The sequence below is a fragment of the Eublepharis macularius genome, chromosome 8, assembly GCF_028583425.1.
Source record: "Eublepharis macularius isolate TG4126 chromosome 8, MPM_Emac_v1.0, whole genome shotgun sequence".
Taxonomy (NCBI): domain Eukaryota; kingdom Metazoa; phylum Chordata; class Lepidosauria; order Squamata; family Eublepharidae; genus Eublepharis; species Eublepharis macularius.
The window spans coordinates 82,023,582-82,311,939 of record NC_072797.1 but is presented as its reverse complement, the minus strand read 5'-3'; the positions used below and the strand labels follow the sequence as shown (position 1 = coordinate 82,311,939).

The following is a 288,358-nucleotide window of genomic DNA, read 5'->3' as shown; positions in this document are numbered from 1 at the left end:
TCTGTCTTTTATAAAGGCCTTTGTAAAACACATCCTCCATTTAACCAGCCCTGGCATAGAAACCCAGTTGATTTCAACTGAGAGCCTTTGCTATTTATCCATCTTTGTGACTACAGCAGCTTAACAATAGATCACAATGGATTTTTCAGATAAGAAGAGCTTGCACAGGCTTTGTGTGCTGTCTTTCTCCTTGTTAAATATTTTAAGAACTGTATCTAGGTGGTATCACTGACCTAGAAAATCTAAAAGCTTATGAACAAAGAATAGGTTTGAGGACTGATTATTCTCAAAGAAAGCATCCTTTCATGCTTTGACCTATCAGTATTTAAAAAAAATACTGTGTTGAGCCTTGAATCAATCCCTAAGTCTGAGGAGTTAGATGTAGTCTCATGTCACAGAGTAACAACAAAATAGGAAGTGAACCCCACTTCCTTTTTACATGCTTCCATGTTACCCAAAAAGGACATCTCCTTGTGTGTTGGTGGAGTTAGTGTGTAAGGAGAGGCAGTGAAAGGCAAGTAACTTTGGGACCTCCACCTGTGTATACAAGGATTGTCCTGACTAGAGAATTCTTTCAATGAACAGACAGATGTTTCAATCAAAAAGGTTTTTATTGAGAATAATAAAGATCAACAGCACACAAAAACATACACAACACACAGTTCAAGCTAACTAGAAAGCAGTGGTGAAAACTGGATAGAGTTTGAGGGTTTACCATCCAGAAGAGGCCATCCGGGAGAGAACATTGAGTGACCACTGACCAGCACATCAATGCAGAAGAGTTCAGATAGAGGTCCGAGGGTAGATGCTGGATCCAACAGCATGCGCACAACTATGGCAGAGGGGTAGTCCAATTATACTGTGGAACGTACCCTGGGACAAGATTGCATCTTCTGCCCCAAAACAATGACTTAATGGTTGTGTCCACGGGGTGGTACAAAGGACTGGGAAGCTGTCTCTGGGGTGAGACAATGAACTGGGAAGGTTTGATAAACTCTTCCCAGGCAGAACTAACGTTATCAGCAGTGATTGACAACCCATGATGTATGGGTGGATCAGAACCCTGAGTTTCCTGAGACTAGGAGAGTGGATAAGGGAATGTCGATAGGGTGTGTTGCAGTGATTAATTCAAGAATTCTGGGAAGACCCTATTGTCTTAAGATCTTTGCACATCTCTGGGGTGTAGGGGCTGAAAGCTGGCCTCACCTGATATATTCTTACATACTAGCCATGTTCCATCTCCCTGCCAGGATCTGGCTTCCATATTTCTGCTTGCTTGGGCAGTATTTGTGTTTGAAACACATGCAGAGAAAGGGCTTATGTCATGGCCATATTCATAACCTTTCTTAATATTGTGAGGGCAAGTCTGAGTCTTGGAGTCTGACCGCTAACATCCATGGAACAGTGTGGAGTACCATTGAAGTGTTAATCATTTATTGTAAGCTACCATGATGTAATTTACCTGAATGAAAGGAGGTTTGCCTGAGCATGTGCAAAGTCTCTGTTTACCATTGAATATCTTCAGTTAAGTCCCTGTGTTCACTTAGTCCAAAATCTAAGAGAGAAGCTAAAGAATTGCTCAAGTTGGCTTAAACTTCAGAGCTTCTTGCTATAGAAATATTGCATTGTACAAGTCCAAAAGACAGGGAGGGTATAACATCTTAAGGAGTCTACTACTTCATGGTACAGAAAAATAAGGGGGAGGGGTAATATGAATTTAAATCACTTTTGAGTTCTGTATATGAAGACTGCAGATAAATAAAGAGAATACTCTTGGGCACACATAAAGTAATGTCATCTCACTACACAATAACACCACATTGACACGTGTTCTGCTTGTTGATGATGATTTCTAGATTTGAAAGAATGAATTGCACGCAGGTAGAACTCTATCAGCTCACACTTACTATCATTATACAAGAATGGGTAACTCAGTGCAGATGTGTGGCAGGAAGCTATTGTTAATTTTTGCTTTCCTGCAAGGGGCATGAGTGGTTCCTTAGGACAGTCAAAGCTTGCCCAAGAGGTCAGGGAGTCAAATGGCAAGCCAGATCAGCTTTGTAATGTTTTGTAGCATTATATTTTCTGACATGGGTTACAATGAGACCAATGGAGCTGTCGTGACTAGAGGTGGGCACGATCCAAAAAAAATACTGATCAAGCTGATCTTGGATCCGTGCGGGTGACGACCCCAGATCACCGATCCACCCCGAACAAGTCCTGTTTCCAATCCGGGATCGGGGAGGCCAAAGCGGAGGGTCGCCCCCCCCACACACACACTTAGAGCAGAGGGGGGAAGTTTTTAACCTGGCGATGAGCCGCCTCCCCTCAGGGAGGGGATGTTTTCACACACACACGCACTTAGAGCAGAGGGAGGGAAAGTTTTTAACCCGGCAACGAGCCGCCTCCCCTCAGGGAGGGGACGTTTTCACACACACACGCATGCACTTAGAGTGTGGGGGGAGTTTTTAACCCGCCCCTGCCTCTCCAAATAGAGAGAGAGAGAGACACCCCGTCAACATGTTTCAGCCAGCTTTTAAAAAAATAGCAGGGATAGAATCCTCCATTCCTCCCCACCCAGTTTTAAAAGCAAGCAGCCAGTCTTCCAAAAGCATATTTTAAACAGGAAGAAAGTAAAACCAGGATCCACACAGATCCACGCGGATCCTATGGTTTTTTAAATAGGAAAAACACAAATGATACATCAAATCACATATCACAGCCAGGTCCACAGACTGAAATATAAAAAACAGATCCAAAAATATTTGGCACTGCCACAGTGAAAAAAAAAAGAATCTGAGACACGGAACTTCATGAATTCATATAATTTTTACATTGAAACAAAACAAAAAGGCTGTCATATTTTAGATCTTTTTGTCCTGTTTGTGGCATTGGACATGATCTGGAACAGTATACTGGATTTTGGGCGGCCCCATGTAAAAATCAAGAGGATCCATGAGGATCCGTGCTTTTGAACCATGTTTTTGCACCGTGGCGCTGCCACAAAGCAGTGGATGAATGATTTTTTTGGTCCCATTTGTGGATATGGACATGATCTGGTTTAGTATGGTGGATTTTGGATGGCCTCATGTAAAAATCAAGAGGATCCATGAGGATCCGTGCTTTTGAACCATGTTTTTGCGCCATGGCGCTGCCATAAAGCGGGGGATGAATGATTTTTTTGGTCCCATTTGTGGATATGGACATGATCTGGGATTGTATGGTGGATTTTGGGTGGTCCCATGTAAAAACCTAGAGGATCCATGCGGATCCGTGCTTTTGAACCGTATTTTTGCGCCGTGGCAGTTCCACGGAGTAGTGGATGGCTGAATTTTTTAGTCCCATTTGTGGCAACAGACATGGTCTGTGATTGTGTGGTGGATTTGGGGTGGCCCCACTTAAAAATCAAGAGGATCCATGAGGATCCGTGCTTTTTTAGCATGTTTTTGTGCCGTGGCAGCGCCACGGATTAGTGAATGCATGATTGTTTTGTTGCTGTCTGTAGACTAGGACATGATCTATAATATCACAGCCTTTTTGTTTTGTTTCAATATAAAAATCATATGAATTCATGAGGATCCATTTAAAATCATCTGGATCCAGCTTTTACCCACTCCCTTTTAAACACACACACAGAGCCATGAATGAGGTTTTCCCACAAAATACAGTGTTTTAAAAGCAGGTTAAAAACAGAGAGTGACAGACAGAAAAACAGCCATTCCTCCTACAAAGCCCCGTATTTCTAAAAAGTAAAAAAAGTTTGGCGTGCCCATGGCTACAGAACACCCCCTTTCCCCTCCCTCCCCTGGCTGTCTTCTCCCAATTGGTGAGTGCATTGCTGCTCCGTGGAAGGAATCCCTGCTGATCAAGGAAAGCTGGGCTTCCATTCGGGTTGACAGAAGGAAGGGAAACACAGCTCAGGCATTCCCCTGGCTCCGTTGCCAGGGCAATAGATTACTGGCGCCAGAGTGCCTGCATCCCCGATCCGAGCACGGACGCCCCAATCCAGGCCCCTCCCGATTGCTGGATCGTTGGGCGTAGCTGATCACGATCTGCTGAGTCACAATCCCGCGATTGCCATTATCGTGGTTTTTTTCCGATCGTAATGCAGATCGTGCCCATCTCATTTTGCCGCTTATTCCTTTACTGTGGTTTGGGGCTATAACTGTTGGGGAAGGTCCCCTCTGGAGGGCTTTCACCTGAGAGAGGGGGGTTTTGAGTCCTAGCATGGAGAGAGAGATTGGAGTATGTGAAGGAGTTGAGGGACAGAGTCTTCAGTGAAAACAGTTTTCAAAACTGGCAGGAGAACTGGGAAAGTTGGCAGGAGGTTTGGGTATTAAGGGCAGACTCTCAAATGGGCCAAAAAGAAAGAGGTAGATCTTCTAAAGGAGATGAGATTGTCCCTTCCCAGTTGAAACAGAGAGACAGTTCTAGAGAGAGAAGAAATCCTGGACAAGTGTGGTGGATAAGTGCCTGAAGAGACTTCCAGATTCAGTTGAGGATGGAAGGAAAGCACTGGTGTGTGCAGAGAGGAGGGTTGGGGTACTAAAAAGAGGGTACCAGCCTTCCTAACCCCAGAAGTGAAGAAGAATACTAAAATGAAAGTGCTTGGGAGAAGAAACAAGGGAAACAAAGCTTAACTAAAGAAGCCTTAAGTAACAGTGAAGAGCCTAAAAACTGAAGTCTGTGCATATTCTGAATGTTACCTCAGTGATCTTTTTTTTTTGGAAGTTTTTTATTTTTTTAATTACTAGTACTACAAAAGGGAAAAAATAGGGACAGGGAGAAGGGGAAGAAACAACACATAACAACACAAACACTACATCTACAAGTAATGCATTCCCTTCATACTGCAATTATTTAACATTAGAACTTTGTAAAATGCTGTTAGATTGGTAGATCTTATAAAATACAAACTACAATCAGGATTAGGTCTTCTTGCCCCCTCTGGGTCTCAGTTGCAATTCTCTCTGAACAGCTACAGTCACTGTGCTAGTTCCCTCCTCCCCTCCCCCTTCAGGCTTAAAGCCCTCTTCTTCTTGCTGGAAATCTTGATGTTTACACACAAAGTCCCTTAGCTGATCTTCTGGTGTTATCTTGTAAGGTTGATCTTTGTAGCTAAACCAAATACCTTCCGGAAATAACCATTTGTACTTTATTTCACGTTTCCTCAGAAGAGCTGCAAACCTTTTATATTTAAATCTTCTTTTCCGAGCTAAAAATGGAACGTCCTTCAATATCTTAAACTTATTGCCCAGAAAGTCCAAGTCCGCATTGTATGAATTATATAGGATGGTGTCCCGGATCTTCTTAGATGAAAAGTCTATAATAATCTCGCGCGGCAGCTGACGCTTCGTTGCATATTTTGAAGAAGCCTGACAGACTTCCAAAATGGCGCTTTTTAACTCTTCTTTAGTTGCCTTCGCGGGTATCGCCAAAAGTTCCGACACCAAATCCTTTAAATTCCCATTTTCCTCCTCCTTCACATTCTGGAGCCGCAATATTGTCTGCGCACGGTCCACTTGCAACCCGATCAGTTGGTTCTCCAACAGCTTTAAGTCTTTATTTGTTGCCCTCATGAGTGCTGCGTTTTCCCGAGCAGACTTTTCCGCCCCCCCCCCCCCCCGCTGCTTCCTTAATGGTTTTCACTTCACTCTCAATTAAGCCAACCCTTTGATCAGTTTTGTTTAACTTGTCAACAAAAGGCTTTATTGCTTCGACGACAGACCGCTTTACTAGCTCTTCCAGAGACTCTCCTGTCCCCTGCAAAGCAGCCAAGATAGATTTGCCCATAGCGGGGCTCTGCTTTTTCATCGCCATCTTAGGGGGGGGAATCCGCCAGCCAAGTTTCGAAACTCAGTGAGGGGGAAGAAATCCGAGCCTTCTTAGCTTCAAATCCCACCAATCCTTCGCATACGCTTGTAGTAACAGAAGAGATTCGCTACTTACAGGTTTTCACCTTAGATCTGCTTTTTGCCGTTCTCCATGGCCCGGCAGCACATGAAGTGCTGCGCAAGTCTGCCGGCCTCAATGGGAGCAAACAGGCAATTTACCCCCCCCCATCGATTTGGGGGGGGTTCTTCCCGTCGCACTCCGGACCCTGACACCCTCACTGGGAGTCTTGGGGGCTAACCTTTGCAGGTCAGCTGCCCGGTCAGGCTGCTCGGGCGCTTCCTCCCAGACCTGCGGAGAGGAGCGTCCAACATGGCCAAGAAAATGAAACCGAATTTTACCTCAGTGATCTTGATGTATATATGATGGATTTTACCTCAAAAAAAGTTCAACTCCTGACTTCGCCTAACCTTCCTCCATTAATGTAACTCCTTAGTAATTTTGAGTTTTAAAAATGCCTCGTGCCATTTCTGTGGGTTAAGGACAAGGGAACGTCATAACAAGCATGGATATGGGTATTGATAGAAAAAGTTGATGTTAGAGGATTTCAGATGAGATACATGTGGAAGCTGTGGAAGCTGATAGAAGAATCTCAGTGGGGGGAAACAGACCTCCATTTCTGAAAGCCCTAAGCCTTTGAACTAACTACAGACCAGGACAATGAAACTGGAAAACTTCCAGTTGGAGATTATCATGGGCACGGTACTGTTTCAGATAATCATTTCTCAAATTAATAGCCAAGCTGAATTCAGTGGAGTTGATTCATCATATTTAATTAGTATGCTGGACATTGATATCCCACCTATCTTTTTCAACAGAAAATCTCAAGGCATATAACAAACAAAATATGAAAATACAAATGAGTAAAAGCAAGTGACAGGGGGAAATGTAACAATTTCACATTTTCCTTCCACAAAGTGGCAGAATGCTGCTAAAGATTAAAAGAGGGGGGGGGACAACAAGTGACCCAGACCAGATGATACAAAGGATTTTGCTTTCTCTTACTTCCTCTAACTCTCTTTCTCTCTCTCGTATTAACATTATAACTGAAGGCTTCAGTGTTTGGCCTAGTGTGTTAATCAACCAGACCTTGTGATTTTCCATTAATGGTTTTGTAACACAGTTACCCACCAAGGGTCCCTAAGAGCTGTTTCCAGCAATGCCTGAAGGTTCAAATTAATCTAACTTTTTCTCTTCCACTGTAATGCTTCTAGATTTAAATTATGGTTGTATCCTCCAATTTCAGATTCAGAACTTCAGGAGGAAACAGTATTTATTCATCAATACAGAATATTTGCTTGTTCCCAAATGCAAGACTGTTTCAATATGTTGTAAATTGAGTAAGGAACTATAAGGTCAAGGAATAAAGCTCCATGAATGGAAGCTGGGTTCTTTCAGCTGTCTTAAGCCCCAGCAATAAGCCTTACCTTGAAAGAGAGAAATGACTGTCAGTGGAAAGGGGAAATGTACAATATTGACTTTTGCAACTGACAGGCATTATGAAGCTTTTGGACTGGCCAGGTGAGTAAAAAATTCATCATATTTAATTAGTATGCTGGACATTGATATCCCACCTAGGTGCCTAGGTGCCAGGAATTCTGCCCTTGCCCAATCAACAAAGCAACACTGTCTGCTTACCCTCTGCTTCAGCAGGCTTAGCTTCCAGCTCATGCCATTATTTTCAGGCTCCCTGAACTTTGTAGAATGAATATTCCTGATCTGGATTTTGGTACAATACTCTCTGACCTCTACCTAGCATTGTATGGTGTTGATTACAGTCTCAGTTCTAAGCTGTGATTTGTGTGCATGTAGGCTAAATATTAATATATTGTCGAAGGCTTTCACGGCCGGAGAACGATGGTTGTTGTGGGTTTTCCGGGCTGTATTGCCATGGTCTTGGCATTGTAGTTCCTGACGTTTCGCCAGCAGCTGTGGCTGGCATCTTCAGAGGTGTAGCACCAAAAGACAGAGATCTCTCAGTGTCATAGTGTGGAAAAGATGTTGGCAGGTCATTTATATCTACTCAGGAGGGGTGGGGTTGAGCTGAGTCATCCTGTCAGAGTTTCCCAGGGTGTGGAATGCTAATGGCGGGAGGCTTCACTGTATCCTGAGGAGGTTCTTTTGCATATGGATTGGTGCTTGATGTGCTAATCTTCTCTGCAGGGCTATTGTCGGGTATAGAGTGTTTTGTTAGCCTGGTGTTTTTCAGAACTGGAAACCATGCTCTGTTCATTCTTAAGGTTTCTTCTTTCCTGTTGAAGTTTTGCTTATGCTTGTGAATTTCAATGGCTTCCCTGTGCAGTCTGACAAAGTAGTTGGAAGTGTTGTCCAGTATTTTGGTGTCCTGGAATAAGATACTGTGCCCTGTTTGAGTTAGGCTATGTTCAGCCACTGCTGATTTTTCAGGTTGTCCAACTCTGCAGTGTCTTTCATGTTCTTTTATTCTTGTCTGGATGCTACGCTTTGTGGTCCCGATGTAAACTTGTCCACAGCTGCAGGGTATACGGTATACTCCTGCAGAGGTGAGGGGGTCTCTACTGTCTTTTGCTGATTGTAGCATCTGTTGTATTTTTCGGGTGGGTCTGAATACTGCTTGAAGGTTATGCTTTTTCATAAGCTTTCCCATCTGATCAGTAATTCCTTTGATATATGGCAAAACCACTTTTCCTGTAGGAGACTGTTTTTCCTTGGCTGTTTGATTCATCCTGGGAATCACATAGAAGGGCAGGAGTCTCATTGCTAATAGAATAAGTAATACAGCTCATACTGAGAATGCAGAAAAATTGCTTGGCCACCCTTACAAATCTAATTCTCAAAAGTGGCTGATCTGTATTTAACGCAATATGGCTTTGCTTAAATGTAGTTTTATTCAATTGTCCATAGTGATGTAAGAATTATGTACTATGGAGTGCTTTGGAGTTGTACACTGGGTCTAAACAAAATAAACATGAATGTAGTTTAATGCTTTCAGGGAATGTGGCCTCTGGTTCTCTTCTGTGAAAGGAGACTCTCTCTACGTGCATGGGGATTTCCCCTGTAAACACTGAGAATTCCCTTCAAACAATAGAATAGTGAACATTCATATTCAAACTATTGACTGGATTGTAGCCATATACAAAAACTCAAAGGGACAAACAGGGAATTTCTGCAGGGAGGGTTTCTGAAGCTCACCTTACTGGTTGTCCCACTGAACAGGCTGCTTCCCAAATTCAGGGGCCTTCATGGTAGAATGAGAAGATAAGAGGGGAAAAGAAGGAAGTGGTCCCAATAGAGGTATATTCTCGGTGCCCAGGGTTCCTGAGCAAAGCTTTTCCCATCACTTTCTCTTCCTACATTTGTATGAAACAAAAAATTGAAAAGATAATTCTTCATGCTTACCATAATGGGCAAAAGAAAATGCTTGAAAAGGATTTTATACTGAATTCCCCACAGTCTATACATATAGACTTCATTTTTGTTCCTCTGAGGTCACATTCTAGAGAAATGCGTAATTTGTACCAATACTGGCTGCTGTCAATCTCATTTCCAGTTCTAAAATTGCAAACATTTCTCACATTGTTGTCAAATCACACTGTCATATCTTTCTGTCAAAATTCTGTTACTGAAGGACAAATAATTTAGGCCAGTCATTCAGGATCACAGCGAAAAACGTGAAATTGTTCAATAAGTCGTTAATGTATGCCCTACTCTTTATTTTCCTTATTCTCGACTTCCATTTCTTATACTATTTCCCATAATAGTTAAAATCAGATTGAGAAGGGAGCTTAGAAAAGAAACTCCCTGTGGCCAACACAGTACTGCAGGAATAAATTGCCATCCCTTGCAGGCACACGTTTTGTTCAGCCTCGCCCTTCCCTTTCTCCGGAGGGAGCACGAATAATTGCACTTTCCCCGCTATGAATGGGGCATTTCAGTACAAGACAGAGCTCCTCATATTATGAACTAGGTCTCTAGTGAGTTTTTTCAAAGCCAAATCTCTGCAACAGCATAATGGCAATTGGGAATTGGATCTATAAATTAACTGCTCTATAGTTGTCCCTTTAATTGAAGAAGATTGCACTGTATGAGCTACCAAATGGCAGCCATTTAGGTTCTAAAGAAGCTAGTGATTGAATGTGTTAATAAACATGCTGATTATTGCTGTACTGCATCCAGCAGCTGTCAATAAGGGGCTGATTTCCATTGAAAACGGTCTTGTTTTATTATTGCTCTGAGCTTCAAGAAGCTCTAAGGAATGGGCTCATCAGCCACTTTTAAGACAACCACCTTTCTCTATGGAAAATAAATTATAATTAGTTAGATATCAAAGGCGACTTTTGCTACTGAGAACCTCAAATACATGTATTGATTTTTGCACCCTTATGTCAAAGTGTAGTAGATGTCTGTTAGTAAGGTCTTGATTTCTGTAGAGCTTTGAACATTTACTCACACACTTGCAATGAAAGAGAACCTTTAGTATAATTTACATGAAAAGTAATAGCTGTGTGGTTTCATTCATTCAACAGGGTTGCTTTCCTAATTCACATGTTTGGAAATACTATCATTTAACTGAGAACCAGAACACAAGCCCATGTAGGTGGGTTATGAATTCAATTTGGACTATGCTTTTAAAAGTGTACAGCAATAGCTAAGAATGACAGCTGGCACAATCATGATTTTTGGAAGAGTAAGACAAGGATAAAAACCTGTGGTTTGATTCAGAGTAAACTGGAAATTTCTTCTGATTCTCCCATCCTGCTGCACTCCCCCCCCCCCGCCCCCGGTCATTCTTCAAGTTCCCACAAGAAGCAAGATTTCATGGAGATTAATTTTTAAAGTATTTTAAATACTTATTAAAATAAATGATTGCAATAGATACAACACATACAACATACATATAACAACAATAAATAATAAATCAACCACAAACTGAGATTAAAGCTATCTAAGTTTTTCTCAGACCTGGATGACCCAGGTAGTCCGATCTCATCAGCTCTCAGAAGCTAAGCAGGGACAGCCCTGGTCAGTATTTGGATGGGAGACCACCAAGAAAGGTCAGAGTTGCTACACAGAGGCAGGTAATGACAAACCACCTCCAAAAGTCTCTTGCCTTGAAAATCCTATGGGGTCACTATAAGTCTGCTGCAACCTGATGGCACTCATATATCATCTCTATATCTATGGACATGCATACACACAGAGAGAGAGAGAGAGAGAGAGAGAGAGAGACTATATATTTCCTTGAATGCAGGAAATTACATCAATCCATAGAGCTTTAAATTTTTGTAGCCACAGATGTCTTCATAATAAAGTAAGCTTAATCATGATATAAGTATCATGATTAAGTATCACGGTTTTTTTCAAACCATTCCTTCATGTCAGAAGTATTCTTAGATTTCCAGTGCCTTTGATACATCAGTCTAACCACTGAAATCAAGTTTAGCAAGTTTAGCAAAATAAATTGTAAAATTTTCTGAACCAAAGCGGCTTAATTAAATTAACTAAATTATTGTTAACAATTTAATTATCTTTTCCCAATACCCCTTAGCCTATGGACACCACCACCCCATGTATGATGTTGCCCTTTAATGCAAAAAATACCAACAAATACTCAAACAAGTGTTGTGAAACTTTGCAGTGATAACATTTTAGCCAAGTTCTCCTTAAAAGCGAGGCAAAGAATAAAGGATGACCCATACGAAAAAGTGTACTTCCAAATCTCATAGTTTAATTCATATACAAAATCTTCATCTCTGCTGGGAAATAGTGTCTTGGGGATAATTGAGACTAAGTAAAATATTATAAAAGTTAGCCAAGATATGCCTCTGAGATTGAATCAATATCTCTTCCAACTCTGTATAATTCCAGACCCTAGATCCCCCTCAAGAATCTTGTAATAATAAAGCTCTTAACCTGCAAAAATTTGTTGCTATAACTATAAATTACATCATACTAACTAACATATCCTTAACAACAAGAGTATTATAACTATCCAAATAGTACTTTTTCTTTTTTGCGAGAAGCTAACTGAACACATAACAATAGAAGATGAAGGGGAGAATTCAGGTGCTAACTTCCTGTGGATATTAATCCCAGACATTCAACAGATTATTAACCACAGAATTATAACCACAGAATTATAAACCCAGAATAACAGTTTTATCCTGTTATGTAAATATGTTTTGTTGTGGCGCACACTGTTATATGTTGTTGTATATGTGGGGATGTTATGGCCTATGACTACAACAATCTATCTATCTATCTATCTATCTATCTATCTATCTATCTATCTATCTATCTATCTATCTATCTATCTATCTATCTATCTATCTATCTATCTATCTATCTATCTCTATCTATCTATCTATCTATCTATCTATCTATCTATCTATCTATCTATCTATCTATCTATCTATCTATCTATCTATCTATCTATCTATCTATCTATCTGCTGTAGCACAGTGGTTAAGTGGTTCAGCTGCAAATTAGATCAACTATCTCCAGAATGGGAACTATCTTGCGAGGTTCCGCGGGGTGCAATCTTATCTCCCATGTTATTCAACCTCTATGTAAAATCTTTAGGAGAACGCATTTGCAGCTATGGAGTTGAATGCCATCAATATGCAGATGATACCCAACTCTATATCTCGCTATCCAGGTCTCTGTAGGATGCAGTAGAAATCTTAGATCGCTGTCTGACAGCCATGGTGAAATGGTTGAAAAACAACAAATTGAAATTGACCCAGATAAAACTGAAGTGATGCTTGTTGGGAAAGAAGAGATCTTGAAGAACATTGTACTCCCCACTTTCGATGGAGTTCATCTGACCCTTGCAGACTCAGTTAAAAGCCTAGGGGTTATACTAGATCCAGCGTTATTACTAGAAAAACAAGTTAAGGCAGCAGCAAAAAATGCTTACTACAATCTCACTCTAGCCTGGAAGATGGCTTCTTATCTTGATATGGCTGACCTGGCTACTTGGATCCATGCTATGGTAACATCAAGGCTTGACTATTGTAATGCTCTATACATAGGTCTCCCATCTAAGTTAATTAGGAGCCTCCAATTTGTGCAAAATGCTGTAGCTTAACTGTCATCAGGAGCAAGCAGGAGCATGAACAGCACTCCCATCCTACAGTTGCTCCATTGGCTACCCATCAGTTACTGTGCTCAGTTCAAGGTATTAGTTATTGCATAAAAGTTCTTCATGGCTTTGGTCCAGTATACCTACAGAACCGTCTCCCTCCCTATGTTCCTTTACGGCAGCTTCACTCATCTGAACAGGGTCTCCTGAAGGTGTCAGGCTGCACACAGGTGAAGTCAGCAGCAGCCTGTGCACAGGCTTTCTCTGTGGTGGCCCCTATCTTGTAGAATGACCAGCCTGAGGAAGTCAGAAGAGCCCCCACTCTCCTGGCTTTTCGTAGACGATGCAAAACCGAACTATTCAAAAAGGATTTTTACTCAAATGGGAGGACTGTATTGTAAGGAAGATGCTTTGCTAATGAGTTAGGGACTAGAGATGGACATGAACCTCATTATGAACTTCAAAAACCCGCGAAATTGGCAATCGCGCGATTGCAATCTGGCAGTTCATGATTGTCCTCGGCCAATGAACCAGCATTCGGAAGAAGCCTGGTTTGGTGCTTTCTGCTGCGGTTCGGGAAGCCAGCAATCAATTTCAGTCAGGCGCCAGCAATCAATTTCCCTGGAAACGGAGGCGGGGGAATGCCTGATCTCTGTCTGCACTCCTGCTGTCGCCCTGGAAACCTGAATGGAAGCCCAGCTTACGTTGATCGGCAGGTCTTCCATCTAACTACAAAGCTGCAAAGCGGTTACAAGTTGGGAGAAGACACCCAGGGGAGGGAGGGGGAAGGGGGTGTCCGGTAGCCACAGGCACTCCAATCTCATCCCTGCAAACCCTGATAGGCAGCTCTGACAGCCAAACACAGGTCTCCTGCATTGCTCAATGGGACCTGTGCTTAGAAATAGCCGTGGGCTCCCAGGCTGGGCTTCACTTTCAGCGAGCAATCGAGTGGGACAGAGCTCTTGCTTGCCACTTGCTAGCCTTTGGGGAGAGAGACTGAGAGTATAACTCAGCTTGGATCTGGGGGATAGGGATCTATCTCCTCTGGTTCCAGGGCTTCTGCCAGGCCCTGGGGCCAAGCTTATTGGGCACCTCGGCTGAGGGCTCACAGTATTATCACTGCCTGATCTGGTGGTCAGGCTTGTGGGTGTGCTGCCTGGCTAGGGCTCTAGCCTCAGTCTCTGGTGCCAGGCCTGCTGCCAGGCCCTGGGGCTAAGCTCAGTGGGCACCTCGGCTGAGGGCTCACATTAGTGCCTGATCTGTTCAGGTCTGTGTTAGTGGTGGGCTAGGGCTCTAGTCCCTCCCTCCCTCTGGTACCAGGGCTGCTGCCAGGCCCTGGGGCCAAGCTCAGTGGGCACCTCGGCTGAGGGATCACCAAATGATTCTTATTATTATTATCACAATCCTTATTTTAATTCTTATTCTTATTATTACTATTATTATTTTTTGTCTCTGTGCCTGTTCTGTCCAGGCATCTTGGTGTGCTGGGTTCCAGTGCTGCTGCCAGGCCCTGGGGCCAAGCTCAGTGGGCACCTCCACTGAGGGCTCACACAGTATTATTAGTGCCCGATCTGTTCAGGACTGTGGGAGTGGTAGGCTAGGGCTCTAGTCCCTCCCTCTGGTGCCAGGGCTGTTGCCAGGCCCTGGGGCAAAGTTCAGTGGGCACCTCAGCTAAGGGCTCAGTGCCTGATCTGGTGGTCAGGCATCTTGGTGTTCTGGGCTAGGGCTCTAGCCTCAGCCTCTGGTTCCAGGACTGCTGCCAGGCCCTGTGGCCAAGCTTAGTGGGCACCATGGGGGAGGGCACACAGAGTCATCTCCTTTCTTGTCCCCCTTAATTCTAGTTTAGTGGCACAATGAGTCTTCCTCTTGTGTTGGCTGCCAAGGGTGGTTGTGGGGTGAAGTGCGATGGCAGTTCTCCTGGTTCAGTTGTGGAAAGCAGTATTGGGTGTGGCCTGGGGGGCGCAGAGAGTCCTCCTGCTCCCCCCAATTCATCTGTGTGGCCTGTAGAGGAGGACAAAGAGGTCTTTCTGCAGGGAGGAGAGAATCTCTCTCAACATTTTGAGGAGGGGTGGGTGGGCGATGGATCCCTGGAGGAATGGTATGTGTGTTATGAAAGATCCCTCCCATCCCCATCCCAAACTCTCGGTGGTGTCCCTGCCTGCAGTCCACCCCTCACCCCATTGTCCATGTCCAGCCCCGCAGCGCAGCCTGTAACCATTCATCCTCCTTCCCCTGGGACAGTTAGCGGTTGACGTTTCAATGCCTACATATAGAGGCACTTCCAGCCCCTTCCTGATGACCGCCGTGTGGTGTGGTGCCATGCCTGTGATGTCCTGGTGTGTAGGGGCAAAAACCTGAAGCACCTGTCTTTGACAGCCCTGACTTGGCACCTGAAGAAGCACCACCTGAGCCTGTCTCCCACCTCACCCAGTGAAACATCCATTGGGGGGAGAAAGGGGGTAAACAGCTCTTCTGAGTGGGGGTCAGTGGGAGGGTCACTTTGCACTGAAGGTGACACTGGTGGGAGCTGAGCGCTCCGGCAGACCGCACTCGCGGAATTTGTCCCCTTGGGGTCTGGGACAGCGCCGCTTAGAACCTCGAGGTTGATGGCTCAGGAGGCAGCTGCTGCCGCACTGTTCCTCAGTGGGACCCTCAGGCAAGGACTCGTGGTGGCTGGGGGATCAGGCCCCTGGTCCGAATGAGATGTCCTCTCCCTCCGACGCCGGGAATACCAGCACACTCCTCTTTGGCCTGGTGGTTGTGGGGGGATCTTCCCACTTACCCCCCACATGACTGGTCCTCTCCCTCCCATCCTTTCTGGCAAGGCAGGAAGGTGGGTGATGCTGCTGATTGCAGCCTCCTTTGGGCACTTGTGCAGCAGCTCAGGAACTGTTGCACATTTAGTTAAGCCACACGGTGCCCCTATCCATTGCAAATGCTGAGCCCTCTGAGCAGGGGGGAATGGGTCCCTCGACTCATGTCCGTCCTGCAAAGGCAGGAAGGTGGCCGATGTCAGCTGCTGCTGCTGCTGCTGCTGTCACATTTCCATCTCCCCCTCTCAGGAACCACTCTGACCCATCCAAGCAATGTCTCCTGTCCTGCCCATCCCCTACTTTCTGCAAAGGCAGGCCGGTGGGTCATGTCAGCCCCTGCTTCATGAGGGACTATCCTGTTACTGCACCCTCCTTGGTTTCACCGCTCGGTTGTGATTGCACAGCCAATTGTATTGTATAAGGATACAGTTGGTTGACAATGTGGCAGCTCCCCTGTCAACGGGACTGACAGAACCCCTTTCAGAAGGTGGGAATGTGTCCCACAACTCCTGTCCTTTCCGTCAAGGCAGGAAGGTGGGTACTGTCAGCTGCCACCGTATTACTCCTCAGTGGGACCCTTGGGTGAGCACCCGTGGCTGCTGGGAGATCACCCCCCTCCCCCTCCTCATGTCGGACAGAACAAGACAGAGAGACAGATAGAAAGATGTATTGAAAAACAAAAACAAAACCTTTGGAAAAAGATGGACACACAAGCCTACATATGGATGATGATAGAGAAAGGAATGTAGAAAACAATATAGTTATAGAAAGAGAAAAAAAGACAGCTAGAGATGGAAAGAAATAATAAAGGGCAGATATACGTAGAAAGAGAGAGATTTAGATAAATAGTGGTGGAATCACATAGGAAGAGACAGAGAGAGATAGAAAGTTGCAAATAGACAGTGAGAGGGAGAAACAGAGAAACAGATAGAACGGGGCACACAGATATCAACCATTCTAGAAGTAGAAATAGAATGCAAATGCATCAAGGAGATATAGAATCAAACATGCCACATCCATGGGGAAAAGGATTGAAAATCAAAAACAGAGAAAGAGACAAACAGTACAGAATGTATCAGTATAATGAAAAAGACACTAGAATGTATGCACAAACATTAGAGAATGTATGTTAACAGTTAGAGAATGGTATATGGTTGAAGAACTGTATGTAGAGACAGATAGAGATTGAAATAGAAAGAGGGGATATCACCCACCCTCTGCGCCTGGAATACCAGCGCGCTCCTCTTTGGCGTGGCAGTTGCGGGGGGATCTTCCCACTTACCCCCCACATGACAGGTCCTTTCCCTCCCATCCTTTCTGGCAAGGCAGGAAGGTGGGTACTGTTGGTTGCTGCTGCTGAACTGTTCCTCAGTATGACCCTCAGGTGAGGACCTGCAGTTGCTGAGGGATCTTCCCCCTCCCCCTCCCCCTCCCCTCCCCCTCCTTATGATGACATGTCCTCTCCCTCCCATCCTTTCCGGCAAGGCAGGAAGGTGGATACTCTCGGCTGCTGTCGAAATTTTCCTTAGTGAGACCCTGAGGTGAGGACCCACAGTTGCTGGGGGACCAGGCCCCCGTCCAAATGTCATGTCCTCTCCCACCCATGCCGGGAATACCAGCACACTCCTCCTTGGCCTGGTGGGCAGGCACATCGGGCTCATGGGGGGTGCCGCCGGTGAGTGGCCAGACCCACTGCCCCCTGAGGGAAGGCAGCTCGCCGCCACCTCCCCGTGCCCACCAGGCCCAGCGGCCGCCACCAGTACCCACCTTGCAGCCTGCACCGGGAATACTAGCGCGCTCCTCCTTGGTCTGGCGGGTGGGCACATGGGGGGTGCCACCAACCAGCAGCCAGACCCCCGCTCCCTGAGGGAAGGTGGCTCGCCGCCGCCTCCCCATGCCCACCAAGCCCAGCAACCGCCATCATCACCCATGTTCCTGTCCTTGCTGGGAATACCAGTGCGCTCCTCTTTGGCCTGGCAGGCAGGCACATGGGGGATGCCACCAGAGAGTGGCCAGACCCCCCTGCCCCCTGAGGGGAGGCGGTTCGTTGCTGCCTCCCCGTGCTCGCCAGGCCTGGTGGCCGCCATCAACCCTCACCTTCTGTACACTGGGCCAGCATCAACCAGTGGCTCTAATTGTATCAACTGGGAGTTTCCTGGAGGCCTTGGATTGTAGAGGGTATAACTCCAAGATCCCTTCTGCGATCAAGCTCCTCCCACCCTGTTCTTGTTGTCCCTGGCCGAGATTATTATAGAGATTTTTTTTTTGTTACAGGTCTGAATCCTTTTTACAGGTTAAGGGCGTGGCAATGGGGTGTCTGGCCGCACCCACCATTGCTAACTTGTACATGAACAGGTTGGAAACATGAGGCCAACAACCCTTTTCGTGGTTACATATTGTACTATCGACGGTACATTTATTCTGTCCAATCAGGCCATTGCAGACGACTTCATTGAATGGATGAATCTTCTAGATCCAAATATCAAATTTACTGGCAGTTACAGCTTGACACATATCAATTTTCTAGATGTGGTCATTTATAAGTCAAATGTGAGTAGATTAGCTGTTCAGCCATTTTGGAAGAACACCGATCAGAATTCGTACTTACACTTCACTTCCCATCACTTGAGGAGGTTAAAAAACAATATTCCTTATGATCAGTTCCTGCGTCTTCGTAGGAACTCGACTATAGCATCTGACTTTGTCAGGGAAAGTGATATGTTGGCAAATAACTTTTTACAGCAAGGTTATTCCCCTACAATCATAGAGAATTCCCAGGCAAGAGCAATAGAGACCACAAGGGCTGAGTTCTTGGAGGTTAAACAGAAGAATATAACACAAAGAGTACATTGGTCTTTAAATTTCTCATCTAAGGCTACTAAGATCAGTCAAATTATTTGGACACATTGGCATCTTGTCCAACATCTCCCAGTCTGTTCTGCTCCTCCTATAATAGGCTATAAAAAAACTAATAGTCTTAGGGATATTTTAGTCCATGCTGATATGAGAGAAACAACTACTAGTAAAAACAATCCTATTGGACATCACAAATGTGGACACTGTAGTGTGTGTCCTCTTGTCTTACAAGGCAATACCATTGTTGTACAGAATCCAGCAAAGGAGATTAAACTTCACAATTTCTTCACATGCAACACACAGGGTATAGTTTATTTTATACAGTGCCCTTGTGAGAAGATCTACATAGGTAGCACCAGTAGAGCCATCAGAATCAGGATTTAGGAGCACCAGTCGAAAGTGAGACGACAAATAACCGAAGCCCCACTAGTGTTACATTTTCTACAATCACAACATAAAGAGATGGATATTAGGTTCTCTGTATTAGAAGTAATACAAGATAAAGAAAGTAGAACACCAGCAAAAAAATGAATCCAAAGGGAGTTTTTGGATTTTTTATTTACAATCCCTAACACCAAGGGGACTGAATGTAGACTTCAATATGTCTTGTTTCCTTTAAGAGATTTGGTCTTGATAAAAATAGGAAATGGTCTCTTTAACTATTGGTAGTATTTACTGATGCACTCTAATTGCCCAGACTAACGGAAATTGTTTCCACTGATATTGGACCGGACCAGGTACTTTTGATATCGTTGAAGGCATCCCATTAATTATAAGTAAGGGTGTTGGAACTGGACAACCCCTTGTATAAATGATTAGAAATGTTGTTAAGAGTACTGTTTCTGTTTAATATAGATTTTGTTGCCCATGAGAAAGCTTTGGCTGTGAAACTGATTGGGCTAGCAATTTGTTGGGCAAACAGCTTGCCAATCCCTCCCAGGAAGAAGCCTACTTACTTGGGGTCACTTCAGGTGTTCTTCTATGGACCCTGCAGAGGGAGTGGACAGCAGCATTAATTACGACACCTTTATGAAACAGTTTTTTCATGGGACTGTGATTACATTTATGGCACTAGGATTTGTGGTTGATTGTGGAAGAGCCTGTGGGCTTTTAAATTATTATTTAACTGGAACCTGGTTGTGGATCATCTATGACATATTCTGTATTCGTATGAGGATTACTGTAAATAGTTATCGGCGAAACTGTTGCTTGTACATGTTGATTCTTTGCATATTAATCATTGACTGTAAATTGATCGTTGACTGTTTGTACTAGATTCATGATTAGCAAGGTATTAAAGAGTTGATTGTTTGTATAATTACAGTTACTGTTCTGAGGGGGAATTTTGTGGTTCCCAGTGTTTTAGATCGCCATAGTCCACTGTGGGGCTTACTGTGAGCAAGAACATAGAAAAAGGAAGATACTGTTATTGCAGCTCCACGCAGAGAAAGAACTTGACTTATTAAACTGTGTTCCTGTTAGGGTTGCCAGCTCCAGGTTAAGAATTTCCTGGAGATCTGGGGAGTGGAATCTAGAGAGAGCAGGGTTTGAGGAGGAGAGGGACCTCAGCAGGGTATAATGCCATAGAGTCCACCTTCCAAGGCAGCCATTTTTCCAGGGGAACTGAGCTGTATGGCATGGAGGTCAGTTGTAATTCCGGGAGATCTCTCAGCCACCACCTGGAGTCTGGCAACCCTAACTCCTGTTAAAACTATAGTGCCTACTTGTTCTGATATCTAACATTAAGAACATAACACATGAGAAGTGAAATCTTGCCACAGTAGAGTTGCCAGCTTTAGGAAAGGAAATTCCTGGTGATTTGGGAGTGGAGTCTGGGGAGGGAGGAGTTTGGGATGTGATGCCATGGCGTCCACCCTCTAAAGCTATGATTTTCTCCAGGAGAGTGGGCCTGTTTGGTATGAAGATCAGTCATAATTGCAGGAGAACTCCAAGCCCCACCTGGAGGTTGGCAACACTAGGCTACAGTGTTCCACATCCTTATCACCTCCTGCTTAGAGTACTGTAATACATTGAAAACTTTAATTAGTTCAAAAATAGGCATTAAGATAACTGTCTGCTGATGATTATGGGCAATATATTTAACAAGTACTTAAAGGCCTTCAGTGGTGGCCTGTTTATTTCTGGGCTCAATTTAAGACACTGGCATTGACATATAAATGATCTGGAACAAGATCACTTTGAAAACTTTCCTCCCACCCATGAGCAGGCCCAAGCACTATGTTTGGTGCTGGAGAGCCAGTTTGGTGTAGTGGTTAAGAATGCGGGACTCTAATCTGGCGAGCTGGGTTTGATTCCCCACTCCTCCACTTGAAACCAGCTGGGTGATCTTGGGCTAGTCACAGCTTCTAGGAGCTCTCTCAGCCCCACCCACCTCACAGGGTGTTTATTGTGGGGTAATAATAACATACTTTGTAAACCGCTCTGAGTGGGCATTAAGTTGTTCTGAACGGCGGTATATAAATTGAATGTTGTTGTTGTTAAGCAACAAAGGACCTGTGTATGTCCGAGCATCAGAGATGAAGCAGATAGTCAAGAAGGACAGGGCATTGCCAGATGTGTTGTCTTGTCTCTGAAATATCTTTTCTCTGGTTCCTAGATGTGTTGTCTTCTAGTACCAGGCCAAAACTTCCTGTTCTGTCAGGCACTGTCATGATTTCATACAACCTGAGTGTCTTATTGCTGTTGCTGGTATCTTAACTGCTGCTTTCTTTGCCAGATTTCTTTGATGCTGTTTTAGTCTGATTATTAACCAATCAGTATTTTTACTGATTCTATATTAATTTTATGGTTTTTAACGTAATGTGTTTACCGGACAAACAATGTGGCATACAGGTATTTTAAATAAGTATGTACTTGGACATTCCATTTTACCTTCCTCTAATCAATAACATATTATAGGGGTTCCCAACATTTTCAAGCCTGTGGGCATCTTTGACCTTCTGACCCAGTGTAGTAGGTGAAACCACAAAATGGCTTCCTCTGGGGCCAGAGCCAACAACGAAATGGCTGCTGCAGGAGGCAGAGCCAACCACAAAATATCAGGCAGTAAGGTTATGCTCAACTGTTCAACATTTTAGGCAGAAGCTCTGTTTAACAGGATGCCTTTTAAATGAACATATTGTTTTAAAATATTTTATTGCATGCACATCCTTGTGCTGTGGTGGCAGCTGTTTTTGAAACAATTTTTAAAAACTTTAAAAAATCTAAACACCCAGTAAGACGTTTAATGGTTAATCAGAAGCTGTGCTGGGGAAAGGTCCCACCTGGCTCCACCTGCTTTCTAAAAACTAGGATGCCAAGAAAGGTGTTGGTGGGCACCATGGCACCATGCTGGGGACTCTTGATCTATTACAAAGTCACTATCTGCTGCAGTCAAGGTGAAGATAATTTCTTGAAGGAAAGTGTCAGTGTACTAGGCATCTAGAAGTCTGTGGTTCTCTTCAGGCATCAACATCAGTTCATTATTCTGTCTCCTTATCAGCAATATGGACATTCTTGGAAGAAGAGTGTTTCTTTTTGTACAAATAAAATTGAGCATAAAGGCGGAAATTCCACACTGATGACTGGCTAATATTAGTGATTTTAAAACCTTAACATTACATCATTTGTAGCCTTCAGACAGAGAAAAATTGAACAGATAATAATGAGTCTAGTTAGAAACAATTTTCATGGATAATATATTTACATAGTACCAGTATTCCAAAACCGATGAAAGTGTTTTTTGGTTATTGCAGAATTATTGCCAATGGTAGCATGGCTTATAATGAGTGGTTTGAATAATAATAACATAATAACATTTGATTTATATACTGCCCTTCAGGACAATTTAATACCCACTCAGAGTGGTTTACAAAACATGTCATTATTATCCCCACAACAAAACACCCTGTGAGGTGGGTGGGGCTGAGAGAGCTCCAGAGGGTCATGACTAGCTCAAGGTCACCCAGCTGGCTTCAAGTGGAGGAGTGGGGAATCAAACCCGGCTCTCCATATTACAGTCCCGTGCTCTTAACCACTACACCAAACTGGTATCAGTTTGGCACCAAACTGTACATCAGCTGTAAACTGGCACCAACTGTAAACTGGCACTAAACTGTACATCAGAATTTGTCTGATGTACACCAATAGCTTTCTGGATAATTTCTGTTATGACTTGTGGCCAATGTGTGACAATGCGGTGATTGAGCAGGCAGTGGGGAAACAATTGCAGAATTTCCTGAAGGAGACCTCAGCCCTAGATCCCTTCCAGTCCAGCTTTTGCCCAGGACACGGTATGGAGACATTGCTAGTAGCCCTCACAGATGATCTCCGCAGACATCTGGATCGAGGCGAATAGTTGCTGTTGATTTTATTAGATCTCTCAGGAGCATTCGATATGGTCGATTATGACCTCTTGACCCACCGCCTTGCCAATGTGGGAATTCAGGGGACAGCATTACAGTGGCTAGTCTTCTTTCTCCAAAATCGGGGACAGAGGGTGGCATTGGGGGAGAAGTTATCACCCCGTAGCCACTAGTATGCAGTGTGCTGCAGGGAGCGATACTCTCCCCATTATTATTTAATATCTATATGCGCCCCCTCGCCCAGTTGGTGTGAAGCTTTGGGCTTGGGTGTTTCCAATATGCTGATGACACCCAGCTGTATCTGTTGTTGGATGGCCAGCCTGGATCAGCTCCGGTTGTCCTGGAGTGTGCTTTTGAAGCTGTGGCTGGATGGTTGCGGCAAAGTTGGCTGAAATTGAACCCTGCGAAGACGGAGATCCTGCACTTGAGCCATGGAAACGTGGACTCAGGACCCTGGCTTCCTACACTTGATGGGGTGGTGCTTAAAGTAGCTCTGAGAGTTAGGAGCCTGGGGGTGATCCTGGATTCCTCCTTGACAACGGAGGATCAGGTCACTGCAACTGCCAGGTCTTGTTTCTGTTATCTTCGACAGACCAGGCAGCTTGCCCCTTATCTCTCATCCCGCGACTTGACTACAGTGGTCCAAGCAATGGTCACCTCTAGGCTGGACTACTGTAACGCACTCTATGCTGGGCTTCCCCTGAATCTGATCCAGCGGTTACAGCTGGTACAGAATGCAGCGGCGCAGGTCATCACCGGAACACCAATGTGTGCACATATAATGCTGGTATTGCATCAGCTGCACTGGTTGCCGGTGGAGTACCGAATCAGGTTCAAGGTTTTGGTACTAACCTATAAAGCTCTATACGTACTGGGACCGGTGTATCTGTGGGACCGCCTCTCCCCATATGAACCCCAGAGGACTCTTCACTCTAGTGATAAGCATCTATTAAAGATTCCTGGCCCCGGGGAGGCCCGCCTGGCATCGACCAGGGCCAGGGCTTTTTCAGGCCTGGCCCCAGCCTGGTGGAACGCTCTGTCCAATGAGACCAGGGCCCGGTGAGATTTATTAGCATTTCGCCGGGCCTGTAAGATGGATCTGTTCCACCAGGCATATGGTTGATACCGGGTGGTGCTCCCTAGCCGGGGGAGCACAGTATATGCCCTCCCTACTAGTGTCACCTCCATCTCTCATACATCCCTGGCAAAATACTCTGAAGATGGCTAAATAGGGGGTCGTCTGGATTATGTGCCACTATGTTTACATACATACATACACATATGTGTGTGTGTGAATATGTTTACATGTATTTTAATCTATGTATTAGAATGTTTTATGGTTTTAAATTGTATATATGATGAAATATGTTTTTAAACTTGGTGGTGATCCGCCCTGAGCCTGCTGATGTGGGGAGGGTGGAATATAAATTAAATATAAATAAATAAAATAAAATAATGCAATAACATTTTTAGCCATATAATTAATCTTTTGTCTTGAGCTCAACAGGGGGACTGTAATCTATCTGACAAAGAGAACTGTGGTTCTTGAAAACTTATGCTACAGTAAAGTTGGTTATTCTTAAATGTGCTACTGGACTCTCTTCTATTTTGTTACTACAGACTAACACGGCTAACTCCTCTGGCTCTGTAAATTATGAATAGATTTTTGTATGAATATTAATATCATTTACAATGTTGGTGACATTGGCGAGATGGATCTCTCTCTCTCTCTCTCTCTCTCTCTCTCTCTCTCTCTCTCATGGTTGCACCCATTCCTAAGAAAGAAATCCCTAAACTACATCCATCCTGTAGTTTCCAAGCTTGCTCAGCTTGCCCCTCCCCAGTCTATCTACTGAACATGGATAATTTGAAAGTTAAGTGTAAACAAGACTGAAACAGTTTCAGGCAGGTAGCCATGGCACTCTGCCCTAGAACAGCAAGATTTGAGTCTAGTAACACGTTAAAGACCAACAAGATTGAAACAGTGATTGGCCAGCAAGACCCACACAGCCTTACACATCCGGCTATGCCAGATGATCTCTAAACGATCTCTAAATTATCTCTAAACCCAACTAACATGCTTTCTTGACTTCTATTATCTGTGAATAATCTGTATAGAAAAAACACATAGAAAGATGTATTGGGAAATGATACTTCTTGGCAGGCATAGTATCAAAGGATGCTTCCAGCTCAGTAAATAAAATAGTATGAAATCTCCTCCTTTCATTCTTTCCTTTCCTTTGAAGTATTCTAAGGGCCTGGATAGCACTGATGGTATCTGTTGTAACCTTCAACAGCTTACACGCAGGTCCACAAGAACTGCTGCCTAAAACATAATTATATTTTTCTTTTCTACAACTTCATTACATGGTTCGTTAGGTTACCGCCATTGTAATTTCTGCAGTTTTGAATAACCTTCTGGTTCTTGTGTTAGGAGGACTACAATTCCACCTCTCTTCCTTTATGACTGAGTGCACAAGTGTCATTTCTACCAGTGCCTCCACACCCTCCATATTAACAATTTTTGTTGGCTGCTGTGTTCAATTTCCTAAGCATTCTTCCTTGTCTTTTTTAAGCATCTTTTGTACGCTAGAAAATATATCTGTTACTCTGTAGGTTATTTTTTCCCTCGATTTCTTAAATTGCTTTATTTCAAATCAACATTTTCTCGCTTTTGTACTTAAGGAAGTGTTCTTTAGTAATATCTTTTTTTCTCCTTTCTCCTTTGGAAAAAAATTAATGTGAATACCCCATTAGGGTTTTTTCCCCCCTATTTCTAAAATACCAGTGCATGGCATTTAATCTTCTGTAGCTACATTTTTTGCTCCACCTCACTTAAACTCCTTTTTGCATTCCTTTGCATTCCTTATGCTTGTATTCAATGTTCCCTACCCTTGTCTCAAGGTCCATTGGAATCTCTATAATCTATTTTTGTTTAGTACCAAGAGTGAAGATATGATCCTCTCATGAATAATCGAACACAAAGTTGCATGAAACTTCTTGAAACAGGCCATTAGACCTCACCTATCCAATGCTCTCCTACTTTCTAAGTGACTTTAGCAATTCTCTTTTTCAGTCACTTATGGTTGTAATGTTCAAATGTCTACCTTATCATTCTTACAACGAACTCCAGGAGGAACAACCACCCTGTGAGATGCATTAGGCTGGGGGAATTATTAACCAGTCTAATGTTACCCAGTTTGCTTCATAGCAGAGCAGATATTTGAAGCTGGCAGGACCACTGAGAGGAGAGACTGAGAGGGATTAAATTCCTGAGCATCATTGCAACAAGGCAAATCATGTGATTTATTTTCAAATTATACGACAGTTGTGTCTAGATGGTATAATGAGGTAGGCTCAGGAAGAATCTTTGTCAAGGAATTCTAACGACTCTCTAAAGCCCTGGAACCAGCATTTCCCTGGTTAAAATCCAACAAATCACTACAGCAGATGATTTTGTATACAACACCTGTGTGATGCTACATCTCCCTCTTCCTTCAAATTCTTCTCAAAACCCTCCATTTCCATGATATCAGTAATCCCTTAAATATTGGTCTCCATTTAGGGAGGCTGGGTCTCCTCAAAGCCTGTATCCCCATTCCTCATCACCACTCGACACAGTGGCTATATAAAAATGAGGGGAGTGATTTGGCATCATGCCCATGCTTATCACTACTGGAGTGAAACCAGAAGTGACATCATCCTGTCACTGTAAGACTCTGTTTTACCACAAACTCTATGGTTGTGTAAATTGTAAAATTATTTAACCATAGGCTTTTGGATGAATCCTACAGTGTTGCTGTGACAATCACCCCCAAAAGTTCCACAGTTCTGAACCAATCCTTGTGATCTTGGCCTCGTGCTAATCCAAATGATTGTCAGCCAAACAGAACACAGAACTCCACTGGATGGGAGGGGATGAGCTAGCCTCAGTTTTGAAAGGGGGAGAAAAAACTTTTCCCTCAGACAGGGTATCATGGCTCTGTATAAGAGCATCAGTTTAGCCATGGTTTTTATTTGGCTTTTAGGTAGGATTGTGATTAGGGTTAGGGAAGAAAGCTTATTTTTAGGTGATAAAAAGAACCCTGGTAAAAGCTAGAAGTACCAAATCTACCTGGGCAGTTTCTGAGAACCAGAGACTGTGAGGTGAAAGGGTAAACTTACATATTTAAGATAATCTGTCTGGAGAAAGGGGGAATCAAACCTCCCTTTAGTGTTTGTACATGTTACCTGAGGCTCAGTTCCACATATTAACTCCCATTATGAAAACTTATTATCTTTGGGGAGTGAAGTTGAGAGGAAGTTGTACATTCGATACCGAAGTATTTCACACTAAACCTTTACTTTGTTACACACCTTATTTGCTCATCATCATCGGTGTCTTATCTGTGAGGTCAAAATAGCTGTGGAAAAGGGTTTATACTTACCTATCAAGTACATTACAAGTGGAGGCCCATGAAAATCATGGGGGCATCTCCCCCTTTCCAAACACCCAACTATTCAACTACCTCTGTCCAAATTCTTCTTCTTTTTCCTTCCCCTCCCATGATGCTTCCTGGTTTTTCCTCCCCTCCCCCTCCAAATACACTTCACAGGTTCCTTCTTGCTTGGACTTTGGTCAGCATATAGCCTCCTTGCTTCCGCTGCCATGCTCATGCTCAGGATGGCTCACCACCACGATGCCTGGTCTCAGAGTAGGGTGGCTAGTCATCTTCTGGTGGTGGGGGATCCCCTGCTCCCATCCTCCACCCCCACTCCTGCTTACCTGGCTGGAGGGGGTGGGGAACGCGCCTTCCAGGGCACGCTTCTGGGCAGCACGGCATGCTCCTGTGCACTTCAGCAGTACTGATTTGGGCTGAATTGAGTCTGATTTGGCCCAAATCAGGCCAGATTCAGGCTGCTGAGGAAACCTAACAGGTTGGTGCCAGGACTCCCAACTCCTGTTTGGGGAGTAAGGAGACCTGGCAACCATATCTCAGAGTGTATTGCTGACTCCTTGCACAGACCTCAGGCAGCTTTCTGCCTTGTTGACCAGGCCTCGAGCAGCTTGCAGCCCCTGTGCTTGGATTTGAGTCAGCTCACCAAGGCCTGGATAATGGGGTGGCAAACTGACCCAAGCCTGGACTTGAGTCAGCTTGCCACCTCCTTGTACGGGCCTCTGTCTCACTGCTGCCTTGCTCGGGCTTTGGTAGGTTTGTCACCTGGCAGCTGACTAGCTTATTGTCTCAGCCTTAGACATCTCACTACTGCTATGCTTGGGGTACCTGTGCAGACCTAAGGTGAGTGTTGCAAGGGCATTTAACACCCCTCACCACCACCATCCCAAATGATATTTTTCCCTTATGTTTCAGGTTTTTCTGCAACCTGGGGAATCCCCCAAGGTTACTGAAACATCTTTTTTGTTCCCAAGTGACCCAAATCCACAGTTCTGCTGGTTGGGGGCGCTTGGCTATTAGTATATAAGATTCCAAATGAGAACCCTTTAGAGAGCACAAAGCTTACACTCTAGCATGCAGTTAATCAAATCTTGTGTCCCCCCCCCCTTCATACTTTTTAAAACTGATTTTGGGGTTTAAACAAATAAAAGGAGAGACCAGACAATGTGGCAGTAAATAGCCATAAATCCAGAGGTTAGTTAACTCAGCTATCACTGTAGCCCTGATAACAGTATCACCTCTTTTTTGTGCAACAATTGATGTCATACATTGCTGCAGAATTTCTTCCCTGTCTCCCATTCTCCTGAGTGAGTGAAAGCTAGGGCTGGCTGAGGTCTTATTGTGCTTCCCACATTCAATAGGGTTGGACTGACCCTTGCTGACTTTGAGCCTGGTGTGGAGTTATGTGAAATTCTAGTTCAATCAGGCAAGCTGTGTGGAAAGGCCTGAATGAATCTCTCTCTCTCTCTCTCTCTCTCTCTCTCTCTCTCTCTCTCTCTCTGTGGATATGAAGAGAGTTTTTTTTAAAAAAAGATAAAACTATTTCTGAAACCACCTGACTTAAGAACTATTCTGAAACCAGTACTTTTATCAAAACTCTGCAACCATCACATTTAGATACTTACAAATAAATTCTACTTTTGTTTAAGAAAAAATATCCTTTTTTACCTCACAGCCACCCTTCACATGGTAACTGCGCTCACACAAAACTCTTCATTGATATTATAATCTATAAATCAAAAATTATATATGAGCTAAATTTTATATAAATGAACATTTAAGCCTAAAAATATTTAAACCTGCACACAAACATAGTGTAAAGTTTCCAGTATTCCTGGATGTGCGTGTCATCAACTTGTGTTAGAAATAAAATGGCAAATTTGTCATATAAAGTCAGCTATATGATGGAATGAAAGGTTGATGCAGTACCACCAATGTGATAAATAATTCTGCTCCCAAAGGAGGGAGGGAAGGGAGAGGAGGGGGTGGGAAAGGGAGGAAGAGGAGAGAATCCATGGACTCATGGGCTGCTTTATAAATTTACATCATATCACACATGAGATAGAAATGGTTTTGTATTCTTCTGCAATTTTTTTAATACTGTATACTAATGTTAATATTTATTATAAAAAATTCTGGATATGTGTGGGGAGGTTGTAAAAATGTGTATTATTGACCACTGAGGAAGGCCCGTGAGGCCGAAACACGCATGGTTTTGTGTTGGTCATTTGACATGTTCATCAACTGTGTTTGGAAAATATTGCAGCTTATATAAAATTTGCTCTGATTGCTCTGACATTCAGGTGCTATTTTTTTTTAATTTTACTATTGTCTACATAATAAATATTGTCACATAATAAATATTCATTTTGATTATATTTTATCTGTTGGAGCTTGACCCTTGCAGCATCTTCAGTATCTTTCAGGTTGAGTTTTGGTACCCCCCTCCCTTTTTTTCTTGGTTCATTCTGTCAAACTACCATCTATAACCAGCCTTCCTATATTACAAGTTAAACTAAAAAACTCTAAGGCAAAAGCCTTTGGTGGCAGCACCAACATTTTGAGGGAGTCAGGGAGGTAGCAATATAAAGGTCACACAAATGCAAAATGGAAGTTGTTCTCAAGGTAAAAGCTTGGGTAAAGTAGAGAACACCTGAAGCTCTCTGTGAGTAGAGATTGTCACCAGAGCCCTCCTGAGGTATAAGTTTCAGGTAAAGTAAGGAGGAGCTGAACTAAAGGTCCAAAAGCAAAAGTTTTAAAAGGTTTTAAAAGGTGTAAAACAAATAAAAATCAAGAGTCTCTCTACAAAAGACATCTTACACAGGGACACTCAAGTGACTTACTTTCTATGTGGTCTTATATTCAAGTGTACTCTGTCTCCCTAGCAGTGCATGTGTATATCCACAATGGGAGAACAAGTGATTCTACTTGTGTAATATATCTTGTCTAGAAAGACCCTAAGTACACTGTTTCCTATGCAGCACAGGGAAACATGTACAGGTTCAGTTGCTGTATATGGTAACCTAGTCAGAAGATCTGAGCATAACTTTGTGTAAGTTTAACCCTATTCAGCAAGAGATTCTGTGTATCTGTATGAAGACCTTTCTTGCTGGTTTACTTTCATTATCTCTTTGAGATCCTTCTCAAATAATTAAACTAGATTTACATAATTTATGTAAATTGCATACTTTATTCCATTTGTGGTAAGCCTGTAGAAATTGGTTCTTTAGGTAGTTTTCATGTGCAGTAATCTAAGGCTCCTGAATATAAATCTAGGAAACAATCCAATATGTAAGGGATATTTTTATTTCATTTTTGAAAATATGGCTAAATGCTAATTCTTTGTACAAGAGAAACTGAAATTCTAATCATTGTCAAAAAGAATAACACTTCTTTTTCTGGGAATTTTTTTCTGCATTTTTAGTTCTCTCATTAAGGCGAGAAAGTGCCTTCGGTATATTTTTTGTGAGCTTTTCTGCCAAGTATTTCTGCCTATATTTTAGGCTTTTCACACCATCATTTGAAATCATGACAAGGACAAGGTCACTGCTAAAATTGGCTCATATTTCACTTTATTTCATGGCTAAAATGAATAGCCCATATAAACTAATGACAGAAACGGACTGTCAGACAGAGCATTGTTGAAAACTATTGCTTGTTAGCATTGATTTCAAGCATCTGTAAGTATTTTTTTTTGCAGGCAGTACAAATAGAAGCTTATTTCAAAAATCAGTATAAAACCAATCTATTGCTTCATTTCTGAAGGAACTTTTAAAAATATTGATTCAAAACAGATATTAATGACAGGGATCGAGACGATCGTGGTGTTTTCCCTGGCCTTGGCACGAGACAGGCTCATGATCTGTTGCATTCGTTTCAGCAGCAAAAATTATCGAGACCTGTGGAGACAATGGCAGGAAAGAAGCTCATCCAGCACATCCCCTTTGTGATGTATTAGCTAGATCTTTCACATCTCAGATACATAACATGTTATTCCTGATCATCATCCTGAGCCAAAGCTACATGGAATATGAATGTATTCAAGAAATGCCCCATTCCATGCATTACATACCATTCATTCCAACATTGTAGATAATTCCTTGCACACAGGAGGAACAAATACACTCTGAGGTGCTGAGATGAATGATGAAGCCTCTGCTTGAGTAGAACTCAAGGCCAATCAGTAGCCCACATTCCCAATTAGACACTGGTATGCTTCCTGGGGATATAAGCTTCCAGGTCAGACCAAGACTTCTGTCTGAAAAACAGTCTGAGTTCAAGCTTTGCCTGTTTTTCCAAGCCTATGTTCCCATTCTATCTATCACTTTCATCCATCCCCTTGGCCAGCTATCCACAACACTTGTACACAGCCTTTCCATCCAAATAGGGTCCCAAGGTGATAAACAACAGACATTAAAACATTAAAACAGTATTTCAAATGTATGTGCAAATATTTAACAATAAAATAAATACATATAGGCATACAAACACAACCAGGGAAGGTCAATAATGCCAAACAAAACAGAAAAGTCTTCACCTGCTGGCAGGTGAAAACTTTTGGCACTCCCTGGGGAAGGAGTTCCAAAGTTTTGGTGCCACGAAGAAGAAGGCCGTTTCTTGGTTTGCCACCTGCCTATCCTCAGATGGCTGGGGCCCAAATCAAAGTCTCCCAAAGATGACTGGAGTGGACAGGGAGATTCACATACTTGGTCCTACTCCCTGTTTCCCAGTCCCCATTAAATAACTTCCTTAGACTATTTATTAGCCTGGCTGTACCTCCTTACACAGGTTATAGTTCTTTTGTGTGTGTCACTTTGATTGGACCTTACTCCTGGTCCCCCCTGTCACTGGCCTTCCACTGCTGTGTCATCACCAGTTCAGCATGCTTCATCAGAACACTCTCATTTGAACTCTGGTTCTGCAAAGGCTTTCATGGGGATTTTACTTACGACACACAGAACTCTGTGTCACAACAAGAAACATTTCTCCTGAAGCAAATCTCATTTGGGAATACTTCACAATTTTTCAAATCAGCGCAAAGATAACTTGCTGTTTTTAGGTCATACAAATTAATTAATAAAGACACAATTGAACTTAAGTTTTAAGAGCTGCCAAATGCTCATTTTTTCTAGAGATTACTGCTGTATTACTGAATAATTTCCTTACGTATTTCATGCCAACAATAAGAGTTTTTACTCGCATATTCATCAAGGAAAGTTCTAGCTACTATTAAAAGAAAAGGCATCCAAACAATAGAATCAGAAGCCAGAGAAATAGAACTATCTTTTTATTGGATTATTCATATCTCGTTAAGCTTTCTCTGAAGTAATTAAAGACTAAAGCATTCATCAAGAGGATAAATCATTCCAGCAAAAATAGCAGGATGAATACAGAAGTGTATGGAAAGGCGGTGGGGAGTACTGTGCAACTAGATAAATGGTTTGCAGTATTTTTTCCCTATTTTGCATTAGATGTTAAAAAGGATTATGGAAATTAGTTGAGATAGAGATGATGAAGCTCAAGACAGCAATTAATTGATCTGTTTATCAACACATAAGGTCACAGGCAACATCACCATTAGAGGACTTTGACACTAAATGTCAGGAATGTTTCATGCTAAAAATAAAAATGGTATTTATGCTTCCACTTACGTTTATTAGCCATTGTAAAGCATTTGTTTCACCTATCATAATAATACTGTTAAAACTGGTCACCAAACATTTTCTATACCTACACTGCCGATTTTTTAAAAATAATTATTACTTTGCATTGCGATCGACATGATAGTCATCAGCTTGATCAAGGCATACTTCATCAAATATGTTTTTGCATGGTAAGTTAAAATGAAATAATCACTGCTGTTATAGATAAGGTGATAGTTGATTCATGGGGCTGAATCTAGACTAAATGTTCAATATTGGGAGGGGTAATTTCCACCCATTCCTCCGAGTTTGCCTCACATGCTGTTTCTGAAGGGGTCTTGTTGCCTAGGAGCAGTATTTGAAGATCAGTGGGCAGCAGTTGGGGATGGAAGGGAGGGTAAAATCTGTTCCATGGACAGAAGTGCTTTTGAAAAATTTAGTCTGGATTCAACCAATGAAATATATCCTTGAAAGTATATATGCAAAGACTGAAACCAAAAGACAAGATGGGCATGAATGAATTGGGGAGAACAGCATGCACAGCCAAGCCTTTGCTGGCTTTGAAGCAAGTCCTATTGCCAAAGAGAAAAGTACCCTTTTTAAACAAAATAGTCACTTGTACGCTTGTGAGTAGAGATGGGTACAAACAGCAATACGAACAAAAAAAAAGCCACAAACAGCCCAATCTGCTGTTCACAAACAAGCTGTTCATGAGGCCCTATTCTAAACGAACAGGTGATCATTGCAAGCCTTGTTCGTTGCTGTTTGTTAAGCCAGACAGTCTGGCACCTGAAATCAATTCCCTTGGCAACTTAGGCAGGGATTGTCTGAACTCTGTCTGAACTCCTGCTGTTGCCCTGGGAACCCCAATCTAAGCCCAATTTAGCTTGATAGGCAGGTCTTCCTTTCAAGTGTGGAGCTCCAGATTTGTAACAAGGGAGCAAAGAGCAGGGGGGAGGGGTCTCCCAGCTCTGGCTTAGTTTGCAGACAGTGGAGAGGGAGAGAGTTGCTGTTGGCATTTTGATAGAGTGAGTGCATTGGAGCTTGAAATTTCTTTGTGTGTGGTGGGATAGGGATCTACCCCTTCAAGTTCCAGGGCTGCTGTTGGAGGGACACAAAAAATATTTGGATGGCATGCATACATGTGGTATGATAAAGTAAAAGCAGATTCTATGTTTTTGCATCACTATATTCGGAGAAGCCTCTTCACGGTCTGGAAGAAATACAAGGTGTATATGGAAGATGGAATTCCTTCATGGGTGGTTCCGTATGAAGTAATAGATCCGAGAACTGTGGATAATGAACAGCAATGCTTAACATACAAGGAGATCACACAAATACAATATTCAAAGCTGAGAATAAAGACAGAAGAAGAATTGTCTCCTTGTTATGGATGGTTTCAGTACAGACAGATCAGAGATCTTTATAATGCGGACTGCCTGAGAGGAGGTACAAGACTGGAAAATTCAGAACTAGAGGAAGTGATACTACAAGAAGGCAAGAAGGGACTTCCGGTTTGGGATTCATGGAGGTCTGAAGCAGCTCCATTCGCGGAGCTGACCGGACTGCCGTTTTAAGCGGCCGGCGGGGGAAATTTAGCCCGCGGCCGACTGCTCTCAGGCGGAGAGCAGGCAAAGAACGCTCAAGACCTCAGGGCGCGTTGATCTCGGGCGAGGGGGGGCTCTGCGCAATGGGCCCCCTCCCGACCCTTGAGGTCCCACCCTGCGACAGGTCGGCTAAGATCTCTGCGGCAGATTCGGGGCCAATGCGGTTGGCATAAGACCTACGTACCCAAGCTTCAAAAGGGGAAAGAAGTGGAGAGGAGAAATTAAGATTGAAACAGCGATTACAACCCAAGGAAAGTGAATGAGAAGGTAAAGATCACTATCTTCTGATACGGGACAGATTGTAAAAAGTAAAGAAGAATTAAAGTAGATTTTCAAACTGCAACAGGCTAGTAAAAAGGAGGGGAAGACTCGGCAAGAGTTGCATAAGAAAAGAGACTAAGTTTAAGGAGTTATTAAAGAAATTGGACTATTGTTTTGAATACTTGCGGTTACGGAGCTGTGAGAAAAATTTACCATCGCGAGAGCTACTGTGGGAAGTCGGGAAACAGGAAGTACGTAATAACAATAGAGTGGCTGGAGAGAAGCGGCCCTTGCCGAAGGGCAGGAAGAAGGGAATCGCCATCTTTGAAAGGGGAAGGGTCGCGGCTTCAGCGGAAGAGGAAGTAAGCCATTTTGGATTACAAAAATCATAGAAAAACCATAGAGAAAAGACGCCTGACATTTTGGACTTTTTAAAAGCCTTTTTTTTTTGCAAGAAGACCGGGACATTTGAAGTTAAAAAGACATTAAATTTTACGCCACGGAGTTAAGGAAGAGAGTGGACTCGTGGGAGCGAGCTAAAGCAAGCCCCACGATGTCGAAAAAAGAGTGGCAATCGGCAATAGAAAACCTGGATAAAAAACTTTTAGAAGTGATTAAAGAACTTAAGGACACGAAACTGGAGCTGATTAAAGAGGTTAAACAGACAGTGAAAACTGAGCTGTTAGAAGTGAAGAAAGGTATGGAAATAATACAAAACGAATTGCAAGGGACACAGCAGAGAGTCAAAGTAGTGGAAGGTGCGGTGGAGAACTTAGCTGACACGCAACAAACAGAGATGAGACTGATGAGGGGAAGAATGGCGGTTGCGGAAAGTAAACACATGGAGAAGCAGCTGAGATTTCGCGGCTTGCTGGAAGTGGAAGGAAAGACAGCGCAAGAACAGATGACTGAGGTGTTAGCTGAATACCTGGGAAAGGAGGAGGAGGAAGTTGTGGCTATCCTTGATGTGGTATATCGTGTAAATTCAAGAATCGCGACCCAGAGGAAATTACCAAGAGACGTGATTGTGCAGTTCACGACTCGAAATATGAAAGAGAAGATTGTGACTAAACAGTTTCAAGATCCATTGGAGATTGATGGCAAGACGATTATCATCATGAAGGAACTACCCAGATCGGTGTTACTAGATCGGAAAAAATACAAAGCACTAATTCAGATTCTGAAGGACATGAAAATCAGGTATAGATGGGAATTACCAGAAGGTGTGTCCTTTGAATTTGGAGGGGCCAAAAAGCGTATCAGATCTGAGTGAGAGATGGAGCGATTCTTAAGGGACAATGAAAAAGACTTACCAGCAACAAGACTATGAATATGGAATGTAAAGTTTTATCTTGGAATGTAAATGGACTAAATTCACCAAACAAGAGAAAAAGCATTTTCCACTGGCTATTAAAACAAAAATGTGATATTGTATGTTTGCAAGAGACCCATATTAGAAAACAAGATGTAAAATATTTGAAACTGAAAAAATTGGGTAATGATTTTGCCGCAGCCTCTAATAAGAAAAAAAGAGGAGTGGTGTTGTATATAAAAGAGGAGCTGCAGCCAAAATTTGTAATGAAAGATGTGGAAGCCAGATTTATAGCAGTGGAATGTATATGGAATCTAAAGAGAGTGCTGGTAGTCGGAGTTTATGCACCTAACGGAGCAAAAGAAAGCTTCTTTGAGGATTTGAGGAGGCAACTAGATGAACTTTCATATGACCAGATAATTCTTGCTGGAGACTTCAATGGAGTGACAAATTTGGAACTAGACAAAAAATTATCAACGGCACAAAAGAAAAGAGCTGTTACCAAAGCTCTTTTTTGAATTGATACAACAGGAGACTTTAGAAGATGTATGGAGAAGACAAAACCCCAAAAGTAGACAATTTACGTTCTTTTCTGCAAGGCATTCTACACTATCGAGAATCGACATGATCTGGGCCTCAAAAGACTTAGCGTTATGGACTAAGGAGGTGGAAATAATGCCGATGGTAGGCTCAGATCATAATCCAATCGTGGAAATTGGGGAGAAGGAGAAAAAGGAAAGGATGGAGAATAAATGAGGATTTGTTACAAGAGGGAGAGAACTTGGAAATGTTGAGAAGAGAGACAAAATTCTTCATACAATATAACATGAATAAAGAAGTACCAACCAACAAGGTTTGGGATAACTACAAGGCGGTAATTAGGGGCATACTAATGGACTTAAATGGTAGAGCCAGGAAAAAGAAAGAAGAGAAGAGACAGGAGATTGTGGAAAAAATAAAAGTCAAAGAAACACAGTTAAAGAAGAGACCAGGGAAAAAGAAAATTTATCAGGACATCAAAATACTTCAAGAACAGCTGACAGCAATGAATAACAAAGAATTGGAGTGGAATCTTAAAAGACTGAATCAAAAAGCGTTTGAAGGTGCAAATAAACCTGGGAAATACCTGGCATGGCAACTGAAAAAAAGAAAGGAAAAGAAAACTATAAATAAAATACGTGAAGATAATAAAACATATTTGGAACAGACAGCCATTAGTAGAGCCTTCTACAAATTTTATGCTAAATTGTACAACAAGAAAGAGGTGAACAAAGAATTAATAGCGACATACTTGGATAAAATGAAACTCCCAGTAATTTCGGAAGCTTGGAGAGATAGATTGAATAATGAAGTAACGGATGAGGAAATAAGAAAGGCAATACAGTCAACAAATTTGGGAAAGGCGCCAGGGCCAGATGGACTTACAGCTAAATTCTATAAGGTAATGGCCAATGAACTGGCACCATTCCTAAAAGAGGTGATCAATGGAGTTTTAAAGGATCAACGGACTCCAGATACTTGGAACGAAGCTAACATATCATTGATCCCTAAAGAGGGTCAAGATCTGACTAATGTGAAAAACTACCGACCTATATCGTTACTTAATAATGACTATAAAATTTTCGCGAAGATACTGGCGGAGAGAGTGAAGGGATGGCTTTCGGAAGTTATTGAGGAGGAACAAGCAGGCTTTTTGCCAGATAGACAAATTAGAGACAATTTAAGGACAGTGATTAATGCTATTGAATACTACGACAAGCGTTGTGATAAAGAGGTTGGTTTCTTCTTTGTTGATGCTGAAAAAGCGTTTGACAATTTAAACTGGGACTTTATGTTTGCCACTATGGAAAAGCTACAAATGGGAGAAAGATTCATAAGAGCAATTAAGGAAATTTACAGAGACCAGAATGCAGCAATTGTAGTGAATGACGAGACGACTAAGAAACTGACTATAAGCAAAGGAACAAGACAAGGTTGCCCGTTGTCTCCGCTGTTATTCATTTTGGTATTGGAGATCCTGATGATACAACTACGACAAGACGAAGAAATTCGGGGAATAAAAATAAAGGACTTTTCTTACAAGGTCAGAGCATTTGCGGACGATATAATGTTAATTGTAGAGGACCCAATGGAGAATATGCCAAAAGTGATAGACAAGATCAAGGAGTTTGGAGATTTAGCAGGTTTTTATATTAATAAAAAGAAGTCAAAGATATTATGTAAAAATATGACTAAGCAAAAACAACAATTGCTAATGGAAATAACAGATTGCGAAGTAACAAGTAAGGTGAAATATTTGGGAATTGAACTGACGGCTAAGAACATAGATCTATTCAAAAATAACTATGAAAAATTATGGACTCAGATAGAGCGAGATCTGATTAAATGGAATAGATTGAATTTGTCATGGTTGGGAAGGATTGCAGCAGTTAAGATGAATGTGTTACCAAGAGTAATGTTTTTGCTACAGACAATACCAATTATTCGGGACTCTAAGCAGTTTGAAAAATGGCAGAGGAAAATATCAGATTTTGTCTGGGCAGGCAAGAAGCCTCGAGTGAAAATGAAAGTTTTACAAGATGCAAAAGAAAGAGGCGGAATGCAACTGCCCAATCTAAGACTTTACTACGACGCAATCTGCCTAGTGTGGTTGAAAGATTGGATGACGCTGAAGAATAAGAAATTATTGGCCCTAGAGGGATACAAAAAAATATTTGGATGGCATGCATATCTATGGTATGATAAAGTAAAAGCGAATTCGATGTTCTTACATCATTATATACGGAGAAGCCTATATGCAACCTGGAGGAAGTACAGAGACTATTTACAAGAAGGAACCCCCCTGTGGGTGGTTCCATATGAGGTAATAGATCCGAGAGCTGTCGATACTGAGCAACAATGTTTAACTTACAAGGAGATAACATGAATAGAATCTTCTAAACTTAAAATAAAGACACAGGACGAGTTATCACCAAATTATGACTGGTTTCAGTACAGACAGATCAGAGATCTCTACAATTCGGACTCTGCAAAGAGAGGCATAAGAACAGAGAATTCGGAACTAGAGCAGACACTTTTAAAAGATGACAAGAAGGAAATTTCTAAGGTATACCAAGTACTGTTGAAATGGTATACTGAAGATGAAACAGTTAAAGTACAAATGGTGAAGTGGGCCATAAATTTCAATAAAGAAATAACAATGGAGGCATGGGAATACTTGTGGAAGGCTACAATGAAGACTACGACGTGTACTAATATCAAAGAGAACATTTACAAAATGATTTATCATTGGTACATGACACCAAAGAAGATTGCGCTAGGGAATTTGAACACCTCTAACAAATGCTGGAAATGTAAAAAACATGAGGGTTCCCTGTATCATATGTGGTGGACGTGTGAGGTAGCTAGGCAGTACTGGGGGGAAATAATAAGAGTAATAAGTGAGATTTTACAATTTCAAATTAATAAGAACCCAGAACTCCTGCTACTGAACTTGGGAATGGAGGGCATTCCAGCTCAACACAGGACACTGTTATTTTACATGACAGCAGCAGCTAGACTTTTGTATGCGCAAAAATGGAAAGTACAAGAAGTGCCAACTATCGAAGACTGGATTTACAAATTGCTGTATATGGCGGAAATGGACAAAATGACAAGAAAATTGAGAAACCTTGACCCAGGACAGTTCAACACAGACTGGGAGAAGCTGAAACAATATTTGGTGAAGAAATGGGAGGTGGGAGGAGAACTGTGGCAGTTTGAGAACTATTGAAATACAATAAAATGCAGAGGGGGGTGACTTTACCGGGGGGGAGAAGAGGTAAATGAAAATTTCTAAGCAGTTATGTCATTAGATTATTATATGTAGAATAATATATAGAATATTGATAGAAAATAATTAACCATAAGGATTAATCATAAGGACTGACTAATTAACATTATTTTTGGTAAAATTTGTATAATGTACCAAACTGAATAAGTTTATCTGAAGATATATATGAGTCAAATTGATTGATATTATATGATGATAGTTATATAGATTTATAATTGAAGGGGAACAAAAACAGTAATGTAATTAAATATAACTAAAGCAGAAAGAAGAAGATATGTAGAATGAGTAACACATAGAGCATAAGTTAAATTGGTTGACTTATATGAATGTATGGTTTATATGGTTTATGATCTATAGAAATATTTGAAATTATGAAAAATGGGATAAATTGTTTATCCAACATGGAAAAAGGGACTCAAAGTTAGGGTACAGAGTATCAAAAATAGTTAAAGAATTATTGCTTAGAATAAAGGGAGAATATATATTTGTTAGATAGAGGAATATAAAAGGAGTAAGGGAAAAGGGACAAAGGGTTGGAAAACTGTTGGAAGTCAACAAAAAGGGGGGGAAAGGGAGGGGGTTAGAAATTGGGAAATGGGAGAATTGATTGTAATGTGAAAATAATTGATCCTAACCCAATAAAAAATTTTTCAAAAGAAGGCAAGAAGGAAATATCTAAGATCTATAAATTACTTCTAAAATGGTTTACGGCGGATGAAACAGTAAAAGTCCAGATGGTGAAGCGGGCAATAAACTTTCATAAGGAAATAACAATGGAGGCATGGGAGTACCTATGGAAAAACACAGTGAAGATTTCAACTTGTACGAACATTAAAGAGAATATGTACAAAATGATTTACAGATGGTATTTAACACCAAAGAAAATTGCTCTAGGAAATACTAATATGTCAGACAAATGCTGGAAATGCAAAAAACATGAAGGATCACTATATCATATGTGGTGGACATGTGAAGTAGCTAAACAGTACTGGGGAGAAATAATCGAAGTAATTAATGAGATTTTACAAATACAAATAAATAAGAACCCAGAATTGTTGCTACTGAACTTGGGAATGGAGACTGTTCCAATGCAGCATAGAACATTGTTATTTTACATGACTGCAGTGGCAAGACTTTTGTATGCGCAGAAATGGAAGACACAAGAAATACCAACTGTAGAAGACTGGATTTATTAATTGCTGTACATGGCGGAAATGGACAAAATGACAAGGAAACTCAAAGATCTTGATCTAGGGCAATATATTGTTGATTAGGGGAAATTGAAACAATTTTTGGGGAAAAAAATGGGATGTAAAAGGAGAACTGTGGCAGTTTGAGAATTTTTAAAGAATAATGTTGGAAAGGGGAGAGAGAAGGGATCTTACCATTTAGGGGGAATGTAATTATAATCTAAGCTAGCATAATATTTAGGGGAACTTTACATAGAATATATGGGATAATGAGAATGGTTAAATAGATACATTATTACTATATATATGTATATTATTACTACTATATATCATAGGTATGTTATATACAATATAAAACGATGGGTTAATGGATCAGATTTAATACAATATCAGGTTGTTATGTTATACTATGTTGTGTGCTGTGTTACATTGGTGGCATAGCATACAATATATGTTTTATAATATATACTATATTGATAGTATATTTGACGGAGTATATGTTTAAAAGAAATAGAACATGTTTAAAGTAAGAGACACTGTGATCCTTGCTATATACTAGGCTATATGGTTATGCTTCATTGACACGATATATATTATATGGATAGTATGCTTGATAGAGTCTATGTAAAAGAATCAGAATGTGCTTAGAGTAAGAGATATTATGATTTATAGAGGGTAGGAAAATGTAAATGAAATAGATTTAAGCAATAAGAAGGGTTAAGGGTTGGAAAGCTGTTGGAAGTCAATAGGGAGGGGGGAGGAAAAGGGTGGGGGATAGAGCGGGGGAAATGAGATTATATGTGTTAAATTTGAAAATTCTTTTCTTTTTTCCACTCACCAAAAAAAAAATTATTAAAAAAAAAAAAAAGTTCCAGGGCTGCTGCCAGGCTCTGGGCCAAGCTATTATTTATTATTGGTACTTTTCCTGGTGCCTGCTCAGGTCAGGTTTCTGGGAGTGGTGCAGTAGGGATCTTGACTTGGATGATGGCTGGAGGAGAGCCTGCTGGCCTCCACGAACAGCCAACCACAAACATGTACGTGAACAGGGCCATGTTTGTGGTTGTTCATGAGTCCCTGTTCGTGGATAGCAATGAACAACGAACATCATGTTTGTTTGTTTTTTCCTGTTCGTGCCCATCTCTACTTGTGAGATCCAGGTCCGGGAACTTGGTAAAGAAGGCAGATCCGGCTAAGTCTCGCTTTCCCAAAACAAATTTGAGAATCCCAGATATGATATAGGAAACTGGATCAAGAAGCCTGGACAAATTCAGGTAAATCCAGGTAAATCTGGGAAATAGGGCTTCAGTCTCTGGCTGGCTGGTTCCTGGGCTTCTCCTACTTTTTTTACAAGATGAAAGAGGGAGGAGGGATGGGAAATGAGGCAGGAAGGACTGAGTGGCCAGTCCATGCAGGTACTCTGCTTGTCTGGCCAATAGGATTCGCTGAGAAAGAGACAGCCTTTTTCAAACTACCCTGCAAGAGAGTTTTTTTAAAAAGCAGGCTTAGCTCAGAACCGCCTCCATTTTGTTGATCTGGTCTTGGAGAGAGACCGCTGCTGAGTGCTACTGGCTCTGTTGCCTGGCCTGCTCTGTTCTCTTTGCCTTTGGGATTTACCTAGTGGATTTGCTGCCTGATCCTACTGCGCTGCTAAAAGATCTGTGCTGCCTGCTGGAAGAACTGGTTTAAGAGTTATAGATTCACTGGTTTTTCCTGTCTTTTAGAAGTGGGAGGGCTGTCCTGGTGTCTGGAAGGGATGTGGGGGGGGGACAAGTTTTTTACCTGCCATTTCCTTATGCCTGGTGGTTATGGTGCTGTGCAGCTGCTGCTTTGTGGTGCTCCCCCTCTGGGCATGGGTTCTGCTTGCCTTATGACAGTCACGCTGGTTCTGTCTGCTACGGGGTGTTATAGAAGAGAGATATAAAGCTGGCCTTTAATTGATCCTCCAAGATCAATCCCTGGGAATCTTATCTTTTCCCAAGAAGATCCCAACAATAAATGACCAGTTGTCTAACTATGTGCTCAACTGTCATCCTATGCTAGAGGAATGACTGTTTCTGTAAAATCTAATGACCCAATCTGATGAGCCAACAGGTAAAACATGCCCAGCTGGACAGAAAGCATGGTGACATGGATGGAGGTTTCCCTAAATAAGATTGATTAGTCTGAGTGTGTTCACCATACTCAGGAGTAAAAAGGATAGAGGAGCTTGCCTCTATATCCTTACACTCAGCCAAGATGCACACCCATCTCAGAGATGGTTTGGGATACTAAAGTAACATCTCAAATTAATTTATCAAAAATGTTTTTCTTTTTTTTCTTTATCAGTTGCTTAGTCTTTGTGTTTTCTTCCTTGCATTTTCTGTGCTCTACATTATATACACTAAAGATCTTTCTTTGGTGAATATTAGGCTGTATCAAAGTTTCTTTCCCACATGCCTAGGCACTGATTCATGTGGGTACTCTGCATGCACTCAGAGGCTTATTAAGTCAACTGCTAGTGAAAGGAAAGTCTGAAAAAATATTTTAAAGCACAATACACAGTGTAAATTAATATATAATCAGTGTCTGGAACTAGACATGGGCACGATCCAAAAAATAATCCCGATTTAGCTGATCGTGATTCCGCGGCGGCGCCGAACCCAGGTACCCGAACCTCACCAATCAAGTTCCATTTCCAATACAGAATCGGGAATTGGGAAGGCCGACGCGGGAGGGCGCCCCGTGGTTTCCAGCGCTAAAGGAATGGTGGGTGAGGAGGATGGCGGCCGCTGGGCCCGGCAGGCCTGTGGAGGCAGTGGCGAACCGTCTCCCCTCGGGGAGGGGGTCTGTCCCCACAGGAGTGTGCCAGTACTGTCACGGGGGGGGGGAACCAGAGGAGATAGCTCCCTATTCCCTAATTCCCTATCTGCTGAAGCCCAAAGCTAAAGCTCCCTCTCTCTCTCTCTCTTGCGCTTTCTCTCTCCAAAAGCAGCAAGTGAGAGCTCGCCTCTGTCCCACTCCACCCGCAAGCGGAAAGTGAAACTTTGTTGCGCAGCACATGGCCATTTATAAAGCCTGGGCCTGCTATGCAGGAGGGCTGTGTTTGGCCGTAAGAGCTGCCTCTCAGGCTTTGCAGGGATGAGATTCGAGTGCCCATGGCTACAGAAGAACACCCCCTTCCCCCGCCCTCCCCTCTCTTCTCCCAAATGGATGAGACGGGCGCGCACTTTTCTGGCTGCTCCGTGGTTGGAAGGAAGCCCTGCTGATCAAGGAAAGCTGGGCTTCCATTTGCATTTCCAGGGTGACAGAAGGAGGGCAAACAGCTCCGGCATCCCCCAGGCTCTGTTTCCACGGGGCTCTGTTCCCTTGGGAACAGATGGCTGGCGCCAGACTGTCTGCAGACTGCAATCCCGAACGTAAACCGATCGATCCGATCAAGACCCGATGGAGAGCCCCACCCGAGTGCTGAACCGGGAGCCGTGGACAGAACCAATCAGCCCAGTCCCGATGGCGCAAACACCAAAATCGGGGCAATTTTCAGTCCATAATTCCGATCGTGCACATGTCTATCTGGAACATTCAAATACACAATACAATAAGGTATAAATTGCAGAAAAAGAAAACAAGCAGAAAATCTGTTAAAAGACTTGGGCATGGAAAATAGCGTGATTTCTTTTGTTTTTATTATTAATTCTAAAGGGATGGTATCGTTATTGGTTTGTTTCAAATGGTTTTGTTTTGCTATTGTTTCTTTCATTACTGTTGTTTGTTTTCATAATTCTATTTCATTCATTGGTTTCCATAGAAGTAACCCTCCTGGCCACCCTTTCTTGAGTTTTTATCTTCTGTGCTTTCTGTCTGAACTGAACAAAGCTCCAGGAGCTTGCAGTACTCCAACAGGACACGTACACTGCCAAATATCAGATTGATAGCATAAAGGGATCTCTCTTTGTGAGGCAATGAAAAGTGCCCATGTTTATTGTTAAATTCTATGGAAGAATTTATAGGAAACAGTAACACATAAAGCAGCTTAAGGAATTGGCACTGAAACCACTTAGCTTGAAGAACAGTAGTTTGAACTTGCCAAGTAGACTGCTACTACTATCGGTGGCAGCTTTTTTTAAAAAAACCACACCTTTCTCTCCCTCTGCGAGATCTGCCCCCATCATGCTATACATTCTTCCCACCAGGGACAGAAGATCCCGTGCCAGTCACAATGTGTTGTGTTTGTGCACAGATGACAGATAAGATGTATGAAATGTATATAATTTTATTACTGGACTGTGTGTTATAAAATATATAAAATTAAAGTGTGCTTAAATTATAACTTGAGTCACCCACACATACAAGATAGAGTAACAGTGCAATCCTAAGCAGAGTTACTCCAGTCTAAGCCCATCAAAGGACAAGACAGACAAAGTCCAAATTAATTCTAATTCCCAAAGAACCACAACAGCTTCAGTGAAGGGTGGGTCACAATTAAAAATCAAACGGGTTTGGTGAGAGAAGGACACTGAGCCAACACACAATAACAGCAAGTCACACACCGAAACAAAGGACTGATGAAGCAAATAAGACTGAGGGGGTATTAAATAAAACATTGGGTTGCAAAGAGCAAGAAGTGACAGGAGAAAGTCAGAAGGCAAGGCTCAAATCAAATAATAAGGCAGGGAAGGGGGGCAGCCCCATGTAAAAACAATAAATGCTTTTTAAAAAATTAAAGAACACACACAAAACATTTTTGTTATTATTGTAATTAACAAATTTTTGTAATCGATAAATGAATGTATGGGTATAGTTGATATAATGCTGAAGCAAAACATAAGCAATTTGACATGACATTCAGCAATTTGACATGGAAACTATTCAGTAGGTATTGGGTTTTAGTTAAGGCACGTTAACGAAACAAACTGCATGCAGAAAGCTCTCATCCAAATTTGAGAACCAATAACTGTTTATTTATCTAAAGAAATATATTTACATAAGTTAAGTGGAGAGAAAGGACTAGTATCTGATCTAACTAGCTAGGATGGCTTTAGATTGAAAGTAGGCCATCTCTCTCAGGAGGAGACACCATGCTGCCTCTCCTGGTGCCTGCAGGGAAGAAGAGAGAGGAGCTGAGAAGGGAAGGAAGTTCCCCTGGCAGAAAGAGCAGCCAATCTATATAACTGACTCTATGGTTGTTGCCTTCCTTCTTCTGTGCTGGCAGTTCTAAAGGCCTCAGCAAGAGACATCGCCAGTCCCTTCTTCTAACATCCCCTCTTGATGGATCTTGGTTCAGTGTACCAGGCCCATCTTCATTCAGAGTGCTTCAAAACGTTCTCTCTGGAGAGGTTTAGTTAAAACATCAGCAATCATTTTGTTGCTAGGACAATAAACTAATTTAATGGTCCCATCTTTGTACAGATGCTTAATTATGTGGTACTTCAGGTCAAGGTACTTTGAAGATGTACTGACGTCTTCAGTTTGTGACATACCAATGCATGTTTCATTATCCTCATATATGATGAAAGATGGAGGTATATTTAGCCCTAGATCTTCAGTTATTTTGAGTAGCCACTGAATTTCTCTGCATCCTAATGCTGCTGAAACATATTCAGCTTCTGCAGTAGAACCAGCAGTGATGGTCTGTTTCTTACTTGCCCAGCTTATGGCTCCACCACCACAGAAGATTTATGTTGCCGCTTGTGGGCTTCTTGGCAGATTTCCCCCCGGCGTGATCTGCATCCACGCAAAGTGTCAATTTAGGCATGTTGTCTGCTGGTAGCCTGAGTTTGAGGCTTGCAGTTTGCTTTAAATATCTTACTAAAGTCATTAGGGCTTTCCAGCCTTTCTTTGTGGGTTTGGTAAACTTTCTGCACAATAGTCCTACTGCTTAACTAATGTCTGGTCATGTCAGGGTTGAAATGTATAAGATCTTCCCCAAGATTTCATGATATCTGTTCTCTTTGGGTAGCTCTTCAGACACTTCATTTTGTTTGTTATAGTTAGGTTCCATTGGAATGTATTTGGGAGCACTGTCTTCCAATTTCAGGTCTTTCAATAAATCTCTATCTTTTGTTCTTGGCTAAGAAGGAAGCTTCCATTAGAGTGTCTCTGTATTTGAATGCCTAAATAATTAGTCACATTCCCAAGCTGTTTGATTGTGACTTCCTTACTCAGATGATCTACAACTTCTTTGCCGTCATTTGAGTTCTCATAGGCCAAAATTAGATCATCAACATAAACTAGAATGTAAATCCATTCTTCATTTTCATGTGTATAGGCATAGGTCAGACTCACTTCTTTGGAAGCTTCCCTTTAGAAGGATGTCATTTAGTTTTCATTCCAGCATTTTACACTTTGTTTTAGACCAGGGGTGGGCAAATTGCGGCCCGCAGGCCACATGCGGCCCGCTACAGAGTTTTTTGTGGCCTGTCAAGACAGTAGAAAAGTGTGATAGGGTACATTTGTCTCATTAAACTGATTCTAAAATTAAATGTGCTTGCAGCTATAGATGATATGAAATTAGCACAATAAATAAATTGAATAAAACTACCACTATTTTATTTAATTTATATTTATTGGTTTTTAGAAATGCAAAGTTATCTAATGAATGCAATCATTTTAAAAGGTGCGACCCTCCGCTAACCTCCGCTCCCACAAAGTGGCCCCCGAGCCAAAACAATTGCCCACCCCTGTTTTAGGCTGTAGATTGGTTTCTAAAGCTTGCATACGAGATCTTCCTTGCCTTTTTTGATGAAACCTGGTGGTTGCTTCATGTAGACTTCTTCTGTTAGGTCACCGTGTAAGAAAGCAGTCTCTCGACATCTAGGTGTTCTACTTGCATCCTCTTGCATGCTGCAACACTAAGGAGTGTTCTTATTGTAGTGTGTTTCACAACAAGTGCAAATGTCTCATCATAATCCTCACCAAACCTTTGTGTGTAGCCTTGGGCAACAAGTCTGGCTTTGTAACATTGGATTTTACCTTCATTGTCTTGTTTCAGTTTAAAAATTCATTTGCTGCCCACAGCTCTCTTATTTCTAGGGAGTTCAGTGAGTGTCCATGTGCTGTTCTTGTACATGGCATTTAACTCTGTTCTTGCAGCTTGCTTCCATTCCTGTGCTTGAGTGGGTGGCAAGCTTGAGATGTCTGTCCAGGATCTGGGTTCCAGTTCTTCCCTCAGCCCTAATCATCAGGTTTAACTTTGGGGGCGGGATACCTTTGTTGGAGCTTTCTGACCATCTCAGCATCTTGCTGTGTGGCTTTTTTGGGTTCCCTCTGCTCTTCAGATACTGTTTGAACATTTGGTAGAACGTCTTCACTTTCCCCGTCTGCCGCACTGCCTTGCATTCTAAACAAGAAACACAGCTTTGGTTAGTTTTGCAATAATTAATACACATATTTCTGACAAGCCCCTTTGTATGCATTTCCTTTATAGTTTCTAAGATCCTGTGACAAAATCTTAGGTGCCACAGGGTGGTACATTCTTTATGGTCGCAGGCTGTAGTGACATTTACTTGCTCTTCTCTATTTAGTTGATGGGCTGTTCTAAGTCCTTTAATTCTTTGAAGAACTCTTAAAGCAAAAGACTGATACAGATGCTCCACTATCTAATACTATGGTATTTGTATTTGTAAGGCTGTTGCTGACTGAAATCAGACTAAACTTCTTTTGCTCATCTGTCTTGCATTTAAAAGCATTTGCTTTCATGTTAGAAGAGGGAGGGGGAGCTTCCATTGCACTGGGGGAAGAGCAGCCGATTTGCTTACCCTCACAATTGTACCATGTTAATTGCTCTGCCTTTGGAGTGGTTGCAAATGAGTTTTGCCCTGTTTCATACTGGGTTGCTGTAGTGAAACTTTGTTTGCTTAAGGATTCTCTCTTTCTGGCCAACGTAGCCCCCTTAGGATGCTTGCCAATTTGATGGTTTGAGAAATGTCTTCCTCAAGGGCTGGAGGTGGCAACTTGCGTTTTTGCTCTTAGAGAGACTTTATGAACAAACTGGTCAGGCAGTTCTTGTAAATTTCAGTTTAAAGCTTTATGTCTTGCAACTTCCTTTTTAATTTGTATGACTGCTTCTTGAAAATTTAATTTTCCCTTTATTTCAAGTTGGGAGATTACTGGCAGAAATGTGTGGTTTCTTTTCCCCTGCTTGGGCATACTGAAAGAACAGGTCCTATAGTTTTCTCACATGACTTTTAAAGCATTGTCTGTCTGAATATTTTAATGCTTGCAATTGATCTTGCAAAAGTGACCTGGCTGCCCAATCATCTGTCACATGCTCTTTAAGTATAAGGTCATATATCTGCTTAGCTGTTTCACAGTCCTGAATCAATTCTAGATAATTGGTAGAGACAGAACTTACAATGACTGCTTGTGCTACATCATCTTCCTGGTTCCACTTCACTCTCTCGTCATCCTCAGCTGGTGGGCCTTCTGTGAGGTGTTTCTCCAGGTGCTTTTTCTTGAGATTAAACTTCAGCCTTATTTCCCATTCAGCAAAGTTATCATCCTCAAGAACAAAGACATGCGTGTCTTGATCCTTTATAGTAGCAGCCATCATGCCTTATACTTTCCTTTTCTCTCTCCACAGTTTTGAGGTTCTACTTGGTTAATCAGAACTCAAATAGTATGTTCTGATAATTAACTTGGTGAGGCTGGGCCCATAACCATTACTGGGTTTTAGTTAAGGCACTTTAACTAAACAAACTGCATGCAGAAAGCTCTCATCCAAGTTTGAGATCAAATAACTGTTTATTTATCTAAAGAAATATATTTATATAAGTTAAATGGAGAGAAAGAACTAGTATCTGATCTAGCTACCTAGGATGGCTTTAGATTGAAAGTAAGCAATCTCTCTCAGGAGGAAACACCATGCTGCCTTTCCTGGTGCATGCAGGGAAGGAGAGAGAGGAGAAGGGAAGGAAGTTCCCCTGGCAGGAACGAGACTGATAGCAGTCTAGCTATCTAACTGACTCTATGGTTGTTGCCTTCCTTCTTCTCTGCTGGCAGTCCTAAAGGCCTGAGCAAGAGACATTGCCAGTCCCTTCTTCTAACAGTAGGAACATACAGCAACAAACAATACACAGTAGTATAGCCTACAGTCTCCATCCTTGTATCAAACCGCCTCTCTGAACTTTTTCCTGCAGCATAGACTTATTATTTGTGTAACAAAGTCCTCCTGAATAGTTCTGTTTTGCAGTTTGTCAAAAGCCTGAAGAGTGGGAGCTGGCTGACTTCTATCCCAAGGTTGGGAAAAGCCATTGAAGAGCAATCTTCACATTCCAAGCTCCCACTGCATCTTCAACAGTAAAAGTGTTTGGAATTCTAAAATCACCAGAGTATTTTGGAATTCCAGAAGGATCCATGAGTCTCTTTGGGCAGACCATCTTAATGACTTCCCATACTTGTGGGATTTTGGAGCCATATTCACCATTGTCTTCAGTAAATAAGTCAGACAATGGTTCAGGCCAAATCTCTAGTCCCAAAACAAGACATCAGGTTGCAATTCATGTTCTCCAATAGAAAAATCCCTGCAAGTAGAAAATTTATACACCAAAAAGATAGGATATGGCCCTGTCCAGTCTGTTCCTTATTGTATTTTCAGGGAATTTTTCTATAAGAACCTGCTAAAAACCAAAGTTTAACTTAGTTGCTTGGGCACTGTCACACCAAATGTTCTGATGTGCTGCAGTTTGGCACATATGCTTAAGTTGCCTCTGCCTACCTTGATGTAGTTCATAATTCTTTTTTTCCTCTTATGTTTTAAAAATAGATTAAAGCTACATCATTTAAAGACCAGAATAGACAGATAGGGAGACTACAACTCTTTCTGCACACATTGTTTTTCTAGTGAAAGTCACTACCCCAGATCTGATTTTAACCTCAGAAGGCAAAGCTGCAAGTGTTTGTAAATTTTCCATAATAACTGTAAAACCAGCTTGGAAATAGTCGTCTTTAGCTGGAAAATGGCACAAGAGGAACAAATAATCACTGTGTCTGTGTAGGAGTCCCCCACCTTAAATAACATTCCCAGCAACTAAAATGCTGGGGAAAGGTATCACAGAGCTAAAAAATAATGTGTAATTTTACCCTTAGTGATGGAGGTATCATGACCCAATCACTAGAATTTAAATATATTTGGATGCTGATCTGCATGAAGCAAAACCAAGATAAATTAATTGTCATTGTTCTTTCAGAGAAACTGTTAATGAACAGATGGATCCTAGAAGGAATTTCTTTCAGTAGAACTTCGAACCAATACAATTACTCTGAAGATCAAGATCTGCAGCTGGTATTCTGAGTGTCAGTGTCTATTACAGATGCCATAAATTTCACATCAAACATTTTCAATAAGCAAACATACTGTTAAGTTATTATTAACAAAAGTTATTGACCCTAATAACTTTCAACTTAGATTTGGACAAAAATAATTAAATTGATTTCAAATCAAACTATTTTTAAACTATGATTAAGTAGATATATCACACCTCAAAACTTGTAAAGAGAACATATTTCTAAAGCAAAGGATGGTTAAAAAATCTTTCCATAGAAACAATTTAAATGAAAACAAAATTAATGATTTGCACTTACAAAAGGAAGAAAGGAAACCAGACTGGACAGATCAGGATTATATTCTGATGACTATTTTGTATAGCCCTCTATAGGCAACCCCTCTGTGCTTTGACTGAATACACAAAGAGAGGAAACAGGCACAAACATGATGCCGCTGCCTCCACATGATGGTCAACTATTGAGCATGGCACCTACTTGATGTGGAAGTGTCTACACATATACTCCCTCTGCATGGTCAAGAACATTCAGTTTGGTGTTTTGTTGTGGGGGTAATAATGACATACTTTGTAAACCGCTCTGTGTGGGTATTAAGTTGTCCTGAAGGGCGGTATAAAAATCGAATGTTGTTGTTGTTGTTATTCCTAAAGCAGCAGCATCCATCACAAGGACGGAATGTATACATGGACACTTCCTCTGTGTATGACCACAAAGAGGCAGAGAAGCCAGGCTACCACAGTCATGCCCTCTCCTGCTGTCTGCATGTTCAGTCAATGCATGGAGGGATTGTGCATAAAGGGCTTCCTTCTTATATGAGGAATGCAGGGGAAGCAGGGACCAAACTATCCAGAATAGGCAATTCTCCCTAGACTTCATGAGTCCACTAGTGTCACATCCCTGATTGCTTTCTAGCAAGCAGAGAACTTAGGGACAGAAGAGACAGAATGACATTTTGAAATATGGAATAATAGAGAGATTCTCTTTTATCCTAATGAATATTTTATATTTAATCTCCTCAGTAAAATAACAAATGAAGGATGTTCTTATTAGTTAAGCTGAAAGTATTAATGGACAATGAAATATTATTTAACAGTTAACTATACAGCATGATAGAAGGTTCCTTCATTTTCACTGCTAAGGAAACCTTGCAAGGTATACACACAGGCAAGTTCCCTACTCCAGCTAATATATCACTTTTAGCTGAACTATGCTTTGGTTGCTTGTAGTTCATGCTTGTGATTCTTGCTTGTTAGAAAGAAACTACCTTGAAACTGTATTGAAAAGAATTGGCCTATGCAGAATCCAACTTGCTGAACTATAAGATTTAGTAATTATGAAGCAAATTACAAAGATAGTAAAATTTAACTATCATAAATGGCCAGTTACACAGGAAATGGCTTTAGCACCTAGTAGAAAGAGAAATTGGAAAGCTATGATTGAATTGGAGCCTACTAAATTGCTATACTATCCAACTGAGTTTAATAAAAAAAAGTGATCATACCTTTCATCTCAGTACCACACTGTTTGCTTTCAGTCTCAAGCTATGTGGAAATTTAACCTAACGAAGTAGGGAAAAGCAGACTGGATTTTCAGTGACTGAACTTCAAAGGTTTTATCTTATGCCTCCTCAGTTGATATCATCTTGATAGCATATGATGCCAGCAAATGTAATTTAGTTGGAAATTTAAATATAATACTCCTGGGGATATATTAACATTCTATTTACTATTAGGTTGACCGAAAAATGAAAGATGTGGGAAAATAGCAGTCTGTGTCACTCAAAAACAGTGACTTTTTCTGTCAACAAGGAATAGCAGGCCAAAAATAAATGTTTATAAAAAGTTGCAAGCATATTTTTAAAGAATAAAATGGAAACATTTGCCTTATTAGACACTGTCCATTTATGAGTTTTAAACTAATGAGGATGAGTTCCCTCCTATAAAGCTCATTGTGAGCCAAGTCCAAACTTCCCCAAAACATATACAACATGATTTTCCAGAATGGTCACATAAATCTAAGGTTCTTAGGCATTACAAAAATATCCCCCCCCCAATCCAATTTATTACAGCAAAAGCCAGCAATATAAAACAATACGATTACAAGCAATAAATCAATATTATCAATACAGGAAAACCACAGGCATAAAGGGATAAGAGTGAAAATGGAATAACAATAATGAAAATAGAAAAAAATTTATAATGTTTTTTCCACTAAGAGAAGTTTACGTTTTCTGATAGCTAAAGAGCAGAATTTGGCCACAGCATAGGTTACTGAGCTCTGAGAATCTTCTAAAAGAAATTTGCGCAGAACGTCTGGTCTAAATTCCAAATAGGATTGCAAAGGGATGAATTTAGACAAAAGAGGTAGTATGAGGCGAGACCGTTCTTCACAATAAAATTCACAGAATAAAAGTATGTGAGTAACCGATTCCACCATATTGTCCATGCATGGACATAAGCGCTCATGCATTGGTATCTGCCAGAATTTGCCGTACAATACAGCTGAAGGCAATGCCTCAAACCGGGCTCTAGAAAATGCCCATCTGTAGGACTCATGGGTAATACTGGATAAATATGGGGCAGCTGAAAAATTAGGCCAAGATTTTAAGCACCTGAAGTTCTTGGGAAGTGAAGCTTCTTCATTTTGAAGTTCAATATCAAGAAGCCTCTGAGTAATAGCTGTTTTTGCCATATTCAGGGTTCCATTAAAAAGATCTTCAGGATTTAGGCCAATTTGCTTGATCTTGTTAAAGATTTGTGTGAACCAAGGTGGATAAGGGTTCGCAGCTAGGAGATGAGTTGTCATTCCCTTTGGATTATAATGAATTTTCAGCCAGAGGAATATTGCCTGTTCCCATACTTTTAATTCAACTCTGGGTAATCCTGCCTCTTGTCTAAGTATTACATTAGATGTACTCTTGGGAGCACCAAATAGAGATCTAAGAAATTTTGATTGGACTGTTTCAAGAATCTTAAGATTGGCAGAGAGTCCAATTTGTGAGCCATACAAAAGTTGGGCCAAAGATTTTGCCTGGTAAGTTTTTAAGGCCATAGGGAGAAAGCCAGCGCCTTTCCTTCTAAACAATTTAAGGATGGCATTTGCACTTCTCTCTGCTGAAGTGGCTGATGAGGTCAGATGTGCTGAGAATTTGGCATTATAGGAAAAAGTTATGCCTAAATACTGAAAGTTCTTAATTTGATCTATGACATTTCCTTTCATATTCCAGATATATTTCCTAAATGAGCTGCCAAAACGAACAATTTTGGTTTTAGAGAAATTAATTGTTAACAATTCAATGTTACATTGATCATTAAATTTTTCTAAAGCTCGCTTCAAGCCAACTTTGGTCTGAGATAAAAGAACAGCATCATCAGCATACATTAAAATTGGAACTTTTCTGCCACTAGAGAACACAGGGGCATGAGTGTCCGTTGTATGAAAGCATGTGATTAGAGAATTGACATAGATGTTAAATAGGAACGGGGCCAGTAGACAACCTTGTCTGACCCCTTTTTGGACTGGAATTCTTTTTGAGAGTCTGCCGTCCGGTGTAAGTCTTATCTGAAGGCTATTATTTTCATGTAACTTAATTAATAAAAACAATAGCCTTTTATTGATGCCCAAGTCAGCCAATTTAACCCAGAGCCTTCCCCTAGACACAGAATCAAAGGCTGCCTTGAGATCCACAAAGGCCCCATACAGTGTCTTCTTCCAGTGTTTCACATATTTATAAATAAAATAATCTAACACCAAGCAGTGGTCAATAGTGGAGCGACCAGGTGTAAAACCGGCCTGTTCAATCTCGAGTAGATTATTTTGGTCTAACCATTCACACAGTTTTAAACAGAGATGTTTCGTGTATAACTTACAGATCACATTCAAAAGACTAATTGGCCTATAATTTGACGGATCAGAGGGATTACCCTTTTTAAATATGGGAACAATTGTGGCCAAGCCCCAATCCTTAGGAAATTGAGCTGAGGCATCTATGTATGAGAACAGATTTGCTAAGACCGGAGCCCACCAGTTTATATGCGATTTCAGAAGCTCAGCAACAATAAAGTCACTTCCTGGGGCTTTACCAGATTTCATTTGTGAAATTAACAAGGAAATTTCAGATTCAGAGACTGGTGGCCACTGTGTAGAGTTATCTAATGAGATAGCAGGGGGAGCAGAGTGCCACTGATCCCTAAACAAAGCACTATAGTGCTTTTCCCATACATCTGCGGGGATAGTACTGGATACCTTGGGTGCTTTGGTTTGGAGATTAGAAATAATCTTCCAGAAACTGACATTGTCTTTTTCTTTGGTGGCTTTGATAAGAGACTGCCATAAAAGACGATCAGCATCTCTTTTTTTAGTTTTTAACAGCTCTTTATATTTCTTTTTTTTAAGTTGTAATTCAAGTTTGGTAATTGGGTTTGGGTTTTGGTGGAAAACCCTAAAGCATTCCCTAAGGGTTAATTTTGCTTGGATGCATTCATGGTCAAACCATTTTTTATTATTGGGGATCCTATCATATTTAGGGCTTCCAGATCTTGAAAGCAATGGCTGAAGATTTGAGATTAATAAATTATACTGATCAATTAGGTAGTTCCCTTTAGTGTTATTAGAGGTTAGGGTGTCTAAGAGAAGCTGACCATCTGCTGATTTTATCCAAGAGCCAAAATTGTCATTAATGTGGGAGGACCATTTAATTCTAAATCTGCCTCTTTGTTTTAAACCATCGGGTTTGGTTGTTTTGGGGCAGGCCCAGCTCCTAAGGAGTCTTGGTGGATCAATCTTTTTAAGATTTAGAGGCAAATGGTCACTTTCTGTTCTTATATCAATCATAAAATCAATATGGTCATCATAAAGGTCTTGCGAAATAAGGATGTAATCAATGATGGAGTGTTTTAGTCCCAACCAATAAGTAAATTGGCCAGGGCAATCTCCCAATGATAGACCATTCAGAATGACAAGATTTAACCTAAGATTTAACCATTTGAAAAAGGCATACCCCCCCCAAAAAAAATCTGTGAGTTTTTTGATGTTCATGGGCTTGTTGTCAGCAGCGACAGACATCTCGTTTTTCATTGAATCTCCAAATTTCCCAGCCAGTAATCCAGGGAGGGTGACTCTTGGCCAGTGCAAGCCAGGTGCAGGGCCTAGCAGAACTGTTGTTCGGGCTTGCTCCTTTTTCTTTCCTCCCTCCTTTATACAGGCAGGGCTATTTTTTCCCTCTGCAAGCATTATGGCTTTATTTATGCACCCATAGAATTGGATTCCTTGGTCTAATTTACTTAATACTTGGAGGTTCTTTAGCGGACAGACAACATTAAGTTTGGTATCATTTGGTTAAAAAACAGCCACTCCAGCCCCCATCCACACACACACACACAGGAAATAATGGCAAAACTGTGGTTCTCCTTCTTTACCTCCTTCTTCACTTTGAGAAAGGAAACAAACAACAAACCCCAACTAGGAAGGATAGCAAACACAAAGTTTTCAGCAGAAAGGTAATTTTTTTGTCAGTCCATCACTGTAAGGGAAGGAAAATAAAATTAATGTAGATAGTTCTTTTAAAACGTTGGTGGCCAGCCAGCACTCTTCTGCTAGGCTGCTGCTTGACCAACATTTCTTTACCATAAGAATCAGTAGAGGGATTCTACACTGCACTGAGAGGCACCTGCTTCAGGGTTCTGTAAAATATAACATCTTTGTTCAATCTGCTTGAAACTTAAGAGGTCTTTAGATTCGAGAGAGGAGTATGTTCTATGCAAATTTGGTGCTATTAACTTTATAAACTGCTGCCCCAGAGCCTTGAATGCATTCCCTATTGAAGAGCATGGTCCTGAAAACCAAAAAATCAGAGAGATTTGAATCCCAAACCATTTATGTTCAACCTGGAAATATACAATCATGGTACCTCACCCTGCAAATCCCATAAGTGAAATTATTGTGAAATTTTTCTCAGAGCACACACCTACTTGAAAATACATATCCAGCGGCTCTTTGTGATTGGCCAATGAGCATGTAAGACTCAAGGAATACTAATCCAGCTTGCCTGATATCTTTAGTACACAGTTGACCTGCCAAGCTGCTTGTTCCAATATTGTTGACGCCTGGACATTATCACTTCATCATTCTAGATACCCTGAAGCAATGGAGGCCTGCTTGTCACTACTATCTCTGCCAGGCAAGCTTTGTGGCAAGACAAAGTGCAGTGACTCAGGGACTTGTGGAGGATTGGGGAAAGATATTTGAGTTCTGTCATGCTTTTGATGTGAGGGACAGTGTCTCAATAAAATAGTTTCAGAAACCATGAGTTATTTTCTTTCTTTCTTTTTAAAATGAAGTCTCAGTCCTTTGCAAACAGAGAAGGGGTATTGCCCATCAGTATTTGAAATATCCTAATGTCAGCAAAATTCCTTTTCAGACCCAAGTCCATTATTACTTTAAGGCAACGGTACCATGGGGGCTATACAAAATGCAGAAAAAAGACAGTCCCGAATTGGCTGACAGTGCAAGAATGATTTTGTGCATTCAAAATATGTTACTTGGTCTAAGTTGCAGCCACCACTTTATTTTACTCGCTAATGTAACACAAAAGTGCATTGTCCCGGCCCATTTAAGTGTTCTGTGTAATACTTTCTGCGCTCCCAATTTGTCAGTGTAGATGTCAATGAAGTTCAGTTTGCACAACAAGCAGCACAGTCTTAAACCTAAAGCTCATAGGAGAAACAAAGACAAAGCCTTTGAAAAGAGCCTAACTTTTATTTTCTATGGTTGACAGAGAACCACCCTGGGGGAAGACCAGAACAGAGTTACTATGTAAAAAGATCTTGAGTGAAAAAAAATGTGTCAAAAATGAGATGGGAGAATTTTTCAGCCATGTGAAGTTCATTGCAAATAACCTGAGAACTGTATAGAAAACAGAGAAAGAAAGCAAAGCCATGCAGATGTTTGATTGTGTAAAATCTCCCACACACTTTGAGCCTAATGGTATGTACAGCTGCCAAAGTGCAGAAAACAGCATGCTCATATAGTTCCAATAGCAAGCAGAGCAGCTGCAGTCCCTTATTTTGCACATCAGTTTCACCTATTAATTTAATTTGAATTTCTAGCTCCCTGTAGCCATCTGAAATCCATTAAGGCATATCAACTGACCATTGAGTGCATTAGCATACTCTTGGCTCCAGACATGAGAATGAGGGGGAAAAAAGAAGCCTGAGTCTTAATGCACCTTTCTCATTCAATTGAATAATTTTAGAGAGAGAGAGATAACAATATGAACCCCCCCCCCCCCAGATTTGCTTGTTGTATATAATTAGTAAACAGGTCCATGTAGACTGAGTTGTCTGTGGAACAGAGACAGTTGCCTCAAGTCCTGCAGCTATCAAATTCTCTCTCACAGTGTTTTTGCCATGCAACTTCTGGACACAGTATGGCTCTTGATGAGAACAGTTGCAGCAAGTGGGGATCATACATGGGTGGGAGAATGGGAAAACATTAATGGGTCCCACAGGACCAGAGGAAACCAATTCTATCAAGGATATTTCAGAATAGAGCTGCTTGGAATTACTCTTCATACTAGACAGATCAGTTCCCCAGCAGGAAATGGCAGCTTCAGAGGGTGAACGCTGTAGCAGAGATCCTTCCCCAGACTCCACCCTTCCCAGATACCATCCCCAAAGCTCCAGGAATTTTCCAATCCAGAGTTGCCAACCCTATACAAAAAATAAAGCTATATTTTTATTTCATGAATTCTGATTGTCTGAATGTATATGATGAGACGGAGAAGGTGGACCCACATTACAACTTTATACTGGGCCAAGGGAAACAATGCTTGGACCCTGTTAGCTAGTATAGAAGCATAGAGTTATCTACCCTCCTATGCTGGCATGAAATCCACAGTCTACTCACAATGCTGGTGTAGTATCATTAATTATTCCCATGGCACAACTATTGTGCAAAAGTCCTATTTTTCTATATGCTGACAACAGCAGTCCTCCTTAATTCAGGCCTTGAGGAGGACAGGGATTGACAAAAAAGCAGTTAATGAGCCAGGAGATATGAAAATGGAACAAACAGAAAATCACATTTGAAACTAAGCAAAGTCTGTGACTCTGTGATTTTAAAAAAGCTCCAGTCACTTCAGTGGATTCCAGAAGAATCTTGATCATCAGCACGGCAGCTCTCCTAATTTTTTGTAGGCATTGGGTGGAAAATGCAAGTCCCAAAGAAAAGGAATGGCTGGAAAGAACACAAGAATTTTTTTTGTTTTAATTATACTTTTAAAAATGTTTAATTAAATTTATACTTGCTGCATTATAGAGAGTATATGATATCTCAGTTGGACTAGAGTGGACTGGGAGAAAAAAACAGCCTATATCCCCTCTTTCATTTTCCCAGATGGAGGAGAATTCACCAGCCCCAGTTGCCATCTCGTGTCTCTTGCAACTTGGCCACACTTTTCTTGGGGAGAGGCTGCCAAGGGGAGGGAAAGAGTGAAAGAAGAAGACAGAAATGGCAGATGAGGTTGTGGTAGGTTGGCTGGTGGGTGGGAAGCACAGAAGGAAGCAGGAAAAGGGGAGAGGCTGTAAGGGTTGGGAGGGAAAGAAGAAACAGTGCAGAAGAGATGCAGGAGAAAAATGATGCCCCCACCAGTCCTAGCAGGTCCCCCCCCAGCTGCAGGAGCATCCCTGTGCTTCATTTGGGGCTGATGTGGGCCCCCAAGGGGCCGAATAAGGCCTGTATGGAGCATAGGAGTGCTCCCATGGCTGACGTGACGGCGTCACTTCCAGGAGTGATATCATCACTCAGGCTCCGAAGAAAACCTCGCTGCCGGCATGAGAGAAGTGCCAGGTTCCCCCCCCCCCCCACTCCAGATGGGAGGATATAGGGATCTGGCAACCCTAATCAGAAAGTGGCATTTAGTCTAGTGCAAAACCGCTTATCATATCAAACTACAGTTTCCAGGTGGCTGAATAAGAAACAATAAATCACGTTAACGCAAATGAATGTGAATAGTATCAGCCTTGGGAGTCAGACAGGGAAGCTCAATGGCCAAGGCTGAAACACCACACAGGGAAAACACTTCTCTGTTAGTTAATGTTATTGTCTCTCAGGTGCCTTGAGTGGACTTGTGGGGGAAAGGGACCACCATGAGAATGCGCACACTAGCAAAGTAACTGCAATCTAGACCTCAGCACTGAGGACTTAACTACATAGTTACACCTTTTGGGGTCCACTTTGGGGAGTCAAATTAAATATGCAAGTTTTTAAAGAGTTGGGTCCAGGCTTTCCTGGTTGAGTCCAGCAGCTGTGGGGAATGGCTTTTAAAAAATAAAGGTGAGCTCAAACAGCCTCGGAAACCCACCAATATATTCCTACATACCCATTTCATGAAGGCAAGCGGTGGTGTAGTAATATTTCAAAGGCTTAAGCGTACTCTGCCGCATTAATGGGATAGGCAAACTTCCAGTCACCAAGAGTGTTCAAAATGAAAATTATTTTCATTTGTTTTCTGAAGTCAATAGGAAAGCAGATTTCCAAACTCTTATTTCCATTAGTGTCAATAGAATTATTCAAGATTTAATAAGGATAGAATTCATCCACAGAATGTATATGTGACACATTGTCATTTAGATAACCTTTTGATTTGCTAATAACCATAAATCCAAATTAAGTCATTTCTGGTTGCTAAACTGATTTGATCACAGGCTGTTTCATTATTTACTGCAAGATACTTGGAAGAAAGGCTGGTGGTTGACGCTCCCAAATGTTTCTATGCCTTTGCCTTGTGAGATTAACATCAGTCAGGCACCCATAAATGCTTGCTGCCCACTCTGCTGCACTCAGCATTAATAGAAAATTCTATCTATCCCTAATCTTAAATTTCATACAGAAAGTATCTTGTTTCTATCTAGTCAAAGAGGAATAACATTTTAAAAATATCTAATAAGATAATCTTTCATTACACTTGTTAAATTCTATGCATCGGTTCTGCTGTTTTCTGATAATCTATTTCTTTTTGACAGAAAAAACAATATGTAATGATGATTTCATATGCTACTTTTCTTTGCATTAGCCATCTGCCTTCCACCCTATAAAACAGATTCCCAAACAATGGCATAGCAATTCTGTAGTCATCATGACATTTGAACAGAGCACCTTTCCACAACCATGTTTTATTTATATATTTACTTCGTTTATACCCTGCCTTTCTCCCAGTAGGGGCTTGAAGTGGCTTGTATCTTTCTCCTCTCCTCCATTTATCCTCACAACAACCTCATGAGGTAGGTTAGGGTGAGAGTCTGCGACTGGCCGAATGTCACCCAGAAAGATTCCATGGCAGTGCGGAGATTCAAAACTGAGTTTTCCATATCATAATCTGAAACTTTAACCACTTCACCAAACTGGTTCTCTACATGTGGCCCAGGCAATTATCAGCATTGCAACACTATTTATCCATCACACCTGACATGTTAGCCTAAGCAATCCAGATTGCAAGGTTTTGTAAGCAGAGAGCTAAGGAAATGTAAAAAAGACAAAAAATAGCCAATCTGTCCTGGAAGAAAATTGTTTATTGATTCCCAAAACTTACTTACTTTATTTATTTATTGCCTACTGTTATTACTGAAACTCAAGGTAGATTAAACAGTATAAATGACATACGATCAACAAGATGGGACATACAATGAATAATACAATAGGGCTGGGATTGCAGAAATCTGAAAGCAAATAGAAATTTGAAACATATCTGAAACAAAGCAAAAGCATTTAAATGACACATTAAATGATGCAGAAATTACACAGTAGAAGTGTACTTACTAACGGTGTGCATAAAAAAAATCCTGAACCACAAAAATCATAATCACCCCCTACACACACCCCAGTTTTTGAGACTCACTTGTGACTCTCCCAAATGGAAACAGTAGTCCCGGCTGCTTGGTATTCATGGAAACCCTTCCTCATGAAATCTTTGTTTTTTTAAATCCAAGTTCTGATATTTACCAGCAATGCACTATGAGATAGCATTTCACTTGAATATGCACAGAATTTCTCCCTTCCAATCAGATCATTGCAAGAGAGAAACAAAGAGGTTCACTCAACAGCTCCAGATTTTAAAAAACAACAAAAAATTCAAAATGCACACCCCTAATACTTCCAGCAACAGACAGTACACAGAAATATAGTCTATAGTCCCTATTAGGTTTCCATTTCAGTTTTAGTTTTGGGGGGGGGGGGTTCCAGAATAATTGCATTCCATTACTGACTTGTTCCATGTTGGCTGGTGCTTTATCAGAACTGATTTGTTTGCCTTTTTTTTTCATTTTCATGAGTTTTGGCTGGTTGCATGCACATTGGCCGCACATGCAAAAACATGCACCATTCTTTACAAGGGGAAGAGGAAACAAGGGTCTGGGATAGCTGTCAGTCTATGGAGGTCAAGTTACTTTGATTTCATCTCCCAACCCTTGCTGCAAGAAATCCAAGGCCTCTTGAGTCAAAGATTCTTTATTGAAAGACTATATTCAAAGTACAGGTGTCTATAGTTAATCCAAAGGCAAGAAAGCTTCTGGCTGAACACAAAGCTTTGTTGAGAATGACGTGTTAGGTACATGTTGCAATATATCAAACCCTCCTTTCTATTCCGCCCCCCCACATATGTCTAGCTAAAGCAGAGGTTTAGGGATGCGAAAGTAACTCCTCCAAGGTCTGTGGCTAGCTGCATTAGATAAGGCCGTCCTGGGAACACAGCTGTCTCTGAGAACCGTCTCTGCGAACCTGCAGACAAATACTGGGAAACAAAGCAGTTAAAGACATCATAGTAAACAATATGGCAGTACCGTGGTTAGCAGGCCTGACATTTTTGCACACAATAGCACCAAAATCTCACAGAACACAGCCTTCCCTCTAAACCATTACCGCATTGAAATTGAGACCAGGGTTCCATGTTTATGGATCCCAAGAACTGCTTGAGGAAGGCATGCATCATTGTGAGTGTTGAGCTGTACATGCACACACATATTGTTCTTTTCAAAGGAGAAGAGTTGGGGAAATGAGGGTCTATTCACACTTAACCAAAAACTGCATCACCCCAAAACCCTTCAATCCAATGAGTTTCTTCTCAAGCACATGAAGACTCACACAACAATGGAACTCAAAGAAGGCGACTATTGGCAGGTGCACACAATGGTGGAAAGTTACTGGCAAAGTGGTGCCAGCATAGCACACAAACACAGTGCACAAGCAGAAAAGTGCTCCATTGCCAACCAGCACAGTGCAACAAAATTTTTAAAAATTGCTTCTTTATGATAGAGACAAAACCAATAAATTATTACTTTTGACTCTTGCTGTTATGCCAGATTTTCCAGTGCCTTGTAGTTTTTTTTTTCTATGATGAAGTGCGGGCTATTCCTCCTCTGCTTTGCAGCAGCAGGACTCCTCGTCCCAAACTTGTCTCTAGCCTGTCCTTGCACTATGCATAAAAGCGCAAAGAAAGGAGAGCTAGATGTTGGTTTTTCCTTTATGGGAATGGCCCTCTTCCCCCTCCCCCAATTTTTTCTAGTAAAAGTGGGATGGTCATTCCACATGGAATATTGATCTGGAAAGAGTTGGTGTGTGTGTGTGTGCATGTGCGAGTGTACATGTGCCATGCATGTGCCTGCTACCTCCCCATCATTTAACGCTGGGTTAACAAGTTTTAATCAGAAATGCCCCCAAAGCCAGAAGACTTTCTGGGCAAGGTGAAACTCCTCCTAGTGCTCCTCGACCCACTGTCTTTGGTGGACATCTTTAGTCACAGTGGTGACCGTGGCACCATGGCACCTAAGTGAAGGACAGCAGCAGCAGAGGCCACTGAATAGGCACGAATTAATTCTACTTTCCTGGGACATCCTCAATGCAACTCTCCCTTAATAACTGATTTTTTCTTTCCAGTCTTCACCCTAATCTGCATAACATGAGCCTTTTGTGTCAGCCAGGGGTTCAGAGACTGCAGAAGATCCCTCCCTCCTCAAACCCATGTGTACATGCCCACATAGATGTTGCCAGCCTTTCCTTGCATTGTGCATAAAAACACATTGGAAAGGATGGTGATAGCGACGCTGGGGCCAACAGCGCCATGCTGTCTGCTGCTCCCCTCCCTGTTGCAAAGTCAACCTTTGATCCCTACAAGACATTCAATGCCAATGCCAATGCCTAGAAAGCACAGAATAAAAAATGCACTTGTGCGTGCTGCACACATCACCTTCATGCCAATGGAGTTAACTCTCAGCCTCTCTCCTTTGGATCCAATTGGTTGCTGTAGAGATACTTGCTGTTAAGGAAAACAAGATGCTGCTGAATGGTTGGGCCCTCTCCACTGCCTGCCCTGCATGCGCAGCCTCTGTATGGTAAGAACCAAAACAAAACACAAACTTTTTTGGGGTGGGGGAGTCATTACAGCCTTATTTCCCTGATTCGGTTCGGCATTTCAGAAGCTGCTTTAACAAGTCAAACTGGTGATTCTGTTAGGCTCATTTCCCCCCATTATGCACCCCCCTAATCCCTATCCCTTTACCAAAGCATCTTTCTAAAACATTTAATTGCAGTACAGTACTATCATTTGTTTACAAATACATTCCTAAATCCTAACATGTTACATTTGCATTAGTTTGTGGAATGCCAGGAGAGTGGGAGCCTTTCTAACCTCATTAGGCAGGCCATTTCATAAGATGGGGACCGCAACAGACAGTGCACATGCATAGATGGTTATTGATTTTGCCAGTTTGTACTGTGATCGATTCCCAATATTTATTTTATTTTATTTATTTTACAAAATTCCTACCCCACCTTTCTTATGTGAGCAACAATCATTCCCTGAGACAGCAATGAAATATTGTCAGCTGCGAACCTAAAAACCCAGCACCTTATTTCTAGTCATGGCATTCTCTGAAGCCACAGAGGAAAGCGAACATGCCTAGGATATGCAAATGGAGGACAAGACAGAAGAAAAGGGCCTTCCCATTCTAATGGATTCAGACGGACAAAGGCATCTGAATAGAAATCAGCAGATAGCTATGGCCAAGAGACAATGTAAGAATCTGATGAGTTATAAAATGTATTAACATTCTTTAAAAGGATTAGCTGCCATTTTAGCTGTTGTTTATCTCTGTGGTTTACTTATGATCAATCTTTTTATACTATGAACATATATCAGGCTCCAATGCCAAGCACAAAAGTCTGCAAATTTGTGAGTGCAGCCAAATCAATACTTGAAAGAATGTCTGAAAATTGTCTTCCATTTCTGACTGCTGCTCATATTTGCTAGAAAGACAGTCAGTTTTAACCTTTAGCATCTACATGGTTCTTCAGAGGCGTTGTCAGCCAATGGAGAAGTGGGCAACCAGTGGAGAACTGCAGAAGTGGTGCCACCCTAGCCACACAATATCACTCCCAGAAAATACCAGAAATTACGCCATGTCACTGGCATGACATCGAGGCAGTGCTATAGGATTTGGACATCATCCCAGGTATTCGCCAGAAGTGACACTGCACCACCAGTGAGCCACCATTTAACATTTTTCCTTCCACCAGCCATAAAAACAGTCTCTCTATTCTTCATTGCAAAACATTGAAACAAAAATCATCACATATTGATGTGTCCTGCCAGTAGCTGTGCCTACATCCTTAATACATTAAATACAGAGTCCTAATTCACATACTAACCCAGCTGTGAAACTAAAACAGAATGATGGAGGAGTGATACAAGCCCTTCCTCCATCGTGAAGATAACCTCCAGTGTAAACTGATTATTCTGAGGCCTAGTTTGTGTATTCTGTTACTTTTTTGGAGAGAAGGGTATTTACACTGCTCCTCCAACATGCTGCTCTTAGTAAATGTGAGAACCAGATCCCATTCTCTCGAACATACTAACTCACAGCATCCTAAAAAACACACGTGATGACTTCCAGGCAACTGAGAGCCAAACTAGACAAGACGAATTACACAATTCTATGCGAGTGGCCATATTTGTTTCCCCCCCCCTCACTTTCCCCTGTCTCTTTTACTCCCAATGAACTTGTGTCCATGGCTCTGCTCTGCGCACGTGTCAGGAAAAAAGTAGTTTACATTGATGAGTGTCCACGGACCATATCATCGAATCGCCATTGCAGAGTGGTGATTCTGTTTTGCTTCCTCTTCCCTCTTCCTGCACAGAAAGGCAATGGGGACAGGGGACTGTTACAGGGCACAGTTTAAGCATGCGCCAACTGGCAGTGCATGATGAGATACTATTCCTGTGTCTTGGAGAAGCAGAGAAGAAACCCGTGCCAGCATGGACACGGGATCAAGCACAGTCTGGCCACGCTGGTGAGTGTACAGGAAAGCAACAGCGTTTAAGTCTGTTCGTTTGGCGAGTGTACAGGAAAGCAACATGAAAGTCAGTTTGCATGTCGTTCCCATGTCATTCATATCGTGTAAGTTTAGCTCTATGGAAAAGTTTAAATCATCGTGAGCTGACATTCTGCCAAGACTGTGACAGACTGAGGTAAGCTTACATGACCCTCAAGAGCACATCTGTCCATGCCTTTCTTGTTTCCAAGTTATATTTTAATGAAAAACCAAATGATCTGGAAGTGTCAAGTCAGGGCAGACAGGCAGATGTTGCTGCCTTATATTTAAGATTAATGTACCATTTGAAATTCTTTACAACTCTTATGGGGACTGATAGTTTAACAAGCTGGGTTATGTACAAATATTGGGTGACTAACAAGTCTTAGGAGTTGTTAATAGCATCCTCAAAACCTTAAAACCACTGTGCAAAAAAGGCTGAAGAGGCTAGACGTCAGATGTATGTAGTTTTGATAGAGTTTATCATAGTATTTAAGGAGCTACCTATACCCACCTCACTTCAAACAAGAAAGGCACCTACAGCAAACTCCACTCAAAGATCTTAATGAACAGGGAAATTCATATGAGAAGAGGCATTCTTAACATCCTTGCAATAGCAGCATTATACAGTGTTTAACAGAGCAATTAGTGAATGCTGTCCAAAACACTTGGCTGTGAGTTTATTCACATTTGGTGAATACCTTCACAAAGTTCTATTGATGATTATACTTATAAGAACACTACAATAGGAAAGATATGGAAATGACTGTGTAAAGATATTTAGAATCAGAACTGAAATAAACCAGCAAAAGACATCAGTGCAGAATAGAATTTACAATTATCATGAATTGCATCTACTGGTTTCTGGTTATTATGTGGATTATTTTTCATTCTGACAATAATATCTAATTTGCAACACAGTGAAGGAAATTGTTTTGGGGTATGCTAACGAGAAGACTTTTTAATCTACTTGAATGTCTTGTTCCCTTAAAGTTTTATTTGGTGGTGGGTGTAATTAAGGACTTGTGACATGATACATTAATTTTAAATGCTAATCTGCTTTGATCCATGAAACACATAAGTGTCTACAGGGTACCATATCACTGAATCATGAGAGCCAAGATACATCACTGAGAGATTAAAACACTTTTAATTCAGTCTTGTTGACCTTCCTGTGGCAATTTAAGAATGGCTGAAAAATGAACCTTTCAGCGATAAGGCTGACTGTCACTGAAATTTAATTGTCCCTGGTGTTGGAGTGATTAGTTTTAGGCCCTTACCTTGTCAATGCTTGTGCTGGTTTTGGTGGCAACAATAAACAGAATACTTCATCAGCTCTGACAGTTATGCCTGAGAGCTGTGATTTAAGATAAACCTATTTGTTGGCAAGAAATATCCTAGCTCTTAAAAATGGGTTTTACTTAACAGACTTCTTAAAAGAAGCTACTCTGTTCTAGGGTATGTTCTTAACTCTTTCTACATCTTCATAATTGGTGTCTAATTCATGTATTATTATACAAATGAAATAACAATGAAGGTGTTAAGGCTCATTATAGGAGAAATTGGACATCAGACATGGATCACTACTAGAGATGGGCACGAACCAGAATACGAACCAAAAAAAACCACGAACCAGCCCGGTTTGTGGTTCGCGAACCAGCGGTTCATGGAAGCTCATTTCCACAAACTTCCACGAATTGGTCTACTGGTTCGTTTGGTTCGTTTTAAACACCAATGCCCCTCTCCATGCTACTGCAAAGCAGCAGGGAAAGGGGCATTTAAACCCGTGGATCAGCTGCTTGTCAGGGAGATCCCCAACAAGCAGCTGATCATTTAAACAGCGGGACTTGGCTGCCCAACCAGGAGTTCCCAGCCGGCTAGCCAAGCCCCACCTGCAGTTTAAATGGCCATTTCCCCACCGCTCAGAGCTGCCATTTAAACAGCCCCGCTCTTTAAATGATCCAGGGGTTTAAATGCCCCTTTCCCTGCAGCTGCTAAGCGGCCGGAAAGGGGCATTTAAACCCCATGAACCAGTTCCTGAACTTGCCTCAGTTCATGGAAGTTTGTGGTTCCTGCTTCGTGAAAACGCCACAAACCATGAACCTCATGGTTCATTTTTTTTGCAGTTCGTGCCCACCCCACCTCTAATCACTACCAAATTGGCAGATATTTTTCCATACAAAAAGCAGTACATATGTACATACACTATTTAGCTACGTAGGTTTTATTAGGTATAACAGGTGTCTCACAGACAGATATATTGTGCTTATCATGCAAGTAGTGTAGGACCTCAATCCCAGATTCGTCATTAAATTTTCCACCAGAAAATGCAACGGAACATTATTGGAATGAAATCTTTACTCTCAGAAGACATTTACAGCTTCTGTACCCAGTGACAAGCGGTATTGAACATTGATCCTCTTGGACACTCTAAACACTGTTGCAGTGCCCTGTACAGTATAGACCAGACAATCTTGGTTGTGCCTGCAACAGTAATCTAGAGTGAGATAGCTAAATTTGCTCTGCAGGCCACAGTAACATCTCAGTTCCTGAATATTCCTGTTCAGAAGTACCTAGAATCTTGTTGCACATTAATACAATTCCATGACACTGTGTGCTCCTGGATACCCCATTAGGGTTGTCATCTCTGGGCTGGGAAATTTCTGGACACTTGGGAGTAGAACCTGGGAAGGGATCTCAGCAAGGTATAATGCAATAGAGTCCATCTTCCAAACAGGAGATTTTCTCCAGGGAGACTGATCTCTGTAGAATGAAGATCAGTTGCAATTCTGGGAGACCACTAGGCCCCACCTGGAGTTTTGCAACTCTATGTCCCATGCCTATATTGGAACATTTAGTATTTCTTTCCAAGATGTAGCCTGTGCTATACAAATTTGACTTTTCCTATTCACCATATTACCATGCAAAAGTGCTGTATTGCTCTTAATCCGTACCATGAAAACCCTAGAAAGTATAGGCTTGTAGTCCTGATGCAAAGGGACAACATCAGTACATTTTAGGGGAATAAACTGAACTATGGAATGTCAAATAAATGTTTCAGTAAAAACATAGTCTGCTATGTTTTTTGTTTGGGGAAAATGGTGCCAAAGCATTAATATTTTTATGTTACCATGCTAACCTGATAAAGCCAATAAATTTGCCTCTTTTCACCAACATTAATCAGAATTCAGTCAACCTTTGCGTCAATTATCTCACAACATAGTGTCACTGGCCAAACATTGTGGATCATATGAATCAACAAAACCAAGAAGATTGCACTACCAAGATACTGAGCATGCAGGGTTCCACATGTATCTATAGTAAGCAAAGTTGCAACCTTCTAAATCTAGTGAAGTCAATGGTCTTAGAAGGGTGTAACTGTTTAGGATTGCGCTCTACATTCCAGATATGGGATTCTACCCACAGTAGAAACAGGAACATGTCATTTGATTGACTAGCATGACCAATTTTCTCCTCTGACAGTCACAGCAATGAAAACATTAATAAGAATATGAGAAAAATATGAATAGAAACATGAATTTTACTCTCACATTTAGAAGGGAATTGCTCCACTTATTTGTGAGAAGCACTGAATACATTCAGTTTGGAAAAAATCTGCCCCTCCCTCCCTCTCGGTCCTATCACACTCTTGGCTTATGCCATATAAATGCCTGCAGAGAATATTTTTCAATAAGTTGTCTAGGAAATAGAACATATCAAGTAGCTAAAAACATTCCCATAACTCCATGTAGGGGCTATGCATATGGAGAAACAGCTTTCTGTACATATATTCCTAACTGGACACAATGCCCATGAGCAAAGGCCAAGAAGCAATTTTATCCACGTCAGTTTGGATAGGGATATATTTTATTATTTTTTACATCTTCATAATTGGTAGCTAATTCATGTATTATTATACAAATGAAAGAACAACAAAGGTGTTAAGGCTCATTATAGGAGAAAATTGGACATTAGACCATTTTTAAACACTTCTCTTGCCAATCCTGTTATTCTATGATTCTATGAAATAGGAGCAGTACATGCAATTTATCAGCTGGATCCAATGTAGCTCAGTGAGCAATACAGGAATTCTGTTGATTAGCTGATAGTAAGAGACTGGATTCAGTTGAGAAGTGAGACACCAGCTTCTGCAACAATCCTATGAAAGTACAGCCCTGGCCATGTGTTGTATTCACACAGGAGCATGGGATGCAGTCCGCCAGGACAAGACCTCATGTGATTCCTACTGAAATGAATGGGGTTCACAGCAAGAGTTCAGTGTCAACCTTACTTTAATGCTTTGCCTGCAATTAGTCATCCATAAACTCGTTCTAAATTACCTCATTCATTGTTGGAGAGATCAAGGACACCATTAAAATGTATTTAATGCCTCTAGTAGCTGGTAAATTATCTGTGCTCTCATTTGGAGTTTTTTTAATAAATATAATAAGAAACATGATTAATCTAATCACTGAGTTGACAAGAAGTGGTAAACAATCCAGAATCCAAATGCACAATTTTGTCTTTTCTGAAAATTCAGTGTGGGATTTTATATCTATTCTGCCCATTGGTGCCATCTGGCAGAACAATAGAGTTCTTTGCTGCAGCTTTCTTTTCTTTCAGATGTGACTATTGAAACGTTCACACAAAGGCTTCACCAAGAAAGGTAGCAAAAGCACAAACACTCAAACCCTGCAAGCCAACATAGCACTGCTGGCTGAAAGACTATTCAACCTGATATCCACTTCTCCCTCATATGTTAAGAAGTCCCATAACTCCCCATAAGCACACAAGTAACATTAATTATCATATAAATGGATATACCCATTTCATTTCTAATGAGATGAAATTTCTTTTGGTGTAGTTTTTGGGATGGTGTCCATAATTGTTACAGAAAAGCACACATGGCTTCTCTGAAAATAAAAGGAGTCTGTTGGATCTCCAGGTCCTGTAGGAAGATATTGCCCTCTTCAGAAATGTTAATGAATTATTCTTAAAGATCAGCAAATATGTAAGAAAGGATCAGAGAAAGAGGATAGGTGCAAACTTGCTTTGTGCTAAAACTTGTTATGACCCTCCCCCTTTTGATTTAAACAACTTAAATGGCATGAGAAGTGTTTAAAAATTCAAAAATAATAAAATATTTTATTTAACATAGAGGGTAAATGTCAGGTGAGATCAGGGGTTGAAAATTGTTCAAGTGGCTTTTGTTGCTGACTCAGTACTAAAATCCTGAGGCTTGTGCATCGTCGACACTACCAGTACCACTAGACAATATTCTATGCCTGCTCTGTCAAGAACATACACAGAGGAGAGATCATAGCAATTGAACTGTAGTAACTAACATGGTTGGAGGTGCTGCCAATGCCCTCCATGACAGACAGATAGAAACCTAATCAGGCTGCTGGTGCCCATATGCAGAACATGCCAAGGGAGGCAATAAAGGAAACTCAGCACCCTCTACTATGAGCAGGGGCACTGTAACGTAATCAAGAGGATACTTAGAGTGAAGGTACTGCAGGGTGCCCTTCAGATGAGGGTTTACATTTTTTCTGCGACAATGATCTGGTTGGCTAGGTGAGCACATAGGGAAGGAAACAGCCACTCCAGCCACAGCATTCACACACTTCTATAGGTCACCCAGTGAAGGCAATGCTAATAGAATACCCAAGACCTCTCCTGCTCAAAGGTTCAGCTTTTGGAGTGAGCCAGGCTTAAGAGCACTAGAACCCACAACTCACATACTTGGAAATAGTCCTCTCTGGGGCTTTTTTTCAGCTGGAACACGGTGGAACAGAGTTCCGGAACCTCTCAAAAATGGTAACATGGCTGGTGGCCCCGCCCCCGATCTCCAGACAGAGGGGAGTTTAGATTGCCCTCTGCGCCGCCGTGCGGTGCGGAGGGCAATCTAAACTCCCCTCTGTCTGGAGATCAGGGGGCAAGGCCACCAGCCATGTGACCATTTTCTCCGAGGGCAACCTACTGAGTTCTACCACCTTTTTTCCCAGAAAAAAAGCCCCGGTCCTCTCATTACACATACAACCAAGCACACAGAAACATGCCATCAAAGGAAGGATTTATAAACCATTTTCAGCCCTCCCAACTGGGGCTAAAGACATAATGAACATGGTGCTGTGTGCAGGAAAAGGATAAGCACAATAATTAGACATGCCATTGTTTTGAAGGACATAATGCATGGATCCTTTGAGACATGTCACAGGCTAAAGAAGAAGGAACGTAACTGAAATGACAGCTTCTCTAAAAAGAAGCAAAAGAACAGATGTGACTTCCCTTTTAAACTTAAATTTACACAAAGAAGACAATAGTACAGCATAAAAGAGAAAGGAGTCAAAGCAGAATCTAAACAACAGCTTTGCAGCATCAGTGGCAAAGCACAGTGAAGAGGTGAGGATGAAGAATGAGTACAAAATAGCAACGAAAAATAACAGATACACTAGGAAAGGGGAGGAAGGAAGGTTGAGAAGGCAGTTAAAACTGCTACCATACAAGGAATTCTTCAAACCAGTTTTTAAAAAGAAGTTTTAAAGTACACAAATATATACTATCTTGCTAATCCTGGAAAATTGTTGAGGACAATGATTGAGGGGGGGGGGATTTAGAAAGGTGGACAATTCAAGGAGTTGATAAAAGAGACAGAAACTGTGAAGGAAGCATGAAAAGGAAATGATGAAGAAAATGTACTGAATTACATGACAGTATAATTCTGCCCATTTATTCCTTTCCATCAGATCTATTACTATAGTGCAATAATTTTGTCATTGAGGAAATTAAAGGTGTGCATAAAGTAAAAACAAGCCTAAAACACACAGAGAACTTGCTGGTAAGGCTCGTTAAGGAAGCTTCCAGACTGTTAGCGTGTTTCGTTTTGGTACCTACCATGCAGATGCTGTGCAAGGAGGCCAGGCAGTTGAAGGCCTGAGAGGAAAAAAACAGTCTAGTCCACACAGGCTACAGCAGAATAAGATGCCTTGAAGAAAGGTGAAATATAAGTATTTAATTAAAAAATAAGGTGGCATGATACTTGATGTCAATCAAAATGCCAAGAAGTGATAAGGCAGAAAAGAGGCTGGAAGAAGGAGATCCCAACTTTCAGTCATTTTACACAGAGGTTTTCCCATGGTTTGGGAGCTGAAGTACAGCCATTTTTCTCTGAGCTTCCTCTCTTTTTCCAGCTGTTGTCTTTCTATGGTTTACTCATCATTTCTCCATGCTTTCTCAAATCAGACCAAATGTGATTTGAGAAAGCAAAGGGAAATGATCAGAATACACAGAATACACAGAAAGAATCTAATTAGATGATACATTAAATGTTGAGTTGGGTTGGGGGAAAACCCACCCCAACTTGTGTTTAACGTGTGTCCCAGAATTCACCTTAAAAATAGTGCAGGGAGAGGACAAATTGAAGACAAATGGAAAAGTAAGAAATGAGAAAGTTCAGCACCTAAACTGCAGGAAAATCTTTATGTGAAAAGAGCCTTTGAATGCTCCCCTATATAAAGAAATCCTAAAACATTAGGTAAACAATTTTAATCTAGTCTGTTCCATGTCGTGCTAATTTTCTAAGTGCAAGGACTTTTAAATTCAAGTAATATTTAAAATATGACCCCTACACACACACACACACACACACCTGCAGTTTGGAGTGTTCATTTTACATGCTCATCATGATTTCACAAATTCATTGCCACTCAGACTCACACTTTTGTAACCTTACAGTTAGACTAGTGTAATGCACCATACATTGGGCTGCCTTTGAAGACAACCTGGAAACCAGCTGATTCAGAATGTGGCAGCTTACTTATTTTCAGGGGAAAATAAGTAAATAGCATAGGGCCCATATATTTCAAGAACTGTCTCCTCTCATATGTCCTCGTGCACTAATTGTGGTCCTCAGGCTGCCACCTACTGGCACTTGCCCAAATAAAGTAGCACCTGGCATCAACCAGAACTTGTGCCTTCCACATTGTTATTACCACTGTGTGGAAGCATCTCCCTAAGGAGGTAAAATGTCTTTAGACATTTTTAGGTGGTGCTGCAGAGCCGTTTTATTTGCCAGGGCTTTTAATGGAATATAAACTATAGGTATCTCTTTGGAGAAGGAAGGATTATTTGGGGGGTTGTTTGTTGCTTTTAAATTGTAATGTTTTTAATTATGATCCTTAAACAGTCTTGAACCACAAGAAAAGGCAGGATATACACACTTTAGCACAAACAACCTTGTCTTTACAAAAGATAACATGATCCAGATCACACATTCCACCAGTGTAGTGTAATGGTGTGAGTGTCATCTGGGTAGGATTACCATTCTTGGTTGGGAAATTCCTAGAGATTTGGGGGTAAAGCCTGGAGAGGGTGGGGTTTGGGGAGGTTAGGAACATCAGCATGGTATAATGCCATTGAATCCACCCTCCAAAGTAGCCATTTTCTCCAGGGGAACTAATTTCATAGCCTGGAGATCAGTTGTAATTTCAGGAGTTCTCCAGCCACCACCTGGAAGTTGGCACCTCTAGAACTGGGAGACCCCAGTTTGAATCCCCACTCTGCCATGGAAGTTTGCTGGACAACCTGTGTCACATGTGCTCAACTCAACCTATCTTACAGGGTTGTTGCAAGCATAAAATGAAGAAGATAAGAGTGTTGTAAGCCACTTTGAATCCCCAGGTATAAATGAAGCAAATAAAATGAAATAATATTCCAAAACCAGCAACAGGACATTGCAGTCACCTGAATCACTCTGTTGCTGACTGGAAAGCCAACATATTTTAACAAAAGACTTTGGAGGAGGCTTCATAGTGAAGATATTGAAGCAAAATTACCATCAAATTCCATTGAATCAATTTGTACTTAATCATTACTGGAGAATATTTCTTCCCAGCTACAATTGCAATCCTAAGCAGTGTTACACCATTCCAAGCCTGCTGACTTTAATTAACATAGAAGGGTATGATTACACGTAGGATTGTACTGCAAGTTGACATAACAAAACAAAAAAATATCATTATCGCTAGTGACTGTTTCTGTAAATGGGACAAGGAAAAGATGGTCTCTCCTCTTTCATGGCCTTTAGTTCCCACTGTTTACATTTTTTTCATCTGTATCTGCCCACAGGCAGATAAATCTGCCAGCTGCAGAAACATTTCAACTGATTAACCAAGTGTTCTCTAACCCACAAACTTGATGGCAACACATTTGTTGGTCTGTAAGGTGGCACAAGACTCTGCTGGTTTTGCTGTAACAGACTAACCAAGGTGCCCCTTTGATATTTTCCCTTGAAATCGAGGGAAATTATTTTGAAATGGTTTGCAAATGGCTTGGCAAATATATAAGTCATTCACTGCACAAAAATTACACACTGTATGTTACTGCTGAGAAGTATATCAATGAGATGATATAAGTCTCTAGCAATTACTTTGCTCGACTCTGATGTACTAATCTCATTTTCCCAAGCAAGGGGTACATTTAGTGTACTGGTAACTGGAAATCAATGTTTCTGAGACTTAAATTTAAACCTCCATTGGTGAGATGTGTCCTGTATTACACTAATACTCTTGTTTTATCTTTTACAGTCACCAACCAGAACGATCATTGTTTCATTTAGTTGAGCAAACTACCACTCTGACAACTTCTATCCTCTCCTCCCCACTGTTCCCCCGCTCTTTGTTGACTCTGGATTGTAGAAGTAGTTTTTAAGTTTTGTCTGATAAAAATGAAAGCAATCAGGGAAATACAGTGTTTGAATGTTTATAGAACTACCAACTGCCACCAAATGGTAGATTCCTGATTAGACATGGGCACGAATCGAAATATGAAGCAAATTTCATCACAAAATGGGCTGTTTCATGTATCACAAAACAGCATATTTTGGGGCCAGGGTTATCACAAAATTATCTCGATTTTAAAAAAAAAATTATTCAAGAATAAGAAAGAACAATTGAGAGTGCATAGAACCATTATACAAAAACACTATTAAGTAGATACAACAGATTATCATGAAATTCATGACTTTTTGGCCTGTTTCGTTAGCTTTATGAACGATTAGTAATTGCAGACAGGCTTGCGCCGATCCATTGATTCCCTAGGCAACAATGGGCCCAGACTTTTTGTTGTCATTGGAAACCCCAATCATAGTCCACTTACCCTTGATTGGCAGCTCTCCTAGCCATCTGGAGAGCTTCCATTCTGCCCTATACAGCCAGGAGCAGGGGGTCAGTCCCCTAGGCAACCAAGGAGGTGGGCCTTCTGTAGCCATGGGCACACCAATCTCACTCCTCCAAATCCTTTTAGGCAGGTCTGTTGGCCAACCTCAGACCTCCTGTTCTGCTCCTGGGCCCGAGAGGAGGGGTGGCCACCGAGAGAACCTACATGCCATCTCTGGTGGGCGCCCCTTAGGGCACATCTCGGGATGAATGGCAGAGTTTTGGAGAAACATCCAGCTCATCCTCCACATCCCAAACTCTTGGGACTGTCCCTGCCTGCTGTCCCTCACTCCATCTTCCTGGCCCAGCTCCACACCACAGCTGGTCCTTCATCATCCTCTGATCCAGAAACTCCGGTCCCCGTTTCAGTCATGCACTCTGGCAGCACTTCTCTCCCCACCTGTCCCAATCAATGTATTGCATACTGAGGTGAGTGGAGTAGAGCCTGCTGAAGTCTCCCTGCGAGTTTGGCATCTCCAGGTATGAAGGGGGCCATTGAAATGCCCCGGGTTCTTACGAATCATGAAACTAACGAATTGTTTCAGCAAATGTGTCAATTTCATGAAATTTCATGATTCACAATTTGTGGATTGTGATGAAACATGAAACTCTTGTTTTGGTTTTTTCCCATTTTGTGCCCATGTCTATTCCTTCTGTACAATTTAGGACTTGCCAGATAAAGAGTTTATCCATGTCTTGGCCAGTATGGGTTAAAACTTAGGAATTAAAGTTTGAGTTCACCTTATCATTCAGAGATTGGGGATGTATAGGACAGCTCAGTGCCTAAAACACTTTCATCTGCTCCTATTCTGGGACTTCCTAAATGTGTAACACTGAAAGAACAAAGTAACTGTGAACTCAGCTTGCATGCTATCAATGGAGTATCAGGGACTATTTGGCTACTGATATTCCATGAACAAAATGCTTGTTACTCCAATTCTGAGCATTCACAGATTAAAAATTAAACACTAATTCTAAATCTCTTGCAGTAGAGTATGCATGTACACATACAATGGTTTTGGCAGGTGTCACTATGCATGCATGCACTCACACATAAACACACACAAAATGTCTATCGCAGTCTAATGTCAGGAAGTCAATATATGTTAGGTTTATCCCTAAGCAATTAATGAGAATGAAAGGAACTAAGTTTGTCCAATCCAGAAGGAAAATAGTTTTGCATCCCAAATTATGGCTTTTTATAAAATACAGTCACCAAAGGAGTTGTAGCCAGGATTTCCTAATGTTGTTTGCAGCTGGTTTCTTAGTTTGCAAAAGAGTAGGTGGTAAATGTACGCAAAAACATTTAACTTCCATAAAACAATAGCTCTGCAGTTTAGTTGTGCCAGCTTTGTAAGGTTGTTTTTCTGAAGGCAGCTTGAATTTCAGAGAAAACAGGCAGGAAATACCAGAATGATAACACAGATTCCAGCCATTTCAGGGAACATACTTTTAAAAGTTCTATCGAAAGTAGCTGACATGTCACATTATGGTTGGTTTCTGGTGCACCTTTATTGCTTTCATGCTGTATTATAGATCTCAAGCACATTAAACATCCATTAAGCTCTTGTTACTATTCACCATAGATGAACTTTTCAAGCACGTGCTGAAAAACCATTTCACCTGCAAGGTCTGCTGCTTTTGAAGAGAGCAGTCTTTTCAGCCCCTTCTTTGAAGAAACCACTCAGTTCCTGTAGTATTAATTACATAGTCTATCCCCTATGCAAAGCACACTTCTTGGATTAGCAGGGCAGAAAACTAGCTGCTTTAATTATCATTTTAAAATCTGCATTGAAGTCGATCTGAGTCTTGCCAATCAGGCAGTTGTGCGCTAGTCCAGGGGATTTTTTTTCTTTGAAAATTGGTTTGCAGACTATCACAAAGTGATTGCAATATCCCATGCATCCCCAAACAGACAGCAATATCCATGCACCATGTCACCCCTGACTATGATTGAGGACACTGCAAATCTGGGGGGAACCAAGTATGCACAATAATCTAACTTTTGTTAGAAGCAAATTTGAGGATAAAAACTCCCAGGAAAATTTGAGGTGGGTGGCTGTGTTGGTCTACAGTAGAACAGCAGGATTTCAGTCCAGTGGCACTTTAGAAACCAAGATTTCAGGGAGTATGATTTTAGGAGTTAGAGCTCCCTTTTTCACAATTGGCATCTGAAGAAGGGAGCTCTGGCTCTCAAAAGCTTACTCCCTGAAAATCTTGTTTGTCTCTAAATTGCCACTGGACTCAAATCCAGATAAAGTTACCAAGCAACCTTTATACATGTACATCATTGGTGGACAGTGCCAGATTTATGTATAGGCTAAGTAGGCTGAAGCCTAGGGCCTCTAAATCTAGGGGGCCTCCACAGCCCTGCCCCCCCCCCAGTGGGCAGTCTCCTCTCTCCCAAAATTGCAAACCCAAGACTTCATGCGAGGGCAGGGGCCAGCAACTCGGGCCCAGCAACTATGAGACTCAGGGCCAGCCAGTGGGGCCCAATTTGAAACTCTGGGGCCCAACTTGAAATTTTTTTGTGTGGCCCAGTTCACAGCCAAAGTCTGCAGAATCTTAGAGATCCATCTAAATTGCCCTGGTGCGGGGGCCCCCTTAGGAGCGGCCCGCGGGGCCCAATTTGGCCAAATTGCTCCAATTGCCTTAAGGCCATCCCTGATGAGACTGTGCAGGGGTGGGACTGACAAGCCCTGCCCCTTCTAGGTCCCTGGTGCCACTATTCAGAGTACAGACTCCAGGACTCCAGAGCTAGCAGCCGAGTCAAGAACCAGCTGCACAGCCTTCCCCAGCTCAAGGGTCAGGTCAGTAGTGGTACGTGCTGCACTTTAATCAGTGGGAGAGTGCGAGTGGAGGGCCGGCTGGGGCAGATAGACCAGGCAAGCAAGCTCTCCCAAGTCCCTTCCATTCCTTCCCTCCTCCTTGGCTTGAACAGAGCAAGGCAAGCACGTGTGACTGGCACTGGCCTCACCCCTCCCAGGCAGGGAAGTCTATCTTTCACACTTCACAGAGTCCTGCCTGCAGCATGCACTTGCAACCCCTTTCTCAGAACTTCTTGGATATGAAAAGAAATATTGATGGTGTCAATTGTAATGCCAATAAAGCCAAACAATACTGCTTCATACATTAATAGTAGATAAATTGTTCTAAAGCAATTGCAGAATCTAATCAAAGTTTTACATATTTATTTTATATGACATTTTTTGGCAGTTGGCTCTTTTAAATGGCTAGTATTGATTGTTGGATGGGAGCCTGGTATTTGCTGCTGCTGGAATTATTAGATGAGAAATTATAGTTAATTTTTAACCTATGTTTTTGCATCATTTTCAAGCCTCCTAAATGCATGTGTTTTGGAGAAAATTATTTTGAATCCTTTTGGCAATTTTGGGAGTTTATAAACTTTTGAAAATGTTTAGAATGGAAAATGATGTTGTGCTATAGGGTTGGCTTGTTGGATGTGACAGAATAGACTCCATCTTGTGTTTGCTTTAATTTAGGTTGTTTAGTTAAGTTAAAATGGCCACCCACCCTGGGAAGTTGGGCAAAACTCCAGGGTAGGCCTACAAATCCCAGATGCTTCTATGGCCAAAAAGTGCAGGAAAGCCAGGGGGTGGAGTCAGAAGATATAAATGTTCCAGCCAGCCTGGGAGGGGGAAGTCATCCTCCAACCCTCAGAGAGGCCAGGAGGCTCTTGCTGCAGATTGCCCACAGGCAGAGAGAGGCCTTGGGGATCAGGGAAGGCAGCAGTGGGAAGGGATCCTTGGAGGGATCCCGAACTACCTGTAGAAGGCAGGAGGCCAGTCTGCAGGTTGGTAACTGAACCTCATCCCAAGGGAAAATAAGTATAGGGATCAGTTTAGGGACAGAGGAACTGCATTTTGTCTTATTTTATTTTTGCCCGGTGGTGTTTTCCTTTCTGTGTTTGATTTAAAATGCCTTTTTGTGTTTAAAATCCTGTTACTTGTAAATAGTCAATAAAATCGTTGTTCTTTGTTTAAAACTCCAGTCTGGTGTTCTGACCACGGAATCTTCCCCGCTCTGCCCACTACCAGTGCCTTAAGAAGGGTCCTGGGAGGGAAAAAGCTCCAAAATGTGCAATTGCCAAACTGAATTCTGTAAACCTTCAGCAGCAACCATCTATACCTTGTGCCAATAGCCACTGATGGACCTCTGATCCATGTGTTTATCCAGTTGAAGATTAATTTTTATTTTTATTTTTAGATTCTAATCTGAGCATGAGTAAAAGATTTGAAAGTGGTGCTAGCAAGTGCAAGAGACAGAGACTTGAAAATGCTACCATAATGAAGTTAAGACCAATCACTGCTTTCCTGCATCAACCACTCTTTGAAGCAACAAGAGCCAGCAGTGAAGCTATCCAGCCTGAGCCAACTACTAGCATGCAACCAGACAAAAACCTCCCTGAAAGAGAAATAGCGAAGCAGGATGTGGAACAGCAAGCTGATTATGAGGAAGCAGCCATGATGCTGGCTCAAACTGAAAATATAGAACTAATTCAAGAGTCACTTACTGGACAGGGAGAGGTTAAAGAGCCACAAGAAAATAATGTAAATAGTCAGATTTTGCAGTTCACACCTGGTAAGATAGGGCAAGTCCAAGGTGTTCCAGATGAAGAAAAAGATAATGCCAAACATAGATGTACTGTAAGAGATGTTGGTTTGTGGTCAGAATGATCACACGAGGAAGTATCCTATTGGGTAGAGAGGGGTCCCTCTCAAGTTCTGTATCATTGTGGACCATTTTCAAATTCCAAGCGAGTGTACAAAAAGCAGTCCAGGTTTTGCACAAAAGCTCTTTTTTATTCAACAAAAGCAAATGGGGAAACATATAGCCGAGAGTGGCTTGTATATTCTCCCTCAAAAGGCTGGATTTATTGCTTTGTTTGTAAACTGTTTCCAAACCTTGCATCTTCTTCCACAGCTTTAGCTACTGAAGGGTTTGATGACTGGCAAAACCCCCATCTTATCCAAACTCATGAAAACTCAGAGAAGCATAGGAATGCCATGTTGGCCTACCTAACAAGGAAGCGAGGGCAAACGTTAACTTCCAAGCTATAGGAACAAATGAAAGTAGAACAGCAGTACTGGCGGCATATCATGGAGAGAATTATTGCTGTAATATTCACTCTTGTAGAACGAGGCTTACCATTCAGAGGAGACAATGAACACTTTGGATCTCTAAATAATGGCAATTATCTCGGACTTTTAGAACTAGTGGCAAAATTTGATCCATTTTTACTTGCTCATATCAATCGGTATGAACATTCTGGACCAGGCAATCCCTCTTATTTGTCAAAAACTATATGTGAGGAAATTATTCAACTCATGGCAAAAAAGTTAAGGATGCAATTCTGGCTGATGTGAGAAAGGCTGAATATTTCAGCTTTTCAGTAGATTCCACTCCTGACATTTCACATACTGATCAGTTGACTTTAATTATCAGATATTTATCACCTGAAGATGGTTTGCCAACTCTGAGATTTTTAACTTTCCTTGAGCTAAAAGACCACTCAGGAGAAAGCATGGCTGATTTATTGTTCAACTATTTCACTACTGAGCTTGAAATTGACTTTAGAAAATGCCGCGGGCAGTCTTATGACAATGCTGCCAACATGGCTGGTAAGTACAACGGTATGCAGCAAAAAATCATTGGAAAAAACCAATTTGCAAGATTTATTCCATGCGCAGGTCACTCTTTAAATCTGGTGGGCCGTTCAGCTGTGGATTGCTGCCTTGATGCAATGAACTGTTTTGGCATTATCAATGAAATGTATACCTTCTTTTCATCCTCCACAAAGAGATGGGCAGTTCTAAAAACAGTTTTGCCACCTCAGTCTAAAGTGCCTAAATATTTGTCAGACACTAGGTGGGACGCACACACAAAAGCCACAGAAGCTGTTTTGGAAAGTTACAGTGCTATCACTGATGCCCTCAGTCATTTGTACTCTGACGTTAATGGGAAGGGGGAGACCAGGCTTCAAGCTAACAATCTTTTGCAGAAAATGGAAGAACTGGAATTTGTGTTTATGCTGAATTTTTGGACCCGTGTGCTAGGTCATTTTCACAAGGTCAGCAAAGCCCTTTAGAAATCAGACCTGTTATTGAGTTCTTGTGCAAGTTTGTACAGTTCACTTCTGGATTTTTTAAGGAAAATTAGAGAAGATTTTGATGAGCTTGAGAAACAAGCAAAAGCCACCTTGCCAAATGTTAACTACAAAACAAGGAGACAAAGAGTAAGGGAACGGCAAAGAAATGACAGAAATGCACCTGATGCCTTAGATGCACTTTCTTCAAGAGATAAGTTTAGGATAAAATCCTTTATTCCTATATTAGATGCACCTGAAGTCAATTTAAAGAGAAGTACTGTGTACAGTGATGCTATAACCAAAAATGCCTTCAGCATAAGTCAATCAATTTAACCTATATTCTATATGCTACTTCTCATTCCCCCCCTTCTTGTATTCATGAATTTTAATTCTGTTAATTCTCAATTACACCCCTATCTGCCAGCAACATAATTAATTAATTAATTTCTATTCTTATATATCACATAATAACTATTACTTAATACTGTATAGAATAATCAAATAGAATAATTGCTTAGTAATTCTTCTTTAACTCTCCTCCCCCCGGTATAGTCACTTCTCTCTTCTTTTGTTTTTCTTCAATAATTTTCAAACTGCCACAGTTCTCCTCCCACCTCCCATTTTTTCACCAAATATTGTTTCAGCTTCTCCCAATCTGTGTTAAACTGTCCTGGATCAAGGTCTCTTAGTTTTCTTGTCAGTTTATCCATCTCCGCCATGTACAGCAATTTGTGAATCCAGTCCTCGATAGTTGGCACTTCTTGTACTTTCCACTTTTGCGCATACAAAAGTCTAGCCGCTGCTGTCATGTAAAAAAGCAATGTCCTATGTTGTGCTGGAATATCTTCCATTCCCAAGTTCAGTAGCAGGAGTTCTGGGTTCTTATTAACTTGAAACTGTAAAATCTCACTTATTACTCTTATTATTTCCCCCCAGTACTGCCTGACTACCTCACAACTCCACCACATATGGTACAAAGATCCTTCATGCTTTTTACATTTCCAGCATTTATTAGACGTGTTCACATTCCCTAGCGCAATTTTCTTTGGTGTCAGGTACCAACGATAGATCATTTTATAGACATTCTCTTTAATGTTAGTGCATGTCGTAATCTTCAAAGTATTTTTCCACAAATATTCCCACGCCTCCATTGTTATTTCTTTATTAAAATTTATAGCCCACTTCACCATTTGCACCTTAACTACCTCTTCTTCAGTATACCATTTTAACAACACTTTATAGACCTTTGAAATTTCCTTTTTGTCTTCTTGTAAAATTACTTCCTCCAAGTCCGAGTTCTCCATTCTTATCCCTCCTTTGGCACAATCCGATTTATAAAGGTCTCTGAGCTGTCTATATTGAAACCAGTCATAATTTGGAGACAACTCTTCTTGCGTCTTTATTCTTAATTTAGAAAATTCTATCCGTGTTATCTCCTTATACGTTAATCACTGTTGTTCATTATCAACAGTTCTCGGATCTATCGCTTCATAAGGAACCACCCAGGAGGGAATTCCTTCTTGTAGGTAATCTCTGTACTTTTTCCATATTGTGAAGAGGCTTCTCCGAATGTAATGGTGTAAAAACATAGAGTCCGCTTTTACTTTATCATACCATAAGTATGCATGCCATCCAAATATTTTTTTGTATCCCTCTAAGGCCAGCAATTTGCAATTTTTAAGCATCATCCAGTCCTTCAGCCAAACCAAGCAGATTGCCTCATAGTAAAGTCTTAGGTTGGGCAGTTGCATTCCGCCTCTCTCTTTCGCGTCCTGTAACACTTTCATTTTCACTCGAGGCTTTTTGCCTGCCCAAACAAAGTCCGATATCTTTCTCTGCCATTTCTCAAACTGCTTGGAATCCCGAATAACTGGTATTGTCTGTAACAAAAACATCACTCTTGGCAGCACATTCATCTTGACTGCTGCAATTCTTCCCAACCATGACAAATTCAATCTATTCCATTTAATCAAGTCTCGCTCTATTTGAGTCCACAATTTCTCATAATTGTTCTTGAATAGATCTATATTCTTTGCAGTCAATTCAATTCCCAAATATTTCACCTTATTTGTTACTTCACAGTCTGTTATTTCCATAAGTTGCTGTTGTTTTTGTTTAGTCATATTTTTACACAGTATCTTTGACTTCTTTTTGTTTACAAAAAAACCTGCCAAGTCTCCGAATTCTGTGATTTTTTCTATTACCCTTGGCATGTTTTCAATTGGATCTTCCACAATTAACATTATATCGTCTGCAAATGCTCTGACCTTATAGGAAAAGTCTTTTATCTTTATTCCACGGATTGCATTATCTTCTCGGATCTGTATCATCAAAATTTCCAAAACCATTATAAACAACAGTGGAGACAACGGGCAACCTTGTCTTGTACCTTTGCCTATAGTCAATTTCTTAGTCACCTCGTCATTCACCACAATTGCTGCACTCTGGTCTCTGTAGATTTCTTTTACTGCTCTGATAAATCTTTCTCCCAACTGTAGCTGTTCCATAGTGGCGAACATAAAATCCCAGTTCAAATTGTCAAATGCTTTTTCAGCGTCCACAAAGAAGAACCCAACCTCCTTATCACAATGCCTATCATAATATTCAATAGCATTTATAACTGTCCTTAAATTTTCTCTGATTTGTCTATTCGGTAAAAAACCAGCTTGTTCTTCCCCAATAACTTCGGATAGCCATCCCTTTACTCTTTCCGCTAAGATCTTCGCAAAGATCTTATAGTCATTGTTAAGTAAGGAAATAGGTCTGTAATTTTTGACGTTAGTCAAGTCCTGTCCTTCTTTAGGGATCAATGATATATTAGCTTCACTCCAAGTATCTGGAATTCTTTGGTCTCTCATAACACCATTGATCACTTCTTTTAGGAATGACACCAGTTCATTGACCATTACCTTATAAAATTTAGCTGTGAGTCCATCAGGCCCTGGCGCCTTACCCAGATTTGTTGACTGTATTGCCTTCCTTATCTCTTCCTCTGTCACTTCACTATTCAATTTATTTCTCCAATCTTCCGAGATCACTGGGAGCCTCATTTTCCCCAGATATGTCGCTATTGAATCTTTATTCACCTCTTTTTTATTATACAATTTAGCGTAAAATTTGTAGAAGGCTCTACTAATAGCAGTCTGTTCCAGATATACTTTATTATCCTCACATATTTTATTTATTGTCTTCTTCTCCTTTCTCTTCTTCAATTGCCATGCCAAATATTTCCCAGGTTTATTTGCTCCTTCAAACGACTTTTGATTCATTCTCTTCAGATTTCATTCCAGTTCTTTATTATTCATTGCTGTCAACTGTTCTTGTAAAATTTTAATGTCTTGGTAAACTTTCTTCTTCCCTGGTCTTTTCTTTAGTAGTATTTCTTTGGCTTTTATTTTCTCTGTAATCTCCTGTCTCTTCCGTTTAAGTCCATTAGTATGCCTCTAATTACTGCCTTATAGGTATCCCATACCTTGTTGGTTGGTACTTCTCAATTCATGTTGTATTGCATGAAGAACTTAGTTTCCCTTCTCAACATCTCCAAGTTTTCTCCCTCTTGCAACAAGTCCTCATTTATTCTCCATCCTTTCCTCTTAGTTCTTTTCCCAAACTTCCACATAATTGGATTGTGATCTGAGCCTACCATAGGCATTATTTCCACCTCTTTAGTCCATAACACTAAGTCCTTTGAGGCCCAGATCATGTCGATTCGTGATAAAGTAGAGTGTCTTGCGGAGAAAAATGTGAATTGTCTGCCCTTGGGATTCTGTATTCTCCATACATCTTCCAAAGTTTCCTGCTGCATTAATGCAAAAAAAGTTTTTGGTAGTAGTCCTCTTTTCTTTTGTGCAGTTGCTGATTTCTTGTCCTGCTCCAAATTTGTAACTCCATTGAAGTCTCCTGCAAGAATTATCTGGTCGTAAGAAAGTTCATCTAATTGCTTCCTCAAATCCTCAAAGAAGCTTTCTTTTGCTCCATTAGGTGCATAGATTCCAATCACCAGCACTTTCTTTAAATTCCATGTACATTCCACCGCTAAAAATCTGGCTTCTGGGTCCTTAAACACTAACTTTGGCTGCAGCTCCTCTCTAATATACAAGACCACTCCCCTTTTTTTCTTTTTTGTGGCCGCTGCAAAATGAGTGCCCAATTTGCTCAGTTTTAGATATTTTACATCCTGCTTTCTAATATGAGTCTCTTGTAAACAAACAATATCACATTTCTGTTTTAATAGCCAGTGAAAAGTACTTTTTCTCTTATTAGGTGAATTAAGTCCATTTACATTCTAAGATATAACCTTACATTCCATATTCATAGCCTTGTTGCTGGTAAGTCCTTTTCATTGTCCCTCATAAACTTTTCCATTTCAAATTCAGATCTGATGCGCTTTTTCACTCCTCCAAACTCAAATGCCAGTCTTTCCGGTAATTCCCATCTATACCTTATTTTCATGTCCTTCAAAATTTGGACTAAGGCTTTATATTTTTTCCGATCAAGCAACACCGATCTAGGTAACTCCTTCATAATAATCACCGTCTTGCCATCAACCTCCAATGGGTCTTGGAATTGCTTGCTCACAATCATTTCTTTCATATTTCTGGTTGTAAATTGCACAATCACGTCTCTTGGTAACTTCCTCTGGGTCGCAAATCTTGAGTTTATACGATACACCACATCTAGGATAGCCACGATTTCTTCTTCTTCCTTCCCCAGGTATCCAGCTAACACTTCAGCAACTTGCTCTTGAGCTGTCTTTCCCTCCATCTCCGGCAAACCGCGAAACCTTAGCTGCTTTTCCATATACTTGCTCTCCGCAATAGCCATTCTGCCCCTCATCGTCCTCATATCTGTCTGTTGCGTGTCTGAGAGATTCTCCATCGCCTTCTCCACCACGTTAACTTTTTGCTGTGTTGCTTCCATTCCCTTTTTCATTTCTGCCAATTCACTTTTAACTGTCTCTTTAACTTCTTTGATCTCTTTCACCAGCTCCTGCTGGACCTTTAACATTTCCGAAAATCTTTTGTCTAAATTTTCCATAGCCGTCTGCCACTCTTTTTTCGACATCGTGGGGCTTGACTTGCCTCGCTCCCACGAATCTGCTCGTTTCCTTAACTCTGTGGCACTTGGCTAAGTGTCCCTTTAATTTAATTTAATTCAAATGTCCCGGTTTCAAAAGGAAAAAAAAAAGCACTTACAAAATCCAAAATGCCGGGCGTCTTTTCTCTATGGTTTTTCTATATTTTTGTAATCCAATATGGCATACTTCCTCTTCTGCTGAAGCCCGTGCCCTTCCCTCTTCAAAGATGGTGATTGCCCTCTTCCTGTCTGCCTTAGGGCCATCTCTATCCAGCAGCTCTATCACAATTACGTACTTCCTGTTTCCTGTCTCCTCACAGCAGCTCTCGCGATGGTAGAAGCTTTCTCACAGTCTATTATCTCCTCACAACCACAGGTATGAACAACAATCCTCCAATTTCTCTAATTACTTCTTTTAGCTTAGTCCTTTTACTAATCTGTTTCTTGCCGAGTCTTCCTCTACTTTTAATCAAACTGTTGCAGTTTAAAAGTCCCCTTTAATGCTTCTTTACTTTAAGTAATTCGTCCCGTTTCAAGAGATAGTGATCTTTACCTTTTCAAACGTCTTTCTGGGTTGTAATCACTGCTTCAAGCTCAGGTTCTCTTTCACCTTCTTTCCTCCTGTTGATGCTTGGGCATGTAGATCTTATGCCAGCCGTCACTGGCCCCAGAACTGCCGCAGAGATATAAGCCGACCTGTCTTAGGGTGGGACCTCAAGGGACGGGGGAGAGTCCGTTGCGCAGAACCCCCCCTCGCCCAAGATCAATGCGCCCTGAGGTACTTGAGCGTTCAAAGCCTGTTCTCCGCCTGAGAACAGGGGACCGCGGGCTTGTTTGCCCCCGCCGGTCACTAAAAACGGCAGCCCGGTCAGCTCTGCTCCCAGAGCTGTGTTAGACCTCCATGGATCCCAAACAGGAAGTCCTCAGATGGCCTTTCCTAATGTGGAAGCAATATTGCGGCTCTTTCTTAGCTTTATGGTCACTAACTGCTTGGGAGAGAGTTTTTCAAGACTCAAAAGAATTAAAAATGAATTAAGGGCCACGATGTCTCAAGAGAGGTTGTCCGCGCTATGAGGAAGGCTAGAAAAAAATATTTTTAGTCTTACTGTATTTGATGGTTGTAGTTTACTTCTTAATACGTATTTTAAAACTGACTGTTTAATGACAACATAAAGTTGATTCTAAAAGTGCCACACTGTCAGGTAATCATGATCATATTATTTACACTTCCCAGGCAATATAATTTGTAAACTCGAGGTTTTTTTTTAAGAATAACATTACAACTTCATTTTCCTAAAAATTAATGCTTATTCCACAAAAGGTTTACAAAGTTCAGTTATTGCAAAAGTTTTTCAGTGTTAATTTTAACATTTATGCATTTTTTTACAATCACTTTGGTATTTAATAATAACATCTTACGTCCTTTAGAGGAGAAATTGTGAATTGCAGATTTTTAAATACCCGTCAACATCCTTGGCTTCACTCAATTTTGTTTATAACACTCTTCCATTTTCTTCTAGTCGTGAGGGTGGAGGATTGGGAGGGGCCTCACAAGTGGAGTAGCCTAGGGCCTCTCTTCATCTAAATCCGGCTCTGTTGGTGGAGGGGAGGGAGCAAAACAGTCAGAGTTTGGGTGCAATTGCCATTGCATCCACAATTTATGACAAAATGCCTGTCTCAAGGGTACAGAAGCCAGGACAATGAAGAAGAGGACAATCAGGCAATGTGGCCGGAGTGGTGAGTAAGGAGGAGGGAGACAGCAAACATTAGGAGGGGAGGAGACAATCATGTCCAGGAGAGGGAAAAGGCATAGATAACCACAAAAGAGCAAGGAATTGAAGTGGACTCAGAGGATGGGGAAAAAGTAGAAAAGGGGGAATTGGTATGATATATGTTTGTGTCTATGGGCCAAGCTACAAGTGACGAATGACACTTGAACGGTAAGTGTATTTCTCCCTGTTCACTTGCCCTCCACTCAATCCACTTGCCGTTCAAGTGTCATTCATCACTTGTAGCTTGGTCCTATATCTTTCATAATCAAAAGCTGAGACAAAAAAAGTTTTCAAAAAAATCCCACTTCTTGGTATCTCTTCGCTGTACTTTATCTAATTCTGCACTTCATTAATAGTAAAACAATGTAGAACGAAGAATCCATGACAGCAAACGGAGAATAGCTGCTAAAGCATCACAGTGTATATGAAAGGAACATTCTATGAATACCTAAGCAACATGCTGTCTTCTCCACAGTCACATTATAATTTCCAAGTGGCAGTGTAATAACGCACAAGTGAAAATTAATGAAACCAGTTGGGCAAGTTAAAAGAGCTCTTTTTTCCAAGCACATCTCTATTCCATTAATACTTCACTGCTAGCTAAACTATAGTAAAATGTGGTAGGTGGTTTTTCAGAAGCTGTATGGTCTGGTTCTCCTACAAAAGTATGTTGTGCACTTAAAGGCTAGCAAAACAAGATATTTCTCCTGTGCCATCTGTGTATAACACAGGGAATACATTTCACCACCTTTCCAGGGAACCTGCCTGACATGGCTTACAAAACATAACATAATAAAAAACATAACTCACCATACAAGCCATCTATTAAAAGCCAGCATTAAAAACTCAGCCAGAGAGTAAAAACATAAGATGTCAAGAAGCTGAAAATACATTTTTAAGTTTTTAGATTAAAAAGCAGAGTATAAAAATGACATACAATCAGCCTGTTAATTAAAAGCCTGGCACCTGAAAAAAGTGGTATATGTGAACCTCAGGTGGACAGGCATTCCAGAGTAGGCTTGCCAGTCCCTGACCTGGGCAGGGGATCCTCCACCCGTACCTGCCCCCACTAACCTGGTCAGTGGGGGGAGGCACTGGGGTGGGGATACTCATGAAATGCATGAGCTACCCTGTTATGCCGGAATATATTTTCCAGAACAACAGGGAAGCATGCACTTTGTGCATATGTGAAAGGTAAGTACCCTGCTGTCCCTCAGCCCCCATTTTGACCCCTAGAGGACATAGCAACCCTATTCCAGAGACAAGGTGCCACCAATGATGGGGAAAAAACCTTCCTCACTTCTAAAGGCAAGAGCACAGAGAACAGGGCTTTTGATGAATATCTTAGCTGATGGGCTGGACAATATGGGAAGAGGCAGTGCTTCAGTTATCCTGGTCTCAATGAATTTTGGGCCTTAAAAGGTCCTGGCCCTTTGAATTGCGCCCCCAAACAAATGGGCAATCAGTGCAGATCTTCAGCTCCCCAGTTTGGTATAGTGGTTAAGAGCAGCAGGTCTCTTATCTGAAGAACTGGGTTTGATTCCCCACTTCTCTACTTGAAGCCAGCAGGGTGACCTTGGGTCAGTCACAGCTCTTTCAGAGCTCTCTCAGCCCCACCCACCTCACAGGGTGATTGTTGTGGTGATAATAATAACAAACTTTGTAAACCACTCTGAATGGGCGTTATGTTGTCCTAAAGGGTGGTATATAAATCAAATGTTGTTGTTCTTGTTATAGTGATATGATCACTGTGAATCTGACTCCTGGCGGTTGCCTGCTTTATTTTGGACAAGCTGAAGTTTCTGGACAGTTTTCAAAGGCAACCCTATATATAGTACATTACTATAACCTAACCTAGAGGTAGTCAGATTATGGATCACCATAATCTTCTACAAATCCACCTGACTCAGCAGTTAAGGGAAAATAGATCTGGGTGTCATTTGCATATTGGTAGCACTTCACTCCAAATCACCAGCTAATCTCTCCCAACGGTTTCATTTAGATGTTAAACAGCATGTGGGGCTAGATGGGTCCCTAGGGGACCCATATCACAAATACCTCGGGGCTAAGCAGCAGTTCCCCACTTTCTGAAAACAGCTTGTTAAAGTAATAGCACAACCACTGAAGTATGCCGCCCCCCCCCCCCAACGAACAAGGCTCTCCAGAATGATACTCTAGTTAATGGTATCAAAAGTTGCAAAGAGGTTCAGGAGAATCAGCAGGGATGTACCCCAGGAGAAGATCATCAGTCAGGTTGGCCAAGGCCATTTCTGTCCTAAACCCAGGCCTGATCCCTGATTGAAATGGGTCTACCACCAAGACCACCTGAAGTGGTATAGCCACCACCTGCTTAAGTACCTTGCTGAAAAAATGAATGTTGGCCACTAGGCAGCAGTTGTTGAGGTCAGTTGAGTTCTGGGATGCCTTCTTCAGGTGAGGTCTCACAACTTTCTCTCCCAAGGCTGTCAGAACTACATCTTCCCACACAGAGGCATTTATTTCCTCCTGGGCCCACTTAAACAACCCGGCAGGACTTGAAACTAACAGCCACAAAAGACATGGGCTGAGTCTAGATATGGAGAGCCATAGACTTTAAAGCAGCTTGTATTGTCGACTTTAAAGCAGCTTGTTTACTTCCTCAGGCTTCACCAAATGAAAGTCATCCATATAACTATGACCAGATTGTACTCCAATGCATCCTGAGGCTGAACTGCTCTGACTGTGGAATCTAAGAGCTATTTGAGAAATTTTGTCCACACAATGCCTTGCAAAATATTCATAGAGGGTGAGGATGTTTTCCAGGTCTACTTTTCTCAGAGGCCCAGGATAAAAGTCCCTTCAGAGTTTGGAAAAAACAGCTTTACATGGATGCAATGGCCAAGAAGAAATAAGTTTGCTTTGCTGCTGTCACCACCACAGAGTAGGCACAATAATAAACTCTCACTCGTATTCAGTCGCATTCACTTTGAGTTTCCTTCCACTTGCCTTCCAGCCATCTGCCCAACTATTTCATTGCTCTGATTTCCAGAGCAATGGGCATTCCTGGTTTTGCAGGAGGGAAGAAAGCACTCTGGAGTAATCATGTCTATAGTCTGGGTCATATCTGCATTCCGCAGATCACCCAGGGTTGTGACAGGAGCACCAACTTTGCTGACCTTCTGGATCCATTAACATTTTGATGTAGACCATCCCAACTGGCTCCCCACCCTTGTGGAAGTTCGGAGAGTTCATGACTGTAAACTTAACTAGATGATTATTGGTCCATCATAACAGTAGAGTGGGAAACTCCGCCACACATTTTGTCCCCAGGGAAAACTAAATCAAGTGTATGTTCAGCTATATGCATACAGAAAAGAATGTTCTGGGACAGCCTCATGATTGTCATGACTATGAAGTTCTGAGCCACTCTCATGAAGGCAGCCTTGGCTGATGCTGGACCAGGGAACTGGAGGGAGACAAAGTTGGGAAAGAACTACCCAGATCTCCATGATACATACCACATTAGCTTCTTCAACCAGTAAAAAAGTCCTAGATGAGAGATGTTTTATGACAAACTGATCTGGCATTTGGCAGCAGCACTTTTTGGTTTGTGGCACCTCTCCTCCCTTCCCTGAACCACATTTATTTAGGACCTAAGAAGACAAATAATCCCACCAGCAGTATCCCACTGCTACTGGTATGTCATGAGGAGATGCAATGTTAAGAAAGATTGTTGCAAGTCAGAGTATCATACCCAGAACTGTATCTGTATCCTTCATTCAGGAAGACCAAATTATGATAGCTGGTTTCTCAGGATCTACTTCCATATATTATCTCAGTCTTTATTTAGGTGTAGCAAAATGACAGGGTTCCCTTCTGCCATGTACATGCATAGGTAGAAATTGCTATATTTTCCACTGAAAGACAGTTTCAATAATGAAAAATGTATTTGTCAGAATAGAATTTGAGACACACAAAGCTTTCATGTAATAATAAACTTAACCTGAAAAGAAAACCAGCTGATAGCAGGACATTCTTTCTTTTTAGTGTTAATTACATCATCTGAGCTTTCAGTCTGGAAAGCTATTGTTCCCAGAAGTAAGGGCTACAGGAAGAATGCCTGCGGGAATTGAAGAAGGTACAAAATAGTACAGCAGAGCTTTCCAAATTCAAACTGGTGATTCCAATAGTAGTAGTAGTAGTAGTAGTAGTAGTAGTAGTAGTAGTAGCAGCAGCAGCAGTAGCAGTAGCACCAGCAGCAGCAGCAGCAACAACATTTGATTTATATACTGCCCTTCAGGACAACTTAATGCCACATTCAGAACAGTTAGGGAAGTGTGTTATTATTATCCTCATGGCAATCACCCTGTGAGGCAGGTGGGTCTGAGAGAGCTCTGAAAGAGCTGTAACCGGCCCAAGGTCATCCAGCCGGCTTCAAGTGGAGGAGTGGGGAATCAAACTCAGTTCTCCAGATCAGAGTTCTTCCACTCTTAACCACTACACCAAACTGATAGTATAGGATACTGTGGAGGTGTCTAAATTTTGGTTCTCTCTCAGTTTATGACATTCTTAATTCAGGAGACTGGAAACTCTTCCACATAATTTCTGTGAAACTGTAAACACAGTGGATCACACTGTAATCACCGCCATCTGTATAACAAGTAGGTGCAACTATAGCTAGCCTCAAAATTCAAATGTGGACTGAAGAACACTTTGTGTATGTATTTGTGCCAGACCAGCACATTTTTCACTACTACAGATACAGTTTTTCACTTATGTGGCAAACTTATATGGTGGGAAACCACAGCTAACCTTGACTTCCTTGTACATATATCTGATCTCATCTTCCCTTGAGAGACTTCTGCACTTGAAAATAACATGTGAAAATGGCAATAAGCACAATAAAACCCATTTAGCTGGTTTTCAGTGTACAGGGATAATTCATACCAATGCATTAGGAATCAACTTTAGTCCTAGACCTTGAACAATTAACTCTTTGAACATTGCTGACCCTCTCATGATCCTCTGAGAGCCAAGCTACAAGTGACGCCTGACACAGGTTGGACACTTGTCAGCTTCCCTCAAGTTTTGGTGGGAAATGTAGGCATCCTGGTCTTGCAGCTGTAATGGAGAGCCAAGCTGTAAAACCAGGACGCCTACATTTCCCATCAAAACTTGAGGGAAGCTGACAAGTGTCCACCCTGTGTAAGACGTCACTTGTAGCTTGGCTCTGAATATTATGTCACAGAAGCACTGCCTAACATTCATTGGACTAATCTATTGGGACTGAGAGTGATCAGGGATATTATTCCTTTTGAAGAAGAATTCTACATCCAGTTAGAAAAATGCATGTAAACAGCTACCATTGTAGCTCTACAATTTCTTAATTTCGGAGTTTAAAAAGGCAACAAAACAGTTGCTCTTTGCAGGAAAAAAATTACAGAAGAGTTCTATTACTGTATGGAAAACAACTTCCCAGATTTTATACAAAAAGGAAAATGTTATCAGTTCTTCTTTAAAAGACCAATTGTAGCAATTCAAATATTAATCAACTAGTAAACATTTCAGAACCAAGAAAGATTATATCTAACACTATTTTTTAAAAAAATAACTTTTCCCTACACACTATTAAAAACTTTCATTATCTTCAGCTTAATGAAACATCAGGTCCTCTGAAAAGGAAAAAAGTCATTTTGACAGGTGCCTGTTGATATGTTGGTGCTGGCTGAAAAGCAATTAGCCAGGAATAACCCCTATATTTCAATATTTCTTTGTTAAATAAGCAAGTTGATGTAATTTAACACATACAAAAATCCTATTCTGGCACTTGTAATACCAGAAGGGAGGAAATGTCTGATTGTTTTGCCTCATTTTCAAGACAGGTAGCAAAACTTGCATGTCATAAATCTACAAAATACTATTTATCTATAACAAAACCTTTTAATGAGGAATTTGAGAGACTATTGCATTCTGTTCAAGAGCCACTCTACAAACAACCAGATAGCATGGAATAAATGAATGAAACTGTCAGTCAATCATTTATCAAGAGCTTAAGAAATTAAGAAGAGTCTGGTTAGAGCACACCAAAGTACAACATCCTGTTTCCCACAGAAGCCAACCAGTCACCCCTAGATCACAGAAGCCGAAGCTTCCTCCTGTTGTTGCCTAATCTAGGAAGTAGCATGTGTACACTGCCTCACCTGGAAGAGTGGTTCACCTGTTCTACAGCTTTTCTGAAAACCAGAAAAAGTGTGCCACCGAAGAATGGGAACTTGTGCTTAGAATATAAAAAATCCTATTCCATTAACACACACACAGCCACTGAGGACGCAAGCACTGGAGAGTGCTTAAAGGAAGTAAGGAACAACTGAATGCTGGGATACTCAGTTTCTGCCACCTTGGGGCAGTTCCCCCCACCTCCCAAGTCATGATTCTACTATTCCCTTCCCCACACCAACTGGCAGGAAAAGGTCTGGCTCTACTATGGCCCTTCTCTAAATTTGGATTCTCTATTTATCCATTAACACAGGACAGCACAACATGCACATACAGTCATTCAAGCCATATTAGGAAAGCTTGAAGCACATGTATAAAACAAAGGATTCAGATCAATGTAATCAAATGCCACATCATTTGGTCTGAGGACAAAAATAGCTAGCTATTTGCAATCCAATCATAGTTACCCAAACCCATTTACATTACGTAAAGTTAATGATCTTGGAAAGTGGAAGGCAAGAATAGTTTACATTTGGAATATTAAATACTCCCAAAATGTTTCTGTTTTGCAGACCCATATGAATTAACGTGAATTTGACCTTAAACCCAGGCTGGTTCTGAATATCAGAGATGAGTACAGAACAATGTGAACTAATAATAAAGCAAAGCAAGTCTCTGAGCCTTGTACAGAATGGATTTGTCTTAGTACTAAATAACCATCACCTACCTCCTTGTTCTGGATGACTATGGTCAGGCCTGATTCAGATATAGGCGTGCACTTAAGAAGCCTTAAGTGTCTAGTTAGCTTTCCTGTATCAAATCATTTAACTCCTGGCAGGAGGTACACCAGAACTAATGTAATAGGTTCATTATCAGGTATAGTAATCTTATACTATATATTAATATAGTACATAGTAATACTATTACAGAATTTCTGCTTCTATTCTAAGCCTTTATTAATAAAACATGAACCTAGAGAAGAAAGAACAGTGCTACCACTTGCTCTTTTTGGTCGATCCCACTGGATGTTGTCTGTACTTGCAGAAGAATACTGCTTTTCTAAACATGGCCCAATTCTCTGGGTCTATCTACATGGAAGCCAGGTTCAGAATCTGATACAGGCTATATCTGTCCACTATTTTTAAAATAATCCAGTAGTTATAATCACATGTTCTGATAGTGAATTCTGTAATATCAGTTGTGCATAGTGGTATTCAGAAACAGGGCTTGCGATGAAACTGATTTCATGCTATGCTTCCCATCTGCCTTTTTCTCTGTATAGGTTTTTTTTCTTGATGTGAAAGTTGATGATATGTGTAGAACTAGTTAACAGGAGATCCTGTAAATTCCCATGCCTAAGAAGATCCCCCCATTCCTTTTGCAAAGATTTATTTTTGTTGTTTATGAAAGGAAAATAGCAGGTAGAACTGGTTAGCAGTGAGAAACTGTGTGCCTGGGCCCAGCTCAAAATGAGGTGGCACTTTTCATATCGTAGGGTTCACATTATAGATTCTAAATTCAAAATGTAACGGCATCATCAAGGTACTAGAGAAGGATGGAGGAAATAATGTCACACCAGCTGTGCAATGTCACTTGTGGAGAACACTTGGGACCGAAATTATTTTTGAATGATGTCTGGGCTTCATTGAGAATTGGTTGGGCTACCCAGAGCTATTTTGAGTTTGGTCAAGATTTGGCCTAAATTAACTTGTGTTATTCTTGGGTCTGTTTTGAGCTCCAGGTCTACTTGTACTATTGATGCACCTACTGCTCTCCCTCTTATCTGCCCGTTGACTGTTGATGGGTCTGCTGAGGAAAAAATACTGAGAAAAATATCATCGTACCAATGATGCAATGTCACTGACGTGATACTCTGGGATCCACCAAAATGCTTTTGGCTGAATCCTAGAATTGGAAACATGACATCACTGCTGGATATTCACAGAAAGTGACATTGGGCAGTTAGTGCAACAACATTGTTCTGGCTATTTTTTCCACTATCAAACCACTAAGACGTGGTGGGCAGAGAAGAGGCGGGGAGGTCGCCCTAGGGTACTATCATCAGTAGCACAAGTAGACCTGGAGCTCAAAATAGATCCAAGCAAACACAAGCTAATTCAGGCCTGATCCTAATCAAACCCCAAATAGATCTATGTAGCACAGTCAATTTTTTTAATGAGGATCAGGTAAGTTTGTCTACTAAGCTTCATTTTTGCAAACATAATCCTCCTTAAAAAAAATGAAGAAGACAGAAAAAACAGACTGAGGTTGGTAAACCTGTGCTATTTCAGCTCAAAATACAACTTTCTCCTAGAAACAGCAGTAAAGAAAGGAGATCTGTGATAGTAGCAGCCAGTGCACCGACCCCTTCTGTCAGACTATGGAATCCCAGTTATCTAGAGTTCGTCTCCCCCCTTCTGCAAGAAGCACAAGGTTTCTTGGTTTCAAAAGGTTTATTGGAAGATTATGCTCAGGATACAGGTGTCCACAATCCAAAGGCAGGAGGCCCTTGGCTGAACGAAAGCTTTGTTGAGAATGACACATGAAATGAGAGTAACAATACTTCAAACACCCATTCCCAGCCTCCCCCCTTAGTCCTGTCTGCGAAGGCGTGGGAAGACAAGGACATCAAGGTCTTCGGCCAGAACGGCCTGATAAGAACTCTTCGCTCCCATGGATATATGCGGCCTGGGCACCACCTGGGCCTAGAGGGAGGAAAACTAAACAACTACAGATTATAGCAAGTTAAAATGGCGTAACTCTGGCTAGAGAACCGACAAGCAAACTGACACTCTGACACCTTCTTTTTAACATTTCTGTTTTTGAGAATAGTTCCAACTTGAAAGTTCCAACTTGAAAACTGAACTGTTCTGACCCCCCTAGGTCTCCTCTCACCATTCTACGCTATGGTTTGCTTCAGCAAAGATGAGCTAATAACACAACAACCAGGTTCCAAGGACACAAATTATAACAAAATGAAAACACAGATAAAGGTACACAAAATTACAAACTTATAAGCACTCAAGATTTAAAAAATACAATATTTTTAAAACACACAAACTTAGAACAAAACACTGTCAAATTTACTTAAATGATGTACCTACCATCTACCAAGTGCTTTCTGGAATAAGACCACCTTACACTGCTTCCTAAACAAAGCAAGTGAAAGCACTCTCCTCACTAGGGATGTCAACTCAAGGTTGGGAAATTCCTGGAGATTTGGGGGTGAAGCCTAGGGAAGATGAAGTTTGGGGAGGGAATGGACTGCAGTGGGGTATAATGCCATGGAATCCTTCCTCCAAAGCAGCCATTTTCTCCAAGGGAATGGAACTCTGTAGTCTGGACTTAGGTTTGCCAACCTCCAGCTAAGGCCTGGAGATCTCCTAGAATTACAGCTGCTCTCCAGACAACAGATTTCACAAAATGGCTGCTTTGGAGGGTGAGTTCTATAGCATTATACTCCACTGAGATCCCTCTTTTCCCCAAACCCCACGAGCCCATGTTATGACCTTAGGTTACTGGGTCTGCAAGTTGCCTCACAAGTCAGGAACTACCCTGCATATGTTCACTGAGCAGGATCGGGAGCAAACATGGTCTGGATTACACGAGTGGGTGGGGCCTGGAGTAAGCATGGTCTGGAGCTGGTTTTAGGACCCAAAGACTAAGGCTTTATGAACTGGTTGAACCAGCAAGGCTCTCTGCTTAGCCCAGGACAATTATCCTGGAGAAGAGACCCCATCTATTCTTGGCCTCTATCCAACCAGGATTTGATTGAGTCCTCCTGATCCTGCAAAGCGCTATGTGCACTTAGGCAGTGTTCTGGCTTAGTAGCTAGAACCCAGGCTATAAACCTGGTGCTTCTCTGTCACTGTGTTGCCTCCTCACAGGCCTGTTGTCTGTGTCACTCTTGCCAGGTGAGGGGGGGGGAGAACTTGGGGGACTCGTAGTCCAGAGCCTGGCCCCACAAAGCCAGGCACTGGCTGCCCTGGATTCTTGCATGTTGGCAGCATTGCTTGGAGTTGAGCCTTCAGGGGTAAGTCCTTCGAATAAGGATCCAGGGGCCCTTGGTATGGAAGGTTCTGGGTCAGGAGGGGGTTCAGTGGTGTTAAGTGTTGCTTGGGCCACCTGGTCATCTCTTGAAGTGGGTTCTGGCTCCTCCTGTTCATCATCTGAGGAATCTGCTCCTGAGTTCTGCTGAAGTGGGTTCATGACACCAAGGCTCTACCTCCAAATCTCCAGGAATTTCCCAGCCCAGAGTTAGCAAACCTATCTGGATATCAATTGTAATTATGGGAGATTTCCAGGCCCACATAAAGTTTGGCAACCTTACCTCCTCAACAACTGTGGCAGGCCATCCTAAAGAACTGGACCCACCATGGAAATAGCTCATCTGGAGAGTCCTAAGGGAACACATCTGAAGGAGAAGGATATTTGAAGAATGTAACTGGGGCAGGTAAGTATACAGGAGCCTCAGGCCATAAAGGCCTTAAAAAGCCACAACAAGCTCTTTGAATTGGATATAGAAGGAAATAGATAACCCAGAGCAGTTGATGCAGCACTGGAATTACGTTATGTGTAGCTGAACCCAGAGAAGTGCTTGCTGCCAGATTTTGTACCAATTGCTGCTTCTCAGGTGTCTTCAAAAGCAGCCTCATGAGGAGTGTGTTACAGTAGTCCACTCTGGAGGTTACAGAAGCATAGTGAGGTCAGTAGGGTCTAGATAAGGGGCCAGTTAATGAGCTAAGTATAACTGAAAAAGGAGCTCCTAGCAACATAACAACTTGATAATCCATTTACAAGGCTGTATCTATTTATATTATTTTATTTATGTTATTTATAGTTCGCCTTTCTCACTGAGACTCAAGACGGACTACACAGTATAAGATTAGAACAATCAGTATCAAGTATATTTCCATACAGTGTCAAGGACCTTTCCATAAACAATGGACATATTAAACATATTAAATTCTAGGACTGACATTAGACAACATGAAGCACAGGTAGTACATAGAAGTACCTATTTAAAGCAACAGATAATATGTATGGTAACATAGTGGTGAACGCTATGGTCTCAACTCATTAGAGAAGCATCTGAGACCCCCTCCCTACAATACAGCCCTCCTTTCTGAGTAAAAAGCCTTTTTGAATCATTCAGTTTTGCATTGTTTGCGGAAAGCCAGGAGAGCGGGGGGTGGGGGAGGGTATCTCCTGACTTCCTCAGGCAGGTCGTTCCATAGGGTAGGGGCCACCACAGAGAAAGCCCATATACGGGCTGCGGTTGATTTTGCCCATGTGCAGGCTGGCACCTGTTCAGATGAGCAAAGCTGCCATGGAAGAACATAAGGAGGGAGGTGGTCCTGTAGGTATACCGGACCAAATCTCTGAAGAGCTTTGTATGTAATAACCAATACCCTGAACTGATCTAGGAGCATCCCCAGGATCTTAACCTGATTCACCACAGAAAGCTCAACAGACCAGCCAAATAATGCCTTGCCAGAATGGCAGCAGAGGATGCTTCCACACCTTTTTGTCTCTCTGCTGTTCTAAGTCAAACTAGCTACTAAGTCTGTAAGGTACCAATTCTGGACATGCAGAATTAGTTATCACCCTCCTACAAACGTCTATGTCCTCAGCTACGTCTGAGATTCAGAGATTTCTGCTTTTTGAGTGAGTCTAGTCAGCCTAAATTCATTTGTGGTAGCTACTGACCTAGTCAAGTCAGTAATGTATTAAATTTTATTCCAGTATGCTGTCTATTCAACTGCCTCTTGTGAACTAAGATGCCGCAACCTTTCATAACGAGTGTTTTAATAGGACTTTATTTGCATTTAGATAAATGTATAAAAGCCTAGAGCAGGAGCTTTTCATCTGTGCTATAGAATTACATGCCCCAGAAATCCTTATTACCAGAAGGCAAAGCAATTCAGAAAGGAGAGACTGGAAAGTCTTCCTGGCACTAAACTTAAGTGACTAAAGAAGTTGTTTATATAAATTCTGGGGGACAGACTGGTGCTGTAGTTTTCCCAGTTTCTCTCTCAATTCAAATGTATGTATGCATATCATTGTGCATCTTCCACAGAAATACTTTTCATTGTATATAACTTGTTTAGCACAAGCACCTCTGCTTTAGGCTTACAGCCCAATTTCATACAAGTTGACTCAAAAGCAAGTGTCTCTGAGTCCAGTGAGATCTGATAGTGTACATTTCTATCCTACCTGTTCAGGGAAGTGTACGTTGGTGGTTTCCCAAAAGGGATGGGCTTCAGCGGCTTCCACATTGCTGGTGTGGCTCCAGATAAAGCACAGCGGCAACAGGGATTTCACATGGCACATTTCCCCAGTTTGTCTGCGTTTCTCCTTGAAAAGTCTAAAAACTTACTTTTAAAAAAATGAAAGATGGCAATTCAGAGAACCTGTTACACATATTATTACAACAATATACTGATATAAAGATATTCTGGGCAATGGATTGAAAGGCCCATTGATGTTCAATGCATTACTCCCCAGCCCTGCCCACTCATTTCAGCCTCAAAGAAAGGGCCACTTCCCCAAAGCACTCATGTAGTAAAAATACGAATAGTAGTAGTAATAATAATAACTGCACTTATATACTGCTCTTCTAGACAGATTAGTACCCCACTCAGAGTAGTGAACAAGGTCAGTGTTTTATTATCCCCACAATACAGCTAGGAAGCTGGTGCTGAGAACAGTGGTTATACAGGGCCTAAATGCTGCTTCAATCACTTGGAACACTTAAGCTCCTGATTCTAATGAGAAGCAGGCCTGAGCTATGAGAACTGGAACATACAGGGTCCCCCAAACAGAATCACAGATAAACATGCAAACCAGGCAACCAGGACTATTGTTGCCATTGCTTTGCTCTTTTTTTTTTTTTTTAAATTTTAAACTTTATTAACAGTAAGGCATAACAACATCAACTGTAGGAATATATATCATAAAACAATACACAAAACGATTTCCATAATACAACTGGAACATAAGAAGAGGTTTCCAATACATATACCTTAGGTATACTTTAACTAGTCTGCAAGCATACAATAAAAGACATTTGTTGAACTGTATTTCACGGGCAAGATAGCATAACTATCCCAGTACCACAATGGCTCCTTGACCATTCACACTTCTGGGTTTATGATCGCTTGAAAGGGCAGCTGAGATGATAAGAACTCATTTTTGGTGAGGTGGTCCAAGAAGGGGAACCACTTGGCAGCAAAGTCAGATGGTTTCAATGGGTTTGTAGAGAGTCGCAATCTGTCAGATATTTTTTCCATTATAAGGTGGTCCCACACCATCCTATACCACATGTGCAAATTTGGAGGGACTGGAGACTTCCATTTAGTTGCAATCGCATTTTTGGCTGCGATCAGGAGTGTGTGAATTAGGTCCCTTCTTTGGCGAGGTATAGTGGAATCAGTCCAGATATCCAGAAAGATTAACTCAGGGCTAGGAGGAATAACGTGGGAAGTGATGATTTTGATCTCGTTGAGAACAAGGCGCCAGAATCCGTGTATGGATTGGCATCTCCACCATACGTGAATAAACGTTCCCTGCTCACCGCACCCTTTCCAGCAAAGAGGGGATCTTTTGGGGTCTATTCTAGCCAACTGGTGTGGGGTAAGATACCACCTGTGGAGGATTTTATAATTTTGTAGTTTGGAGTTGATGACCGGGGTGTTTAACAATTTGGAGGACCAGACCCGCTCCCAGTCAGACTGTGAGATATCGACCTCGCAATCTTGTTGCCATTTGCCTTTTAATGTCATATTCTGTTCAGTATGGGAGTTTATCAGCATGTTGTAGAGTTTGGACAAGAGTCCTTTGCGGGAGAGAGAGTCGGATTCAAGAATCCGCTCAAATTCCGTCATAGATTTTGATAAGACTCGCCTCATGTCCAGGCTTCTTACAAAGTAGGTTAACTGAAAGTAGAAGTACCACGGAACCTCTCTACCTATTTTGTGGGCTAGTTCTGTTTTATCCAAGATGCCAGTTTTCGAGGTTATATCTGTCAGCCTTTTGTTCCTAAGGCACTCCCAGGCTGCTGCGCCAGTACCAGTGAGTTGAGGTGGTACCCCATCATGTGCGGTCATTAGTGAGAGTCGAGAGATTTTAGGTAGCAGTTTGGACCTATGTTTATCCCAGAGCTTCAAAAGGGCCTTGAGGAAGACATTCTGATTTGGTGTAGGGGGGCGGTTGGCAATATTGGTCCAGAATAATTCACCAATCGTTTGAGTTTGGTGATGTGGGCGCAGCACTTCCATCCAGTCAAGGTGCGTGTTATGGTGCAGGATTTGAGCTATGTCCGTCAGTCTAGCTGCCGTATAGTACATACCGATATCAGGGAAGTTAAATCCCCCCCTGGAGCGTTTGGCCCTTAGGATCTTAAAGGCTATTCTGGGACGCTTATGATCCCAAAGAAACCTAGTAAGGGATGTTTGCCACTGGGCTAGTAAGTGATGAGGAATATCTATTGGGACCGTTCGGAAAAGAAATATTAGCTGTGGAAGGATGAAGGATTTAACCAAGTTGTATCTTTCGAGCCAAGATAATGTTTGCTTGTTCCATTTGAATAAAGTGTCTTTAATTCCTTTCATTATCATCAGGTGATTGAGTCGGAGCAGGTGGTCCGGGTTTTGGGGGATATTTATGCCCAGGTAATGCAGGTGGGACTGAGCCCATTGATATGGGAAGAGCCGTCTGATCTTATCGCTCAAGGGGTCAGGCAAATTAACGGGGAGAAGACTTGACTTATTTTGGTTAACCTTTAGCCCTGAGATCAGTTCAAACTGAGCTAGTTCTATGTGAAGTTGTTTTAGAGAGTCCAGAGGGTGGGAGATAAACAGCAAAATGTCATCTGCGAAGAGACATAGTTTAAAAGTGGTATTATTAATATGTATACCTTGGATTTGCTCGTTGGACCTTATGGCTTCAGCAAGGGGCTCAATTGCTAAAGCAAAGAGGATGGGAGACAGTGGGCAGCCTTGTCGCATGCCCCTACAAAGGGTCAGCGTGCGCGATGAGACACCATTGGTTTTAATAGTTGCCCGGGGACGGTCGTATATGGCCTCAATCACGTGTCGGAAGTCAGGACCAAAATCCATGTGGGACAGAAGCTCTTGCAGGTAAGTGATTTCAAGAGAGTCAAATGCCTTTTCTAAATCTAGAGAAAGGAACAGTAGGTGTTGATCGTAATGTTTGCTATAAGACAATATATTTAAGGCTTTGTAGATGTTCTCTGAGATATCTCTGTTGGGGATAAAGCCAATTTGGTCCCTACAAATATATTCCCCTATAAAGGAGTTCAGCCGTTTCGCCAGAATCGAGGTAAAGATTTTGTAATCCGCGTTTAGAAGCGATATGGGCCGATATGAGCCAGGGTTTGAGAGGTCCTTGCCCTCCTTGGGTATTAATGTAATGTTTGCTTCCGACCACGTCCCGGGTAGGGTGCCTAGTGCAAAAATGTCGTTGCAGGCCGAAAGCAAAGGTTGGTGCACTGCTGCCGCAAATTTCTGATAGAATTCTGCCGGGAAGCCATCCGGCCCCGAGGCTTTATTACGCTTCAGGCCTTTGATGGAGTCAAGAAGCTCGACATTGGTGATAGGGCTGTCCATTATTACTTTGTGGGCCTCTGCCAGTTTTTTAATATTTTTGTGTTTGGACAGATATAGTTTGATTTTCTCCTTGTTTGGCTTGGTCGAAGAGTACAACTTGGCATAAAAATCTCTAAATGCATTTACTATTTCCACAGGTCTAGTGAGCACTTGATTATTGGAGTTTTTGATTAGTCTGATATGTCTATTAATCTTTTTGTCTTTTACCTTCCATGATAGGTATCTCAAGGATTTGGGCGAGTGGTGCCAATATTTTTGTTTTAAGTATAAGAGGTTTTTCTGGATCTGTTGAGTTTCAAGAGCCTCTAGTGCTTTGCGCTCGTGCAGCAGCTGCCTATATACTTTTTTACTGCCATTTCTTTTATGTAGACACTCCAGGTTGTTAATTTTGTCAAGCAAGAGCTGTTTCTGCTGTGTTTTAGTCTTATACAGGGATGCCGAGAGCGCTATCAACCTCCCCCGTAGCACTGCTTTAAGTGCATCCCACACCGTTTGGGATGAAGTTTGTCCTGTTGGGTTTTCATCCAAGTATTGTTTAATGTATTGTTCTATTGTTTTGGTGGTGCTATCATTAAATAAGAGGTTTTTATTAAAGGTCCAGTATTTTTCTTTAGGATATTCAGAAGCCAGGGATACCCTACAGTCCACCCAGGCATGATCTGAATATTCTATGTTACCAATCTCAGAGTGGCTCACCCGGTCAGAGAGGTCTGTGGATACAAGAATGTAATCGATTCTCGTGTATACGTTGTGTCGGGAGGAGGAGTAGGTGTAATCCCTAATCAGTCTATTTTTCTCCCGCCAGATGTCAGTTAGGTGAAATTGGTTGAGTATCGACAGCAGCTTTGAGTTAGAAGGTGCCGAGCTGAGTTTCCTTTTGGGCTTAGTGGCATTGTGGTTAAATGAGGATTTATCTAATTCACCGCTCACTATATAATTAAGATCCCCACCTACTATCACTGGTCCCTCCTGAAAATCTTGCAGTTTTTGCAGAGTTTCAGCCAAGAAATCTAGTTGGCTTGCGTTAGGGGCGTAAATTGAGGCCATTGTGACCATCTGACCAGTCAGCTGACCTTTGATAAACAAGTATCTCCCCCTGGGGTCCTTTAGACTAGCTTTGTGTACAAATTGAGTATTTTTAGATAGTAATATCGCCACCCCTCGGGCCTTCGAGGATCCCTTCGCATGAAATTGCATTCCAATCCAGGGGGCCTTGAGTTCTTCATCGTGCAATGCATGCAGATGAGTCTCTTGAATTATAGCAACATCAGCCTTGAGTTTTGCCAATTTTGATAAGACCCTTTTCCTTTTTATGAGATTGTTAAGCCCCCTTAAATTTTGGGTGACAATATGTAAACTTGTTTGCGAAGTCATTGCCAACTAAGTAGTTACCCAGTTGGCGAAGTGTGAAGTCGTGCTGGTCAAAGTGGTACTAGTGGAGTGTCAAAAGCAAGCAGGTCGCGCCTGCTGCAGTAACACGATACAGTGATAAGGTAGGTCAGTGTAGCAAAAGAAGAAAAAACAGTTAGAACAATGCGTTGCCAGCAACCAGTACAGGTTACTGTTTTAACAATCAAGTTCCATTAACACGTCAAATATGAATACAAACTATTATACATTAAGTTCTATTGTGTAATATCATATTACACAATAGAGAGAAGCACGTAGAGAAGCACCCTTCCAATCCTTTAAAGAGAGAAGAATCACAAGATAGTTGATGTCCAGCGGGGTATAAAGTGTAAACTTCCAATATGAGATAATCCCCTTCCCCCTCCCCCTCCCCTAATTTAATCAGGACAAGTAAAGTTGATTCGAGAGAAATAGTGGGATAATTGATGAGACTTCAACTCCCTGTTCCTGTAGTCATATGCAGAGCTGTGAACCTCTTAATGAATAATCAATTTGATAGGTTATAAACAATTAATTGGAAGTTTGTCAGAGGTTTTTTAAGCAATTAAGTTAATACAGAGATATATATATACAGTTCCTACAATGATAATCAATGAGAAGTGATCACTCAGGTATTAATTATTAGTAGTGCTTCCTATGTTCCCTAACAAGTCAAAAAGTACAAACTGTGAATCAAATTCCTTCAATCAATGGAAGACAACCCCCCTCCCCCCTCCCTTATTTAATCAGGATAGTGTAAGTTGATTAGAAGTTAGTAAAAAAGTAATTGATGAAACCCTAATTTCTTGTCCCTATAGTTATAGGGGAAGCCCTGTAGATTCCTTGTGTGTAATCAATCAACTGGTGTGACATTAATCAAGGAGAGAAATGCTGGTTTTAACTTATAGGATCTATGCAGTATTGTAATATCAGCATGTAGGGTCCATCATGATCCTCGACAAGAGGCAATCACACTGAAATTAATTATTAGTAAGGCTTCCTATTCCCTCCCCCCCCTTCTGCTTGATATGCAATTAATTTAGCTTATATAATCAATGAATTTTGTGGTATGGCTAATCAATATTGGGTATGTGAGGTCAATCAATCAAGGGCAAGCCACCTAGCTTTGTCCTGTAATGTTTTACCACCCAGGAGTAGTGACAAGCACTATCTACGAAAAGGTATAATAGGAACTCAACGTGCTACACCTTTAAATCAGTACAGCAAGTGAGATCCTTAGTATACCAGAAAACTGCTGCAAGTGCCCCCTCGTCTGGTCGATCCCAATACTACCGAAGGGGCTATTTATTTGATGAGGTAATTAAAGGAAAAGCAAACAAAACTTCACTAATGGAAGTATTAGTTACCCCGTTGCTAGACAGTCTTCAGAAGCTCAGAGTAAAAAGAACTTTTCTGAGCTTCGGCTTCAAGCCAAAAGAAAGGACTGCCTGTAAAAAGGAGCTAAATAGAGCAAAAAGCTCCTCATTCAATCCCACCCCGTTACCCTTCAAATGCAAGCGAGTATTATCTGATTCAAACATTCTACTTCAGATACAAAAGAGAACGACATTCAGAAAAAACTTCCCTCCGAGCTAGGTGTCACGGACGGAGACTTTGCTGTTTTTCTGCGGTGATAGAGGCAAGCTGTGTTTCCTTCGTAGTGAGTTCGCCTCGGTTTCCATGGCGCTTTCAATGCCTAGTTCCTGTAGGAAACGAAGACCATCGTCGGGCGTCGAGATGAAGTGAACCTTGCTGTTGACATTAACTCGGAGTGTGGAGTATCGGGTCCAGCTGTAATCAATTTGGGCCGATCTGAAACCTTCCGTTATAGCTTTAAATTGCCGCCTTTTTTCCAGTACTTCAGATGGGAGGTCCGTGAATACATTGATCTTTGCTCCTTTACATGTGAAAAATCGTTTCATTCTGGCCGTTTCAAGGATTTTCTTTCTAATTTTCCAGTCAGCAAATACTGCTACCACATCTCTCGGCCCATTCCTCCTCTCATTATTTTTGGCGCCAATTCTGTATGCCTTAGTAATGATTATGGGTGAACCTTCATGCAGCTGAAGCTCATTCGCCAGCCATTCCGAGAGAAAATTAGTAAGGTTTATATCTGCCGTAAAAGCCTCCTCCAGCCCCCGGAATTTCAAATTAGAACTCCGCAGCTGCAATTCAATGTCCAGGATTTTATTTTGGACTTTGCTGTTCTCAGATTGGAGGATTCTAACGTCATCTTTTAAAGCCGCAGTTTGAGTCAGGGCTTGGTCCGTCCTTTGAGCTACAGCATCCATTACCAATTTAAGGTCGTTAATTTGTTTAGAAATTGGCTCTATCATAAGTGATAGCCGATCTACAAAGCTAGTTTCAACTTCTTTCAGCAAGGCTTTCAGGGCAGGATCATAGGATACGGCCGGTAGCTTTCGCGCTTCAGCCGAGCTTCCCGCGGCCGCCATATTGGCCCTCACACCCTCCGTTTCTCCCTCAGCACTCTCCGCCTGAGAACTTGGGAAGTATGTTTGTAAGCTTTTAACTGCTTTGGTATTTTGTTTTTTGAATGTCTGATCTTGCTTACCCTTCATTTCAAGCACAGCAAAACGAAGTAGAACGTGGTTTACTAGGGGTCCGGGGTGGGATCGAGACGGAGCTTTAGCACAGTGCGTCCATCCCGTTCAGAGCCGACCCATTGCTTTGCTCTTGAGCAGTAAGTCCTGTCCTAGTTTAAATGCCTCCGGTGACACCTTCTTTATTTAAGAAAACAGATGGCTACATTAACATGTCCACCAATAGAATCTTTGCAATATGTTCCACATTTGCAATGTAAAGACAAGGAAAGAATTGTTTTCTCCATCCTTGATGATAATAATACATTTTTAAAATGTATAGTCATAGTTGCTTTTTAACAGCAGTAGCTCTAATTGAAGCAATTAATGGTGTCATTTTTTCTTCTTTAAAAATATCATGCTGAGAGTCTGGAAGGGAATTAGAAATAAAATTAGATGAGAGAATACAGAGTTCCCAACAAACAACCAGGCAGCAAAATGTGTTCGATGTATCATGCATTGAGAGATTCTGAATGTAAAGGCATTTCAGGATCATTCTCTCATGTTGAAGTCATGTAGCCAGATATTGGAAACATGTCTGTGACCACATAAATGTCTCATGTGAGTAGAGATTCATACATATTAATGTATGAATCATTCATCCCATTTCTATGTTCATTCTACCTTTTTGTGGAGGAGAAAGAACTGGAAAAATCAGACACATTGAATATTTGTTTGGTTCACATGCGATGCCATTTGGGGAGCCTTGTATATTTCTGTTCCCAAAGTTCAGACCTGCTTCCCATTAGAAATAGGAGCTAACAAGTGTGCCAAGTGATTGAACCAGCATTTAGGCCCTGTTCAGACATGCATGTTCATCTCTTGATGACTGCAGTACCAATGATTTATTTATTTATTTATTTTATTCGATGTATACCCCGCCCTCCCCACAAATGGGCTCAGGGCCATCAAGAGACACCTTATAGATGTGAAAGAACTACCATAGATGAAACACCACAGAAAGTTTCTTATCAGTCTGAAGACCTTCTGCAAATGACTCTGAGGGTGTAACAAAGGTTTGCTGGATATGTGGTTAGTTTTAACCTCTTGCCTATTCATAGTATCTTAAATCCACCATATTCTGTGGTGTGCGGTCAGGACAAAATTGTACAATATGACAACCTACTATGCACAACAGCCAGTACATTTCCATTTTTCCATTGGCTTTAAAGGTTGCAGTTCGGTTGGTGATAAAAAACATCCAATCCCTTCTCACAATATCTGTTTTTGTTATTTTATATAAATAGGTATTCTGACTTGACAATTGGCTGTTTGTTGAACAAAAGTCATTATACTATTGAAGTCAAATGATGGCCAAAGGAATAATTTGGTAATTAAAAAATTCACATTAATTGAAAATAAATTTGCATTTTCTAAAATGACCTTTAGAAAAACTATTAAGCATTCCATATATTCCACTACTGTATCAGATTCTTCCAGCTGCTTGGACCATATGGCAATAAATACACATATTCCCAAAACTTCATAGGAAAAAAAATGACATTTCAGACAGATTAAAATAGGATACTGAAACAATAAGGGCAGTTCCACACAGCTGGCAGGCACTATGACATAATTCCATGAGATCTGAGCCCATAGTATGTTCTAGCTTGCTAAGACCTGAAGCTACCAGGCAGAGATTCAGTTTTTGCACAGCCACTTACTTTTACAGAAGGTATTATGGGGAAACCAGGCAGCCCAGCAAGGACACACTCTGCTACTCTTGTCTGCATGAATGACCAACCATCCTCATTGTCACTTCTGCCTTGTCTTCCCACAGTGTGAATTGACAGAAACTGTGCTTGACACAGTGGGTCTTTGTACAGCATTGGATAGTTAATTCCTCTAATCAGAGTACTGTCTACACTAATGGCAGCTCTCCAACATCTAAGACAAAGCTCTTTCCAAATGTTTCTATTTGATATACTTTAACTACAAAGGGTAGATAGTGAAGCGGGGATATTATACAGTGAAATGTGAGCTCTAACTTTGATCAGTGGTCATACATGTACACAGTGCAACTGTTTTTCTAAATATTAATAACAATAATTGTTATTTTATATATTTGTATTTTAACTTTGGTTTTAATTTTGTTGCTAGTGGTGGTGGTTTTAATTTTTTTTAAGACTGGATTTTATTATGTATGTTTTTTATCTGTTAGCTGCCTTGGCGGTTCTGATGAAGGCAGAGAGGTGGGGTATAAGTTTTGTAAATAAATTAATAAATGAATAAGTAAGACTCTTCCACCCACTGTCATTATAGATTAAGCGATAGTGCTTAAAGGAGCTCCAATCACAGATTCAAATTACATTAAGAAGTCTGCACATGGTGTTCATTGATTTGATTCAAGATGACTTTGTTATATACTCGGCTAAAAATTAGCAACTGCAGGCCACAGAGTTGGGAAGATTAAAAGTAATCTAGTCCAATACCCTACTGGGAACAGGGATGAACTATCCGCTCCTTGGCTCCCCTCAGATGTATGTATGCAATCCATACCTATGTGACACATACAGAGGGCAGATGCAGTGTGCCTGCAAAATAGGCATCTCCAGATGATTCAAACAGGAAAGCAAAGCCACATCCTGCAAGGGAATGAATAATATCTATCTAATTTACTTCTAGTCTATAGAACTTAGATCCTGGTTTATTCTTGGGCTCCCTCCTGTCTCCATCCTCACATGCAGATAATTTCATCTACCCATAGAGTGTTATAGGGTCCAAATTTCAGTGTTTCAACAAGTTGGAGTTTGTTTCTTACCAACAAACCCAGTATTAAGCTGGGACTGAGCAGTGGTTCAGAATTCTAATTTGTTGACAACAAATTCCAGTTTGTTGAAGCATGTTTATTCAGATGTAAATGCAAATTATGGTTAGTTTTGTACAGTTTTGTCTTCAAACTAGGCTTCATGTATGAGGAAGTAAGGATGGAAAGAATGCCTGAGCACACAAATAAGGCAAGCTCAGGGACAAAATACACAATACCTAAAACATTCATCCACATTTCAGGACATGGGTTTCTGGCCCAACTCAAAGTTATATGTTCAAAGAGGGAATCACATTTGTAATGCTCTTCATTTCTCCCTTTGGCTACAAATGGGGTATGGGAATAGGAGAACTTTCAGTCTTTCCTCTCATGGCTTTTTTGCCACCAGAAATGGCATTGGGGGAGCCTATGTGCTTGTTCCTCTAGCTTCATGTGCCCTGGGATAGGCATGTGGTGCCAGAGGAAAGGGCAAACAGCCCCCTCACTGTGCTGTTTCCGGTAGCAAAAATGCTGTGAGAAGGAAGCCAAGAGTCTCCCTCCGCCTGTGTCCCCTCAGCAGCTGAATAGAGAAATTGAACGCTTTTTAAAGGTGACTCCCCGCTAGAACTTACAAATATGACTCATGGTAGTAATCCATGTCCTGATGTGAATTTTGTATCATGTATTTTGGCACTCATTCTCATCACAATGGCATCAAAGTTTGTTTGTGACATCCTAGAAAGATTCCTTATAGAAGTGAACTGAACTACATTCTCTTGGAATGTAATTCCACTGTGCCAAGCTTCCTGTTTTTAATGTTGGATGACCCAGAAACCTTTCAAACTATTTCTTTGGTTTTGTCACAGAAAGGCTAAATTACATATTGCGTAGATACACTTGTTCTTTTATGACTGCTTTGTATTTTTAATTGATTTTATACCTCTTCCTTGGGTAATTTCCTTGGGTAATTGGGTAATTTCCAGTTCTTCAAGAATAGAACTTCAAGATGGCAGCCAGATGCCATGAACAGTACCAATGACATCTAAGGGAATTATTTATCTTTTGAAAAATCTGTGAACCGTCCTTTCTCCCAGATAACTAGGACTCAAGGCATGTAACAATAACATTTGCATTATTTGGTTGTTGTGGGTTTTCCGGGCTGTATTGCCGTGGTCTTGGCATTGTAGTTCCTGACGTTTCGCCAGCAGCTGTGGCTGGCATCTTCAGAGGTGTAGCACCAAAAAACTTTTTGGTGCTACACCTCTGAAGATGCCAGCCACAGCTGCTGGCGAAACATCAGGAACTACAATGCCAAGACCATGGCAATACAGCCCGGAAAACCCACAACAACCATCGTTCTCCAGCCATGAAAGCCTTTGACAATACATTTCCATTATTTATTTATTTGTCTGTTTGTTTAATTTATAGTCTGCTTTTCCCGCAAGCGGGCTCAGAGCAGATTTACAACATAAACACATAAAAATAATTAAAAACAGTGGTAGCAATAATATAAGCCTTAAAATAAGATAATTAAAACCACCAGCATAAAAACTTAAAAATGAATTCCAACCAAGGCTCCTCTCCTTTAAGACACCCACAAAGCAATCATCTGGGTGAGCCAAATAATTCTGTTTTATAAGCCTCCAAAATGGCAAGAGTCTTGCAGATCTTTCCGTGGAAGCCTATTTCACAACATGGAAGCAGCCACAGGAAAGGCACCCAAATGGGCAGCAGCAGAACTGGCAGAGGCATTGTCACAGGCAGAAGCAGGAAGCCCACCATAGACTTGCTTTGCACTTGGTATAAAAGCCAGAAGTTATTCCCAAATCTCAAGAAACAAGTAATTGTGATCGTTCTCCAGTTGTCTTGGAAGCATTAGGTGAAATCAATAGAACAGAATTTTCTTAATTATTCTGAAAGTTATGCTAATTTTACACCATCACAGATCCAGTGTCATATATCTGCATGTGTTCTATTTTAAATTATTTCAAGGGAGTTCTAGAATAGCATTTAAAAACAAGCCTGGCAATTGGGAGATTCAGCTAAGATTCTGAAGTCAGAACTATTTTCCTCATATAGCTGAGACTGCATTGAAGCAAGCAGACACTTTCTTTTGACCCATTTGAATTAGGAGTACTTTAAATAAGTTGAAGTGGCTTATCAGAATTTACCATGTTGACTATGAAATGACTTCAGGCAGGCGTAGCATCACTTACCAGTTGACCGCCTTGCTATGATCGCAATGACTTTGTGCAGAATTTGACTAGTGCTGAGTGGTTGCTCTGCCCATCCCTTCCCCAAGAATTTATTAGCTGCATATAGATATTTCCTTATAATTCAAAAAAACACAGGACTGTGTTTATATTAAAATATTCTGAAAGATATGCAGGCAAATCTGGAAATATGCTGCCAACTGCAAACTCCACTAGCACTTTGCTGGCACAGTGCCGGTGTAACCATTATGCTGACACAGAACTAGGTAGAGACAGGGATAACATGGGCAGAGTGTTTTTTATTATTGCATTTTAATTGCTTTCGTTTATTAGCTTCGTTGTAAGTAGCCTCGAACAGGAGTTGGAGAGGCAGTATATAAATTTTCTGAATGAATGAATGAGTGGTGAGACTTAGCTTCTCAAAGGAAATTATTAAAAAGTGAATACGTTTTTATAAATTATTAGTAATGTCCAAAGACATTATTGATGTTATGAAAATTTCAAATCTATGAACACTCATGACTATACATCCTTAGTCGGACCTCGCACAACAACAAATGACATGCACAAACAACTTATTCAATAGTTTTGTTCATCATGATACATCTTATCCTTCTGAACAATCGACAAGCTCTCAATCTCATTTAATGTCCACGCAGATAACCTGAGTTATTGACTCAACAGACATACAATGTAGGAATGCCAATACTGTACCCTTGCAGCAACTGGTTTTATTATTATCTTTAATGGTATTGTTGGGGGCGGGAAGTGGGCAAACCCATTCAGATGACTTGGTTCCAGGTTTCCTGATATTCTTTGATAAATGTGTGGATCACTCTACAGCTGTGTCTCTGACTGATTTAGGTTTGACAGATTAGGTTTGGTGCCCATGCTCTTCTCATTTCTAACCTCAGTTGCCTTCAGCATGCAGTTCATACTGGGAGGGGCTGAGGGCATGGCCCAGTGCATGCATGGGTGGGGTTTGCAACTGGACCAGCCAATTTCCAATCATTATGAGTGGCCCATCATTCAGGAGTCCAGCTGGGACTGCTTCAGGAATCTTGTAATGTGGGAATTGAACCAGGTACCTCGAATAGGCTGCCCCTGGGCCATGTCTTTCCACTGTGCTGTGTCTGTCTCTTAGTCTTCCCTACTTGGTTCCATATGACTAGTATTGATGGTTCGGTTGCTGAAGAATGCCTAATAACCTAGAGTGTGTCTAATACCTGCGTACCTAGTTGAGTGAGTGGTTCCTGAGCATGGGAAATGTGCCTCCTGCTTCGCTGCTGCTCAATTTGTTGTTGGACAAAAGGTGAGTATTGCCTTATTGGGATTCAAGCCCTATGGCTCCTATTGATCACATGGGTGCTTTCCCCTTAGTAAGCTATTGAGAAGTAGTTGGAGATTGCCTACAACTTTGTCTTTGTCATAAGCTATACAAATTGATGTTTTTCCTCTATTAAATTGGCTAAACCTTTCCCTAAGGTGCCTTTCACCAGGATGTTACGCATGCTCCGAGATCAGTTTGTCTGTTTTGATTTAATTGGAAAGCAAATGTTCTGGAACCTGCAGATTGCTCCTTTATACAACTTGTGATGAACACTGGAGGTTGCCTCGTTCCTGGCACTGCTACAGCATGCTCCTTATGGTTACTGGAAATGTTGAATCCAATGCTTCTCTGGAATGGTGAGTGCTTCCATTCTCCTTTCTTTGCATCACAGAGCTGGCAGCCAGTTTAAGGCAATCAGTTTTTTTAAAGGCTCTGCCAAAGAGAAAAGGGATCACTCATTCCAGTAACTGTATAAATGAAACCAGGGCCAGTACATGGATAAAAGTGGGATTTGAATCACATCTTGAGCTGAATATGCATTGAATGTAACATGAGAATTACTCAGTGCGTAATAAATAATGAGTAAAGAAAAATCAACTGTACACAGATTATATGTCATTCACTATAACTTGTGAACAGGGCTACTGTGTCTCTCTTACACTGGTTGTCCTAACTTAAGTCATAAGAATAAGGAACATTTAAACTATAGCAGAAACTAAAATAGAGCCACACATAACCAAAAACCAATAATTATGCAGGATAAACTAACTCAATAGACCAATTTTTACTGCGTAAGGATTTGGAAATGTTTCTTGCTAAATCAGTCCTGGTCAAACTGGGCATCACAGAATGTATAACATAATAATTCAGTGCTTACATAGGGAAGGCTAGTTCCAGGTTTTGAGGGGCTCTGGGCAAAGAGTGCCCGAGTACCCCCTCCATTGTGGGGGTGGGGGAGGCAGGCTGGGAGAACAGGCCACTGATCATGAGATGCTTCTTCCTTCATAATCCAGCAAGTTGTGGAGGAGAGGGGTGTGTGTGTGGGGGGGGTGAGGAATGGCAGAGGGCAGGATGCCTTGACTCCCTCACTGGTCTCTGCTGCTGTTACAGTGGTAGCATCTGCAGGCTTACCTTACCTAAATTGCTGTTCTCAAAAGTTAAAGTGTGAGGAGGCTGAAAGAGGCGGGAGGGAAGGAGATAAGCATGCAGATAGTTCTCATTCTCTCACACACTTTTCCTCCTGGATCAGCTCATGTGCTCTCCCCACACACACAAAGGTGGGAAGGAGGAAGAGCAGGAGCCTGCCAACTCTGCACCTGCACAAGCTTAATTGTTAGTCTCTGTGCTGGCTCTGGCTCTTCCCGATCACCCACTACTGCATCCTTCTCTGCTCTCAAGCCCTTTCCCCCAACACATGCTGTACAATGCATGCTGCTGGGACTGCAAGTGGAAGATGGGCTAGCAACCAGGTGGGTGGGGGAAGGGTGGGATGCATGATACATATCTGCTTTTCTCCCTCCTAACCTGAAATGAGGATTCAACAGGGCCAGGGCCAGCAGTAACAATCAGACAGTTCGTTACCATGCAATTTGAGTAACTCACCCAGGAATGGCAATAGATGCAACTGATGCCATGCAGCTCACCTAAGTCTAATGCCAGCCTCCACACAACATGCACACAATGTGCCTGGACAGACCCAGCAGTGGCCACAATACAACATACCTGAGTGACTTACTGCCACACAACAGACTTTTTTCCAGGTAGACTGCCAGGAGGAAGAAAGGAGGAAAAGCTGAAAGCCAGTAGGGTATAATGGTTAGAGTGTCAAATCCTTCACTCTGCCAGGGAGGCTTGTTGGGTGACCTTTGGCCAGTCACTCTCTCTTGGCCTAATCTGTCTCACAGGGTTGTTGTGAGGATAAAATGAAAGAAAGGATAATGACAAACTACTGTGGGTCCTCACTGGGGGAAAAGGTGGGGTATAAATGAAGTAAATAAATAATTAAAAGAAGCTGAAGGGTGGGGGGAGCAGATTGATTGATTGATTAGATTTCTATCCTGCCTTCCCCGCAAACAGTCTCAGGGTAGGTTACAACATCAGAAACATCAATAAACACATAGACAACAATACATATACTATAAAATACAATATAAAACAATAAAAAGACAATAAACAGCAACTTCCAAGATGTGGATTTCAAAAGGACTATTGTGGAGTCAGACACAGCAGATCCACTAAGATCAAAAAAGCAAAAGTGGAGCAAACCAAAATGTCCAGGCAAGAGGCCAGCTGGGTAGTGTGCCAGCTCCTCAACCCTGGCCATAGGACTGGTGGAACATCTCTGTTTTACAGGCAGTAAGTCCTGCAGGGCCTGAGTTTCCAGCAAGAGAGAGTTCACCAGGCCAGTGCCAGAGCCAAGAAGGCTCTGGCCCCGGTTGAGGCTAGGCGAACATCCTTGGTCAGAAGGAAGCAGGGAGGGGATGTGGGGGCTATCAGGAGGAGAGAAGAATGAAACAGCGTGAGGAAGGAAAACAGGGGAAAGTTAAGTGACCTCCTGCAAGTCTTTGCAGGTTCCCCCACATGTTCCTATATAATTCGATAATTCCTTTGTGGCTTCATTCAATCAAAAGCAGTCATATCTTCAACTATAGTAAAGAGTCCAGTAGCACCTTTAAGACTAACCAACTTTATTGTAGCATATGCTTTCAAGAGCCACAGCTGTGGCTACAATAAAGTTGGTTAGTCTTAAAGGTGCTACTGGACTCTTTATTATTTTGCTACCACAGACTAACATGGCTAACTCCTCTGGATCTATGACCATGGAAAACATCTTTGACTATCTAACAGAAAATTATTTACAGTCTGTTTCCAGGTAGACTAGCAGAAGTTTCCCTGTGCTAAATAATGATGAGGCCATTGTCCTCTCCTATTTGAAGAACCAAAGGGGTAGAAGAAGTTCTGGTTTTAACTCTGCTCCTTCCTTATACATGTGTTCTTATGCTGCTCCAGTCATTTCAGTGGAGCTGGCACAGGAGAATTCTACAATCCATATTTGCAAATGACACTCAACTTTCAGACTACATAAAGTTGGTTTATTTCTGAACTGCTAAAGTATCTTTTTTTCCTTAACAAATTTACAGTGCTAACAAATGCGTATTCTGGTATTTTTGGAATCCTTTAAAATATACCTGATTCTCTACAAAGTGAACAGCTGCAACAGACCAATGCTTCTGAAAGCATTTTCAAACATAGTATGTGGTCCCAGAGAAAACCTATTATTATTTTTCCTGCTGTTTTTATTTCAAACACTACACATGGCAATAGAGTCTGAAAGGCAAAGCACTGACAGCTCATATTCAAAGAGAACTAACACATGACAACATGTTGGCAGACTTATTTTGTCTCTCCAAATTATTTTCCCCTTCCTCCTTTAAAATCCTCTTTGATAATATTCAAAAGATCTTTTCTTTAGCACAAAAGGTTAGGTTGAATGGGTGACATCTTCCTCATTTTAACCCAAATGAATGGGCTAGATTAGCATTTGCCTAGCAAATGATGTCTATTACTCTTGCCCAGAGTTAAAATAGAACTGCTTTCCTTATGGTGCCTTTTTATAGCAGAAATGAAGAATACTATTTGGCCTTTTGTGAATACAAAATACCTATGGGATGTTCGTACTTTCCCACCAATGTTATTTGTAACACTGTAGCAAGTTTAATCAAAGAATATAACGCAATCATATGGAAGCCAAATTACTTTCGCATGGGTAAGTTAAAGGGAAAGGAGTGGCGGAGATGAAGGCAAAACGCAAGCCTGCATAAGAGATGGCAAAGTGCACACCTCCTGGCCCAATGCCAGCTGTTTGCTGATAGTGATGAGGAGTAGCCCCAGGATCACTACCAAGCAGCTGGCTGCAAGCCCAGCCCTTGGATACCTAGCTATAAAACCCAGCCAAGGAAGACCATGAGATGAGGAAGCAACAAGTTGCCCACCCCTCTGAGGCTGCCGGTTCCTGTGACTCCTTGGACTGGCCCTGGCCCTGCTCTCATCTAACCCTGGAACTGGACTATGGATGGCATGCCTGGCCTTGCTTTTGGACTGACTCTTGGACTGGACTCTGTTTTTTCAAACTAGGACTGGACTTTGACTGCACTGCTGAAAATAGCCTTCCTGTCTACCCTCCATGCTCTGGCAACGCAGCCTGTGCTGCCCTGGCCTCCCCTCTCCAAACCCTGCCCTTCTAAGACTCCACCCCTAAAATCTCCAGGAATTTCCCAACATGGAACTGACCTATTTATTTCATTTATGATAATTGTGGGATTTAAGAAAAAAAAATTACAAAGACAAGTTCTTATTTCTACTTCAGGTGTAGATCATTCTTCAGTAAAATGAGCAATGTATTCACACAAACATAACCCAAACATTCCTTAAGCAGATGAAATGGGCATACCAGATGCCAGACTTTTAGGAAGTGTCAGTAAGCTAGCTGTTGGTTGATGACACAGCTAGACTGTTGTTCTGCAACTCCTCATATGAAGGAGGGTACATAAGTAATAGCAGGGCGTTGGTTTGAAGAAGGAACTATACGTGATGCTGAACTTTAGAATGTCATGGATAAAAGGCAGAGGGGACAAATGCTGGGCAGATATAAAGACTGACTGGCCCAAAGGAGACAGTGGGAAAAAACTCATAGATGATGAGCTGCATTTCCAAAAGGAGGAAAAATATGCCATCTCTTTGATATGTTATCACGTTATTGGGCAAGCTGGACTTGGGAAGTTTGGGGTTCCAGAATCCCACGCCCTGATTGGCTAATGCCTTCTTGGACAAACATGGGGAGAGACCTGAAAAGGAACTGCTCCTTTGCATGTGTCCATATGTGACCAAGATGGCAGAAGACTGAGTGGTGTCAAGGAGAAGGACCAGCATCCATACTTTGTCCCCACCCATCTGCAAACTTCCAGCAAGGGGCGGGGGGGGGGGCGGTGAAGGAGGAGGAAGACTTGCAGAATCTGTAAGTCTCAATGAGCTTAGTAATTTTTTCTGTGATCTTTTATTTTCTTATTCTGCATTCTGTCCCTGTAACTGTATTTACTCTAGAGGTGTGCCTTGTAGAAATAAAGTTGGTTTAGTTAGGATACATTGCCCGGATTCCTATCCCATGTCTTAGGCTGCTGGCCAATGCTACTGAATAAATAATCCCTGGGAAGCTGTACCTCTGGGCATCTGCTAGGGAGCAGGGGAAAGTCCCAAGCAAAAGGGGGGATCAAAACCAGAGCTGATGGCAGGCTATCCAAAAGAAAACTTCAATCCATGGGGGAATTGGGAAGTTTTAAAAGTTGACTTTCCACTCCTGATTACAAGCAGAGTTGTGTATTAGTGAGAGAATCTTGCCAGGGAGCTGGGCAGTAACACTAACAGATACTGCTGCTGAAAATGATAGCCTCATATTTATTTATTAAAATATTTATACCTTGTATCATGGCCCAAGATGGCTTACAAATAACAATTTAAAACATGCAAAATAAAATCCCAAATAACTTCCCTCCCTTCAAAAGATGTCTGCAGTTTACAACCCTTTAAAAGACTCAACAAATAAAATGGACTTGAGTGTCTCCTGAAAATTTCTAAAGATGATGCCACCCTCAGCTCTTCAGGGCTCCCATTTCACAAAGTCAGAGCTCCCTTGGATAAGACATGAGCTAACTTAAGTGGGAGCACAGCCAGTAGGTGGCAGCCTGAGGACCCTAGTTATACATGAGGCTACATGGGAGGAGATGGTCCTATAGATATTGAGCCAACCTAGTTGGCTCAGTTGTCATTTGGTCCCATCACTCTCAAATTCCAAAAGTGGCCAGTCACTGTGGAAAGAAGAGAAGCACTTTCCAATGTCTTGTTTTGTATTTTGTGTGTCTTTTGTTAGTCAACTTGACTTTTTTTGAAAAACAAAGATGGATTATACCTATTCATGTGTATGGAAATAAAAAATAACACTGACTGCAAAGCATTCAAAGTTTATCAGAAAAATGTATTGCATACAAGTTACTGTGAAACCATCCTCACAGTAGTATTGAATACCAGATCTTAGACACTTTGGATGGTGCTCTTGAGGGAGATTTAACCTCTCTAGACACAATCTGCAGGAATATGTCATGGCCCAGAATTCCCAAAACCTGCTCTGGGCTTACATTAAAAGAGAGCTACCTGCAGGACACTTTAAGGAAGAGGACCACGTGTGGTCCTCAGGCCAAGAAGGGGGTATAGATTCACAAACAAGCGAACAGAATCTCAGCGATAGCCACAGATACACTCCCCTATAATTTCCAGTTGACAAAAAGATTATAAACTTAGGAAGCAATCCTCAATAGGTCTACTCAGATGTAAGTCTCATGTTATTCAATAGTGATTACTCCCAGGGAAGTGTCTTTAGGATTGCAGCCTTAGAGATCACCATTGGCCTTTTAACTTTGTGCCAATTTTTACAAGAGAATGGGGCTTGAATGCCAGCAACAAATTTTTAAGAACTCAGAATAGCTGTGGCCATTTCTAATGTTTTGCATTTAAATAGTTTAAATTTTATCTCTCCTTGTTAATAAAGTTGTTACTATGAGTGTAAAGGTAAGCCTCTGAGGAAAGAAGGAGGGGGGAGCTGGACGGGTGAGTGAAATAAGATTGGAAAGTAGCAGTACCCTATGGAGTGAAGTGGAGGGTTTTTTTAAGTTCCTATGCTGAGAGAAAATTCTCATTCTGGGCAAAGCAGGCAACCTCTATGGAATCTTGAAAGTGGAGTTTATTCTGTTAGGGAAAATCTATTAGAAAATCAGTCTCTGTTGCTGGGATTATGATTATATAACTATCTCTTAAACCACCAAGTTTAAGAAGTAATCTGAAACCAACACACTTTTTAAAACTCTGCGACCATCAAGTGTATATATCTACAAATAAATTCTACTTTTATTTAAGAAAGATCCTTTATTTTTCTCACAACCACCTTCACATGGTGACAGTTCTGTAAGACTACCATCTATAACAAACATTGCAATCCTAAGCAGAGTTACACCAGTATTGATTTCAATGGGCTTAGACTGGTGTAACTCTGCTTAGGATTGCTCTGAAAGCCTTCTTATATTACAAGAAACCATAAAGAGGTCTAAGGCAAAAGCCTTTAGTGGCAGCAAAAACCTTTCGTGGGAGTCAGGGAGGCAGCAATATTAAGGTCACACAAACAAAAAAGGGAAGGTGTTCTTGAGGAAACAGCTTGGGGCAAAGTAGAGAACCAAAGTTCTGTATAGGTTATATTTCTGTACCTTATATTTCTATTTATTAGGGTGTTTATTAGGACCCTCCTACGATATAAGTTTAAAGTAAAATAAGGAGGAGCTTAATTTAAGGTCCAAAGCCAAAGGTATGAGATTTAATAAAAGGATTGAAGGTTTAAAAGGTTTTTTTTAAAAAAGCAAACTTTTAAAAGAAGGGTGGATAAAAGATAAGCAAAATATTATAAGGTGGTATCAAAAAATATAAGTGAAAATGTTGCACTGTTGCATAAACAACATCCTTTTCCCAGATACTGCACAGCCCCCTCTGCCGTGCCCTCTGCTACCATTACCTTTTTCTTACAGCTGAATTACTTCCGTTCAAGGTTAGTCTCTTCTATACTAAGCTGTTAACAACAGAAAACCACAAGACCAGGGCAGCAATCTCATGCCATGGGCCCTGGAAGTGACTACCTTATGGCCTTAGGAAGATATTTTTTGTCCTCCCAGAAACTCCTGAAAAAACTCTGGGCCTTGAAGGAATGGCAGAAAAGGAATAATTTAAGAGCAGGAAATTCATGGCCTCAGCTCCTGAAGAGAACAAGAATGTCCTAAGAGGATTAGACTGTTTTATTGCTTTGTTACTTTGTATTGTTTTTGTACATAGGTAGAAAGTGACATAAAAATTTAGTCAGTAAATAAATATTTCCTAAGTGGCATTAACTTCTATATTTTACATGCTTTTATTCCTTCTAAAACAGTCTTTTTTTAAAAGGTACAACAGAATCTTACTTGTCTGATACAAATATTCCATTAATCAACAGTAATACCAATTAGGAGTCTTCTGTATGAGAGTCTTTCTTTTCCTCTGTATCTGAAGAGGTGAGCTGTGGGTCATGAAAGCTCATACCCTATCACAAGTTTTGTTAGTCTTATAGGTGCTACTGGACTCTTGCTCTTTTCCTCTGTAATCTGATTTTTCTTTACATAAGGCACCAGACACCGAAAATATCCAAATTTCTCTTGTGTGCTATGTCATGAGAAAGTACTATTTTAAGTTTAACGCACAACAAGCAGCGCATTTGGGGGAAATTATAGCAAATTCACTAGATGAAGTGAAAAGCTTGAGCGTTAAAGTCCAATTTTTTCAAAATGGTCAATTTCAAGAAAGTCTTACTGCTTTTGTGGCAGGGACTTTACCCAGTAAAATAGGAGGGAAGCAATTAGGCCAACCACTGCACTTAGAAAATATTGTAGCCAAGAAAATTGCACTATCAAAAACTATTTTTGTATGGCTCAAGAGTCATCAAGCTATTTTATGCATTTTATACAGTGTTCTTAAGCAAAATCAGCATTCTGTGAAGATTAATGGAGCAAGCACAGTCATTAAACACATGGAATATTTGTCCCAGATGTTGGGCCTGGAGGGAACCCCAAGAAGCTGCTAATCTGCAGGAGGGGAAATTAACAATTTTCAAAATGTTTTTCTGAGTCAGCTCCAATGCATGTGGCAGCACAAGATAGAAAAACAGAGTCTCTCATCCAGCCCTGGGAAAGCCATTTCTGACTTGGGAAGGCAACTCCCAGTTGACATGAACCTCAGCCAGTCTGGGCAAGCCAGGGACAAGGCCCACCAGAGCGGCAGGAAAGACCGGCTTCTTCTCCCCTCCTTTGTAGGCACATAGCCAGGGTGATTAAGTCCCCCCCGGTCTAAATGATAAATTAAAAATTAAAAGTCACTGAATCTGGATGGATATACTCAGAAGTTTTTCCAAAACACTTTGATAAAGTCCTTCACCAAAGATCCCTAAATAAATTTAACAGTCATGGGCAGGGCTTTTTTTCTGGGAAAAGAGGTGGTGGAACTCAGTGGGTTGCCCTTGGTGAAAATAATAACATGGCTGGTGGCCCTGCCTCCTGATCTCCAGACAGAGGGGAGTTTAGATTGCCCTCGAGGGCAATCTAAACTCCCCTCTGTCTGGAGATCAGAGGGCGGGGCCACCAGCCATGTGACCATTTTCAAGAGGTTCCGGAACTCCATTCCACCGTGTTCCAGCTGAAAAAAAGCCCTGATCATGTGATAAAAGAATGAGTCCTTTCATAGATTCGTAACTTAGTAAATGTCAAGAAGCAGAATATGGGAATAAATAGAGGCCAATGGGCAGTGGATCGGTGCTTTTAATTTAATGTATTTAATGTGTTTATCATTGATATGGAACTGGAAGTGAGCAGTGAAGTGGCCAGGTTTATGGATGGTATGATGGAGAAAACCAAGACAGACAATGCAGAACTCTGAAAATTTCTTCAGACTATGTAAGTGTGCAACAATATGACAAATAAGGCTCAAGGTAAGAAAGTGTGGTAAAAATCCTAACTGTACATATATATTGACAAAGTCTGAACTGTGATGGACCAGGAAAGAGAACTCAGTGAAAACGTAATTTTAGTGTGTGGCAGCAGTGAAAAAAAGCAAATTTATGCTATAGATTATTATGAACGACACTGAAAATAGGATGTCTACTAGTACTGAAAAGTCCTTGAACTGATCAAAGGTGAAGGCGCATTTGGAATGCAATCACAGTTCTTGTCACTATAGCTCACAAAGGATGTTTTAGTGCTACAAATAGTGCAGGAAAAAGCAACCAAAATGTTAAAGGTCGCAGCATCTTTCCTGTGAGGAAAAGTGTTCAAGACTTTTCTGTTTAGGGGGAAAAAACTCAAAGTAGGGTACATGTACTTGGCAGAGATTAATAAAATTAAACATGTCTGGATAAAGTGGAGAAGAGGAATTTTTCTTGCTTTTCTGAAATATTAAAATTCAGGGACACTTAACAAAATTAATGAACAGTATATTGAAGACAGAAGACAACATGTCTTCATTGTAATGAATAATTAACCTGAGCCATTTATACTGCCATGGAATATGGTGAAGGTATCTAGCTTAGATGGCTTTTAAAAGGGATGTGACAGATTCATGGAAGATACATCTATCAGTGAGACCTCCATGTTCAGATATAGTGTACCTCTGAATACTAGTTATTGGGGAGAGTTTGGCATCTGCATTCTTGCTTACAGGACTTCCATGTCATTTGATGATCTACTACGGGATGCCGGAAGTAGGGCTACAGTATGCTGGACTAGGGCTACTTTCACACACATTAGATAATGCACTCTCAATGCACTAAAGCAATTGTTTGCAACTGGATTTTTCTATTTCACACATGAAAATCCAGTTGTAAACAACGGCAATAGTGCATTGAGAATGTATTATGTAATAATATGTGAAAGCACCAAAGCTCTTGAATTCCTATACTCATTTTATCTTACATTGTTTCAAACAATGTGGCTAGAGGAAGAGTCCAGGCATGGCATTATAGCTTGTAATTTTAAACAGAAACTTGTTCAATAAGAACAATATGTTAACTATTTTTGGTTTTTCTGTAGAATTGTTATGGCAACAGTACATCTAATTTATATACTGCATCTAACACTGAGGACCCAAGTGAAGCTCAAAAGCTGTGTTTAATTTCCATGGGATTTAAGTGCAGCTCCCAAATGCAAAGATCAATAGAGGTCCCTGTGAGTGCAACTGAAGAGAGAAACAAATTCCCAGCATGCATGAAGTGCTATTTGCTTTAAAAGCAAGTAGGTTTTGCCTCTGTTAGGGAGGCGATCAGGCAATGAAAAATATGATGAAGGGAGGTAAAACCACAGGATCATGAGAGCAACAGCACTTGAAGTCTACTTTAAGGTCATGAAAGTCATTCAATACATTGTTATCCCAGCTTTTTTTCTATCATGGATCTCAAAGTTACAAACATAGGGTTTTCAGGAGGACCTTATCTGGTCACTGGTCAAATTAGATTGAGCAAGTTTGTTGGATCGTGTGCCTAGCAACCGTATACAGTCAATGTAACTGGTTGCAGGTTGTGTGTATGAGAGAGATGGGTCAAGTTAGGTCTGCCTGTGAATTATGCTAAACAGCAACTCAAGGCCATCCAGTGACAAAGCCAATTCACACATTACAAAGTCCACATGGTGAATATGTTGTGAAGAGTATATGATGAAGCTCTCTAAAGATACCTCACAACTGAGTCTGATTTGAAATTTGCAGTGGCCCATCTGGGATATAAATATATATTGACTGCAATAATGAGATGAAGTTTCCTTTGTAAGGTGCCATATTACACATACATCATGAGTTAACTGAAAAATCAGCCTTCTGCCCAATATAATCATGAACAATGCATGGGAACCTCAACAACGTAGGGAGTGATGCCTGAGAGAATACTTGAAGGAAGATATCTTCACTGATCATTGACACCCCAGATCCGCTGTTAATTTCTATTGCATATGTGGCCATTCATTAGTGCAGATGAAAACATGTAAGAAACCTTTTGTTATAGACCCTCGGAGTGTAGTACAACTACTAGATTTCACTGTTGTGTGATTAATCAGACTTACAACATGGCAGGTGATAAGGAGGGACTCCTGGCCAGCCCCCCTCTCCCATTCCCCACCAGTACTTAACAGGCCAGCAAGGGGGTGGGGAATGAAGGGAGCTTCTCAGCATTGTTCTGACACTCAATGTCCCTTATGGCAAAAGAGCAGAAGTAACATTATTGTGCTGGGGTGACACTCTAGGATTCACCCTAAACTCTACATTATCTTTGCCTCCTAAACTCTCCAGACAGGTTTCTAGCTACAGCTACAGCTGGCAACCCTACAGATGAGGCAAGTGCCTATTGCAGTTCCTCAGTTTTAAAACAGTGGAGTTTAAACAGCAAACTAGCTCAATGTGACCTTTTTTGGCAGCATCTGTACTCAGCATTCTTGAATCTGCAAACAGATCATTTATGTGACTATCTACCTCTTGACCAAGAGCTAGTATATCTGGTTTTATCTGCAGATGTTGCAGGGAATGTATTCCTTGTTTTCTGCTGATCCAGATGGATAAATTGGATAAAAACAGATACATATCCAAAGTAAGCCCTCTGAGACTTTGTTTTACTAACCCTAAAGTATAATTCTGAATTTCCAGCAAAGAAAATGGTGTCAAGAATAAGGAACCTAAGGGTATCTTCAGCATATTAAAAAAAAATGAATACTAATAGCAATGAAAAAAAACCACAGAGAGGAGGATGTTATGCAATCAAAACAATCCATTTAAAAACGAATGCTCAAGACGATTTACAAAATACAGGTAAAATAGACAGTGACCATTAAAAACTTGGAAGATCATGGGCCATATTTAAATTTTTAAATGTATTTATTTATTTAATTCAATTTATATTTCGCCCTCCCTGAATCAGCAGGCTCAGGGCGGATTATAATCGGTATAGTAATTTAAAATACATATAACTTTAAAACCAATAAAACCACATAAATATTTAAAACACACAGCAGCAGACTTCTCCAATAACCACCACCCAAACATCTCCAAAGTATTTAACAGGCTGGGTGGGTAGGGGGCATGTGTTCCTCTAGTCGGCCGGTGGGGAGGCCCAACCAGCGTCAACCATATGCCTGGCGGAACAGCTCTGTCTTGCAGGCCCGGCAGAAGGATAACAAATCCAGCCGGGCCCTAGTCTCTTTAGACAGAGTGTTCCACCAGGTTGGAGCCAGGATCGAAAAGGCCCTGGCCCTGATCGATGCTAGGTGGGCCTCCCTGGGGCCAAGGACCATTAACAGCTGTTTGTCGCTGGATCGAACCATCCTCTGGGGCTCATATAGGGAGAGGCAGTCCCGCAGATACACCGGTCCGTCCGCATAGGGCTTTATAGGTTAATACCAAAACCTTGAATCTGATCCGGTACTCCACCGGTAACCAATGCAGCTGGCGCAATACCGGTGTAACGTGTGCATTAGAAGGCACTCCAGTGATGACACACGCTGCCGCATTTTGGACCAGTTGTAACTGCCGGATCAAGTTCAAGGGAAGCCCTGCGTAGAGCATGTTATAGTAGTCTAACCTAGAAGTGCCCATTGCCTAGACCACTTTAGTTAAGTCGCAGGTCGAAAGATAGGGAGCGAGTTGTCTGGTCTGTTGGAGATGGAAGAACGACAACCTGCCAACCACCATGATCTGGGCCTCCATTTTCAAGGAGGCATCCAGGATCACCCCCAGGCTCCTAACTCTCAGAGCCGGTGTAAGCACTGTCCCATTGAGTGTAGGAAGCCTAGGCCCCAAGTCCACACTCCTGCGACTCAAGTACAGGATCTCCATCTTCAAGGGAAGGCCGGCCGTCCAGGCCAGCCGTCCATCAACAGGTATAGCTGGGTGTCATCAGCGTACTGATGACACCCAAGCCCGAAACTTCACACCAGCTGGGCAAGGGGGTGTATATAGATGTTGAACAATAATGGGGAGAGTATTGCCCCCTGCAGTGCACCACACACTAGTGGATAACAGGATGACAACTTCTCCCCTAGCGCCACCCTCTGTCCCCGACCATGGAGAAAGGAGACAAGCCACTGTAATGCCGTCCCTTGAATTCCCACGTCGGCGAGGCAGTGGGTTAGAAGATCATAATCGACCGTATTGAACACTGCTGAAAGATCTAGTAAAATCAGCAGCTCTGTTCCACCTCGATCTAGGTGTCTACGAAGAGCATCTGTGAGAGTGACCAGCAATGTCTTGGTCCCATGGCCTGGGCGGAAGCCGGACTGGAAGGGATTCAGGGCCGAGGTCTCCTTCAGGAAACTCTGCAGCTGTTTCTCCGCTGCCCGCTCAATCATCTTACCCAGAAACAGGAGGTTCAAGACTGGGCGGTAACTGAGCAGGTTGGCAGGATCCAGTGATGAATCATTTAACAGGGGCCTCACCACAGCCTCCTTTAGTGTCCTGGGAAAACCCCTGGAGCCCAAGGATGTGTTGACAATAGCCTCCAAGGAATCCCATCGTCCACCAGCACTGGCTTTCACCAGCCACGATGGACATGGGTCCAGGAGGCAAGTGATAGGTCCCACCGCCTGCAGGATCCTGTCCACCTCCTCCCCAGAGAGAGGGCTGAAATGATCGAATACCAACCCCAAAGACAGCCAAGGGGCCTCTAGTTCACATACTGTGTCAATTGTGGCTGGTAGCTCATAGCTAATGGCTGAATTCAAATTTTGATGGTCTCCACCCGATAAGGAGACCAATGAACATACCACATTAAACAATTTAGCTGGGCATGAGCTAGCTAATGCAATGGAAGCTGCATAGAATTCCTTCTTCACAGCTTTCACTGCCATCTCATAGGATTTCATAAATGACCTATAAGATGTTCTTGCCTCTTTGTCCCGAGATTGCTGCCACACGCGTTCAAGTCGTCTTAGCTCCCACTTCCTCTGCCGAAGCTCCTCCATATACCAGGGAGCTCAGCGACTGCGGGGGTGAAGAGGACAATGGGGTGCGATTTCGTCGATGGCTTCGGAAAGCCAGCTTTGCCAGTCCTCCACCAGCTCATCCAACGAACCGCCATGGAGGATCGGTTCCTGCAGAGCATTCTGGAAACCAATTTGATCCATGAGTCTCTGTGGGTGAGCAAAAATTAGCTCCCCGCCCTTGCAAGGGGTGTGTGGCATCCTTTCTTCGGCATTCCACACCAGTCCTACACAATCAATGCCAGAGATCTCAGGGATGGGGAGCAGCCTGAAGGAGAAAGCCTCTTGGGTAAGGATTGCCACACCTCCCCCCCCCAGCTTCCCGTTCAAGACTGATGAATGACCGAGTATCCTGGGAGGTCAGTTCACCCAAGGTGACCATTTCACCATTCCTCACCCAAGTTTCAGTCACACATACCAGGTCCATATTAGCCGCTGCAAAGGTATCCTGCAGGGTTCTGGTCTTATTGTTAATGGACCTGGCACTGCACAACATCAGTGTCGAAGGGGAGTTTAAAGATCCTTCATGAAAATAAAAGTTTTCAGGTGATGCCAGAATGCCTCTTCAGAAGGAAATGTATACAGAACAGGGGACAGTGAGTCCCAGGGAGCAGAAGTGGTTTCTGAAAAAATCTTTATGTGGATTTCCTTTCATTGGCGGGCAGTGAGTATTTACAATAAAGCTGCCTTGGCCAACTTCAGTTACTTGGACCCAAACCATTTAAGACCTTAAAGAATAACACCAATACCTGGTATTAAGCCCAGACATACTGGCAGACAATGAAATTGGCACAATATTATAAGTAGTAGTGGTATTTGGTGATCAGTTGCTCATATACTTGAAAATTTACCATAATGTAACTTTAAAAAAAGAGATCACGATTCTGAAGCCTAAATAAAATCCTGTAAAATTCTCTTTACCACTTACTAAGAATTATTTTCATGGATTCATCTGTTTATTTATTTATTCCTCGTTCCCACTTCTAAGTGTGCACATATTAGCACACATGCAAGAACTGCACCAGGCCATAATGGGGATTGGGAGGCCTTCCTCCCCTTTCTCTACTTCCAACAAGTTATACAAGCTTAAAGCTTAAGTAACTTGTAACTAGAGGTGGGCACAGACCAGAAAACCCCCACGGACCATCAGCCCGTGGTCTGTCGCATTTCACAGAACATGGACCACAAACTTATCATGGACCCGCCCCGTTCATGGACTGGTTCATCAGTCTGTGGTATGTCACTTCCAGGGGCCCCAGGACCACCCTCTTCACACTCACAGATGCCAAACTTGCAGCAAGGCTTCAGCAGGCTCTCCTCCAGCCTCCGCCAAGATTGGCCAATATTGCATTTTGGAGGTCCAAGTTACAGACCCCCAAAGCGGCTGCCCTCAGGAAACTTCCAGTAGATACTAGGAGTCACAAATGCCATTTGACTTGCATTGGCTTGCAGCAACAAAAAGTTGCAATGAAGCAAAATCAAACAGAAAAAGGTGGGGGAAGAGCCCCCTCATCACCACACAGACACTTGCCCAGCTGTTGCTCCTTGCTCCTTGCTCACATAGAGAAGAATGGGAGCTCTCTGGTTGACAGGCAGAGCTGCCCATCAAGTTTTTAAGGACTAGGATTTGTGTGGTCCAAGGGCTGCAGAACATCCATCCCCTCCGTTGCCTAGGAAATTAATTCTTGCTCCTTGCTCTCATAGAGAAGAATGGGAGTTCTCTGGTTGGTGCCAGAGCTGCCTATCAAGGCTTTGAGGCTAGGATTGGTGTGTTCCAAGGGCTGCAGAAGGTCTGTGGACGTTCTCTCCGTTGCATAGGGAAATGATAGATTGGTGCCAGGATGTCTGAACTCATGGACCACAGACTGACAGACCAGCCCCAATGGACCAAAGTTCATGAAAAACATGGTCCCATGAACTGCAAGTTCACAAACCACAAACCAAGCCGGTCCGTGTCAATTTAGGTCTGTTTTCTGGTTCCTGTCCACCTCTACTTGTAACTGCACAAGAATAATGGTAGACATGCAAAGCATGCACATTCAGGTATCTGAATATGATTCGTTATGGAGGTGGTAGAGAGTGCCATCAAGTCATAGCTGACTTATGGTGACCCCTAGTAGGATTTTCATGGCAAAAGTCTAACAGAACAGAGATATTGTCGAAGGCTTTCACGGCCGGAGAATGATGGCTGTTGTGGGTTTTCCGGGCTGTATTGCCGTGGTCTTGGCATTGTAGTTCCTGACGTTTCGCCAGCAGCTGTGGCTGGCATCTTCAGAGGTGTAGCACCAAAAGACAGAGATCTCTCAGTGTCACAGTGTGGAAAAGATGTAGGTCATTTGTATCTACTCAGGAGGGGTGGGGTTGAGCTGAGTCATCCTGTCAGAGTTTCCCAGGGTGTGGAATGCTAATGGCGGGAGGCTTCACTGTATCCTGAGGAGGTTCTTTTGCATATGGATTGGGGCTTGATGTGCTAATCTTCTCTGCAGGGCTATTGTCGGGGATAAAATGTTTTGTTAGCCTGGTGTTTTTCAGAACTGGAAACCATGCTCTGTTCATTCTTAAGGTTTCTTCTTTCCTGTTGAAGTTTTGCTTATGCTTGTGAATTTCAATGGCTTCCCTGTGCAGTCTGACAAAGTAGTTGGAAGTGTTGTCCAGTATTTTGGTGTCCTGGAATAAGATACTGTGCCCTGTTTGAGTTAGGCTATGTTCAGCCACTGCTGATTTTTCAGGTTGTCCAAGTCTGCAGTGTCTTTCATGTTCTTTTATTCTTGTCTGGATGCTACGCTTTGTGGTCCCGATGTAAACTTGTCCACAGCTGCAGGGTATACGGTATACTCCTGCAGAGGTGAGGGGGTCTCTACTGTCTTTTGCTGATCGTAGCATCTGTTGTATTTTTCGGGTGGGTCTGAATACTGCTTGAAGGTTATGCTTTTTCATAAGCTTTCCCATCTGATCAGTAATTCCTTTGATATATGGCAAAAACACTTTTCCTGTAGGAGACTGTTTTTCCTTGGTTGTTTGATTCATCCTGGGTTTGATTGCTCTTCAGATTTCATTTCTGGAGTAGCCATTTGCCTGAAGTGCGTGGTTTAGATGATTAATTTCCTCATTGAGAAAGTGCGGCTCACATATCCGTCTTGCACGATCCACTAATGTTTTCATTATGCCTCTTTTCTGTCGGGGGTGGTGATTGGAGTTTTTGTGTAAGTACCGATCAGTGTGAGTTGGTTTCCTGTAGACCTTGTGACCTAACTGAAAGTTTGCTTTGCGGATGACCAAGGTATCCAAGGTAACTCAATCCACAAGACATACTTGTCAGTTTTGATGTTGTATCCCTGTTTACCAAAACACCAGGCTAACATTAGCATTCCACACCCTGGGAAACTCTGACAGGATGACTCAGCTCAACCCCACCCCTCCTGAGTAGATACAAATGACCTACATCTTTTCCACACTGTGACACTGAGAGATCTCTGTCTTTTGGTGCTACACCTCTGAAGATGCCAGCCACAGCTGCTGGCGAAACGTCAGGAACTACAATGCCAAGACCACGGCAATACAGCCCGGAAAACCCACAACAGCCATAGAACAGAGGTAGTTTACTATTGCCTGCCTCTGCTGGTATTTGATGGTAGTCTCTCATCCAGTTACTAACTGAGATCAGGATTGCCTGGGCTATCCAGGTCAGGGCATCTGATTTTTTTTAAAGGAACCAAAACAGAATATAAAATAGAGTAATTAAACTACATAATATTTCTCCTTTCCATCCCCATACGTATTACTTTACATTCAAAATTTTGTATTCAACATTTTAATTTCAGCATTGTGTGTGCTATGTGCCATCAAGTCGTCTCCGACCTATGGCGACCCTACGAATGAAAGACCTCCAAAACGTTCTCTCTCTAACAGACGCACTCAGATCCCGCAAACTGGAGGACGTGGCTTCTTTTACTGAGTCAAGCCATCTTGTTTTAGGTCTTCCTTTTTTCCTGCTGCCTTTCACTTTTCCTAGCACTATTGACTTTTCCAGAGAATTTTGTCTTCTCATGATGTGACCAAAGTACGATAGCTTTAGTCTTGTCATTTTAGCTTCTAAGAAGAATTCAGGCTTGATTTGATCTAATACCCACTTATTTGTCTTTTTGGCTGTCCATGGTATCCGCAAAACTCTCCTCCAGCACCACATTTCAAATGAATCAATTTTTTTCCTGTCAGCTTTCTTTACCGTCCAACTTTCACATCCATACATGGCAATGGGGATAATTATTCTCAGGTTTTCTTAGTTTCTAATTACATAATTTAAAAAAGCTTTCCATTTTTTTCTTGGATTGTTCTGTTATGCATATAAGAAGTTAACTTAGCCTTTGATGCATATTCATACAATTTGAGGTGGTGGTGATTTCAAGAATTTTTTTGAATCTACATTATTCTGGGGCCTGGTTTAGAGTTCAGGGAAGTCAGAAGTTAGGAAAGGGTGACTTAGCAGAAATGTAACCGACAGTAAGGTTTACCATTCAGCAGAATTACACATAGCTCTTGTCACTGAAGACAACTATGCCGATAGTTGCCTTTTCAGGTTGTTGCTATAACCAGTCACATTGCTGGATCACTAACTTGCTCTGTGTGTGTGTGTGTGTGTGTGTGTGTGTGTGTGTGTGAGAGAGAGAGAGAGAGAGAGAGAGAGAGAGAGAGAGAGAGAGAGAGAGAGAGAGAGAGAGAGAGAGAGAGAATCACACACCTTGATTCAATTTTATAAAAGCAGTGGTTCCATCCTGAGGTACCCCTGCTTCCCATCTTGTCTCTCTTTGCAGTCCTAAGCATGCTTAGAAGGATGTAACTTTAGCTCAAAATAGTGTCACTTTGCTTAGGATTGCACTGTCAGTCATGTCTTTCTTTGGAAAGAACCACTGGAAAGGTGGTGTTGATTTGAAGCAGGTTAACCCTTTCACCTCTTCCATTTTCAATAGTGAAACCTCCTTTTCTCCTGCTTTCCCAGAGAGAAAAAGACAATCTTTCCTAAATTAAACTAAGGGCTAAGTGGGATATGACATGGAATCCTTGGGTCTTCTATTCAGAATCTTACTCAGGAGGACTATTTATTGGGGCTTACTTCCAAGAAAGTGTTTTTAGGATCGCACTGTCAGTTCCCAAGATGGAGCTCACAACACGCATCTGATTGTGCTACCCAGGGAGGATGCAAGGAAAACATAATGTACAGTTAGGCCCATAGATACAATGTGGAAAACAGAAATTTATCAGATGGGGGTTTCTTTCCACATAATGTTCAGAAGCATTTGATAGACCCACTTAGGATTGCTCTATTAATTTCTAGGCTTGAGTAGGCCAGTTCAGTTTGGGAAGATGGTGCCCAGGGCTTAAGTGCTATTTTCTTGATCTGAAATGGCCCTGAAAGGGCCCCTTTGGGGAAATCACATGCAGGTGGACTGTATGGCATCACATATCTGCTGAGCTACCTCCCTTCCTTAGACTCTACCCTCAACTGTCTCAACCCCAATCTCCAGGAATTTCCCAACCTGGAGTTGGCAACCCAGCTTCATCTGCTGCCCCTGAAATATTGTGTACCCATCACCAGACCATCATTTTAAATTGACTGGGTATCAGGAAAAATAGTAGCTGTCACAGCATCCGAAAGTCTAAAGGACTGCATGATGCTTAGTGCTAATAATTAGTTTTTCCTTAGAGATCTTCTGAACTGTCAATCAAAGCAGCCCAAGACAAATTTACATAAAACTTATGATGGTAAAAGTCCATCATGGGATGACCTTTATCTCATTGTTCATATTTCACTGAAAATTTAAAAGTGTGCCCTTCTGTGGTCAGAAATTTCTTTTAACTACCTCCTAAAAATGTAAAAACAAACTTTATTTCTAGGATATGATTAAATACAGATAAGACAATAGAGGATTACAGATAACTACCTTACCATGTGATTGCAAGGTTATATGTATTCCTACACACCAGGAATAGTTTTTAACAAATTATAAATACAAGCAAACAGCATAGATGAATTTATGTTTATTCAGTTTGATTTTGTTGGTTAGAAACAGTTTAATTCTTCTTCTGACATCTAGTTTTCTATGAACAGAAGGGTTTGTTTTATTTTGTTTACTTTATTTAAACCCTACTTCTCTCCAATTGGGGACCCAAAGCAACATACATCATTCTCTACTCCTCCATTTTATTCTCACAACTCAATGAGGAGGTTAGGCTGAGGGTGTGACCCAAGGTCTCCCAGCAAGATTCCCAGGCAGAATGGGGATTTGAACCTGGGTCTCCCAGATCCTAGTCCTACACTCAAACCAATATGCCACACTCGGTTTCTCTGTTTGTTGTTTCTTTTTGAATCTGAAAGTGGCACAGTACAGACCCAGATTTACCATATCTGTAATAAGTAAGCCAGAGAAGCCTGTGGCACCTCAATGCCTAGAAAATCTATTGTAGCGATGTAGATATACATTTCTACATTTAAAAAATCGAACATAATATGCAGCGCAATCCTATGCAGGCTAAGCCCATTGAAATAAATGATATCATTAGAAAGGAGTAAATTTGCAAAGAATTACAGATAGTCTAGCAAAATATATTTTAAGCAATATAAAATAAAAGACACAAATCAATTCAAATCTCAGCATTTTAAAATTCCCACTATTCTGAAAGAGAAACAGCATATGCTTAACTTTCCCACTAAAATCACTGGGAGAATTTACCATGGAAACCTAAACAAGTTTGCTCAGAAGTAAGCCTCATTGTGATTGATGGCACATATTCTCAGATAAATCTGCATAGTCTGGCAGCTTTAAAGTACTTAATATCATTAAAGCCCCTGCAGTCACCAGGGCTGTGCAAAATATAAAAATGTAAGGCAGATACCCTGTCCATATACTACAAAGGATTTGCTGCCTCCAAACTCTCCAGCCTTTTTTCCTGCCATAACCTCTCAAGATCTCTTTTTTACTTTTATTTACAGAATTTAATCCTACTACCATCTGCTCCCATAGTCAGCAGAACCAATATGGGAAGTCGATTGGTCAGCTGCAAAAGTTTCTTCCAGCTTTCTTTAGTTTAGCCAATAGGATTCCCTTGAAGCATTCTGCCTGGCCATTGAGTGGTGAATTCAGTTCTTTTCAAACCTTGCTGGCTGTGATGGAGGCCAAATATATGAGGCTGTTGCTGCTTTATCAAGCTGCAGAGGAAAGAAAGTACATGCATGGATGGTGGCCACAATGACTGCAGGTTTACTTATTTAGAAAATATTGGATGCATATCTCACCTTATCCAATCACACCTGCTGTTGTCGTTCACTGGCTTTTGTCATTCAGCATCTGAAATCACTCCACTCACCAAGATATAAGGAGAGATGGACTCACATTCTAGCTGTATCTGAAGAAGTGAGCTATGACTCACGAAAGCTAATACCCTACCACAAATTTTGTGAGTCTTATAAGTGCTACTGGACCCTTGCTCTTTTCTACTGCTACAGACTAACACGGCTACCCATCTTGATCTTGCCCCAAACAGTATGTTTTAAAATGCCTAAGTAGGTGGATACCTACTTATGCTTTTTAAAGAAACCTACTTTATTCTGGATGAGGCTTCTAGATTTACCTTGATGGTCAACTAGGCTAAAGACATCTTCTGAAGATTTGTGTGGGGGATAATAAACCTAAATGTCCTTGTCAAAATTATATGCTATGATTTACAATCAATTAGTAAAAATAGTAATGAAATATGAAGAATTTATTACTAAGCAGTTGATGGTTATCAAGGCCAGACAAGTAGATTCAGGACAAATGACTGCTGTTCACTGAAACTGATGTTAATGAAGATTATGGAGAGTTTCTGCAGGGACAAAGATTATATGCTGACATTTTAAAAAGAATCTTGCTGCTATGACAGAATTCCTTACCCATTTTAAAAAAGTAAACACTGTTAAATCTGATACTTTAATTAAAATTAGTGCTAATAACTGATTGTTCCTGGTTCCAGAGTTATGTTAGTTCAGAGTTGTTTGCCTTCAGTTCAAGTTTAGACTCTGTGATAGTAAAAGCTGTGGGAAACTCAGCCCTGCCATTTTGTAAACACTGGATTTCTTTAGATACACACAAGTTCGAAAACTGATATTAATATAACTGTCACAATATCTATTTAGCATATTTTAGACTTAGTATATAATATTGGGTTTCCCTCTTGCTATATTACTATGCGTATCTCTAGTTTTGTAAATTAGGGGATTCCTATTCCATCGCTAGTTTCCCACAACACTGATCATTCACAAGACTGGATGTCATCAATATGTAAATGACACCCAACTCTATCTATATGCCACTTTCCAAGCCTCCTGGGGATACAGCAGAGGTCCTAAGGTGCTGCCTGACTGCCATTGTCAAATTTCTGAAAATGAACAAAATGAAATTGAACTCAGAAAAGACTGACGAGGTGCTGCTTTGTAAGGGTAATACCCTGAAGGATGTTGTTCTCTCCACCACACCAGCTTCATTCATCTGAACAGGTCCTTCTGCAGGTGCCACCCTACAAATGGGCAAAATCAACAATTCTCCATACATGTATATGCTCTGTTGTGTACCCTAACTTATGAAACACCCTGCATGATGTTAGGAGCCCCCCTCCCACTCTCCTGGCTTTCTACAAACTATGCAGAACTGAATTATTCAGGAGGGCTTTTTTACACAAGTGAGAAGGTTCTACTGTATGGAAATGATGCAGAGAGACAGGGACAGGGACTGTAAATTATACTACTCTGTACCCAGGGTCCCCAGTTGCTCACCAGTGGCCAAACTCCCAGGGGTTTGAACCCTTGCCCACTGATTCGCCAGTGATTGGCAAGAGATAGCAAGCCCTCAGATGTCATCCACCACTGACAGACATCCTAGGGACATGCATGGCACGTGTGCTCCTGGGGGCATGGCGACATCACTCCCAGAAGTGGACTGGAGTGCATGCGCACACATGCCACCAGCACAAGGTAAGGGTAGAGGGACCATGAGGGTATAGGGACCTGGTAACCCTATCTGTACCTATACTACTATAGTATACTACTGTGATGAAATGGGCGTTTAAATGAAAGGGTTACTAAGTGCAGCACCCAGAGAATAGAAGGCAAAGGGTTAAAAAAACTGCCTGAGGGGAGAATGATTGACAGGCTGCTCCCCCCTCTGTGATTGGCCAACGAGGAGGTAACAATTGGTGCTGACAGAATTGTTGGAGGAGTTGAAGTTTAGAGTCTGACAAGGAGGGTCAGACTGGTGAGGAAAAAGAAAAAGTTTGCCCCAACCAGGACAGCTTTACGTTGAAATAAGGCGTTTAGTTGAAATATTTAAGTGTGAAAGCCAGCACTAATTTACACAGACAAAATAGAACTGGGTGTGTGTTGTTGGCAGAGGAAGTGGGTCGTGAAAGGAGACTCACCTTCAGCCAAGTGATCTGGGTTATGTGTTTTGGAGAAGACTCATTCCTGCCCAATGTCTAAAATCGAGGTTTGGCTCTGAGGAGGACTCTAGGTCTGATATAAAGGGTAAAGAGTGCTGCGTTGAAGTCAGAACACCTAAGCTGTGAAGTGAAATCTATGAAGAAACCTTGTTAAAGTAACCTAAGTCTGAAATTATCACCCTCTCACTTTTTAAGTTCTGTAACTACTGAAACTAAGCTTTAAGAAGTTTATTGTACCTACTGCTTGTGAAATATTGTGTTCTACAATCAAAGTTTTCCTCAGATTTACTTTCCCTTCCTACCAACCCTGCCTGTTTAATAAGCCTGCTGTTTCCTTTTGTTAACTTTACTCAGCCTCTAGTGCCATTTCATTTGAAGAAGACGTGGGCTCTTGCTTCTCCCCTACCAAATATTTGAGCTGGGATAGAAGCCATAATATATAAACTTCAAGAGTGGGACAAAAAACCCTTTAAATAACACCCAGAGACATGCTACCAGAGGCTGCTCACCCACAGCAGGCAATCTTGACAGTTTTGGAAGGGAAATCTGCCTCACAGTGGGAAGGTGGGGAAGCTTACATCATAACTACCTATACTATTACCAACTGAAAAGTTTCTGTGTTGTTTAATATATCATGTAAAATTGTTTGCGCTTTGTTTCAGCACTGCCTTAACCTCTATATTGGATTCTGTTTATATTCAAACTTCAGCAATTTCACACCGTGTTTCAGTTTTTTAAAAAATATTTGATTATATTGCCCAAGACAGTGTAATCTACCTTGAATCTCAGTGAGAGAGAAAGGAGGACTATAAATAACACAAACAAACATTATCAGGGATATTCAGAGAATAGAGAATTCGTAAGTCAGATAGGCACATAACGACACAAAAGTAATCTGAGCACCCATTCACACTCAAATTATTTGATTTCTAGCTGCTGAATGTGTAAACTAATGCCAATGAAGAGCATTAGACTTGAGGTGAGGCAAGTTCTAATTCAATATTTTGTGGGTCCTTTCAAATGAACAAGTTATCACTTACTATTGTTGCCTTCCCTATGTAATTAGTTTTTTTATTTAAAAAAAACTCTATATAAATCTTTTTATCATCATACCTCAAAACTAATTTGCTTGCAAATCAACCATGTGCAACAACAGCCTTTGTTTATTCCTTTCTCACTCTTCAAGTGTGAACACAGGAACAGGAAAAAAATCTTTCTAGTGTATTAAAATTCAGGGTGTAAAACCCCACGAAACTAAAACCCCTTCTGCAAAGGGGACTCCTGAGTCACCAGCTTGTTGGAGGTCTTTGAGTTGGTTGACAAGCATGTGAATATGGTAATCCATAGCTTATATACTAGGACTTTCAAAAGGCTTTTACGCAGTACCTCACCAAAGAATCCTGGTTAAGGTTAGCAGTCTTTAGCATCTTTAGAATTTCAGCCTACAACTGAAGCCTTCCTAGGTTTTTATCAAGTTTGTTTGGTTGAACAGACCACCCCCACCCCCCTGCTGCACTTTTCCTCACAGCGATTGTCTAAATACCCTGATGGGGAGGGGACGAGACAAAGCAGTGCTTGGGTAGCACTGCAAAACAAACCAAAGTACATTCCCCCAGCAGGTGTACTCAGATTTAAGTCCAATGTTATTCAATAGTGCTTACTCCCAGGTGAATTGCAGCATAAAATTGAAGTCTCCCTTCTGAACATTTCCAAAGCTGATAGGCAGAGAGGGGAGGGGATCTCCCCTTGTGAGGACCTGATTGGCAGGCAGACAGTGCTATTTCTAGGATAGGGATGAGGGGGAAGGAGAAGCACTCATGTGCATTACACTCATTCCCCCTTTCCCCCAATAGGGTTAATTTATAATGTAAGGGCTCTCGTCTCTTGGGATCCAATCGGTGTATGCTGTTCAGGAAAATAAGATGCTGCCCTGCAAGGTAAACCCAGTGCCTGCCTGCTGCTGCTGCTGCAAGGTATGAACCAAAATGAAACACAAAAACTTTTTGGTGGGAGGGACTCATTACAGTTTAGTTTCCTGGATCTGATTCAGTATTCTTCAACTTTGTATTAGATTTCTTTGCAATTTTGCATTTATAGACCCATTGCATTATTGATTGAAATGTCCTTGGAATTGACTGTACTAACTCACAATGTGTAATCGGCCTTGAATCTTAGTGAGAAAGATGGACTATAAATAACGTAAATAAATAAAATTAATGGGTGTAACAAGGATAGGAACATTCTGCATTCATTAACCTGAGCGAGATAATCAGTATTACAGCATCACATTGTCAACACAGTCTACATATTGTACAATGATATGAAATTTACAGTTTGTCATTCCTTTACTACTCCATTAAGTCTTTTTTTTAATTATAGGGACTATCATATAAAGTTCCAACAGATGCTACATTATTAGCGGTAATCTCAGTGGCTTCACAAAACTGTCATTACTGTCTTTTTTATTTGCTAAAAATGTCATCAGTGATAATCTCCTAATTAGAAAACGCTCCCCCCCCCATAATTTCTGTCTTCAACATTCCACAAGTCAGTTTATTTGGACTGCTCAGTCAGTGACTCATTTTTGCACATGACCTTGCATTTTTGCATGACCTTGCATTTACTATTAGAGGAGGATAGTAAATGTTATATACATTAGACAACAGCTGAAAATTGTGTTATAAACACAGCACTGGGTCAGAAATGCATATGGAAATTCTGCAATTAATGGACAATAGATTCTAGACAGAGAAAAGGAAGTACTTCCCACAGAATATGATGAATTTGTGAGACATATTGTCCTGGAATATAGTGATGATGGCAACTAGCTTAGATAACTTTAAAAAGTTTAGACAAATTAATGGAGTAAAAGTCCATCTAAGGGTTCTTCAAAAGCACAATTGTTGAAAGGGACCTCTGTGTTTGGAGAGAGGTCGTATGCCCTCTGAATGCTGGTTGCTGGAAGCAGAAGCTTGAGTAGGCTTTGGCCTTTCTGCTTCTGCTATGGGTATTAGGGATGTACAACTTGGTACCTCCTTGTAGGTATCCCAAGGAACAGGAGGAGGAGGGAGAAAGGCAGAATTACAGTGTGTGTGTTGCTTGCTTGCCATATGCTACTGACAGATCTGGCTGGCTGCCCTGATAGTACTGGCTTGCCAGTTTGCATTCTGGGATTTCTTGGTTTGATGTTGGTTCTGTTGGTCTTGCATTGGCCCTGGGTTTTGCCTGGCATCTGTGAGGAACACTGGTTCTGTTGAGCTTGCTTCAGTTTGGTTCTGCTAAGATTCTCTGGTTTGGCATTGGTTCTGCTGGGATTCTCTGGTTTGATGTTGGTTTTGTTGGTGTTTTTTTGGTTATGTTACATTGGGAGGCTTTTGGTCAGTGGTTGTTGGTGTATGTTGGCTAAGATTTCCTGTCTTGAAGATCCCCCCCCCCCCCCGGAAACAATGGAGAGTGGCTGGGAGATCACCTTGTTCAGGGACCTTGAGAATTGGATCCTTTAGTCCAATTTGCTTAAAATGTAGCGGGGGGAGGGGGTAGTGGACAAGCAAGATTAAACTTCTGGCAATTTTGGTGTAGCTTGCTTGAAAAATGGCCCCTCCGGCCCTGTAGAAAGATTTCTCCATAGGGAATAACGGATCTGAGTATATTCAGAATTTCAAATAAAACCTCTATCCAAACACTATACTGGTATTTTTGGACCTGAATTTTTGGAATATTGAATATATATGGTATTCAGAATACCCAAATCTGAAAAGTACCATTTTTTTTTAGTTCATACTCTTAATGGGCATTTCAGGTCATCTCATCAACTACTGTGAGAAACAGAATGCTAGACTTGATGGACCATTAGTATGACCCACCACAGCTATTGTAATCTTCTGTGTCTATCTGATAATTAATTTGGTACATGAACACAGTTCTCATCTTAATAAATGGCTTACCATACAATGCTGCAATAAAATAGCACAGGAATAGTTGTTTGTAGAGTATCAGTTTGGCATCTAATAGTTGTTAAATCCAGGATGAGGTTACCAAATGTCACTATTCTGCTTTAGTTTAAAAGCTGGAGTTTATTTTATGGTTTCAGGAAAAATTATGACCATCTTTCTTCCCCAACCAAACTCACAGGAACATTAATGTTAAAAATGATGCCAGTTAGTGTCTAAATGGTGTACTCTAATGGTACACAGCAGATAAATGGCGTATGAGTAAAAATTCCAAAAAAAGACCTAATACAATAGGAGAACGAAGGGGGGGGGGAAGTCACGGCAAAAACACAACAAACATTTATGAAAACCAAAATATAAAAAATTGCATATTTTTATATTTCAACATTGCAATTGACTTCAGCTGCATGTAAATTTTCACACCTTCATTAAGGTCCTTTCAGTTGACCAATTTGGGTGTGAAAGTCATGTGATTGGCCCCAAGGTTGCTATCTGAGTTTGCACATACTATAGCAGTGTAAGCTACCCTGATGGAGAAGCAACTTCCACAAGGCGGTGAGTGTGCATAAAGGGGGTTTGAATTGAACAGTACTCTGTTTTTTCTGCTCACACTCATCTTGGTGTACCATTTTTGGTCACAATTTGGGGTGCCAAGTCTGACACAAAGTATCACATATGTGTTTCCATTTTGTTTACATCAGTCACTTTTCTAATCATACTTATACTGAAGCACTGGGTAACCTCTTTTAGTATTTGAATGGTTCTCTGAATATCACAAAAGTTCCTGTCTCTCAGTGTAATTTGCTATGAGAAACACAAATATGCCATCACCATTCAATGGGATTATATTTTTGAAGAATATGGCGAATATATATTTTATAGTCTCTGGAGTTACTGAAGCACGTAACTCCATTAGTGTTAATGGAAGCTGTGTATAATCCCCTTCCATGAGAGAACAGCCCTCAAGGAAAGATTATGCGATGAAATATTTGAAGCAAGATGTGAGGCCAGGTTAAAATGGAGGGAAGAACATACTATGTAAAAACAGAACACTTAATTTATAGACCACTCAACAAGCTGCTCAAAACTTTGCCGGAAAATGCAGTTCAATCTGTCACTCAAGCAGATACAAATTATCCCATATCTATGGTTTAGAAAGTAGGAAAGTTTACACGCACTATCTCAGCCTCTCTTTGCCCTCATGGTGCAGATAAAAAATGGAGACATAGAATGGCAATGTTTCTAACTTCTAGGCTTGAAGAAAAATCTGAAAATTGAAATGGGGAGACAGGATAGAACGTTCAAAAATTAAAAAGTGATTCAGAGATCAGAGGGAGAAAATGTTCAGGAGGCATATCAGATTTCCGTAGTAACCCAAGCTGTCTCCTATTTGATGGCCCCATGTATGAGGTAAAAGGCTGGCACCCAGTATTGCCAATTTATACATGGTGGAATTGAAAGTGAACAATATATTGAACCCTTATAACAACCAATTTTTTCATCATATTAAGTATTATGCACATTATATTGTTATTTTCATAACATTTTCAGATCTTCAGATAACTGATTTTTATTCTTGGTTTAACAACGTATGCCTTTGTATTAAATTTTCACATCGACACAGCATTACCAATATTTCTTTTTTAGATGTGATGGTTTATAATTTTAATTCCACCTTGCATGTAAAAGGGTATTCAAATCCTGCAGATAGGAATTCCATTTTACACCACAATAGCTGTCATCCCAAACAACTTAAGAAAATCTCCCTTATGGACAATTCTTACATTTAAAAAGAAACTGTACACTTTGAAGTTCTTTCCTTACCTGTGAATTTAGGTGACAGGGAATTTCCAAACAGGATTATAAAAGCTTCTAGAGAAAGGGCAAACCACCTACAGAAATCTACTCTTTTCAGTAAAAAATAATAACTGCACGTGTGTACTGCTATTCTTAACAGATTAGTGCCCCATTCAGACCGGTGACCAAGTTAGTGTTATTATTATCCCCACAATACAGCTGGGGAGCTGGAGCTGAAAGGAGTGGCTTACCGAAGGCCACCTACTGAGCTCATGGAAGTAGTGGGATTTGAACCTGCAGAGTGCCGATTCACAGCCAAACCACTGTGCATATCCTGACTGTATATTTTGGTCTAAGAATTTCCATCATTTATCTCATCAGATAAGGACAATTAATACACATTCCTGGATAGTTCTGGATGCCAGAATTACCCATATATATGCTATTGTAGGACTAGTAATTCAATGGAGAAATTGGTCCATTAAGATTTTGTACGAATGTGCTGTCAGTGTGAGAAGATACCATAAGCAAAGGCTCTCTTTTTGCTGTCCACAGTTTCAACTTCAGATTTTTCACTAATCCAGTAGATAAGGTTTATCAACTGAAATGATTTACTAATTGTAATTCCAGAAACTCTTTCTGTATCATCACATATCCCTGTAATCCTTTAAATATTGGGCACTTCTAGATCATTAAGATTCTAGATCATTGGGAACATCTAGATCATTAAGAATTAAGATTACTGAGCATAAGAGCAAAATTCACAGCGGCATTCTTGAAGCTCCTTTAACTGAACATTTTCAAAATAAATCTCATACTGCTGCAGATAGGATTTTTCCCTATAGAGGAAATATTATCTAACCTTTTAATGGAACAGACACTTTTAAGACTGGAAGCATTCTGGATTCAGACTCTTAACACATTATTTCCTAAGGGACTTAATGACAAATTGAAATTACCAGTATTTATATAAAAATAAGATGTTAAGGTTTTTTTGGAAACGTAATAATATCCTTTAATGGGTGTGACTCAGCATGTTTCTTGGAGAAAGCAGCTGCAATTCATTATTATTGAAACCTTTGATCTGGTGATTGAGCAGCTTGCATTTTTACAGCAAATACAGTATCTGAAAGCAAGTTTTTGTGAAAGGATTTATCTATTCAGGATTGTTACATTTACTATATGTTTAAATGTCTGCAACTGTTAAATAATCACATATTGCAAATATATAACATGATGCATTTTTATGGTGTGGGCATTGTGCCAATTTACTTAATGTTTTGAAACAAGTAATACTTGGGAGCTCATCTTATTGTTCTACCATTCTCCTCACACTATGAAGTGGTATGATATTATTGCCAAATGTATAAATGTTATTGCCATACTCAGCAGTGAAATAAGTATTGTGCTTGTTGCATAGTGTATATGATATGATTCTGCAATATACTATACACAATGCATTCTTGGTGGTGGCCCCCACCTTATGCAATGGTTTGCCTGAAGAAGTCAGGAAAGATTCCACTATCCTGGTTTTCCGCAAGCTATGCAAAAGAATTATTCAGGCCACAAGACTGTACTGTAAGGAAATGGTTCAGAAAGATGTGCTGGTAAGGGATAAGAAATGGGCGTATTACTATGTACTGCCTGTTGCAGTAAGTATGCACCTACTGGATAGTTCCGTGTAATATACCATGTCAGTTTGCGTATGTTTTGTTTCAGTATTGTTTTAAGCTCTGTATCAGATTTCTGCTGGTTTTCAAATTTCTGCAGTCTTTACCCTGTTGTATTGTTTATTGAATGTTCATTGAATGTTCCAGCCATTGACTGTATTCTTTGTAATCTGCCTTGAGTCTCCGTGAGAAAGGTGGGTTATAAACAGCATAAATAAGCAAACACTGTTTGTGAGATTTTTCATTAAAAAAAACCAAAACCATTCCCACACAACAAGAAAAGATTCCCTTAAGCCACAAGTTGGCAATGTTACCCTAGTGGCTAGTAGTATCCCAATATTATTGCATTTGGACACTATCTCCTGACTGTATGTATTCTATTGGTGTGGATTTCCTCTCTCTTTCCTTCCATCTTTGCTTTTATTGACAAAATTAATTCCATTACCTTAAATACGCCAAAGTGCTATACATATACTGAAGTTGCTCCATGTATAACCTTCCAGAGAAGTTAAGGATGGCAGAGTTGCAATGGCATTACCTAGAAAGACATTTTTCTTTTAGTGAGCATCACCACTTTGGTTTAGGTATAGTGCTCTAACCTCCATCCCAGAAGAACCTGATAGAACCTATTACCAGACCAACTTCAAATGTCTTGATATAATTTGCTTATTTTTTTCTTTTGTTGTAAGAGACAGCATATAAAAAACTACGTATGATACAAATGAGTGTGCCAGATGCTAAGGCACAAAGTGCTTATTGAAGAGGACATTACTTCATAGTGGCAGAATTTTAAAGGCATTCTAGAAGTCTCTCCAACTCTGTAGCTTTTTTTAAAGCCCCAAACCTTTCCCCTATTTCTCTGCATGGTTAGTTTAGTTTATGTGTTTTCTTCCATTCTTTTTGTTCATTTTGTTTCCATCCTCTTTGAAGTTTCTGTATGGCAGAAACAAAATAATTTGCATCTGCATTATTAAATGGTAGGAATTAATGGCTGAAATGTGTAATCCAGAAATATTTTTCTACGATTAGGAATAAACCACAGGAGAGTTTTCATTTATGAAGAAAGTTATGAATCTTAATTGATACGAGTACAGTTCTAAGAAATTCAATTTAGACCTTGCACATTAAGTAAGAGTTGTGGACTATAAAGCTAAAAAGAATACTGCACAGGCTTTTAGTTATTGATATGGGAGGATCTTCTTTTCCTCTCCCCATTTTTACTGTTGGATCTTTCTTCACTGCCTGTAGAAACAAAAGATGTCTGAAACTAGGCTTCTCTGAGTTTCCCATAGATAGGAGGAAATGTATTTCTAAATATTTTCATTTTCAAAATAGTTTTATATGTGATACAATGTAGAAGAAAAAACCCAAAAGCTTTAGTCTGAAGCTGTATTAAAAGAACAGGCATTCCATAAATCTTCTACCTATGTCAAAAATCTGACTATAGTCTAGAGGAGCCCAATGACTACATGTCAGATCTGACTATCTTGTTACTCCTTGACCAGTCATGAATAAATTTTACTGACCCAGTTTTTTTCTTATCTCATGAAAATACACTTTACAAGAGACACAAAAGGATAACCCAAAACCCAAAAAGCCAAAAACAAAAGCTAAAATCAGCTGAGCCCCATCCACAACTGCAGAAGCAGTACCCTAAATCACTAGGATGAAAGGGGACTCTTTGATCAAAACTTAAGTCATTATTATATCTTGCCTTTAACACTGGCTTGAGAAACGTCTTTTGCATTATTGATGCTAGTAATCATTTTATAAAGATATCACAGCCCTGAAAATACCTCAGCTATGGTCTTCCAGCCAAGAAAATAAGGACAAAAAGTCTCACCTCACAGTATTACTTTCCTATATGAGAGGGAGTTTTGGGTTTCCTTGTCTTAGAGGGATTCCTGGCTGAACAAGGAAAAGAAGGGATGAAGTAATAGCATTCATGAGACTATTAAACTATTGTGGCAGACAAATGGAAACACTTTGCAATAGAACTGGAAACTTCACTCAGCAAAGTGCTCTACTTCAGCATTTTATATGGTACTGACATCATTAAACCAGACTAGAAATATTATTTGAGTCAACATTTGTGGCAAAACTAAAAAGGGTGAGAGCCAAGAAGTAGGAAAATTTGGGACTGTGGTATTAAGAGATGAGTCATAAACATCTATATAATTATTCAAGTGAGTAAATGATGGTGGAATGAAATCAAGGAAAAAAACATTTAGGAAGAATGACAATACGTGATATTTAAACATCTGCTTTCATATAATAAAAAAGTTTCAGTATAAAAAATAACAGAAAAACACTTTCACTGTATACGAAAGCAGATGTTTAAATATGTATTATTGGTCATTCTTCCTAAATGTTTTTTCCTTTCTTGATTTCATTCCACCATCATTTACTCACTTGAATAATTATACAGATGATTTCAGATCTTGAATTGGCACTGCTACTGTTGTCTCCAACCTAATATTGATTGATTTTGGAGCTCCTTTACAAAGCCAAAGATTTAGACAGACTACAACTCTCATACAAAAAATGGGAAGGGTGGGGTGAAAAATATGGCCTGCATGCAACTCTTTCCTGTGCTGGGCTATGAGGAAGGGACATGGAGGTGATGGGCAAAGATACTGCAACTCTAAACAGTGCAAAAGCCAATATTAAGCTTTCTACTTAAGTATAAAACTACTGTAATGAGAGCGATTCATAAAAACTAGGAGTAGATAACAGGCACACCCATCTGAAACAGGCACCTCTTACCTGACTCTTGATGGAGCACTAAACTTCACCTCTTACCCTTAAAACTGTCATTATAAAAACATTCAGAAAGACTCTGCCCCCCACCTCAAATCCAAATCCCTTCCCAAATCACAATGCCCTTTAGACTTCTCTGTACAGGAACATGAAAACTCACCTCACATCAGAATTTCTATCGAAGCACCAACACAGCACTGTCATGAGTATTCCTCTTCATACAGACTCACTGGCTGTTTTTGTTATACAGAGAAAAAAGTGGGAAAGCAAGAAGGTAGCCATTATTATGAAGGACGGGGTGGGGGGAGATAAGTGATGGAATGGGAAAGGGGATAGAGTGAAGTAAGCTTTTCAGTTTCTTCCACAGAAAGGCTTCAAGATAATCTCATCAGCTGTATCAAGTGGTTGCAACCAAGTTCTTGATACAGCATAAAGAAATAGATGTTCTTATATAATTGGTTTTATTCTGATTTTAAAACATTTTGGAACCAGCTTTGTTAGGTTGGAGAACTAATGTCAGTATCCTTTGTGTGGTAGTTTGCACAGGAAATAAGCCAAAGTGGGAGGGAACACATTTCGAAAAACATTGTCATGCCTTTTCCCATTTTTAAAGGAATGACATTAGAAGAAGGCACAAAGTACTTGGAGAGAGGAACTTCCTAGTAAAGGAGGCGGTTGGGGAGAGCAGGCTAGAAACTTTACTTTCTCATCTGACTGCAGGTATTTAAGCCTGGCTGTGGATGAGATGCAAGTTAAAGGGCGAGAGTTAAAGGTCTTTTGGCTTGGGGCCTACAATAGCCAACCCAGTTAATTTAGACCCACCCAGGATGCTTGTTTTTAGTTATTTATTTTTAAAAAATAAATTTGTCTGTAGATTATCTGTAAATTCTGTAAGTTCTTCAGGATGCAGCACAGAAATGTCCTTCTTGCATGTCTCCAGATTGGTATTTTTAGGCTACTGCCCGTTTCTTCCCGGAAGTCCCTCTCTCCCAGGTTAGTAAGGTAGTTGGTATCTATTCTGTTTCCCTGTTTTCTATCAAAGTTCTAGTTCCTGAATAAACTCTTTTCATTCACTCCTTAATCAGACTCAAGATCATTCCCAAGATATACCATACCCTACATGGTAGCAGATAATGGTTTGTGGATTGATCTCTGATTAAAGGAATAAGAATCACCACAGGCTCCCCTCATGACCTGTGTGTGAGACAAAGTGTGTGAGACAAAGTGACAAAATGGCTGCCTATACCATCCAGCAAGTTGCAGAATACCTGCAGGGAGCAGCAGGTCTGACAGTTAAATAGCAGAATGGGATCCTTATCTCTTCCTCTCTTCTGTTCTTCTTGCATGTCTCCAGATTGGTATTTTTAGGCTACTGCCCGTTTCTTCCCGGAAGTCCCTGGTCTCCCAGGTTAGTAAGGTAGTTAGTATCTATTCTGTTTCCCTGCTTTCTATCAAAGTTCTAGTTCCTGAATAAACTCTCTTCATTCACTCCTTAATCATACTCAAGATCATTCCCAAGATATACCATACCCTACAAAGATGAGGTAACTTGTGGGTGGGGGCAGTTTTGTGTGAGGACTATTAAGGACTACAGGCTACTAAGCTAAGATTTAGTCTCCCCAGCCAGGACTGAAGTAGATAGCACCCTATAAACCAGCGCCCAGCCTTCTCTCCTTCAGAAGACTAGTTGGTTGCTTCAAGTTAGAAAAGGCATTTGTTAGACACTTCTTAATGGCCCTGAAGGAAAAAGGAGTGATGTTTGTCTTCTTGATATACCATCTGTAGCTCTTTGGACAGCTGTTTCTAATGTGGCACCCTCCTCATGTACAAAGAAACTGAACAAGGTCATTATGGTTAGCAGGTCATTCCCATCTTGAAATAGCAACCGCTGTAAGGACGCCCTGTGCTGCAGATCTCATGTCAGCAAGGGCCCAGCTTATCCAATAATCCTCCTCCCCTCAAATACTAGTGAGGGGATATTAGAATGTATACAACATGTTGGAAATGTGCTACACAAGAAGGGATATTTTATCATATGTGGTGGACATGTAAGAAAGATGCAATCACTGATTCAGAAGATTTTGAAGATTAAAATCCATTTGAAACCAGAGACTTTTTTGTTCGGAATAATGGACAGCCAGTTGGAAAGAAGCTTTGGAACTTTGTTTTTATATTTGATTACAGCAGCAAGAGTACTCTATGCACAAAAGTGGAAATCAACATTGCCTACAGTGGAGGAATGGTGGATAAAAGTGTTGGAGTTTGCATCAATGGCAAAACTTACTTCACTGATTAGGGAAATGACATTAGTTACATTTTTGACTGAATGGAAACCGTTTATAGACTTTTTACATGAAATGAATGACTTGATGACATCTGGATTTATGGATTAAGAATCAGAAACAATAGAAAAAAGAGGGCTCTTACGTTTAACTTAGAATAAGTGAGACTTTGAAAATGATCTATATTTGTGGTGGAGAAAATCGGAACTCAATCTGTAGTTTATTTAAGGGTTTTTTCTGTTTTTTTCCTTTTTCACTCGTTTATGTATTGTTAGTGTGTCCTCTTTTTAGAATGTTGTTTTTTAATCTTCTGTGTTTGTTATCTATAGCTTTTGTTATTGTTTATAGTTTAAATAAAGAAAAATTCCATGAGAATCTATACAACACCTTAGCTCAACTTCAAGATATCTGGGAAACCCAGCATCAATATCTATAGTGCTACCAATAAAAACGTGTACCAGAAACTTACACAAATAATGCCCAAACAGAAGACTGCAAGAAAACACAAAAATCCAGAAACCCTCTTATGGAAGGTGACATGGTTTTGATATGTACGCATTCACAAAATGAAGGTGTGATGCATTTTGTAAAAATAGTAACCCCCCTACCCACCCAGCTGGATGTATCCAAATCATTGCAGACTAAGCCCATTATGACTATTATTGTTAGAAGGCATCTCTTAATATAAATTGACTGACACAATATATCTGAAAACAGTTATTTCAAAGACAATGCAGTATTTTATAACAATCATTTATAATCCAGTTTGTAACAAAGTAATCCATCATATAAACAAATGAATTGGTCATACACTAAATAAATATCTATTAAGTAGTAATAACTAACATTTTTTTCACACAGGACCTGATCCGGCAAGTCCTCTATACACAGAACTTCTGCAGTCACCAAGTTCAACTTACGTTTTATGCTGTAATTTATCTTGAACGAACCATTTTGTTCAAAGCTCAGCACAAATATCTATCAATTTATCAAGGAATAATTAAAACAGATTTTCAGAATGTTTTTGTTATAACCACCAATAAGATACTGGCTTTCTCAAATGTTGTGCACAGTTAAATTGTTTTTCTAAAAGAAAAAAATCTCCAGGTTGGCAACTAGATGAGCTGCTAGACGTTAAAACATGGCAATATATAACAGTGCACACATTTGGTGCACTTGGTTTTGAATAGGGCTAACAGCAAAGGTTTGGGCTTCCACAAACAGTTATGACTTTCATTTAGAAGGGTGATTTTTCATAACGCATCAGTAGCTGAGTACAGAAGGTTTCAGAGAAGTCTGGAGCCCTGTGAATTTTTCTGCTTGTCATCAGATAATGCCTATTCTAATTTCATAGAAAGGGTTGGAATGGCTGGTATTTTCATACTGTGTTTCTTTCAAGGACACATCAATCTCATTTTTTGGCACACCACATATACTATTTGACAAGTTAAGTTTTACAAAGAGCTAAAATCTAATGTATGCATGCAAGAACATATTAAAATGTCATCTTCCAGAAAGTTTACCAACTTGAGTTAAGTGTGAATCAGGGGAAAACTACAGATGCTTTCAACCAAGTGTACCTACAGTGCAAATAACACTGATGTAATTGATGGTGGTGCCTTATAATGCTCAGTCCAAGAATTCAAGAAAGCTGAGTTCCCTGGATAAAAGGAGTTGCTACTGTTTGGTGCCGCTTGTTACTGTTGAGGGAAATATTTGACACTCTTAATTTTAATCTACGACGTAACTACATTGTTGTTGGCTTTGTCCATGCACAAATGACTATGATGTGATAATGTGCACACAATGCAGGTGTGTGCTGAAGAGAGGTACTTCAGAGAATTGGACAGGAAGAGAAATCAGTTATGGGGAGGCAGCAAGCACTGACAACTCTGAGAAATAACATATATTGCTTAAAATCTGGCTGAAAATGTTTAGGAACTTGGGTGATAATGTTCATGGGGCAATGTTACACTGCCCTCAAGTGTTCAGATCAACCTGTATTCCTTGCCTTTTACCACTGTTACCTTATTTCCTGAAATTCAGGGTGTACTGCTTTCATGGAATCTGGATTCTGTGTGTGATTGCTTAATTGTAATATGTTATTTCTGAAAGAGAACTTACTCAAACTCTTTCCAAAAGATAAAGTCTTAGTGCCAGTATGATGTTTTCTCATAAATCATTTTATACGTCAACCTAAATTTGGCATTTGTTGACATACAAAGGGGTGCTTCTGGGATAAGTTTAAAATGTGTCAGACAAAGAAACACATGATACATTTCAACACATACTGGGAAGTTTTCTTTCCTTCAAAACACCTACATATATTACTTGCTCAGGTTTACCATCTACGTAGTTTAAAGTCAACTGTATTATGTCAGATATTGATCTTGATTTACATTTCTTGGATCTAATCTCTGATTCTTAGCACACTTCCATGACAAAATTTTTCTCTATGTTACAAATACAATTAAAAAAAACTTAGGCAAAAAATCATGGACATATTCAACGTGCTTAACATTTGAAATTACGCTGCCTTAGTTTGGAAAAAAAATGTTAAAGAATACCAGACTATATCTTTTGGTTTCTAATAACTCCCTTTTCACTATTCCACTGATACACTATACATGAAAAACTCAGGCTCCACATTCTTATAAATTTTAACTAATATAAATATATTCGCAAGAACTTTGACCAGCAATAGTAATTTCATACTTAAATAATTACATTTTCTTTTAAGTTTAACAATGATTGATTTCAGAATACAATATTAACGCACAATTGTAAAAAAAGACAATAGTAAGTACCCTTTTATTTTCCTTTGTATCAAGTGCAGCTTTATGAAAGGAATAAAATAGAAAATTATTTATATATTAGAGGCTCATTCTAAACAAACACCAAGCAACATATCCTTGTCTTTGAAAAAAAAGAATACAGTACATCTATACTTTTATTATAAATAACCACATTGTGTCTTCTGGCCAGCAAATGAAGGACATTGGTTCAGGAATTGTCTCAATGTATGCAAATACTTGAGTAAGTCATATTTCCTTGAGAAAACACAGTCCAATTGCGCTTAGAATAAACAGTAATGAGGCAGTCATTTTATTACAATGTTTATGGTTCTTGGTAGCCAGTACCAATTGTACTTGAGAAGAAAATCTTCGGTTTGTGTATTTTTTCTCTTTTTTAAAAAATAATCAGTTATCCATCTACTTTAAAAATTATAAAGAAGAATAATACTATTTTAGTCATATAAATTATATGACACATAAATTATAAAACTCAAGTTTGCCAGAGTCTCTTTCCCAGAGGAAGCATAAAGCACTTTTGTGGTACCTTCATCAGAAAATATCTGTATCACATTATGTTTGACAGACACAATGAAGACTAATATTGCATCCTGAAGTCCAACGAGAACATTTGTTTCATGTAGTCCTCATGATAGATGGGCTCCATGGGATTGTTTGATTGCCATGGTTTTACTCAGTTTATAGATCAAAGAGAATAGAAAGACACCACATCTAAGCACTTCAGTAGGAATCTGTAACATTCCTGACACCAGACTCTGTTCACTTGAGGTCAAACACACATCCTTTGGAAGACAAAGAGGAGTTTGAGAATGCAACAACAAAACATAGCAGTAATGAGGTAAACTCCCCTTGGAAGGCAGAGTAAGTTAGAATGTCAGGAGAGAGTTCGATTATACCTGACGCCTAAATGTTTTTCTAGCCATATTTCAGCTAGTTGCATGGCAGAGGCAAATGTACTTGCTTTGGATCCTAAGCACATCTTGTATTGTTTAGGATCTAAGTTGGGATCACAATGAACTGGATGAAAAACATGCACAACTCCTACTTCTTGGCTTCTAAAAGCCTTCAATCCAGAAGTTATTACTTTAGTAAAGAGGTCTACATCTTCAAGTCCCCAACCCTGAATTGAGGTGTCAAATCCACCAGCATTTACAAGATCACTTTTGTAAATGCAAGTGATCCCAAACCCATAGTCTCTCCAAAATCCAGTTTTCTTTGTAAAAACAAAGTTACTGTCCACTGGAGGGCTGCTCCCATATATTACTTTGGGATCATACTGACTGAAAATAATAGGGTAATAAACCTGTTGCCCTTGAACAGTGTTAGCTCGACACCGCTGGAGAAAATCTTGGGTGAATATCAGGTCAACATCACAGAAGAGCAGCAAAGTGTCATTGTCAAACTTAGAAGAGGCCATTTCAAGACCCAGCCCTCTAGAGAAAACACCTGTCATTGGAATGATTGTCATGTCTGCCACAGGATATTTACGATGATATTCATTAATCAGCTCTATGTGTTTACTGGAATCCTGACCAGAATCAGAACTGAAGAGAATAACTGCCAGCTTTACATTCTGCTTGGAGATGAGGCAAGTTTTTTCAAAGTTCTCCATAAATCTTAAGAAAATATCGTACCTCCCTGTGAGAGGGACTAGAATGTGAATCTTTTTGTCACCATGCGCTCCTATTTCTTTGGTGCCTTGAAATGATGAAAACATCTTCAAGGAATTAGAAATGAAGGAAAATGACTGTGTGGCACTATTCATGTTTTCTACAAGACTGATCATATCCAGTTCTTCTTCTTCTTTGAAAAAAGGTTTACTAAACAATTGCTGAAGGTAAATATGCCGTCGAACAGGAACAGTAACTTTTCTTCCTTTGTGCCTTTTGTATAAAAGCAACAAATCCAAAATGTATTCTACACCGTGCAAAGGGTCAATCCTGCGGTACCCATACTGTATTTCATTGAAGTCAATAAGCCTCCCTCTAGATTTAGAATTCTCATTGATCATTTCCATCACCTGCATTACAGTGTCATCCAATGCTGCCCGCAGGACGTTATTAATGCTCTGTCTGGGTGGTTGATTCTCAGCCATAGAGTAAAGCAGCTTTCCAGTCAGAAACTCCCATTCAATGATTTCATTCCTGTCATGTGGCTGGAAGCGGTTAAAAGATGGCATCATTCCCAGAACTTGATCATCTTTGCTGATTTCAGTATTACTGAGCTTACTCATGAGGGCACTTTCTCTATGAAGCTGGATGGTGCGGTAACGTAATTCTGATATTTTACAGGCCAATATATAATTATGAAGCCTGTACTGATAGGCTGGCCTTTTATTCGGATGAAGTGTAATTGCTGTGTGAATCTTGCTGTTGTGAAGATCCTGTATGTAACCCTTCCGGTTGTGTTCATAGTTTTCATGGAACAACTGCTGCATCTAGAAAACAGAAAGGAAGTACTATTAGGTGGGTTGTTGTCAGTGAAGAGAAAATAATAAGCACTGACTAACCCACATCAGAATAATTTCCATACATTAAATGCTATACTTTGTTAAAAGTATATTGCACACGAATTTCTCCACAGTCATCCAGGTAAGGTGTAAAAATATCCTTATCATTTTACAAGTGTGAAAATTGATACATATCATAAAACCATTAAGTAAAAAAGAGATTGGGGAGATGAGATTGGGAGAGAAATTTTAAGTAAAGGTCCAACCAATGGATTCTTTACTGTTAAAATGTGAAAATATTATTTTGTGCATATTGAGAATACTCCCCCACTCACATCCTCATATTTTTAATCATTTGAATTATTTCTCCTTGCCACTACAGCAAAATTAACAAGGCAAAAAAAAACCCCCACTACTCTTTGAAATAAACTACCCAAGCAAGTATGAAATATATTCAGGTTTACATAGCAATTCAACTACAGATGGTTATAGACCTTGACTCCCACAAATGTCTGCTTGTGTTAATAATGTCAAGTGAGGACAGCAATACTAAGCGGCACAGTTTGTGGCTACTGATTCAGTCCTACAGTTAGCATCATCTAGTATATTTATTCACCTGCCAGCAATATATTGTCAGTGTTCTGATAAATTTACATAATCATTTTGTATGTGAAGCGGCTTATTCATGATCCATATTTGAGATTTCCAGGTTTCTTCTGGCTAAAAAGTTGTCCTTTTTAGTATCAGCAAAGACCTAAAATGCATAGTAGCTTTGTATGGAAAGATCTATACTGCATTCAGATATCATGCATTGGTTGGTCTGGACTGCAATCTTTCCATAGGTCTAAATGCTGGCCACCTCTCCATTTAGTTATAGAACCACAAACTTGGAACTTACTCCAAGTAGGAACATGGCTTATGGATCCTGGTTTGTAGAAACTATGGCTTGAAATGATGTCTGATTAAGGAGTCTTAGATTTTCAGTTAATGCTGCCATGGGCAGAGTTACTCCTTTAGAGCAGAGCAGCAACACTCCTTTCCCCTGTTCCTACTCTAGAGCCTTCCTAGAACAAGCCTGCTGGCTGTCTTGGCCCACTTCCCAGCCAAACTCCAAATGCCTCACTGCCTTCTCTCAATACCCCTCACCATTTGGAATGATTTACTGCAAAGCTCTGTCATGCAGTGAGGTGAAAATGAAACAGCAGTGTAACTTTACATGTCAAAAAAGGCATTTGCTTTTATTCACCCTGCCAACACAACCCCCAGAAATTTGCCAACCCATACATGGCACTGCACATCACCACCTCCGATCAAAAGTTATTGGTTTTAATGTCTGATATTTTTTACTGCAAATCCATTTTTATATAAAAATAGAGGTTTTCAGAGTGTAGATGCAGAAGAATGAAAAATATTTTGAATCAGGAAAACAAACTGACTTGTAATTCTCCAGATACAGTTGGTATGCAACAGATCCTACTTCTCAGATGGTTGCTTTTTCACTAACTAGGTGGTCAATTCTGTATGCTGCATATTTATATTAAGGGCATTTCTTGCAAAGAGGTATTCTAGCAATAATCTGATGAAGGAAAACATGTAGGCAGCCATATGTGGACCAATAACATGCTCTAGGGATTGCCAGTTTCCAGCAAAATAACCACAAAATGTTAAGACATCCCACTGTAGCATCAGCCAATGAATCAACAAAAGCAGGAGGACTTTCCCCTCATCCCTCTCTTTCACACACAAATGTGTGCATGGAACACACACACACTCATATGAGAGGAGCAACCCAAATGAAGAACAGAATAGTACAATCTCCATGTCACTCTGCCTTCCCTTTCTTTCATTGTTAGTAGATAAAAAAATCAAATTAAGATTTTAGCCATTATGGTGTAATCAAGGAGATTAAGTACAGCCTCCTCCTAGCTGATTTTATTAACCTTAAAGTTTTATGATAAATTATGAACATCCCTAGAGCTAAACATCCAATTAAAACAGCATAAGCATGGTAGGATGTCTATTACGATGCTTTTCACAAAGAAATTCTAATTATATCGTCATTATAGTTTTCTACAGGCATAGTTATGCTTTGTTAGGGTATGAGATCAAAATACAGCATTAATTAGCATAAATGTATTCTTAAATCCTTGCAGAGAATGAGCCTTACAGAAAAAAGTAAAATCCAAACTGGAATTACATGCTTCATGAAGGCTGAAAATGCTCCGTTTACCATTCCTGTTCCATCTTAATAGAGAATTAACAAGATGTCAGGAATTGTCCCCCTGTTAGGTTAATGAATTAGCTATTGATGCTTATTAGCAACCCCCCTCCCCAAAAACATCAAATTTCAATCACAGTGTGGTAGGTTAAGAATACTTTATGTGTCCCAGGCACTTCTAGATCTCTGAACATAATGAAGTAGTTGTTGTTCTGCTACACAACTGTTCAGTACAAAGATAGTTGCTGATCTGAAGGTGATCTCGAATTAGCTGCACTCCAACCTCATATTTATATCCAGGGGGAAAATAACTCCAGAAATTCATTTGTTTCTCAATAGTACCTTCTCATAATTCCTTTTTCCATTACATACAGTGACAACGGCAGCATCCTGAAACAAAAATTGTAATATCCTTGCAGTAAAGGCACATCTAACTTATTTAACCCTTAGTGTGTCTGAATCATACATATTAGCATCATCAAAACCTACAGAGCCTGAATGAGATACCTCAAAGTCTTAGGCACCAATATCAAATGATTGTCCACCTGGTAATCTCTCAGTCACAACCTTTACTAAGAACACAGTGAAAATTTTAACAACAATAACCTCTGTTTCCTTGTTTTCTAACACTATAGAATGAACAAACTACCAAAAGACTGACCTGTCCTTAGTCAAAATTGTGACATTTCTTTCTCAATATGCCTCTAAACATAGTACAGAATAGAAAGTAACAATTACACACCCACAATGGCTCAACATATAAGCAGTCAACACAGAGAAGCAATTTCAAGCAGATGCTACGTTATATCTTTGCCACAATTTACATTATTTTAAATCATTATTACTTGATATATGTCCCATATCTTATGTCAGTATACTGTCACATTCTTTTATATTACAATGCATATTCCATATTTCAGAAAGCAAGCTGGGTTCTATTCTCTGAGCTGTCAATTAAAGTATTTATCACCAACTGTAATTTATTTTTTTCCAATAAGATTTAAATGTTAGGTTCATGGCACACTTGATGATGTCAATACTTAAACAAAGTACTTTGGCTCTCCACTATAGAACTCTGCAGTAAATGCCTGCAGCTTCAAAAAAACCAAAACAGCTCCAAAACAATAATTAGATAGGAAACACTACTGGAGGTTATAATTACTGTATAAGCATGAATTTCTATCAATAGTGCTTTGGCAGCTTCTCAAAATAGGCATTGGATACTCTTCAAGATAATTAAGGAGAAAATGGCTATTTTGGTCTCATGTTCAGTTCCAGCGCAAGACCAACTGACCCATCAACCAGATTTCTGTGAACTATTGAGAAGCATGCACTACAAAACGTAGTCCCATTTTGAGCCTACAAATCCTACCAGAAACAGCAGCAGCACCTGCCCCAACTGTCTTATAGAGCTTTGCTTTGCCCTTCCCACCTACTGTCTTTCCCTCCTGCCTATCAAAAGGAACTCTGGGACTAGTAGTTCTTTGCAGGATTGGCTCCAGAAAATCTCACAAGAGCTGGACAACAGATATACATAGATATAAGGAAGTAAGTTTCTATAAATACCCAGAAGCAGTTTATCCTCATTTTTTTCTTTTCTTTTTACATGGTAATGGGAATTGTAGCCTGCACCAGGCCCTTCCATACCTCTGGGCTCCATTAAAACATACCCCTTTCCCCTCATGGGGGGACCTTGATCAGTGGCCCCCCCTTGATCAGACCTCCACCCAAATTCACTCCTACCTAGCAGGAATTTTCCCCACAAATGAAGGAGACAGAAAAAGCCAGACAATAAGTTCTTGTATATAGAAGCAATGTTTGTAGGCTCAATGTTAAGCTCACACCTAGGAAATTTAAAAGGACCTCACAATAATCCACTAATATATACTTATACACATGTACACCTCCATACATACCTAGGCCAGATTTCAATACAGCTAATACAATTTGAATTAGAAAATTCTGAGAGGTGGTGGAGGTTCTGCCCTCCTTGCCCTTTGCTGGTTTTATATTCCTTTATGTCTTGGTCCCCACATGATTTGTGCCCTCCTCTTTTATAGAAATGGAGTGGATATCAGCCAGATCCATGTGGATGGTGCCTCAGCTTCCTTGGGGAAAAAGCCTTCTGTTTGGGACAACTTGGTAAAAACATCTTGTTTCCCTTTTATCAGAAGGTTGTGGTGAGCTGATTCTAGAGACCTGGAGGAGCCTAATCCAGTGGCATCTTAAGTATCTGCACAATAGCCAAGATGCTACCATAGAAGAGCTGTGGGGGAAGCAATTATGCATACAATGTTCCTTTAAGTTTCCTGCAAACTGGAAAAAGAATGGTTGTTGTGGGTTTTCCGGGCTGTATTGCCGTGGTCTTGGCATTGTAGTTCCTGATGTTTTCACCAGCAGCTGTGGCTGGTATCTTCAGAGGTGTAGCACCAAAAGACAGAGATCTCTCAGTGTCACACAGCTGCTGGCGAAACGTCAGGAACTACAATGCCAAGACCACGGCAATACAGCCCGGAAAACCCACAACAACCATCGTTCTCCGGCCGTGAAAGCCTTCGACAATACATGGAAAAAGAATGTTGTGCTTTTGTAGGTTTCGTTTGCTACAAACAATGGAAGATGCATCAGTTTGCAGTAGTCTGCAAGTGAACAAGTAGGTGCAAGTGAACGAGATAAATTCTCTTTACAAAAATCAATGATTTTGCACCAAAATAGTTTTAGAAAGCATGTTGAGGAGAACCTATCTACTATGAGGCCAGCTACCATGTTGCTAAATGTATTGCTGAGAGTGGTAGGCCATTCATTGGTGAATTTGTTTAAAAGTGCATGATTAAAGTAATGGAGGGAATGTGCCCTGATAAGGTATCTTGTGTTAGTTGTGTCAGTTTATCTGCATCTACAATCACCAGCAGGGCTCATTTGGAGGCGGAACGTGCCAGAATGGCGTTCCAGTAGCTCTGAAAAGAGGTCACGTGGGTTTTGGCCCCGCCCATGAGATTCCTTTTCCTCCTGGCTGTCCTTGTGTTTAGCAGCACGCTCTGCTGCTTTATTTTCATTTGTGACTCGGGAGTGGGGGGAGAGAGAAAATGAGTGAATGAGTGCAAGCCGAGTGGGGCTGGGCTCCAAAGGAACGTAAGCTGCTTAGAATTCATTCTGCTCTGCTGCTTGCTTTATTTTCATTTATTTTCATTGTGAGTTTCACAGATACCATGGACATCCAAAAAGACAAAAAAAGTAGGCTGCGATGGCTTGACTCAATAAAGGAGGTCAGGCCAGTTTCAAAGATCTGAGCAGGGCTATTAATTATAGGAAGTTTTGGAGGTATTTCATTCATAGGGTTCCCATAAGTTGGAAGTGATTTGATGGCACATAACACACAATATACTGTGAGTATTAATTAGAAAGGTGGGCTATAGCTAAAGTAAATAAATAAAATAATAAATAAAATAAAACATTCTGCTGCCCAGTGGCAGCACAGTTAAGGAATTTCAGAGCCAAAAAAGCCAAGTTTCCTAGATTTGAAGCTAGGAGCAGAACACAATATCCATGCTGGGTCTGCCACAACCACTGATGAAATGGAGGGGGGTGGTGGAAATAACAACATGCTGCATGAATACATCATAAAGAATACTTTCAATTGAGCCAGCAGGATGCCTCTTCAGTTGCTTATGTGTAAAGCAGACACTAATTCTTCACTAGTTGGCATGTTAAATCATTTGCAGCACAATCCTAAACTCAGCTACAATCTTCAAACTTATTGACTTCAATGTACTTAGAGGGTGTAACTCTGTTTAGGGTTATACTGCTAATTATCACAATGTTAGTTGATTTGATAAACATCATTATAAATATGGAGAGGTGAAAGAAACTCAAGAATAATATCTGTAGTAAATGTAGAACAAAATACCCAATAGAAATGAGATGTGTTAAAGGTATATAAAATAGGAGGGGGACTGCTGGTTCAGGTTTCATCAATATACTGTTAACAAGAACCTCTTGGATCATTCCTAGAGGATCTTAGCTATGTCTGCCTTGCTGAAGGGGAAGAATTCCAGTTGTATTTGCTCAAATAAACAGAGCATTGAAGGAAAGCCAAGAGTCCCTGTGCCGATGAATCACAGCAGCCATATAAATTTTGGTCATCCTGCTGTATTACTAATGTTTGCGAACTGCCAATAAGACAAAGTAACAAAAACTTTTAAAACATAAGTATTTCAAATTCCACAATGGAAAACAACTTTATATGAAAATGGTTAAAGTAAATTAAACCTATTTCCCGAAGACTCCTGAAATCATATTTCCTGTACTCCCCCACTCCCAACAGATTACTCAACAGAGTAGCAGTTGATTGTACTTAATACTGGTTAACTTCTGAATGGGACACACTTTCCCTTGTTTGCTGTAAAAATTCATTACAAGATGCTCACAGTAAAACAAACAACAGTTAAGATATGGCCATAAGTGGAACAGTTTTCAAAAGAAAGCCCTGAAGTCTTTTAAGTGAACAAAGATCCTTGTATCCGACTGTAACCCAAGGGGGGCAAGCAGCCAAGAGAGCAAATATTCTAGCTCAACTTTTACAGTAAATTACATAATTTCACAGATTCATCTGAGCATATGACATCATAGTTCTGAATGGGTCTTTATAGACTCTACCTTGTGATAGCATCAATACGTCTTTACCTGCTGGAATGTCACAGTTCATAATTTAACATACAAACAGTAGAACGGACATTCTGTTTCCCCAGGACATCAGGATGCACATACCAGTAACTTTTAAATAAATCTGAAAATTAATTTTCATCCTACAGTAATCAAGCTTAAAAACAAATTGGAACGTTATAAAAGCTATTTTCTATGAAAACTTTGAATCAAATATACTTCATTCCTTTTTTTGCCTTTGAAGTTTGTCTCTTACAGAAACTAAAGCAAATGTTAAACTAACAGGAAATACTGTTTTAGAAGTGTTTAGTTTGCATACATGATTATCTTGAAAGTGCTATGTAGAGAGATGCCTTATGATTTCTTTGTTAGACAAAACAAAGAACACTCAGTAATGTATATGCCAAACTGGATCACAATTTAGCACACATTTTACATCTCCAGTTAACCCATTCAAGTGGCCTAATACTAAATGAGCAAAATTTCCTGCTTCTCCCCAGAAGCGGGCATATAGTCGGTAACAACAATCAAAAATCCCATTTAAAATCCATTAAATATATTAATTACATTAAAAGATTAGCTATAAAAATCAGAAACTGGTATGGAATAACTTTTTTAAAAAACACCCACTTCTCAGCACTTGGTTGATCCCCCCCCCCCCCCGCAGGCTGGTGCTGACCAATCAGAGAAGAGGGAGCAAGCAGCCTGTCACTCAAGCTCTCCATTTTAGGGAATAGTTAACCCTTCCTCTATTGACAGCAGCAAAAGAAGAACTAAGGGAATGAGAAGAGCTCCGTCTCACATTGCCCAATTCGGTGGGAAACTAGCTGCGCATGCACTGTAAGGAGAACCTCCCTCTTGCAGACTCCTAAAGCTTGAAATCTCTGTCCGCAGCTGGCCTGAGTCTACGCAGTCCCATTGCAGAACCGCAAACATAGATGTGATGATGAACTTGAAATTATAAAGTCCTACCAGCAAAACTAACAACACTTTTGCAAGTGTCTTTTGCCAGGTTCTGTATATAATGAGAAGGTGATTTCAATAACCAATCATAGTAGTACGGACTCCTCACTACTGAAAAAGATTATCTTTTCTGCTGAGAATTCAGAGTATATAATGTAATTAGACATTTTTCAGGCTTATGAAAAAAATGACATTTTATTGATACAATAGCAGTATGGATACATTTATTCTATATAACTCATTATGGACACATGGCACAAGAGCAGGTGTGGGGTTGGAGGACGGAAATCCAGGTTTAAACTCCCACACAGCTATGAAGCTCCTAGTGGGTGGCCTTGAGAAAATAATTATCTTTCAACATCAGCTACCCCACAGAGACACTGAGAAGGTAAGTCTCCATTCAGATTCTCTTCAGATAAGAAGTGAGCTGTGGCTCATGAAAGCTCATACTCTACCACTAATTCTGTTAGTCTTACAGGTGCTACTGGACCCTTGCTCTTTTCCACATACAGGAATAAAACATTAAAGAGTCCAGTAGCACCTTTCAGACTTACCAACTTTACAGCAGCATAAGCTTTCGAGAACCACAGTTCTCTTCATCAGATGCATGCATGTAGTAGCATGTTTTGCTACTACAGACTAACATGGCTAACTCCTCTGGATCTATGACATACAGGAATGTACACCTGGCTGAATAAGGAGGTCAGCTACTTCTATAAACAAGAGAATAGCTATGCAGAGCTATGAAACATGACCCTGAACAAAGTAGAGATTTCTGTCTACTTATATGACACTTCCTGGGTATGCAGAACATTATTATTTTGTAATTTTAAAAGAGAAAAGTCCACTGCACACATACATGCATGCACAAATGCAAACAAAAATGGCCAATGGGGACTGTGGAGGCTCAATGCTCTCCAGGGCAAAGGTTATACTGAAGATAATGGAACATAATGTACCTTTTTTCACATCTACAGAGGATAAAGTGGAAATAGGTATTTAACTTTTAATGTTGTGTGCTCTCTTGGAGGAAGAGAAAGTCGAGGGAGGGGAGTGTGCCATGAGAGAAACTTTCCTTAGCCTATATTTCCTCCTCACCCACAGTGCATTGTAAAAAAGAGGTAGGAAAATCTAGCCCCAAAGTTCAGCAGTCTCACATTATTTTGGGGGTGGAGATGAAGACTTCATAGTCGTTTAACCTCCTTCCTTGAATTCTTTGTGCTCCCTCCCATTTTGTGCACCATAATAGTTGTGTACCTTGATCTTATGAAGGGCCACATAGAGTTGCCAACTCTTGGTGGAGAAATTCCTGGAGATTTGGGGATGGAGTCTAGGAGAGGGTTTGCGGAGGGGAGATTATTCAGTAGGATATAATGTCAGAGTTGCTCTCCAAAACAGCCATTTTGTCCAGGAGAACTGATCTCTGTAGTCTGGAGATCAGTTGTAATTCCCCGAGTTCTCCAGGCTGCACCTGGAGGTTGCCGCAAGAACCCAAGTGGATAACCACGTCTAAGGGAACAAACAATGTACCATTAAAGAATCTCTTCAAAATTATATTATGTGAAATGTTCTTAAAGTGGCACAGTGCATATGAGATAATAAATATTTTTTACAATTACAAAAGGGTCCTTAGTCCTTCAAGTTGTGTCATCTCCTTGTTCCATCTGTCAAGAAATATGAAAACAACAACTCAAATATCTACAATCAAATAGCAACTATTTTGCACATTTCAGCGTGGAATTGATTGGCAATCCCCTATTGAACCTTCAGCACTTTGCGGGAGCCAACAGTACTCCCATTATTGGTCGGACTTTGTGTCTTATAGTCACTTTGTAAATTGGTGTGAATTAAGTATGAAATTGTAAAAAATATTTATTGTCTCATATGCACTGCGCCACTTTAAGGACATTACACATAATATAATTTTGAAGAGATTCTTTAATGGTATATTGTTTGTTCCCCTAGACGTGCGGTTTACTTCTATGGGTGCTTCTTTTTTCCTTACGGTTGCACCTGGGGAGGTTAGCAACCTTACAAGGAGGCTTCCATGCACATATCTTTAGCAAGAAGAGGAACCTCGTAGCACATGCGTGCTGGGTGCCCATGTTTCCCCATCTCCTAATCAAGCCACATCTTATATACCCTTGTTTGTATCCATGAGTTGTTCAGGAAGAAGAGGGATTTCATTTTCCCATTTTTCCCCCTCTGAAGAAGAGCTGCTTTCTTCAAGGATTCCTGACCACTAGCCCCAGTAGGCCCATCATATTCCTGAAGGTACTACATAGCACACAACACATGGTTACATGCCCTTCTTGCACAGTAATCTTGAAGTCATTAAATTAGGGTTTAAGAAGGGATTAAAATATTCTAAAAGTTTTTGCCAATGCTATCTTTTTTTAAAATCTAAAGGAAACATTAACGCTGTTGTTAAAGCTCTAATTGCTGGAGAAGAGACAGACGTGATCTGGAACAATCAGTGCTCTTCAATTCATTTTTGCAACTTGAAACACTAATCAAGGCCTTTTTACAGTCAAAGACTTTTAAAGAGATTGTGATGTACATCAGTTTTAATAAGCATATTTTGATAACATTTCATCAATCTCTTTTTTAAAAGCTGCAGACCCAGAAAGTGTGAGCATAGTTATTAATAGTCATGCTCCACAAGCACATTATGAAGCAATGTGATAAAATACAAGAACAATGACTGAAAATTGTAAAGACCAATGGTAACAGAAAGAAGAGAAAATACAGAAAAATAAATTACATTATTTAATGGATCAAAAGGTCTAGTAGCCCAATGTTGTACACAATCTAGTTCACAGTTCAGATAACTTAAGTGTACACATCCAGCAAGGTTTTTCTCCCTTAAAGGTATCTCTCATGGTTTGATACTACCACAAACTCATTAATTTGCCTTTCCCAGTTAGAAACAAGAAAAATTAAGTATTTCTCCTTCCTCAACCCCTCTCCCCTCAGTCACAACACTCACCTCATCTGGAGCCTGCTGAGCAGCTCCACAGCCTCAGATTTCTCCTGCACAGTCCCTCATACCACAGGACCCGCCACATCCCTCACCAGCCTTACATTCAGCTCCCCTGTAATTCTTCTATCCTTGTGTTTTTCAACACAACTAGCCATGGTTTGGAATCATTTAGGTATTGCTGTTGCTAATTTACTGTATTTTAAAATCAGCTCTTCTTTACTGTATTTTCTATCTCTGTGTAGTCAAAGTAAATATTTTATCTGGAATTTCTGTTCTTTTCTTAAGTCTGTGTATAAACACACTTAAAAAAAACATCCCCACCCCAGTGCTGAGAGAGAGGCATGTCTGGACAGCACACTTGGGTAATATGGGGCATAAAACAGTGCCAGATAAATCAACTGATACTATAATAGCATTTTGTTTATTTTGTTCCAATGGAAGGTATTAGCAATACTGGGGTGAAAAAAATTGCTCCATTAGTTTTTCCGGAAAACAGTGATCCAGTAAAACATTGTTACACGTTCTGGAGTGATACAGCCACTTACTCTTTTATTTTTTTTAAATGACCTAATAACATGCAAAATATTGAGGTAAAAAACGTATCCCATGTTTCTAAACAAAAGAAACGTTACACTTCACATGAAGATATGTATCTAAACTTAAAGAATTGTGAAATAATTTGACTTCTGTCACCGAAACCAGATTTTTGTGTGTGTAGGACATTTAACTATCCTGAGATACACTGGAATTTGGCTGGAGGTAGTCAATATACCTCAATAAAATTGTTTAAGTTTGTTCACAAACTTGACAGAAAAGTCCAATTAAATTGATATCCTAGCATAATACATAAGAAAAAATAAATTCCTAAAAATGTATTTAGATTGATAAACTATTTTTCTTAAGGATAGCTTTAGGTGGGTAGCAATGTTGGTCTGCAGTATAACAGTAGTATTTGAGTCCAGTGGCTCCTTAGAGACCAACAAGATTTCCAGAGTGTAAGGTTTCGAGAGCCAGAGCTCCCCTCTTCAGGGTGTCTGAAGAAAGGGGAGAGGCTAATCGTTTGCTGTTTTATTTGGTTGTTGAAACCTATAAGCAAAGTAAAATGTATATCGGAATAGTGAAAAGGTTTGTGTAATGAGTAAACAATTGAAAATTTTAATAATTTATACTGAGTTTATGTGGTTATTATTATGATCTTAATGCAATGATATATTGTTTTTTTTCACATATTTAAGCACTGCTAGAAAACCTGTGATTCAATTCATTGCACAGGCATGAAGAATTTACAAGTAGCAAATTAGCAACCCTTCCTTCCGTGGTTCTGGCGCAACCTGTGCATGTGGTACTTTACTCTGATGGATAGTAATGTTTCCAAAATGGGATTTAATTGGAATAATTTGCTAAGGCTCTTGTTCTTTATGTGAATGTAAGGAACTGAAAGTGCTCCTTTCATGCCAATGAACTGAAAGTGCTCCTTTCATACCAATGGATATTTTATACTTGGTATGAAAACTCTAAGGACAGAAGGACAAGCTGCCCAGGGATTACCACTACTGGAATGGGGGGGGGGGGGTTGTAGCAACATTGGTACATTCATGCACATGTCTCAGTGAAGTTTGGTCCTCAATAGCTAGGATTCTCTTTAACATTCTGCAAACAGTTATGTGCATGTAAATAGTGGTGGTGGTGGAGAGTGCCTTCAAGTGAGATTTGACTTATGGTGACCCCTGGTGGGGTTTTCATGACAAGAGACTAACAGAGGTGGTTTGGCCATTGCCTGCCTCTGCTCTGCAACCCTGGTCTTCCTTGGAGGTCTCCCATCCAATTACTAACCAAGGCTGACCCTGCTTAGCTTCTGAGATCTGATGAGATCAGGCTCACCTGGGCTATCCAGGTCAGGGCACATAAGTGGTACTGTGATGTTAATTGCCTAATACCTAAATAGTGTTGCACAGATAACATTCTGACTCAATGAGGGTCTATTTTTAGTTACTTGAAAGGCTTACTGATGCCTGCAGGTAAGGTGTGTAAAGTTCAGTCAAGGACATATTTAATCAATTATTAAATTTAATAAATTTAATATTTAATTTAATTAAGACATATTGGTTAAACCTTTATATACTGATAACAGTTTTTAGATCTGTGTTTAGAAGCTTGAACAAACTATTCCCAAAATACTATGGATGTATAAAACTTCCCTAATATTTCTGAAATAGAAATTTGGCTGAACTGAACAAAACTCATCCATACAGCTGCATGAAGTTCTCATTGGCCCCAAAACTCTCCAGGAAGTATTTATGGGCATGTTTTAGAAAATCAGCAGCCATTAGAATGACCTAATTATCTTTAATTTGCCAGCTGTTGAACTGAATGGGGCTTGTTTTAGCAGCAAAACTATGATTGGCTGGGATTCCAGCTGTCTTTGCAGAGCCATTTCCAGAGCCTCAGGCAATGCACATTATACTTGGTGCTAGTCAATTAATGAAGGATGCAGACAAAATACTTTCATACACAGCCCAGATTCAGAGTTATTACAATAACATAACACCTTATTAGGCAAGAAATGCAAATAGGGTTGCCTTAGTGTTGACCCTCCAAAGCAGCCATTTCTCCAGGGGAATTAAACTCTGTGGTCTGGAGATCAGTTGTAATTCTCCAAACCCCATCTTGGACATTGGCAACTCAACAAGCAGACCTAAGTGTGTATTATTTTTTGTCTGCATACCCAGGATGTTGATTGGATGGGAGAGGCCTGTGTAATTCAACCTAGTTTGTTCTGTAATATTTTGGCCTACTGACATGGGATTGCACCACTGGGAAACCATTTCTTATGTCAAAGGTTTCATAGAATCATAGAGTTGGAAGGGGCCATACAGACCATCTAGTCCAACCCCCTGCCCAGTGCAGGATCAGCCTGCACTGCTCACCCAAAAAAATTGATGGAAAAGGCAGTCTATTTAATAGCTAATAGCTCAGGGGTGCCCGTGGGCACAACGACATCTACTGAAACCTTTCCTGGTGGCCATCAAGTATTTTTAGAAAGTGGGTGGGGCCAGTGGCACTCTTGACCAGTAGAGCTTTTGATTGGCCACTGGAGATTTGATTGTGCTGATTAAAGTTGTCAGGCAGGCAAGCCGGCCTGCCTGCCATAACTGTGAATGCATATCTACTTGGCGGGCAGCTTTCTTCCTGTAGTGTAACTTGCTTCTTTCACTATATCTTGGTTGTGCTTTGCAGAGAGGTGTTATCAGTCTGGGAAACCACCTTGGGAAATTAAGCTTTGCAGCTTTGTGTGAAGGGTCTCTTGTAAACACTGTGTTTATTACAGCAACAATTTGAGGACCATTTCAAAATGTACACAAAGATCGAAGGGTTTTTTAAAAAACTGTTCAGTGTCACTTTCTTTTACTGCAAAACCTTTTCCTTGCAAAGGCAATGCCTTGTCCCTTAAACTGAAGACAGTTATGACTCACAAAAGCTCATACATTGAAAATCTTGTTGGTTTTTAAGGTCCCATGGGACTCAAATCCTAATCTTCTGCTGCAGACCAACATGGCTGACCACCTAAAACACAAAACTGTGTTCTTGAAATACAAAGCAGTATTCAGTCAGGTTTGCAGAACTCATATATAAAATGTCCCCATCTAGCCTATACCTCTGTAATTTGAAGCTTTATTAAAATTTGCCAGTACCAGTTCAGTTTTGTCCCATTCTCTGATTTCCAGGATATAACTGGCATCCAGAATGTATTGCCAATCTTTTAGTTCTATCAGAAGTGTTAGACTTTGGTCTTCTGTCCATTTATTGGTTTATTTATTAATTTTAATGAATTTCTATTCCATCTTCCCCTCAAGTTGGCTTGGGGCAGATCACATCATTCAAAATGCAATAAATATAATTACACACAATTATCCATAAAAATTCAATTAAAACAGTATATAAATTCAATTAAAACAGTATATCTTACTCTATAATAATAATAGATAAGTTACTAAAATAGCAGCAATCACTGCTTGACTATTTTTTTAACTTCACTTTGGATGAGGACCACAGGCAGTAGCAGTTGAGTGATTGAAACGATTGAAACAGGGTGGTGGATAGGTCTGATGGGAAGGTTCAGATCATTCATTCACTCTGGCCCTGCCTCAACCATATGCCTGGCAGAACATCTCTGTCTTACAGGCCCAGTGGAAGGACAGCAACAGACAGAGAGTTCTACCAGGTCAAGGCCAGGACTGAAAAGGCCTGGCTCTGGTTGAAACTAGGTGGGCCTCCCTGAGGCCAGGGACCACCAATAGTTTTTCTGCTGATCGAAGCATCCTCCAGGGCATATATAAGAAGAGGCAGTCCCACAGATATGCTGGTCCCAGTCTGCTTAGAGCTTTATAGGTTAATACCAAAACCTTGAATCTGATCTGGTACTCCACTGGTAGCCCATGCAGCTGGCACAGTATAGGTGTTATGTTTGCCCCACTTGACACTCTTGCAATAACATGCACAGCTGCATTCTGAACCAGCTGTAACCTCCAGACCAGACTCAAGGGAAGCCCTGCATAGAGTGAGTTACAGTAATCTAATCGAGAGATGACCATTTCCTGGATCACTGTAGTTAAGTTGTGGGTTGAAAGGTAAAGGACAGGCTGCCTGGTCTGTCATAGATGAAAAAAGAAGACCTAGTAACCACTGCAACCTGTACCATTGTCAGGGAGGCATCCAGGATCACCCCCAGGCTCCTAACCCTTGGTATGGGTGCAAGTAGCGCCCCCATCGAGGATCGGGCGCTGGAGTCCTGAGCCTAATTGCCTACAGCTCAAGCGCAGAACCCCTGTCTTCATAGGATTTAATTTCAGTCAATTCTCTTTCAACAATCCAGTCACAACCTCAAAAGCACGCTCCAGGACATCCAGGGCTGAGTCAGGCTGCCTGTCCATCAGCAGATACCACTGGGTGTCATCTGCATATTGATGGCACCCAAGTCCGAAACCTCACACCAGCTGGGCAAGTGGGAGCATATAGATATTAAACAATAACAGGGAGAGTATTGCCCCCTGTGGGACATTGCACACCAAAAGGTAACAGGATGAAAATTTCTCCCCTAGCGCCACCGTCTGTCCCCAACTCTGGAGAAAAAAGACAAGTCACTGAAAGGCAGTCCCTCATATCCCCACATCGGCGAGGTGGTGGGTCAAAAGATCATGGTTGACCATATCGAGCACTGCTGAAAGATCCAAGAATCACAGAGTTGGAAGGGGCCATACAGACCATCTAGTCCACCCCCCTGCCCAATGCAGCATGAACCTAAAGCATCCCTGACAAATATTCATCCAGCCTCTTCTTGAAAATGGCCAGTGAAGGGGAGCCAGGGCTGGCACCACCATTGAGGCAGTGAGGTGGGTGCCATGGGGCCGGAGGGGGTGCTGGGGGCGGAGACGCGTGCCACAGAGCTGGTGTGGTTGGCCCACAGCTGCTGCAGCTGGCCAGCCCCGCGCTGCCACTGCCATACTACCCCAGCCAGGCGCAGCAGCCGTGGGCCAGGCACGGCAGGCAGACGGGGCGGCGTGCGGAGCACAGGTAGCCTCTGTGCGCTGCCCCAGCCACCCACTGGCCAATGGCCCCGGCTTTGCTGCGTGATGATGTCATCACGTGGGGGCACGCATGTGCACTGTGTGCACACACACAGGGGGGAGGGGGTGGCTACGGGTGCCAGAAACCCTGGTGCCGGCAGTGGGGGAGCTCACCACCTCCCTAAGCAGCTGATTCCACCTTGAACTACTCTGACTGTGAAAAAGTTTTTCCTAATATCTAGCCAGTACCTTTCTGCATGTAATTTAAGCCCGTTGCTTCAAGCCCTATCCTCTGCTGCCAACTGGAACAGCTCCCTGTCCTCCTCCAAATGACAGCCTTTCAAATATTTAAAGAGAGCAATCATGTCCCCCCTCAATCTCCTCCAAACTAAACATTCCCAAGGCCCTCAGCCTTTCCTCGTAGGGCTGTTTCCAGACCCCTGCTCATTCTCATTGCTCTCTTCTGCACCTTCTCAATTTTGTCCACATCCTTTTTGTAGTGAGGCCTCCAGAACTGCACACAGTACTCCAGGTATGGCCTTACCAAGGCAGTATAGTGAGGGACTATGACCTCCTGCGATTTCGATTCAATGGCCCTTTTGATACAACCCAAGACTGTTTGCCTTTTTTGCCATCGCATCACAGTGACTGCTCATATTTAGTTTACAGTCCACTCTTACTCCAAGATCTCTTTCACATACACTACTACTCAGAAGTGTATCCCCCATCCTGTATTTGTGCTTCACATTTTTGTGAAGTGCACAGTATTACATCTGGGTCACAAAAATGGGACGCACAAATACTGGATGGGGGATACACTTCAGGGCAGTAGTATATGTGAAAGAGATCTTGGGGTAAGAGTGAACTGTAAACTAAATATGAGCAGTCAGTGTAATGCGGTGGCAAAAAAGGCCAATTCAATCCTGGGTTGTATCAAAGGGGCCATAGCGTCGAAATTGCAGGAAGTCATAGCCCCTCTATATACTGCCTAGGTCAGGCCACACCTGGAGTATTGTGTGCAGTTCTGGAGGCCTCACTTCAAAAAGGATGTGGACAAAATCGAGAGGGTGCAGAGGAGAGCGACGAGGATGATCAGGGGTCTGGAGACTAAGCCCTACGAGGAAAGGCTGAGGGACTGGGGAATGTTTAGTTTGGAGAAGAGGAGATTGAGGGGGGACATGATTGCTCTCTTTAAGTATTTGAAAGGCTGTCATTTGGAGGAGGGCATGGAGCTGTTCCAGTTGGCAGCAGAGGGTAGGACCTGACACAATGGGCTTAAATTACATGCATAAAGGTACCGACTGGATATTAGGAAGAACTTTTTCACGGTCAAAGTAGTTCAAAAGTGGAATCAGCTGCCTAGGGAGGTGGTGAGCTCCCCTTCACTGATAGTTTTCAAGAGGCTGGATGAGTATTTGTCAGAGATGCTTTAGGCTGATCCTGCACTGGGCAGGGGGTTGGACTAGATGGTCTGTATGGCCCCTTCCAACTCTATGATTCTATGATTCTTCTAACCATTCAGTGAAGTTCAAAGTGCTTTGGGTGGCTTTGCTTTGGTTCAGAGTGACCTAGCTTCCTTTAGGAACCCATTTGATGTGGCTACCAATCTGGATAATTTGTTTCAGAAAAATTCTATCTGAAACAAATGTACACCCCTACTAAGAAAAGATTTATTTATTCGATACATTTTTATTTCAACCTTCCTCCAAGGAATCAGGGCAGTGTGCATGGTTTTCCATGTAGCCATTTTATTCTCACAACAACCCTGTGAGGCATGTTAAGTCGACAGAGAATGACTGGCCCATACCCATGCTAAATGGGGATTTGAACATTTGATTTCTCTTCTGAAAATTTTAATTCTCCTTGGAAAGAGGATAAATGGGGAGTCACTCCCTCCGAGATGATATAAGATGGGATTGATGTTTATGATACAGATACAGAGAGGGAGAGCAGCATAAGCATGCAGGCCCTGCCCCCTTCCTCCATGCAATTGCTTGGCCATCTGCAGAGTGGAGGCACACAGAGAGGACATGGCAGCGTACACACTCCCACCTAGTGATTCCTTCTAGAACACACTGTCCTACAAAGTTACTGAAGTTGCTGTGTCTCTTCCAAATAAGCTATAATGAACTTGAGCACTTCAGCCCCAACAAATATGACGACTCCTGTCAAGAATCAGCTAATTACAGAAACTGTGAATTGGGATGGGAGACTAGGAAGAGAAGTTCCTGGGAAGGAACCATGGATTCTGTGATAGCAATACATAAACCATGGTCTTCCCTCTTGACCACTTCAACAGTATAGAAATCAATGGAGTTAAAGAGAAGACATACAGAAGTTAATAAAGTAGCTACAATGCATTTGTCCTTTCTATGTCAGGGCTTCCAAGAAAGCCCTTCCCATGGAAGAAATTCATCAACTTTGACCCTTCTTCCTATAGCCACAAAATGAGTGGACGTCTGTGTGTTCGGGCTCACTACTATTGAAGGTAGGGTTGCCAAGGCTGGGTTGAGAAATTCCTGGAGATTTGGGGGTAGAGACCAGGAAAGACATGGCTTGGGGAGGGGAGGGACCTCAGCTATTTGATAAGTTGTAATTCTGGGGGACCTCCTGGCCCCAAATGGAGGTCAGCAACCCTAACTGGGGGATATATTTAACACACATCCAGTAGATCTCCTAATAAAAACAAGCAAACACAAATATTTGTTTTAGGATGAAGTATTTTCTTCAGACATGAACAGCAATGAGGCTCTTAGAATAGCACCCATCCAGAAGAAATCTTAAATGGAATAATTATCTAGGAATATTCAAAATTAAGGCTGGTAATCTATGGCTATCTTTGAATAATTTTTCCCTTCATTTGTAAAACAAGTTACCAATGAACTTCCAGAGTAGGGCTGTCATTTTCCCACTGAGGGCAGGGGATCCCTCACTCCCAGATCAAGTATCCCTTTGCTTAAAAAAAAAACAAAAAAACTGTCTGCTTTAGAATGATGTGACTTCCAGAAAAAAGGCAGAAGTGACATCAGTAAACTCTAGGAATGACCAAACACTCCATGGCTTTACCTAAAGCGATGTCACTTAGAAGTGATTCCTGGAGAGATGTATTTCTGTTTTTCCCAGAAGTGATGTCATGCGGTCACCAGCAGTGTCCCCATCTCCTACGCCAGACTCGTGCTGGCTGCCACAGATGCACAGATGCACAAGAAATCAACCATGATCTTGCATAAAGATTAATTTTCTCAGAGGTAAAAGGTTATGCTGATGCAAACTGATGTGATGAGGACTATACTTTCTAGTATCTCCTTTTCTAAAACACTCTAAGTTGATTTGAAAATTGTTAAATATAATCAATCAAACACAGAGGAAAGTTAGTCTATGATTAATACTTTTTTCTAATGAACTCAGCTACCCTGAATATATGTTAATTATGGAACAGCTTAACAATTATTTGTCAGTATGCCTTTAGTAATACAGATTCAGAAGAAATGGTTCAACTCTTTGATAACTCTGCATGATCAAAGGTGGAGGAGGAGGACCAAAATGGATTAAAGCACAGTTAGGTTACCACATGCAACAAAATTATGATGTTTTCTTTTGTTAAAAAAAGCCATGTGGTTCCCTGCCAGCTACATTTCTAGTACAACTTTCCCCTCAGAACCTACTTCTTCCCCAGTAGGATAGCGGACACATGTTTTCCTTAGCAAACACATTTCTGGAATCCTATAAAAGAGAGAAATGTCCTGATTAAGTATCTTGTTTCAACATGGGTTGCTCTGAGTAGACTGGCTTTTTACACAGTCCAGCCACCTTCAGATCATCAAACTTGTTCCATTAGTTCAAATGCCAGGGAGATGGATTTGTACCATGCAAAATGAATAAAGCATTTAGTATCTACTACTAAAGACAAAATGAACCAATTTTATGGTTGGTGGCTTTTATTATAAGGCTGGTTTTTGTTTTAAAAAAGTAAATAGATCTACTACTCTCATGATTTCACCAACAGAATATACTCAGTAGAAGTAGACAGATGGACACATCAAGGCAAATAACAGTAGAAAAGGAATATGGGGGGAAATCTAAGGAGCCTTGAAATTCCTCTAACACATTATAGACACAGAAACCATTTGAAAATATGTTTGAAATAACACAAAAATATGAAATGAATTCTCTACACAGACACTTTTCCAATCCTTTGTAGAATTCCCCTCAAATACTACATTTGCCGGTAGAACAGGGAACCTCAAATGCTGAGCCATTTGAATACAGCTTGAATGCTCCAGGCCTTCTTCTATGGTCTACCATAGAAATTCTACAGAATATCATAAAGACTAGGAAAAATTGATTGTCACTTGAAAATACATTAATAATAAAAGTAATAACATTAGATTTATAAACAACCCTTCAGGACAACAACCCCCAGTTAGAGTGGTTTAGAAAGTATTTCATTATTATCCTCACAATAATCACCCTGTGGGGTGGGTGGGGCTGAGAGGGTTCCGAAAGAGCTGTGACTGACCCAAGGGCTTCAAGTGGAGAAGTGGAGAATCAAACCTGGCTTTCCAGATTAGAGTCCTTCCACTCTTAACCACTATACCAAAAAACTTTCTATTAGTTTTGCCAGCCTCCAGATGGTGGCTAGAGATTTCCCTGAATTGGAACTGATCTCCAGACAACAGTATCAGTTCCCCTGGAAAAAATAGGTGCTTTGGAAGGTTGATTTTATGGCATTATACTTCACTGAGGTCCTTCCCCACAGCAAACCCATCTTTTCTAGGTCCCACCTCCCCAATCTCCAAGAATTTCCCGAACCTGAAGCTGTCAACCCTACTTCCTACAAAGTTTTTCTGAGGCCATAAAGCCTTCCTACGGCCTACGTTAGGGTTGCTAACCTCCAGGTGGTGGCTAGAGAGCACCCGGAATTACAACTGATCTTCAGGCCACAGGCATAAGTTCCCCTGGAGAAAATGGCTACTTTGACTCTGTGGCATCAAGTATACTTAAGTAGCAAAAAGTACTGGACACTAAATTTTTTCAAAGAAGCAAGAGAGTATCACAGTAATAACCAAATGAGCTGCAACAGAAGCCGTGATAAACTAACTAGTGAGTGATTTATAAAACAATTAAAGTTTACTAAACACCATAAAACCGTACTAAATAGAAAGAAAGTGAATACGTATAAATTGGTTACATATACATAAGGCAAAGCATATTTCAAGGCAGCAATAATGTTACAAATTTCTTATATAAATATAAAGTGCTTGTGCACTTTATTTATTTATTTATGTAATTGACAACAACTTGTCTACAATGTAACCAAAGGTAAGTCCAAAGGAATTTTAGGATTTTTTAATGACGGTGCAAATATCAGTCCAGCTGCACAATAATGGACAACAATGATGATGTTTCAATAACTGCGACGGGAAGCCAGCAAATCCACCCATTTCATCTCTTCATCCTGGCAGTTATTGTATCAAGGTAGACAACACATCCACAATTAAATAACCATTCATTTAGACACCATCAGCAACTGTCCTCCATTTTGGGCACACCCAGCAGCTGGACTGATATGCAGAAGGCCAACATAATTGAGGGCTCCCTCGACTTCCAGTGTGGTCGGACTGAAGGCATTCAAGCTGTATTCAAAGGACTCAGAGAACCTGAGGCAGAGTGATGCTGTTGGCTCCAAGGCTGCTCCAATGGGCTCCAATTCTCGAGTCAAATGGTGTTGCTGGATCCGAGACACTGATGTTAATTCCAAAGGGTTGGGGCCCCTGACATCAGAGCACATCGTGACATTGGATCCAATCACTCAGCTAGCTCTGCAAGAGCAGAGGACTTAGCAGCTTTTGTGGAGGGGCTGGTAGATGCCAGTAAAGTCCATTCTCACACTATGGCTTTGAGCCTACCGGCTTTTTCTGCTCAAACTTTGGGAGTAAAGTTCTGACAGTGTCTTCCTCCCAGGCAGATGAGACAAATGCTCATCAGTCCTTGTCATTTTGGTATAGTACTGAGTGAATCTTTTGAAAAGGAATTTTTTCAGTCATTCTTACAAGACGATGGATGTCTCCATTCAAGTTTCTTTCACTCTCTCTCTCTCTGCTAGGTGATCAAGGGCGCGGGAAGAAGGCCCAACACAATGAGAAGAAAACAGAGAAGTGCATTGCAGAATAACCTCTTAGACTGGTGGTGAAAGAGGAACTCAGGGTTGGAGGCGCTATCTTTTCCAGAAAGTGGGCTATTTCAGAGGGAAACAGCCACATGTGCTCGGGGGGGGGGGAGGCGTCCCCTAGTGGATTAAATGCTGCAAAACATCTTCGATCAGCAGGACTGCACAGAAAACCGACAATGAACATTTGGATAGATCCAAGCCCTTGCCTGATAAATCCTTTCGGTTAATGGTAGGTTACAGAAATAAAATGTTCTGTTATTGTTATTTTGTGTATGTGTATTTTATTGTATGTGTATTTTAATTTGGTTTTCATTGTTTAAATGATGCATTTTTGTTTGGATTTAAGTTTTTAAGTCGTGTTTTTATTATGCATGTTTTTTTCTGGGTGGTGTAGTGGTTAGTGTGTCCAATTAGGATTTGGGAGACCCAGGTTCAAATCACCACTCTGCCACATAAGCTCACAGACTGACCTTGCACACTCCCATCCTAACCTATCTCACAAGAAACTGGAGATCAGTTTCAACATCCTCCCCCTCCCCCAGCAGCAGGTCACCTACCCTGCAAGCAGCAGACAATAACAGATGTTGTAAAGGGTTCCCAATCCTATCAGTGTCTATGTTTTTATGTTTAATGGGGCTTACTCCAAAGAAGTGTAACTGGTAAGTTCAACTTCAGAAAAAGTGAATGAGAGAACAGAGAGTGTCGAATAGAGTTGCAAGGTGCAGAACTACGTCTTAAACAAGAGGAAGACAATTGTCCAGGGACAAGTCCAGGCTTCCAAAGCTATTCTTCCTGGTGGCCTTCCCAAAATTTTAATACTATGAAGTACAACAATGCCACAATCTGTCACTTAAAAAACTGTATGGTATGCAAAACTCACCCATTTGTATATAATGCATATGTTGCTAAACAGGATCAACTTAAATATTAAGGTGATCACTCCTGGCCCTAACCCCACATGCACACCATCCAAAGAACTGAGTTTTCTCCTATGGGGCAGCAGCTCTAGGGTCTTGATCTACATTTTCTCTGAGCTGTTGACTATCTCTTTTAAACCACAGACACACTCTGAAGGTGGCCAGGAAAGGACATATGCCCGGTCTGGAAAGAAGAAATGGACTTTACTCAGAGTATCTTACAAAAGATTGTACTACAAATCTCCTGCTTCCTGGCTGACCACTTCACTGAGCAACTTATCTGCAGTGTTAAATCTGTGCCAGTTATGTGGAAGCCAATTCAACTCCTGCCTATCTGACTTTATCCGCCTCTGCTCTGGGCTGCCCTGTCCAGGACCATGATTTTACCATGGCCTATGGACTTCCTGACCATCTCTAACCCTCTGGCTACCCAATCCTTGGCTCTATGGAGGCTAAAAAGTCCCCTTTCTGGATGGCCCCTGTGATCGATCTCAACATTTCCATCTTGAATTTGCGTGATGTGATGAACTGGTTCAGCCAATGCAGATCCAGAATTGCTCTGACATCCCCATTTTTCTTCGGTACAATGAAGAATACTGAATACACCCCTTTGTTCCAGTAAGGTGTCGGTACTGGTTCTATGGCCCTTATTGTTAACAGGTGTTGAATTGCCTTCTTTACCTGAAGATGTTTCATCTCCATGGGAGTTCCTCTGTATGTGAACAATGCAGTTTGGGGGTCTGGTCTGAAACTCCAGCGAGTAGCCCCTGGATACCGTTTCCAGGACCCACTTGTCTGTAATTGACATTTGCCACCGATTTGAGAATCCCTGTAGTCGACCCCTAATTTGCGTGACTGGTGGCTGGCAATAGTCATGCCTGATGGGTCTTCTTTTGCCTTTTGGCTTGCTAACCAGATTTGTAAAAGGCGAATGGTCTGTTGTCGTTTCTACCTCTCGGCTGCCATCAACTCTTGTATGGTCTGGAGGTGCTCTGTCTGATAGGGTGCTTGGCAGTCACAAAAGGAGTGCCTGTCCTTCGTCTTCAAATCCTTTCTTTTAGACAGAAGAATCTTTTCCTTCTCAGCATCCTCCACCAGATATCTGTCTAGGGCTTCTCCAAATAGCTTGGCTCCAGTGAACGGAATCGCTGCCACCTTGCTCCGTGCCAGAGGATCCATGTCCCAATTTCTCAGCCATGTGTTCCTTCTCGCTGCAACATTAAAGCCCATCATCCTTGAAGGCATTTGGAACAAGTCAAGTGTAGCATCTGCTGCAAAGGCCACTGCTAAGGCTATTTTCTTAACCTCATTCTTAACTTCCTTAGGCACCTCTCTACCCGCCGCCGCCAGGTTTGATGCCCATGTAAATGCTGACCTGACAAAAAGAGAGCCAGTTGCCAAGGCCCTGAGGGAGGCCACCAAGGCCTCAAAGTTTCTTCGTAATGCCTGTTCTATTTTCTTATCTAACGGATCCTTGAGCATTCCTTCCGCGTCCATTGGTAGCACTGACATGGTAACTAGGCTAGTGACTGGGTCATCAACTGTCATCAGCCTGATCTTCCTTTATTTATATTTATTTATATTTCAATTTATATACCGCCCATCCCCAGGGGCTCTGGGCGGTGAACAGTTAAAATCGATAAAAACAAGAACTAAAATCAATATACAAACAATAAAACAAATTAACAAAGTGCAGTGGTGGGGAGAACCCTCCCCCTTGTAGCCTCTGGAGCTAAGGAGTAAAATTTATTAAACACAGATTGGTACGCCTTAGGCTTAGCTGGGTTTTCCCACTCAGCCTTTAAGATACTGTGAAAAAAAGCTGGTAGTGGTACTCCAGTGTGAGCACTCCCCACCTTAGGGAGAGCCTTCTCTAAGCCCTGTGGAAAGGCTGGGTCTGGCTCCTCCTTCCCAGTGTTTATCTGAGCAATTCCTAATGTTCTCAAGACTTTGGGAAGTAATTTGGAGTAAACCTCCTGTGGCAAAAGTCTGGTTTGAATGACATCTCTGGTTTCCTCTTGTTCATCAGAGAGTGCCCCTTCCTCACTCGCAGAGTGTTGGTCTGAGACCTCTGATTCTGACTGGGGTACCTCAGATAAGCTACCCCTTCTTTGTAGCTCTCTTGATGTTTGCTTCTCTTGGTTTTGGGAGAAGCAGTAGAGCGATGAGGCCTAGCTCTCTTACTTGACCCGTCAGCTGATTCTTCCTTTTTTGGTGTCTCTTGGCTCTTGATTGTGTCCATGACTTCCTTAAACCCCTTTTAAAACTCCTTCTTAATCCAGGCTAGTAAGTTTTCTTTGGCCATTGGCCCCGAGAGGTCTGCTTGGCTATCCTCCTGGCCTTGTCCACTGGGGCCTTGAGAGGAGTGTGTAGAGGCGGGAGAACTAGATAGATCAAGGCCTTCGGCCATGCCCTTAGCCGAACTAGGCCCTTCCATACCCGCCTTGGCCACCATTCCCGCAAAAAACACTTTCCCGCCTACAGAGAAAGAAGAGGGGGAGAAAGAGAAAATACGAGTCTAATCAGAACCATATATGGCTCAAATTGCAAAGCTCCCTGGCATTGCTCCTACTCATGAGCAAGCCCCCTCCTCTCCCAGTGCCCCAGGGGGGCCACTTACTGGGCTTCTACAAGACTCAGGCTGTCTCCCTGCCACTGCCGCCACCATGGGCGTGCTTCAGTGGGTTTCACCTTTCGCTCTCACCACTTGCACCACTCGTTCCTCTTCCCCCCGAAGCGGCCTCTTGCTGCATTGTTCAGCCGGCATCCTCCTAGTGCTGTGTGCACAATTGCCGCCTCTGCTTGTCCGATGTCGGCCTCGCTTCTCCCATGCACATTCCTTGCTGCGTTGTGCCACTGATGGCACCCTTACTTGGAATGTGCTCACTGCTGCCGCCACCACAGCTTCAGGCCTGTGGGATGTCGGCTCTGCACTAGTCTCCTGTGCCTCGGTTCGTCCGATGTGGGGGGTGGGGGTTGGAGTGGAGGAACAGGCCCTTCCTTTTCCCCTCAGGCCAATTCGGTTGCTGTTTGTTCTTCTTCCTTTTTTTTTTAAATAGGATCATTGCTCTAAGAGTACAGCGATTACCGACTCCCTGCAGGGCCGGTAAAAAACTGGCACACCGGGGAAGAGCCCTCCCATAAGGGATCATCTGATTCGACCGACGCTGTTACGGAGGAGGAGCTACTTTCCATCCGTTAAGACTGACCCACTCCTTGACTACGGGAGAATAATAATATTGTGGCAAACATTTGTTCTGAGCTACTTACATCTGTTGCTTCAACAGTAGCAGAAAAATGGGCTTTTGGCAAACTAATGACTTACAGAATAAGTGATCTGTTCTCACCATCTGCAGCAAATAAATAAGTAATTAAGAGAGGAAGAAAACAACCTAGCTAGCCAATGATTTCTGTCCTGTAAAATGGAAACCATATCCTTGCTTACTCATAGCAGCAGTAAATCAAAGGTTTTTCTGCTTAAATACAGGACTGTCCCAAGATTGGGGTGTGTGTGTGTGCTTTTTATGCAAGGTAGAACAAATTGTTGAACAAAGTGTCCACTAGTTGTAGGACACTCCTGACATCTTTCTGGATCCAAGCTTTTACAACCTCAACAATTTCTGGTGCATTTTTGTCAACTTTACATTTTTTATGATCGAAAACCAGTATTGAAATCATAAATTCTTTTTAAAAAGTAACTAGTTTAGCTTCCCTGAACTCATGAACGTGCCCTTTCTCACATTCAAAGATATATAAGTTAATAAAACCTTTCAACACCCTTAAATGATTTTGTGATTGATTGCATGTCTAATAATTATTTGATCTATTGTACCATATTTCTATCAACTTGCTTAACATAGTAGCAGAGAGCCTGTGAACCAGGAAATCTACTGTTCTAATCTGACCTCCATAAAGAAAGCCACTTACTCAGAGCCACATACTCTCCTCAGTCTCAGTCCTTATCATCAGTATGGATACGGAAAATTATAATGACCTCCATTACAGAATCACTGAGTGTAATGTAAGCATTTAATTTTTATGAATTTAATAGAGGGCTGTAGGTTCTAATTTAAGAGAGAAAGATGAAAGCAATGAATTCATGCTGAATATTCAGTTTTGCACTAATGTTTGCATAAAATTCAATATGACTGTGCTGGGTGTTGGTTCAGTCTGTTTTGCAATTTCTGGTTCTGGTTCTCAGCCCCTGGTAGATTTGTCTGTCTTCAGAGTCTTCAACCCATCTTCCACTAGTGGGTGAAGCCTTTTCTGTTAATGGCTGCTCCCACACACGTTGGATAATCCACTTTCAATACTCTTTAGTGAACATTTGGAACTGCTTTTCCATGTGTGGAACAAAAAATCCACTTCCAAAGGATTGCTAAAGTGCATTGAAAGTGCATTATTTAACGTGTGTGGAAATGGCCAATATGTATGTAAACATTTAAAGCTGATTTTAATGTTTTTGATCATTTGCTGTTTTGAGGCCCTAAGTGGGATGGAAAGGCAGCATAAAAATGTTTTAAATACATACCTATATTTTAAAATCAAAGTGGAAAATTTTCAACTTTACAACAAACTTGCTATATGTATTGCCTTACTAGATCCAATGGTAGCCTTGACATATTATTTGCATGGGAAAGAAACCGCAGATGTTACTGAACTGATGCAAAATATAATAGGTTAGAGATCCTACCAGTCCATTCAACTGGTACAGGCATCTTACTGTGGCAAAAGATGCCTTCTGCCAATGCAAAAGGATCTTCCAGCAGCAGAGGGGCCCCCTGTATCAGTGCTCCTTCCACTGAAGTCATATTTTGGTACCCACAGCACAGACTGGTAGGATCCAACCCATTAACTTTTACAGGAATAAGAATAAAATCTAGATGGATAACTACTGTAATAATATGAAAAAGATACTGAACATAGCAGAACTGCTGTACTCTTAAGCACTTTAAGCAGGTTTGCAGAAGAAAGTCTCACTGACATCCCTAGTATACATTTACAAATGAATTGCCAGTTAGATTTTAATAAGGGAGGTTGATGAAAAATCTTTTTCACAATAAGTGGAATGTATTTGTTAGAAAATAGATTCAGTTTAGGGGACAAGATACATCATTAGAGTTTATTCTGTTGAAATGTAAATATTATAAATACATGTTTATTATAATAAAATGTTAAATAGTGGAATAACTTCCCAAAAAATTATGAAAACTCTGTGTATACATACATACATTTTTTTCAAGATAATACTCAAGTATGTATTTTTAATAAAGTACACTTTTAACCATTGTGCTGCAGTGGCCAGAATGACAGACTAGGATCTGGGAGAGCCAAGTTCAATTCCTTATTCTGCCATGGATTCTTACTGGGTAACCTTGGACCAGTCATACACTCTCAGCCTCACCTTACCTCACAGGGTTTTGGTTAGGATAAAGTGGAGCAGAGGAGAATGATGTAAGCCATTCTGAGTCCCCAATGAGGAGAAAGGCGGTGTATAAATGAAGTAAACATTAAAAAGAGAAAAAATATTAAAGCAATAAATTAAAATTAGTCTTATTGCAATTGAATTGCAGCTAAGTCAGGGTTCCCTGCCCCCCGCTTCCATTGTAGCAGGAAATAAAAATAAAAAATGGCTGTCAGACCAACAGCATTACATCGCTTCTGGGAAAACTCAGAGGCAAAGGCTGTCCTTTCTAGGAATTCCTGGAAAGTCTATGGTTTTACCACAGTTTTCAGCGATTCCTAGAGAGGCATGACATTACTTCTGGGGAAATCACACCTCATGCTTCCTCTGGTTGTGCCTGCCTCCCCCCGCCCACAAGCCCAATGTATCACAAATGTGCATCTTAACCCTACTGTGGTTTTTTAAAAGTAAAATACCATTATTCAGTGATAGTTGAGTTTATTGTTCGGAGGTGGGGGGGAACTCCTGCAGAAATAGTAGAAATAAGACGATACCTATGAAAGCACAAAAATCAACTTGCACTTACATAAAAGAATTATTAAAAAGAAAAAAAACAATTTTGTTGAAAACTACAAGAGAAATAATGTTTTTCTCAATATTACAGTGAAATTTGAGATAATATAAAAACAATACAAGGTAAACATAAAACGGTCTCTGTCAGTTTACAGAGTAAGATACTTTCAATTTTGCAAATATCTTGGAGTGATTCCACACATGTTGGATAATGCACTTCCAATCCTCTTTATAGATCATTTGGAACGGATTTTGTTGTGTGCGGAACAAAAAATCCACCTCAAACGATTGATAAAGTGCATTGAAAGTGCATTATCCAACCTGTGAGGAATCAGCCTTGGTTAAGTAAATCTGTTAAACACTAGAGAGAGAAAAGGATACATAGGACACCTACAAATATTTTTTAAAAGATCATTTAGGTCTGCAAGGATGCTGTGTCATATTTTCCCCTACATTCATTTTCAATCAGTTACAGTATTAACCTGTGGATCCAGACAGTTTGCTTTAAATGCCCAGCAGATGCTATGAAATACATTCTAGGTCACTAGATACATACAAGCTACACAGAGGAAAGAAATTACAGTGCAAGATTAGGAGAGCAGTTCAACATAAAAACAGAAACGTAATAAAAGTGGTGATAAAACAAATAAAAACTGATGTGACAAGACTCTGTTTACCAAAGAGGTAATAATATCTGTTGATTAGCATTCTATATAGTTCTGTTATTGTGACTACAGATAAATGATGCAAATTAATTTTCAACACTATGCTGTCAATTATACTTCAGTCAATATATTTTCGCCTTTTCATTCACTATTCCCTTCTCTGGCTAGTTGCTATGAAAGGCTATTTGCAATGGGAATTGCATATATAATACAGAATATTTCAGCCCCATACTGTCAGATACCAGCATATTATTGCCTTGTTGTTGAGTCTCTGATAGCAGTGAACTGGAAGAAAAGTCTATCTGAGCTGCTACTGAACTTTTTTCCTTTGCAGATTTCCCTTTCCCCCAAACATTAACAAACAACCTTGGGACTTCGACAAATGACAGGATGTATGCATATGCATATGCACAATAATAAAAAACAAAACAAAACAATTAGTCAACAAAAATGCCACACTTGCCTTCTTTACACATACTTTGCTTCTAGATTCCAGACACAATATCCAATAGGAAGCTCAATTGCACATACAACAAGGAAGGAAAGGACAGGCAAGCAAAGAATGAGGAATCTATGCCCCAAGTATGGCTTCTGCAAATGACCTAAATTTTGGTAAAACAGCATTGGCTAACCAATCATTCCTTCCCCAACAATAGTGTTTGCCTCAAAGAGAACTGTGATGGAATACACTTTAAAGAAGATTTCCTAAGTGCAGCACTCAGAGAGTTGGAAGGGAAAGAGTTAACAATTGCCTGGAATGAGAGCTTGATTGGCAAGCAGTTCCCTTCTCTCTGGTTGGCCAGTAAAAACCAGCCTTCAGGATGACAGTTGGCTGCTGACAGGTTTTGAGTTCAGTAGAGTTTGTAAGAGTTTGACAGGGAAGGTCAGACAGGTTCTCCTCTGGAGTGAGGAAAAAGAAATCTTTTGCCCTAACTCTACCATCATTGTCTTGGGGAAGGAATTTTAATTAGGAATTCCCAGTTCAAAAGCCAGAAAAAGCTGAAACCTATTTAGACAGTCACAACATAACTGCGGGTGTGTTTTTGGCAAAGAGTGATGGGGTAGTAAGTGGAGACTCCCATTCAAGACAAATGAAGAAGGGTTATATTTTCTTGGGAGAAGAATAATTCCTGCCCGGTGTCTAATCGGGGTTTGGCTCTGAGGAGAACCCCAAGTCTGTTGTAAAGGGTAAGAGGTTTTGAACTAACATCAGGAAACCTGAGTTGTAGAAGGGAACTCTGTGAAGAAATACTGTTGCTGTAACCAAAGTATTAAACAAAACACCTCTCACTGTTAAGGATTACAAACATAGAAACTAAACTTCAAGAAAATTATTTTGCCTGTAACTTAGAATGTTTTGTTCTACCAACCAATTTTACCTCAGCACGTCCATTCCCTGACAGTCCTTAGTCCATCCTTGTATGTTCAATAAAGGGTTTTTTTGGGTATGTGAACAGTCTCCAGTGTCATTTCAAACAGAGGAAGAGAGTTCCTGCTTCTCCCCCATCAAGTTTCTGGGCTGGGGTAAAAAGCCAAAATTATAATTGCTTATCAGGGTGGGACACAAAAAAACCTTTAAAACCACAAATAGAGATAACGCTAATTGGAACTCCTCAGCCAAAGCAGGCAAACTTGGATTTTGATGAGAAAATCTGCCTCAGAGTAGGGGGGTGAAAGGGTGTCCGTCATAAGAATACAGGTTAAATACACATTATGCAAAAAGAGGGGCTACTCTTTTTCAGTTGTATGTAAGCTCCCATCACACACTGATGGGAACAAAATAAACCTCTTCTAGATCAGTATAAAGTACTCTATTTCACCTATTGTTAACACTGGATTATTCTTCCTTACAGGTTTAAAGTTAGAGCCATAAAATATAGGGCTTCAATAAAGATTTCCAGTTCAATTCAACATATGGTACCTGAATTTCCTTATACTGCAACAGGATATTGGTCTGTTTTATCTACTGTGGCTTGCAATTGCTTTCTATGGTATCAGAAGCAGGTCCTTCACAATACCAAGTATGTGACCCCTTTAAATGATGAGGGAGGTGCTGAACCTGAGATGTTCTGCATAAAAAGCTGATGTTCTACCTCTGAGTTATGATGACCCCTCACCACATGGGTGGGAAGAGTATGTTTCAATGACTACAGTATCTTTCCTAGCAGGAGCAGGTCTAAATGTGAGAACTAGAACAGCACTATAACCAAACACTCGTCCTCTATCCATCTTACCCTCCACAACCCCTAATGAATATTTTTACACAGAAAATATATGTTGCGCCTGCTGATCATTATTCTACTCTCCCTTAGTTCCCGTGTCTCTCTCAGTTCTTTATATAGAGCTATCATCAGTGTGGAGCTCTCAATAAGGGGGTCCAAGTGGCACTACATCCCAGCAGGGATCATTCTCTGCATCTTGTCCACACACTGACCGTTTGAGCAACAGTAAGAGTAAAGTGCTAGGTTTCCAAAACTCACAATTCCCCAGATTATTGCTGGCATGAAAAATCATGCAGTTGGGCTGCAGAAAAGAGCAGTGAGTGTGTGGCGAGCCTCCTGGGATACAAACCAGAAAATACTGATGAACATAAGTAAAGTCTACTTATGTTACAAAGATGTGTTAATCAGTTGTCAGCTCTTTATTACAAAACACAAAATTATAGAAAAGTGAATTTACTTGTAATACCACAATTGCAAATGATTAAGTAAAATTGCTCTTCCTTTACAGAAGCATGACAGTTGAGCAGGAAGAATATGAATTTTTATTCTATTCTGGGTTATTTATTCCAAACCATACAATTATCCAAACTCAGATAACCCAATTCCACATTTGTAATAAAATGTCAACACCAATTTGTTAGCATCTGTACTTCAAATAGTAGAAATTCTTAATTATCTCTGAAATATCTGCTGTGCTAAGTAATTCCAGTAATCAAGATCCACTTCCATAAATCTCTGTGCCATACCAATGTAACACATTTTCCTTGCATTTAATTAATGAGTGTGATTTTACCATGTTAAAAAAGCTATACACACACAGAAAGCCATGTGTGTATAATTAAAGTATGTATTATAACTGAACTATCCATTGTCGATTTAATCTTCTCATATATTATTTGTTTTAGTTTCTACTTGTGTATCTGGTGGTGAAAATTATATCTGGGAATAAAGAAGGTAATCAGATGGTAATGCTTAATGTTTTGCTTTTTATTTATTTAATACATTTTATGCCATCTTTCCATCCAACTTATGGCCTCTAAGATAGCAAACAAACACAATAAAACTGTTTTAAAATTCATATACCATTAAAACAAACAAGACATAATTTGCTCATAATTAAAGCAAACATTTTTATCTCTAAATTTTTTTCACGCTCATGTTCTTGTAAAAAGGAATACGCTTATATAAAGATATTCATATGTGCTAAAAAATTTAATACCCTATCTTAAACATATGCCTTTCTCTTAACCATACATGGAATATTTTATGCCAGTAACTAGAGTCACACCTTATGCTTAGTGAAGGATGCTGACTGAAGTGGGTGCTAGCAACTATATCACTTCTATTGAAGCCTACATGCACAGGCTCCCAATGTGTTTCCAGGCACAATTCAAGGTGCTGCTATTTATTTATTTATATAAAACATTCCTACGCTGTCTTTCCACCCAAATAGGAACCCAAATATGGTTTATCTTTAAAGCTCTATATGGTTTGGGACCAACATACCCGAAGGATCACCTACTACCTTATGAACCACTGACTACTGAAGTCATGTTCCATTTTCTGAAACTAGATAGATTGCAACCCGGGAAAGGGCCTTCTCAATTGTGGCACCAAAAACTCTGGAATGCTCTCCCCATGAACTCCTCTGTCCTCTTCTGCTGACAACTTCCACCAGCAGGTGAAGACCTTTTTGTTTCATCTGACATTGCTTCAGTGAGGCCTCCTTCCTACTCAATGTTTTAATTGTTGTTTTTATGTTTCTGCATGTGTATTTTAGCTCTGGTTTTAAAGATGTGCTTTTGTTGGTTTTAATGGTTTTTAAGGTGTGATTTTATTATGTATAGTTAAATTTCTTAGCCACCTTAGTGGTCCTTATGAAGCCAGAAAGGCAGAGTGTAAATTTTGTAAAATAAAAATAAAGGCTTGCAGTGTTGCCTGGGAGGTAATGCATGATATTAGAAGGTCTACAAAAAATGTATGTATGGGATTCTGTCAAGACAGCTAGCTCCATACAGATTAATGTATTATTAGGGCAGGGCCGGATCGAGGGGGGCGCAGGGGAGGTAGCCTGCCCCTGGCGCCGCCAAAGAGGGGGCGCCGGGCACGGCTGCCAGCTGCCCAGGAGGCTGAGCGCAGGGTTGGGAGACCCTCGCCAGCCCCGCCGATGGGGCAGCTGGCTTGCCGCGCGCGCAGGACCTCCCAGCCCTGCGCTCAGCCACCAGCGCAGCAAGCCAGCTGCCCCAGCGCACGCCCTTGCTGCCGCCAACTCTGCAGCTCACCACATGCTGGGACAGCCGGCTTGCCGCGTGGGTGGCACAGGGCAGTGGGGCACGCGAACCGTGTGGAAGGGCTCCTAGCCCTGTGCTCAGCTGGCCGCACAGCAAGCAGGCCACCCCATCACCTGGGGAGCTGTGGAACTGGCGGCAGTGAGGGTGTGCACTGGGGCAGCTGGCTTGCCGTGCGGGTGGCTGAGTGCAGGGCTGGTAGGCCCTGCATGCGCAGCAAGCCAGCCAGCTGCCCCAGCGCACGCCCGTGCCGCTGCCAGTTCCATGGCTCACTGGGCGCTGGAGCAGCCAGCTTGCCATGCAGGTGGGCATGCCTCCCGCCCCTGTGTGATGATGTCACGAAAGTTATGTCATCACGCAGCAGCGGGAGCGCGCACTCTGCGCTTGGAGCTCCCGGGCAAGGTAGATCCAGCGCTGTATTAGGGTGCTACACATGCCAGTTTTCAGCAGCTCTACCCACCGTTGCGTCTGTCTATCTAATCCTATAACATGAAACAGTTTTGTATCTTAAGATGTTCAAATACTGATGCTTTGCTTTTGTGACTTCTTACAATTAATCTATCTGGACAATAGCATTTTGCATATTGAAAACAAAAAGTAGTTTTGCTTTAACAATGACAGTAAACAATAAAACAGTATGGCTAACTATCATGTAAATTATTTGTCTTCGTAGGCTTTTGTCTTCCAACTACTTCTCTTGTGTAACAGATTTGTAATAACAGATGAGTTACTAAAATTATATGCATGCTATTAAAATACTAATGCATTCATGAAGTAGAACACCATGTAATAACATTTGATAAATAGCACTGCCAGTAAATATCATTTAAGGTTATGTACAGTTAATCTTGTTGCATTTAGTTTCAACATTGTACCATCTTGTATATCTACAGCTTGCTAAATCTTGCTGTGCAATAAAATGTTCTTTATTCTCCAGGGGGGGAAGTTAACCCTGATGGCTTGGCCAACTTGCAATTTGGATAATTACACACTTTTTAAGTATATTACTTTTTCTGTTCTGATCACAGAAGTTATCCCTCATTCCCACTACTTGGGTATCATATAACTTGCTAAAACCACTGCTGTATTTAGTCTCAGAAACATAGGAAGTTGCACTATTTTATACACAACGTTACATATAAATGCTTTAGAAAAGCTCATTGCTCAATACAATCTTATAAATAATTCAGATGGTTTGTTTAAGCAAAGAAGAGATTTCAGAGATGCAGTTGAAAGAAGGAAGTATAATTGAGTTTATTAAGAAGTGTGCAAAAGCATACAAACAAGAAATAGATCAAGATGAGTAGCCATGTTAGTCTATCTGTAGCAGTAGAAAAGAGCAAGAGACCGATTCGGTTTCGTTTTCCCGGCCATGTTGGACGCTCCTCTCCGCAGATCCGAGAGGAAGCGACCAAGCAGCCTGACCGGGTGGTTGGCCTGCGAGGGTTAACCCCCAGGGCTCCCAGTGAGGGGGTCAGGGTCCGGAGCGCTGCGGGAAGAGCCCCCTGAAGTCAATGCAGGGGGTAAATTGCCCGTTTGCTCCTATGGAGGCCGGCAGACTTGCGCAGCACATCGCGTGCTGCCGGGCCATGGAGAACGGCAACAAGCAGATTTAAGGTGAAAACCTGTAAGTAGCGAATCCCTTCTGTCATTTCAAACGTATGCGAAGGATTGGTGGGAGTTGAAGCTAAGAAGGTTCGGATATCTTCCCCTTCATTGAGTTTTGGAACTTAGTTGGCGGACTCCCCCCCCCCCAGATGGCGACGAAAAAGCAGACCCCTGCTGTGGGCAAATCTGTTTCGGCTGCTTTGCAGGGGAAAGGAGAGTCTCTTGAAGAGGTGGTTAAACGGTCGATCGTCGAAGCTATGAAGCCCTTTGTTGATAAGCTAAATGAAATCGGTCAAAGGGTTGGCTCAGTTGAGAACGAAGTGAAAACCATTAAAGACGCAGCGTCTGGGGCAGAGCAGTCTGCTCGGGAAAACGCAGTACTCATGAAAGCAACAAACAAAGAAGTAAAGCTTTTGGAGAATCAATTGATAGAGTTACAAGTGGATCGTGCTCAGACGGTATTGCATCTTCAGAATGTGAAGAAGGAGGAAAGTGAAAATTTAAAGGATTTGGTGTCGGAACTTTTGGCGTCATCCGCAAAGGCAACTAAAGAAGAGTTAAAAAGCGATATTCTGGAAGTCCGCCGGACATCTTCAAAATATGCAACGAAGCGTCAGCTGCCTCGCGAGATTATTATCGATTTTTCATCTAAGAAGACTCGGGACACCATCTTATATAATTCGTATAATGTGGACTTGGACTTTCTGGGTAACAAGGTTAAGATATTGAAGGACGTTCCATTTTTAGCTCGGAAAAGAAGATTCAAATATAAAAGGTTTGCAGCTCTTCTGAGGAAGCGTGAAATAAAATACAAATGGTTATTTCCGGAAGGTATCTGGTTCAGTTATAAAGACCAAGCCTACAAGATAACATCGGAAGTACAGCTGAGGGACTTTGTGTTTAATCATCAAGAGTTCCAGCAAGGAGAGGATTTAGAATCTGAAGGGGGGAATGGGGAGGAGGGAGTGAGTGCAGCTACTGTAGCTGTTCAGAGAGAGCTGCGACTGAGACGCGGGGGGGGGGGGGGAGAAGACCTAATCCTGACTGTAGTTCGTATTTTATAAGATCTACCAATCTAATAGCATATTAGAAAGTTTAACTTTAAATAATTGTAGTATGAAGGGAATGCAATACTTGTAGACGTAGTGTGTGTTTTTTTTATATGTTGTTTCTTCCCTTTCCCCCTGTTCCCTTTTCCCCTTTTTTGTAGTGTTAGTAATTAAAAATAAAAAAAATTATAAAAAAAAGAAAAGAGCAAGAGACCAGTAGCAAGACTAACAACATTTGTGGTAGGGCATGAGCTTTTGTGAGTCACAGCTCACTTCTTCAGATACAGCATTAGTGATGAGACAGGAGTCTTCCTGTCTCATTATCAATGCTGATTTCTTAAAACCCACTATCCCTCTGCATACTCCACCCTATCCAATCACACCTGCTATTGTCATTCATTGGCTATTGTCATTCAGCATCTGAAATCACCCAAAATATAAGGACAGATAGACTCATATTCTAGCTGTATCTGAAAAAGTGAGATGCGACTCATGAAAGCTCATACCTTACCACAAATTTTGTTAAGTCTTATAAACATGGAAGTGTAAAGGAAAAGAAAATAATTGAAGCTAAGTCCTAAGACACTATACAGCTTTGGGTTTCTGACACTGATATTACTTTGTCAGACTGGAAACACAAAGTCCAGATAGAGCTCCAAAATCAAAAGTAAAATTCTGGTCTGACACCTTTCCGGTAGTCTAATCCAGAGCACATCACAAGAGGTAGCAACAGGCAATCCACCAAGTAGCTATACAAAGTAGAGAATCTTTCAGTGGACTTAGACCAGAGTAACTCTTCTTAGGTATGCACTGTAAAGACTCTTGCTTTATTGTCAAGCTAGCAACATGACCAGATCTTAATTAACCAATCAGTGCTCTAAGGACGATGCAGTATAGGTACAAGAGAGTCTCTTCTGTCTTGGCCTTGAAGCTATGATGTCATGTTGCACCAGCATGATGCAGTTCCACCTCTGAATACTACAAGATTTGGGACCTGTAGCTTCTTAAAGACCAATTAAATTTCCAGGGAATGAGCTTTTTAAGGTCAAAGCTCTCTTCGTCTCTGAAACTGCAAGTCATGCTGACTGCATTACTTCAAAGACAAGCTCTCTATGTTCAACCAGAACAAGCCTAAATGAAAGATTAAGACAACCAAGAAACAGACCTGGCAAAGACAGTTTCTTCACAGGAAGCAGATGAACTTTGAGAGATTTGCACTTTTTGTTTCCCATGCTTCCCAGCCTCATCTGAGGAAAAGGGCATTGTTAGGCATGCCACAAACATTGATGCAAATGTTATTACCAGCTGAATTCATCCTGATGCAGCTCAGTGCTTAAATGTGAGTCAAGACCCTTGCCAGATGGCCATGATTTTGTTATTCAGTGTCCAAATCAAACCTGTGTAAGGAACATTATGAACATGTAGTAGCCATTTGTAGTAGGGGCAAACAGTTAACTCTTGCCTTGTTTGATAAATTTCATTTATTCCTTCAGAGGTCTAAGGAGATTAGAAACCAGGAAATATTCTGGTGCCCTATAACTGAGAATCAATTGACGGGTTAATATTATATTTTTGTATTGTGATAATATACACATGTGATTCCTTTATATGCAGTTGTTAAATCAGTGATACGTTTGTAATATGCATTTTCTAAAATAAAAGCTGGATTTGCACAGCCAGCAAATCCAATCTTCTGAATCATTGGACCTGGTGACACCATGACACCATAGTTAGGTCATTAAATGACCTCTTTTTTAAATACAGGTAACTTGTGCCATGTGCCAGAAACTGCAGGGGGCATCGGTTACAAGGTAACATGTAATCATGCATGTACAGTAATCGTTTCCCTAGATTTGGACATGTCTGAGGCGTTCCAATGTAGACACATAGTCAACTGGATGTTCAGCTCCTTGTTATCATTACTCACAAACAGGTTACAAACCAAACTGGCAGGTAAATGAGCCCTGATGGCAAAGAAGTGCATGTTCTACGGTAAGTCGGACTAGTCACAATTCTATCTTTTTAAATGCAAAGTAATTTTCTGATTTCCCCTTTATAATAAAAATTCATTTTAATATAAATCCATGCTCTTAGATTAATACACTACCTACATAAACTGCCCTAATCCTGATATCAAAACTTGTTCCCTGTTAATGGTGGGGTTTCTTTTGCTCCATATGTAGAAAGTTTAGAATAAGGTGTGTTGGTTGCATAATTAAAACAAGGATTGGTTTATTTTTCCTAGTTTGGCCAAGGACATCTAGACAAGTAGGGAAAGAAGGGCAATCCCTTTACTGTCACCAATGACAGACTTTACTTTTTAAGAGACTGGAAGTGTTCTAGAATCAGCTGAAGTACTGTTTACAGTTAATCCCTCACAGACAATGAGAGCTATCAGTGACAAGTTACTCCGAGGAATCTGATTGGGTTCCAGGAGCTGGAAAGAGGAGGGTCTGTTTTCAGTCCTAGCTGAGAAGAATCGAGTGTGAACAGTTGGGATGGAGGCCTAACTGAGAGCAGTTTAACATCAACAGGAGGACTGTGAAAAAGTGGGCCAAGAGTGTGGGAACTAGGTGCAGACTCCCATTCAGGTCAAAGAAAGGGGATAGATCTTCTAAGGAGAGGAGATTTTCCCAACCCAGTCAAACATGGAGGTTGCTCTGGAGAGTGAAGAGATCCCTGGTCAGGTGCATTTGGAAACCTTAAGATTCAATTTAAAAAAAAAATGAAGGAAAGTGCTGGTGATTGAAGAGAAGGGATTTGGGGTACAAGGAAGTGGGTACAAGCATTTTTAAACCCAAAAGAGACAGAGAATGCTAAAAGAAGGTATACCAGAGTGCTTGAAGAAAACATGAGAACAAAAGCCTCTAAACATAAGAAGTATCTGTGAAGAGCATAAGAACTGAAGTCTGTGCATATGCTGATTTTACCTCAGAGATTTCTATGTTGAATTTACCTCAGAAAATTTTAACTCGATTTCATGTGACATTTCCTCTGCACAATAAATAAAATAGTAAGCTACTTTTGAAATTTAAAAAACGCCTCTCATGCCATTTCTGCTGTTTAAGGACAAAGAAGAGGGAAAGAGGAGGAGAAAACGTCATATCCCCAGATCAACTGCAGCTGCCGTTTTACAGTGAGCAAGCATGGAAAATCCACAGTGCTAACAAGAAAAAAGTCAGTAGTTGTTGGCCAGAATCACTCGTTACCAATCCTCTCCCAAAATCTTAAATGTTCAGTGTAATTTACTGTATTGGGTTGAAGGCAAAAAAGCCTACAACATATTCCATCACATGTAGTCTGATTCTATCACTAAAACTTCTCAACACCCACTTGGAAAACTTGCTTATTACTAATTATGGAGAATAAATTTAACATTTTAACAACTGCAAGTAGATTACATTATTTACAACAGGCCTTTCTCACTAAGACTCAAAGTGAATTACACAGTGTAAATTAATGAAGCCAGTAGGATGAGACAGTCAATAAGCAATGTAATATGATTAGGATATGGAAATAAAAATTAAGTAAAAATCTTAAGGCTGAAACAAAGCACAAATATTAACATGGCATATTAAATTATGCAGAAATTACATAATAGGATAATACATACAACAATAGATAGTACATACTAAACACGATAGTGCAGTCATCATAATCCCTTTCTCCTTATTAAAGTGTTCTTCCAGAATCATTCCATTATAACAACACCCTATTGCCTTTGTAAAAACGCCCTCCTGAATAATTGTTTTGCATAGTTTGTGAAACCTCGGGACAGCGGGGGTCCTTACTGACCTCATCAGGCAGGAATTCCATAAAGGGGGGGGGCTAAAATGGAGGATGTACAAGTACAGGCAGTTGTTGATCTGCTCGTTTGCAGGATGGCACAAGCAGAAGGCCCTCATTGGATAAGCAAAGCTATCATGATGGAGCATAGAGTGAGAGGTGATGCTGCAGATATGTGACAGCCAGTGCCTTGAATCGAGTAACTGGTGGGCAGTCAACTGAGTGCAGAATGGAGCTAATATGCATGCTCTGTCGTTACACCTCCGGCAGCCATCCCCATTCTAGCTTTACTATTGTTCCAACACTGCTTACCTGACTGGTTTGGATTACTTAATGAATCCCACCATACTTTGATAAGGCATCTCAAACCTTAACCGAAAACCACAGCCACCACTATGCAGAAAATTACTGAGCTCCTGCATACTTTGAAGAATTCATTTTTTCCCACCCAGATCAATTTAAATTCTATCAGAAGTATTCTCTTCATTACAAAGAAGTCTGTAGACATTTTTTAATTGATTGTATAAATACACAAGGGGATTTTATGTTAATTTATTTCATTTATACCCCATCTTTCCCCCCCAACAGGGACCCAAAGTGGCTTACATTGTTATTTTCTACTTCACTTTATCCTCACCGCAACCCTGAGAGTGTGTAATTGGCTCAAGGTCACCCAACAAGTTTCCACGGCAGAGTGGGGATTTGAAACTGGGACCCTACTTCAACACTCTAGCCACTACATCATGCTGCCTCAAACTTAAAAGTTGGTTACTGAGTCCTTATTACAGGATACTGATGAGCAGGAAACAGACAATGTGGTACTCAACCTCAAGCTGATCAAATTCACACAGAGAACTGCACGCGTGAGCAAGAGGAAACAGCAAACTTTGTTTCTATTTCCTCAAAACACAACTTTGCCCCAGCTTTATTTTTCCCTAAGGGAACTCATATATTGGAACTAATGTCTGGCAGGAAGGAAAATGACTGAGGGAAATGGCTGGACACTTTAAGTCTGAAATAACTATATTACGTTTAAAATAACTATAACAGCTTGGAAAAGTGGATTTAAACTAACAAAATTAAATTCAATCGGAACAAAAGAAAAATTATGTATTTAAGCAAAAAGAATCAAATCCAAAGGGGAAAAAAGGATATCAGTTTTAGCCGAAGGACATGTGAATATGATACCAAAATTTCAGTTGATCACAAGTTGAACATGAGACAGCAATGTGATGTCACTGAAAATAAAGCTAACGTTGTTTTAGGTTACAGTACTAAAAGTACAGCAGCCAAGACATGGGCCTTTTCCTGACAGTCAATTTACGGAGATACAGATTTCATTCTGTTTTACTCAATCTCCAGAGCTCCACACTAGAAAAGGAGGAACGAGCTACAGAATTGAAATTTCTCCAGCTTTTCCCGGCCCACTCTTTCTTAAGCTCCTGCTGAGTCTATGCTAATGTTCCTTATATGTGTGCAGATTTCTTAATCCTGCTTCTCTCCCCACCCCTTTTCTTACCCTGAGCCCTGCCTGGCCACCCAGTGAAAACTACTCCCTCCCCAGCTCTCCACACATATCTTCGTTTTATTTTTAAACGAGGGAAGAGTTGTAACACTGCAACATCATTTCTCATATGGCTGAAGAAGACTACAAATTCATAACCTTGCAAACTGTGCCCAGAAATTAGATCTTTATCATTTGACTGTCCAATAAACAAATACAGGGATAGGGAGAGTGAAAAGAATGGTAGACACACTGGGTTTCAATATTGCAAAATTATGATGCATGCATTTAATTTTTTTTAAGTGACATTGGATCCAGCCCCCACAAAAGGCAGCTTCAAACAGACACATCTCAGCATATCTGGGGAATAAAAAAAGCAGAAGCCAAACTGATTTGGGCCCATTTGGGGCCCAAATAGGCCCACTGCAAAGTGTGCACATGCTCCGGGAAGTGACATCAGCGTGCTGACCCAGGAGCATACGCACGCTTTGCATGTGAGGAGCAATGAAAAGGTTGCTGCCCGCCCCCGCCCCCCCGGCATGGCTGCAGAGAGGGTAATGGGACCTGGCAACCCTAGCAGCAGCACCTTTTGGAGGCTCTTCAAAAATCCTGAGAGGGGAATTGGTTGAAATAAGTGTAATTATATATATGAGTACCAGCACCTTTTTTAAAAACAAAAAGCAATCATTCATTCCTATTCATTCTCCTGGCACCTGGCTGTCTGGTTTGCAACTGAAGGACTACTGGAAGACTCAAACGACAGAGGATACAGACTGAAGCAGGTTGCCAACATCCCGTTGTGGCATGGAGATCTCCTGGAATTACACCTGATATCCATACAACAGAGATCAGTTCCCCTGACAGAAATGGCTGCTTAAAAAGCATGGGTGGTAAAAATGAACCACTTGTAGAATCCCATGGGACAAAACTAGTTAGCATTACAAACGTAAAGATTAAAAAGTGCTAGTATTAGCTTAATATATTCTGCTATAATGATTGAAGTGTAAGGCACAAATGATCATAAAAAGTTATACACCTGGAGAGGATTTATAAGGTCCAATATGAATTTTTATTTTAAAAAAGAAAAGTAGAAAAGTGATGAATTTATAAGACAAGTGGAACTATCCTTCCAACTTGGTTGTCACACACAACTAAAAATGAGGTTGATTGCACAAAATCATTAATCAGGATTGTGCCTAGAAGGCAATGAGAAAGTACAGGGCTTCAGTTTGGGGAGTTCTTTAATGTAGTTCATTTTTAAATTAGGCAAGGAAAACTGCATAACAGAAAGCAATCAATTTACATTACCAACAATGATTTTTAATTATCTGATAATGACTTCATTGATTTCTTCTACCTCAAAACTATTCCAGATTTTTCTTCAAGAAATAAATATCTTCAAACTTAGGAAAATTATGCACACTCTTTGAATCTAAGACAATGAAAATTATCCCCCAAAATTAATTTTCAAATTCCAATGCAACACCAACTTTTGCCAGAGAAATATGAAACAGCATAATATTTAAATATTTGCATGCATTTAACCAAGTAAGACATGATTTACATTTCAGATTTATTTATGCATTAGAATAGTTTCATTAAAAATAAAAAAATTCATCAGAAGGAAAAGCACAGAAATTAATAAAGTAGAGGAGCCATCCAAAACCCAACAGCCAAGTGACTTGATGGCAATGAAGTCTAAATATACAGGAGAGTATCTGCAAATACAATGACATCTGGCTGGTTTAAATCCAATGCCAGCATATGAACAGGCTTTATCAGGAGCATGTTTGGGGCAGAATAGGACTTAGTGGGCATCGTAAACTTCTCCAGACATAGGCATGCTCCTGATGTTGGCGCAACATTACACTATCAACAACCCTGATGTATCTTTCAGAAAAACCCATAGAACATGTGAAAACTGAAAATACAAGTCCCTTCCCCTACACCAGCTTAGGATACTAATTACATTTGCATCTAACCATAGCCTTCCAAATCAATACATAAAGCCCAACAAGTCAGTGTGGTCAGCAGTTAGGTTGATGAACTGGGACATGGACCACGTTCAAATCCTCACTTCCCATGAAAATCAATAGGTGACCTTGAGTCAGTCTCTCTGTTAGTCTAACCTACCTCACCAGATTGCTGTGAAGATAAAATGGAGGAGCATAAAGTCATATATGCCACCCTGAGCTCCTTGGTGGAAAGATGGGATTAAAATGTATTAAATAAGTAAGTAATACAGATCATCCACAGCTCAGATGACAGGATGCAGAGCATGGGGATATTGCTCTCTGCAGTTATTCTGTGTACACTCAGAGCTCTAGTGATGGGAATCCCAGTGAAAGGGCACTTTGAACAAATAGGGAGACAACACTGTTACAGCATACTTATAACACTGCTCTGCTTATAAGCCTTACAAATACTCCCTTTTTGGACAAAGAAACCCAGACCCACTCCTCCAAAAGGAGATGTGAGAACAATACATGCTACAGAAGTAAGCAAGGGAAGTGGGAAAACCTCGTTCTCAACCCATGACTGCTGCAACAGGTTGTACACGGGAAACTGCTGGTTTCCCATGTACAACCTCTTTCTGTATGGGTTCTATGCGGCTGGGAACAACACTTGCAAGACAACTGTTGTATTAATATTCAGAATAATATAAGAAGTGTTGTATAACTAAACACATAGGTGCAATAGAGAACAAAAACATTCAAAGCATGTCTTAAAATTCAAATAACTGGTTGTAGCTTAATATAACTTTGTGGTGAGCAAAGTCCAAGTAACTAACTAAATAAACAAACAAACAAACCTTTCCGGTCCACCAAGTGCCAGAATTTTTCAGTGCAAATCTCTTGACTAAAGGAACAGGCTGGAAACCGAGCTTCTGCCTTCAACTTGAAAAGTACAGCCTACAATAATAATAAGATTCCAATAATAATACCAATCAAACTAATTTTAACCCCCTTTTTACCAATTTTCACATACCTGTTGTTTCAGTTACTTTATTCAAAGTAATAAGAGCATAGAAACGTTTTTCAAGCTCCCCAGCAACCAGCCTCTCCCTCAGCTGCTCAGCTCTAGACACTGAGCCAGAGGAGTTAGCCGTGTTAGTCTAGTAGCAAAATCAAAAAGAGTCCAGTAGCACCTTTAAGACTAACCAATTTTATTTTATTGTAGCATAAGCTTTCGAGAATCAAGTTCTCTTCATCAGATGCCTGATCCGAACTGGTCAAATACAGAAGAGGAGGGGAGGGGAAAGAACAGGACATATATCACAAGAAGACAGAATGCAATTAGTGTGAAGGCAATCAAAACATTCCTTTGCTTGTAAATGTAAACATCTCCTTTTGGTGTGGAGTCAGTTTGCCGCAGTGAAGGTATACAATTCCTATGTAGTATAAGCCCTCGATAACCACAGCTCTCCCTGCCAGCTGCATCTGACAAAGAGAACTGTGGTCCCCGAAAGCCCACAGGCAGAGATAATTGACAAACAAAGCCCACACCAGGCGTCTCTGGGCTCCCCCAGACCACGCCTCTGTAAAGGAAATCTGTTACCTGTGATAATGTGATAACCATTCATAGTCTCTATTCAGTCCCAGCTTGACAGAGTCAAATTTGCATATGAATTCCAATTCAGCAGCCTCCCGTTGGATTTTGTTTTTGAAGGGTTTCTGTTGAACCACAGCGACTTTTAAGTCTTTGGTGGAATGTCCTGGTAGATTGAAGTGTTCTCCCACTGGTTTTTGGACGTTTCCATTTCTAATGTCAGATTTGTGTCCATTTATTCTTTTGCGTAGAGGTTGGCTGGTTTGTCCAATGTACAGAGCAGAAGGACATTGTTGGCACATGAGGGCATATATCAGATTGGAGGATGAGCAGCTGTAAGAGCCAGAGACAGTGTAGTTGATGCCATTGGGTCCTGTAATTGTATTCCCTGGGTAGATATAGGGGCAGAGCTGGCATCTGGGTCTGTTGCAGGGCCTGGTACCTGTGCTGGTGGCCCTGCTGGCCGATTCATGATTGTAAGTGAGAAGTCGTTTAAGATTGGGGGGCTGTCTGTAGGCAAGGAAAGGTCTTCCACCCAGGACTTCTGAGAGAGAGGTATCATTTTCCAGGATGGGTTGTAGCTCCCTGATGATACGTTGGATGGGTTTGAGCTGGGAGCTATAGGTGACAACCAGTGGTGTTCTGTTGTTAGTTCCTTTAGGTATGTCCTGGAGCAGACTGTTTCTGGGTACTAGTCTGGCCCTGTTGATTTGTTTCTTCACTTCATTTGGTGGGTACTGTAGTCTCAAAAATGCTTGTTGTAAATCTCTTAAGTGTGAGTCTCGGTCGAGAGCATCGGAGCAGATACGGTTGTAACGTAAGGCTTGGCTGTAGACAATAGACCGAGTGGTATGTTTAGGGTGGAAGCTGGAGGCATGTAGATATGAGTATCGGTCTGTTGGTTTCCGGTATAAGGTGGTATTTATTCGTCCATTATGTAGTTGTATAGTGGTGTCCAGGAAGTGTACCTGTTGTGTAGAGTGGTCCAGGCTTAGGTTGATAGTAGGGTGAAAGTTATTGAAGTCCTGATGAAATCTCTCAAGGGCTTCCTTCCCATGGGTCCAAATGATGAAGATGTCATCCAGGAATCTTAAGTATAGTAGTGGTTCCAGTGGATGGGAGCTGAGGAAGCGTTGCTCCAAGTCCGCCATGAATATGTTAGCATATTGTGGTGCCATGCGTGTGCCCATGGCTGTGCCATTCACCTGTAGATATAAGTTGTCACCAAATTCGAAGTAATTGTGAGTGAGTACGAAGTGACAAAGTTCAGTGGCGAGGTGTGCTGTGGTTTTGTCCGTGATAATATTCCGTATGGCTTGCAGTCCATCTGCATGTGGGATATTGGTGTACAGGGCCTCCACATCCATGGTTGCTAGGATGGTGTCATCTGGTAGGTTGTCAATGGACTGTATTTTCCTGAGGAAGTCAGTGGTGTCCCGTAAGTAGCTGCGTGTGCTTGTGGCATAGGGCCTGAGGATAGAGTCCATGTATCCCGAGACTCCTACTGTGATGGTGCATTTTCCTGAAACAATTGGGCGTCCTGGGTTACCTGGTTTGTGGATTTTGGGTAGTAGGTAGAATCTTCCTGGTCGTGGTTCCTGGGGTGTGTCCATATGGATGCATTCTTGTATGTCCGTGGGGAGTGTTTTTAATATTTTATTGAGTTCCCTTTTGTATTGCTCCGTGGGGTCAGAAGGTAGTATTTTATAGAATGTTGTGTTGGAGAGTTGTCTTTCTGCTTCTTGTATATAATTTTGTTTGTCCATGATGACAACTGCTCCGCCTTTGTCAGCTTCCTTGATTACGATGCCAGAATTATTTTGGAGGCTGTTTATGGCCTCTCTTTCTCCACGGCTGAGATTCTGCTTTAGGTGTTGTTGTTTGTCAATTATCTCAGCCTGAGCACGTCTACGGAAGCATTCAATGTAAAAGTCCAATGAGGAGTTACGGCCCTCGGGGGGTGTCCATGTGGAATTCTTTTTCCTGGAGTTTTGTAACGGTGGTTGTGTATTGCTGGGTTGGGGGGGGTGGGGGCTGCTGAGGCTGCTGTGATGGTGTCTGTTCAGTACTTTGTTCATCGTTTTGTTCAGCAGAGTAGTTGAAGAATTCTTTCAGTCTTAGGCGTCTAAAATAGGCCTCCAGGTCTCCACAAAGTTGTATGGTTTGTGTGGGTCTGGCTGGGCAAAAAGATAGTCCACGTGAGAGGACTGGGCACACGCATGGCACCACAATATGCTAACATATTCATGGCGGACTTGGAGCAACGCTTCCTCAGCTCCCATCCACTGGAACCACTACTATACTTAAGATTCCTGGATGACATCTTCATCATTTGGACCCATGGGAAGGAAGCCCTTGAGAGATTTCATCAGGACTTCAATAACTTTCACCCTACTATCAACCTAAGCCTGGACCACTCTACACAACAGGTACACTTCCTGGACACCACTGTACAACTACATAATGGACGAATAAATGCCACCTTATACCGGAAACCAACAGACCGATACTCATATCTACATGCCTCCAGCTTCCACCCTAAACATACCACTCGGTCTATTGTCTACAGCCAAGCCTTACGTTACAACCGTATCTGCTCCGATGCTCTCGACCGAGACTCACTGTCATGGCCCAGTCTGAGAGTGAGGTCTCCTCTGGAGGAGAGGAGCCTCGTGTAGCCAGCCAGGACTCCTCAGGAGAAGAAGAGTTCTGTGTAGCCAGCCCTAGCCCTGACTCAGCAGAAGCCAGCAATCATGAGCAGCAGCTGCTGGCTGATCAAGGCTCACAGCTAGCAGCTGAGACACCAGCACCCTCTAGCCCCAATACCACAGGGGAAGCTCAGCCAGGAACTTCCACAGGGGAGGCTCAGTCAGGGACTGCCAGCACCACAGGGGAAGCCCAGCCAGGGGCTTCCACCCCCCCAGGCTCACCCACACCTAGAGAGCGCCGCAGGCAGCGCCAGAGACTGGAACTGCAGGAGAGACAGCGCAGTGCTCGTCTCCTGAGCCAACGCCAGCTGCTGGAGAGTGATGATGAGTAGCATCAGGATGGAGCCCCAGCAGCTGGCTGAAAATCACGCCTGGCTATAAACGCCAGTCAGGAGCAACTGCCAGGCGTGGAAGCAACGTATCAACTACCTGCAACCACTCCCTGGTACCTTGTGTCTTGCTCTTGCCTGCACCTTGACTTGATACCCTCGTGCTCTGACTTACGGACTGGACTTGGCTTGGCTTTTTGGATCCTGGAGGCAACCCTGGCATTAACCTTGTGCTCTGACTACGGACTGGACCTGGCTTGTGACTTTTGAACACCCCTTGGCTTCGTGCTAGTACCTGGACTCCCAGCTTGGGCGGGCCCAGCCCATGACAGATTGCTTCCACCACAAAACTTCCCAGCATGGACACGACGATGCCCACCCTGGGGAGCCTGGCTCTGCTGCAGGATCAGGTACTGCAATTGACTCAAGCACTGGTGACTTTGCAGCAACAGATTGCCACCCTACTTGCTGCCCCTGCTGCACTGCCGCCTGCTAAATGCCCAGTGAAGCTTCCTGACAGTTTTGAGGGCGATGTGGAGGAATTCCCAGCATTTCTTGCCCGCTGCCAGCTATATATTGAACTCCGGGCCAGAGACTTTCCCACAGATAAAAGCAAGGTCGGCTTTATCCTCAGCCTGTTAAAGGGGCAGGCGGCAAGATGGGCCACACCCTTGTTACTGGCCAAATCCCCACTGCTAGGGGATTTCCCAAACTTTGTGGCCCACATTTCTGCCAACTTTGCGAACCCCCTGAAGGCCATCAAAGCAAACCAAAGAATACGTGCCCTCACCCAGGGGAATGGGACTGTGGCCCAATACACCACTGAATTCCAGTTACTGGCCCAGGACCTGGGCTGGAACGAAGCTGCCCTCGCCGACCAGTACCTGGAGGGCCTATCTGAGGAGGTATTGGACGAAGTGGCCCGATCCGAACGACCGAGAGAACTACAAGCGCTCATTCTCCTATGCTTGCAAATCGATGGGCGGCTAGAGAACCGGAGACAAGCCCGTGTGCTAAGCTGTCCTCCGCCCCAGGCCTCACCTGCCAAGGCAGCAGAACTAGCACCCTCGAACATGCCTTGTACCCATTTGCCTCCTGAGGAGAAGGAGCGGCGTCACACCCACAACCTCTGCTGGTACTGTGGTGGGGTGGGCCACTACGCCAATGACTGCCCTGCAAAAAGGAGGGCCCCAGCTTTAGCTCTGGAGCGGACTCCTGCTAAACAACTTGTTGGAACAGCCAATGCCTCCTGTGACCATCCCGAACCATTCCTGGTGCCTGTAAAGCTGTGCCTGCCCGACGGCCGATGCCTATTTGTGTATGCCATGGTAGATTCAGGGGCATCCCGCTGCTTCATGGATATCAAGTTTGCCGCACAGCACAGGATTCCCTTGCGGGCAAAGAAGACCCCCACCGTAGTGGAGGCCATTGATGGGCGGCCCCTGCGTTCTGGGCCAGTGGTCAAGGAAACCCAGGACCTTCTCTTGCAGATCCAGCATCACCGTGAGCAGCTCTGCTTCGATGTTGTGGGCATCCCCCATTTTCCACTGGTCCTGGGGCTCTCCTGGCTCTGTTGCCATGATCCGGTTATTCGGTGGGGCCAGCAGGACCTTCGCTTCCGGACACCCTGCCCACATGAAAATAAACGCACGGGTCCAATTGCAGCCGCTGCACAAGGGGCCTTTGCACTACCGGAGATATATGCAGATTTTGCAGATGTGTTTGAGGAAAAAGGGGCAGACCAACTCCCCCCGCATCGGCCGTATGACTGTGCTATTGACTTAATCCCTGGCGCCCCCCTGCCAGTGGGACGCCTGTACTCGTTATCAGAGCCTGAGCTGGCCGCACTCCGGGACTTCCTCACAACCAATCTGCATCGAGGATTCATCCGCCCCTCCACCTCGCCCACCTCTGCCCCAGTCCTCTTTGTTAAAAAGAAAAGTGGAGAACTCCGGCTCTGCAATGACTACCGGGCCCTGAACAAAATCTCTGTCCGAGACCGGTATCCACTGCCACTGATCTCCGACCTCCTGGAGCAAGTTAAGGGAGCCCAGATCTACACCAAGCTGGATCTTCGGGGAGCCTACAACCTGGTGCGCATCCGGGAAGGCGATGAGTGGAAAACTGCCTTTAGTACCAGGTATGGACAATACGAGTACATGGTAATGCCCTTTGGCCTGACTAACGCGCCCTCGGTGTTTCAGAGGTTTATGAATGATATCTTTCGTGACCTGCTGGATCAGTTCGTCATCATTTACTTGGATGATATATTAATTTATTCCCGGAACCCGGCTCGACACCCCCAGCACGTGCGCATGGTGCTGCAAAGACTCCGGCAGCACGGCCTGTTTGCCAAGCTGGAAAAATGTGCATTCCACCTGCCTGCCGTAGAATTCCTCGGCCATGTGATCTCGCCCCGGGGTATCCAAATGGACCCAGCTAAGGTCGAAGCGGTACAGACCTGGCAACCCCCCCGCTCACGGAAGGATGTGCAACGATTTCTGGGGTTTGCCAACTACTATCGGCAGTTCATCCCCCAGTTTGCATCCATAGCTGTTCCCCTTACCCGGCTTCTCCGGCCTCGAGAACCCTTCCATTGGACACCGGAAGCCAATGAGGCATTCCAGACCTTGAAGGCACGCTTCATCACACAACCGGTACTCCGATACCCAGATCCCCAGCTACCCTTCGTAGTTGAGGCGGACGCCTCCAGCACTGCCATCGGAGCGGTGCTCTCACAACGCGCAACCTCCTCCAGCGTCCCCCAACCCTGTGCCTACTACTCTCGCCAGCTTACCCCTGCAGAAAGGAACTATACCATCTGGGAGCGGGAGCTGCTGGCAATAAAGGCAGCCTTCGAGGTTTGGCGGCACCATCTGGAGGGGGCTCAACACCCTGTCCGAGTGCTCACTGATCACCGGAACCTTGAACATCTCCAAACCGCCCGCCGCCTCAACCAGAGGCAGATCCGCTGGTCATTGTTCTTCTCCCGCTTTGACTTCAGGATCACGTATGTCCCCAGTACCCAGAATAAGAAAGCCGATGCTCTGTCCCGGAAACCAGAGTACAACTCATCCCCAGGCTGGGAAGAGCCTCTAACTACTATCCTGGCTCGCGAAACTTTCGCTGCCGCGCAACCCTCCCAGGGGCTGGTTGAGGAGATACTGGCTCAACAGGTACTGGACCCAGTTGCCCAGAAATACCTCCAGAAGGTCCGGGAGCCGCACCAGCTCCAGGCGGATGGCTTCGCAGAGGAAGAGGGGCTACTGACCCATCGAGGCCGAATTTATGTACCACCTGGCCCGCTGCGAACGAAAGTCCTGCAACTGGTCCATGATTCCAGACCCGCTGGGCACTTCGGTCGCCACAAGACAACCCATCTCTTGACCCGTGACTTCTGGTGGCCCCGGGTGCAATCAGATGTGGCCCGGTACGTGGCAGCCTGTGAGACGTGTAGGCGGGCCAAGGATTCCCCTGGCAAACCCTCCGGCCTTCTGCATCCGCTACCCACACCCACCAGGCCATGGAGGACTATTTCCATGGACTTCATTACAGATCTGCCCTGCTCCAAAGGCCATACCTGCATCCTGGTGGTGGTGGACTTATTCACAAAAATGGCCCATTTCATTCCCTGTTCTGGACCCCCCACCGCTCAGGACACTGCACACCTGTACCTTCAGCATGTCTTTCGACTTCACGGGCGACCGGACCATGTAATTTCCGATCGGGGAGTTCAATTCACCTCTAGGTTTTGGCGGGCACTGCACTCCCTTCTTGGCACCCAAGTCCACTTATCCTCAGCACACCATCCCCAGTCCGACGGGCAAACGGAACGCACCAATGCAACCCTGGAGCAGTATCTGAGATGCTATACAAACCATCAACAGGATGACTGGCTAGCCCTACTGCCTTTGGCCGAGTTCGCATATAACAATGCAGTGCACTCCTCCACCCAACAGACCCCCTTTATGGCTAACTATGGCCATCACCCTCGCTTCTTTCCTAGCACCGCACCCTCGTCAGGAATCCCAGCTGCGGACGATCGCCTCCAGGAACTTCAATCCATGCATGAGCTGTTGCGGGAGCAACTCCAGCTTGCCAAGGAAAACTACAAGGGAGCTGCGGATCGGAAACGGCAACCTGGTGTTCCCCTGTCCGTAGGTGACCAGGTTTGGTTATCCACCCGCCATATCCGCAGCCAACGGCCCTCCAAAAAGCTGGATGCTCGGTTCCTTGGACCCTTCGTGATCACCGACCAGGTGAACCCCGTAGCCTACCGCCTGCAACTACCACCGACCCTCCCGATCCATCCCGTGTTTCATCGGTCACTTCTAGTCCCGGCGTCACCCCCAGACCTGCACCATCCCGGGCCACCACCTCCTCCGCCTCCGATTACCATTGAGGGGCAAGAAGAATATGAGGTCGCCCAGATCCTGGACTCCCGTCGCCGGCGGGGGCAAGTGCAGTACTTGGTGGACTGGAAGGGGTATGGACCAGAAGACCGCTCATGGGAGCCGGCTGTGAACATTCATGCCCCCCGTCTAGTCCGACAATTCCATCGGGCTTATCCTCAGAAACCGGGGGCGCCCGGGCCACAGAGGAGGGGGGGCCTTGGGAGGGGGGATGGTGTCATGGCCCAGTCTGAGAGTGAGGTCTCCTCTGGAGGAGAGGAGCCTCGTGTAGCCAGCCAGGACTCCTCAGGAGAAGAAGAGTTCTGTGTAGCCAGCCCTAGCCCTGACTCAGCAGAAGCCAGCAATCATGAGCAGCAGCTGCTGGCTGATCAAGGCTCACAGCTAGCAGCTGAGACACCAGCACCCTCTAGCCCCAATACCACAGGGGAAGCTCAGCCAGGAACTTCCACAGGGGAGGCTCAGTCAGGGACTGCCAGCACCACAGGGGAAGCCCAGCCAGGGGCTTCCACCCCCCCAGGCTCACCCACACCTAGAGAGCGCCGCAGGCAGCGCCAGAGACTGGAACTGCAGGAGAGACGGTGCAGTGCTCGTCTCCTGAGCCAACGCCAGCTGCTGGAGAGTGATGATGAGTAGCATCAGGATGGAGCCCCAGCAGCTGGCTGAAAATCACGCCTGGCTATAAACGCCAGTCAGGAGCAACTGCCAGGCGTGGAAGCAACGTGTCAACTACCTGCAACCACTCCCTGGTACCTTGTGTCTTGCTCTTGCCTGCACCTTGACTTGATACCCTCGTGCTCTGACTTACGGACTGGACTTGGCTTGGCTTTTTGGATCCTGGAGGCAACCCTGGCATTAACCTTGTGCTCTGACTACGGACTGGACCTGGCTTGTGACTTTTGAACACCCCTTGGCTTCGTGCTAGTACCAGGACTCCCAGCTTGGGCGGGCCCAGCCCATGACACTCACACTTAAGAGATTTACAACAAGCATTTTTGAGACTACAGTACCCACCAAATGAAGTGAAGAAACAAATCAACAGGGCCAGACTAGTACCCAGAAACAGTCTGCTCCAGGACATACCTAAAGGAACTAACAACAGAACACCACTGGTTGTCACCTATAGCTCCCAGCTCAAACCCATCCAACGTATCATCAGGGAGCTACAACCCATCCTGGAAAATGATACCTCTCTCTCAGAAGTCCTGGGTGGAAGACCTTTCCTTGCCTACAGACAGCCCCCCAATCTTAAACGACTTCTCACTTACAATCATGAATCGGCCAGCAGGGCCACCAGCACAGGTACCAGGCCCTGCAACAGACCCAGATGCCAGCTCTGCCCCTATATCTACCCAGGGAATACAATTACAGGACCCAATGGCATCAACTACACTGTCTCTGGCTCTTACAGCTGCTCATCCTCCAATCTGATATATGCCCTCATGTGCCAACAATGTCCTTCTGCTCTGTACATTGGACAAACCAGCCAACCTCTACGCAAAAGAATAAATGGACACAAATCTGACATTAGAAATGGAAACGTCCAAAAACCAGTGGGAGAACACTTCAATCTACCAGGACATTCCACCAAAGACTTAAAAGTCGCTGTGGTTCAACAGAAACCCTTCAAAAACAAAATCCAACGGGAGGCTGCTGAATTGGAATTCATATGCAAATTTGACTCTGTCAAGCTGGGACTGAATAGAGACTATGAATGGTTATCACATTATCACAGGTAACAGATTTCCTTTACAGAGGCGTGGTCTGGGGGAGCCCAGAGACGCCTGGTGTGGGCTTTGTTTGTCAATTATCTCAGCCTGAGTGCCTGTGGGCTTTTGGGGACCACAGTTCTCTTTGTCAGATGCAGCTGGCAGGGAGAGCTGTGGTTATCGAGGGCTTATACTACATAGGAATTGTATACCTTCACTGCGGCAAACTGACTCCACACCAAAAGGAGATGTTTACATTTACAAGCAAAGGAATGTTTTGATTGCCTTCACACTAATTGCATTCTGTCTTCTTGTGATATATGTCCTGTTCTTTCCCCTCCCCTCCTCTTCTGTATTTGACCAGTTCGGATCAGGCATCTGATGAAGAGAACTTGATTCTCGAAAGCTTATGCTACAATAAAATAAAATTGGTTAGTCTTAAAGGTGCTACTGGACTCTTTTTGAGCTCTAGACACTGACTCCACCATACTGAGCTAAAAAACCACATGAACAGCCTGCTAACAATAAGCATAAATACTGCAGAAAAACTGGGGCCATTGAAAATTTTATGGCTGCACAGCATCACACTGGCAATGTGCTGTCACTCTTGCAAGCTTTGAGCCACTAACTCCAAACAAGGCTACTACTGTCCAAATAATTATTGTGCCTATTGCCTTGCAGGATCAAAGCCCCAGGGAGTATCCCCAGAAGACACTCCACTGAAATTGAATGATCTTTGCATAACAACTTGGATTTCTGGAGTTTAGTTTAAATTTGCAGCCTGCTTACCTCACTGCAATTTATTATTCAATTATTTATCTCTATGGTGTACCAGCTTAAGTTTATAGCCCACTTATCTTACTGTGCATTGGTCATTTAGATATCAGTATCTATGGAGTATTAGTTTAAGTTTGTAGTCCATTTATCTCACTAAAATTATACTGTTTCTATATTGGGGTTGCCAGGTCCCCCCACCCTCCCGATGGGAAGGGGGACCCAGCGCTTATCTTCCTGGTGCTCATGGAACACTCCTTGCATGTGCACAATCCCACTCTGGCGTAATGACTTGGCTTCCCGAAAGTGACGTTATTGTGCAAAGCTGGGGAGTCTATTTGGGACCCAAATCAGCCCACTGCAAAGCATGGGAACGTTCTCGGGGTGGCACAATGATGTCAGTGACATTCTTGCAGCAGCCCTGAGAGCGTGCCCAGGAGCCCCATTCCCTGCCTTTCCTCCTGCCAGCCAGGGGGCAATAGGTGAGAGCAGGGAATCTCCCACCCCCACTGGGGGAACGGGATCCTTATTCCATATAGTTATGTGACTAAATGTAGTACTGTCTTTTCTCACTGCTTCTTGTATTTGTGAAGCTGTAGACTAACCTTGTAGTATGCTTGCTTCACTGAAATGAAACAAATGTTGATGTAGATAAACTTTGCATTATCCTATTTAAAGTAACATATCGCTAATTAAAATTATACACAGTTGAGGCCTTGTAGAAGTTACATAACCTATTAAACTACCTCTATAAATTATTTTTAATTGATACTGCATACCTGGAAAATTTAAAGAGGGGTGTTGGCTCTCCTTCTGCTTGCAACTGTTACAGGAAGCGGGCTTACAAATATGGAGTCCTCTAAATTTACAGCAATTACCTCAGTAAAAGGTTGTTAATATGCCACCAAAGATCACAGGAGCCACTTTAAAATTATCTAAATATTAATTATGCACATATAAACTAACCAATTAATTCCTTGTAATATTGAAGGTTACTGATAATTTGTGACTGTGTCAAAAGGATCAACATACTAAAATGTAATTACTAAGCAGCACACTCAACAGCATACCTGAGAACTATCCTGAAAGATTCAGCTCAACTGCATGCAAACGGCAGAGAATACAGGGGTATGCCCTCAGTACTGTAAGAAAGTAAGTCACCAAAAGGAAAGAATTGCTTTCTAAAACAGAAATGTGCAAAGAAAATCATTAGAGAAATGTTGTATGATAGCACAGCAGCAATATTTCTCCTATCAACATATCTAATTTTGAATTGAAACATTCAAGGCAAAATCACCATCTGATTCTTACAAACTACGTGAGGGGCGATATCACTTAGAAAAATTTAAATGGCATAATTCCAATACAGATTTGCTATCTCACCGAGTACCAAACTTAATACATTTATAAGATACACTTTTAAATTTAGGAGTGCACAGTATCAGCCTAAAACCTTAACTTAGCAACATGCATATGAACCTAACAAGCTTATTTATTGCACTGGCTCTAAAAGACAAACAGCTTATGACAGAAGTCTGCCAGGCTGATGATGCTGGCATTAACAAGTTAGAAATCAGGATGACTAGGAAAACATTGATGCAGCTAGGAAAATTCATCCAGAACCTTTTATGGTTTCTCCGTTTTAAGAGAACTGATATCTCCCCCCCCCCCCGCCCCGCCCCACAACCACCACCACAATTCCTGGTCTAAAACCAAGGTGATAATGATAAACACTTCACAGTTCACACCATTTTCATAGATGTGCTGCCACTGAGAGAACAGCAAGCTGAATAATTTAAAAAAGCTTAAGATCACTGTCTCAGAACATTAATCTTCATTACATCAGTGGAAGTCAACAGCGAACTCTGGAAATGTACTGCAAATTTTTTTTTGAATTTATATACAAACTTAGTGAGTGTATACAAGTGTACAAAAAAGCACATAAACACACACACACTCACATAAACTTCTTTCTAATAATCTCCTTGATGTACATAGGAAGAATTCATATTTATGATACTTCAGCCCTACTCGTAAGCAATATTTTTTAAAGGTCATACCTTATTTTTTTTATTTAAACCCTCGCATGCATGAATGCTCCAGCGCCGATGTGGTGACATTACCACGCCCAAATCAGCCCCAAATAGAACACAGGGACATTCCCATCACCAGTGCAACAATGTCACATTAGTCTTAAAGGTGCTACTGGACTCTTTTCTATTTCACAAAAATGAATCTTCCTGTTGGATCTATTTTAATTTCTGTGCATTAAAAAAAACCAGTGTTGCACTTACCTGTAACTGTTGTTCATCTAGCTCTTCCGTGCAGACGCACATGGGACTGCGCACGCGCAGGCCTGCTGACTTCAGAGATTTTCATAGCTCTAAGTCACTAGGGGGCACTCCAGCCTCTCAGCACACATGCGCGGCCGCTTTTCTTGCTGAAAACGGCCTCTAAGAGGCAGGGCGCTCCCAACATACCCTCAGTCCTCTTTTGCCACCGTACGCTAAGATAAGTACCAAGAGCATTCGCAGCGAAGGAGGGAGGGTATGTGTATCTGCATGGAAGACGCAGATGAGTAAGTGCAACACTGTTTTTCATCGACGGTCTTCCTGTGCAGTCCCACATGGGAGATTACAAAGTTTAAATACCTGGGTGGAGGTAGCGAAGTGTTGTCACAGGAAGATCGACTGCAGAACCACAGTGCCTACCGCTGTCTCCCTTCTGTCTAGGATGTCCAGCACATAATGTTTGACAAACGTGTCAGCCAAGGCCCATGTCGCCGCTTTACAGATGTCTTGGATTGGAACACCCTTCAGGAGGGCTGCTGACAACACCTAGGACCTGGTGGAATGAGCATGAACTTCCAACGGACAAGTTAAGGTCGCAGTCTTGTAACACAACAGAATAGTTTGAACCACCCAACGAGCCAAAGTTTGAGGGCTCACCTTCCTACCATTTTTCTGACCTGAGAAACACTCAAACAAGTAGGAATCCACCCTAAAAGGTTTCAGATGATCCAGATAAAAGAGAATCGCTCTACATACATCCAGGGAGTGGAGAGCTTTTTCCACCTCTGAATTCTGATTACGAAAAAAATACTGGTAAGGATAATTCTTGGGACAGGTGGAAACTAGAAACTACCTTAGGCAAAAATTCCACCTTGGTCCTAAGGACCACTTTTTCAGCATGAACTTTTAAGTAAGGAGGGTCACAACATAATGCAGACAACTCCCCAACCCTCCTGGCCAAAGTAATGGCCACCAAAAAGGCTACCTTCATAGAAAGGAAATGTAAGGGACATGTGGCCAAGGGTTCAAAAGGTTTAAACATCAGTCTCATCAAGGGTAACAACCATTGTGGGACAATAGCCCTAACAGGGGGGAACAAATTATTCAAATCTCTCAAAAAAAATTTAGAGGTATAATGAGAGACCACCGTCTTCCGGTCTATCGAGGGGTGAAAGGCAGAGGTAGCCACCAAATACACTTTTATAGAAGAATTAGACAAACCACCCTGTTTAAGTCCCCAGAGGAAATCTAAAATCTTGGCCAGGGGAAATTCAAGGTATCTGAACCCTTCTCTCGGTTCCAAGCACTAAATTGGTTCCACTTGATAGTGTAAGACTGGCAGGTGGATAGCCGCTGTGCATTCTGCAGTTCATGGGTTACTCCTGCGGTAAAGGCCTGTCCTGATGGATCAGCCAGGCCGTCAGTTTGAGTCTATCTATCTTGTGGTGTAACACCCCCCTCCAGGACAACAGGTCCAGTCTTATCAGGAAACTGTACACTCAAGTCTGAAACCTCAGGAGAGCGTGAAACCACAGCTGACACGGCCAATACGGGGTCACCAGGATGGTTTTTTTTAAAAAAAAAAATTTTTAATTAATGCATCACATATTATTACATTTCAATACAGTCACAGTTCTCCTATGATACATCTTTTACCCCTTTTGTAACCCTCCCCCCCACATGGTGGCCATCCTATAACTACAAATTAAATTTTAAGCCATGAGCACATTTTTTCCAATTTTCCAAATATAGTTGTATTGGCTTCTCCATTATATACCCATTGAAAATATGCAGTCCATTTCTCTTTTATCTCCTCCATTTTTCCATCCCATGCCTTATCTTTTTTTAAACATTCCAACATATCTGATTGAATATATTCATACAAGTAATCATTCCATCTTTCTAAGGTCCATTTTAACTTCTCCTTCCAACCGTATGCAATCACTGCATGTGCAGCTAATAACATCGCTTTGAAAATATCCTGGTTTTGTTTCTCAATTCTAATGTTTCCCAATACCCCCATGAATAATAGATCTACATCTATATTAAGGTTGACCTTACATACCAATGCTATTTTCCCCCGTACCTTTTCCCAAAAATCTATAACCTTTGGACACTCCCACCATAAGTGGGAGTACCACCCTTCTTTTGCATTGCAATGCCAGCAGTTAGGTTTCATCCCTTTAAACATGTATGCCAATTGGGCAGGAGTTCTATACCACTTCATGATTATCTTTCTTTCAAGTTCTCTATACTTTTCTAGCTTAATTGCCTTCAAATTCACCATTAACTTATTAACCTCCTCAGAAGTTATTTGTTTTTCTTTATTCCATTTATTTTTTAAAGTTCTAAACATAAACTCCTTATCCCTCACCAATTCAAGGTAGATTTTCCCTGCCAGCCCTTTCTTAATTTCATCCACATATAATGTGTGTTCTATATTGTTGTCTTCCCTTTTAATAGCTTCTTTATATTTATCTTGTTTAATTAAATGGTATAACCCCCTTAAATTTAGCCAATATCTTTCCCCCAATTTTTGATTCAATTCCTGAAGTGGTAACAAATCCCCTTGACCATTATACATATCCTTCACTCTAGTTATACCTTCCGCCTTAAGATCTTCCCAAAATTTCGGGTTCATCTCCTTCTCCCAGATATACTTAAGTGGAGTCCATTTTGAGTTCTGTGGCATCATAGCCGTTTTCCACCTCTTCCAGGCAATCAAGGCTATTTTTCTTGGGCCCTTTGCTTGCCTTATCTCCTTTTGCAGATCTCTAGTATAAATACCATAGCTACCTGCTCCCTTATTGATTGCAGATTCAAATCTTGCCCACTTGTCCCCTTTCCTCCATTCTAGCTCCATCAATGCTTTCAACTGGAATGCATCATAATAGGCTTGCAGATGTGGGAGTCCCCATCCTAAATCATCTTGGGGCGCATATACCAATTTTTTTTGAGATTCTTGCTTTTTTCCGGCCGAACACCCAATTTTTAATATTTTCATCCCATTTCCCTATATCTTTCTGGTCAAGTTCTATTGGGAGTACCTGAAGTAGGTATAACATCTTTGGTAATATAAACATTTTAACTGCTCTAATTTTCCCTAAAATACTCAAATGTTTATTCTTCCAATCCTTCAATTTCTTTGTTATCTTTGTCCAAACCTTATTATAATTGATTTTTTGTGGGTCACCAGGATGGTTGATGTTCTGTTCGCCTGGATCTTGCTGATTACCCTGGCTAGTAGAGGAAATGGGGGAAACATGTAGGAGAAGTGGCCGGATCACTCTAGTTGAAATGCATCCCCAAGAGACCCGCGGCCTATGCCGCCTCTGGAGCAGAAACAGGGAGTTTTGTGATTTTCCTCTGAGGCAAACAGATCTATATCGGGAAAACCCCACTGGGAGAAGACTGGGTGCAGATATGTGTCCTGAAGGGACCACTCATGATTGTTCCCTTGTAACCTGCTTTGTGAAAACCCATGGGGCAGTAGATAACACGAAAGGGAGGACCCTATACTGGAAAATATGGGCGCCATAAGTGAAACGTAAGAATTTCCTGTGCTCTGAGGCAATTGAAATATGAAAATAGGTATCCTTCATGTCTATAACCGTGAACCAGGAATTGGGTGGTAGCAACGTTAAGATCGTCTGCAAGGTAATCATCTTAAACTTACAAACTCTAATAAACTTATTTAAGGCACGGAGATCTAAGATGGGCCTTTCTTCTCTACCACAAACAAATTGGAGTAGAAGCCCAGTAGCGAGGAATGGTCTGTGACCTCCTCAATGGCCCCTTTATCCAGGAGGGCTGAGAGTTCAGATCTCTGAGAAGTAAAAACAGGGAGTTGCAAGTAAGGTAACTGCAAGAATTCAACTTTATAACCAACTTGGATAACTTTCAAAACCCAAACATCAGAAGTAACATTAACCCATTCAGAAAAATGACTCAATTGGACCCCGAATAACGGATCAGGGCCCTGTATTTGTCAGAACTGCTTATTTGAGTGGGTCTTCTTTTTAGCCTGCTGCTGGTGAGCACCCTGTTTGCTTTTCTGATTCTGCCTCTTTCTAGAGAAGGAGGACTGCAGGCCTTGGTATGATCGTTGGCTCTGGTAAGCATACCCCTGGTATGGCTGGAAGCGATGTTGTTGGCTTCTCAAGAAGGATCTAAAGTTAGATCTAGGCGCAGGATGCTGCTGATGTTGAGGGAGGACCCCATATGAACGTTCTGTAAGCTTGTCCTTCCATTTTTTGGACAGATATTCATCTGTTTTCTCTGAAAACAATGTCTGTCCCTCGAAAGGGAGGTCCTCCTCCTTGTTCTTTGTGTCCGTAGGTAGTGCCGTAGTTCTCAGCCAGGCAAAATGTGGTAGGATGACAACTGACAACAGGGACTTCATAGAGATGTCTGTCATGTTCCTACTAGCATTGATTTTGTGGCGGGAAAGAGAGACCACTTCCTCCTGGATCACCTTCAGGAAAATTTTTTGATCTTCTGGTAAATTAGGTACAAAGGTCGCTACCTTGCTCCAGAGGAGTAATTGATAAGCAGACATCATCGCCACACAGTTCGTTATCTTTATGCCAAAGGCAGCGGAGGTGTACATCTTATGCCCCATTGCATCTATCCTTCTGCTCTCTTTATTGGAGGGAACGGAGAGCGAACCCTGCTTGGGTTTTGCCTGCATTTCTTCGGTTACCAAGGACGAGGGCGAAGGATGGAGTGCAAGGAAGGGACAGAGGTCATCCTTTGTGCGATAAAGACTCTCGACCGTCCTGTTAGTAGCAGGAATAGAGACTGGCATCAAAATTAAGCCATTGATCAGGTCAACAAAACCAATTACCGGAAAGGTGACAGCCGGAGTAGATCCTGAATATATATATGCTGCAGGAACTTGTCTGTAAATTTCAGCCCCATAGAGGCGACCTCAATCTCCAAAGCCTTAGCCATGTGCTGGAGTAGCTCGTTGTATGCCCTAAAGTTGTCCATTGGGGAGGCTTCCTCCACCAGGCCAATCACTCCTTCGTGTGAATCGGATGGTAGAGAGTCACTAGATCCAAGATGTCTGGCACTTCTCTCAAAATCAGCCTCAGACAACTGCGAAGTCCGCCTGGAACCAGCATACAAATAGGCCCCTAAACGAAGGGGATCTGGAATAACCTCTGGGTGGGAGTTCCGAGTAATATGACCCTTCCCTGTAATAGCGGTCAGGGATTGGTTCACTGGATCGGTAAGCCTCCTCTGAATAGCTTCTGTGAGAGTAAGGGCTCACTCTATGCCTGAAGCGTCCCATCCGTTCCTGGGAAGACCTCGACAAACAAGAACCCTGGAAAAGAGACCTAGATCGCCCCGACTGGATGGGGAGTTTGTCAACCAGTATAACGTCCTCTTCCAGGTTTGAGCAAGGAGTGTTCTGAGACGATGTACGGTCCCCGGAACCTTGATGCTTTTTGCTGAGGGGTTCAGAACCAGTGCTAGTTTGGCTCTCGAGTGGAGCCACAATTACACTCTCCAGGATCACCTTTTCATGTTTGGATGAGTGATGCTTCCATTTTTTCTTCTTTTCCAGACTCGTTCCAGGTGACAACAGAACCGTTACCAGATCTGAAGGTTTTGGAACCTATGAGGACTCACTCCATTGTCCCTGTGATCTCTGGTCTAAGGTGACAGTCGACACTGAGGGCATTCCACTCCGAGGAGTTTTTGGATCCGGAGTTTTAGTGGAGATGTCATCCCGCCAGGCTCGAGGAGACTCAGAAACCACGATGGGCACCGAGGGCATTCTTCTCTGAGGAGTCTTCGACCCCGATGGCATTGGATCCCAGGAGGTAAGTGCTGGTTCCAAGGAGCTTCGGACCGATGTAGCGGTCGACTCGGGTGGTGGTCTGGACTTGGAGTGAGCGGGAGAGGAACAGGAGCATGGTGTCTTCGCTCCAACTGACCCGAGGCCCAGTTGGGTAGCAGAACTGGACAAGGCAGATGTCTGTGCCGTAGCCGGTAAATCTATGGCCGCCATAGCATGTTGCCACAGTGACACTTGTAGTCTACTCACTCGTTCTGCCCTGGCCTTCGAAGTGAAGGTGCAGCAGTGTTTGCAAGCCTGCGTGTTGTGGGTCTCTCCCAAACAACAGAGGCAAGTCGAATGGCCGTCTGATTGGGTCAAGGCTTTCTCCGAAATGGTTGAAGAAGAGCTCGAAGAAGAGAAAAAGAGCTAGGAACCTCTGTCGGTGGCAAAAGGAACTGAGGGTACGTTGGGGGCACCCCGCCTCTTAGAGGCCGTTTGCAGTGGTGAAAGTGGCTGTGCATGCAAGCTGAGAGGCCGGAGCGCCCCCTAGTGACTTAGAGCTATGAAAATCTCTGAAGTCGGCTGGCCTGCGCATGCACAGTCCCATGTGGGACTGCACAGGAAGACCGTTGATGAATGCAAGTTTTTCTAAAATAAAATGGTCACCCCTTGGGTCTTTGATGAGCCTAAAGCTTGATATTGAAAGAGAAATCATGTTGTTTGAAATATTGGATAAGCAGTGTATTTCAAACAGGTTTCCTGAAGCATCAAAATATCAGGTTTTGAGTACAAAATTTGAGACAACACTCTTTTTTGTTTAATATTATTGTTTAACCGGCTTACATTCAAAGTCATAACCTTATATACCATATTCATTTAGAACCTAAAATTTATAACAGTTATACTTAACTAGATGTTCCAAAAAATTCAAAAAAATTCTAAAATATAACTCTTAAAAAGGGAAGAAAAAAACTTTATTCTTTTATACCCAATACAATAAAATTCAAATTAAATAAAACCAAACAAATGTCAGATAAGTAACAAATTTAAACAACACTTATTAACCACTATTCTTCTGATATTATATTAAATATGGGATTATTTGGAGACACAACAACATTTAATTTAATGATTCCCTTTTTTACAATAACTTAGTTCTAAAGGCAAACTATTTTCAAATGAGGTATCCGAAAATGCCATCAAAAGATCCCCGGAGACTGAATCTGACATTGTTGATAGAGGTCCTGAGGATAGCAGGTGCTTTGGACTTTTTAAACTTTTCAAGGTAGACACCAAGCAATTCAGCTTATTTATCAAAATGTCTTGTTCCTGTTATGACAGATTTTAAAAGGAAGATAGAAGATTGATTTCTATCTCATCTTCAATCCAAATTAATTCAGTTTCTGTCTTATTCATAGGATAATCCTCATTTAAAGATTTGTTGTATCAGTTGCACTAATTGTTTTTGGTATATGGGCAGCCCAATCCTAAGAAGGGCGGGGAAAGTGAATAGGAACCGAACTAAGGCTTGTGACGGCGCATCTGGCCCTTACGCCCGCGTAAGTGGCCCTCCGCCCGCGCTGGGACGCGGCGCTGGCCCGCCGGCGGGCCAGCACCGGTGCAAGCCACAGGCGCCCGGGCGGCGGCGCAGGAGTGGCGTAGAGCCCTACGCCGACGCAGGGGGGGGGCGGGGAACAAGGCGGGGTCAGAGTTAGTCCGCTCCCTAAGCTCCTCCAGAAGCGGGAACGCCCACAGCGGCGCAAAAAAGCTACGCCACGGAAAAAGAAGGCGTAGCCCATAGGCGTCCATGGAACGGCGAAAAATAAGCCCCCTCTCTGAGCGCCCAGCCCCGCCCCTATGGCCCGAAGGAGCATAGAATGAGAACTATCCCGGGGACCAATCAGCGTGCGCGCCCGGCGTGGACGAGCCCCCCTCTCTGCACCCAATCATCTGAGAACCCGCCCTACAAAACATCCGGTCAGCGCCGCCCAAACCCCCAGGTAAGTGAGCACTCTGCCGGAGGCTCTGCCCGTGTGCTGAGTGGCATTGCCCCTTTGAAAACCGAAACGGGCTGAGGGCATTCACGTTGGCAGGCGCAGAATGCACTCGGGGGACTTTGCGAAAAAGTGGGGGAACTTCTCGTAATGGGGAAGAGGTGCAAATGTCTGCCTAACTCCCTTTCTACCGTGATAGAAAGAATGACTCAACATCTAACTGGACTCATGCACGCTAGTTGCTTCTAACTAAGCACAAACAAACTAACCCTTCCGTGACAGAAGGGAATGACACTTTGCAAATTAACCGCATGCTCTCCCGTTTCCTTGCAGGTGCCCTGACTCTGGCGCTCCCACCTGGTGATGACCGACGGAGCGCTGACAGGTGAGGAGGAGGTGGGGGGGGCGTTCCGCAGATTAGTGCAAACCGCCCATTCACCTGAACCCACCCGCTCACTTGCCGCTTTGGGTGAGGCCCAGCAGGGGTGGGGGGCAACCATGGCCGCCCCTGGCTGCCTCAGAGGCAGGCGCCTCGAAAACCACATGTGACCAGGTGTTTGTTGTGACCAGCTCATTCCCTCCCATAAAGGTAAAGGCTTCCCAAGGCCGAGTGCATCCTCGCCAGACTGTCAGGCATCAGCTGCTGCCCTCGACCATGTGCAACCCCCCCGGATGGCAGAGTGTGGGGCTTGCCTCAGCAGTAGAATGAGGTAAAGCCCACATGTGTCTTTTTCTCCCGCAGGCACGTCCAGGGCATGGCTGCTCCCCCGCGCCCCGCCCTCCCCAAACATCTCTGACGGATGGTTGGCTGCAGCCCAGGAAGCACCATCGCGCCGCGGCCTGCATCCCAGCCCCGCTCCTCTGAGCGGGAAGGAGGGCTGTGTGGAATGCTCCGGCTCCCTCGCCAGCCTAAACGCAAGCCCGCTTTTTCCAGTGCAATAAAACAAGATGTACAACAACTGTCTTCTGTGTCTGCGAGTCTGACTTCGTCCTCCGCCCCTCCCCCAACACTCCCGTCACATATCTCCACCTGCACATTGCCACAAATGTATCCGACACACCCCGTCTTGCCTCCCCGCCCCCTCCCTCCCCTCACAGTAACGCCCCCTCCCTCCCTCCTCCTCCCCCCCCTCCTCCTCTGTATTTGACCAATGTCTGTACCACCCATCTGCCAAAGAGAACTTGATTCTCAGAAGCCTATGCTACAATAAAATTGGTTAGTTTTAAAGGTGCTACAGGACCCTTTTTGAATTCGCTACCACAGGCTAACACGGCTAACCCCCCTGCATCTATGGCCAGGTAGAGGGTTGGGGCGGGGCATGTGAGCAGGGAGGGGGATCAATCCCTGGTGGGGAGAGTAGCTGGCACCCGATAAGCCAGGGAGAGGGTGGTGCGAGCTGCCGCTGCAAGGGGGCGGGAGATGGCAGGGGAAACGGTCCGCTCGCTGGAACCCTAGCCCCACCAGTGGAGAATCCAGGGTGGTGGCAGGCGGATGCCATATCCCGGGCAGGAGGTCTCGCGCGCCTGGGGAGGGTCACCCCCATCGCAGCCGCAGCCGCAGCCCCAGCAACACAGTCCCGTGAGCGGCCACCTCCCAGAGTGGGTCCAGCCCCTCAGGCGTCTGCAGCAGCCCCATTGGTCATTCCAACACCTTCCACCCCAGGGCGTCCTGCCTCGCATCCAATCCTGTGGGGCAGTTGCGAGGCCCCCGCACCAACACCGCATGGTTGTTGGGAGGGAAGGGGTGCGTCCGAGGCTGCCTGTGGCTCCGCCCTGGCCCAGCGCCGTCTCCTGCATTCAGCAATTGTGGCCGCTCGCGTTGCCCTGCCGGGGGGGGAACCACTCCTAGGCTGCCAGCCCCGCCAATCCTGCAGGGAAGGCCACTGGCCCCGCCCACAGGGGCAGTGGAAGAGCGCACCAGCTGCGCAAAGTGGCCAAAATGCGGGAGCCCGAGGCCCCCCGGCTGGCTGCCACAGCGCGCCCCTCCCCCGGCCGGGCCATGCAGGCTGGGTGGCCACCCCAGGCCCCGGGAGGGCCCCCCGATGGCAGGTTGCGTGACTGCCCCAGCTCAGGGCGGCATACCAGGCAGGGCAGGTGCGTTAGGGCAATATGGAAGACATGCCAGAGCGGCCCCTGGCCAGTCCTTGTGCATCCTAAGCACCCCCCCTCTTGGAAGGGATGCGCTGTCACCGCGGGCCTGGTCATGCGCTCATGGTGCCAGGGCAGGATATGGCTGGCAGTTCACCAAAGTATCGCAGGCAGACACGGGTCCATGGGTAGATGAGCTTTATTCCCAGTCCCACGGCGCACCGTACGGCCAGGCCCAAGGGTTCGCGTCCCGCAAGGATGCACCTGAGCAGCACAGCATCCCCGAAAGGGAAGAGGGCCCTGGGGCCATAGGAAGCCAACCACCGCGGCCCCCTCCCCTCCAACCCACAGGTCTGAGCCGGGGGGCCTGTGCTGAACCTATCCATGAACTATGCAGCTGCCAGACAGAAGATAGGGAATTGTTACATCTCAGACCCTCCAAGGTCATGCCGGCGGGCGGTGTAGTTCGGCGGGCAGCACAGAAACACTATACCCACAGCGGTCCTGGCTGCATGGAGGGCGACGGGTGGCGGGAGCAGTGGGCGGCCAGGCTCGGGGCCCAGCTCATTGCCAAGGCAGCCGGGAATGACCTCCTGGCAGATGAGGGTGCGATGACTGCGCGGCCAGTTTACCTGGAGGAGCTCTTCCCTGGCCGTGCGGAGGAGGCCCACCTCATACGAGCGTGGCTAGACGCAGCGCTGTGCGAGGTGGAGCATGACCTCCTGGAAGAGGAGGTGGCTGCGGGCCCCGCGCGCAGTAAGTCGGGGTCCTCGGCGCAATCTGGGGGGCCTCATCCGCTGCCACAGAGGGCAGGCCGTAAGGGCCCGGAGGCGTCCCAGCCACTTCCGTCGAGGCGCAGGTTGCAGATGCTTGCAGCACATGCCGGGCTGCCACCAACGGGTGCCCCCCTCCCTCTCTCCCCCCTCTGCAGGGACCATCAATGACAGGTGGATGGCTGCCATGGACCGGGTTCACGGGGCATTCCAGCAGGCGCGGACAGCGGCACCATGTGAGTCTCGACAACAGGAGGGGCACGGGCAGGTGGGGTGGGGTGGCCTGCGGCCGCGACGACAACCCCAGAGCCCACAGGGGCCCTGACGCTCCCATCCCCCACCTCTTGCCCCCACAGCGGCGCCCGCCCAGAGCCCCTCGCCAGATGAGGAGGAACTTGGGAGGGGCTTCACCGCCTGGTCTCCACCCCGCTACCCGCCACCTGCTGAAGACCCAGAGGGTGACCCAGTGGAGGGGCCTGGCAGGAAGCGGCCGAAGCTGGAGCCCGTCCCCGCGGACAGCCAGGCAGCTGCCGATATGCCATCCCAGGCACAGGCATCTGGGACCCCAGCCGGGCCCCTGCTCTGTAACGAGGATGCCGTGGCGGGGCCGCTGGCCTCCCCCTGCTCCGACGCGCTACCTAGCCCTCACCCTCCTGGCTGCTGAGGCCGGGGTTCTGGGTTGGCAAGCTGCTCTCTGGGCGCCTGATGCGGCCCTGGAATCGATTGGGAATAAAGCCAAGTTCGTTAACCGCTCTTCCAGTGCAGCCCGTCCATGGGGGGCGGTGGCTGCTGGCCGGGGCGGCTTTCCCATGCTCTCTACATGCAGGGGTCGAGGGAGCGGGGACTCGGAGGGGCCGCCTGGGACACCATAGGGGCGTAAAGGGCGAGTGTTTGGCCGGCTGAGCCCCCCATGGCCAGGCATGGCCCTCAGTGCGCAGCATGCCACAGGTGCTCCGCGACCCTGTCTCGCACAGCTCGGTCATGCTCCTGGGGCTCTGCAGGGGCATCAGGAGAAAGGCGACCGGCGGGCGGCAGCCAGGGGTCCTCGCCTGGGCCCTCTGTGGCTGGCAAGGGGAGCTGCTGGCGCACGGCAATATTGTGCAGCATGACACAGGCAGCCACGAGCTTGGCGACGGTGAACGGCTGCATGGCCAGGCGGCCGCCCGTGTGATGGAGGCATCTGAAGCGCATTTTCAGCTGACCGAAAGCATGTTCGATCACCATCCTCGTGCGCCGGTGGGCCTGGCTGTAGTTGGCTCTGTCGGCGGGCTCATCCGCAGGGTATGGCGTCAGGAGGTAAGGCAGCAATGGATAGCCACGGTCACCTGCAAGGGGAGGCGGTGTTAGGATCTCCCTTCCCATCCCCGTCCCCTCACAGCTCCCCCACCAACTCCTGACCTAGGAGCCAGCCTCTCCCCTCAGGCCATGATGACAGGAGCCTGTTCAGGCCGGAGGTGGTGAAGATCTGTGCGTCGTGGACGCTTCCCGGGAACTTGGCAACGAGGTCCGTGAAGATCCCCTGGTGGTCACAGGCTGCCTGGACGTTGATACTGTAGAACCGGTGCCGATTCCTGTAGACCTGCGGCTCCTCTCTGGGAGCGCATATGGCCACATGCGTGCAGTCGACTGCTCCAATCACATTGGGGAAGCCTGCAAGGGAGGAGAAGCCAGCCCGGATGGGTGCCAACTCTGCCTCCGAGGTGGGAAAGTGGATGTGCTCGCGGATCCGACTAACTAGGGCATCCAGGAAGGCATGCAGGCAGCGGCTGGCGGATGACTGGGAGACCTCCAAGGCCTCAGCCATCACTCCCTGGAAGGAGCCGGTCGCAAGGTAGCGGAGGGACAGCAGGACCCTCTGGAGGACGGGGATGCCCCGGGGAGCCGCAGCTTGCCCCTGAAGGGCGGGCGCGAGCTCCTCGCACAGAGCCTGTATGGCTGCCCTGTCCAGGCGGAAGCGGTCCAGGCAAGTCATGTCGCCCAGGAGCAGGGATGGCACCCTGGCCTGGAACCGGCGGCGGCGTCTGAGGCGGCGCTGCCTGAGGGCCGCTCGGACAAACACGCCTGGCAGGAGGTGGCTGGTCCGGATGGCTGGGAGCCGCGGCGGCAGTGGCGGGCACCAGGCGGGGATGATCGAGGTCCTGCCTGGAAGGAGCGCAGGTTGAGTTCCAGCACCCTGAACCCCCCCCACGCACCTGGAAGCAGCAGGCCTACCGGTCTCAGCGGCCCGTTGCAAGTGGTGCTCAGGAGCAGGTCCTCTGTCCGCTGCATGGGCCGTCCCAGCCACCCTTCCCGGTCCTGCACCCCCTGTGCCCTCCTCCATCTTGCCGAGGGGATGGGTGGGCACATGACTAGGTGGCTGGTTCCCACCACTTATCTTGGGGACCGGACATTCCAGCGGGCACTGCCCCCATGTCTGCTGAGAGCACTAGTGGCGGCGGAAGCCAGCACCAGGCAAACTGGACGGAGGCCGAGAGAGTGCTGCTTTTTGGGCTCGTGGTGGAGAATGCGGAGGTTGCCCTGAGCACGCACAGGGGCGCCTCGTCCCGGTCTCGACGACGGGCATTCTGGCAGATGGCAGCTGACAGGGTCTCGGCTGCGGGCAACACGCCCCGCACTGCTCACTCGGCAATGAAGCGCTGGAATGATTCTTTCGGGCCCGCGCACAAACGAGTGCGTCTCCTCATGTCTCAGGGGGTTCCTTATGAGCGGGCCCTTGACGAGGGGCTCCCAGGCCCAGAGGCGGTCATGCGAGCGGTCATCCCGGAGGCGGTGGTGGGCGGCCTGGGCGTTGAGGTCCTGCCCGGTTAGTATTTGTGGATTCAGGGAGGCGAGGGGGGGGAACGCATGGATCGTGGCACATGTGTGACAGGGCCTCTCCCGTGAGTAGGCACGGCCCCTGAGGGTCCAGACCCAAGCCAGGCGGAGGCAGAGGCAGCGGAGTCTGTGCCCCCCCTGGCAGAAAGCGGGGCCCAGGAACAGGCAGCCCTTCCACCGCCACAGCAAGCCCCTGCTGCCAGCGACGAGGAGCCTCAACCGGGCCCGTCGGGGGGCATGGATCCGGAGCACGGTATGTATCTGTGGCCCTGCTGCTGGTGGGGCCAGGGACCGGCTTGGCCACCGGCCTCGGCCACACATCCAAGGCCCCTCATGGCGCCGACCGGTCTCAACACGAGGGGCTGCGGCCGCAGCTGGAATGGGTGTGCTTGGCCCGGCTCGGTGGCCTGTGGCAGCCCATGTTGGACCGCTGCTCTTCCCTCCCTGGGGCCTCTTCCCACCCATGTCTCGCTCCAGCAGGGACCATGCGCCTGGAGATAGGCAGGGAGGTGATTGCCCAGCTGCGCGAGCTGCCACCCTCCCGGAGGACCTATGCTGCCGGAGCGGCTCTCCTGCAGTCGCTCGGCTTCCCTGTGTCGGTGGAGGGTGAAGGTGGCCCTGGTTCAGGACACCTCATCGACAGAGCCGCTCGAGGAGCTGTCCCAGCCTGCAGCACCATCCCCTCCAGCCCCCCCGCCCCCGGGTGCCATGGGCCGTGCGCGGGAAGGACCTGGCTCCGCCTCTGAGGGGGAGGGGCCCATGGAGGGGGTCCTTCCAGGCGCACGGGCTTGCGGCCCCCGCCCTGCCCAGCGGCTTCCCCTGACACTAGCCGCAATGTGGGCGGCGATCGAGAGGGAGCGGCTAGAGGTGCACGCTGCATGGGAGGAGGCGAACAACCGCGGCCAGGAATTCATGGCTGCGGTACTGGAAGTGGGGGAAGGGCTCCGTGCCTCTCAAGCCCGTGCCAAAGCCCTGCTCGGGCGGCTCGTCGCCATCCTCGACCCTCCGGCCCCACCCGCTGCAGCAGCTCCACCCGCCCCAGAGGCACCCCTCCCTCGGGCCCAGTTGCGTGTGAGAGGCCGGGCCCGTGGACGGCCAAGGGGGTCCGGCCGCCAGCCTTGCCGGTGACCGCCGCTGCCGCCTTGGGGGTGGGGTGGGGTGTTTTGCTGCACAGGCGGCTCTCCTACACGCCTCCCCTTCCTCACATCTGCTGGGGGAGGTGGGATGATATAATAATAAAGGCTGATTTCTGTGCAATGGGTGTCTGTGTTCTTTGCCTTCGGATGGGGACGAGGGGGCAGGCCCGCTGTGTCTGCCTCTTGGTGGCGGCCTCAGGCCAGCCCTCCCCTTGGGCGCCACTTGGGGGCTGTCCCCTGCTGCCAGAGACTGGCTGCTGCCCTGGATTCCTCATGGCAGGGCGCCTGCCAGTCCCATGCCAACCTCTCTGGACGCGGCCGCCACGGACTTGGTGCTACATTGGGCAAACGGGGGAGAGGCTCCTCAGACCACGCCCACCCCTCTCCTTCCCAACTGCGAGCCCCGCACGAGCCGAGGCAGTCTGCCAGCATGGGCGCGGTTTGCCTGCTGCTTTGGGGCCTGGCCGGGATCGCGTGCTGCCCATAGGCTGCGCCTTTCCTGGCCCCTCCCCCTGCCGCTTGTCAGGAACAGCGCCCTTTGGCTGCGCCTGGCGGCGGCCGTGCATCAGACCCGCCCACAACACTTTCTGGTTCTCCAAATTTGCATCTCTGCGCCGCTGCGGGCGCCGCTGCGGCCACACTTTGCTGGCACAGGATCCGGCCCGGCGGCGCCGCCACACCACCAGTGCAGCCGTGCCGGCGTTGGGGCCGGCCATAGGATTGCGCTGTTAGTGGCACTGCTTGCTTGGTCCATTATTGTTTATTGGATATCCCATCCTGTTTATTGTATTGACTTACTCTGTGTAATTCACCTTCACTCACAATAAGAGAGGCAAACACAACATAAATAAGGAAAAATAAAATATAAATATTGTTAACTGGGCTGCATTTCCTTATCTACCAACACAGTAGTAGTATATTTGCACAAGCAAACACATGCTGCAAAAGAATGTAATCTCTTTTTCACTTAAGATACCCCAATAGCTTTTGACCTAAAACAGTTTAGAAAGTTTCCTCGCTGTATATTGTTTCTCTAATTTATAAAAAAATAAAGCATAAGGTTGCTTAAGCTGTTTCTACTTGAGAAACGTAGCACATTTGACAGGAGAGGAAAAAACTGGTATTAATAAGCATTCTAAAGATGGAACAACTTCTGCAGTTTTTCATCTGATAACAACCCTTTGACAGATGATGTTACCAACTAGGTCATTCTTACTTGAAATCAGGATACATCCACACTCATTTGTTGCGAAAGTAATTTCCACCCCTGAAATAGGATAGAAATTATTGCTTACTTCTGTTTTCTAGACTATGTTTGAAAGGACTGTCTACCATAATACAAGTTTTAAAATTAATAAAAAATTGAAACCTGAAAAATTCATTTGTACTCTTATTTCTTTGATATTTTTAGAATTACATCCATGTAGCACTGAAATGGAGGGACCAGTTATAAGGAGAATATGCAGAAATGAAAATGAAATATGAACACATTTTCTATTTAGCAGTTCTTCACTGATTTTAATATCAGCCCTTCATAGTTTAATCCAGTACCAGGCATTCCACCACATATGTACAGAACACATTAAAGGACCCTGTTTCCAGAGTATGTGCAAGAGAACTATTAGAATCATAGAATCACAGGGTTGGAAAGGACCTCTGGGATCATCTAGTCCAACCCTCATGCAGTAAATTCTTGACTACCCCCCCGATTGCCCCAGTGACCCCCGCTCCATGCCCAGAAGATGGCAAAACACCTCTAAGATCCCTAGTCAAACTGGCCTGTGAAAAATGGTTACCTGATCCCAAAGTGGTGATCGGCATTACCCTGGCATGTAAGAAAGCCACGAGAACTAAGCACTCATGTAACCCATTCTGCCCTCTCCCTCATGATCTGCCCAAGATAAATCAAGTTGAGCATTATACTTCAGAAGGGACCTGGGAAGATATTCAGACATTGAATTTTTAGTAGAGATAACAGAGATCAAAAATCATTCCCACACTGGAATACTTGCTATTTTTTGCCGTTATAACAGGGCCCTTCTGTCCCTTCTGCAAGATTCAGTCAAGTAATTATTCTCACACAAAATATGTCAAAACATAGATCTTGCTGCTCTAAAAAATAAACTGTGAAACACACACACATATGATTTACACGATCAAACCTGGGAAGCTATTCAGACATTGAATTTTTAGTGGAGATAACAGTGATCAAAAATCATTCCCACACTGGAATACTTGCTATTTTTTGCGGTTATAACAGGGCCTGAAATTTTCTAGAATTTGTCAAGATTCTTTCAAAAAGATATTAAGTATTAACAAGCTTTAGGAAACAAGCAAATGTAAGGAGAGAAAGCTTTATGCCATTCTCTTCAAAAATACTTCTACAGCACTTATGAGGACCTTGAATGATAGCAAAATTTCTTATATCATTTCAATGTATAAATTATCTACTGCATTGTGTTGTATTTGCAGTAGGGAGACATATTTTGATAAGAGATATTGCCACAGAAGATTTGCCTTGTGGTACAGTGCATTCACTATCCTGTCTCATACAGTGGCATTTATTTCACTTCAGAAAGGTCAAGAACCCCACAGAGCAAGTTTTTTTCTAGTTCCAAGTGACCAGTAGTTGATTTATAAACTGGACTGTGAAAATTCACATAACAAATATAGAATTCCTTATATAACCCTAGGCAGGGGTCATTTCATAGAAAAAGAGCTGCAGGAACTCATTAGCATAACTCATTAGCACTACTCATTTGCATATGCCACGCTCCTTGACATCACCAAAGTATGTCATTAGCATGGCTGATTTGCATATGCCCCACACCCTGACCTCACCTATCCTGGCTGTTTTGGACCCAATCCTGGCCATTCAGGGCTGAAATTGTGCCCAAAATGGCAAAAAAGGCTGAAAATGGCCAAAAAGGAGCCCAAAATTGTCAGGATTGGGCCGCTGCTGAGTGAGAGAGTGATCCAGCACCCATCAGAGGCCCAATCCTGGCCATTTTGGGACCAATCCTGGCTGTTTGAGGCCTGATCCTGGCCATTTTGAGCCCGAATTGGGCTGTTTTAGCCCCGATCCTGGCCAAAACGGGCCCAAAATGGCCAAAAATCAGGTGGGTGGGGCCACCTGGTGTGACCTTTTTGGAGAACTACCGGAACTGCGTTCCTGTGCATTGATCCTCAAAATGAGCCCTGACCCTAGGTCTTTTAAATTGGATCTTTTAAAAACAAAAATCCCACAACATCTATTCTTGTCTTTGACTATTCAAGCACAAAAAATAAGGAAGACCCTGAAGACAAAGCCTGATGACATGAATAAACATATTTTCCATATAGTTTAGCTTTCACTTTTTACAACTACTTGTTTTTATTTTGTTCTTTAGAAATATTAATCGCCAATTCCTGTGCCTTTTTCTCCTCCCTAAATTCACCTCTCCATTAATCTCTTCCTACATTGTATTCCCTCAGCACCCAACCCTTGGGTGCTGCACTTCACCTCTCCTCCCTCTATCTTTCCATGAATGTTTCATTAGAATGGTTAGTTTGAACCAACAATTTTATACCAAAGACTAGACATGGGCACGAACCACAAAAGAACCAAGCCATGGGATTCGTAGTGTTTTCACGAACCAGGAACCATGAACCCCTACAAACTGGGGCAAGTTCATGCACCAGTTCATGGGGTTTAAATGCCCCTTTCCGGCCACTTTTCCGGCATTTGATAGTTTTAAAGGGTGCTTTAATGCCATTTGCAAACAGCAGGTCCCTTTAAACTATCAGCTGGCAGGCAGCAGGGAGGGATCCTATATTTGTTGTGTGTTCCTTGCAGGCTCGCACAGTGGCGGAGGAGGCCAAAAATGCCCTTCCCACCCTCGCTGTTGGAGGAGGCCACGAGCCCGCAGGGTGGCGCAGAATGCCTGAACCACTGCTGCTGGGCCGCAGCCTCCACTACCCCAACAACAGAGCCAAGGTAAGTGGGGGGCTGAGGCTGGGGCTGAGGGGGGGGCAGAAATGTGTGATGATGTCATTTCTGGAAGTGGTGTCACTTCCGGAAGTGCCGTCACTTCCCAGAACCCAGCACAATGCATTACGACGAGATAGTAAGTTAATAAGCTTGGGAAATTACACTATTATGAGGGTTTTTTTCCCTTTCTGTATCCTCTACAAAAAGTGATATCTTCCATTCCCTTTCCCAAACATTTCATTTCTTTGGAATCATATTTTAAAATATGCAAGAAGGAAGAGGCCTCTAAAAATCCAAAACCCATCTCACAAATCTAAATTCTAACAGATTCCCTCTGCCAGCGTAGAAAAAAAAATCCAAAATTCTTTCTTGTCAGTCCCTGGCAGTTAGGTCCCTCAAGCCCTCCACAGTTAACACACAGGTGTTCCAGCTGAAGTGGCTTTATTGAGATCCATACAGTACAGGTGTTCACCTGAAGGTGTCAACTAGCAGAAGTGACAATTCAAACAAAGGCATAACTAATTATAGGGGAAACTTCCTGCCCTCCCGGGTCCGTTGACATTGAGGCGCGAAACCCCAAAGAGGTTGCATGGGAACAGATTAGTTTAGACTACATGAAGTACAAAGCAAACTATTCCAGTCTCTGGGAAAGTTACAGTGTTTGCTGCTAGCAGCTCTCCTCAAGGACATTTGCTAGAAAAAGTGAAAGTACATATTTTCAATAGCTAGTAGAGGGGCTCACTGGCTCTCCTGCAATTAATATCAGAAGACACTCTCAGATGATCTCACAGAGCTATAGCATATAATTCTGGCAAACAGTACAAAACAGCATTGACCATTATGAAATGCAGAATAAAATCATGGCAGGTATGCTGGCATACAAGACATTTCTCAAAATTCCACAGAGTCTGAAATTTCTAATCTAATGAATATTGAATTTTCAAATTTTCAGGGAGGCTTTTGCTTTACTGGAGCAAATCAAAATTAGATATTTAACTTCAGCTGCATTAGATCTATACTTAGTTTAAAATGGTTTTTTTTGTTGCCTGCCAACTCTACCTTACCAATGACTACGCTGTTATGATATTGTGAAATGCTCATAAATATTCCAGTGTCCCAGACAAACAATATTCATAAAAACTTCCTTAATACCCATATGTCCACTGCAATTTCAGAGATGTTAATCAGCTGAGGGTGGGCAGAACCATTTGAGTTACAGCTATTAAGACATAATGGACACAGCTATCCTTTCCTAGCATAAAACTGGAATAACCATAACTGATATTTTAACACAAAAAAACCCCATAACTGATATATTCAACTAACACAGAACCAATCTGCATTCAAAAGCTGTGGGAACCATAACAATGTCAACTTCAGTCAACAAAAGAATGAAAGCAACACACACACACACACACACACACGCACAGCCCCACCCCCTGAAAAGAAAGCAGAATGAACTCAAAGCAGCACACACACACAGCCTCCCACAGTCCCCACCCCCATGAAAAGAAAGCAGAATGAACTCAAAGCAGCACACATACACACAGACCCACCCACTTCCCCCAATGAAAATAAAATAGAACTCAAAGCAGCACACACATACACAGAAAGCCCTGAATGAAATGAAAGCAGAATGAACTCAAAACACCTTAACCTCCTCTGCAGAGCCCACGCTGGGCCCCAGCTCCCCCCCTCACTTACTGAGGAATGAAAAAAAGCAGAATGAACTCAAAGCAGCTTAACCTCCTCTGGAGAGCCGGCCCCAGCAGCTCTGCTTGCACTCTCTCTCTCTCTCGCTCATATAAAGGAATGGGAAAAAGCTGAATGAACTCAAAGCAGCTTGGCCTCCTCTGCAGAGCTCGCAGGCCAAAGGAGGAAGGAATCACGTGAGCATATTCTAGAGCTGCCGGAACACCGTTCTGGAGCGTTCCCCCTCAAAAAAAGCCCTGGCTTTAGGCTTGAATTGCCCTACTACTATTTTTATTCAATATTTGTTTAACAAAGAAGTCAACTTTCTTGCTATTATTCATCACTAAAACATGATGACACATGCTTCATCTCACTTGGCATTTGATATTTGTTTACTAGTGAATTGAGATAGGGACTTAATAATCAAACATCATCTGGTTCACCCTAGTTTCTTTTCTGTTCTTTTCTTTTTGAACAGCAGTACATTTGGGGCTTTTCTCTCAATCTTCAAATACCATCTGCTGTGCTGTGACTTTTTGTAAGTACACAGGATAATTCCTTTAATTCCTTAAGGGCTGGCTACTATCAAGATCAGTTGAACGGATTATGTACAGTTCACCCAATATATCTTTAAATATCCTTTCTCTATAACCAATGTTTATCATCATTCCTCATTTGCGCTCTTTAAATCCACTTTTAATCAAATGTAAATGGAATGATTGCAGTGCAATCCTAAACAGAATTACATCCTTCTAATCCTGTTGACTCCAATTACTCTGTTTAGGTTTAAACAGCCAGTCTATTTTCTACAAAAGCTCCCTTCTTCTATAGCTTACACGTTACATTTTTTTTAAAAAATTACTTTACTTTATTCATAGCTATTTAGCACTTACATATGGACATCCTGAGGGTCCATGAGGAACTGTTACCAGCTCTGGGTAGAGAAATTCCTGGAAATTTTAGTGGTGGGGCTTGGGGAGGGGATGGACCACAGCGGGGTATAATATCATAGAGTTCACCCTCCAAAGCAGCTATTTTCTCCAGGGGAACTGATCTCTGTGGCCTAGAGATCAGTTGTAATTCCAGGAGATCTCCAGCCACCAACTGGAAGTTAACAACTCTAGTTGGAAAGAACTGGAATTCACCAAAATCTCCTCTTCCATGATTCTAGAACTACTTGGAGGCTTAAGCAGACTGATTTCCCCATCTCCCTTTTTTCTTTTAACTGAGGACTAGTGTGTACATGCTCTTTCATGTGCATATCGAGTGGTTTCACTTTAGTCTACAGGCAGGAGTGTCACATCCCCCCAACATAAAAACTTACTGATTTTTTTTTTAAAAGCACAATACAAGGAGGGGCTCTAGCCGAGTACTTCATACGCTATACTTTTTTAAAAATCAAAACTTAAACATAGTTTCTAACCATTCATACTATCAAATAGACATGGGCACGAATGGGGGAAAAAACCCCAAACAGGCTGTTCGGTGTTCGTTCCTGACGACGAACACAAACAGACGAACGGGACCAAACATGTCCCATTCCCGAACGTGTTCGGTGTTCGTTGGCACCAGGGCGGCCCCCTTAGCACTTAGAGAGCCCATATTCACAGGGAATGTGCAGAAGGCTCTTCTCCAGCCACCACCCAAGTTTGGTCAAGATTGCAGTATGGATCTTGGAGTTATACATTTCCAAATTCAACACCCCCAGGAAATTCGACACCCCCAGGAAATGCCCAATGGAGCCACCCTACCCAGTTCACTTGTGCCCTGTGCGGTGGTCCTGAAGGTGTGCCGCCTCCCCTCTCAGGGACAGGGGGTCTGGCCACTCGCCGGCGGCACCCCCCATATGCCCGCCCGCCAGGCCTCCAGGTCGGAGGCAGACAACGCATCCGCTTGTGAAGCAAGGTGGGGAAAGACTGCAGCCGCCAGGCCTGGCGAGCAGAGGAAGGCGTGGCGTGCCGCCTCCCCTCAGGGGGCAGGGGGTCTGGCCGCTCGCCGGCAGCATCCCCAATGTGCCCGCCCGCCAGACAACGCATCTGCTTGTGCAGCAAGGTGGGTCAAGACTGCGGCCGCTGGGCCTGGCGGGCATGGGGAGGCAGTGGCGTGATGCCTCCCCTCAAGGGGTGGGGGAACTGGCCGCTCGCCAGCGGCACCCCCCATCTGCCCGCCTACTAGGCCTCCAGGCTGGAGGCGGACAACGCATTCGCTTGTACAGCAAAGTGGGTCAAGACTGCGGCCACCATGTGGTCAGGGAGAGGAGGACCTAGGGGTTCTGGACGCGGCAATGAGCCACACCTGGAAGATCCTGCGAGGAGGACAGGAAGACACTGATCCGTCAGCGGCTGCTGGCTTCAACTTGCCATCATGGAAATGAGGGGACGGGGCGGTGCAAGTGTTACCAATTTGCAGCTCCACACTTGGAAGGAAGACCTGCCCATCAAGCTAAGCTGGGCTTTGATTGGGGTGTCCAGGGCAACAGAGGGAGTGCAGACAGAGTTCAGGCACTCCCCCTCTCCATTGCCGAGGCAACTGATTGAAGGCGCCTGAGTGTCTAGCTTCCCAAATGGCGGCCAAGCACAACAAACAAGGCTTGCGCTGACCACCAGTTCGGCTGGAGTGGCGCATCACAAACAGCCCATTTAAGAGCAGCATGTTTGTGGGGGGTTTTCATTCGTAATGCTGTTCGTGCCCATGTCTACTATCAACCCATCAAAACCTGGCATAGAAAGCTGTGTCCTTATCAGCAATATCAGCACTCAGGTTAAAACCAACAGTTTTTCAATGATTGCATATACTAGAAATGATGTCCAAATATTACAGTAGTTCTTTGTGTGCAGTCTTTTTTGTCACCTTAATCTCTTCAGGTTTTGTCACCTTAATCTCTGCAAGGTGACTTTGTTACAGGATTGGGAGGCCCAATGCATTATCATTGCTTCTTTCAGTTTTACCACATGGTATGTAGCTTTGCTGCAATCAACAATCATATAAATGGTTTTTCTACAGGATATTTTATTTAATACTACATTTTGACATAGCAGAATTTGAACTTTACTGAAAACATATTCACTAACAAACTACTTTCCTGTTCTATGATTACTAGCTCATACACTGTCGCTCTGACAGGTGGTATGTGGGTGGTATTTTGGGTAGAGAGAGGATTCAGACCAAGAAAAGCAGAAATTTAAATGTGCATTACCATTTGCAACTGCCACACAAGGCATGTGCAATTTATACCTAAATATGTGTACCAAAATACAGAAGTATCTATTAAAACTGATCCTGTGACACAGGAACTCAACTGCTCAACACTGCAGCTACTACACTGCAGTGTAGTATTCCTTGATTATTCTAATCAAGGAAAAAGCCAAAACCAGTAAAATAAATCTTCGTCTCTACTTATCAGACAATAACCAGACCTAACACAACAGTAGATATCCCACACATAACAGACAGCACTCTAGCATAGGGATGCTCAAACACCTTCAGATTTAGGTAACAACCTGTTTTGTAGTTCTGATCAGGACACATGGTGAATAAACAGGGTTCTTGTGGGGTTGCAATCTGTTCCTGCCATTTGGGAGCAACAGGCTACTTGCAGCAGGGGATCTAAACCTCATCAGCTGTGAGTCAACTTCTGACATCCTGCTGAAGAAACTTAGCTGGATCCCAGGGTTGCTAAAACCTAGAGAGGTTGGGGGATTAGAAGCTAACTCACTGCTGATTGCAAGTATCAGTTGAGAGTTGGCTTCTGATGTTCCAGACCTGGAAACTTTACTACCTACCAGCCTGCTATTGGGACACAGCAAAATGAGTTCAAGGGGCGGGGCGGGGGGAATCAGAAGATCGCTTCTAACTACCACTGAAAATCACCACCCCCAAAACACTGCACACGGGAGACTCCTTTTTTTGAGAGAATGGGCCAGAAACCCACTCCCACTTGATCCTGATTAACCTGATTAACTCGAAGATGATTTCTGGTCCCCCTCCCCTCCAAACTTGCTGTGATCCTGTAAATCTGGCAGGTGGCAACATTTTCAGGGCTAGAAGATCAGAAACCAACTCTCAGCTAATCAGGTGGTCAAGCTGGCAGCCAATTCCCCACCCCTCAAAAAAACTGCTGTCTCCTGGCACATCTAGGATATGGCAAAGTTTCCCAGAAGGGAGACCGGAAGCTGATTCAAACAATCCTGTTCAGCAGTTGTTCAGCCTCAGCTGAAAAAAATCTGTATTTGGCTAATAATCTGGTAATTTCAGACACAGTATGTTTTGCTGCCAAACTGGTTCATTCAGAAGTTTGCATTATCCATACTCTAGCTGCTGCATCATTGAAAGCCACTACCCAAAAGTGAGTGTGGTTAAGGATATTTGCTAGAACACATATAAAGTAGAAAAACTGAGATCTGACCGAAAAAAGCACTGAGCAAATCAATCTAACCCTGGGATGAAAAGAAATACTAGTTGGGTCTGGCAGCTGCATATTTTAGCAATAAGGAGGGGCAGTGGCACAGTGGTAGAGCATCTGCTTTGCATGTACAAGTCCCAGGTTCAAGCCCCTATCAGTCCGAGTAACCTTGATGGACCAAGGGTCTGATTCAGTACAAGGCACCTTCATATCATTATCCTCACTGATCAACTGTAGGGAACACAATATATATGTATATGATAGTACACAAATTAGAGATCAATAAGGTTTTCAGAGTGTAAGCTTTTGAGAGTCAGAGCTCCATTCTTCAGGAGTCTGAAGAATGGTCTCTGAAGAAGGGACTTCTGATTCTTGAAAGTGTATACTCTTCTTGTTCGTCTCTAAGTTGCCACAGGACTCAAATCCTGTTCTTCAACTACAGACCAACACAGCCACCCACTTAACACAGATAAAGGAACCACCGCATGAAAGGTCACTTCCATTTCCTGAAGAACACTGCTGGAACTATTCAACTATCAATGTAACATGAAAAATTAATTTCAGGTTGGCACTGGCACATACTTTATGAAACAACTTTCATTTTACTGATTCACCACATTTTATTAATGTAGTTAATGTTATTAACTCACCAGGAAACTTTGTTTGTAGAAGAACAGAGTACATTCTTGAAGAAAATATACTCTGACATCTAAAGGCATCAGGTTCTTTTGTCTAATACCAGTTCTACAACTATCAAACCACATAGTGTCAGTAGTTTGCCACCCACTGTCAGACTTCTCCCATATGTGATGATTAACATTTTTGTAACACTTGGGAAGTAGAAGCACTACCAAATAAAACTGCAATAAAAGAATGGTAAATTTGCCTTAAATTGCTTTTTCATACAGCTGTATCTTACACAGCTATATATATATATATATAAAAACAAACACAGAGCAATAAAATAATCACACAGAAGGAACAATCCGCTTGTCACAAAGCAAACAACTCCTATTCACCTAGGCACTTTGCCCAAGCTGCTCATTAGCTTTGTACCACTAGCTAGTATTATCATATTTAATGGAAACGGACCTTTGGATACTCACCGTGAAGGGTCCTTCTCCTCTGAGGTAAGGAGGACATCCTGGGTGTTTCCCACCATCCAATCGGGGAGGCAGGAAAGTTGATCTTTCTTCCTCTTCCTGTGGAGTGTGTCTGGGAACACCCCCTCTCTGATCAGTTCAGGTGCTCTCCCCACAGCAGTCAGGATCTCAGTCACCTTGCTATAACATAGTACTGAGACAAAAAACTTTCAAACAGATAACTGTCATATATGTGACTAACTGGAATACTGTCTTAAATAGAACAATTGTAACAAAGAAATACCCCATAAGTGGGATCAGTAGTGCAGCGGTAGAAGAGGAGGTAGAAAACAGAGTAAGAGACAGATGGAGGACGAAGAGCTTGGGAGGGCAGGATGTCCTCCTTACCTCAGAGGAGAAGGACCCTTCACGGTGAGTATCCAAAGGTCCGTTCTCCCTCTGAGTCGGAGGACATCCTGGGTGCTCCCAAAGCAGTCCTTTTATGATTCAGGTGGGATACAATCTTCGTCCTCTACGACGTGCTGCAGAACTCTCCTACCAAACGCTGCATCCGCCGACGAGTAAGTATCTAATTGATTGTGTCTGATAAATGTGGAAACTGAGGACCAGGTTGCTGCTCTGCAAATCTCTTCGATAGAGGCATTTTTCCTCAAGGCTGCATTTGTGGCTGCACACCTGGCAGAGTGAGCCATAATTCCGGCCGGAATCTCCATCTTGAGAGCCCTGTACGCCTTGCTGATGCAGGTCTTGATGCCATAAGCAATGGAAGATGAAGACATGTGCTGTCCTAGTTTAGGTGCAGAGATATTAACGAATAGCGAGTCCATCTTGCGTATATCCTCTGTTCTGATAATGTATGTCTTGAGCGTCCTGTGCACATCCAGATTGTGCCAGTCTCGTTCCCTTGGATGTTCGGGATCCAGACAAAACAAAGGGAGATTAATCTCCTGCGACCTATGAAATCTTGAGTAGGCTTTAGGTAAGAAGGTAGGATCCATTCTCAGAAATACCTTATCTTTGTGAAATATGCATAAATCTGATCTTATGGAGAGGGCTCCCAACTCTGAAATGCAACGCGCTGATGTGATGGCAATCAGAAATATAGTCTTTAATTTCAGCCATCTTAGGGGAATGTCTCGTATCGGCTCAAATGGAGCCCTGGTAAGAGCTGTCAGGACCACATGTAATCGCCAGGTAGGGAAGCGATGCACCGCAGGTGGGTTGAGCAAGGTGGCTCCCCGAAGAAATTTCCTAACATGAGGGTGTGTTGTTAGTGAAGAGTTCTCAATCCTAGGAACTATCGTGTTGATCGCTGAAACCTGCTTTTTCAGGGTAGCCGGCTTCAAACCTCTGTCCAAACCCTCCTGTAGGAAGCCCAGAACGTCACTTAGCGATGGAGACAGTGGATCTATTTTCTTGCGCTTGCCCCAACGGACAAAGGCTTTCCACGTGGAATTGTAGATCCTATTTGTGGACTTTTTTCTTGATGCCAGTATGGTATCCACAACAGATGATGGATAACCTACTTGGAGTAGAGCTCTCCTTTCAATTTCCAACCTGTCAAAGACCACCACTCTGGGTGAGGGTGCCATATCAGGCCCTGTTGTAGTAGATCCGGTTGTACTGGCAAGCGGAGTGGAGGAAGCGTCGAAAAAGTGAGAGCAGAGTTGAGAACCAGGGTCTTTTGGGCCAGTAAGGGGCTACCAGAATTACTGTTGCTCCTTGATCCTGAATATTTTGTAGGAGCCTTGGGAGCACTAGAAGAGGCAGGAACGCATAAAGGAGACCCTTGGGCCATTGTGATGTCATGGCATCCGTGCCCTCCACTGCTGGATGGAAGTACCTGGTGAAGAATCTTGGTACTTGGTGATTTTGAGGTGATGCAAACAGGTCCACCGTCGGAGTGCCGAAGTAAACTGCAAGAAGTCTGAACGTCTCTCTGCTGAGGGACCACTCTCCTGGGTGCAGGGACTCCCGACTCAACCAGTCCGCTTCCACATTGTGCACCCCCCTGATGTGTTCCGCTTGTAGAGACAGAAGGTTGTTTTCCGCCCAACTGATGATTCTGTTTGCCTCCTTCTGGAGACGGGAGGATTTGGAACCTCCTTGTCTGTTTTTAGGCTTTTGCAGCCACGTTGTCCATGCGAATAAGGACATGAGTGAAGGCTAGGTGTTCCCTGAACTGTATGAGAGCCAAGTAGATTGCTCTCATCTCTAACACATTGATGGGCAGCCTCCATTCGACCTACGACCAGCGGCCCTGTCTGGGAAGTCCTTCAATCGTTGCGCCCCAGCCAGAGAGACTGGCATCCATAAAAATCTGGATGAACTGAGGCGTGAGAAATCCCTTGCCTTGTCTGAGGTTGGGGTTGATGGTCCACCAGCGAAGGCTGTCCTTGACCAGCAGCGGCACATGTATTTTGATGGTTTTCCTCTGGGCTATCTGGAGCTGGTAAGGCGTTAGTAGAGCTTGCAGCAGACTGGCATGAAAGCGACCCCAGTGGATGGCTTCTGAGTTGGCCACAAGAAGGCCCAGCAGTTTGGTCAACTCCATGATGAAGGATCTTTGTTGCTTGATGATGACATTTGTCAACTGCTTGGTCTTCTTGATCTTTTCCTCTGGAAGGGTAAAGATACCCTCCTGTGTGTTTATTATCAGTCCCAGATGTTCTAGTTTCTGAGTCGGTTGCAAGGAGCACTTGGCTGTTTATCAGGAAACCATGTTGTTCCAGGACATGAATTGCTATCTGTGTGTCTCTGATTGAAGAGTCTTGGGAGCTTGACCGTATTAGGATATCGTCCAGGTAAGGGTGCAAGTGGAGGCCCATCTCTCGTAGTTTGATGATTGGGACCACCAGTAGCTTTGTGAAGACTCTTGGTGCTGTCGCAAGGCCGAAAGGCATGGCTCGAAACTGGAGGTGCATGTCTCCAACACAGAATCTGAGGAACTGTCGGTGAGGAGGAGCAATGGGTACATGGAGGTACACCTCCATCAGATCTATGGAAGTCAGATATTCCCCTTGACATAGGGCCTCCGCAATGGAGTGTAGGGTTTCCATCCTGAAGTGCCAAAGCCTCATGAATCGGTTTACGAACTTCAGATCCAGGATGGACCTCCAGTCTCCGTTCCTCTTGGGCACAGTAAAGAAGATGGAGTATACCCCCGTTCCTTTCTCGTGCTGAGGGACAGGTTCCACGGCTCTGATGTCGATCAGGTCTAACGTAACTGCTTGAACGTAACTGCTTGCCTGCCCGGGTCTTTCTTGAGTGGAGAAATTAGGAATCGCTCTGGAGGAAGAGAGGAGAATTCTATTAAGTAACCAGAAGACACTATTTCCATGGCCCATGCGTCCGCCTGAGAGTCCGCCCAGGCCTGGTGAAAAAGAAGTAGTCTCCCCCCTACCGGAGTCTCCCTCGAGTCAGGGCTTCTGACCCTTGTCCTCCAGGTCTGAACTGAAGTTGCGGCCTCCCAGGTTCTTGTGAGGTCTGCTCAAGAAGGCACCCTTGCGAGGCTGAGATCTCAGGAAATTCCAGTTTCTTTTGGTCTCTTGCCAATGTCTAGGTAACGTATGGTTTGTCTGGAAGGACTGAAACTGGAACATGCATCTCTCGTTCCCCCTTAGTGAGCGTGGTAGCACTTTCTTCTTGTCTCTCATCTCCACCAGGATCTTTTCCAGTTGTTCTCCGAACAATTTTCTCCCCTGGTAGGGATACGATGTCAAAATCACCTTGGATTGAATGTCGGCTTGCCAAGCCCTGAGCCACAGTAGATGTCGTGTGACCATCGCTGATGCTATTGCTCTGGAACAGAAGGACATCGCATCAAGGGTGGCATCTGCAGTGAATGTGCTAGCTTTTAAGATCCTATTAGCCCCCTCTAGGAGGCGTTTGTTGTTCTCAGGCAATAGTTGGATCATTCTTCTGATCCAGACCACCGACGCTCTTGACACTGTAGATGCTATGGACGACGCTTTAATTCCCATAGCGAGCGCTTCATGGGTTCTCTTCAGCGCTATTTCTCCTTTTTTATCCAGGCTGTCTTTTATTGTGCCTTGTCCATCCTCGGAGAGGAGAACTTGGGATTGCAGGGCGGCTACTGGGGCGTCAATAGCTGGTACCTGCAAGAGCTCGGTGGCAAAAGTAGGAAGAGAGTACAATTTCTTAACATTATTAGAAAAATGCTTGCAAGAAGCTGGAGTGGCCCACTCGGCTTTCAACTGTTGCTCATAGTATTCGGGAAAAGGAAAAACCCTGGACCTCTCTTCTGATCTAGGAAAAAACCTCTTTATTTCCCTTGGGCCTGATCTTGGGGTCCCTAGAGGCCAGGTCTTCCTCCCCCCTATGTGGCTCTTGTAAGTCTAGAGCAGACAGGGTTTTTGTCAGAAGATACTGGTAATCCTCTATTAGTCTATTAGACTGTTCTGGGCTAGCAGAGTCGTCATCCTGACCTTCCTCTGGTAGGAAGTCCCCAACATCAGAGTCCTCGCTAGGAGAGGACTCTTCCTCCAGCCAGCCCCTTGTTCTATTTAAAACGGCGCTGGATGGGGTCTTTCTTGCAGCTTTGGTGGGCCAGGATGAAGAATGGCTAGAGGCCCCTGGGGGATCCTGAAGACCCATGGAGCAAGAGGGTTGAGTGGACTGTGCACGTTCAGCATTGCACAAAGAAAGGATCTCTTCCCTCATAGTTCGTCTTAGAAATGACATCACTTCAGGGGGCATAATAAGAGAGGCAGCACTTACTTGATTCTCTTGAACGTCCCTACATGCTTCCGAGTTTTGATTTAGTCCCATTTCTCCCACCAGGAGGTTGGGAAGCGCGTCTTTGGGCTTAGGCGGGAAAACGCTAGCCGCGCCAGTTTTTGCCGCCAAAATGAAGCTCCTTCCGTCGGCGCTGCAATGAGCCTCCTGGCTCTGGTGTGCGGAACTCCGAGGCTCCCTCTGCAGTAGATGGGGCCATTTCTTGGAGGGCTGGTTCTCTTCTGAGATTTGCTTCTCGCCGGGGAGCTGCTCAGCCTCGCAAGGCAAGCCAGCGCCAGCTGGGCTCATTCCCACCATCGGTAAGACAACTCCTGGGGAATGGCCCGCCCTCTCTAAGAAGCTGTCCTCTGATTCGGATGATTCAGCCGAGGCCATTTTTCCTTTTTTAGTCTTCTCCTTGAGTAGCTCCAGAAAAAGGAGTATAAAAGAAGCAGAAAGGAGTTGGAGCCGAAGGGAATTAAGATTAGGAAAGAAGAGGAAGAAGAAAAAGTATAGGAAGCATTAGTAGAAGTTAGTATGGAAGGCAGTGAAGAGCTAGCCTAAAACAGAACTGCTCTCCCCTGAGGCAGGAAAGGAACTGATCAGAGAGGGGGTGTTCCCAGACACACTCCACAGGAAGAGGAAGAAAGATCAACTTTCCTGCCTCCCCAATTGGACGGTGGGAAACACCCTGGATGTCCTCCAACTCAGAGGGAGAATGAGAGTGGATGACAAAAAATTTTGTCTTCTTTACAGAGCCAAGATGGAGCTGCAACATGGGAGAAGGCGCTATTGTAACCCTATCTGTCTAAATGTACAGAAGTTTCAGTAACATATTGTGTACCGTGTCCCATGTAGTTAACTGTCATGTGGCTCTTTCTTGGTGTAATTATGTCCGGTCTCCCAGCAACCTGAGATGAAGTGGACAAGAGGAAGACCATGGTGGTCTCCTGCACCATCGCTCAGCTGCAACTCTAGTTGAAGTCAAGCCCTAGAATGTATCATTATGAAATTTCTTGGGTCACCTTTTCTCCTCAGAGAACTACCAGGAGTTGTAATGTAAAGGTAAAGGTAGTCCCCTGTGCAAGCACTGAGTCATTACTAACCCATGGGAGGACGTCACATCACGATGTTTTCTTGACAGACTTTTTGTTACTGGGTGGTTTGCAATCGCCTTCCCCAGTCATCTACACTTTACCCCTAAGAAACTGAGTACTCATTTTACCAACACGGAAGGAAGGCAGGCTGAGTCACCCTTGAGCCGGCTACCTGAACCCAGCTTCTGCAAGAATCTAACTCAGGTTGTTAGCAGAGCTTGGACTGCAGTACTACAGATTACTACTCTGTGCCACAGGGCTTCTACCAGTAGTTGTACCCGAAAGGAAAATCATTAAGACATGGATTAAGACATAGTTGGTATCCATCAAGGATGACTAATTTTCAAAATCTATTTGTCAACCTCGATAAGAACAAAATCCTACAGGCAGGTTAATTAATTAAAGATGGTAAAACACACCAACATGGTAGTTTAAGCTGTACATGGCATGCTTTCACTGGAACCTACAGGTCCTTTTCGACTTCTTTAGAGGGAGAAAAACCATCAAATCTCTTTTAAAAAAAATAATTTCTCTTAAATTTAACATTTTCATTTCTCTTAAATTTAACTTAATCCAAAATGAGCAACATGGAGGCAGCTCAAGCTACAAAATCAGGGTTTTTCAGTTCTCAGTAGTTACTTGCAACAATAAAATGTTAAATCTAATTCATGGACATCTTATTTTGATGCATATTCCTTTTGGGGAGATATTTAAAATGCTTAAATGTATAGGGATAGATGTCTGGGGAGATGTTTATATTGGAGACTCAAGCTACAGCACTTAAGTCAGTCCCAACTGTGAATATACACCAACTATCGACCAATATGGGTTAGGCTATTTCTGAAACATTCGCAACTGTGGCAACATGCAGCTAATTTAAAATGTATCTGTGTTGCCAACAGTGGGAGAAGTCTGCCAATATTCATGAATAACACTTTATTTTCCATCACAGACCTTACAGCTTCTGAAAAAAAAAGTATTTGATGCCACATAAAGGTACTGATTCACTCTAAAAATCCACATGTGTTGAAATATTTACTATTTTGAAAAAGTAGCTAACTGTATTACAATCAACTCTTAAGGAAAAATACAAACTCCAATCAAACAAACATTGCTACTTTCGTCAAATTGATTAAATCAATAGGATGCTTTTTCTAATCGAAATAAAGGACTCACAAATTTTCACCACAAGTAAAATCAGTATCAAGATATCTTTAGTAAGAGAAAAAAATCTACTCTTGTTTTTCCATCAAAATATTTCCATTTCTAAAGATACTTTTCAAAAATTAACAATGAATGGATGCTGTTGTCAATATAGTATTAGAAAAGCTGGGCAGTTTCAAAGGTGTAATGAATGAATGTTTTTCAAGTGATTGTCCCTAGAAACTGTGTACAAGAGTATATATTTATTTTATTGATTTGTAAACAGGGGCTGGGGGGATAAGACTACAAATAACAGTGTAATTTTTAAAAATCAAGTAATGAATTTGCTTGATTGGCTGTGCAGCTGAAATCAAAACCAAAGATAAAATTCTTACTTACATGTCTCTTCCCATATGAGGGAAGGACTATTGTAACAACCAAGTAACAATACAGGGAGTGACATGGAACTAAAGTGCCCGAGTGACCTAGACGAGTGGACAGTTCTTTGGGTGTGCTAAAATGAGCATGTCAACTGCATTCATTACCTTCAGTGTTTTTCTAAACAGTGTAAGGGGGAGTACATGCTATATTGTCTAATGTCTATAGGCATTACTCCTATAAAATAATATCTGCATAAAGCTTTCAATCCATTCAAATATATAGCACAAAGAAGTATTTGTCCCCTAATCAAATATTCCAGTTCCAGCATTTGTTGCTACTGGAACATAAAATTAACATAAGGAACATTTTAAGTTTGTTTACTCAAAAGTTGAAATAAACATGCTAAATCAGATCATGCTCTGTTTAGGGCATTCTAGAAAATTTTCCAGTTCTAATAATACCCACATCATTTTTCTGACTAAATAAGTTAAAGAAATTATACCTAGGAATATGTGATCAAATATGGTAATTGTAGTTAATATACTTATTTAAATGTAGTAACACTGCTGGAAATGTTTCTAATGGCAAAACTTCCTCTATGTCCAAAAACACTCTGAAATTTGAAGTTGCTTTTAACATTGCTTGATTTATAGTTAAAAACCTAATACAAAATGGTTCCTATTCATGCCAGTACACTACACTATTGAACAAAGTCCTTTATAATTTAAATGCATAGTTTATCATTTATAGTTATAAGTTTAGAACTTAAATGACCATTGAGAATATTAAAATCAAGATCAAATCTCTTGACTTTCTACATCTTAGGACTATATATTCACATTCTATTCAGTGTAGGAAATTAGGATCATACCAGTATGTCCTTCTTTCATGGCATGCCTACCTAACATCTATGTGTCAGCTCACATTTGTATATGGGTCTATGTGAGCCCTGCCTATGCTATTTATAGACTATTTTTTGTGATGGATAGTCAAACACCAGAGCCTAGAAACACCAGGATCAGTGTGTGCAGATACCTATGCAAATATGAAGGTAAACATACAAACAGTAGTCAGGGACCGGGGGGGGGGGGGGAAGCATGCTTCCAATCTACAAAATGTACACAGAATCTAACCACGTGCTTATAAAAAGTTGAATAAACCATCTACAAAATTCTGAAAGACAGGATACAAGGAATTCTTAACAGTTTTTTTAAAGATAATCACTCTCTTCTGTAGTGATAGAAGATTCATTGATGTATTTGTTTACTTTATTTACAACTTGCCTTTCTTGCATTAATGTTAAAGGAAGGACTAGTAGAATTAACTGACAGAAATAGAAGAACTGTGTATAAACATGGTGCAAACTAGTTATGAATTCATTCTAGATTATAGTCATAAGGAACTTTTCCACTCCATCTATCTAAGGAAGTGAGTTCAAACACTCAAAAGCTCATACCCTGTAAATCTAGTTGGTCTTTAAGGAGCTAATGGACAATCTTTCTCTTCTACTACATACCATGTACTACTGTCAGTAATTATAAATAGAACTAAGATATTTCATTTTTCAAATCATACCTTTATTGCTAATTTGTTGTTTTTGGCAAAAACAGAAGCACCAAGAAACCACAATTTGTTGAAAGTTTAAGTAAACCAATGAATCAAAATGCAAACAAGATATCACTATGCAGTGCTATGAAACAGAGTTACTCTTTGTTGACTAACTATTTCCTAATTCTGACACCTCTCAAATTATAACTGGCAAGGGTAAACATTTTAGCACCTTTGTATAGAGGATAGCGCCCAAAACAGTGGGTTTAAACTTTAAACTACAAGAGGGAAGGTACTGGCTGGATATTCTTCACTTTAAGAGTAATTAGACAGCACAATCAGCTGCCTAAGGATGGGGTGGGTTCCCCCTCACTGGCAGTCTTCAGGAAGCGTCTGGATGAATACTGGCTGAGGATGCTTAAGTTTGTTCCTGCATGAGCAGGGGGTTGGACAGATGGTCTGTAAGGCTCCTTCCACCTCTATGATTCTATGATATTGACTGACTGACTGACTGATTTTATGATATAGTGGATGTATAGTGTTCTCAGGTGCCAATCAGTGCTGGACAATCTCACAGAGATTTCTGCCTCTGCCTGTCCATCTCTGGCAATTGATGAGAGGAAGAAGCCACCCGGAGATTGCCCTCCATCACAGCAGGCAGGCCTGGGAAATGGATGCCAATGTACTCACACCCTCAGCCAATGCTGTTCCTTCTGGTGCAACCCACTACATTTTGGGCCAATTTTTAAAGAATCAGCTATGATGTGATGCTTTCACTCCCAGAAGAGGATTATGTGCCCACCATCCACCACCCCCTGCTAATCAGTACGGGGGACCTAGCAATCCTATGGATATTTGTCATAGACTCTCAGGCAATCATGGCTCCCCTATATATGGCCAGCACATGCCCCAAAATGTCTAGGAACAGCAAAATTTATATCTGGACACTGGAGAACTCAGGTATTTTAAAAGAGATACAATGCAGTCTTAGTTCTGTACCTAAGGGCTAAATGAAAGCTAAATGGTTTTAATACTTATAAAGGAATCACTTAAGATTTTATGATGCATCCTTTTTCTTCTTATTTTGCACTGCATATTTCAGCAGATGATTTAATTGTATGTCTATCTTTAAGGATGCCAGGCAACTCACAAGAGACTTCACTTCATGAGTAAAAGCTCTTTATTGATAAGATTCCAGTATCATACACTTACACCATCTTTGCTAGGACCGGTGACTACAGACAAGTATCAAACAGATATAGGTCCTGCAAGGTTACTCCTAATCCCCACCCCTCCTAACGGTTCTCTAATTTTGCATTCAGGAAAACTGGCTGTGTGATTCATGGACTGCTCATGGTCAAGCAGGCTCCCAGGCTCAGGAGAGATTACAATAGGAACAAACACCTTTCGTTCTCAGTTTCTTATCCCAGGTTCAAATAACAGAAACACCCCAAGAGCATCAGCTTTAGCTGCAGAGGGGTATTGATTATGAGGTGATCCTGAGCACCTGACACTAACTGCACATATACTGACTTGGAACAGTCAGCTCTCTCCTTACAGAGAGCTGTTTTTTGCTACCTTCCCCTTCTTGATTTGGCATCCTGCTCTCCTGAAAGTCAAAGGACTCATGGGAATAGCATAGAATGAGTCAATGAACTGCTGCAAGTAGGAAAAATTCACAAATTTCCTGCACATATGCACTTTGCAAGAGTGGTCCCACTTGCACAAAGCTGAGGCCATTTCCACTGATTCCCAGCGCCACCTGCAGACTCTTACACCACATCCAGCACAATTCCTGAGTATCCTCAGATCCTTAGGAGCAGTTTTTCAGGGCACAGGGAGCTGATTGAAAGGTGGCAGCCCTTTGCCATTCTCTGGACCCCAGACATCAACAGCAGGCTATATAAAGTTAGAGTCAAACTAAATTTTCCAGTGGCAGAAGGAAATTCTCCTGCCTCCCCCCTCGCACTGCAGCTCATTGATTGCCATGAAATACTGCCCCTGAGGGATGGGGTAACCCACCCCAAACACTTTCCCAAGCATTCCCTCACAGCTTCAAGCCACAAAAAAATGGTTCCAGCAGATATTTGTAACCCTAAAAACACCACCAGCCACACAGAATCACAAGCTGCATGAAGGCCTGCAGAACTCGACTGCACAAAACACTGAGGTAGAGAGTATTAAGGTAGGCTGTAGTTTTATGAGAGGATTCTAAAATCGGGGCAGGGGGACAGGGTAACAATGTCAGACGTTTCCTTCTGAGAGCTGCCTGCCTGAGAGGGGATGATGAACTCCCAGGATGAGAAGGTTCCCCAGGAACTTGAGGATGCACACGCTACTCAAGAAGTTTGGCTTCACATTGCAATGGAAATTCAGGATGCTCCCCAAGAAGCATGTGTTCTTGACTCATAGATGTCGTAAACATGTCCACCGTCAGATCTTTTTTCACACTCCTACAGTGTATGCAAAGAGCACTAGCACTGCTTCAGATATGTGGTACAGTAGCATGAGTCACCAATGACCACCAATTTTACCTCCACTCCATTTATCACTTATGCATGGTTAAAGAAGAAAGTTCCTTTGGATAAACAGTTTGCTCCAAAGGACATTCAAAAGATATCTGTGCTGTGGCTCCTGCCACACACGTCCATGAGCATCCTAAAAATCCAGCATGAAGCACCACACAGTAGTAGTAATTTCTGTTGTTGAACTCCACCACACACGCCTGATCAGGTGATAAAATCTCAAACAAGAATACAATCCACTAAGACCAGATACTCCAAGAACTCTAGCTACAGAAACCTGGCCATCCAATCTTCCTCAAAGCCAAACTTCATTACAGAGTTGATTTCTGACACCACCTCCATGAATATTTCAGGCAATGGAGATGCCTATCCTTAAGTGATTGCTCTACCTATTTCTATGATATTTTAAATACAACAGACAAACATATATACCTCTCTATGATGGTTCAATTTCTAACACTCTTCTTCTCTTCCTCTTGAATTGACACTATTGGTGAGGATTATGGCAGCTACCTTTCAAAAATTATTCTGCTGCAGGCAGAGAATCTCAGCAAATTGGGTGGTGGAGGCTGTTCATGTGTTTTACTTTGGCTTTAGTACAACAGATGCTTCTGAAACACTAATAACAACAACAACAACATTCAATTTATATACCACCCTTCAGGACAACCTAATGCCCAGTCAGAGCGGTTTACAAAGTATGTTATTATTATCCCCACAACCATCACCCTGTAAGGTACGTGGGGCTGAGAGAGCTCTGGAGAGCTGTGACTGACCCAAGGTCACTCAGCTGACTTCAAGTGAAGGAGTGGGGAATCAAACCCTGTTCTCCAGATTAGAGTCCACGCTCTTAACTGCTACACCAGACTGGCTCTAAATAATAAAATAATAAAATAATAAAATAATAAAACTATGGACTTAACTCCTATTTTGATTTTGAACCATTCAAATGAGAATACAAAAAATACTCTCAAGCACACTTTTTATCTAATTCTAACTGAAAACTACACTCATCTGGCACAGGAAGATTGAATGCAAACATCTGGAACAGCCCAATAGCATACTGTGCTAGAAAACCTAACAGTTCTAGTCATTCATTCTGGTCACAAGGAAAATCCTCCCAGTGCTATAATTGGATAAATTTTAGCTTTTATTACTAAAAATAGATGAGAATCCGAGAGCGACTTTAGATATAAAAGTAAAAACAAGCACGTTCAAATAAGCCAAGAACCAAATGTTCAAATCACCAGAAAAGAACCTAACAAACTGACAATCTGGAATACACCAGCACAATCCTCTTTACCTCTAATGGGAGAGAAAAGATCACAGTTGGAGTTTATAAAATCCTAGTCAGGCTTCAAGACTAGTGATCTGTAAAAACCACCTGCACAAATTATTTTGGCTTTCATTCGCCACATTTCAGACTTAAAATCCAAGGGTGCCAATCTACGGTAACGGATTTTATACATAATTGATTTTCTCCCTCTTTCACAACACAATCTTTTCAAATTTTATATATAAAGTATTATTATTATAAATTAATAAATTATTATAAAATGTTATTAAAATAATTAATTATTAAAATTATATATTTGAATAAATTATTATAAAATGAATTATTACAATTTTAACAATTATTATTAAGAGTTTTTATAATTTGACTTTGTATCAAAAGGAACCAATGGTTATTTAGATTTAAAGTGCCTCAAAGCACAGGGGTTCACAGTTTTATATTAGTTTTATATCTGGGAAATAGCTATATTCTTCCAGTTAGCCTTACATTTAGAACAAGGGGGGGGAGCACAATGACTTGTGGAGGCATCTCATTTTCATCTCTCCCAATATTCCCTCTTTCCCTTCCCTGAAAGCCCCAATAGCCTCTCCTTTCCCCCCACTTTCTTCATCTACCGGTGCATCCACCTACCTTTTATCTGTTGTCAAATCTCCAGCTTTCCCTTCTTGCTTCCCCCTGGATACCTCTACCTGGGAAAACTCTGTATGGTGGCAGCCACTGGGATGGGCCTAGTTGAAGTGAGGAACCCACAAGGATTTGCAGAGGAGCACCTCACTTTATCTGTATCCTACTCCCCACACTATTTCCTCTTTTTCTTCTCTTTGCAACCCCCATACCCTCATGTTTCCCTATTTTCTTTTTCCTTCCCACATACCAAACAATCAAATTTTTATCTGCCCTCCATCTTCAGCTATATTTATTATTTATTTATAGTTCATTTTTCCCCACAGCAATGACCCAAACCAGCTTATATCATTCTCCTCTCCTCAATTTTATCCTCACAACAACCCCATGAGGTAAGTTAGGCTGAGATATATAAAACTAGCCTAAAGTCACCCAGTGAGCTTCCATGGTAGAGTGAGGAATCAAACCTGGGCGTCATAGTTCCAAGTTCAAAACTCTAACCCCACTGCCTTTTGTGGGATGACTGTGGTTGAACAATAGCCAGCAGCCACGCTTATGCAAGTCACATGGTATCAAATCACCCAGGGGCTGCTGCCACACCTGGCCCCATGGATCCTCCTTCAAAGGCCAAAACAGCCCTGTGAAGAGCCCTGCCCCTTCCTCCTGCCTTTTACTGACAGAAAATAAGGCAGGAAGCCTGGCAACACTGTTGTGGTTGCCTAGTAACAGCCACTGAGAGTGTTTGCTTCTTAAAGCTACAGGTGCTTGCTTCTATTAATTTGAGCGTAACCTTCCCCCCCCCCCCCCCTGTATTTTTTTAATTTCAGGTTTTTCTGCAAACCTGGTGCTTTCCTTCGTTTTATAGAAAGGTCTCATTTGTTCACACCCCAGTATTCACATATAATACCCAGAGATTTTGCTACACTGAGAATTAGGTACATTGATGATTAAAGGTCCCATTTTAAGCTGAAAATTTTCTGAGAAGAGCACATTTTGTTTTCCAGATCAAATCAACACTGTTTGTGAAGTTACAGGTATGTTTCATTAAACCCCACAACTTATATGATGTATTATATTCCACAGTGTGATAATGTATTGCATTGCAGCTCTGGCCTGAACTAAAGTCATATTTTTGAGCTGAACTATTCAACAGTTTATAAACTCTTTGGTTTGGGAGCTACACCATGATAGAAACAGTGAAATGCATTTGTCAATCTAATACAATTGTTGTCTAGGGAATGATAATCATAAATCTCTAGAAACATTACCTATTCTCAGCATCACATTCCTACAGAGTCATCATTTCGTTTTTGCCAATGCCAGTCCAGTAAGAATATTGTCAGATGAGAAACACAGGTTGTTCCATCTTGATGATAACCCCAAGCTTGTGAAATTATCGTTTCTTTAGCCTCATACAACATGGTGAAATGAGAACTTAAAAGCATTTAAAGCATTCACAGATGTAAAGAAAAAGAAGCTATGAATGTCAGCCAAGTGTTACTAGTGCTTCAAAAGCTAGAAGCATTTTGTAATCAAATGTCTCTCATGGCTGGGATTCAGTTTCGTTTTCTCAGCCATGTCGGACGCTGCTCTCGGCAGGTCTGAGAGGAAGCGCCCGAGCACCCTGACCGGGCGGCTGATCTGCGAAGATTAGCCCCCAAGACTCCCAGTGAGGGAGCAGGGTCCGGGACGCTGCGGGAAGAACCCCCCGAAAATCAATGCGGGGGGTAAATTGCCCGTTTGTCCCTATGGAGGCCGGCAGACGTGCGCGGCGCCTCGAGTGCTGCCGGGCTATGGAAAACGGCAAAGAACAGAACTAGGCGGAAGCCTGCAAGTAAGCGAATCCCTTCTGTTATTACAAGCGTACGCGAAGGAGTGGTGGGATCTGAAGCTAAGAAGGCTCGTTCTTCCCCTTCGCTGAGTTTCAGTATTTGGGCTGGCGGTCCCCCCCCCTAAAATGGCAGCGAAAAAACAAAGTCCCGCTCTGGGTAAGTCAATCTCGGCTACCCTGCAGAAGGGAGAGTCGCTTGACGAACTGGTGCGCAGGGCGGTTGTTGAAGCCATAAAACCCTTTGTTGACAAGCTGAACGAAACAGATCAAAGGGTGGGCTTAATTGAAAGCGAAGTGAAAACCATTAAGGAAGCAGCGGGGGGGGGGCAGAGAAGGCTGCCCGGGAAAGTGCGTCACTCGTGAAGGCTACGAAAAAAGAGTTAAAGCTGGTGGAGAACCAGCTGATCGGGCTACAAGTGGAACGAACGCAGACAATTTTGCGCCTCCAGAACGTGAAAGAGGAGGAAAATGAGGATTTATGGGGTCTGGTCTCGGAACTACTGGCGACACCCGCGAGGACAACTAAAGAAGAGGTTAAAAGCGCCATTTTGGAAGTCCGCCGGGCTTCTTCAAAATATGCAACGAAGCGTCAGCTGCCTCGCGAGATTACCATCGATTTTTCATCTAAAAGGATCCGAGACACTATCCTATACAATTCATACAATGCGGATTTGGACTTTTTGGGTAACAAAGTTAAGATATTGAAGGACGTCCCATTTCTAGTTCGGAAAAGACGTTTTAAGTATAAAAAGCTCGCAGCTCTTCTGAGGGAACGTGGAATAAATGGTTATTTCCGGAAGGAATCTGGTTTAGTTACAAAGATCAAACCTATAAGATATTATCAGAAGATCAACTAAGGGATTTTGAGGATAAAAATCCGGAATTTCAGTGCACCAAGCAAGAAGAAAGGGAGAAGTCTGAGGGGGGGGGGGGGAGGAAACGAGCACTGCGGCTGCAGTTGCTCAGAGAGAATTGCATCTGGGACCCAGGAGGGGGAGGAAAACTTAATTTGAATTCGATTGTAATTTGTATTCTGTATGATCAACCACTCCATCATTACTTTATTAAGCTATTTCTTTATTATGGCAGTATGAAGGGAAAGCATTGAAGTGTAGTGTTTAGTGTTTGTAGGTTACCTTCCCTTTCTTTTCCACCCCCCTTCCCCTTTTCTTTTTTCTCCCTTCTTTTCCTTCCCTTGTGTTATTGTAATCTTTTGTAGTTACTGTTATTGTAGTTTGTATGTTAGGTATTGAAAAATAAAAAAACTTTCAAAAAAAAAAATAAAAAAAAATGTCTCTCATGGCTCAGTTCAGGTATCATATTATAACATTATCAAGGAAGCTAAACTACAGGCTCTTCTGATGTCTAGATTCTAAATCATAGCAAAAGTTATTTCTTTCCCTCTGAAAATCACTGTATTTAATAACTGGAGTGATGAGCGTACAGCTAACTTTTAAATTTTCTTTAAGGTATTTTTATCCTGCTTTTCTCTCACATTTGGAGGATTCAAAATAGCATACATACTTCAGACTACATTCAAATAAAAAGAATACCAAAAATATAAAAAGTAGCCTAATTACTCACTAAAATTTCATGGGGTTAATCAAAGGCCAAACGCTCTAAAACAGTTCCTCTAGAAGGTGGGTGTCTCTTTCACCTCCTTGGAGAAGGAATCCTATAAAACAGAAGCAGCCACCAAAAATGGCAGTCATGAGTGGTCTAGGAGATGGTAAAGCTAGTAAACATTTGGGGGGTGATGATCTGAACAGCCATAATGGCTCATATACAAGATGCTCTACATGGTGATTTTCCCACAGGCTCAAGCCATGGATTGGTTTAGTGCAAATCATGGGTTGGATCTAGCCGAAGATTTTCACTAATGGAAAAGAGGCAATTTTCACTGGCTCCTCCCTCATGCCCCCAGAAACAGGGGATCAATTTGGGCTGTAACAGTAGGGGAAGAGGCTAGGAAGCCCTGTTACAGTGACAGAAATTCCTTCCATCAAAGGAGATTTACCATGGGATCCAAGCCAATATTTCGGTACATGCCAACAGTGACTGCCACTCCAGAGAAGTTCAGAAGCATTCCCCCTACTCGCTTCAAAATTGTAACTGAAGCAGCTTTCCTAAAGTTTGCAAGAAAATCAGGAAGACAACATCCAGGATTGTCATCAAAGAGTGATTTTATTATTAGAAAATTACCCCATGAATTCTTAACTCACTGTTCATCAAGGTACTACAATACAATACAAAGAGACAGTAATTAGTCCCATTATTATTTACAGTATGTCCATTATATAAAAACAGTGTATATATATTTTCTCAAATAAATTTCATTGCTACATAAAATGCTTCTTTTGAAGTACACTAAAACCTTAACTACCACAAGTCAAGTCAGGGTTCTTCCAATCCAAATTGCATACCCCACAGCCAGTGCAGGGAACTTTTTTCTCCAAAGATCAATTTTTGCTCCACTGCAGGGAAGAACATGCACTGAACACTGTACACTTGGCACCACTACAGGGCAAAAACACCCCTTGGGAACATTTTGGACTGGGAAAATGACACGGAGGAAGGCTTCAGCCCCTTAACAACCTGTACCAAGGTCTCCATCCACATCAGGCCTTGTGACACTTAAGGAAATAAATTATGGCCGCTTCCACATGTCCTTAAACAGAACACTGGAAGCTTTTCCCCTTCCCTCCACATATCTTGGTTAGCAAAACGGGTGCAGGGCGTTCCATTTTTTAGGTGTTTCTTCTGCGAACGCACTTTCTCCTGTCTTTCCTTCTGATGTGGCTTGTTGGAGCACTTTTTCTTCATTCTGAAGAAAAGCGCTGTGAGGAAATCTCCGATTGCCATCCAGCTCCTCTCCCCAAGCTCTCAGCATGCAATCACACATGCTCAGAGCAAAAAAAAAAATTGAAAGGGAGGGGATGATGCTGACGAAAGTGCCCAATCTCCCCTCAGCCCCGGCGCCAGGGTTACTGGTGCCTGGCCATCCTCGCGCACACGTGCTCTGCGCGCGCACCCCCAGACTGCATGATGACATCATATGCAATGATGTCATCACGCAGTGCTGCCGGGGGCATTGGCCGGCAGGTGGCTGGGGCAGCACAAGGAGGTCGTCCGCGCTCCACACGCCACCTGGCCGCCTGCCATCCCAGGTCTGCAGCTGCTGCGCCCACCTGGGGGGCGTGTGGCGGTGGTGCAGGGCTGGCCGGCGGTGGTGCGGGGCTGGCCAGCGGCAGCACAGCACGCATTTCCACCCCCGGCACCCCCTCCAGCCCCGCGGCACCTGCAGCCCCCACCTCATCGCCTCAACAGTGGCACCGGCCCTGTCTCCCCTCCAAACTCGCTTTTTCTAGGAGCTGCTGATGCTGCCTGCAACCGCAAAGCACAAGGTAAGCGCTTTTGGGGAGTGTGGGTGGATGTGGGTGGGTGCTGAATTTTCAAAGGGACTCAGCAAAACTCACACAATAAGCAGGACAAGGGTGGGGAAGAGTGGCTGTGTGGAAACGGCCTATTTGCAGCTGCTATGCAGCTATGAGGAATGTGAGTCTGGTCAGGAGAACCACAGCCAAGCTTATGCAGCAACGTATCAGGTAGTTTGGAACAAAGAGATTTAGTATGTTAAATTTAAAAACCAGTAAGTTAGTGTGACAATGTGACTGAGGTACTACAGAAGATGCATTTCAGACTATCCCAATAGTTGAACTATAGATCTGGTCTACTGGAACGATAATATTCCAACACTGAGGTTCATTCTGAACCTCAAGCTATGGAAAAGTGTATCTACACTACAACTATTGCATCTGATCACTGCATCACATTTTTTCAAGAAGCAGCTTGAGATGCAGTTTGCCAAGTATGATAAAGCCCTCACACAGCCACTTCCCATGGATCCTGTCTGAAATATCCTGTCTGAAATGTTAGGCAGCCCAGATTGGACAAAATGTTAATATGCATTGGATTTATGACTTCACTGAATATTTCTGCTAATCCATGTCATATTTACTACTATACGTTTACACTTTTTACTTTATCTCATTTTCACCTAAGCAGAAGCAGGGAAGAAGATGAAAGTTACAGTCCAAAATACACTCACTCACTTGGAAGTAAACTGCATTGAATTCAGTTAGCCTTTTTTCTGGTAAACATCATTAGGTGTGTACTGTACAGATGAAACTGATGTCCTATTAGGGTCTCTTCCTGCCAGCAAGGAACAAACTTGATGAGAATCCAAGCATTTTTTTAAAATTAAACTAAACTATTTACTATGCTATTGCATGAAAGCTAAGCAGATCTAGGCCTGACAAGTTCCCAGAGACAAGACTGCCTGGGAACTCCATGTACATCACTAAGTTCCTCAGAACAAGGGGAAAGCATAAATAAAATGCAGTACCCCAGTGCCTGTACAATTTCCCACAGCAGTGGCCACACCAGGCTGTACCTGAACATACTGTCCTTTCCTCCACCTTTCTGGCATATCAAAGAACTTTACTCAGACACAGCCAAAGTTTAAATTTAGTTAAATACATCTAATGCTGCAATAACTGCTTTTGTTTAAATGTATCTAACACATTTAAACTATAGCCTCTGTCTTCTAATCCTACATTAAACTCAGGATGAAGCTGTGGTAAATTCACCCCATCATGTCTCACTGGTACTTAACATTAACCAAGATGACAGATGTAACACCCATATTATTCAGAGAACAGAATATAGCTGTTTTCAGTCAGAGAATGGAACACGGCCCAGCTGCATGTGGTGAAGTCTGAATACACTACGTAAGCTAGGTTTCTAAACTTCAGTTAAATTTCAGCTTATAATAAAAAAAAGTCCAGCTTACCATGGTGACTTGTATTTTAACATCTGTGGCAAATTGGAACTTGATCAAACCAAGAGGTTTTGAGTGAAATTCCACATATAAGGTGAGGTTACAGGAGCAAATAATGCATATGAGCATAACAAAAGTTGTTTATGCCCAGTTAGGAATTAACTGAACCTTGTCACAACATATGTGCCCAATGGCCTCTGCTCGGTCACCATTTGAAAGAGAATTATAGACTAGATGAACTTTGGTTTTGTCCAGAAAGACAACTATCATCCTAAGATGTTGATAATGGTGTTTCTAACACTGAAATCTCAGTAAATCCTAACAAACATAATATAAGCATTTCTCTTTCATTTTAACATCTGAGGGATACATTCCAACATGCTTCTATATGTGAAGCTGTGCATGATTAAGACCACCTTAAGGCTGCTAGTTACTGGAGCAGAAAGCTTGTTCAAATTGTTGTTCCTTACAAACTGCTTTCTAAAGATAAAATGCTATTAAGAGGGTGTTTTGGAAATGAAATAACTTCTCTGCCTTACAACAGAGAACAGAACATGAACAGAAAGAGATTCCAGAAACCACAACTACCAAATCACCATGTAACAAAAATTTATGGAGCTTGGGGGTGGGGTGGAGCTATGTTTAGTTATAACCTCATCTTTGATGGAGCAGCAGCCTCAGAAAGTCAATTCACAAGATTCCAAATTTAAAGACTATGCAAGAGCATCAGCCTTATTAAAGTTTGTAAGAATCAAATTATTGCCCAACAGAAAGGCAAAAAAATCACCCAGAAAGTAACCAGCATGTGCCCAGTCTGCAACGTTGAGAGGGAGGGTGGATGCCATGTCAGAGGTAAGTCCACACAACTCTGCTTTAAATGTGCCTTCCACTGCACCACCCCTGTTGTAGTGTATCTGTCCAAGTGGGTGTCTCCTCCACAGGACTTAGCAAACCTCACCCTCTTTTCTCACCCTTTATCAATGAAAGGATGAAGTGGAAGACTCACTGCTGTTCCAACCTAAGGGCTGAGGGCCAAGCTGCAAGTGACGAATGACACAGGTTGGACACTTGTCAGCTTCCCTCAAGTTTTGATGGGAAATGTAGGAGTCCTGGTCTTGCAGCTTGGCTCTCTGACTGCTGTCCAATGGACTTTTCAACTGTCACTTGTCCAACATTCCGCCAAGCTGCCTACATTTCCCATCAAAACTTGGGAAGCACACTGTACACCTTTTAATGTCTAGTACTGTTTATTATTGTTTAAAATAAAAAATAATTAAAAATAAATGAATATATAAAAATGAAAAAAAAAACTTGGGAAGCTGACAAGTGTCCAACCTGTGTCATTTGTCACTTGTAGTTTGACCCTCAGTGCATGATATATTATCACTTGTTCACTTGAAGAGCTGTATGCTCTCTAAGGTGCTACCAGAAAACCTGACAACTCTTCTGTGGTGTTTGATCTAGGATAACTGTTTCACACATCCAAGCCATTGCTCTAAATTCCAGTCGCTGTGGAACTGTAACATTTGATCTCACTCTCAGAGATGCTTTTCACTGACAAGAAGACTGAAACTTGTAATTTTTTTAAAAAGTAAGAATCTAACTTTCTAACATTCCTCATCCCAATCCAAATAATGCTGGATTAAAAAAAACACATACAAATGCTGTAGAGGGAAGAGAGGATGTGACTATAGGAGCAAAAAAGTAAAAAAAACCAGATATAGCACCTTGGGTGAAAAATAGCCACTTTTACAAATTCTCTTTGCTCTGTACTCCGTACAGTACAGCGGATGGCAAGCAAGGTACCAAACTATTTTAACATACCATTAATAGGATACAATTGAACATATACATGAACTTACAGCCATCAAAGCAAGATTTGGCTCTGTTTTAGTTAGCCAACTCCTCCTTAAGTAGCTAAGAGATATAGAAATTACTTCCTGATTGATGACCTACATACAGTATCTGACAAGCAAGTATCAGCTTACCTGAAATATTATATACTGTATAAATAGTTTGTCAGGACCTTTATATCAATAACTGTGTGAAAAGCCAATATGTTTCTACATATAAATTATTAGGCAAATAATCATACACTTAAAAATAAGAACGATCAGGGGAGGATAAACAATAATAGAAAAAAGAAAAAATAATAGAAAACTATTTGTGGCTTCTAAAATTTAAGGTTTCATATTTGTTTATTCCACAAAAATATGTTTACTTATTTCTTCTGGAAAGTTTAAAACTCCAGTGATACTCACTTATTTACATACTTACAGTGATACTTACCAACTTATAAGGTTTGCTGGGTATCTGAGAACAGACCCAGAAAATGGAAAGTAATAGAACCTAGTGAGTGGAGTGTTAAACTGAATCAATTTTGTTAGTCATTCATGCTGAAAACCCCTTCCCTAAACAAGATTATTTAATGCTCTGCACAGAACAGAAGAAAATGAAAATTAGTTTCCCAGAGTAAATTCTATACAGATTCAACTTTAGTATCATGTTGCTAGCCACTCTCTCGAATGTACAATAGACAAACCATAGTTTCTAAGTGCTTGCCTGTTTTTGTTTCACCTATTCTCAGCACTAAGATTTGTATCAATTCTGTCACCATGGGTGATGTGCAATGAGTATGGCTTATTTATTAAGTTAAAGCGTTTGCATGCCACCTTTCAGCCAATTAGGGCCCTCAAGACGACAAACAAGTAAAAAGACATTTAAAATCAACTTTTAAAAAGAATATACATACCAACAATTAAAAACAAATGTGTATTTGAGGGTGGGTGGGTCAGTAAGCATATGCCAAGCAAAGCAGGAAAGTCTTCACCTGCTGATGGAATACAGTGGTCAAGGGGACAGATGAATCTCCCTGGGGAAGAAATTCCATAATTTAGAGTTGCAATCCACAAGGCCCTTTTTAGCCTCAGAAGCAGGCTCCTGAAAACATTCATAATGGCTGGATAAATTCATATGGGAATAGATGGTCTTTAAAGTATGCAAACCCCAGGCTGTACATGGCTTTAAAAATCAATGCCAGCACCTTGAATTGGGCCCAGAAGCAGACGAGAAGCCAATGCAGATGAAACAAGACTGGAGTGATATGGTCCCTATAATTCACTCCAGAGAGTGTTCTCGCTGCAGTGTTCTGAACCAACTGCAGCATCAGGACCCTCTTCAAGAAAAGTCCACATAGACAGCACTGCAGTAATCTAATCTAGATGCTGCCAGGGCAGGTGCCAGTGGTAAGATCTTTCTTACTCAGGAAATCTCTCCACTGGCTGTGGCTGGTGAAAAACACTCCTGGCCACTGCTACCACCTGTTTATCCAACAGAAGACCTTGGTCAAGCAGCACCCTCAGACTGAGGGTCTTTTGCAGGGAGTGCAAACCCATCCAGAACAAGAGACACCTCAAAGCCAAGGTCAGTCCTTCTGGCCACCAGCTATACTTCAGTCTTGTCAAGATTAAGATTCAATTTACTGGCCTTCATACATTCCAAATCACACCAAATCATAGCCCATATTTTACAAAATCACTTTAAACCATGTTTTCTGATTCTGGTTTGCCAGCAGATCACAAATCAAGGCTTCTCAATTCAGAGAGACCACAAAACCAGGTAAAAGTTTTTCAGGATATCCATATTAACTGAACTCCCTTCTGCAAACTAGTTTCCACACTACATCGACTAGGCCTTAAAGCCATTTTTAAAACTATAAAAAATCACTTTCAGAGGGACAAGAAGCAGAGCAGTGAGAAACATCTGAAGTCCGATGGAAGGAAAGCGATATCGAGAAGGGAGACAACAGGTCTTCCTTCTTCTGTTACCAATGTGATGGTTTAAGACGTGTAATTAACTCACAGGAACACAGATTACTTACTTCTGGACTCACATTTAGCCCATCAAAATAACTTTTCCAGTTTCATAAAGGTCAGACTACAGGTTGGATTCTACAGAAAAGGAAGGGGGGCAATTTCTGCTGATTTCCCCCTCTCCTGTTGCAGACCATCAACTTGTTACTGGAATCCTTCCCAGAACAGCACTCTGAAGGGCATTTTTGGTTGCAGCAGGAGGGGGAGACAAAGAAGCTGTGCTCCATGGATAGAAACAAGAAAGTACTTTAAGTTAAAAGCCGATAATTTAGTCCTTATTACTTTGACAATCTGAGGGGCAGGGAGGAAGAGGGAAACAAAACAAAGGTCTGCAAAAATTATGCAGATGAATTTTGTCCCTCAGATACTAAGAGACATCCCCAGAAACCTCCTACAACGGGAAACTACCATCTCAGGAAGGAGGAACGGCTAGGCAATTTACCTAATGCAGCAACGCAATCTTATTTCTGGAAAGGCACTCACTAAGGTGAGAAAGGGCTTGCTTTCTCTAGATATTAAAACATTCAGCCCTTGCAGGAAGCTTTCATACAGAACAGTAAGTACTTGTATTAAAGCTATATGACTTCAGATGTGCTTTTTGTGATTCCAATATGATTTACTTTTGCACAGAGGTGCTGATTTCCATGGCAAGTTTCCCACCTCCTGGCTACATTGTTACTTATCTTCACAATTAATGCATGCCAGTGTAAAAAGTTGTGCTCCATGGCTCAACTGGGGATGGAAGACTCAGCACAAGAATACTAAACAGAATGGCAAAAGTAACACCTACATTGTCACGGAGATCACACTACTGAGACAAACACAAATAAGGAAGTACCAAGATCCAAGGGAATAATGCATGTATTATTTAAATTTAACATCAAACCTCAACATTTTGACAGTGGAAGCTGCTATCTGAAAAAAAGTGGCAGTATTATTCCTCCCACCCTATCAAGCCACCACCACCACAAACTGGTGAATCAGGACATACAGCTTTGCACCTTTCAAGACTAAGCCTACCATAAAAACCCCACTGTTTTTCAGAGTTCTAACATGCTGTTCTATAAGACACATATAACAAGCGATACTGTCCACAAATGATATCAAGCCACTACAAATTAACTTAATACAATCCTAATACAGGCTACAACTGTTCTATCAAAAAGCAAGATACATCAAACATGTGAGCCAGATGCTTTAGTAAAGTGACTATAATCAAAGACTATCATACTTTATGCAATTAAAGGATGAAGCTTGTTTTAAAGATGGGAAATCTGACACCAAATACTGAGAAATGACAATTCACACAGCTTTCTCACTCTTATTCTTGCATGCACGTAGATGGGACTCATACAACCCACTCATAACAGTTCTCCAAATATGAGATCGGCCCCTTGGATACTCACCGTGAAGGGTCCTTCTCCTCTGAGGACAGGAGGACATCTTGGGTGATTCCCACCGTCCAATCGGGGAGGCAGGAAATGAAACATCTTTCTTCCTCTTCCCTTGTGGGTGGGATCACCCTTGGTTTCCCAGTTCGGGTGGCTCCCCCCAGCAGTACCACACAGACTGTGGAAAGATCAAAAAACTAGACCCCAACAGGAGTGAGATAGAAGACATCAATATAATCAAACAAGTAAATACGAACAGCATGCAAGAATTAACAGGTAACTTGTTGTTAGAGTGAGCGTGAGAGCCAGCAAGAATGTCCCTTCGGCTCCTACGCGATCAGACAGAAGCAGAGTACTACAATGCGGAGAGGAGTGCCAATATGACGAAGATCGTGGGCGGGCAAGATGTCCTCCTGTCCTCAGAGGAGAAGGACCCTTCACGGTGAGTATCCAAGGGGCCGTTCTCCCTCTGAGGCGGAGGACATCTTGGGTGCTCCTAAAGCAGTGCCTTACGATCTGGGTGGGAGTGTATCTTCGTCTTCCACCACGTGTTGAAGCACTCTTCTCCCGAAGGCCGCATCCGCCGAGGCACGGGTGTGGAGGTGGTAGTGCCTGATGAACGTAGTTAAGGATGCCCACGTAGCCGCCTTGCAGATATCCTCCGCAGAGGCGCTCCTTCTCAGAGCTGCGTTGGTGGCTGCGCTTCTGGTTGAGTGGGCAGTTATTCCGGCTGGTATTTCGATCCGCTGTGCTTTGTAGGCTTCCGTAATACAAGATCTAATACTGTACGCGATCGCTGAGGCGGACATGCGTTGACCCTTCTTTGGTTGTGAGATATTGATGAACAAGGCGTCCGTCTGACGAATATCTTCCGTTCTGATCAGGTACACCTTGAGCGACCTCCTCACGTCCAGAGTGTGCCATTCTCGCTCCCTACGGTGTTTGGGATTCGGGCAGAATGATGGTAAGTTGATCTCTTGAGAACGATGGAAAGTGGAATACGCCTTGGGTAGAAAGATAGGGTCTGTCCTCAAAACCACCTTATCCCTGTGGAAGACACACAGGTCTGGACGGGCCGAGAGGGCACTCAACTCCGATACCCTGCGGGCCGAAGTAATGGCGACCAGAAAGATCGTCTTGATCCGCAGCCATCTGAGGGATACGCTTCTCGCCGGCTCGAATGGTGGTTTGGTCAGTGCGGAGAGTACTACGTTGAGTCTCCAAGTAGGAAAATGATGAACTGGTGGGGGTCTCAACAGCGTGGCCCCCCTGAGGAATCTCCTAATGAGCGGGTGAGACGCTAGCGAGGTTCCTCCGTCTTTGGTCCAGACCGATCCTATGGCTGCAACCTGTCTCCTGAGGGTGGCTGGTCTAAGTCCCTTGTCGAGGCCCTCCTGCAGGAACCCCAGAATGGAGTGGACAGTCGGATCCAGAGGTGACACTTTCTTACGTCTGCACCATCTATGGAAGGCTTTCCATGCACAGTTATATATGCGGATGGTGGAGCTCTTTCGGGACGCTAACAATGTGTCGATGACTCCCGGGGGAAGGCCTTCTCGTTGGAGCAAGTTCCTCTCAATTTCCATCCGGTCAGCGCCCACCACTCTGGATGAGGGTGCCGGATCGGGCCCTGCTGTAGGAGGTCCGGATGCACCGGTAGTTGCAGCGGTGGCGAGACTGACAGCAGCTGGAGAGTGGAGAACCACGGTCGCCTGGGCCACCATGGAGCAATCACGATGACTGTTGCTCCGAGTTGTCTGATCTTCCTTAACAGTTTCGGAATCACTGGTAAGGGAGGGAAGGCATACAGCAGAGAGTCGGGCCAGGACGCAGTGAGTGCGTCCGTGTCCTCCGCTTGTGGATGGAAATATCTGGTGTAAAAACGTGGGACCTGGTTGTTCCTGTGTGAGGCAAAGAGATCCACTGCCGGGGTTCCGAAGTGCTCTGTCAGCAAGGCAAATACTTCCTTCTTCAGTGACCACTCCCCTGGCTGGAGCGACTCCCTGCTCAGCCAGTCCGCGTGGATATTCTGGATCCCCCAGATGTGCTCCGCTCTGATGGAGGAAAGATTGTGTTCCGCCCAGGTCATAATTTTGTGGGCCTCCCTTTGGAGTTGGGACGATTTGGTCCCTCCCTGCTTGTTTATATATGTTTTGGTGGCGACGTTGTCCGTCCGCACCAGGACGTGCTCGCGGTCGAGCGCACTCCGGAAGTGTTTCAATGCCAGGAAGACTGCTCGCATCTCCAAGATGTTGATGGGTAGGTTCCGTTCCGTTTCTGACCACTCCCCTTGGGCAGGAACGTCGTGTAGTGTTGCTCCCCAGCCTTTCAGGCTGGCGTCCGTGAAGAGTTGGGTGAGTTTTGGTGACAGAAAACTCTTGCCTAGGCGAAGGTTGCTGTCGATTGTCCACCATCCCAGACTTTCCTTCACGGAGCTCGGTACCTGGAGTTTGATGTTCGATCTCTGGGCGATCTGCCATTGGTAGGGGCGCAGGAAGGCCTGAAGTGGCTTTGCGTGGAACTTGCCCCAGTAGATGGCCTCTGAACTGGCCACGAGCAGACCCATTAGCTTCGAGAGTTCCATGAGTGGAGACGCCTGTTGCCTGATTACCTGTGACGCAAGCTTCCTGGTCTTGGCTCTCTTGTCCTCCGGGAGGAAGAAGCTGCCCTTCTTTGTGTCTATCATCAGGCCCAGATGCTCGAGTCTTTGTGAAGGACGCAGTGAGCACTTGTGTTGATTTATCAAGAAGCCGTGGCTCTGCAGGAATTGAATGGTGAACATTGTCTCCCTGATTGAATCGGACTCGGAGGCGGATCTTATCAGAATGTCGTCCAGATACGGGTGCACGTGAATGCCCTTCTCCCGTAATTTGACAATGGGAACCACTAGGAGCTTGGTGAATACCCGTGGGGCCGTGGACAGACCGAAGGGAAGTGCTCTGAACTGAAAGTGATCCTTCTTGACACAGAATCTGAGGAACCGTCGGTGTGGTGCGGCGATGGGAACGTGCAGATACGCCTCTGTCAGGTCTATCGAGGTCAGGAACTCCCCTTCCTGCAATGCCTCGGCAATGGATCGAAGAGTCTCCATTCGGAAGTGCCTGAGTTTGATATGACGATTGACGTATTTGAGGTCGAGGATGGCACGCCAGTCCCCGTTCCTCTTGGGAACCGTGAAGAAAATTGAGTATACTCCCCGCCCTTGCTCTGCAGGGGGCACTGGTTCGATGGCCTGTATGTCTAAAAGGTGTTGGATCGCTTTCAGAGTTATGTGGTTTCTGGACTGATTCTTCTTGAGGGGGGAAGGAATAAAACGTTCCTGTGGAAGGGAGGTAAACTCGATCAAGTAACCATTGGACACAATCTCTAAGGACCATGCGTCCGCCTCTGATTCCTCCCAGGTCTTGCGGAACAGGAGAAGTCTTCCCCCCACCGGGGCGTCGTGATAGTCAGGGCTTCTGACCCTTGTCATCGGATTCCTGTCGGTTGCCGCGGAATCCCTGAGACCTGTTGAACTTGGAGTGAAAACCAGTCCGCTTGGGATGGCCCCTGGGAGGGTTCCAGGCTCTCTTGTGGTCCTGTCTGTTTCTGGCCAACGTGTGATGAGAGCGAAATGGTTGGTAATTGCTTGGTCTCCTGGAGGTGTACTTTAGGGACCTTGGGAGGGCCTTCTTCTTATCCTTGGTTTCTATCAATATTTTTTCCAGCTGATCTCCAAATAGCTTCCCTCCTTGGAAAGGGTAAGATGCTAGGATAATCTTGGCTTGCATGTCGGCCTGCCAGGTTCTAAGCCAGAGTAGTCGTCTGGAGACCGCAGTAGATGCCATGGCCCTTGATGTCAGGGACAGGGTGTCCAAGGTGGCATCCGCCACGAAGGTGGATGCTTTGAGGATCCTATTAGCTCCTTCTGCTAGCCTCCTGTTGTTCTCGGGAAGCAGCTGGATCATCCTCCTGATCCACACCACCGAGGCTCTGGATACCATAGAGGCTATGGCCGAGGCTTTGATGGAAATAGCCATTGCTTCGTGTGCCCTCTTCAGCACGGCTTCCCCTTTTTTATCCAGGCCGTCTCGAATGTTGCCTTGGCCGTCCTCGGAGAGAAGACCTTGAGACTGTAGCGCTGCCACCGGGGCATCAATCACAGGCACCTGCAAGAGCTCGTCCACAAAGTTAGGTAAGACATATAACTTTCTCGTATAGTTGGGTACCTGTTTTGTGGCTGCCGGAGTGGGCCACTCGGCCTTGAGTTGGCGTTCGAAATATTCAGGGAAGGGGAACAGTTTGGGACCCTCGTCTGACCTGGGGAAGAATTCCCTTTTCCCTTTGGGTCTAGCCTTGAGGCCCGAGGGCTTCGGCTCCTCTCTCTCCTCCTCTCCCTCGGATGGATCCTTGAGGTCCAGGGCTGAAAGGGTCTTGGAGAGTAGGTATTGGTAATCTTCCAGCTGGAACAACCTATTGGATGGTTGGGCAGTGGTGGGGTCTAACTCCTGCTCCTCCTCCGACAGAAATTCTCCCTCCTCTGAGATGTCACTGAGGGAGAGATCTTCATCATAGTAGGCCGAGACCTTGTTAGTGGTCGGGCCTAGAGATTGTTTGCGGGCCGCCTTAGTGGGCCAGGTGCTTCTCTGTTGAGAAGGACCCGGAATAGGCTGGTCTGGTATGGGCTGAGAACGATCAGGATCTGAAGTCTGCCCCCTGCTAATGGCCCAGATCTCCTCTCTAAGGGACCTCCTGATGGCAGCCAAGATCTGGGGCGACAGCTCCTCAGAAGGATCACTTACTTGAGCTCCTGGAGGCATCGCACTGAGATCCTGCGACGAGGGCCCCGATCCGTGCTCAAGTTCTCCCGCCGGGAGGTTGGGAAGCACGTTGCCGCGTTTTGGCGGGAAGTCGCGGCTGGCCGCCGTTCCCGCCGAAATCGAGTCGCGCGCCATCTCGCCGGTCTGCTTTCGTTTTCCATGGCGCGCTGCCCTCTCTGGCTTGGGTGAAGACAGACGAGGGCGCTTTGTTGCAGGGTGTTCTCTCCTCGAAGCGTCTTCCCCGGGGGACCGATCAGGCCTCCGCGGCGCGTCGGTTCCCGCCGGATCGTCCCCTGCCACTGGAAGGACTGGTCCTAGGGAGCCGTCTCCAGCTTTGTCCATGAAAGAGTCTTCAGAGTCGGAAGACTCCCTTGAAGCCATCCTGGTCTCCCTGCGAGTAGAGGACTCCTCTCCGCAGGGAAGGAAGAATAAGGGTATGGACCAAGAAGGAAGATAGCACAGAGTAGTGAAAGGAACTGAACAAGGAAAGGTAAGACTCTAAGGCTGAAGTGGGAAGGGAAAAGGCAAAGACAAAAGGTGAATAAAGAGTAAAGAGTAAATAGTAGGACAGGGTAGCAGAGCTAGCCTATACCCTACTGCTCTCCCCTGAGGCAGGAAAAGAACTGGGAAACCAAGGGTGATCCCACCCACAAGGGAAGAGGAAGAAAGATGTTTCATTTCCTGCCTCCCCGATTGGACGGTGGGAATCACCCAAGATGTCCTCCGCCTCAGAGGGAGAAGCTGGAATTAAGCAAGAAGAATGTTTTTGTTGTTATGTACTGCTTGAAAGGTTCCCAGAAGTACTTGGCTGGCTACTGTTGCAAACCAAATATTGGATTAGATGGAAACAAGTGCCCAAACAACATATTTAATACAAGACGGAGATACTCACAAACTTCTCTCATTCTGAATTGGCATCTTTTTATCCCCATTGAGTTCATCCCACAAATTTCATTGCCTACTTAACAATTTAACTTATTCCTAGAATTATGAAGACCTAATTTGAAAAAGAGGAAAATTAACAAAAGCCAATCAGAGAAACAAAGTCTATCCCCCAAACTGACACAACAGAAGGTAAACATTTAGGGGAAAGGATTTAAGAAACATTGCAGAGACTTCCCACAGACTTCTCTTTGCTGAGGGGTCATGCTTACTGGACTTCCCAAGGCCCTAAGGGGAATCATATGTACCGCCCAATGAGCCAACTAGCTCCCAATGGGAAAGCTGTTATACACCCATGGCCCAACTAAGTCTTTGTTCGTTGATTCTCTGGGATCCCCTTTCACCAAGTCCAAAATGAACAACCTGTGTACATTCCACTCCACTTAGGAGTGCCCTTAACAATAACAACCAACCCAGCGACTTAATGAATCCTTTCTTTTGAGAGGTAACTTTATCATCCAGCACATTAGCATGTGACATGTAGTACTTGAAGTTTCTCTTCTCTACCGCTGTCAGAACAGGGTACAAAACATATAGTATACATGAACAGATAGATAGATTAGATAGATTGGATGGATGGACAGATCTGAGCGGGTATTTTAGGTCCAATCCTACTCCACAGCCTGTCCCTCTACCACCATGATAGAAAGTCGTCCAAGTAATTCCACCCACTCGTGTTAGCACAAATTTCTGCAGCCAAAACGTGATGCCCTGTTGCAGCCTTCTCATGAGCTCCTGGAACAAAGTCTGCACATCCTGGGTCCAGGAAGAAGGCCTATTTATCTATAGAATTTGACTAGAATGTGAACTCTTATTAATTCCTACACAAGCCCATTAAATGGAAAAAACTCTTTTTGGTCCCTAAAAGCCACCTATTAAGTTTTGCTTTACAAGACCTACAACTTGCCTATCTTAAAAGCACTTTTTAAAAGTTCACCTTTCACAACTTCAAAACCCTCTCAGGATACCCAACTTCAAACCAAAGCACCCCCACAAAGCAAAAGAAGTTTTAAAAATGCATAGTAAGAAAATCTTTTCCATTCCCCTCCCCCAACCCTATCCCTCCTAGTCACCAAGCCAACCCCTCCCTCCAGAAAGATAAAAACTTCATGAGTGTATGACTCTCAAACCAGGCAGCAGCAGGAAGGAATCCACTGGGCAGCAGGATCCAGATGCAGTGCAAAGCAGGCCAGGCCCAGGCCAAACCACAGAGAGAGTCCACAGCCAGCAGCAGGCAGGGTTTCAGATTCTTCAGGCAGCCAGAGCACACAAAATGGAGGCTGCTCTGAGGCAAGCCTGCCTATTTAACTCCTTGCAGGGCAGTTTTAAAAAGGTACTGGCCTTCTAGAGAATCCCATTGGCCAGAAAAGGAGAGCTCCTGTAAGAATGAGCTCTTTCACTCATTCCCCCTCCCTTTCTCCTTTCCCCTTCCCCCTTCCCCCTGCCTCTGCCTCACTCCCCCCTCCCATCTGGTAAAAAAGGTGGGGAAATGGTGTTTCTTTGTTGTTCCTTAGCAAAGTCCAACCAATATTACCAAAGTTTACCAAATTAACTCAAATTAATTCGGTAAACTTGAATCTGATTCAGTATTCCCTTTTGAGTTCAGTAATTCAGTATTTTTAAAGGAATACCAAACTGAATTGCACATCCCTACTCCCCGCTCAACTCAGCTACCCTTCCCTTCCTTCCTTCTTCAGTCTCCCTCACCCGCTTCCAACATCCTCCATGCCAGTGGTTCCTTTCCTCAGTATGACACTCAGTAGTTCTCCCATTCTGCTTCTCATCCACAGCAGTCCTATCTTCTTCTCCTTCTCCTCTCCTCTTTCCTGGACATCATACACATACATCCCTCATAGGCTGACTCAGTTTTTGCACTATTGGTGGGTGAATGCATCTAGCATAAATGGGATCTATACCACTAAGAATTATTTAAACTGCCTGTTGATTGCTCATATCACAATTCGTATGATTTACATTTGTGTGATTAATTTTAGTATATTTCTCAATCTTTTGCAAATACACCTTGGCAATTTTACTCCTGTGTAATCTACTCATTATTCCAAAGTGCTATGTTATATTGAGCCATATATTCCAGAGATAGTTGGTCATTACTCTGCCTTCTATACCTGACAGGTCTTGGTTTTGCTTCACCTTGTTCATCGTTTCAGAGATACTGCCTCCTCTCCTGTGCATTAAATCCCTTGCCTTGAAGCTGAGAGATACACGTGTAAAGGACAGACAGGTATCCCCCTCTGTGCCCTTGGTAACACCTTTCATGCCAAAAATATTCAGTAGCGAAGATCATTAAGCTCAGACCTAGAATCAATCCAATATCCAAATGTACCCTATCATTTCACTGGTATTTGCATTTCAACAAATGCATTGAAGATTAAGATCCAGTATAGTATTATTCAATTAATCCTAGGAGATATACTATGATGGGATAGTTGGTATTACACAAACCAGTAAATATATATCATAATTACCTGAAAGAAAGACCAGGTACTTAAAACATCAGCAGGGCTTTTTCTCAAAGTATTTGATTTTTAAGATGACCATAAATAAACTGCGCTTATTCTAAATTAACCTCAGTGAGTTCATTGGGGAAAATGGAACAGTTTTAGAGTATGCTTGTGGCAGATTTAAATATAAAGTCTAAAACAAATTTTTAAATGCTCGTATTTCCAACCGCACTAAATCAAAGGCACTTAAAAGCATCTCTAAAATAAGTGAGATTTACTTACAAGTAGGAGTTTGTGATACATTATTTTGCTTTCTAATGCTCACAGCAGATCCCTAGTTAGTGCTCTGCATAGCAGCCAATCACAGTAGATTTCAATGTAGGGTAAGTAACTAAAATTAGCATTTTGCTCTCAAATGACTGAACCCCAATTAAGAGGTTTCACAACAATAATTATAAAGGACATATTTTCCTGTATTGCATTCTACTCTGACTAACTTTTTGTGAATTAAAATATTCAGATCAAAGATTGAATTTCTTACATTGTATACACAAAATATTTTTTCCAAGAGAACATAGCACCTTTGGCTGAAGCTTGATGTATAATGCATAAATCCAATTACTCTTCTGCATTTTTCTTTAATGGCACATAACCTCTTTTGCTGTCCTATTCAAATTGATTTTTCCTGCTTAATGAAATAGTGACAATAGAGGAAGCATATTTTACTACTAAACCACTTGTGCCAATAATTAGGATCATATTCATAATAAGAATTCTAACCCTTCATGCTATTAAAGGACACTTTGCAAATCTACGAAGGTCTCTTACTTGAAAAGCAATGAGTGATTAGATTGTAGTTCTAAACACACTTATGTTTCCATGATTTTGAAAAAATGCCCACCAAGCACATTTATGACTGAAGGATGGGTACTGATTTTCACAACCATTTGGAGATGATGAGATTCAGACAGTTTTTCTTGCTTGTGTGTAAGGAATGGTCAGACATTTATATCATCAAACCACAGATTCATCTTACTTCACCACCACAAAACTGAAAAGCAACCTGACTTTTGGCAGTGTAGATGGATGGGAGTGGAGAAAAAAACTGGAAGCAAGTCTGGAATTAAGCAACCATGCAACCTTTGCTGTTCACTCAGAGCAAAGAGGGAAAAGCTCAAGTTGTTTCTTAAGTTTTACTTCACCACCTCAAAACACTTATGAAAACCATTCTTTATTTTTATAAAATGCTTATATTGCCAGCATTACGTACTTATCACATACTGTGTAGTTCATTAACCCAATTTAGTTTCCACTGAATCATAGAGCTGAAAGGGACCCCAAGGTTCATCTAGTCAAACCCCCATCACGATGCAGAAAATTCACAGCTACCCACATACACACATATTCCCAGTGACTGCTGCTCAATACTCAAGAGAAAAGCAAAATATTCTAGGATCCCTGGCCAATCTTGCCTACAGGAAAATTCCTTCCAGACCCCAAAGTAGCAATTGGCATTACCCTTGAAATATAATAAAGGGCTCAAAGAGCAGAATACTGGCTCGTCCCTTCCTGCCCTTCTCTCATTATCTGCCTAAATTCATACTGAGTCACAGAATCAGCATTGCTGTCAGATGGCCATCTAGCCTCTGCTTAGAAACCTCCAATGGAGAGCCCCACCACCTCCTGAGGAAGCCTGTTCCACTGAGGAACCACGCTAACCATCAGGAAATTCTTCCTAATGTTTAGCCGAAAACTCTTTTGCTTTAATTTTAACCTGTTGGTTCTGGTGTGATCCTCCAGAACAACAGGAAAGAACTCCACTCCATCCTCTATGTGACAGCCTTTCAAGTATTTGGCTATCATATCACCAGGCTTAACATGTCCAACTCCTTCAACTTTTTCTCACAGGACTTGGACTCCTCATCCCTCACCATCTTTGCAGCCCTCCTTTGGACACATTCTACCTTGTCTACATCAAACTGCAGTACCGAAAACTGAACACAGTATTTCTAATGAGGGCTAACAAAAGTAGTGTAAAGTGGTACCCATTACATTACATGATCTGGACACCATACTTCTGTTCATGAAACCTAAAATCACATTCTCCTTTTTAGCTACTGCATCACACCGCTGACTCATGTTCAATATATGGTCCTCTATATCCTTTTCACTGTCAAGACAAGTCTCACCCATCCTACAATTATGAATTTGATTTTTTTCTACCTAAATGTAGATCTTTTTATAGTATTAAATAGTAAACATGTAGTTTTACTACACCAAGTTAGTTAAATAACAATTCAATTGACTATTTAAAATTTACTACAGTTCAATGCTGTTGCTTGTTTATTCTACTGCTACAAACCTTATTCTAGTGCTATAAACCTAATGAATAGTAAGGTAAGAAGGTCCAATGATCCACTTGAGTCAGCTTCTGGTTCTTCATATATAACAGATGCCCAACCATGTTGTAAACTCGCTCTAAACTCTATTTCAAAAGCAGTTCAGAAAATGGAAGGGGGAGGTGGATAACCACCTACCTTATACATTTTTATTTGGCTCTTTCTACAAGTTCAGGGCAGTTGACATGGTTCTCTCTTCATTGTTTTATCCTCACAACAACTTTGCAAAGCAAATCCATTTGTCAGATCAAAATCCAGCAGGCTTCAGGGCAGATCTCCTAATCTGACATCATGCATTTCTCTGGATATGTCTAAAAAACACAACCCTCCTTGATGTAAGAAGTAGTTTTTGCATCATGAGCTACAAATTGCATGAACCCTACATTTCATCTGCTTATCTAGATTTTGTTATTTAGATATTAATCCCAGATGTGCACAAACCTAGGTTGCTGATGTATGTATACATCACTCCTTCTCCCACCTCCTTTTCATGCAGAGCACAATGAACAACTCCTTCTTTAAACTCAACTCTAAAACCAACTTTAGAACCACAATGAAGGATGGTAGGCATGCTAGTTAATCATAGTTAGCCCTCTCCCTGCCCCCAATTACAACAAACTGGGATTTACACATGGCCACAAAGCTACAGCTTCATTGAATCAGTGACTCCCCAATTATCACCATCTGCATTAAACCCTGGTTTAGAGTCCCAGCTTGTGGGAATGAATAAATGACCTTTGGTTAACCCATGAGCTTGCATATGTATGTAATGTAATCCTAACCAGAATTCGTTTTAAACCAAGTTTCCATCAATGACCTCTGTGTGAGGTGGGAAGAGTAAGGAACACACACAAAAGCTCAGCAACAGGCTTAATATTGGCTTTATGCAGCGATAAAGTATAAGAAAAAATCATATCCTCTGCATAAACATGCTACACTGCAAATTCTGAAAAATAAAACGAATTCTCTACTGATTCTGCTGATGAGTTTAAGTGGTTAGGACAACTGAACAATTCTGAACAACTGAGACAAATGAAAGACAGAACATGTGTAGAGTAGCAGGGTTGGTTGAGAACTGCTCCCATGAATTTTCACATTGGATCTACAAATAATTGTAATAATAAATTTATGCTTAATTCAATCCTAATTCCCCCTTTCCAAGGTCAAGCTCTGAAGAAAACTTCAACAGAAGCAACCTCTGCCCACTGCTAACAAACTCCCAACATATCAAGAGAAACTGCATACAGAGAGTCACCGATTCAACGAAGCTGTAGCTTTGTGGCTACGTGTAAGTCAAGAAAGGGGCAGCAACATGTCTGAACCATTACAAATCGGAATAAGATAGGTCGCTAAGTATTTAGTCTACAAGCCCTAAGTCTATCAGGAGTTTGATTCACCTGTGTGCGGATCTTTACTTAAACTGCAAAGTCAGGATCACATGATGAGAGATGTGACTTTTGCTATGGCATTACACTATTCTTCATCTTTATTCAAGCCAAAGCACCTAAAAGAACTTGCATAGAAAGTGTATAGGTCACTTTCTTTGAAAACAAGGGAAATTAAACAAAGTACTTGGTGACACCAACAGAACTTAATATCAAATTACTGTACTTAGGTTTAACATGCCGGTCTCATTTTGATCCTAAACACAGCTGTGATATATTTAATTCCATCCTAACAATCCCTGCAGTATCAGTATAACATCAAGTTCTACAATACTGCACTAGAGAAACAGTAATATACAATATTTCTAAGCATACATGTTCATGAACTGTAATACAGTTTAAAACAAGTATTTTGGGTTGATCACACTAAAAACATTTAGATACCTTTAAAAGAACCCTTTCATCAGGGTAAGGGAAGCAGCACCAAGTCCTGTCGTTATCCAGTTTAACAGAATAACATGCACATGAAGCCAGAGTATTTCCTATTATGTAAAATAAAGAGTACAATGACCTCATTCCTAATTATGTACCTGGTGGCTATAATTATAACTTGAAAAAATATGCCTAAATTATTAATACAACAAGTTATTTAAGGCAAGGCATATATCAGGATATTAATAATAATAGTATGTTATTTCAATACAGTAACTATAAGCTGTCTTCTAATAGCAGCGTTATTCAGGAATAATACTTCACAATTACATTTTCTTGCCTCATTAGTATGTATGTATTTTACTTCTCAGTTATATAACTCTGTTGGCACAGGCTGGGGGAGGGGTGTGATGTTCCATGCTTTTTTTTTTTGGTGGGCTCTACATAGTTCCAGACCCAGAAATGTCTGCTAAGGCTGTGTTTTTGCTTTTAGCACATACTGCACTTAATGTGGCTGTCAGTATTCCATCACAAAGGTCCAATTACATTTGGTTGTATTAGCATAGTAAAAGCCAAACAGGACTCAGAAAATGCCAGCAACATTCACTATCCGTGCTGAAATTCTGCACTGACAGAGTATTTCTAGCAGTAGCCTGTACTTACTAAATCACAAGAACTTCATTAAATAATTTATATTTTTGCATATAAAATCATTGCCAATTAATACATTATTTCTTACCTCATAAGACCAAACACACTGAGTTCCACCAAACCGCCGAACGCACCGGCCTACTTCTACATCCTCATGAGTAGTGTACATTTCACGAAGACATTCACCTATGTGTGGTACCATCCTCCTAAGAACTTCACGGCTGAAGATCATCCCAGGTCCTCCCATGCAAAAATTCTCTCCTGGCTCAAGAGCCAGTTTTCCAAGTTCTTCGGTATTTCCTAGTCCTGTCTGCCCCAAATAGAGAGGTTTACTGCTGTTCAGTGACCTTAGGAATTCCTCTAATTTTTCCCCTAAAAGAAAGAGAGAATAATATTAATACCATGCTATGACCACTTTGTCTTCCCACATTACAGTTTAAACTATTAACACTACAAATCACTTTCCCTAAAACCTGTCTCTGCTCCAACAAATAACAAAAAAGCACACAAAGGGATGTAAGGAGGTTCATAAGCCTTGAAATATTTCTGCACATCTGCACAATATGCACATGGTCCAGAATTCCCTATAAACTGAGCAAATTAGTGCAGAACTTTGGATATGTCCATCTCTTAATTTCATTCAATTGGAATTAAATTAAATTCTTTTGATTTCAGTGAATTTATTTTGAGGTAAGTATGTCATTGTTAATTAAAACATCTATTTCCCCCCCTAACTGCTGCTTATAACAATAAAAATGCAAGAAATTAAACTATAGCTGTATATTTATCAAGTAGATGCTATTATAATCAACAGAATTTAATTGCCAGTGAAGGTGTTTAGAAATGGGACATTAAATTTAAAAAGAAAGTAAACAGTATATTGGAGAATTTATAGACTTCTTGATTCCTTTGAAGACTGGTGCATTGCAGAATATTATTTTTAATATTAAGGAAGTTGTCTGTAACAACTGGTGTCTTTGGATTTGGAAGTACATTCACATTCACATCAAAACCCATCAAACAAATTCAACTAGGCTCAGATGAGAGGGTGGAAACGTACATTGAGGTACACATCACAGATGTACGTATAGGGTTGCTTATATACACAGATTTCTATTGATGATTGATGGGAGAGAACACTTCCAAATCCATGGAAAGAGTGTGACAAGAAGGGTGGGCAAACTTGATTAGTATATTTAAATTCATAGGAAAGAATAAAAACTGAGAAAACTGTAATTAAACAACCAAAGTTGTTTCCAAGCCAAATTTTATATTAGAAGGATACAGGAAGACAACATGTAAAAATACCTGAATGCATACAAAGGGTAAGATAAGGATGGACTGCCACCCCTAGGCTGGAGAGCTGAGTGATGAAAGAAGCTAAAGTGTAGTATACTGAATATTATAGTGGAATTCCCAGAAAACCGAATGTAGTATCTCTGCAGTTGCTCTTTTAAATTGAATTCATGGGTAAGATATGGTAAGATCTTTTTTTTCCAGGTGAGGCCAAATAGTCAATAATCCTGTTAAGCAAATTCAGATATTGTTCAGTTTTACAACACTTTGTTAAACCTGCTTTAGCTTCCGGCCTATTCTGGTCCAAACTTACAGTTCTATTGATAATATGAAATATTCAACATATCACTTATTAAATTATATAGTTCTTCTGAGCTTGCACTCAAGTTCAAAGGGAGTGGAAGTATGGAGAACCAGAAGTCAAACCTTCTGGCCTAGAAACTTTAGATACCTGAAGAGCTGGCTGGGATTACTTAGCAATGAAGGAACTGTACTCACTAAATGTTCTGTGTTGCTAATCCTTTTCATAGATTCAGTTTCTAGGACTGAAAGTCTGGCTCAAACAAGACAGAGTTCATGGAGGTCATCATCAATGTTTTCAAAAGAAAAATAAAATAAAATTGTAATGTTTAAGTTTGATCCTGGCGGAAGCTGGGTTCACATAGCCAGCTCAAGGTTGACTCAGCCTTCCATCCTTCTGAGGTCAGTAAAATGAGTACCCAGTTTCCTGGGGGTAAAGTGTAGATGACTGGGGAAGGCAATGACAAACCACCCCGTAAAGTCTGCCAAAACGTCGTGATGCGATGTCCTCCCATGGGTCAGTAATGACTCGGTGCTTGCACAGGGGACTGCCTTAACCTTTTTTTTTAAGTATATCAGGTAACAAATTAAAGAACTGAAATAAATCCTTGTTTATTTACATTCACTGCATACCTATTTTTCTTTTTAAAAGACTTACAATACTTTTAGAGTTTGACAAACTTCAATCAAAAGCATATTTAAAAAATCATTAAGAATGCCATTGTCGTCCACTAGAGCCAAATTGTCTTTACTCATATACAGGTCTCCTTCCAGCTGGTCTCAGATATTGCAAATGAGCAGAACTATTTTTTTAGTTATACAAATATATAACAATTATACAGTTATGTTATAATACTAATATTTGTGCCATGAAAACTTACGATCATGCCGAATGTAATCAACAAAATCCAAAGGAAATCTGTGGAATAAACTGATATTCTGTTGACTATCTGTGCCATCCTAAGCAGAGTTGCACCTAAATCCATTGAAATTATCATTCCATAAGTTATTGTTTAATAGGTTACTAATGAAGCCATCCATGGCACAATTACACCCTTCTAAGCCTACTGACTTCAACAGACAGGGGTAACTCTGCTTAGGGTGACACTGTTAGGAATCTACAATTTTTTGTCCTTGGGCATTTAAAGCAGAGGCAAACACTTCTAACTCACTAATCCTATCAAGAAGAAATTTACCATTGTTTCCTACTCCTTAAGTGTGGAAGGAATTGCTTATGTTAATGAATATGTTACTTCTGAAGCACAACCTCTCTGCAGTAATCTAGTCCAACCACAGAGGAACTAGACATTTCTCTCTTTGGTGTAGGCTATAACATCTCAGGCAGTTATAAACAATTAGCGCGAGTACCACTGCCCTTGTAACCTGATCTGGATTTTTGGAATAGGGCACATGAAAATTCAATTAGTAGTGGGTGGGGGGAGAGGGAAGAGAAGAGATGAAGGAACTGCTAGCTCTCACTCTTCTTTAACTTGGTAAGCAGATAAAAGGCACACTGACTGGTGTAACTTTCCAAGAAACTTGCCCAGGTAATCAGTGACAGAAGACTGAGAGAAGCAGGTGAGATTTCAAAGTCCTTATTCAGAGAGCTCATTTTGTCAGTTTTCTCTTAGCCTTCCAAAGTAAACACCACACATGGGACAGATTCTAGTCTTGCCCACTTGTAGCTTACAAGCGGGAAGCCCATTACATTGTGTACAAAGGGGTTTGATGCCTGCAGGTGATTGTAACCTTAAAAAGATTTCCATAGGACAGTCCCAGGACACCACTAAGTATGAAAAAGATGACAGCCCTTAGGTTTCTAAACAAAAAGTGCTGAGAGTCCAACCAAGAAGTCCTGCTCAGCTGGCTGGTCCCTGCAACTCCTGTAATCCCACAGATGCACAGATACACTACTTCAGCAGCTAGGCAAAATACACTCTATACATGCTCAGAATTGGTTCCCTTTATTACTACTTTGTCCAGCGCAGAGCTAAACAGCAGTAACAACAGATGTGGAGGCCAAGGGCAGCTTCGCTCACCTTTGATATAGACATCGTCGTCTGCCCGCATGAACCACTCGTAGGTGTCCAAATAGTGGTCGTGCATATACTTGAGCATCATAAAGGATTTCTTCTGCGGCGGGTAGGAGTCGTCCACCCCGGGCAAAGCGATGACCGGCAACGGAGGTTCTCCCGGCAAAGCAGGCGGAGGGATGGAGCCCTGGCTGGAAAAGAACTCCACGCGGCCGGAGATGGAGCTCGCCCAGGTTCGCTGCGCCGCCAGCGCGCGGCTGCTTAGGTACTTCTGGGCAGTCATGACCCCCACGTAGAGGAAGCGGCGGTCCTTGGCGCAGCCCGGGGCGCCCGCATCGTCTCCGCTCCCATTGTGGCTGCTGCCGTGGCGGCGGCCGGCGCCTTCTTCCTCCTCCTCCTCCTCTTCCTCCTGCGGGTCTCCTTCTCCACCCGCTGCAATTGGAGGACTGGGCACGGGCTCGTCCTCCGCAGCGGGGGGCGGCGGCGGAGGCTCTCGTTCCCACCGGCTGCTTCTAACGCTGGCGCCTCCGAGCCCTCCAGCTGCCGCTACCGCCTCAGGCTGCAGCTGCCTCTTGCCCCCGGGCAGCCCAGCCGCCCGGCCGTAGTAAGAACAGAGGCTGCTGCCGCCCCCGCCGCTGGAAAAGCCGCCGCTGCTCCCGCGCCTTTTCCTCTCGTTCAGTTCAGCCACTTTGGGGGCGATAAGCCAGGAGGCAACGGTGAAGCCGAGCACGAGCCCCAACACCACGCTGAGCCAGGGGCGCCGGGAGCGCGCTGCCATGGTGGTGAGCACGGGACGGGGTCTGCTCACCAGGAGACGCCCACCGAGCTGCTGGTCCCGCCGCCTCCGTCCCCCCTTCGTCACACTTCCAGACCCGAGACCGCCTTTGCGAGGCGTGGTCGTCGCGCGCTGCAGCGGCTTCGAGCTGTTGCTCGGAGTGAAACTTCTCGCCCGGCGGCGGCTGGAAAAGGAGCGGCCCTCGCGCTCTCAGGCTTCCCGGGCAGCACCTTGTCAACGCCGCACGGCTGGTCCCGCCCCGCTCCGCCCCCTGCTCAGCCCCCTCCACGCAAGAGCGGCAGAAGGGAGAAGCAGCCGCCGCCACCGCCGCGCGAACCGACGAAGCAACCGCCGCTCGCCGCTCATCTCGCGCCCTCAGTGCCGCCGGCGGCTTCTGAGCGCCTCACTCAGGAAACAGTCGCAGCAGCAGCAGCAGCAGCAGCAGAAGTCCACACCGGGGCCGCTGCAGGAAAGCGGAGGGAACCGCGGAGCAGCAGACTCCGCCTGAATAGCCTCTCCGGAAGGAACCTCTTTTTTCCATGGGCCGCCCCCTTCCCCCGCTCCTCCAACTCTTGCTTTCTTTAAGATTGCCCTCCACGCACAGCCCAGAAGAACTCCCCCGTTCTTGCTTTATCGTCCTCGTTGTCCGCCTCTTTGTTTCGTCAATAACTTCGGGCGGGGAAGACGAATTTTCTTCCCCTGTAATTGGATGGGAGACCTCCAATGAAGACCAGGGTTACAGAGGCAGGCAATGGCAAGCCGCTTCTGTTAGTCTCTTACCATGAAAACCCCGCTAGGGGACGCCATAAGTCAGCTATGATTTGAGGGCAGGATTTCATTTACATTTTAAAACTATGGAGAGGGGGAATGCTAGGATGGGGCAGGAGGAAAAACTATTCATTTGCATAATTTGAGAAAATCGCTACATTGTTTTATCCAACCCTGGGGGAGAGTGAATCATTAGGAAAAAAATGACATGGTCTCTAAAACTCTCCAGGAGAAGAAGAACGTGTATCATGAAAAAAAGACAGACTAGAAGACTAATGTTATAATGTACAGTTGGAGGTACTTCAGCATAGCGGAGGTACAGTTGCCTAGCCTTTGGGTACATTATTAACACTATCTATTTATATTTATATAATTTCAACTATAGTAGCCCTCCCCCCGCCCCAGTATTCAGGGATTTTTTTGTTGGATAAGGTGCTGAGAAATTTCTTTTAAGGAATTTCCACCCCATCCTGTAGGGGACTATAATTCAAAGGCTTTCCTGGAAAGAAGAAATGGCTGTTACTTAGTTTGAGTCTATTGTGAATATGCCTTCTGGGCTTAAAGGGAACCAAGGATCAGCTCCAGAACCTGTTTGCAAAGGGACCAGTCTTGGAGTACGTGAAGTAACAATATTACAAGGCAATGCTCTATAGATACCTTAAAGAGAATGAATTTATTGTGGCATATGCTTTTGTGAGACAGAGCCCTCTATCAGGTGCAAGCATAATGAAGTGCTTCTGACATATGCACACAGCTTTTTGCCTCAGTGCCGAGTATTCACACCTACTGGGATGCGCATCAGAGGGCAGAAGGTGTGTGTGTGGGGGGGGGAGACCTATCAGCCTGCCCACACATAACAGGAGATCAGTAAACTAGAAGCTTTGGCTTCCAGCCTTTGTAGCTTTCTTTTTAGAAACAAGTTGCTGAATGGACCTGCAGATCACAAGCAGAAAGAATATAACAGGTTGGATCCCACACAAGATCTCCACTGATTAAAGAAGGGATTTCCATCAGTGAATCAAAACTTCTCTGCCTCCCACTGTATACCCAAATGCCCCCTGAAATGCTGCTTCTGAGGAACAAGGGACTCCCAGGAACAGCATGAGCTGAGGAGGTCTGAAGTGGGAGAGAGGGAACTGGCTAAAATCTATACCCTTCTGTCAGTGGAAATTTTCTACTGGAGCCAACCTAAGAGCCACAAGTATTTCACTAGGAGAAATGAGCACACTGACAATCTGTTCTTTAACTTAAAGAGTGATGCCCCAAAAGCTCTCTTGTGTGTCCACTACATTACTTTAAATTCCATTGGCCCTCAAAGCAGGGTACTGCCAGCAGATCTCAAATCCTGGGCAGCTTCATATGGGTGACTCAAAAGACTGAGTCTATATTTCCCAGCACTTTTTGTTCCCTCACACCTGATGTTTCCCAATAAATGTATGCAGTTTTTAAGCTCTCTCTATGTGTCAGTTGCATATGGATGATTGCATGAATGATGTAAAATTGCTGCTATAAAAGAACTGGAATAGATCCAGAAGCCTTAAAATCGGGGACACAGTCCTTCAGAAAAAGAGCAACCCCCTGCAAAAGTGGCTGCTGGCTTGTTGCCAAATCAGTTTTATCTCAAATCCAGAGCACTTCCATTTTGTCTGGATTGCCTTTTAGTTTGTTTGCCCATATCCATTTCTTTACTATCTCCAAGCTCCAGTTCTAGGGTTCTATTGCTTTCCTGAAAATAAATAGAAAGGCAAGCGTGGATAACATCTTCTGGTAACTGCACTCTGGCTGATTTTCTCCCAGTGATAGATATGCTACAACAATTTTTAAAAAATCACTCTGCTTTTCTGGAAAAAAAAATGACTCCCAAAGCAGCTTTCAGCTATTTAAAATCCAGAAATAAATAGCATAGAATTTAAAAGGTTGTCAGGGAAGCGGCGTCTATTTTTTATTTATTTTAAAACAACTGTATCCCAATTCTTAAAGGGCTTACTACTGTAGACATAGCAGAACGATATCTGGTTTCTTCTTCTTGTCACACTGGTCTCAGGAATGGCAGTTAGTAATTGGGAAGAGGGAATATCTGGCAGCGGGAGAAATAACATGCAGGATAAATGAACATGATATGCTATTGCCTATAAAACTTTAGTTGGTGTGAAAAAGGTCTTACCCAGTCTGAGTCTTGGGTTCTGACAGGCTAGGCCAGCAGGTGAAAGTATGTTAAGAACCCTATTGATTTCAGATATACATAAACTGACCCAGGCTTCTCAGGCTCCACACAGTTTGCCTCATTTAGCAAAAATCCTTTCTCTGAGATACCAAAAGACTGACTAAAAACCTTTTCCTTTAGGTCTCTGACTAAAAACTGCAGTTCACTCTGCCCCCAGGGTACAGCTATCATCCAATCACATCTCACTCCACTCACCCATCAAGCCCGCCGCTTCTTTCCTCAGAGGCCTGCATTTTAAACTCACAGTAACAATGATTAAAAATCCCTGCATTAGCCAGCAGAAATAAAATCCAAATTAAATACATTACATGCAAAACATTACAAGGTTTCCCAGTCCCAGTGTCACCACAAACACCGTCGATCTCATGAATCTTATCTGAATTAGTGGTTTCATGTGTATGCTAGTAAAACTAGACTTATCAGCAAGTAGAGAAGAGAGGACCAGCATTTAATCCTCCTTCCTTCCCCAACTGATTTCCAAACACAGCAAGCAAGCCTCGTGTCCAAATAAACAGAACAATATGGAAG

At 42.6% G+C, this 288,358-nt stretch overlaps 1 protein-coding gene across 1 annotated transcript; it reads right to left on the bottom strand.

The window, feature by feature from the left end:
• Positions 1-155,547: 155,547 nt before the first annotated feature.
• On the bottom strand, positions 155,548-284,841 carry CHSY3 (chondroitin sulfate synthase 3). The gene is made up of 3 exons (XM_054986950.1): positions 284,070-284,841; positions 280,523-280,806; positions 155,548-157,962 (listed from the first exon to the last, which is right to left on the bottom strand). Exons 1-3 carry the CDS (start codon positions 284,839-284,841, stop codon positions 156,400-156,402), a joined length of 2,619 nt encoding a protein of 872 aa, XP_054842925.1. The 3' UTR covers positions 155,548-156,399.
• Positions 284,842-288,358: the final 3,517 nt, after the last annotated feature.

Coding starts and splice junctions, on each gene's coding strand:
- CHSY3 (XM_054986950.1), bottom strand. CDS start 284,841: ATGGCAGCGCGCTCCCGGCGCCCCTGGCTCAGCGTGGTGTTGGGGCTC. Junction 280,807..284,069: donor CGACGATGTCTATATCAAAG/GTGAGCGAAGCT, acceptor TCTTTCTTTTAG/GGGAAAAATTAGAGGAATTC. Junction 157,963..280,522: donor AGTGTGTTTGGTCTTATGAG/GTAAGAAATAAT, acceptor TCTGTTTTCTAG/ATGCAGCAGTTGTTCCATGA.